The sequence below is a fragment of the Xenopus laevis genome, chromosome 5L (assembly GCF_017654675.1).
Source record: "Xenopus laevis strain J_2021 chromosome 5L, Xenopus_laevis_v10.1, whole genome shotgun sequence".
Lineage (NCBI taxonomy): Eukaryota > Metazoa > Chordata > Amphibia > Anura > Pipidae > Xenopus > Xenopus laevis.
The window spans coordinates 54,362,016-54,633,153 of record NC_054379.1 but is presented as its reverse complement, the minus strand read 5'-3'; the positions used below and the strand labels follow the sequence as shown (position 1 = coordinate 54,633,153).

General features: G+C 37.6%; 5 protein-coding genes across 20 annotated transcripts; 4 read left to right on the top strand and 1 right to left on the bottom strand.

The window, feature by feature from the left end:
* Positions 1-43,253: 43,253 nt before the first annotated feature.
* Positions 43,254-62,727, top strand: unc93a.2.L (unc-93 homolog A gene 2 L homeolog; the record flags this gene model as incomplete). The annotated part of the gene is given in 9 exon segments (NM_001093376.1): positions 43,254-43,293; positions 50,120-50,289; positions 52,066-52,247; positions 53,115-53,344; positions 55,734-55,865; positions 56,321-56,535; positions 58,648-58,783; positions 60,778-60,909; positions 61,504-62,727. Coding segments are annotated over 8 exon segments (1,383 nt in total). The 5' UTR covers positions 43,254-43,293; positions 50,120-50,205.
* A 4,347-nt stretch (positions 62,728-67,074) lies between these two features.
* Positions 67,075-164,397, bottom strand: afdn.L (afadin, adherens junction formation factor L homeolog). 16 transcript variants are annotated; one of them, XM_041562297.1, is made up of 34 exons: positions 163,404-164,397; positions 154,872-155,067; positions 150,572-150,687; positions 142,633-142,796; positions 135,987-136,147; positions 123,716-123,873; positions 122,828-122,936; positions 121,530-121,688; positions 120,425-120,519; positions 118,457-118,719; positions 113,302-113,368; positions 112,217-112,326; positions 111,976-112,037; positions 110,540-110,745; positions 108,015-108,035; positions 105,968-106,113; positions 104,584-104,678; positions 103,018-103,283; positions 101,935-102,078; positions 101,634-101,832; positions 100,459-100,562; positions 99,582-99,662; positions 97,776-97,841; positions 95,781-95,854; positions 93,062-93,180; positions 92,163-92,351; positions 91,582-91,673; positions 91,194-91,382; positions 89,602-90,651; positions 80,371-80,406; positions 73,576-73,710; positions 71,059-71,155; positions 68,578-68,662; positions 67,075-67,901 (listed from the first exon to the last, which is right to left on the bottom strand). In XM_041562297.1, the coding sequence occupies exons 1-34, from the start codon at positions 163,503-163,505 to the stop codon at positions 67,748-67,750; spliced, it is 5,310 nt and encodes a 1,769-aa protein (XP_041418231.1). In that variant the 5' UTR covers positions 163,506-164,397; the 3' UTR covers positions 67,075-67,747.
* Positions 164,398-199,699: 35,302 nt separating this feature from the next.
* Positions 199,700-210,587, top strand: XB22065091.L (provisional ortholog of unc-93 homolog A L homeolog). The gene is made up of 8 exons (XM_018262430.2): positions 199,700-199,836; positions 201,686-201,867; positions 203,842-204,071; positions 204,175-204,306; positions 205,262-205,473; positions 206,148-206,283; positions 207,844-207,975; positions 210,016-210,587. Exons 1-8 carry the CDS (start codon positions 199,717-199,719, stop codon positions 210,270-210,272), a joined length of 1,401 nt encoding a protein of 466 aa, XP_018117919.1. The 5' UTR covers positions 199,700-199,716; the 3' UTR covers positions 210,273-210,587.
* Positions 210,588-217,504: 6,917 nt separating this feature from the next.
* Positions 217,505-219,914, top strand: LOC121393669. The gene is made up of 2 exons (XM_041562776.1): positions 217,505-217,620; positions 218,816-219,914. The coding sequence occupies exons 1-2, from the start codon at positions 217,598-217,600 to the stop codon at positions 219,834-219,836; spliced, it is 1,044 nt and encodes a 347-aa protein (XP_041418710.1). The 5' UTR covers positions 217,505-217,597; the 3' UTR covers positions 219,837-219,914.
* A 1,833-nt stretch (positions 219,915-221,747) lies between these two features.
* Positions 221,748-269,016, top strand: capn9.L (calpain 9 L homeolog). Its single transcript, NM_001092528.1, is given in 20 exon segments — positions 221,748-222,002; positions 234,224-234,293; positions 234,635-234,753; positions 235,702-235,835; positions 236,606-236,774; positions 240,024-240,107; positions 242,634-242,719; positions 243,227-243,304; positions 245,171-245,331; positions 246,410-246,567; positions 249,786-249,994; positions 253,116-253,152; positions 254,525-254,605; positions 255,454-255,511; positions 257,917-257,981; positions 258,963-259,031; positions 260,086-260,164; positions 265,298-265,414; positions 267,465-267,532; positions 268,649-269,016. Coding segments are annotated over 20 exon segments (2,082 nt in total). The 5' UTR covers positions 221,748-221,789; the 3' UTR covers positions 268,676-269,016.
* Positions 269,017-271,138: the final 2,122 nt, after the last annotated feature.

Sequence of the window (271,138 nt, the reverse complement as noted above, 5' to 3'; positions counted from 1 at the left end):
AATTGGTCGTAGAGGTAATTTCAGGTAAAGAAAAATGTATTTTATTGGATTACATAGTTATCGCTAGTTGCGTGCCCAGGCCCATTTCCTACCAAGGACTCCATACCTTCTCAAATTTATTTGACGTGCCTTTTGCTTCATGTGTGAGCTTTATCATGGGTATCGTAGAGTCAACTAATTTTATCCAGGAGTACCTTGTGGGAGGGGTGGGTCCCATCCAGTCCCATCCAGTGCATGACCACACATTTTTTTGCATAAAACAACAGTGCCCTAAACCTCGATCTCGCATAGGTAGTGGGTACGTCGGGGCACATTTACTTAGCTTGAGTGAAAGATTAGAATGAAAAATACTTAGAATTTCGAAGTATTTTTTTGGCTACTTTGACCATTGAATTGGCTACTTCGACCTTAGACTACGACTTCGAATCGAACGATTCAAACTAAAAATCGTTGGACTATTCGACCATTCGATAGTCAAAGTACTGTCTCTTTAAAAAAAAACTTTGACCACCTACTTCGGTTAATTAACCCTCGATATTCGACCAATTGTAAATGTGCCCTTAGGTGTTCCACTACACCCAGGAGACATACCAAGGGAGAGAGTATTTGTGGCAATTCCTAGGTGTTTGATAAAGAGGCCATTATTTGCGACCAGTAAGGCATTGCCATCTTAATGTATAATATGAAACATCAATATTATTATGTATTAAAAGCAGGATTTTAAAAACTGTGCACACAAGTTTAAAATGTACACACAAAATAATTTTTTACGCACATAGCCAAGACGGAATAAGAGGGAACATTGATGACAGGATAAATACTGTGCCATTGTCATTTATAAAGCCTTCATAATATATTACTGTGTCAATTTCATGTATAACAAACTAAGAATATAGTAAGGAAACTAAGGAAAAATACTGTAGCAATTTTATGTATAATACAAGAGGGCCAGTGGGAGCACTCCAGGCTAAAAAAATACGTTTAAATACAATGGAAGTGCAACTGACATCTTAATAATCAATGCACATTCCCTGGTCCCCTGTCTATGATCATAAAATTGGTAAGCCACCAAACCACGTCATGGTAAACCCCATACGGTGGTCCCTAACTGTTTACCTCTGTTCATAGTGTAAAAGGCATGGGACCACTTTAGTTGAAGGGGCGGGTAGGGGGTGCTACAAACCACTTTGAAGCAGAACTTCCACAATATTCCTCCAGGAAGTGGATAAATGGGGGAGGATATTTTGATAGGGGTGTCATTAATAACAGATACGACCAGAAGTTGTATGTACACGAGTTGCAAGCCAGTAACAGTAATAAATATATATGTGCAAGTGAAAAGGAGCTTGGTTGGTAAAATGAAAAAGCTACCGGTAATGGCACTAGAAAAGAAATATGATGTCACTGGCTTTGTTTAAACATGACTGAATGAGTTGTACAACTTTGCAGTAAATATAAAAGGCTATACTTTGTTTTGGAAGAATAGGGAAAAAAAAGGAAGAGTATGTTTTTATAAAGAAGGTAGGTAAACATTCAGCTGTTTCTTGGTATTATGACTGCAGCTAGAAGAGCAACTGCTAGGGTCTGGAAAACAAATTTCAATTCATTTAACTAAATATAAATATAATGTCAGATAGTGATGGGTGAATTTGGGGCGTTTTGCTTTGCCGCGAAATTCTCAAAATGATGAAAAATTCACGAAACGGCACCGGCGTCCCGTTTTTTAACGCCAGCGTCCGTTTTTTTGGATGCCGCCGTCCATTTTTGGTGAAATTGCGCTGGCGTCCAAAAGAACAGACACCGGCATACAATTTTTTTTTACACCGGCAAATTTTCACGGCGGTTTCGCGAATTCGCGCCTGAAGAATAAATTCTCCCATCACTAGTTACATCTATGGCCATCTTAACCCTAATTTCTTGTCATGTACACAATTGTCAATTGTCTCAGTTTGGGAACACTTTTAAAAATCTGTTTGTTAAGAGAGGTTGGTAGGTTTGAAAAGGTACTAGATTAAGGGGCTGATTAATCAATGTTTAAATTTGAATTTTTACCATGATTAGAGCTTTTAGGAGCTTAAATTCACAAATTTGAATTAGACTCGAAATTCTAATTTGAGATTTATTTTGAGTAATCAAGATTTATTAAGCACAACTTGGAAAATAGAATTTGGCATCTGAAAACTGCTGAGTTTATGTGGAGGTCAATCCCAGCCTTGTGATCAATTAGAGGAGGGGGTATATGGTGTTTAGATGGCTCTACATATACAATAAAGTAGCTTCAATTTACTCTATTTGTCTCAAATATGAGTGTTTTCAGAGGATATACTGGTAGTTGGAATTTTTTCTAGGTACAGCTGGCTAGCATTGGGATTGACCTGTAATATCCACACTTACACTTTTGTTTTTCTTCTCTGTTTATGTGTATTAATGCTGTTTACCATTTATATAGTTCCCAGTTCAACAGAACTACTGGACTAGTTTATTCTGCACTATACACAGCTCTTGTGTGGGTCATGCTCTACTTATATATTAGTTTATTTAGGGTTAATAACATTGGCATACATGTCATTATGTATGTAATCACCACAATAATTATCATTAGGCTGTATAACCTGAGTTGCAATGTTAAATGGCTTTTTATTGCACTTCTGGTTCATTACCATCATTTTATACTGTATTAAAAACATGTTTAAATAGGATCTTAGGGAGCAATATTGCATGCTTCCATCCAACCCACACTGTATGTAAAAGAGAACCTGCTGGACATCCACAATTGGCTCTATGCAACAGAGAGTTAACTATTTGAACAGCCATTCCCTTTTCAGAAGTTTCAGTCTATCTCCGGAATAATGGGTTGCAATTAGATCTGTTCTCACGAGTCAAAGTTTTATTCGCACTTCCCAACCTCTGGGGCAGATTTATCAAGGGTCGAAGTGAAAATCTGAAGTAAAAAAATTATAATTTATTTATTTTTGTGTACTTTGACTGTCAAATAGGCAAATTTCGATTCGAATTTGAAAAAAATTTGAATATTCAAAATTTTTCATGTACTGTCTATTTAAAACTTCAACTTCAACCATTCACCATCTAAAACCTGCCAAGTTGCTGTTTTAGCCTATGGGGGACCTCCTAAAACCTATTTGGAGGACTGAAAAATATAAGTTTTTAGGGGCAAATACTTTGATCCGAATTCGATCTAATGCGTTAAAACTTCGATTTGAACAATTCAAAAACAGGGGACCGGGGAGGCAGGAGAGCTGAGGGAGGGACGAGATGACAGAAGGAGGAGGTGGTCTGGGAGTGGTGCACTGTGCCAGTAAGGCAGCTAAAAGCAGACATTGCCTGGAGGAGATGAGAAATCAGGAACAAGGGTTTTCCTATTATGGGGGCAGGTGACTTTCCTTAAAGAACAGCTGCACTGTAAAGAGCTTATAACAGGCGGAATAGGCTAAACACCTCACGAGGCCAAAACTCTGCGTATCGGGAATAATTGTGGCTAATGTTGTGTGAGTCACTAATTCCCAATCACAATCTGAAAAGTCATCAGAATCGTCTGATGATGCCCACTGGAAGAAGGTCAATCAATTTTTAGTTGTGAAACCATCTGGATTTTTTTCTAGTTATCATGGAGCCCATAACAAAGTGGTTGCCGTGAACTCCGAGGCCAGAATCTGCATGGAGGAGTGAGTAAAAACATAGGGGCATTTCCTTGGGGGTGGGGGGTGGTAGGCTGGGGGGTGGTAGGCTGGGGGGAGGGGGGTCTACACAGGGTTTTCTTTATTTCAGGTTGAATTCTCCTTTAACCAAAAAAACTGCCATAGAATCTAGTCGACATTCCTAAATATTAATTTTCAGGATCCCAATGACATATTTTACCCCCTCCCACGTGACATTCGTTGTCACCGCCCAAAAACAAGAGAGTTTATGCGTTCATTGTAGCAGGGCAAACAAGGTGATGTTAGGTCACAAAGACGGGTGCCACTTTCACACACAAACACTTTCAGACTTACATATATGAGTGCAAAAGAAGAGTTATGAATTAAAGTTTCGGTTAGGTACTTAGAACTGGCAAAGAGCACACAGCCAGCAAGTAGCTGTGAGATGGGAATTGCACCAATATACCTTTCATCAACTCAGCAACTTGGAGTGGGGACCACTTTGTTATGGGCTGGGGGGAGAAGGTAGAGGGGTCTACCCAGGTAGGTTTTTTTTTATTGCAGGGGGCCTTAAAAGAACCTTTGGAGGGTCACATCCACTGGCCTCCAGTTGGATAGCCCTGCACTACAGTGTTGGAATAGTTCTTCTAGGGTCTAAATACACTGTAGCTTTCAAAGCAGTTGAGAAGACACTTGCTTCACTGATACCTAAATGTATTCAATTTGCATTGTTCCTGACCCCTGGATTCCACTTTTTACTCTGTCCCCCAGTTCTTCTACTGCAATCTTGACTGGTATAGATCACCCCTGAATTATTTTGCCACTACTGATGTACAATTGCAGTGAGCTCCATGGCCAGTGTCGGACTGGCCCATCGGGATACCAGGAAAAGTCCCGGTGGGCCAAGGTGTCAGTGGGCCCTCATGCTGCTAAATATTTGGCCTATTTCATGGTCATTCCCTATTTTTATGAGAACAAAGTGGCTAAATAGATGGAATAACAGGTTATAGTATTATAGTATGTAAAGAAAAGAGACTAGGATAATAGAGGTTGAGTGAGGAGAGGAAGAATAATAGTACTAAGAGTGGGCCCCTGGTCTAAGATTAATTGGTGGGCCACTGGTGTCCCAGACCAACGGCAAATTGGATTTCCCCTAATATGTTTGATAAAGGTCCCCCCCTGCATTACTAAATTAGTGTGCAATACATTAAAATACAGGTATGGGATCCATTATCCAAAAACCTCTGAATTATGGGAAGGCCATTTCTCATAGACTCCGTTATAATCAAATAATTCAGATTTTTAAAAATTATTTTCTTTGTTTTATGTAATAATAAAAACCCTTCCTTGTACTTGATCTTAACTAAAATATAAATAATCCTAAATGGAGGCAAACAGTCCTATTGAGTTTAATGTTTAAATTATTTTTTAGAAGACTTAAATGACTTTATGATTTTATAAAGTAGTTTTTATTTCTAAATTAAACTGCAAATAATTCACTCTACAATATAACATTTCATTCCTAAACCAGTAAGTGTATTTTTTTTAGTTGTAATATTGAGGCATCTCAGGTCCTTTTTCCTGGTCATGTGCTTTCAGAAAGAGCCAGCATTTTAGGATGGAACTACTTTCTGGCAGGCTGTTGTTTCTCCTACTCAATGTAACTGAATGTGTCACAATTGGACCTGGATTTTACTATTGAGTGCTGTTCTTAGATCTGTCAGGAAGCTGTTATCTTGTGTTAGGGAGTTGCTATCTGGTTACCTTCCCATTGTTCTGTATTTAGGCTGCTGGGGGGGGGGGGGAAGGGAGGGGTTATTTCACTCCAACATGCAGTACAGCATTAAAAAGTAACTGCCGTTTATCAGAACACAAGTCACATGACTTGGGGCAGCTGGGAAAACTGACAATATCTAGCCCCATGTCAGATTTCAAAATTATATATAAATAATCTGTTTGCTCTTTTGATAAATGGATTTCAGTGCAGAATCCTGCTGGAGCAGCACTATTAACTGATGTGTTTTGAAAACAAAAATTCCATACCCTTTAAGGTATGGATATCGGAAAGATCCCTTATCCGGGAAACCCCAGGTCCTAAACATTCTGGATAACCTTTGTATAGTTGTAGTTGCCTGCAATAACTATATTCCAGATGAGTTCTAGCCTGTACACTCATGTCATAAATCTTTCATGCCTTAAAGGGGTTGTTTACTTTCCAGTTCAGTTGTTTTCAGATTGTTCCCCAGAAAAAAAAGACTTTTTTCAATTATTTTCCATTATTTATTTTTTACTGTTCCAAAATCTAAGTTTAAAGTTGAAAGTTCGTGTCTCTGGTGTTTGAGTCTGGCTGCTCAGTAATTCAGGTGCAGACTCTAAACTGTTACAATTTTGCAACATTTAGTTGACATTTTTAGCAGCATCTCTGGAGTATTAGCAACTATTGTATCAGTTCTAGTTTTTGAATTATTTATCTCTCCGTGTATGGCCACCTTTAGGCATGAAACATGTAAGGCTATTTTTTTGTCTAATGCTTTTTCTTTATATACATTTTAATGCATCACTTCTTTGTTGGTCCAGTTTTGTGCCAACCCATATAATTTTTCTATTGGAAATATGACACATTTTTTTAAGTTGACTGTGGGGTTTTTTTATGTAGAGGAACGCTGTTTTTCCTGTGTTATATTCTGCCTATGGCAGACTTTAGACCCCACTAAGAAATGCATGCTTTGAAATTCCTGAGACATTTCTGACGGTTTTCCTATAGCTCTATGGGAAGTTGTGATAGGCAGATAGCAGCATTTGACAACCCATGTACAGCAGTGGTCAAAGAAGCCAGTGTTCTATATGCCTTAAAAGACTAGTAACATAATAAAAAAAAAATTCAAAAATTAATTTCTACATAACGAAAAAAAAAACACCAAGACACATTTAACTTTAAATTTGCATCATTATTAAGAAATAACTTATCGATTCTCCGCTTGCGCTCCTCTTCAGAAACGATGATCCATAGTGCGGTGCTCGATTTCTCCTCCCTGGCTATCTCCTATAGAAGGCAGGGAGGAGAAATCGAGTGCTGCACGCTGGATCATCGCCCTGTTGCCATTTCTGAAGAGGAGCGCAAGAGGAGAATCTGTAAGTTATTTCTTAATAAAGACTGTGCAAATTTAAAGTTAAAATTTTTTTTTACATTTTTTTTATGTTATTGGTCCTTTAAGGTAGCAGTGTGACCTTAGGGAATAAGAATGCTTATTTGGAAAACCTAACTGATGTATCTAGACAACTAAGGTATTGCCTATTGCAACTATCGAGCAGAAAATGTGTATACCATCTTGGATATGAGGAAGGGACCCAATCATCAAAATATAAAGAGTTAATTTTTGCCTGAAAACCGTGTGTGTGTGTGTGACTGTAGAATCTACATCGTTGGCACAATTGTACATTTATGCTGGGGCCATAGTTTCTACAAAAAGGGTTAATGGAAATGCACATGGTTTAGCTTCTTTTTTACTTTCATATTTAGGACAATGGCACACAGGTGATTGCAGGTGCTTTAAGTACTGGGTTTTTATAACACAGCACCAAAGGTTCAAAACCACATCCGTTGTCTAGCACAAGACTCACCTGCAAACAATTAATGGGTGATTTAAAAAGAGCACATTTCCTGAATGTTATATCCTGAGACCTCTTTCAGGTGATTTACTTACATGTCTCCTGTTTCACTCTGCATTGCTGTTATATATCGACCACCAGGACCAACTGCACAATTTCTGGACAACTTTGCTGCCTGGCTTCCTTAATTTCTTTCATCTAAACTCCCATCCATCATATTAGGTGACTTTAATATACCCATTAACTATCCCATTAACGACATTAACAACTCTTCTGTCTCTAAACTTCTTTCACTAACCTCCTCCCTAGGTTTATCTTTGTGCTCAGACTCCCCCTCTCACTCCAATGGTAATGCTCTGGATCTCATATTTACCAGACTCTGTTCAACCACCAATTTTACTAACTCACCATTTCCCCTCTCTGATCAAAATATGCTCACATTTCAACTCTCACTAACTCCCTCCTCACCCCCTGCTATTCCCCAAACATGTAATTACCGTGACTTGCAAGCTGTAGACGTGTCACATCTCTCTTCTTCCTTTGACTCTCTTCACTCTAATATCTCAGCCATCTCTTGTCCTAATGTAACTAACTCTGTCTACTATAGTACTCTCACCACTGCCCTAAATGAGCTTGCTCCTATAAAAACTAAACGTTCTAGACCCAAACCACTTCAACCTTGGCATACTGCCCATACAAAAGCGCCCCAAAGACATTCACGTGCACTTGAGCGTCACTGGCGCAAATCCCGTTCACAATCAGACTTTTGGAGCTACAAATCTGCCCTGCGCTCCTATAACACCAGCCTCTTCCAAGCCAAACAAACATACTTTACTTCACTCATTAACTCCCTTTCTAAAAAAACAGCACAACTTTTCTCCACCTTTAACACTCTCCTTTCCCCTTCTCCACCCCCTCCATGCACATCTGTCTCTGCTCAAGATATTGCTGAGCACTTCAAAAACAAAATTGACACTGATCAGAAGGGACATTACACTACTCAACCCCCCTAGACTTCCACCACCCTCCCTCCACACTCCCCAGTCTCTCCTGTGCTCCTTAACTCACCTATTTAATCTTTCGCTCTCAACTGGACTGTTTCCTTCTCAACTAAAACATGCTCTTGTCACCCCAATTCTGAAAAACCCCTCTCTTGATCCCTCCAGTCTTGACAACCTCCAACCTATCTCTCTGCTACCTTTCATCTCTAAACTACTTGAGCACCTAGTCTACAACCGACTAACCTCATTCCTCTCTGACAATAACCTGCTGGACCCCCTACAATCTGGTTTTAAGCCACAACACTCCACGGAAACAGCCCTGACTCGACTAACTAATGACCTTTTAACCGCTAAAGCCAACAATCATTTCTCACTACTAATACTGCTTGATCTCTCAGCTGCATTTGACACTGTAGATCACCCTCTCCTCCTCCAGTCCCTCCATTCACTTGGCCTTCGTGACACAGCCCTGTCCTGGTTCTCTTCTTACATCACCAATCGTTCCTTCAGTGTTTCCTACAATGGAGTCTCAGTTGCACCTGATGTAGGGAGTACCTTTTACAAGTATAGGATATATTAACCAAAATGCTTGGGGCCTGGAGTTTTCTGAATAAAGAGTCTTTCTGAGTTTACATCACTATACACTAAGGGGCAGATTTATCAAAATGCAAGATTAGATTCACCACAGAATAATTTGTTTCTATTCATTCCTATGGGATTTTTAGAATTGTATTTATCAATGAGTGAAAGTTAGAGTTCACCATTTGATAAATACAATAAATATTATGCTAGAAATCCCATAGGAATGAATAGAAATTAGGTGAACTCTATATAACATTTTGATAAATCTGCCCCTAAGCCTGCTAAAAATAATTATAACTTTTTAGGATTGTTTTGCTATAAGTATTGATTTATGCTGCTTAGTTACAATCAAGTACAAGGTACTGTACTATTATTACATGGAAAAGGGAAATCATTTTAAGAATTAGATTTATTGGCTTAAAATTGAGCAAAACACCATTCACGGCATGATGCTGCCACCCCTATGCTATCAAGGTTGGGATGATGTTCTTTGATGTAAAAGCCTCACCTTTCTTTCTCCATATATTGAGCTTCTCGTGAACATCTGCAAATTTCAGACAGTCCAGGCTAGGACTTACTTGCATGATAAGCCTTTCAAGCCATGGTATGGTCTGAATGAAGGATGTTGATACCAGTTCCTTTGTTGTTCTGGGGTTCAGTTGAACCTTTCAAAGTAAAGTTAATTTATCACTGGGAGTTAATTTTAGCCTCCTTCTTCAACAATGCAGTGTCTGTGTTGTCCGAAGATTTTTATATTGCTGTATTATTGTCATACAAATTGTTGCTAAGGAGAAATCGGACTTGTGAAGGCTCACAGTTTTGTTTCTGGGGTTTTGACTGAGTTGCATTTTCCAGTGGTATAAGGAGCAAGCAGGAAAAAGCAAGTCCTTAAATAAGCCACAGGTGCACTCCGATTTAACTAATAATAAAGACAATTGGGCAGTCAGAAATGTATCAACTTGGTGTATGTAAACTTTTGTCCCTTGGGAAATCAAGTATGCTAAATAAGAGCTGAAATTATTTTTATTTTTTAAATTACCTCATGTAGAAATAAAGTAGATACCACATTTGAATTGACATACACTACGTGGCACATTTACTAAAGAGCAAATTGTGTTTTTCTGACAAATTTTTACTAAAAAGACAATTTTCAATGACATTACCTATTTACTAAAAGACAAGCAACACACTTTGCTAGTGAATTACCTTGTCGCTGGAGAACTTTCGATATGTTTTGCCAGGCTAATTTTTGCTCGGGCAAACAACAGTAGATCCACTAATTTATCAAATTGTGAAAATTTCAATTTGTTACCCTTTTCACCAAAATCTATTTTACCAGGTTCTGACTGGTGAATTAATACAATGAAGCTACATCCTCAGCATTATTATGTCAGTGACATCATATCCTGTATTCCAAAAAAGTCATAAGCAAAAGTCAAAATGCTGTCGTTTTTTTTTATATTTAAAGGGGGATTATGTTTACAAGTTGTAACTGTTAAAAATATCTTATTTACACTTTTTTTTAACATTTGAAGATCATGCCACATGTGTTTTAGGGTGGGCTCATGGCCTAGGACAATAGATGATCTCTGTCTTCCAGCAATTTCACCAACATCACTGATAAATATACAGTTAGGTCCATAAATATTTTGACAGAGACAACTTTTTTTTCTAATTTTGGTTCGGTACATTACCACAATGAATTTTTAAATTAAACAACTCCGATGCAATTTAACTGCAGACTTTCAGCTTTAATTCAATGGGTTGAACAAAAATATTGCATAAAAATGTGAGGAACTAAAGCCTTTTTTTAACACATTGTGTTTTTTCAGAATTATGACAAATCTTTTACAACCCATTGTGTCAAGATGCTTCAGGAGTCAATAAACATGGCAGTATGTTTTTGGGAGTTACATAAAGTTGGGTTGAAAGCAGACCAAAGTCCATCAAGTTCAACCCCTCCTACTGAAACCCAGCGTCCAAATGTACACACAGTCACACTGACCCCTCCACATACTCACATAAACCAATATCAATACTAATTATATATTTTAGTATCACAATCGCAATTATGCTTGTCCAAAAAAGCATCCAAGCCCCTCTTTGAGTTGGAGGGCACCAGAGAACTTGGTGAATATTAATGCAGACAATAATAAAGCACACAAACTTCTTGCAGATAAAGCCATGGATAGAATCTCTAGCCTCACATCACTGTGTGCAATTTCCTATTTATAAGGAAAACTCTAATAAAGTGTGTGTGTGTGTGTATGTGAAAACTCAATACAATATAGAGAATATTTGACAGCTATTATCTGCTCCCTACCTTTAGGACTTGATGATTGTTTGCAGCAGTATGTTGCTAATGTAGAGCGAGAGAAGATAAATGGTGAACAACTACTAAAATGTACTCATCAGGATTTTCAGGAACTTGGAATTACGCAAATTCAACATCAGGAGCTTGTTCTTGAGGCAGTTGATCTTCTTTGTGCCTTGGTAACATTTTGTTTTACCTATATAACAAAATATATATTTTTGTGTTAAATATTTCTTACTTGGTTGATTTGGTGGACATTTTTGCAGAATTCTATATTGATGTAGAGGGTCCTCAAATTTTGGATCAATTTGTATTATTAATTTGTTAAGAGAGCCGTGAATGAGGTTTCGCAGAACAGTCCCCAAATGGAAAACAGATATATCCCCCACCCCTTATGCTACTTATACGGTGTCATCAGATAATCCATTCCTCCAGATTAAAAGGAAAGCTGCCAAAGCAGTGGGCACATAAAGTAATGCAATGAAACAATTAAAGGGATACTGTCATGGGAAAACATGTTTTTTTCAAAACGCATCACTGCTACTTCAGCAGAATTCTGCACTGAAATCCATTTCTCAAAAGAGCAAACTGATTTTTTTATATTCAATTTTGAAATCTGACATGGGGCTAGACATTTTGTCAATGTGACTTGTGCCTGCACTTTATGAGAGAAATGCTTTCTGGCAGGCTGCTGTTTTTCCTTCTCAATGTAATTGAAGGAGTCTCAGTGGGACATGGGTTTTTACTATTGGGTGTTGTTCTTAGATCTACCAGGGAGCTGTTATCATGTGTTAGGGAGCTGTTATCTGGTTACATTTCCTTTGTTCTTTTGTTTGGCTGCTGGGGGGAAAAGGGAGGGGGTGATATCACTCCAACTTGCAGTACAGCAGTAAAGAGTGATTGAAGTTTATCAGAACACAAGTCACATGACTTGGGGCAGCTGGGAAATTGGCAATATGTCTAGCCCCATGTCAGATTTCAAAATTTAATATAAAAAAATCTGTTTGCTCTTTTGAGAAATGGATTTGAGTGCAGAATTCTGCTGGAGCAGCACTATTAACTGATTCATTTTGAAAAAAAAAGTTTTCCCATGACAGCATTCCTTTAAGGTAGAATTAACTTTTTTGCAATTACATAACTCAATCTGGGGGACCCTCATGAAATTTATCCTTTGTCATGTGTTTACGTTTGATAGGGTAGCCCATACTGGTGGACTTGGCCAACTTCCCCTTGTTGGATCATTTTAAAGGGGATCATTCATATGCTGATTGTGTGTAAATTATGCCACTGTATACTCCTTTTATGCATGTTTATTAAATATGGGAGCCTTTTTTGACAGCTGGTAGTATCTATACATTTCTTAGTGATGGCCATCACCCTTCATCAGCAACAATTTACTGAACCCTGTAAGGGTGGTGGCACATGTGAAGATTCGGGGGGAGATTAGTCGTTCAGTGACAAATCTCCCCTACTTCGGGCGACTAATCTCACGAAATGCCTTCCCGTCAGCAAGAATATGAATTGCCTGTGGGATGGCATACATTTCCGAAGTTGCCCAAAGTTGCCTCACGAGGAAACTTCAGGCAGCTTTGGAAACCTGAAGTGATTCGTATGCCACCCCGCCAGTGAGTTGTATTCTTACCAGCGGGAAGGCATTTTGGGGAGATTAGTCGCCTGAAGAACAGAAGATTTGTGTACCACCACCCTAAATACTGAGTGTCAGCAGTAATCCCCTAATCTATCTCCCTTTATGATAACTGACACACACAGCAAGAACTGTGTTATGTTTTGGTAGCCGAGGATGAGTAGAGTATAACAGTGCTTTATTAGCAGGTTCATGCAGCCAACACAACACTAAGCAACTCTAACTAGTGATGGGCGAATTTATTCGCCAGGCGCGAATTCGCGGCGAATTTGTGCGATTCGCCGCCAGCGAATAAATTCGCGAAACTCCCGCGAAAATTCGCGGAAAAAATTCCGGCATCGGAAAAACGGGCGCCGGCGTCAAAACGGGCGCCGGCGTCAAAAACGAGACGCCGGCGCCGTTTCGCGAATTTTTCGCCGTTTCGCGAATTTCGTTAATTTTTCGGCGAAGCGAAACGGCGCAAATTCGTCCATCACTAACTCTAACACCACAAGCTGTATAGAAAGAATGCACAGTATAAGTCTTGAGAATAGTGACATCTATAGGCCATTTGTATAAACAGCACAAACTGCTTGTTTCGCAATTAGACGACCCACACAATCATGTGGGATGGGGAGACCTATTAAAAGTGGTCCACATCTATGTGCTGATATGGTCCTCATCTGACATCACTTTATAAACTAGGCTATTTTTAGCCTGTGCCTGGTGGGCTTTAAAGTGTTGTCAAGGCATCTAATGAAGTGACCCTACATTGTGAAAAAGTAAATTCATACAGCCAGGTTGGCTTTGGAACTGTTAGTTGCCTCCTGCCACCTTACACAGTGCTCTGTATGTATACAAGTATGGGGCCTGTTATCCAGAATGCCTGGGATCTGGGGTCTTCCAGATAAGGGATCTTCCGTAATTTGGCTTTTTATACTTTAGGTCTGCTACAATTTCATTTAAACATTAACTAAACCTAACAGGATTGTTTTGCTTCCAATAGGCATTAATTATGTTTTAGTTAGGATTGAGTTCAAAGTACTGTTTTATTATTACAGAGAATTATATAATTATTTGTTTACAATAAAGCCTATGGAAGATGGTTCAGATTTCTGGATAATGAGTTTCCTTGCAAAAGTATTCACCCCCTTGGATTTTTGCTTATTTTGTTACATTTCAACCTGTAATTTAAATGTTTCTTAATGTTATTTTATATGATGAATCTGCGCAAAATAGTTGGTGAAGTAAAATGAGAAAAATAAAAAATTGGCATGTGTATATGTATTCACCCCCTTTGCCATGAAGCCAATAAAAAATCCTGGTGCAACCAATTGCCTTCAAAAGTCACATAGTTTGTGAAATGAAGTTCACCTGTGTGCAATCTAAGCGTCACATGATCTGTCAGTATAAACACACCTTTTTTTGAAAGGCCCCAGAGGCTGCAGCATGGTACCACAACAAACCTGCCAAGAGAGGGCCGCCCACCAAAACCCACAGACCGGCCAAGTAGGGCATTAATCAGAAGCAGCACAGAGACCAAAGGTAACTCTGAAGGAGTTGCAGAGTTCCACATCAGAGACTGGAGTATATGTACATAGGACCACAATAAGCCATACACTCCATAGAGCTGGGCTTTATGGAAGAGTGCCCAGAAAAAAAACATTACTTAAAGTTAAAAATAAGAAGGCACATTTTGAGTTTGCCAAAAGGCATGTGGGTGACTCCCCAAATGTATGGAGCAAGGTGCTCTGGTCAGATGAGACTAAAATTTTACTTTTCGGCCACCAAGGAAAATGCTATGGAGCAAATTCACTATGCGCCGAGGCGCCTAACGCTTGCGTCAATTCGCTAGTGTTACTTCACACCCTTACGCCTGGCGAATTTGCGCAACGGACGTAACTACGCAAATTCACTAACACGCGCATTGTACTGAACCTTTTACGCTAGACTTCCTTCGCCACCTCAGACCAGGCGAAGCGCAATAGAGTAGATAGGGATTGCTTCAAAAAAAGTTAAAATTTTTTGTAAGTCCCAAAAAACGCTGGCGTTTTTTTCTATATTATGTGTGATAGGCTGAAAAAGATCGAAAAAATTTTTGGGGCTCCCCTCCTTCCCCTCTACATTTCCTAACTCATGGCAACTTAACTATACAGTGGGCACATGTGTAGGGCAAAAAAAAAATTTTATTTGATGTTTTGAAGGTTTCCCAGGAATTTGTAGTGATTGTACGTATTCCTCCATTGAAATTTGAATTTGGCGCCGTATGCAAATTAACCATCGCTAGCGTAACTTCACTTAGCGAATCAACGCTAGCGCAACTTCGCAACCTTACGTTACCCCTGAGCGCAACTTCGGATTTTAGTGAATTTGCAGAGCGCTGGCGAAACTACGCCTGGTGAAGTGTGGCGAAGTGCGGCGAAGTGTGGCGAAGTTACGCCTGGCGCAACTACAAATCTTAGTGAATTTGCCCCTATGTCTGGCGCAAACCCAACACATCCCATCAACCCAACAATACCATCACCACAGTGAAACATGGTGGTTGCAGCATCATGCTGTGGGGATGTTTTTTCAGCAGCAGGGACTGAGAAACTGGTCCAAGTCGAGGGAAAGATGGATGGTGCTAAATACAGGGATATTGAGAGAAACCTGTGTCAGTCTGCCTGTGATTTGAGACTAGGACGGAGGTTCACCTTCCAGCAGGACAATGACCAAAGCATACTGCTAAAGCAACACTCGAGTGGTTCAAAGGGAAACATTTAAATGTGTTAGAATGGCCTAGTCAAAGTCCAGACCTCAATCCAATTGAGAATCTGTGGTCAGACTTAAAGGTTGCTGTTTACAAGCAAAAACCATCCAACATGAAGGAGCTGGAGCAGTTTTGCCTTGAGGAATGGGCAAAAATCCCAGTGGCAAGATGTGGCAAACTCATAGAGACTTATCCAAAGCGACTTGCAGCTGTAATTGTCGCAAAAGGTGGCTCTACAAAATACTGACTTTAGGGGGGTGAACACGCTGAAGATTTCTGTTATTTTGTCCTATTTGTTGTTTGCTTCACTATAAAAAAAAAAACAGGCTTTATGGAAGAGAGGCCAGAAAAAACCATTACTTAAAGTTAAAAATAAGAAGGCACATTTTGAGCTTGCCAAAAGGCAAGTGGGTGACTCCCCAAATGTATGGAGGAAGGTGCTCTGGTCAGATGAGACTAAAATTTAACTTTTCGTCCACCAAGGAAAATGCTATGTCTGGCGCAAACCCAACACATCCCATCAACCCAACATTACCATTACCACAGTGAAACATGGTGGTGGCAGCATCATGCTGTGGGGATGTTTTTCAGCAGCAGGGACTGAGAAACTGGTCCAAGTCGAGGGAAAGATGGATGGTGCTAAATGCAGGGATATTGAGAGAAACCTGTGTCAGTCTGCCTGTGATTTGAGATTAGGACAGAGGTTCACCTTCCAGCAGGACAATGACCGAAGCATACTGCTAAAGCAACACTCGAGTGGTTCAAAGGGAAACATTTAAATGTGTTGGAATGGCCTAGTCAAAGTCCAGACCTCAATCCAATTGAGAATCTGTGGTCAGACTTGAAGGTTGCTGTTCACAAGCAAAAACCATCCAACATGAAGGAGCTGGAGCAGTTTTGCCTTGAGGAATGGGCAAAAATCCCAGTGGCAAGATGTGGCAAACTCATAGAGACTTATCCAAAGCGACTTGCAGCTGTAATTGTCGCAAAAGGTGGCTCTACAAAATACTGACTTTAAGGGGATGAACAGGATCAGTGGCGGGCCAAGCCTGCCGGGCACCCTAGGCAACCCGGCCCACTTCTCAAGTACACGCATGCACGCGCATACGTGGAGGCGCGCGCACGCACACAAAGTATATTATTGATGCTGCCGGCGAGACAGAGGACATGTTCGTGTGCTTATGCGGCGGAAGAGCGCAGCCGCAGGCACACACTAAGGAGACAGGAGGCGCTGCCAGAGAAGAAAAACACATGGGTCGGAGGCTGAGCTAGGGGAAACCGTCAGAAGAGGTACCTGCCTTGCACCCCTCCACTATTGCGCCCTAGGCAGCTGCCTCTTCTGCCTACCCCTAGTTCCGGCCCTGATATATATATATATATATATATATGTAGAAAAACGCTTGCACTCAGATCCAGTCTTGAAGATACTGTGGGTGCTGGGTCAAAGCTTCAGCATACAATCATTGGATAAGGACCCGCACTCCAATATTTCGTGAAAAAAGATTTTTTTATTTTAACTTGTGCATCCAACGTTTCGGCCCATGCCTGGGCCTTTATCAAGGATAAAATACAAGTGTTAACAGGTGCATATTTATACACATGGCCCAACCCAAAAGGGGCGCTTAATCATGACGTCATACATGTGAGACAAAACTCATTCGAATAATTGGTTTAGTGAACATAATAAATCAATATGTGACACGTAGTTAGCATTCTCACCACAAGATGCCACCACCGAGTGGAATAAGTGAAAATTCATAAAACAATCCATATTGCTGAGATTCCTTCCATGTATACCCTGCAAAAACATACAAAGTATAAATTGTAATGTTGACTGTAGCGATAGATACACAATAAAGGCATTTTATCTTAAGTACTGTGTAAATTTTTTACTGACCACATAAACGATACATTTAAAACTTTGTTGCCTTTCTATCTATTTAAGTATCTTATGCTCGCTCATCGTGAAAACAAGGATGTTAGAAATTTCAATTTAAAAAGCAGCTCAACACCAGTTGGCCATTTAACCCTTTTGGTGCCACACAGTCCAACTCATAGGTCCAATAGGCTTCCCTTTGGAGTAAAGCCTTATCAAAATCTCCACCCCTTGCTCTTACTGGAACATGCTCTATCGGCATGCAACAGAACGCTGCAGGGCTATGCTTAGCCTCTGCCCAGTGTCTCGCCACTAGTTGTTGTGCTATATCCTGTTTCTTGCCCTTATTTTTATCGTCCCTATCTGGATCTAGTGCAGCCCTTATACTGGCTCGATGCATCCCAATCCTTTCTTTTAGTTGACGTATCGTCTTCCCACAATACAGGAGACCACACGGGCATTTTATGATATAGATTACCATTGTAGTGGTACACATCATACGATGCTTGATTGCGTATTTTTTACCAGTATGGGGGTGGGTAAAACTTGAACCCAAAATCAGACTGCTGCACATTATGCAGCCGGTGCATTTAAACACACCCGGTCGTGGTGTTAAAAAATTTTGTCGCTGGAGCTCAGTGTATTTTGATACCGGATCTGCAGAGCTCAAATTCTCTTTTAGACTCCGACCTCTTTTGTAACTAAATTTAGGTCTTATGGGAAGCTTTTTGGTAAGCCCCCCATCACTTTGTACCAGAGGCCAATGTTTCAATACACACTTGCGTCTATGATTAGCTGCTACATCATAACGACTGACATAGTATATATCATCTGTGTGTTTCTTATTAGACATCTCATCCGTTCGCTCAAACAGCGTTTCTTCCCTATCGAGTTCTAGGGCCCATTGCATTGTATCATAAACCAATTTGTCTGGGTATCCTCTCGCTAGGAATTTCTTTGACATCGCCATAAGATCTTCTTTTCTTTTTTGCCAATCACTATCAATACGTACCACTCTCAGCATCAATTGCCTCACAGCCTCTATACCTGCTTCATGTGGAATGCAGGTATAGAGACTCTGAACATCCATAGTAACCAAGATCATGTCAGACACTGGTAAATCTACTCTCCGCAGAAGTTTAAGAAAATCATTGGTATCTCTGAGATAACTCCCAATTTCTTGTACACATGGCTGTAGCAGTGTGTCTACAAATTCAGCAATGCCCTCATTCAGGGACCCATTTGACGCTACTTTAGGGGGGGCTGGCAACGATACTGACTGTGCCCACGATAAATTTAAGTTAAAGAGCAGCTATGACCCCATTAGTGTTAACCCCTCTATTAAGACCTTCAATCGGATGCTTGACACGGATATGACCACCTGGTATAAGAAAAAAAGTAAATGGCGTGGCAATTTGTCAGCAGTGGAGAGAGAAGCCATACGGTCCCTTAAGAGCAATGATTCAATAATTATTAAGAAAGCTGATAAGGGAGGGGCAGTTGTCATCCTTGATTACAGCTACTATAGACAAGAGATACTCACACAATTGGAGGATGAGACCAATTATGGCAAATTGACTTTCGATCCCACGGACAAATTCCATGATGAGCTGAAGGACATATTGGGCACGGCATTGACCAATGGGTGGGTGACGAAGGAAATGTTTAATTATTTTTTGCCAAAACATCCTGTCAGACCGGTGATGTACACTCTGCCAAAAATACACAAATGTTTGTCTAAGCCACCAGGGAGACCTATAATCTCGTCAAATGGGTCCCTGAATGAGGGCATTGCTGAATTTGTAGACACACTGCTACAGCCATGTGTACAAGAAATTGGGAGTTATCTCAGAGATACCAATGATTTTCTTAAACTTCTGCGGAGAGTAGATTTACCAGTGTCTGACATGATCTTGGTTACTATGGATGTTCAGAGTCTCTATACCTGCATTCCACATGAAGCAGGTATAGAGGCTGTGAGGCAATTGATTACTGACAATTTGTTGTATACAGGCCCACCAATTGAATTCACGCTGTCCCTACTGAGATTCATTTTGTTTAAAAATTACTTCAAATTTGAAAAACAATTTTATTTACAATGTACCGGGACAGCGATGGGCTCAAAAGTGGCTCCAATGTATGCAAATGCCTACATGTTTGTATATGAACAAGAAATGATATTGGGTGACCCGGTATTCAGACAGTTTGGCGCCTTTTACCGGCGCTACATCAATGATGTCTTTTTTCTATGGTTAGGTACGGCTGAGAACTTGGAAAATTTTGTCGCAAGACTTAATAATGAGAATAGTCCAGTCAGGTTTACCCTTAAGTACCATAGAGATAATATCGAATTTCTCGATGTCAAAGTATACAAGGAGGAAGGCAGGTTGAATTCTTGTATCTTTGTGAAGCCCACTGATAGAAACACCATTTTACACTACCATAGTAATCACCCGAGGCACCTTTTGGACTCCTTACCCAAGTCCCAGATGCTGAGAGTGGTACGTATTGATAGTGATTGGCAAAAAAGAAAAGAAGATCTTATGGCGATGTCAAAGAAATTCCTAGCGAAAGGATACCCAGACAAATTGGTTTATGATACAATGCAATGGGCCCTAGAACTCGATAGGGAAGAAACGCTGTTTGAGCGAACGGATGAGATGTCTAATAAGAAACACACAGATGATATATACTATGTCAGTCGATATGATGTAGCAGATAATCATAGACGCAAGTGTGTATTGAAACATTGGCCTCTGGTACAAAGTGATGGGGGGCTTACCAAAAAGCTCCCCATAAGACCTAAATTTAGTTACAAAAGAGGTCGGAGTCTAAAAGAGAATTTGAGCTCTGCAGATCCGGTATCAAAATACACTGAGCTCCAGCGACAAAATTTTTTAACACCACGACCGGGTGTGTTTAAATGCACCGGCTGCATAATGTGCAGCAGTCTGATTTTGGGTTCAAGTTTTACCTACCCCCATACTGGTAAAAAATACGCAATCAAGCATCGTATGACGTGTACCACTACAATGGTAATCTATATCATAAAATGCCCGTGTGGTCTCCTGTATTGTGGGAAGACGATACGTCAACTAAAAGAAAGGATTGGGATGCATCGAGCCAGTATAAGGGCTGCATTAGATCCAGATAGGGACGATAAAAATAAGGGCAAGAAACAGGATATAGCACAACAACTAGTGGCGAGACACTGGGCAGAGGCTAAGCATAGCCCTGCAGCGTTCTGTTGCATGCCGATAGAGCATGTTCCAGTAAGAGCAAGGGGTGGAGATTTTGATAAGGCTTTACTCCAAAGGGAAGCCTATTGGACCTATGAGTTGGACTGTGTGGCACCAAAAGGGTTAAATGGCCAACTGGTGTTGAGCTGCTTTTTAAATTGAAATTTCTAACATCCTTGTTTTCACGATGAGCGAGCATAAGATACTTAAATAGATAGAAAGGCAACAAAGTTTTAAATGTATCGTTTATGTGGTCAGTAAAAAATTGACACAGTACTTAAGATAAAATGCCTTTATTGTGTATCTATCGCTACAGTCAACATTACAATTTATACTTTGTATGTTTTTGCAAGGTATACATGGAAGGAATCTCAGCAATATGGATTGTTTTATGAATTTTCACTTATTCCACTCGGTGGTGGCATCTTGTGGTGAGAATGCTAACTACGTGTCACATATTGATTTATTATGTTCACTAAACCAATTATTCTAATGAGTTTTGTCTCACATGTATGACGTCATGATTAAGCGCCCCTTTTGGGTTGGGCCATGTGTATAAATATGCACCTGTTAACACTTGTATTTTATCCTTGATAAAGGCCCAGGCATGGGCCGAAACGTTGGATGCACAAGTTAAAATAAAAAAATCTTTTTTCACGAAATATTGGAGTGCGGGTCCTTATCCAATGATTATATATATATATATACACACACACACACTAGGATAACGCAATGCTGTACAATTTTATAATATAGAAAAGTACACACAGGGAGGAGAAATAAATGCAATAAATATATATATACAAATATACAGAGATTTATTACCATGTGGTAAAAAATTTACATGACTCCAACGTTATGAAGATGTTTTATTAATCTCAAAAGTACCTAACATAAATAAAAACTGTCACTTCAACTGATGAAACTTTTTCCAATTTTGAGCTATGGCTACTACAGTATGACTTGCTGCCATTAACAAAAGTATTGAAGTAACACTGCCATCTTGTGGTATTAATTTCAAAGCTCTGTGGTTAGCTGTACATACATAGTTAAATCATACTTAGCTCATGTGTGTCCTGTTTTTTACAGATAATTAAACCAATATCCTCAAATTATTATTAATTTCTTTGTATTCTAAGTATAACTGATGTCAAGTTTTTTTTTATTTTTTATAACATGTATATTTAAAGGATTTTGTCATGGGGTAACTTAGTTTTTTTTTCAAATGCATCAGTTAATAGTGCTCTTCAAACAGAATCATGTACTAAATTCTGTGAATAACCCATGATGCAAGCCTTGAAGGATTCAGCTGCCTGAACTAATAGCTAGTGATGAACGAATCTGACCTGTTTAGCTTTGCGGAAAATTTGCCGTAATGCATTGAAGTCAACAATTTTTTTTCTGTCAAGCCACAATTTTTTTTCACCCATTGAATCTGTGGGTGTCATTTTTGCAGGGAAACTTGGTTCAGTGAGAGGCAGAGGGTACTGACACCACATATTCTTTTCTTTTCTTTTGAAATTCTTTTTATTGAGATTTTCAATAAAATACAAGTATATGACAATATGATAAACATACAGTGTTTCAATAAGGAGCAAAAGAAATATTCATGAGCATTACAGTAAACATTTGACATGAAAGACAACAAAATAAATAAACAAACAAAGAAAAAGGGGAAATACAAATAACATAAAATAATGAAATATCAGAATAATAATAATAAAGTAAAATAAAATTAATTTAGATAATTTAGAAAAATAGACCTGGTATTCTCTCCTACAAATTAAAGTCTGACAATGCAAAAAAAAAATATATGAAGAAACATTTTTGTGAATGAAGGCATTAAATATCTCTTTTAGCATTTTATGAGCATAGATCTTGTCCCATAAGACTAAGGATAAATGACCTCTTATCAGCCTCTAAAGATGAGATATAAAGAGACCATCTATTCCTTATTCTATTTCTCTGGAGAAGATCATCCATTCTAAATCTAATTACCTCTTGAATACATAAGTTAAATAGATAAGACAGCACATCCTTCAAAGAAGGGGGGTTCTCTTTTATCCAGTACAAGAATATAGATTTCCGAGTAGCTGCCATAACTAACCAACAAAAAGATAATATTTCATCTGAGACATTAATAGAAGAGCCATTGCAAGATACCTGAAAAAAGTCCTTCACATCTACTAGAGCATATTGAGGATTTAAAGAGACATCTAAATTAGTCAATTTTTTAATAAAACCTTTTATTTTTTCCCATAGGTTTCTAATAATCGGACAATCCCAGATATAATGAAAGAAGTCAACATTCTTCTCTGTACATTTTGGACAAAAAGAAATCTTCTGAGAGCTATCACAGTTTTGGAACAATAATCCATAACCTAAATGAATGAGCCGGAAATGTTGGTCTCTCCAAGACTCAGAACATATATTCTTTTCTAAAATTTTGGAAAGAATGCAGAAGTTCCCTGGAAGAAACATCAGTTCCCAAAAATGAAGACCATTTTTTGCTCGAGTTCTCTAGTGGATCTAAATCCTTGGAGACTGACTTTAAAAGATGTAATGAGATCCATGAAATATTATTTAGTTTAATATCTTCAACCAACTGTAATAAACCTTTATAAAACTGATGATGACTTAATTGTGTTTTTGTTCTATTATCGATTAATTGAAAGCCTTGTCTAATCTGCAAATAGCTGAGCCTTTCCTTCTCAGAAAGACTATACTTTTCCTTAAACATTTTCCAAGGGAGTGGGTCTCCCAAAATTGGATCTAAAATGTGAGTAATTTGAGAAATACCAAATTTTCTCCATTTGTAAGAAAATTGATTTCTTTGCTTTATGGGAAACCCCTTCAGAAAGAAAGGAGATAAAAAAGGTGAGACATTGAAGTTTAGATTATTCAGTTTACATAGAATTTTCCAAGTACTGGTTGTATCCCTAAAAATTGGATTTCTCTTAATATCTATATGTTGCTCAGACCAGTTTTTATGTAAAGAAGATATAATATGTTCTTTTGAGTCCAAAAATAATTCCAGATTCAGATTAGTAAATTTCTCAGTACCCGACAGCCATTCCACAATATATCTAGTATTAGCAGCAATATTAAACTTTCTGAAGTCTGGGACATTAAGTCCTCCTAAACCTTTAGGCTTTCTAAGTTTAGATAAAGAAATTTTAGGTTTTTTGTTATGCCAAATAAAATTTCTGAGGATTCGGTCTACCTTCTGCACATCAAGATGTTTTAGCAATAGCGGAAGGTTCAGAATAGGAAACGCAATTTTTGGAAAAATTAGCATTTTGAATAATGCTATCCTTCCCATTAGGTTCAATGGACTATCCATCCATTTTTTGCAATGGGTTTGCATTATGTGACTTAATGGAGAAAAATTTAAAGGGTATAATTTAGAGAGATCAGAAGGGATCAAAATTCCCAAGTATTTCATTTTACCAGAAGGAGATTTAATTTGAAGATCAGCTAGCAATTGCCTCGGAATGTTAGAACAAATGTTCAGAATATCTGTTTTACTGGAATTAATGAAATATCCTGAAAAAGTCTTATAATAGTCAAAAAAATTAAAAATATTTTTAAGTGATAACGTTGGATTACTAATAATCAAGAGAAGGTCATCAGCATATGCTAATGATTTGAAATGTTTACCATCGATCATCAGACCTTAGAATATATTTGAAGAATCCAGAAATCTAATTAAAGGCTCCATAGAGATATTAAACAAAAGTGGGGACAAAGGACACCCTTGACGAGTTCCTCTGAAGAGATCAAAAGTCTCTGATAATTCCCCAACTGCTGCGATTCTTGCTTTGGGATTAGAATAAATAGAGCTAAGTAATAACATAAACTGACCTTTAAGACCAAATCTGTCACAGCATTCTGAGAGATATTTCCAAGAGACATTGTCAAAGGCTTTCTCAGCATCTAAGCTCAATATTGAACATGGAATCATAGCTTTCTTGGCTTTGTAAATAATATTTATTAAAGTACGTATATTCTTAACCCCTGTTCTATTTTTTACAAAACCATTTTGTTGAGGAGAGATAATACTAGGTAGCAATAAAGAAAGCCTATCAGCTATTATTTTTGTTAAAATTTTAATGTCGAGATTTATTAAAGAAATAGGTCTAAAGGAAGCCGGTTGAGAAAGATCTTTGCCTTCCTTTGGAATTAATTTGATATGAGAAACCATACTAGAATTTAAGACTTTCCCATGACAATAAATTTCATTATATAGATTGGTCAAAAAAGGGGCTAGTTCCAATTTTAGTGTTTTATAAAAAGGAGAAATTAATCCATCCGGCCCACCAGCTTTGAAATCCTTTAAAGAATTTATGGTAGACAATACTTCCTGAATATTAATTGGTTGATTAAGCACATCTAGTTGCTCTTCAGATAGTTTTGGGAAATTAACCTTCGAAAGAAAATTCAGACTTTCAGTTTCATCTAGCTGTGAAGGAGAATAAATAGATTCAAAATAACATTTAAAGATATTTACTATGTCTTTTGGGAGGTTAGTCATCTTACCCAAATGATTTCTAATCATCATTGGTTTATGAGACCATTTACTATGTTTAAACATATTGGCGAGAAATCTATTTGATTTATTATGTAAATTACCAAACCCAGCTTTACAATAGGCGAAAGAAGATTGGTCCCTCAAATTAACCCAATGTTTAAGTTTATCTAATGCTTCTTTATATTTTTCACTATGTTGTTTAGTAGGATGCATAACGAAATTCAAATATGCCTTTTTTTGAGCTTTAGAATGCAAAATAAATTCTTTATTAATTTTTCTCATATAATGTATTCTATATGAAGTAATTTCCCCACGGATTACCGCTTTCCACGCATCCCATAACAATGGCAAGTTGGGTTCATCCTCCTGAGTTGACATATTTTCTTTAAGAAACAATTTCCATCTCTCTCTCAGCTTTTTATTAAATTCCGGCTTATCTTTGAGGAAAATTGGGTAAGACCAAGGAATGTAAGATTTTGGTGAAGGACCTAGATCTACCTCTATTAAGACCGGGGCGTGATCTGATAAGTTGATACTACCAATATTTGCTGATCTAGTTTTATTAAGTACATCTATTGATGAAAATAAGAAATCAATACGAGTTCCTATTCCATGAGGATGAGAGAAGAAGGTAAAATCTCTATCTGTCGGATTCAACATTCTCCAAAGGTCCACCATCTTAGTTTGACTTTCAAAATTCGATAACAATTTTGATTTTTTAATAGACTGTTTTTGGACTGGGACACTTTTATCTAAAGGCCATAAATAGGATTCATTAAAATCTCCGCCAATAACAAATTTATTTTGTGGATAAGACCCTATCTTCTGGATTATCTGAGAGTAGAACTGTTCTTTACCTGAATTAGGAGCATATAAGGAACTCATGAACCAAACCTTATTTTGTAAAAGCACCTCAGCTATCACGAATCTTCCATCATTGTCCCTTTCTGAGTTCATTAATTGGATATTCAAAGACTTATGAAATAAGATCGCTACTCCTCCTTTTTTTTTCACTGCAGGGGAATAGACTACATTTCCAACCCATCCCTTTTTTAATTTTTCAGATTCTACGTCAGAAAGATGAGTTTCCTGTAGCATAACTACTTCTGATTTCAATTTTTTTAACTCAGCTAACACTCTTTTTCTCTTTATAAATGAATTAAGCCCATTCACATTCCAAGTAACAATATTAAGCATTAAAACCTTTCATAAGATATAAAACATTGTTACAAGAATACCAAAAGTTTCTAAAAATACCAGGTCTAGTAAAATAAGAGGAGAATGTAATGTAAGCCAGGTCACTTAAGTGAATGAAAAAATAAAATAGAATCATCATAAAAAAAAATTGGACAAAACTCCAATAAAATACATAAAAAGACATCAGGGATGTGAACCATCTATTGATGAAATGAACATCTTTAAGTATATCAACCCAAAAAAACCAAAAGCTTCTTAACTTTAGTGCTTTGGTATCAAAAAATCTCAACCAACCAAAAAAGAAAAAAAAACAAAGCACCAGAAGAATAAACATTAGGTTCAGTGACTTCACTTTTTTCCTAAAGAGAGAGAAAGCTTAAACTCTCTTACAAAGATAAGTGGCAGGGAAAATTCCACATCATCTACCACTTACAAACTCAAAACCTTCAAATTTTAATTTTAATTGAAATATCAAGTTAAATTAGGTCATCATATTATCCAAATTAGATTGTTCCTGTGTAATAGGGGATCTGGATCTAGATCTTGGATTTGCTGTTGTATTCTTATCTTGAATCTTCTGTGTGGGACGAGAAAAAACTTTTGTTTCTTGCCTCCTTTCCTTAGCCGAAGCAGGAAAACCAAATCTTGCATCTTTAGGGTGATCCTTAATAAAGGATGAGGATTGTTTCTCAAGCCGGAATATGAAGTTTGAAGCATCCTTCGGGTTTTCAAAAATGTGGGTTTCAGTTGCCAGAAAAATCTTCAATTTAGCTGGGTACGTGAGTGCAAATTTAATGTTCATCTTAAATAAAGATTGGCAAATTGTAGTGAATTCCTTCCTTTTTTGAGAGAGCAAAATTGAGTAGTCTTGGAATATGAGGATTCGGAAGCCATCAATATCCAATGTATGGTTTTTCTTATAAGCTTGAAGAAATAGAGCTTTTTCAGAATAGTCTAAGAACTTAGCAATAACTGCTCTTGGTTTGAGGGGAGCTTGTTCTCTCAAAGGTCCAATGCGATGGACTCTTTCTAGCTTAATGTTTGTCAAGTTTTGTGAAATCCCTAGTTTTTTAGGAATCGTTGAAGTAATCATAGTGATAATGTCACTCATCTTATAAGATTCCGGAATTCCTATAAATCTTAAGTTATTTCTTCTTGTCCTATTTTCGAGATCATCAATTTTAGATTGCATATCCTTTGTTTTCTTTTCCAGATCATCCAATCTCGTAGAAGTGAAAATTGTGTCATCTTGAATATCAGAAACCAGAGATTGTAATTCCTGCATCTGGCGATTCTGTGAGGTAAGGTTTTCAGACAAACTTTTAATAGTGCCTTGTAGAAGTTCAAGTGCTTTTTCAATAGCTGATTGAATAGCCTTTTCAATCGTTGGGTTAAGTAGTTTTGCAACTTCGGCTGCTAGAAGAGAATTTTCAGTAGATTTTTGTTGTGAGCTTTTAATAGAGCCATTGTCATTTTCAGAATTTTTGGAATTCTTCAATTTACTTCTTTCGTAGGTTTTCCCATTACTTTTAGTAGAGAAAACTGAGAGGGCAGGAGAAGTATCCATATTTCAGCAGTAGATTTACGTAAAAAAAAAAAAAAAAAAAAAAATAATATATATATATATGTAATATATATATAACGAAATCCACTATAGTTGCAAGCAGTATCTCGAGAAAACACTTAATCTACTTGAATGTAGACTGGTGTGTGTTTCAGACTTGGGGTGGAATAAAATGTCCCAAATATATATTTTCTTCACAGTTTGCAATACTCTTTGCAGTCTGGTATGAAGATGCAGTAAATAGGTTCAGATAATTCACTTGTTTTTACCTCAGCTTCTGTTTATTTGCAATACAAGAGTCTTTATGCACAAATATTACTATTTGTGAAGAGAGTATAACATGAGGCCATAGTTTAACCACCTTTTTTTCTCACACAGATGCGTCTCTCATTAGTCAAAGTTAGGTATGACTGAAGATCTTATCATCTCCTTAGTAAAACAATGAGACTCACTTTGTCTTTCCCTTCACACCGGTTAACTTTTCCTCCAGCTCAATACTTTTTGTGTAGAAGCATTAAGGCATAATATAAGGGTGCATCCTGAGGTAAAGAAAGAACCCCTTGTCGGCCATCTTGCTTCATAAACAAATGCGTCACACAGTAATAACTTTTGTTATACTTGGGGTTATTACTGCTCCTTTACAAAAACTTAGTCACTGACTTTTTCCTCAATAAATAGTTCCCTTTACCTCAGTTTGGTTTTCTGTATTTTGAAAACTGTTAGGCTTGGTAAAAGGAGTTATCGTGAGGTGATACTTCTGTCAGCCATTTTGTCCCAAAAGTATATGACTCCCAAATCTTTTAGTTTTGCCAGGAACTATTTAAATCTTTAATATATAAGTTATAGTTACTGAAATCCTCGAAATAATTCTCTTTCCTTTCCGGTTCACAGGTTAACAAGTCTCCGTTTCAGAGCCAAGGCCATGGGCACCCGCCAGCACCGAGTCAAAACTCTCCTCTGCTCTCCCCAGCCGCAACCGGATCACTTCGGAAGACTCGCAAAAGAGAACAGGAACTCAGAGGATCTTCAAGGTAAGTAAATGAAGTATCTTGCCGAATTTAAATAGCTGTTGTAAGTGGAAATGCGCGGAGCTTCACTCCTGCCCTCCCGCTCTCTCAGGCGCCATAACCGGAAGTCGACACCACATATTCATTAAATATAATAAAAGGTAGTTGGAACTGTAGCACCAAATACATTACATACAGTGAGTGGCAATGGTTCCTGACACCACATACCCTTTCAAAAGGCAAGTTACCTGAAGAATGGAGAAGGTTTTAGCATTGTACATAGCACTGAATATAGATCAAAATTATCTAAAAAATCATGGGAAACCGAACCTGCTAATTTCTGACTTGCCAGCAGCATGTTCACTTGTGATGAAAGGAGACTGCGCAACAAAACACTGCACTAGGGGGACCTACATATGCAGAGATGGTCTGGCAGTAAACTCATCCACCAAACTGCCCAAATATTTTGGTGCACATAAGTAATTCTGCAGGAACGAATGGTAATTAGTTCACCTGTTTTGTATATGGTTGCATAGAAGTCAATCTTTAAGCAGCTGAACTGATCACTTATAAACCTTGGGGTTATCACTTCAATTCTATAACACTAAATCGACATCAGTGTTCTTCCAAGACTTTTGGTCATGCACTCTGCTAAAGTAATCTGGTTGTGGCTGTAAGTACTGTGTTTTACGGATTCACATCCCCAGGACATGTGTTAAAGAGCACCTGTTTGACAGATACTCTTGGAAGCCGAGAATGATGTCACTTAGTTGTCACTCTGGTTCGAGGGAAAAATTTTTGTTATTCTATGACTATGAAGATTTTCATTAATCCAGGTCATGGTATATCTAATATACAGTAAGTAATTCTAAAATAACTGGACTTGCTGAGTCCAGTTCATGGTATATCTAATATAAGTAATTCTAAAACAACTGGACTTGCTGAATACTCCGATTCAGACCTCCGAGGCATTTTATCCTCAGCCAACCAATGGGCTTCATGTGAGAAATCATAACTTACAATTTATCTAACTAACATGTGGTTTAATGGATAAGTAGGCTATTACATCGATACCGGAACAGGTAATTACCATCAATATTTATACTGTTTGAGTATTAAGTTGGAGAAGAACTAATGCGGTTTTTTTTTTTTAGGTTGGCTGGCAATTAAAGAATCTTGTAGCCAGACTGAGGGATAATTCAGGTAAAGTCATGCTACTTCTGAAAAAGAGACCCACCAGCAGCCTGAGTTTTTCTCCAGTGCCTTTAAAAAACCTGAGATGGAGGGCTCAGCTTGTACAGGTAAAATCATTTTGTTAAACCAACATACCTCCCAACTGAAAGTCCCTCTTTTGACAGCTCAACCTGCACTCCCTCATTTGTACTGGAAAGTCCCTATGTTCTCTGCACTGAACAGCCAGAAAAAGAAACAAAATTTCTAACTTAATTGGCTTTTAGCAGAGAGCCCAGAACAGCAAACATGTGCAAATAAGATATTTTGTAAACATTTTCATAAAAAAAAAAACAGTTTAGATAAGGAGAAATATTTTCAAACTTTCATAACCTGCCAAATTTTGTAAAATGAACATGGTAATTAGGGGGTGTGGCCACAGAAAGGGGCATGGTCAAACATTTTGCTGCGCTACATGCTAAAAACATTTTTGTCCCTCTTTTTACTTCCAAAATGTTGAAGGTATGAACCAATATTTAGTATATTTATTTTTGTTTTTGCAATATAGTATTTAAGATTTAATTATGTATTAAAATTCAACACTTACCCTATTCAGGGTTCAGAATTCCCTCCATGATGGGACCCCATGCTCCAGAGAAATAATGCTTCCTAGAGGTTTGGTTAAGGACATATTTTAAAAATGTAATGTAACAAAAACATTTTTTTAAAGCATTGTATAAGGTAATGCTCTTCTTTTGCTACCAGTCCTGCCCTTTAACACTAGCCCTATATACATTATTGCGCCTATAAGCCTAATTTAAAGATGCTGTATTTACAAGGAACATTGCTTTGGGCTCATTTAGCAGACTTTTCCAGCAGAGAGAGGCCCCTCCAGAACCCCACCAGCTTTTCCCCTAGCACAGCAGTTTTCATAGGCACCATATCATGCAGCTAAATATTCTTTAACAAGTGAGTGAAGAAGCTGAGCGTGTGTAGATAAAGCCAAGTCTGTATCAACTTCAGCTGTTCTTTCTCAGCGTCTGTAGCAGAGCATTAAGCAGTGTGAGATTGTACTTTTGAAGCCCACTGCATTACTCTGCTTATCAAACTATAAGCTGAACAGGACATTATTTGCGGGGAAAAGCTGGGGCAGTTTGGGAGTGGGGTTTTCCAGGGACAATTATTTTATTTGTAAGGTTACTGTTCTCCTTTAAAATATTCTGTGTCTGTTGATGCTGGTGTGTGCTTTACGTATATTGTTTTCTTGGATTATTGCTCTAGTTCAGTGATGCCCAACCAGTGGCTCGTGAGCAACATGTTGCTCTCCAAATCCTAGGATGTTGTTCGCAGTGGCCTTAAACCAGCTGCATATTTTTTAACTCTAGGGCCAGGAGCAAGTTTAGTTGCATAAAAACCAGATGTTCTGCCAAACAGAGCCTCCTGTAGGCTGCCAGTCCATACAGGAGCTACTAAATAGTCAATTACGGCCCTTATTTGGTGCTGTATGGGTACATACAGACCTGTGCACCTCTGAACTTTAGATAAAATCTGCCCTACAATCCTCATCACTTTATTTAGTGTTACATATGTATGAAAACATATGGTAGATGTATTTATTTGTAATATAATCTTCACCACTGGTGGAGAGAAGTGAATAGCATCTTCATTTTTTTTCTACTACTGGTTGTTGGAGTGTCACAACCTGAAGGTTATTTTCCCATTTTATGCTTACATGGCGAATGTCTTTTCCATGTACTTGTACTTTTCATTTATAGCAAACAAATGAAGTCTTCTGGGTATGCATTGTCCTGCGATACAGAATAGTATCAATCACCTTTCATTTGAATGGATCCTTTATATTTGCTGTACTGCTGCTTGAAATGCCTGTGGATGATTTGGCTATGAGAGTGAAAGAAACAAGAAAACTTGGTTGAATCAACGTAAAGAGAAGCTTATATAATACGAAATTTGAAGCTCTAATGTAACAGAAAAAACAACACAATGCTTTTGTAAAAAGAAAAGTGTTAAACAGTTATATAAAAAAAAGTTTAGTTCTGTAATAACAGTATGAAGGGCAATGTCAGCACCTGCAATATAGTTGAAGGGAAACTAGCTTTTCTAGGCAGCAATTGCATAACAATCAGGCGATTTAAATAGTCAGTGGGGGCATCGTTGGTGGGTTTGACACTACAGATTAGGGCTATTTAAAAACATGGCATTTAAAACACCTGGAATTGCCCCATGGGACATTGCCCTAATAATCTATACAGGATTTAAACTTTGAAAGTGTCTGCTATTTAATCATGCATTTTGTTAAATATATATTTTAGGTAAAAAAATTATTTGACTTCTTTTTTTTCTTTACAGTTCTGAGGTTGGCAGCAGTGGGAGTAACAAAACTGTACATCCTATTCCTGGTTTAGAAGGTGCTGAGTCCTCAAATTCTTTTTTGGATCATGAAAGCCACAGGAGATGGTTTAATATTGCCAACTCTGATCAGCTATTCTCTTGTCAATTGGAAGTGAAGGTGCAGCCTGCAAAACTCAGAGACAAAACGCCTTCATATGGTGCGTACTAAACTTGAACACTTGAAATTTACTCAGGTGTGATTCCACACCCTGGCTGCTTTAAGGGTGGACTTTCCAATGCCCCACCTGCTATTCTGAACCTAGTGTTGAGAGGGGCAGCATCACTAGTGCAGAGTGGAGTTGTTGATCTATGCTAGAAGGGTCAAAATTCTCATTTAAAAATCTGAATTTCAGCTGCTAAAAGTTCCAGGAGTGGCTTTTTGCCGCCCCTGGTAATTTGCGGGCACTGCTGCCTGAGGCAAGTTTCTCCCCTTGCCTAATGGCAACAACGCCCCTGAATTTGCGTTCCATGTCACAAAGTGCATAAAATATGCCCCATTATTAAAATGAAATGTATTTGAAGATGGCTTGAAGATGGTTTAGTTAGCATTAAATTAACTAAATACAAGAATGTGGTAATGTAGGTATAAAGGTACAGATGGGCTGTATAACAGGTATTTCAGTTATCCGGAAACCTGTTTTCCATTAAGCTTCGAGTTACAGGAAGCGGATATCCCATAGACTCCTTTTTAATCAATAATTAAAAATTTTAAAAATGAATTCCTCTGTAATAATAAAACAGTACCTTGTACATGATCCAAACTAAGATATAATAAATCCTTACTGGAAGTAAAACAATCCCATTGGATTTAGTTTTAAGGTATGGAAAAGATCCCTTATCCAGAAAACCCCAGGTTCTGAACACTCTAGATAACAGGTCCCATACCTATATCATGAACCCCAATATCCACAGATATTCAATTCCCACATAGTCTTATTTAAACAAATCTTAATTTTTTTTAACTTTTTCTCAGTAATGGACCTGTAACAGATAAATTCATGCTGACACCCTAAACTGGAGGGATGTCAGAGATTATATAATAGCTCTAATTTTCCAAGAATTTTGCAATCTACAAAACATGAAGGAAATGATAGGTTATCAATTTCTTTTGGGGAAACAAATACTTTGTCCAGGCTCCTGTTTCTTTCATAATTTATGAGATTAGTTTACCACAACCTGTTTAGTAAATGTGCATTCCTCTTTGATGGTTCTGCCTAATTCAATATTTGTAGTTCTGATGCTTCATGTTTTGCTTTTTTTTTTATTCAAAGATAAAGATGGGATTCCTTTTACATTCTTGACTTCCTGTATATAGGTAAACCATGTCCCTTGTCAGTGCCTGCTGAACTCACAGGAATGCACAGACTCACAGAAAAGAAAGGCAAGATAACTGATTGTTTGAAACATACTGATTATGCCAAGAGGTGGACCGTTGTTTATAGAGAATTTTTCAGTGGCCTAACTAGCAAGATTGTGCACCTAGGGCCCCCCATAGAATTGAGTGCCAGCGTGCACCTAAAAGATTTGCTCTGCCGCCCCATGATCATGCTCCTCACACAATTGCACTCCCCAGGGAGAAACAGGGAGAGTAAAATAACTATCTAATATATAAAAGTTGTTCAGCTTAAGATAACTACAATGATTTTTCATGCACGTCTGTCATTTTTAGACAACTTCTGGATTTTCTGTGTTTGTTGTTTCATGTTTTTCACCACAAGGAGTGATTCTACACAGAACAAGTTATTGCTTTCTGTCGTTGAGGCTTTCTGTTGTTTACTTTCAGTACCGGCACTGTAGGGTGTCATTTTACAACAAGCTAGTATTGACTGACATAAATGTCACTGTTCAAAACTGGAAGAATCGTTTGTGAAGACATAGCTCCATTAAAATGAAATAATAAACATTTTTAAAAATGATTTCCATTTTCTCTGTAATTATAAACCAGTACCTTGTACTTGGCCTAAACTAAGATGTAATTAATCCTTATTGTAAGCAAAACCAGCCTATTGGGTTTTATTTAATGTTTACATGATTTTCTAGTAGACTTAAGGTATGAAGATCCAAATCACAGAAAGATCCCTTATCCTGAAAACACCAGGTCCCAAGCATTCTGGATAACAGGTCTCACATACCTGTACCAGTTCTTATCTGTTATAATTCTGTAACAATTCTGTTATAGAATATGAGCATTGCTGCTTGTGCACTTTTCTGTGGTATTCTGCAGACGTCCACCAGATAGATGTTGCAGTACACATAAATGTTCTAGACTAGAACATAAGATCCAGTATATTGACCCCATGTTTGAAATGTTAGTTAGCCTGAGGAAAATCTTTTTAAAAACGTCATTGTCCTTGGCAAAATGAACTGTTTATGTACTATAATAGCCCATGAATTGACACATTTTTTTTTTCTTTCTTTCAAAAGCGAAGGGGCTCTTTCCAGTTATTTTAGTAATGAACAAATAGCACCTATGTACGAGCCTTTTAAACGTGGACTTACACAATAGTGCCACAATGCCTTACCAGGAATATGTTGAAAAAAAGCACAATGCTTCTTTGTCTTCAAGGAATTTTTCCACAGAGCCATCATTTCTGGTTAGCTGGTTTACAAAACTAAAACTGTTGCCTTGCTAAATGTATTCAGACTGATATACCACTCAGAGCCTAATACCCTAAATTACAGTATTAAGTGAAAAACTGGTCCATGTGGATGCATGTTGCATTCTATTTATTTATTGTGGCACCTATTGGTCAAGAGATTGCCTATGACTAAGTGCTAGGTAAGCTAGGTAGGCGCCATAGGGGGAATGTTTGACTTTTTATAACATGGAATAAACGTAATTTTTTTATCTACAAGCATGCTTTGGGACTATTTTTCAAAAGTTATGGTCTTACCTCTGCTTGACCACTAGAGGTTCCCAGCATGCTACAATAATTTTCACTACGCCTTTGATCCAAGGTAACTTTATGTTTTACCTATTGGTCAAAACTTGCACAAACTACAAATTGAGGAAGCCATGTCTGAAATAAGCCATGCCTGTACAATTCAAAGACTTCATTTATTTTTTCTAAACTATAGTCAGTGGGACTGAATGTGCATCAAATATTGAATAATCTGTCCCCTAACATCTGCATACATTTTTCTCTGACAAATAAAACCACAAGATTACAGAAAATAAATGATGGAATGCTCTGAACAGATGAATCAAGCAAAGGTCACGAAAATAATTCAAACAAACAGAAAAAGAGATTAAAAATGCTTTCATTTGTAAAAATTAAGTTCCTTGTATAAAAACAGTGTATTAGGGAATGTCTTGATGTTTTATTTTTCCCATTGTAATTCTCATGGACATAGTAATATGTGACTGTATACTGCATCTGCTTAATGTAGCTTCCCAGACAATTACGGTGATGAGCTTTCTTCTCACGGTGTGTCATTTGCTAATATTTGCTTTTAGTGCAGTATACTAAATATAGCTGATGTGGCTGATGGTTGCTGTGGGTTGTTGCACTGTTGGCTGCATGAGCCAACGCTCCTTGTGCACTTAGCCTTAAAGGGAAAGTAAAGTCTAAAATAGAATAAGGCTAGAAATGCTGATTTTGTAAACATAAACATGAACTTACTGTACCACACGCCTAATCAAACCAATGATTTATGCTTGACCACAGGGGGCAGGCATCTTGTAACTTTGTTAAACATCTTTGCAAGACCAAGACTGTGCACATGATCAGTGTGGTCTGGGCTGCTTAGAGATCGTCATAAATTATTAAAACAGTACTAGTCAAATTATATCTGCCAGAAGCCGAAACTGGGTCCTGTGTTGTAATGTAATCTAATGTTGATTTTATAGTTTTTGTATTGTTTAATACAAACTTTCTCCAATTCTGCAGAACCAGTGGCTGCAGCAAAATAATCATCCAAATAGAATCCCAGTTCATCTGTTTGAATCTGGCTCCATGATCTTTGTCCCTGCAGTTGGAGTTGGAAACAGTGAAGGGGATGTAAAGCCAAAATAAAATCCAATACAATTCCTACACTGTCGCCGACTGCACTACAAACAAAGCTGCTTGAGTTCTGCATAGGTGGGAAGTAAGGCTGGGGCTCCCCCTGCTTTTCATAAGTATGATTATTTCCCTGCCCATCAGTTAGGGACCGTCTGAACATTCCTATCCACAGCAGTAAATGAAGGGAGAATTTCACTGCATACAGTCAGGTTTCTTATAAAAACAGTACATATTGGAGATAGGTTTCTTTGTCATTAAAGAAAGCAAAAATTGGATTTTAGTTTTTTGCCTTTACATACCCTTTAAAGGAACAGTAACAACAAAAAATTAACGTGTTTCAAAATAATGAACATGTAATGTACTGTTGCGCTGGTATTGGTACAACTGGTGTGTTTGCTTCAGAAACATTATTATAGTTTATATAAACAAGCTGCTGTGTAACCATGGGGGCTGCCATTCAAAGCTGAAAAAGCAGAAAATATGCAGGATACTCAGGAGATAACAGATAAACTCTGTAGTATACAATGGGATTCTTCAGAACTTATCTGTTATCTTCTGTGTATCCTGTGCTTGAGTGGCTGCCCCCATGGCTGCACAGCAGCTTGTTTATATTAACTATAGTGTGTTTGTTAAGCACAAACACCAGTTTTACCAGTGCAGGGTAACAGTACATTATATTGTCATTCCTTTAAAATACTTTGATTTTTTGGTGTTACCGTTCCTTTAAGCTAGTAATTGGGCTCTGTGTGTTGAAGTAGTTTAATGGGCAGCACAGAAACATATTCAGGTGCTGTTTACAGACAATTACACAAGTTAATGTACTTTCTCTTTCATCTCCTCCAGACCAAGTCAGCGTCTTATTGGCCCTTTTGTGGAGCCCTCCAACTAGTCTGGCGTACCAATACCTGGATGAATGTAGGCCAGATGACAGTCAGGCAGGTTCAAAAATCCCCTCGGATGAGGACAGTACCTGCGCATTGATTCAGTCATCATAAGTCCCAGTGTATAATCGGGTCCCTGCTTGTGGGTGAACAGATCAGGTCCAGATCTGCTGGTTTGATGACTTAAAAATACTTAAGTACTTAAAAAAAAAATAGGATTCATTTATTAAAATTGAGTCTTTGGGAAATGTCCATCCTGTAATTCTGGATAGTGTGTTTCTGGATAAGGAATTTCATTCCTGTACTCAAATACTAATAGTAAAACATTAACCCCTTATGTTTGCAAATATAAATAATGAGACAGTAGAAAATAAAAAACTTTATTCTTTTTTGTTTTTAAACAAACACACACTTAAGACTAAGGGGCAGTTTTACCAACATACCAATTTGCTTTTATATGTCGATTCAAGGGGTTTTTTTACAGTAAAAACAATTAATTTTGAATTTGAGTTCCCAAAACTTGAATTTTCATGATTTATTAAGCATAAAAAAACTTTAAAACTCAAATTACAAAAATGCAGAACACAAAATCTGACGACGTCAATGGGAGTTGTTCAAATTTCAAGCTATTTTTTCAATGTAAACTTTTGAAGCTATAAAAATAGATTAGAGCAAGTTTAGTAATTATTTACACACATATTAACAGGGCAGTTTGTATTTTTTATGTTTACAAAATGGATTTATTTAGACATATCCACAGCACATTTAATTCACTTATATCTACTGTCTTGTTTAAAGAAATGATAGGAACAAAGTGTTTGGAAAAATCACCTGCGAACTGTCCCCAGAAAGTTGTTATCTGTTGTTAATGGAATAACTGATATGTATTTATGCTAGATTTTTGAGTTTGACTATTTATTTCAATCATGTTTTATTTATGTACCATTTAAGAAAAGGATACAACATTTGCATTATGTTGTTGGATATATATCTTCTGTAGTGCAGAAAATGAAATCCTTGAAGTTAGCTTGCAATCGCTACTTGCCAGCACTAAATGCCAGTTTGCTTCAAATTGTTTTTGCTGGTTTGCCTTGCATTGGCAGCTTTTACAGTATCTCTCTTAACAGAATATCAACAGATTTAAGTATTCGTTCCTGCCAATGCTATGCCAGATGATGTAGAAGGTCATTCTAAAAATTTTGGGAGTTTATGGCTGCCAACAACATTTTACTGGTGAGTTTAGACATATTCAACAAAAATACAGAAATTAAGAAGGTGGCAAAATGAAAAGCCAAACGGAGTTCAGAGTTAAATAGATACTATGTGCCTTGTACCATGTGAATCATGGCTGACTTTATGTGTCATTCCTGTTTTTTAACCAGGAAAAGATATAAAGCCATACCCTACAATGGAAAAACAATTGTTTAGCAATATTTCAGCATAAATGTATCCAAAATTCTGTAAAAATAATTTTAGCACAGATTTCAGTTGGCTGATAAGATTTGAGAAAGCAATCCATGGAATATTTTATAAATCTCCTGGTGTAAGTGAGGAGAATGTAGCCAAGCTTCTGTTACAAATGGAGAAAGTGTCATAAAGTGGAGGAAGTGTCACAGATAGATCAGGTTGTCAGTATTGGTGATTTTTAGTTTTCCAGCCTGAGTTTTACTGGAGAATTAGGGTAATTAAATCAGATAAAAAGCAAAAAAATATGTGACCAATCTGAATGATTATATTATATAGTTAAGAAACTGAAAAGATGGTCTCTTGGATCTTATTAAAAGTAATACCGTATCCTCAGTTTTTTTTGTTTTGAGGAATCGTAATCATATTATGGTCTTTCACATTATGTCCCAGAAACCGTGTATAATGAAAGGTACAGATGGGCAGACTAAAGTAGAATAAGAACTAGGAATGCACCAAACCCATCATTCTTGCATTTCACGGAATACCTAATACTCAAAAAACGTGTCTGATTTTGGAACCCTATTTGCGTATTTAAATTTAAAATTAAATATACATCTAAATTTGACCAATACATTGTCACATTCTGTTTTCCAGAGCATTAAAGATGCATCACTTTGTTATGACTTAATCCTGCAGAAAGAGCATATCTCAGACCAAAATTGTAATTTGGTGCATCAAAGAAGAACATGACTACATCACATTGACTAGGACAAATATTGTAGTGAATAAATGCAGTGGAGCCAAATTGTACTGGGCAAGTTGGGCTGTAACCTATAGCAATCAAATCCATGAATATCTTTTTTTTTTTCTTCTTTCGTCCAGCTGCAAATAGAACAGTGAAACTTTTCAGCTGTCATCAGTTACTGCCCGGATGTAAATTTGCCCAGTGCTGATAAATGAACCCCACGTCTGTGTTTTACCTTTGGAAACAAAGAAAATCTTAAATTATGCTTAAGAAATGTCCGATAAATAGGTTGATGAAAATAAAAAGGCAGAGTAGGTAAGTAGAAATTTTAGCATTGAGGGTGCAGTGGATGTTATTTACTAGGTTTTGCTTAAGATGTGGATACTGCGAAGGAGAGATTTATACCATACATGCACAGATTTTGGCCAATTTTGTCAAAATGATTTCAGTTTGCTCATGTGTATGGCCATCTTTAGGAGAACTGTCCCTGTAGCATACTGTTTGAACTTGGATAGAGAACTGGCTGAGGGTTAGTGTATAGAATGTTGGTAAACTTGTTTTAATGAAAAAATGAATAAATGCTAATGGTGCATCTTAGGGTATCCTTGTACCACTGCTTTTTAACCTATCTATCTTTTTTAACTCTGTTAAAATAGCTCCCACCCGACATCAGCAACAATTCATGTCCATATATTTACTGTGTAACTTATTGTATTTCATATTCTGAACAGCAGAGTATATCTCTAAGAGAATAAGATCTAAATGCTCAGAATGATTTTGAGGAGAAAATGTTGACTTCATACCATGTGTGCCTTTGAATTTGGGGAACCAGCAACAATTGCGTTCATTGCAGGGTGTTCACAATAAGCTAGTTAGAGAAGTAGTATGGAGAATTTCTGCTTTGGCACAAACTATTCACTACTGATCAGAGAAATGTATATTCCATAAATATATTCTATGTCATTGCTCTCTCTTTCAATAAATAAAGATTTCTTATTGATTATATTGCTTGTTTCATTCATCCATTTTAGTTTGGTGAGGGAAAACAGTACCGGAAGATTGTCTGTGCATGCTTTTGGTATAGTAAATAGTAAATTCACATTCTAAAAATGCTTCCTCTGTCGTTTACTACTGTATATAGAACATAGTAGATGAGGTTAAAATAAGGTAATTCCATGAACTTTTTGGCCAAATGAAACCTGCCTAGTTGCTGTAAGGGAACCTTACCCTGGTGGTCCAATATCGCTCCTTCAGTGTGAACGCCCGCTGCGCTGCTCCTTCCCCTTGCTCTGCCGGTTCCTCTATGGCACGTGCGCCGGTGCGATTCCTGGTTTATGCGCCGGCGTGATGACGTCAAGTGCAGGGGCGCGAAATTCAAACAGTATAAAAGGGGAATTCAGTGTTCTGCTAACTGCCCATTGTTAGGTTCAATTTGCCTTGTTCCTGGGTGCTTTATAACTTGTATTCTGATTGAACTACTGTGTTTTGACCCTTGCCTGCCTGTTTGACTCTTCTGACTTCTCCAATCCTGATTCCTTGCCTGTCCATTGACTATTCTACATTCTCCAATCCTGATTCTGGCCTGTCTGACGATTCTCTGCTTGTGCTGGCCCGGCCTGCCAGTTCCTCGTGGTGTTCTTCCTTCCAGTATCCTGGTGAGACGATTGTGCCCCTTTGCTCGTCCACCAAAAACTGCAATGCATATTCAAGAAGGGGCCATGCCAGTGATTTGTAAAGGGGAAGCAGAATCTGTATGTTTATTTTTTTCCCAGGCATCCCCAGCTTGGGCATTCTCAATAGAGTAAAAAGTTAGGCCCTCAGTGACACTGATCACTAACATATTGTAACTCCCACTGAATCCTGGTACTTTAAGGGGCCCATTTACTTAGCTCAAGTGAAGGAATAGAATAGAGGAAAAAAAATATAGAATTTCGAATGTTTTTTTTGGCTACTTCGACCATCGACTACGACTTCGAATCGAACGAACGATCGATCAAACGAATAGCGCTTAATCCTTCGAAGTCGAATGATTTAACTTCGACAGTCAAATATCGAGGGTTAATTAACCCTCGATATTCGACCTTAAAGGGATACTGTCATGGGGAAAAAAAAATTTTTCAAAATGAATCAGTTAATAGTGCTGCTCCAGCAGAATTCTGCACTGAAATCAATTTCTCAAAAGAGCAATTTCAATTTTGAAATCTGACACGGGGCTAGACATATTGTCAATTTCCCAGCTGCCCCAAGTCATGTGACTTGTGCTCTGCTAAACTTCAATCACTCTTTACTGCTGTACTGCAAGTTAGAGTGATATCATCCCCCTCCCTTTTTCCCCCAGCAGCCAAACAAAAGAACAATGGGAAGGTAACCAGATAGCAGCTCCCTAACACAAGATAACAGCTGCCTGGTAGATCTAAGAACAGCACTCAATAGTAAAAACCCATGTCCCACTGAGACACATTCAGTTACATTGAGAAGGAAAAACAGCAGCCTGCCAGAAAGCATTTCTCTCCTAAAGTGCAGGATCCCTTTTAAGTAAATTTGCCCCTAAGTCACTAGTACTCGGCTGTTGGAAAATTGTGTGTATTGTTCCCTTTTGTTCACTTATACTATGACCTTTTTCTAGTCATTTTTCTTGGAACTGAACATTAATAAAGTTGCTCCTTGGGATTTTTATTTGTTTATAAGATTTAGTTTCATGTGCAGTTAAAAAAAAGCATGTCACATTTTTGATTTTTTTTTTTACTCCAAAGTAATTCATGCTGTGGTGAATTAAACGTTTCACTGCACTGGCAAATTTAAATTTAGATATACCCCCTACACCGCTGAGTAATGGACTCCTCTTATAGTGTATCTTCCATAGAGGATCGTTCAGGACTCTTGCACAAATATTTGATTACTACCCCCGCAACAACACACTGATAGACTCCTCTGTTATAACAGAGGCATGGACGCCTTTTTTATGCAGTATGTGGCAGGGAGTCGAAATCACAGGAATAACAACAATTGATACACAAAAGTCTCACACCTTTTTGAATTTGAGTGGCTTTGTTGTCCTCTTAGACATAATAGGTTTATCTTCCAGTGCTGGGAAAAGCTAGACCTCTTTTGATTTGCAAAAGTTTTATCCTCTTGAGAAATTTGGTACATAATAGACTTACCTTTTAAGTCACGAAGACAGCTATGAGATATTTATCCTGGCATAGCTGATCACTGTAATGTGCTCCTGTAGGCTAATGCCAGATAGGGCTGAAAAGCATTTTTTCAATTGCCACCATTGCTACACAAGCATCTTGTTTATATAGTGTTTCTGAAGCAAACAGATCAGTTTCACCAATAGGGTAACAGTACATGATATTTTCATTACTTTAAAACACTTTCATTTTGTGGTGTTACTGTTCCTTTAAGTACCATGCATCTGCTATTACATTGGAATTTAGGAAAAATGCAACGGCGCTATTAAATGGGAGCTGGGGTTTTCCGGATAAGGTGATGTTTTGTAATTTGGAATTCCAAGAAATATTTGTAATGCAAATTCTGTAGGGAGAATTTGGAAATAAACATCCTTTCTTATGACAAGTGGGAAGGGCCACCATAAGGGGCAGTCAGCCAATGAGAAGTGAGAGGTGGTTAGTATGTAATCTAATGTTGGCTTGCTGGCCTGATTCCATTAAGCAGAGGATCTTCAGTAGCTCACGAGTGCTATGCAAAACTTAAACTGGCAAAACGTAAGTGAATATCTGTTTTTATGCTCCATTGAACTTTAGTTCACACTTTTTAATTTTATCCTGTGATTATACAGCCCATGCAATATGAGACCTTTGTTACAGCGATGTCCATTTTATATTGCAATATGAAAGCTTGAAAAACATTCCAACTTAAGGAGTAAGGGAAGCACCAGAAGGAACCTTATGGACAATTAAATGTTCAACTGCTACTGCAGGCTAACACACAGTTCACAGTTCTGCTTATTCTCATCATCATCACCTGATCAAAGCAGGATGAATAGCTGCACTGTATGAAACAATTGCTGGATTGACTCCAGAAGCTAATCATATGAGTGGCCACATCAGATAAAGATATGCTTACTCTGTGACCAGGCCAACCGTCTAGTTATATTAATATATGTCTATTTGAAGTGTAACCAGGAAAGTAGCATTAGGGCAATCCTGTGATTGAAGAGGCCAAACATGTTGAAAGTGTAGTAGGGTTCTAACTGATGAGCAATATATGTTTGTGACAAAGATTATCCTTATGATCTACTCAAGGGGCCCTTAAATAAATGTTACTGTGGTCCCAGCAGCTTCTGGGCCACTACATTTAAGGATAGATAATGCAATCTTTATTATAATAACTGCCACCTTTCTTCAGTGCTGCCCATATCTGAAGAACTTGAATGTTTCATTTAAACTTGGAAATATTGAAGTAATGCTATCATTTCAAAATAGTCCTGTGGATTTATATGCCCAACTATTAGTGGTGGGCAGTATTTTCCAATCTCTTAAATTGCTGTTTTACTGTATGACCTCAGTTATTAATGCTGGTGCAACATGTGGAAATGTGATTTTTGCACTTTACTGCATTAAATATTATCCTGGCCATCTGTGTTGCATGTGGGCTGACCATTTGTACACTGATTTATATCTCAGTCCCAGGATTGGATTGGGCTGGCAGGACACTGTGGAAAAAACCCTAATGGCCCCTGCCAACCCAGGCCAACTCTCTGCTGGAGACTGTGAGTGCCCCCACCCGCGATCGTGGCATACAGAAGGTAAATTTGCATGGGCATGCACAGGAGGAGGGCAGGTTGGCGTCGGTTTTGAGGTCTTAGCTGGAGCTTGCTTCTGGTGTATGGGAGTCTAAAGTTTTACTGTACGTTTTAATAAAGGGGCTACAAATGGTACAGGCATAAATGCAGGTGGATGCACAAAAACCATAGATTTCTTGTGACTAAAACAATAGGTATAGTATGCATGACCTTCTATAACACCTAACACAGCATTTCTATTGTATTCTAATCCTTTTATAGAAAGCTACATTGGCACTTGCGGATTTAGGAAACAAAACATTTTTGTGTAGTGAATTTTATGTCTGAAACATGCTTGGAACAAGTTAATGCCGATCAAGCAATACAAGTATTCCACAATTTGGCTGCTGGAGGTGATATTTGTTACAGAAGAGAAACTTTACAAAATGAAGCAGATTTAGAATGTTTAAATTGTCCTGGAAAAAAAAAATATATTTTTTTGTTTTTCCTTGGCAAATTAAGGGGCATATTTATGCATATTAAGGGTCATATTTATCAAGGGTCGAATTTAGAGTTTATGGGAGTTTATAAAAACTTGCATAAAGTCCCATAAACTCAAATTTTGAAAAAAAAAATACAAATTCATTTAAAAAAAAAAAAAATTTGGGTGAATAGGATCGACCCGCAAACTCGAATCAAATTCGAGTTGAATTTGATTGAATTCTTTCTAATTTTTTTAGGGTTGCACCGAATCCAGGATTCGGTTCGGGATTTGGCCAGGATTCGGTATTTTTCAGCAGGATTCGGATTCGGCCGATTCCTTCTGCCTGGCCGAACCGAATCCTAATTTGCGGACAGGGAGGGAAATCGCGTGACTTTTTGTAATAAAACAAGGAAGTACAATTTTTTTTCCCCTTCCCATCCCTAATTTGCATATGCAAATTAGGATTTGGTTCGGTATTCATACAAAGGATTCAGTGGTTCGCCGAATCCAAAATAGTGGATTCGGTGCATCCCTAATTTTTTTTTAAAAATAAAAGGTTTTTTTTTTAGCTGTAATATTAGTGTGGAGGCAGCCATCTCAGTGCATTGTGCCTGATACTGAGCTTTGAGAAGGAGCCAGCACTTCAGGATGGGATTGTTTCTCCCCTTCCCATTGTAATATACCACTACCCTAGGTTCGTTTGCAGTGCTAAAAGTGCTCCCCAGTGGTAGACACGAGAATAGCACCCAAGCAGGAAAAAGCAGAGGGTTTCCTGCTTTGGTGCTATTCTCATGTCTACCACTAGGTGGGGCTTTTAGCAATGCAAACAAATCCTTCAGCAGAGGTGTCAGGTAGCTGCTATCTGGTTAGCTACCACCTTATTCCCTCTCTCTCTGTTGCAGTTCCTAAAGGCTCTGTCTAATGCCCTCTCTTGTTCTCACTCTATACTACTTCTCTATGCAGACGATATCCAGATCTACCTATCTACTCCTGTCATTTCCATGTTACAGATTGCCTTTCTGCTATTTGCTTCTGGGTGTCACAACGCCACCTAAAACTGAATCTCTCTAAAACAGAGTTCCACTGAAAGCAAATATGACAATGACCAATATTTGTATAACAGGAAACATTGAGAACTAATCCCCAGCTTAAAATGTACAGGGTGATAGCTATTTATTTATATTGCACATGTTGCTCACCAATCCCTTGGATGTTGCTCTCAGTGGTCTCAAACCAGGTGCTTATTTTTGAATTCCTGTCAAATATTAACTGCATAAACACCAGGTGTACTTTCAAACAGAGGCTCCAGTAGGCTACCAGTCCACATAGGGGCTACCAAATAGCCAATCACAGCACTTATTTTGTACCACCCAGGGACATTGTTCATGCTTGCGTTGGGCCGAACTATTTTTACATCTAAAAGTTGCTCACTGGTAAAAAAATGTTGGAGACTCCCGCCCTGACCCAACAAGTGCCATTTCAAGCTATACCTTGTTTGGCAAGCAAAAAGATACATTAATTGAGTAATTCACCTGAGCAAAACCTGTCATTTTCATTAAGATATAGAATATCACTAATTGTGCTTTTTTTGTATTTTCAATTTTTTTCTAAATGTAAGTTAATTAAAAAAATTAATTGGTGTCATCACTTTTCCATTTTACACAAACGCTAAGCTAGATTGCTGATCTTCTGCAAATTCACTTTGCTGGAAATTCACTTCACTGAATGATCAAAATGGCGCAATGGCAGGTGCTTATGGCATGCTGAAAGTAAAGCTTTCAGTCCATTTTGTTTTGTGATACTTGCTGCCATGGGCAATAAGCTACACCAATCCTACAAAGAAGAACTGGTAGCAGTGGCTGGAGGTTTCAGGTATTTGCAGTGGTTTTGCTTGCAAACACTTTGGTGATCAAAGTGCTACAATTATTATCTTGGCACTGATTCAAATGGCTTATTTTATAACATAGCAATTAGATAAATTAATCAATACAACATTGATTCAACATAGATACTGGCAAGGGCAAATATATTCAGATGAATAAACAAGGAATGAAAAAAAAAGCCATGGCACCAATTCGTATAGAAATTCAAAAAGCAAAAATGTTCCCATTCTTTATAAAGACCTAGTGACAGCAGACATGATTTTGGCCTTCGGTCTTGTGCACATTTGTCTTTATTTTCTGATTTTTCATTTAATTAAATTTGTCCCAACAGTCATAAAAGTTGTGCAACATCTTTGTAACAAGGCCACTTTCAGACATGGTCATATATCTGAATATATAGTTTGCCATAAGAAAAACAGGGTTCTGGCTCCAACGTAATCTGTAAACCGTTCATATAGCTGTAATATATAGTTGGCCATATCCAAGATTTGTGTTGCAGATAAGATGTTGAGGTATGAAAGCACTGGGAAGGGGTTCATTAGTAAATACAGTAACTCACCATACAGTGGAAGAGGTCCATGTTGCCACTCTCAGCCTTCATCTTAGGGAGTGGAACAAACCATATAGTTTCCATAATTTTATTGAAGTTTTACAATAAAACATGCAAGGTTACACATTTTCAGACATCCAGGAGTTAGAACAAATGTCCCAAAGAGCAACCTTGCCCTCAAAAAGTGAGTCTATAAAATCAAAATAAAGTAAACATGTCTTTTTAAACAAGAAACCATATAGATGTAGAACAGGCACTGCAAGAACAGTCTTCCAAACCAGGCATGTAAACTCAAATGTTTGCTTATTTATCAAAAAATCTGAATGTAAAAATCTCAATCGAATGCAATCGGCAAAAAAACTTGAATACCTTGAATATATCAAATTTATAGGCTTAAAAAACTCACCTCAAATTTATCGTAAAACACCCGAAAATCGTGAAAAGGCACAAAAAAACTCTAATTTTTTTAAGTGAAACTAGTGTTAGCCTTACGCATTTTGTGCTAATAAACACTTAAATGAAGAATGCTTGAACAAATTGTCCATCCAGAAAAGATTCCTCCTTTTGATCAGCTGGAGAAGATCTACAACAGATGCTGTGTAAAACAGCTGCTAGAACACTAAGGCTACAGACACACATGTGGATACTTGCCGTGTTTTCGGCGAGGTTCGCGCCACTAGCTAACCACAGTGTAAATGCACTAGCATAGCATGCCATTGCTAAAAGTTGAAACCACAAGCATATTTATGCAGCATTCAGCTTTTTTTTAAAGACCGTTGCGCGGACTGCGCGGAAAACGTGCCAAGGATCCGCATGTGTGTGTCCGTAGCCTAAAAGGAGTAGTCATAATATAAGAGGGTCAGTAGGGGTGACCAAGTTATTAGCATTTATAATTGCTCTGAATTCTCTGTGAATACTAATGGCACTTGGATATTCAAGATAATAGGTGCATATGAAGGAAGCAATGATAAGATGAGATAATTAGATACATTTTTATTGTGCACCGAACATCGACAAAGGGCTACTGCTGAATCTTCAGATAGATGTAGAATTCTATTGTTTCAACCTGCATAGCTGACGATTCAGCTCTAGCGTAGTGAAAATGAACAATCTCAGGAAAGATAATTGTAATTGTAACATGTATGGCCACCTTAACCTGTAACCCACACTCTGAAGAACAAACACCAATCTAGTTTATTTTTTCAGAAGAGTGTGGTACCAACATTTTAGATGCCCTTCAAAATGATCTTGTATGCTGGCCATAGAGATAAAATTGCCATGCTGCACTGCACAGAAGGGTGCCACCTGGCCGGTATTTTACCAGCCTAGTCGGTAAAAATGATGGTTGATCCCAATGTTTTTAATAGGGAAAAAAGATAAATATATATAGGAAGGCCAGTATTTTTTCCAGGCCTACCCCTGGGATGAGGGGCAACGACCCAGGGTCCCATATTAAAAAATTAGAATCACTAGGAAATGAGGGGCTGCAAAACCAATTGCCTGTTGTCCTTTAAGGGGGGGGGTGAGATCATACTGTATAAATATATAATGGAGGCTATACAATAAGCTCTGTGGAAGGTTACTGACCAGAAAAAATCTTCCCAGATGATACAAGGGCATCTCATTGAAATAAAGAGAAAGAAGGTGTTATTTTCAGGTACAGAGTGTCTTTTTCATGGCAACTACGTTGTAGAAATTTCTTTCTTTCTTTTAGGTTGTACTGGTAGGTAAAATAAATAGATTCATGAAAATATTAGGTGCCTTTTATAAAAGAAGGAAATACAAGGTTACTGTTATTAATGCAACATTAATCAATAAAGTGGGCAGGATGCCCTGTTGGAGTCACCTAGAAGATAAATCGTCTTGAAAGCATGGGTCACTTGTGGAGATTCTTTCTCTGCTTGCTTCTTTTAGAAGAAAGAGAAAAAACAGTTTCCATTCTTCAGAGCAAAACCATCCATTTGGAAATATCTATTAATGATTATTATGAGAAATGCTATAATAAAGGCAATTGGAATGTGGATAAGACTAAAAAGACATTGGGACACTTGGCAGTCCTTCAGGCTAACCTGTATTTCTCATTAAAATGTGAATTATTTTTGTTTATTTATCTAAGTGGTGGAGCGTTATTTGTTACTTATCTTTAGTGATGAGAGAATATGTCCTGTAGCTTTTCAGAAAAATAAGTGAACTGCATTGCAAGTAAATGGGCGTTTTTCTCCCCCACTTTTTTCATGCAAAATACAGTCTATGGGTAGTTTTTTTTCCGCAGCACCTTTTCCTCCACAGAATACATTCTACTGCAATAAAACACGGAGGGCCATATTTTCAATGGTACATAAATGTATTAAACATTGACAATGTAAAATTCTGCATATTTGTAGCCAAGTGTAAAACTCTAGATAGAGGCGTCAATGTTTTTTAAATCACTTTTCATGCAAAAATGTCTTTGTCTGAATTTGTCTTATTCATTTAAATGGATTTTGCCAGTACTCAGTTGGTTTAGGTATAAATTAAGGTGCTAGTGTGGTATTTAAAAATACAGTAGTTTAATAAATAGTGCTTAGTAATGGATGATACCAACAATTATGATGCATTGCATTAATTTGCATGCAAGGGCAATAACGACGTTTTATAAATATGTCATTTATATATATATAACTTTCTGCGCTTTTTTTAGGTAAAGTATATCAATTTTACACAGCTTTATAAATATGCCCCTTAGCTAGACCAATTGCTCATTATCTAATTAAGTAATTTGCCATATGCCCTTTTGAACTTTTTGATGTGTAACTAGTAAATGATTAACAGTACAGAACTTTTAAAGTTCAATTCCAGCACTACGGAAGCCTCACATATTGACATTGACATTGGTTGTTTTGAATTGCAGAGATTCACTTACAATACTGAGTTTGAAGACAGGCGAAATAGAACTATTCCTATAAGAAGGACACTGAGTATAACGAAAGAACTGAAATGAAAGAAATTAAAAATATCCTTATTGTTTCTTTTGGGTTTTTGCTATTGTTTACAGCTTTTGGGGGACTTCAGAGTTTGCAAGTAAGTAATATAAAAAATTTATCTTTTATACATTAGAAATATATATATGTTTGTGTGTGTGTATGTATATATATATATAAATATATATATATATATAAATATATATATATATATATATATATATATATATATATATATATATATATATATATATATATATATATATATATATAGATATGTAATGTAAAAAAAGTTAAGACAATGGAGTTCTAAACAATACAAAATAATGTGGAGCTGGTATATTAAAAGAAAGGTACATTTTACAGAGCAGTAATGTTCAATACAGCTTGGTAAAATATCACATGTAATATTTATTTAATAATAGTCACAATTGTAATTCTTAATAGCATGCAATATTTATCAGTAATGATTCAGACGTATGTTAGAACTCAGTGTTGCTGCTGAGCTTAGTGTCAGACTGGAGATCTGGTGCTAGATGCAGAGGGCTATACAGGGCACTGTTGATTTGATCAGCCCTCTTACTGTAGATCCAAGCCTGACAACATATGGTTATCCTTAAGGAGTATTGAAAGCAATCATCTCATTGGCTGCTCTGGAGTGCTAGACTGAGTTAAACGGGTTGTTCACCTTTAGATTAACTTTTAGTTTGATGTAGAGAGTGATATCCTAAGACATTTTGCAGTTGTTTTTCATTTTTTATTCTTTGTGGTTTTTGAGTTATTTAACTTTTTAATCACCAGCTCTCCAGTTTGCAGTTTCAATAATCTAGTAGGTAGGGTCTCAATATGGAATATGAATAGGAGAGGCCCTGAATAGAAAGATGAGTAATAAAAAGTAGCAATAACAATAATTTTGTAGCTTTACAGAGCATTTATTTTTTAGATGACCCCCGTTTGAGGGCTGGAAAGAGAAAAAGCCAAATAATGCAAAAACCAATTGAAAAAAAAAGAGAGAGATAATTCCACCTAGATGAATAAAGGATAAGTGAGCATGTAATTTTATTCATGGGTTAATTTCGGACACCTGTTTGTTAAGTTTATCACAAGAGAAATCATGTAATGCACTGATATTTGCAGGGCCAGATTTACATAGCAGATGCCCCTAGGCCTGCTGTCATTCATCGTCCCCCAGTCCCCTCCACTTCCTTTGTGCACATGAGCAAATTTTCAGCATTGGGTCCAGAGTACTGGGGATTGGTGCACAGGAAATTTTAAAAACTATTGTATCTCCTGCAAAACCCCAGTGTTTCTGAACCAATGCGGGTGTGTTTGGGCAGGATGCTGGTCCCCCTAAAATTCTACCGCCCTTGGCCTTTCCACAAATTCGGCCTGGATATTTGTATGTGCATATACAGTATCTTTATCTGACAGTGCTGTAAATGGGAAGTCTGGTGTAATAAACAGGGCCAACTTTACTCTAGAAACCAGGATGTGGTTTCACTGGAAAATAATTCGATTACCTGAATAAAAAGATAAGGAACAATCATTTGTCAGGGTCAGTGACGCTCGTCAGCCAGATTGCATTTTTAATAGGACCTTGTGTACCATATAAAAATGTATCGTAAAGGTGGACTACCCCTTTAACCAGGGTGATGTTAGTAATGTCAATATTTCAGGGGGGCTGCCAGGATTTACAAATGGGATTTTTGTTCAGGCCTGTCAGTGCTTTAAATTTTCTGTGGCAGTGAGTGATTTATATATAAAATGTATTACTACATAATTTTTGGATTTTACTGAATATGCAGATAGTTGGGTTTTATAAAAATGTGATATAAAATTGCTTACGTAGCTGATCATATTACTTTTATTGTTACAGAGCAGTCTCAATTCAGATGAAGGCTTAGGAGTTGCTTCCCTAAGTGTAATTTATGCTGCACTTATTGTATCTTCTGTGTTCGTTCCACCTATTGTTATTAAGAAGATAGGCTGCAAATGGACCATTGTTGCTTCTATGTGTTGCTATATTACTTATTCCCTTGGAAACTTCTATGCCAGCTGGTAAGATCCACATTTATTGTATGTAATTAATTTAGTAAGAAATACAGAAAAGTGTAAAAAGAGACACATGCAGAATTACTATCCAACTGTAAACAATAGGGGTGGTTGTTGGGTGCAAGATAATGCCTTATATCACAAAGGGAGACAAATATTGACTGTTTATTTGCCCAGAAACAGCTTTTTATTGTTACCCACAAAGCAAGTAACATACTAGGATATAAAGGGGAACTAAATCCCCCAACTATTTAACTTTTGGCTTCAATGAATAGTCCCCCCATCCCCTACTGAAGTGCATTATTATCCATGTTGGTGGCCATCATTTTTGGCATGTCAGCTAAATTTGCAGCTTGCATGATAGTATATTTTTGTGTCCTGATATTTTCGCGTCCTTCTCCTTTTGAACCCTGATTTTACCCCTAAGAAAAAGCCGACCACATTTAGGTTCACTGTTTGACTCAGAAGAGGCATCTGAGATGTCTTGAGAACTCGTTGCCACCGTGTGGTGCCTCTATATTGCAGGTCTACTTAACTCAACTTGTCCTGTCAGCCAATCATATACTGTAATCATGTATAATCATCCTATACCTTTGCCAGTTTCTTTTGTTTAAATATCACTAATTCCTCTTTATGTTTAACAGTGATTTCCAACTTTTGTAAAAAATCTCTTGTTTTATAAGGCTTTCATGTGCCTAAATTAAAGGTTAATTGGTTAATGTCTTCTGAAATCAGTTCATTACCCATTTACAACACCACCAAAATCATGGAGAAAAAGAGACAAACTTCACAAGGAAACGTTGTGTGACTTCGAAAAACGAAGCTTTGCATATTTATATATACACATACAATGACATTTTTGTTTTGTTTTAGGTATACCCTTATTCCAACATCTTTAATTTTAGGATTTGGAGGGGCACCATTGTGGGCTGCAAAATGCACATATTTGACAGAAAGTGGAAATCGCTATGCAGAGAAAAAAGGAAAGCTTGCAAAAGATATTGTTAATCAATACTTTGGCCTTTTCTTTCTGATATTCCAATCATCTGGTGTGTGGGGAAACCTTATTTCATCCTTGATTTTTGGCCAGAATTATCCTGCAGGTAAGAATACCAAACAATTTTTATAGGTTAAAATTTAATTTCACAACTGGTCATGTTTATTTTTCCTGGATGCCTGTATGAGCTCTTCCCATATGTAACAGGAGTATATGCATTTTAGAAGTATGTCACTAGAAGGCAACAACCTCTAAGGTTGGGCATGTTTAATCCCCTGGAAGATTATGTGAGAGGGACAGGTGCAAAGAACTGGTGCCTATAAAATTGGGCTAAGAAATGGTACAGGCCTTCTTGGCCTGAAATAACATCTTGGATGGCCATACCACAAATCAAGGCCCTTCTCCTGGCAAGGCTTGGTAGGTGCAGGTTGGCATGTCTCACAAGCTAGTGGCTGGTTTGGCCAAATAGCTCATCTCAGCGGTTATAAGCAGTTAGGTTAGTTAGCAAGGGCAGCTTTCCCAGTACCCCCCCCCCCCACACCAAGGAAATGGCTGGGGTGCCTAGGCTAGAACAGATACCCTTTAAAAACAAATTCAGGCAGTGATTGCGTCGTACAAAACCGCTTCCATACGTCAGAAAGAGAGAAGAAAAAAAAAATTCCCATTTCATGTCAACTAGGGATGCACCAAATCCAGGATTCGGTTCGGGATTTGGACAGGATTCGGCCTTTTTCAGCAGGATTCGGTATTCTGACGAATCTTTCACGAAGGATTCGGGGGTTCAGCCGAATCCAAAATAGTGGATTTGATGCATCCCTAACGTCAACCTTGCATATATTAACCTGAAACCATTAATACTGAGAAGGCTGAAGTACAAGTTTCATGACTGTGAAGAAAGTTCTACAAGCTAAATGTTGTTGGTTCACTGCAACTCTGCAAAAGCCACAGCTACAATGCAGAGATGGCTGAGACTCATATTCATATTGTGTCAGATAAAACTGCTATGTGGCTGCTGCCACTTAGTCTAGAGATGTCAGCAGCAATCCATTAGGATCAGTAATAACATAAAGTGAAAAAAAATATCTGTTTATCAAGCACCAACAAATATACTATTTGTTGTCAAAACATGTCCTAGTTTATATGAGAGGATTTGATTTTATAGCCCTGTGGAGAGCCATTAATGACATTTGACCCTTTTTAAGAACTAATCCTATTGTATTATACAGACCTTATTAGATGTATAAACATGAGCCTTTCCCCCTATTTAGTTAAAAGGAGATGTAAAGTCAAAAAAATTAAATTCCATTATCAGGTCCACTGCAAAAAAAGAAACTTCCCTTCACTATACTTTAACGCGATATTCTGCACATCAGTGTCCCCTTCCCTACACACACACAAATTACAGCTTGCACATGTCTTTAGACAGCCGGTGGCTCCTCCAAGTTTTGAAAGGCTGGGGGGGTTGTTTCTTACCGAGGTTAGCCTTAGTGAGAAACAAACGCATAAATGATTGTATTGAAGTACTGCAGCAATCAGCCATCTAAAGATTTGTGAAGGCTGTAGCTGGTGCAAGAGAACAGAAGTGCAAGGAGTACTTTTTGATACAATAACTTTAAAGAAAGGGATTTTTTCACACAACTTCTGCAGGGGGATTTGTATGACCACTACTGACATATTGGTACTAGTTTATTTGTTTGTACCTCCATGTAATTTATGACATCCCCACCTACCTGTCCACATCTAACCTATCTCTCAGTATTTGTCACTGCTCCTTATGCCCCCAAATAAAAGGGTTTTAAAGTAATAAAAATATAATGCGGTGTTGCCCTGCACTGGTAAAACTGGTGTGTTTGCTTCAGAAACACTACTATTGTTTATATAAATAAGCTGCTGTGTAGCAGTGGGGGCAGCCACTCAAAGTAGAAAAGGCTCAGGTTACTCAGCAGATAGCAGATAAGCTCTGTAGAACATAATGGTGTTATGTTATCCACTATTTAACCTGTTCCATATAGCCTTTCTTCAATTTCCACCATTGAAGAAACTCTGCTTGCGCTCCTCTTCAGAAAGCCATCATGCGGCACTCCTCCCTGCCTTCTTTATAGGAGATAGCCAGGGAGGAGAAATTGAGTGGTCACATGATGGATCCCCGCCATGTCGCCTTTTCTGAAGAGGAGTGCTTAATAAAGACTTTGCAATTCAAAAGCTTAATTTGTCTTCTTGTTTTTTTTCGATGTATTCTAATGAATTTTTTTTTACATTTTTTTTATGTTACTGGTAATTTAATATACAGATGGGAAAGACAACAGTGCCATTAATTTCAGTGTGAAAACATTTGCCTTTGGTGTGACGCATTGTATCTTCACATAACTCAATTTATATTTGAAGAGTTGAATTATTCTTTGAAAAAAAGATTTGTTTCCCTAGTTTATAGTTACGTTGATCGTGCAGTACATATGTTTTGTGTGTGGGTTTAATATATTGACTTTTTTTTATAGGCTCAAATGACAGTTTTACTGACTATTCACAATGTGGTGCAAATGACTGTCCAGGTACCAATTTTGGCAATGGAACTGGGACAACAAAGCCAACCAAAAGCTTGATATATACTCTTTTAGGAGTTTATACAGGTAGGTTCCTTCCATTGAACTTGACATACTTAAAGGGTTTGTTCACCTTTGAGTTACTTTTCAATATGATGTAGAGCAGGTGTCCCCAACTTTTTTCACCCTGAGCAACATTCAGATGTAAAAAGAGTTGGGGAGCAACACAAGCATGAAAAAATGTTCCTGGGTGGTGCCAAATAAGGGCTGTGATTGGCTATTGGTGAACAAATCAGTCCCCACCTGTGCCCACATGGGGGGCAGGACCTACTGCCTCTATAGCAGCTGTTGTCCCTCATAAACAAACCCTATCATTTTCTGCAGTTCTGCATGATTTCATTTTATGCAGTATTTAAGGCAGGGCATAAATATTTTTTTTATATAAAGCTTATATAGTTTATATAAAGATTTATTTAGATACTAAAGTTAAAGACTGAAAATGTTAAACTGATTTCAAACACACAATCATTTATATTTTGTAGGCAGTGGAGTACTAGCTGTTATACTTATCGCTGTTTTCTTGGATACCATCAATTTGAGAACAGATCAGCTGAAACCTGGAACTAAGGAAGAATCCTTTTCCAAAAAGATCTTGGCAACTGTCAGACATCTTAAAGATAAACGTCAATGTCTTCTTATCCCCTTAACAATGTACAGTGGATTTGAACAAGGATTTCTTTCTGGTGACTATACAAAAGTAATAATACAATAATATATATTTTAATCTATGATTTCTACATGTTGGAAAATTGATACCATGTGTGTCCATACTACAATATACTCTATACCCCCCAAACAATGCAGGTCTCTATAAAAATATATTGCATAAAACAGCTTGCATGTAAAAACCCTGCTTTAGCTATATAAACCATTTTCATAAGAATATACTTTTTTAGTAGTAATCCTAAATGGAAAATTGGCATTTTAATTACTATGGGCCGGCCCCTGGTATCTTACAATGCATGGTGCACCCAAACGAACCACGGCACACAAACATGTGGAAAGAAAGAAAAAAGGCCCATAGGTCACGTGTCATATTGGCATACAGATGCCTGTCTATGAAAAGCCAGTTATTCTGTCTTTGTAGGAAAACATTGTAGGGATGGTTATTAAGGAAACACTGTTCTCATCAGGAGCACACAGTCCTAACAGAGTCCATATGTCTTAATACAGTAGAATTCAATTTCTTTTCAAGTCAGGCAGTAAAATAGAAGGCAGTCATACTCTCTGTAGGAATGCCTTTATGATCACCTTTATCTTGATGTGTGGGGGAGGATATGCAGCATTGACACAAAATCTGTCAACCTTTCTATTTACTGAACAACAATAAATAAATGAATTGATAATAAATGACAACAGGATGGAAAATGGCTGCACAGTTTATTAACAAAAAATTGTTCCATTTTGGTATTACCGTAAATAACCGAGCCTGCCTTAATCATTAAACTCAAGCTGCCAATAACTTTGCTAAATTGGCTCGGCCTTATCTCCAAGCCAAAAGCCTATGAAATTAATTCTTGATATTCTTCATGCTGCTACAATATATATAGTTTTTATATGAAATAACCTTAATTCTAGTAATAAAGGACGATTCTTCTGCCCTACTTTTGTGTTATGCGGTTACTCCAGGCACGTGGCGCTATTTATAACCTTGCACCACTCACCTCTTCAAGTATACATTAGCCAATCAGCATTGCCCTAAAGTTTCATTTGGGGCATCTAAATAATTACAAAAACATATAGCTATGGAGCCATATGATTTAAATCTGTTTGTTTGATAGGAAAGGCCAACAATTACTGTGCCCAGTTCAAACACAAGAAATTCCTTTGTAGGTCCTGCTCATGTACACAAACCATAAAAAATCAGTTCATAGTACAAGTATGGGACCTGTTATCCAGAATGCGCGGGACCTGGGGTTTTCCGGATAATGGATCTTTCTGTAATTGGGAATCTTCATACCTTAAGTCTACTATAAAATCATGTAAACGTTAAAACAGGCTGGTTTTACTTCCAATAAGGATTAATTATATTTTAGTTTGGATCAAGTACAAAGCACTGTTTTATTATTACATAGAAAAAGGAATCATCTTTAAAAATTTGGATTATTTGATAAAATGGAGTCAACCTTTATGTAATTTGGAGCTTTCTAGATAACGGGTTTCCAGATTATGATTCCCATACCTGTATTACTTTTAACATATATTTATAAAGTGCAAACATATTCCACAGGATTGTTCAGTAGAAGTAGATGAATAGGTCTGTGAGCTACAGTGACTAGCAAAACAATCAATACTATGCAAATGAGTAAGGAAGTAAGGAAGGAGCATACTCATCCAAAATACTAATCTTCCCTCTAGTTGAATACCTATTACATGGTAACCCCTTTCTTTAATGCAAAATAGAAAAACATATATATTTTTTTTTTTACTTTCATTATGTTTTACAATCAATTTTCTATGGGTATGATTCTGTTTACCATGTTCATTTTACCTGCTCCAATTTTACTACAAGACAAATTTAGTAGTGCTCTTTTACTAACAAAGGTACAAAATTACACAAATGCAGTTGGCAAGAGCAGCCAATCAGCAATTAACTTTCAGCATTTTAGTACAAGTAACAAAATATAAGCAAGGTATGATTGGTTGCTGTGGATAGCTGCCCTAGAGCAATTTAACTCTTATTGTTTGTTTTTCATTAGTCTCAGCATTTTTAATTAAAATTTTAGATTAGAAAATGTTTGTAACTTTTGATTAAGAATTGGAGAGAATAATGTATATTTTTGTTTTTATGTGTATTTTTTTTATTTAGTCATATGTTACCTGCAGCCTTGGGATCCATTTTGTTGGCTATGTAATGATTTGCTTTGCAGCAACCAACGCAGTTTGTTCGTTGTTGTTCGGACAACTTTCCAAATATACAGGAAGGATATGTCTTTTTATTCTGGGTAAGATACAACTAAAACCATTTTATTGGGAAACATTCAAAGTGCACTAATACTTAAAATAAAGGGCTATTGCAATAAAATGGCACCAACATTCATATCATTCCTTTTTGTATAACCTTTTGCATTTTTTATTATTTATTACTCAAAATATAATTCTATATGCAAAACCCTTGTACCTCCCTATTGAGGTTTTTTTTTTAAATATTGAAATATTTTTATTACATTTACAAAATTAACAAAACTCTAAGAGGCAGATTTATAAACATTCCAACTAAACTTTTTACCATGATTTGTGAGTTTTGTTTGTCAAATTAGAGTTTCAGAAACTTGAATATTCACAATTTATTATGTGCAAACAACTGTAATATAACAATTCAGCATCTAAAAGCTGGTGACTTTATTTAGAAGTCAATTTAAGTAGTGATGAGCGAATCTGCGAAAAATTCGTGAAACACATTAAAGTCAATGGGAGTCAATTTTTTTTTTACACACAAAATTCTTTTTCGTGGCTGACAATTTTTCTTACACCAAATGCATTAAAGTTAATGGGGTTTTTTTTCTCATGGCGACTTTTTTTTGTCTCTGCAAGATTCTTGTCTCTGCAACTTTTTTGTTGAAATGATTTTTTCTGCAGCAAATTTTTGCGGCAGTTTTTCAATAAACAAAATTTGAGATTTTTACATTTTCGAGTTCTTTTTAAATGAAAAGAAAGACAGAGTAGAGAGGTACGGTAGAAGGGGTACCAAACAAGAGGATCTTTCCTTTGACCCTTGGGCCAACGATTGTATCATAAAAAAGGTGAATGCAGGCCATCGAGAGAGGACTGCATCAAAGGGCTGATGTGGTCCTTGTCCCAGTGGGAAAAACAAACCTGCCTGATTGATATCTGGCCGATTTTATGCACACCTTAAGTTCAGAATATGCTGTTAGCATGAAAAAGATAAAGAAATCAAGTGTTGTGGAATGATGGAAATCCTACTTATCTGGTCGAAAACACCTTAAAATGCACCCATTAAGGGGCTTATTTATTAAGATTCAAGTTGTGTTTTTCATGAAAATTCAAGTTTGAGAGTTGATTGTCAAAACTCACATTTTTGGTTTAAAAATAAACTAGAATTTTTTGGAGTTTTATTATACCGACCCTAAAACTAGCTTGAATCCGAAAATACGCCATGTAAAACCTGTCGAGGTCATGTAGGAGTCAATGGCAGAGGTTCGTTGAACCATTTGAAGTTGTTCATAGCCTTCATGCTGTTCAAGTTTTTTTCTGAGGGTTTTGGCCAAAAACTTGATCAATTCGAGCGATTTGAGTTTTTTTTTTTTATAAAAAACTCTAACATTCAACATTTGATAATCAACCCCCTAAATAACGATCAATGCATATTATTTGCATTTTGAAATACCAACGATTATTAGACTATAAGATGTTTTGCATACTGAGCTTTTTGCTATTTAGACTAAAACTTTGCAAACTACTTGCTTCAAGTAAGTCCATTCTATCTTCAGCAGACTCAAAATCCATTGACCAATGACTGAATGAACATAAAGTCATAAATCATATTCATATAATATGCATTAGTTGTTAAACTGTAGAGCACTTTGAGCCTCAATGTAATAAACTCATATTCATATTTATTTACTTTGGTGGGATATTATATGAGTAAATCAAAATAGTAAAGGAAGGAGAACTCCAGCAGACTCTCTGCAAAACTTTTATTCCAGGTTGTGGTTACACGACATGTTTTTCGGGTCGATACCCTTTATAAAGTTGATAAAAGGTTATTGACCCGAAATTGACAGAATTAAATGACAAATAAGTACCTAGGTGAATAGTTTAGGTGGAATATCTAATTAATATCTATAATTTAAAAAGTTTGTATAAACAATCTGCAGCTCTATGATTTCTTTTAGATGTATAGATTTTTAAAATTTTATTAATATAAAGCTATAATATATATAATGATATATAATATATAATTTACTTTTATATTTAGCTGCTGTATCTAATGCTGCATGCGTAATCGCACTACTTCTATGGGAGCCATATCCAAATGATTTTGCAGTGTTCTTCATATTCCCAGCCATCTGGGGCATGGCAGATGCCATTTGGCAGACACAAACAAATGGTAAGTTTAACTAATATGCAGTTTGAGCATTTGAAATTTTTCTTACATTGAAAATGCAGTTTGTATATTGTAAAAAAAAGCAGAACATTTTGGAGCACCATTCATCAAGAGCATGGGATCAAGCATATAGGTTCATGGGCATAAGGGGCATATTTTGCCTATAGAGTCCCCTACAGTACAGCAAAGGGGAACTCCCCAGCTCTCCGTTTGCTTATTTAGGATTTTAGAGGCACATTTATGTTACAGTATGTTGAACCCCTTTTATTTGTTTCCTACTACTGTGACTTCTTATTTTTATGTTGCACTTTTCTTTTCACTTTCAAATTTTGATAAACGAACCAGTGTTCAGTCCGCAGATTCTGTTAATTTTGAAAACTAAATAAAAACATTATTAAAAAAATAGAATTTGCTTTGTTTTCGTCCTTTGATATAGATGCCCATAAAGGTGAAAAGGGAACTGTGAGAACTGTTTTCACAAATATTCACTCCCACTAGCTGCACAAACTAATACATTGACATTCATCTGTCAGTTTTCCATAAGCAAGATCACCAATATGTCTGTTACAATGAATTATTTACAATTGTGTCTTTCAGCTCTCTATGGGGTATTATTTGATGAACACAAGGAAGCAGCGTTTGCCAATTATCGCCTGTGGGAGTCTTTGGGATTTGTTATAGCTTATGGTTATAGTACATTTTTATGCGTCTCTGTCAAGTTGTACATTTTACTGGCAGTGCTGTTAATAGCAATTGTGTTTTATGGATTTGTTGAATATCTTGAACATGTTGAGCACAAAAAAGCAGCAAGCACTACTATTTCACAAAATGAGGACGGTAATTCACTGTGCAAGCAGACAGCTATGTAGCTGTTTGCTTTGTATGAATTCAGTGGCATAACATCCAGGCCCTGGACCCTACCATACCCCATGTGAAATTGCAGGCTTCCCTGACACATGCTTAATCAAGGGTCACCGGCTAGTGACCTGCAATTTCTGGTGTGTCAAGGATGATCCGTAATTTTGGGCTGGTAACTTGGGGCTGGTAACATGTTGGCCAGCGGCCTGCTACCAAGGTAGTTTCACCACTCAATTAATTTGTATCCAACATTTTAATTGTAACATTGCTGATTGGTAAAAATATACTTTCCCTAAAGATTGCATAACAAAAAAATTAAAAAAGTGAGTCATAGAACATAGGATTGTATTTAGGTATTATGCTCTAATTTAAAATAAAAGGTTTTTTTTTTTTAACTTAATTTTATGCTTATCTCTTTTGCTGATCTTATGTTTTATTATTTTAGGTAAATGTAGGCTCAACAGCTCCAAAGATCTTTATGATACATAGTGACATTGGCAAGTATAGTTTTGCCTGATTTAACCACCAATGTAGGGGGTAAGCATGAGGCTAATGTAGTTGTTGTTCCCCACAGCAATGTTCATATCATAACAAGGACCTATGAAGACCTTTTATAAGAGGACCACATAGCACTATGTATTATTAAAGCAGCCGAATTAATATCCGCCCAGCCCTCTTCCATGTATCAATCATGGATGCCACTATTTAGGCCCTATACACATTATAGGCCCATTAATCTGCAGACTTGGTCAGGAGTGACAGACAATGTTAAACCCTGTATGGTGAGCTTTAATCCAGCTTGCAACTGAAGTAGTATGCACTATACAGAAGAAATACTGGATGTAGTAGGAGGGGTTATTTAATTTGTGATGTGTGAATTAAATAGGTGTGTACATTCAAATATTTTGTTTTATTTAGTGGTCATTTGGGAAGTATAACGTTTCATACAGCATTGCTATATTACATGTAGAGTGATATACCTGGCTAAAGGAGAAATGTACCCTTGTATGAACGTATAGTAATTGTTGATGTTACAGGCTCTTTAGGTACTATTTCTAATTTAATCTCTATACCATCTTTTTCATGAATAAAATGCATTAAAAAGGGATGGAGGCAAGAAACATCTTCAAATTGTAAAAAGGGACATCTGCCATTGATTTTTATATGATTGCAACAGGTTAGTATTTCGAATTCGGATTTTTAGCAGCCTTGGAGCACAAAAAATCTTTTTCCTCTAAAAATGAGATTTCCCTCTAAAACTCGACCAGAAAAAATTGATGCTTCATATATAGACCCCCTAGAGTCCGCAGGGATGTTAAACACTACATTCATTATACATTTACAGGATCATATCTTGGTGTGCACTGCCAGATAGTATGGTTTACTTCCTAACTGCTGCCTGATAGGATGGTGTTTTTCCCTATGCATTGCTTGTTAGGATGTGCTGTACTAATGTGCTGCTTGATAGGATGACGTTACCCAACTTGTCATTGCCTGCTAGGATGGTGTCATCGCTACCTTTGTCCCTTGTCTGTTCTTTAAAGGGATACTGTCATGGGAAAAAATTTTTTTTTCAAAATGAATCAGTTAATAGTGCTGCTCCGGCAGAATTCTGCACTGAAATTCATTTCTCAAAAGAGCAAACAGATTTTTTTATATTCAATTTTGAAATCTGACATGGGGCTAGACATTTTGTCAATTTCCCAGCTGCCCCTGGTCATGTGACTTTTTTTTTTATATGGGAATGCTGGTTCTTTTGAACATTTAGAGAGATATATATATATATATATATATATATATATATATATATATATATATATATATATATATATATATAGATAGACAGACCTCCCAACAGCCGAAACGTTAGCATATGTCTAATAAAGAAACTATACATTTATAAGACCTGTGAGTGCGGCTTCTACTTGGGAGGATTGTGCACACTATCAATGGCACGCACCCAGGCAAACATTGACTTCTAAACGTGAGTGCTTTGAGCATTGGGATTATCTATTTCTATACTCTGAAAATAGATAATTAAATTCCAGTAAGATTCTGCATTTGTATTGCATTTGCAGTTGGTTCATTTCATTGCAATCATGCTGGACATTAATCCCATAATAAAGGGTCAAAGAGTATAGTGAGATAAAGAAAATATGCTGCTGGATATGTCCTATTAATGATCAGCAGCTGTAAATGTATAATGAATATCCATCAACAGTTACATTTTTAGATTTGGGTCTCAAAAAAGAACCTACATGTGTACAAGGCCCTGCTCTTATCTCTGTATTTTTAGCCCCATAAGGAAGGTTTTCAGATTCAGATCTTATGATTTGCAGCGAGCGCTAGTGGATGTTTAGCTGTGCAGGTTCTAGAAGGTACAAATACTAGACAATATCTTTTTGTTTTTAAGAGTAAAGGTGCAACACAGTAGTAATTTCTAGTGCTTGCTAAGTTTTGTTGTTTTTTTTTGTGCAAAAGGTAAAGTGAAAAACGTTAAAGTGAGTTTAAATCTCTTGGAAGTGTTGTGGCTTGTGCAAAATACATTGAGAGGCCACTTCTTATGTATGGTATCAAGACCGACGTGTATGCTGTTCCTACTAACAGACAAATTCCATAACCATCTGGTGCTATAAGAACAATTACCTCAGTATTCCATCACAGTCTTTCACTTTTGAAAAAGCAGTGAGGTGGTGGAATATCTAGCTTAATATTTTTTATTTGCTATGTACGAACAGTGCTGTCCAATGTGGTGGAGGGCCAATAATGGAAGCCAGTGTTGGTCACACCCTGTTTTACACCACACCCATGTTATCACAAGAACTTGTAAGATCATATCCACATTAATGGTGGTAGCACACCATAAAACCAAATGGTTGGTGCTCACTGCAGGGATATCACTCATTATTAATTTATGAAAAATGTAAGTCATATTAAAAACATACCCTTAGATCCATATGCCTCCTCTTTCCCTGGGGATAATGTAGGGCAGGCAGAGTATGGCACACAGGGAGCATAGGGCAGGCAGAGTATGGCGCACACAGGGAGCATAGGGCAGGCAGAGTATGGCACACACAGGGAGCATACGGCAGGCAAAATATGGCACACACAGGGAGTAGCGACCCGCCCTCCCTCCCTCCGCGCCCTACTCCCCTTTATAGACCTGCGCCGCCGATGACATCACAAAAGGGCAGGGGCAAGCAGGTGCCCGGCTATAAAGTTGGAAGTCGAAGGTGACACTGGGGAGATCAGGAGGAAGAGCTCGACCCGGACCCGCAAAGTGGGGTGTCGGGTCAGCCGGCCTGCATATCACTAACAGGAAGCATAGGGCAGGCAGAGTATGGCACCTACAGGGAGCATAGGAAAGGCAGAATACAGCAAAATCACTCTAAGATAAACAGTTAATACTAGGGCATCAATAGAGGTGTTGCAGGCGTGAACAACTGCAGTCACAGCAGGCAGACTTTCATTTCACACAAGAGCGGGGGGGGGTTCACGGGCCACCAGTTGGACAGTACTGTACTAGACATTGTTCTCTGCCATATTGGCAGGTGCTGAACTTTAGGGTACACTACTGTCATTGTGCATCTATTCGTCTGCATTAGTCAAAATGTTCTTGGTTAGATTTGCAGCCTATGGCACCCTTTAACAACCAACTTCCATAGAGGTGTTAGTGGTAACACGACCGTGCGTGGGTGCTCAGATTGTACGATTGCAGAGATTTGCATGACTGGCCCTATTCATAAATAACCCTTTATCTTAATAATAAAGGGCAAAAACTTACTTTTAGAAGTGTATTCCCATCTGCACATCTGCAATACTAAAAGAGGGTTATGTAATAAAGGTGTAAAGTTTGCTATAGGACTAATCACCTACAGTAGAGATCATTTACTAACTTCACCTGTTTAACATGTTGGTTGCTATGGGTCACTGCACCTCAGCAACCTATGTCCATTTTATTACATACAGTGGTAAGTCTCTATTCAAAATAAAAGTTAGCCCCTTGGCTTTTAGCAGGGTACCTCAACACAATCCTTATAATGCATATGATAATACAGAGGCATCGGATAGTAGACTTTGGAAAACAAAACGGTTATCATTTAAAACTTTTTATTGTAGTTAGAAAAATAACATTATGGTGCTTTCAAAGTTGAATTATCCTACAAGCACATACATTTAATAATTATACTTTGTTATTCTAGCCCCATACACCTGTATAACACATCTATACAATAATGAGAACTGCCCAACCTGTCACCCTGACCTGCTCAAAGACTTTGAATGGTCCGATACACAACTGAAAAGGTACCTTTGTATAATAGGGGCATGTCTGGGAAAAGGCAACAGAGTCAGGAATAAAGGCAGCCCTCATCCATGCTGTGCAGGTTTCCCAGGATAAAATAACATACAGAAAATACAGCTGTAAAGGCTCCTTTACAAACATTAAGTGCATTGTGCAGAGTACAAAATTGGTACACCTTTAACTTTTAGCCTTTAACAAACATAATATAACTTTTAGTATGTTATAGAATGGCTTATGGTTTTTGAATTATTTGCCTTCTGACTCTTTCCAGCTTTCAAATGGGGGCAACTATAAAACAAATGCTTTATAAGGCTATGAATATGTTGTTATTGCTACTTTTCATTATTCATCTTTCTATTCAAGCCCTTGCCTATTTATAGCCCAGTCTCTCATTCAAATTAATGCATGGTTGCTAGGGTAATTTGGATCACATTGCAAACTGTGGAGTTGCTGAATAAACAGCTAAATAACTTAAAAAAACAATTAAAATTATAAACAGTTAAAACCAATTGCAAATTGTCTCAGAATATCACGTTCCACATCATATTAAAGTTTAATTTAAAGTTGAACACACACAATACAGTGTTTTACCCTAGCAGATTACAGAGGCCTGCAAAGTAACATGTATTGTAACTTTCGCTTCGATTTAGGTCAGTGCACATCAGTTATGGTGAAAGTGTTGTAAGTCAGTTTGTTTGGAAATGGCCCCACTGGCATGATAAAACACAAAATATAATTGATGGCATTAGTATTGGATTTACTGCCACAGGTCAGTTATGTGTGTGGGCACAACATGTTAAGGGAACCCATGAAGTAACACATCCTCAATGGAGTGGTCAATTGTGTCTGTGGACCATGTTATCTGAACAATGCAAGCAACTCATGGGATCAGGCTAAACCGGCACCTTGGCTTTGGCAAAATCCCATATTTTGTATTGGATATGGCTGTATATACCATCCTGTCCTAAATAGAAAAGTCCAGAAACAAAATCGCTTTCAAGAAAGAGTTTAAATTTGCAGAAAAGATACTTTATTTATAAAATTTCTATTTTTCTATTACAAAACCATAATACTTAATATGTGGAGAACCAATTTATATATTATAGCATTGTGCAACAGAGACCTTAAAGCTTCTCCCACTCTTCTTCAGTAAGGTATCAAGTTTGGTAAAGAGGTACTCAAAAATGTCATTTTACAGATATGGAACGCACACTCGAACCCAAGCACGCACGCACGCACACGCTCACACACACAGTTAAAAGGTAGTGCACATTATAATGTGCAATCAAATAAGATGCATTTTATAAGAAGGATAATGCAGCCTAGCCAGTTTTAACTTCAGTAGACACAAAAACACAGGGGAACAATATTTGTGTTGATTGCTTTGAACACCAGTTAAAAAAAAAAATATCAGTAATTATTTTGTGTTCCCCATACTTGAATTGGTTTCAAGAGATTGATATAATTAAAAAAATGTACATTAGTGTTTCATTTGTAAAAAAACAAAAAAACTATGTTTAGTGTAAAGATAATTGCTTTAGCAATGGTGTTTCTATATTTGTAGATTACCTCAATCTTAAATATATATATATATATATTTAATGTTTTCCACCAAAGTGCCTTGATTAGAAATTGTTTCAAAGGTACTTTAAATGGTGCCTTATCAGTAGATGTCCAAGATCATTTTGTATTTAACTCATTTTCCAGTTCCATTAATTTTCTGGAAGCCTTTACTTTGTTAGACACATCCTGGCCATGAGAGAAGAGACGCTGGCGCTCCTTAAAGGTCAGGCTCTCTGGGGCTCCACCAGGGCCATAAGCTTCTCCATCTTGGCTGCAAGATAACAAAAGTAAAAATGGAAATGTAACACAAAGTAGGTTATTTGAGACAAGTGTAGGCCATCATAAGGTTTGGCTATATAGGGCAAGTGCTATAGTAGAGACAGTAGAACAGTTGACATGAGAGGTATCCTAATGCAATAGTATAGTAGAACTTGAAGAGGGCCTCCATAAAGTAGAATTATTACTAACCACATTATTACTCAGCACATTTGAAAAACCTAGAGTTTTGGTTACGTGAAATTAACTACTGGTTGATCGAAAAACATTTTGCTACTTGAATTAGGATACACCCAAAACGAAACGTTGAAATATACCACTTTTTTGTTCACTCAAAGTCCTTGGTGTGCGGTCTTTTTTGACTATATTGTATGTATACCATTAATCTGCACCCGGGCATTTGATATGTGAGGATTGTGAGTGCACCAGGTTGGTTGGATGTATCTATAGATATCTATATATCTATATATCTATATATATCTATATATATCTATATATATCTATATATATCTATATATATATATATATATATATATATATATATATATATATCTATATTTAGGACTTCACTTCATGAAATAAAACACTGTTAATTATTTTTAACATGTGTGTGGAATTTTAAACAGACTGCCCCCCATCCCCAAAAGAAAGATCTACAGTGCATGCCTTACCTTTTTAGTCGCATATCCCTTGGACCTTTATAAACTTCATTACTAGGAACTGCTGCACCAGATGATCCAGAATAAGAATTTGGTCCTGACAATACAAACAATAAATGATTGGTTTCAATTATGATTTATATTTTATTACCTTACTGGAAATATTTCATTTTAAAAGGTGAAATATTTAAGATAATGGTGGTTTAGTAAGAATAAAATGGCAAGCCGGGTCAGTAATACCATGACAGAAGCCGAGGATAAAAAGTATAAGCAAAATAATTATACATTCTCCTCTCAATATTCATTGTACATAAACAAAGTGGCCTTTAACGGCAACAGTGCACTTGGTGTAACCAGTTGTTCAGAGTCATCCTTAAGCTGGCCATAGGCATAGAGATCCGCTCGTTTGGAGATGTCGCCAAACGAGCGGATCTCTCCCCAATATGCCCACATTGAAGAGGGCAATATCGGGATGATCCATCAGAGCGGAGGCTAAACGGGTGGTCGGAACGTGGGACCGCATCAACTAAAAGATGCGCCCGCGATCGGACGGGATTTTCTAACCTGCCCCATCAGCATCTGGCCTACTTTCGGCCAGATATCGATCGGGAAAGCCTGTTGGGGGGCTCTACACACGGGCCGATAAGCTGCCGACTTGGTCTGTCAGCAGCTTTTATCAGCCCGTGTATGGGGGCCTTTAGAGCATCAGCAGCGAAATTGTGAGTGCTCTCTTTCCTTTGACAACAGGTGACACCCTTATGTAGTATAAAGAATATCATTCAAATAACAATACTCTAGGTACTCTAGGTTTCTATTTATCTTATAAGGAGACATCTATCAAAAGGCATGTGCCCCCCTCCCTTGTGTGGCCCTCCATTGAAGTCTGGCTGCTTTGATTTGTCAAGGACTTGATGCTGATGTATCGCCAGAGAACGGTCATGTTTTGTCCCGAGTAAAAAAGTTGACAGACTTCTCAGTTGCCCCGCTGTATTACTGAATAAAGACTACATCAGGTGAATGACACTGTAAAATGTTGGTACAGTTGCCTTTTCTTGAAACAAATAATGGGCTTTTTACCCTATTAATAACATTTGCATTATGCATTGTTATAACTGGCTAGGTGGCAAGCTTAAATACTGGAGGGTTATAAACACTAACACATAAAATATTGTACACCAGCTAATAAACTCTGCTTTTTGAGGAGGAGTCCTGCCTTTTCCGCCACTACAAAGTCCCACCACTATCCTTTTCACTGCCACCCATTCCAAAGATTTTCCACATCCTTATTACAAACCTCTCGACTCCTTTTCAATTTGCCATTAAAAGGAGCATTCCTCCAGGCTTTATATACTTACTATTGCTACTATTTTTTCTGTTTTTTTCCCACACATCTCAGCACTAACGTTTAAAATCGATGATTCTTCACAGTACAATCACATGAAATAAAACAATAAGCCTTGTGGCCCAGAAATTGGGCGAGAAGCAGTTATAAAATTCATTATGCAACAAAATTAATTGTGAAGCATTGAAGACATTTCTTATAAATGTCTTCTTTCTCTATCCCCTACCAAGCATGGAAACAAGACCTTGCTAAATATACAATGGAGATAGTGTATACATTAAGCATGCTGTTATCTAAGAATTTCATTGTACTGTGTACGCTGCACTCTGTACATATGACAATAACACTTTTTTGGATTGACTTGATCTTATCGGTCATAATTATTCTGGCACATATGGTCATTTCAGTCACATAAATAGTTGAAAAAACATGCAAAAAACATATAGTCTAAATGAATATGTGAAGAAGCAAAGCATGAAAGCCAAAACCAACAGTACTTCATTTGTTGAATTAGGAAATATATCGAAGTGTATTACTAGAATTAAAAAGAAAAATGAAATATAGAAAAAAAGTGCCATCATAAAAAGGAAGATTTCATCCAAATTAATGATTAAGGTAGATTTTCATTGGGATTACAAGAATAATGAAAGGAATAGAACTGCAAAAAGTGGGGACAAAAGATTAAATTCTATAGACTGTTTATTCGTGGACGGACGCCCAACTACACACAGAATGAACTGTACCTTTGGAGCTGCTGTAATGGAGGAAACTTGGTTTATTTGCTATAGGTGGACCCGTTTTGGAAACAGTACTGTTGGCATTGGCTGAAGGGGGCTGAAATGACCCGGAAAGAAAGATGCCATCGGACACAGGACGAGGCAGCCGTGCAGCAGGCAGCTGTGGTTTATGAGCTGCTGGAGGGAGGTCACCATAAGATTTTCTCATGCTGGAGTACTTATCCTGACCTGATAGATTTGTGTCTTCCTCATCATCAGTGTATGTAACAAACTTGGCAGTGTAAACTGTGTCTGGGGAGAGGGCTTGTGTTTTGAGGTAAGAGGTGTTACGTTGAGGAGGGGGAGGCGGAGGATTAGGTAGGAGGGTTGGGGAAGAAAGCTCATATTCCCGTGGGAGTGGAGGTCTGTACAGACCAGGCTCTTCGGGCTCTAGCAATCGCCGGTCTGCTTCTTCATGAATTCTGCGCCTTTCAGCTTCCAAGCGAGTGTAGTACTCTTCTTCCTGTCTCCTCTGCCAAAAAAAATAAAAAGTTATCCTCTACAAACATAAAAGTCACTGTGAATATACACCGAGTTTTCAAAATAGCAGTTGTGATTTTTTACTATTTCAGTTTGGACAGTTTGAAGGGGGTCAATCCTCTGCTGTAGAGCAAAACAAAGGCAAGAAGTCACAAACAATTATTACTGATCTTTTCCCTGATCTTTTTACTGATGCTCACAAATATATTGCATTAGGAACAGAAGTTAAAGCGAATGCTTACCAACACTTTTTACAGGAAATCTTTACATTCAGATAAATACATAACCAACAGATAATTTATATAATAATTTAATTATAAATAATTTAATAAATAATTAGGCACCGGACTGAAGTATCTCCCCATCCCAGTGAACTACACAAATGTGGCGACACTTCCACGTGATGTCACTTTCACCCGTGCAATGATGAGCTGGTTAACCCTCACCTCCAAGAGCTCTGCCACTAGATAGACGATGGATGCTGGGGAGATTTTTTTCTTAAAAAGATTACATTTTTAAAAATATCGGAACCCAAAGTCCTAGAACTATCAGGATTGAGGGATTTCCGAACGCTGTCACTACTGACAGCTGGTATCAATGTGCCAAAGAAGTGTTGCAGGTGTACAATGCACTTCACATATATATAACATTCAACAGATCACATTCAGCCCTCCCCTCACCCCCATATGACCAGCTTATTAGCATTTCAGCTTATATAAAAAAGCAGATATTTCCACCTTGATGTATTGAAATACAAGTTCCCTTCTTCATTTTAATTTTTAGCAGAATTCCTTAATCTCTTAAATATTCACAAAAAAATCTAATTGCTCTGCCATCAAAATGCTAAATTATTTTTTAACAAAATGGAGATCAAGAGTTTGTTAAAATAGAGCAATAGCCCTATTTCAGAGCTTTCAGGACAATGGGTTTTCAGATAATAGATCCCATATCTGAAATATACACTTCTAAGCACAGCTAGTGGTAATATAAGTTATAGGCTGGCTTAACATTGCCAGATGCCAATGTGCACATAGTATGCAGGCAGTTGTATGCAGATTTCATTAGCAAATTATTTTATTCTATCCAAAAATATAACAGATCAAATGGTTAAAACTACTGTACTGTGATTTATGGGTTTTATTCCCAGTGTCGAATCTCCTTAACTACTTCATATCGATTTTGAGGCCTACTGACAAAGACCTTGCTGTGCCTGAATTATTTTATTTACATGGCTATGTATATTACAGGTAAAATGTATTATCTACAAACCAGATAACCAAAAGCTCAGAATTAAGGAAGGCTTTTTCTTCTAGTATCCTTTTTTTTTTACATTTTCTTTAAATTATTTCCTTCTTTCTCTGTAATAGTAAAACAGTACCCCTTGTATTTTGCCATAACTAAGTTGTTTATTGGTAGCAAAACAATCCTACTGGGTATATTTAATGCTAAATATTTTTTATATTATTATTATTTATATTTTTATAGTTTTTATTTCAAAAATAACACTGTTTACACTGCAAATAATTCACTCTACAATATGAAATTTAATTCCTGAACCAGCAAGTGTATTTGTTTAAATTGTAATATAGGTGTGTAGGCAGCTGTCTCTGGTCATTTTGCCTAGTCATGTGCTTTCAGAAAGAGCCAGCACTTTAGGATGGAACTACCTTTTGGCAGGCTATTGTTTCTCTTAACCTACTCAATGTAACTGAATGTGTTGCAGTGGGACTTGGATATTACTATTGAGTGCTATTCTTAGATCTACCAGGTAGCTGTTATCTTGTGTCAGGGAGCGGTTATCTGGTTACGTTCTCATTGTTCTGCTGATGGGGTGCGGGGAAGGGAGGGGGGTGATATCACTCCAATTTGCAGTGCAGCCGTAAAGAGTGACTGAGCACTAGTCACATGACTGGGGCAGCTGGGAAACTGACAATATGTCTAGCCATATGTCAGATTTCAAAATTAAATATGAAAAAATCGGTTTGCTCTTTTGAGAAACAGATTTCAGTGCAGAATTCTGCTGGAGCAGCACTAATAACCTATTAATTTTAAAAGAAACATTTTAAGGTATACTAATCCAAATTACGAGAAAAAAAACATTGTCCTTAGCATTCCAGATAATAAAACTTAGTCCTGTGTCAGAGAAAAAAATGGCAAACTTTAGAATTTTTTGTAACAACTAACGGATATAAAGGTAAAGAATTAGTGTGTGGGTACTGTAACTTTGTTGAGCTCTGCATAATCATCACATTTTCATTCATGCATGAATGGAGCTAAAATGCCAAAAAATAAAGTATTAAAAGCGGACTTTCCTGTTGCCTTAATTCATTACTCTGTTTTGCAGCTATACTTGACATTTTTTTGCACTTCCAAACTCTTAATGATTTGATTACAAAAATATTTGACTCCAACCTTTTCTTCAGCCTCTCTCCTTGCCCGTTCCTCCTCTTGATGACGATGTTCTTCTTCCTGCCTAAGGCGATCTTCTGCCTCCCGTTTGCGCACCTCTTCCAAATGCTGTTGTCGTCTCCGCTCTTCATCCTGTAACTAATAGATATCTGCCTTTAGACAATTATGGAAACATTTGTCTATGCTATAGCTACTTCAAATGCTTTCAAACATTTTAGACACAAATATATTTATATTTTCCTATACATATAATCTCTTAAAAGTACAGGTGCCTTTTGAGAGCAGTTCATGCCAGTGCCTGCTCTAGATTTGTTTTGTTGATTTTCCCAGATTGCTGCATTTAACATTTTAATGATACACTTTATGTGCTCTAGACTGTTATCTAGTTTCCTTCCCACCTTGAAGCCTATTGTTACTTGTAGTTGGACAGAAGCATCATTTACATCTCATTTCATCTGTTGTGCATCTATAACGGGAGGTGTAAAAATCATTATACATTGTGTGATGCTTTCCAAGCAAGACTTTATGTTACTTTAACTACATAATTTACTCATTACATTTGTGGGTTAAGCAAACCAAATTGGCAAGACAAAAGTAACAAATATAAAGTAATAACAAAGATCTATAGTATTTATTTCTTAAAGTTAACAGTACTAAATGAGAAATATATTCATAACAGCTTTGGGTCTACAGCAATAAAGCTGTTAAAAACAATGATTACCTTTTCTTACCTTACGTTTCTATTGTACAGTGCTGTAGAATATGGCACTGTATAAATACATGTTAATAATATAATAATAATAATAATAAAACTGGCCATGTTTCCTGGGAGCCATCGAAGGTGACAAGGACATGGAAGAAATTGAAATTGAAATGCAAGGCAAAGCGAGCAGTTGCAGGCACTTTGGAACTGTTTATTTGGCCACTGATATTGTCCTTGCAGTTGCCCTTAGAGAATCATACTAGAACTCTCATGGAAACAGCGCATTTCCCCCTGTCTGGTGGCTTAGTGTGAATGTGTGCATCCAAGGACCTTGGATTGCAAGTTTTTCTGCAACTTTAAAATTCACAATGGTGTTATAAAGTAATGCTTCCCAATGATCAAAATAAGGCGTGTTCAGCTTGTGCTTTTTTTTTTTTTTAAGTTATTCAATTTACTAGTTTGCTACATAAATTAAATATATAAATATTATTATTGAAACATATTTATATAAAGCACCAATAAATTCTGCAGCTCTGTACAATAAATACATGTATACAATGAACATAAACATTACATCCAAAAAACAATAACAGATACAAGAGGTAAACAGGGCCATGTCACAAAGAGCTTATATAATTTATAGAAGCGGAAGGCCACAGACGTTTATTGGCATCACTTAATATCCTAATTACTTTCTTGGAAGTTGAAACTGTGCTGTATTATTTTTACATCACTTTAAAACAGTGATATTAACCTATTGATCAAAAACTGGCACTTATGCTGTTTAGATATTGGAGCAAATGACCTGCTACAATCGGCAAAAGTAATTATAATAAGGTAAATATTTCATCCTAAATCATTTTGCAGTCTTAAAAGGATAGTTCACCTGTAAATTAACATTTCCTTTGTAATAGAATGTCCTATTTTTAGCAACTTATGTATTGGTCACTGACCCCTTCAGCTCTGAGGCTACAATTTTATTGGTATTTAAACTTTTTATTACTTACTGTATCTCTATATGCAGGAGATCTCCTTTTCATTTTCCAGTCTCTTATTTAATCCAGTGCCTGGTTGTTAGGTTAAAACTGATCTCTACCAAACAGTAAGCTGCTGAAATTCCAAACTACAGAGCAGCTGAAGAAGTGAAATATTTCAAGAAATAAAAAAATTTAAGACCAATTGCAAATTGTCTCAGAATGTCACTCTGCATTCTGCTAAAAGTTAATTCAAAGGAGAACAACCCCTTTAAGTTGGGTCCCTTTAGAAAACATTTAAGAAAGCTTTAGAGGTTCCTATTTAATATCTTCACAAACACACGTCACTGACATTCCTCTAGGGATTGTATCTGAGCAAATCATTTCCACAAGGAATCCTACATATGTCTATATTCACAAACCTGAGAGCACATGAGAGTCAGAAACTGCAAAAGAACTTGATATAGCCACTTAAAACATTGTCTCTTATGCCAATGCTCATTTTATGATTTAATGATCCCAAAAGACAGATCAAAGTAATTTTACAAGACAATTTGTATTTTAGGACATCAGTGACTTTTGAATCAATAGGGGTTTTTAACAGTATGAAGGACCTAACAACTAATGCCGCCAAGTGGTTAAAAAACAAAACAAACGTGTTGTGTTGATTTTTTTGCTATTACAGAATAAATCCATAACTTTAATAAAAGGATAATAGATACGTAGGATTTAATTATTATTAATGGTTTCTTGTGCATTTAAACACGTTTAAAGCGGATTTATTGAATTTTACTCTACCTGGTTGTACCCATGAGTCATCTGACTTGTATTTCAAGGGGCAATTCGGCACTGAATCTGAATGCCACCCCCTTGTTACTAAATCTTCATACAAAATATATTCAGATACAGAAACACATGCTGAATTCATAAACTGTCTTGAGTTAAAAGGGCTGCTTTATGAAATAAAGAACAGGGTAAGCCTGAAGAATTCAATCTTTTTCAAATTTGTCAAAATATACTGTTTTTGAAGAATTTTATCATATTGACACATTTATTTAACGCAATACCTATGTTAATTCATTAGAATGTGTTTGGCTTTTGAAAGACTCTGTTCAGTGAAGAGACAATGCATTTCACATGCAGGGAAAAAGGATTTGGACAATTATATTTTACCCTGGAAGGATTTGTAAAATGTGAAATGCTAAGTTAAGTTTTATGCAGAGGTAACTATCATTAAAATGGCATTAACACCCAACTCATTGCTTCAAATAAACTGTTGCTATTGCTGTAACCAGCTAAGGGACCAGGTCCAGACTGCCAGTACCTCCAGGGTCCTTCTGTGTACATGTAGGCACTTGCCCATAATTTATCACAACAAGTAGAAGGACAGCATTGTCTCTTACTATAAGTTGCAAAGAGACATGTATTGATGCAACTACAGGTGGCCATAGATGTTAAGATTTTTAAAAGAGTTATCATAGGACCTGAAACGATCATTTAAATGCACAATTTGCCCATCAACAAAAGACTATTTCAAGCTATATCGTCTTGTTGCAGCTAGGAAACTGTGGGTAGCTGCCTGCTTAGTCTTGCAAACAACTGGGACAATGGATAAATTTCACTGTTAACGAAGAAATTTTTTTAACCTGACCAACTGATTTCCTGACTGATGTTGGACAAAAAATCGTTCAGTGTCCACTGACTTGACAATATTTTTATGGATTTGTTGAATTGCACATAAAATGATCAATAAATCATAACATCTATGGCCACTTTACCTTCCTAAATACCATCAATATGCAGTAGATTTTGCATCAAAACGAATGTTTTGCACTGTTAACTTAACGGCGACTTTCCCTATACTGCATTAATATAATTTTTGTTTTTGATTATATAGAAAGAGGCTTAATGAAAATTTGTAACTATCATAGAACCATTAACAAGCCCTTACACTGTGTTTGTGTGCCTTGTGTTTTTATTTACTTTTATTCATGAGCTCTGTTGACTTACTTCACTTTGGTTTCAGCCAGGCCACTACCGAAGAGGCAGGGCTTTATGAAAGAATTTGGGATCTGTAGTCTGTTCTGCAACTGGACACACCTTAGGTGCGGGGATAGCTGTGAGAGCAATAATATTGTTGACAAAGAAATACCTGTATATCCCTGATACCTATTACATACCCGTTTTTCACAGGACAGTCCCGATTTTGACAGCTCCACCCGCAGTCCAGGGTTTGTTACTGAAATGTCCTGACTTTCTCTTTGATCTCCTGCACTGAACAGCCAGAAAAACATACAAAGTTTCTAACTTAATTGGCTTTTGGCAAAGAGCCCAGAATAGATACTTCTGTAACAATTTAAGATAAGCAGGTTTCTTGGGGAAACTGTGTTTTGCAGCTTAAAGGGCAATTCCCCTTCATTAGCAAAATTGTAATAACACATTAAAAACCACAGAAATGTGTTCAAACTTTTATAACCTGCCAAATTTTGTAAAATGAACATGGTAATTAGAGGGTGTGGTCACAAAAATGGGCATAGCCAAAAAAATCTCGGTGCTCTGCCCAGTAAATCTTTTTGCCCCTCTTTCTATTTCCAAAATGTTGGGAGGTATGCTATTAGGATTGATCCTTTAATGTTTGGTTTCAGAAGATGAGTTGAGAATTCCCTTTTGTGTGCTGGATACTATGGCTGTGGTTGTCCGACAACTTAAGCCCCCTTAAAATCTGAGACTTTGTCCAGGGATCCCTTTATATCATAATAAGGTAACATAACTAAACAGTAAATCAGCCACATGAATAAGAATATCTAGGAAAACAAAGTATTAACCCAAAATATGATCCTGGCCTTTATGGTGGGCTTCCAATTGTATCTAAGAGAGCAAACAAGCATTCATCAAAAATTACACTAACTGACCTTCAGGCCGAGCCCCCCATGGTACGGCACCAGCCCCCCAGGAAAGAAGCACCACTGTGTGGTACATACAACCTATGGTATATTTGCAACTAAAACCAGAGAGTAGTATGACACAAAACACTGAGCGCTACCAATACATTGGTCAACAAACAGTTTGTATCTGATAATTCTGGTAAACTACAAGAGCACCTAAATAAGCATGCTGAATATCCTTCTCATACTCTTCTAACAGCATCGAATACTCCAGTAATCGCGAGGAACAGCATTTATACACCGCAAACAAAGAAAAGACAGAGATGAAGCAAATGGCACAGACATGTGGCAGTGCCATAAAAGTTTCTGGGGTTCTCTATGCCACACTGGGGGGCAGATTCACTAACTTCGAGTGAAGGATTCGAATGAAAAAAATTCGAATTTCGAAGTATTTTTTGGGTACTTCGACCATCGAATTGGTTAAATTCGTTCGAATTCGAACGAAATCGAACGAATCGAAGTAAAAATTGTTCGACTATTCGACCATTCGATAGTCGAAGTACTTTCCCTTTAAAAAAAACTTCGACCCCCTACTTCGGCAGATAAAACCTACCGAAGTCAATGTTAGCCTATGGGGAAGGTCCCCATAGGTTTGCTAACCTTTTTTTGATCGAAGGATTTTCCTTCGATCGTTGGATTAAAATCGTTCGAATCGTTCGATTCGAAGGATTTAATCGTTCGATCGAACGAAAAATCCTTCGATCGATCGATCGCAGAATTAGCGCTAAATCCTTCGACTTCGATATTCGAAGTCGAAGGATTTCAATTCGAGGGTCGAATTTCGAAGTATTTTTTACTTCGAAATTCGACCCTTAATGAATCTGCCCCTGAGTGTTGTCTGGCAAAACGCGTCACAGAGAGATCACAGAAAGGGTTAAAGAAAGGTTTTTTTTAAACTGCTCCCGCCCCAACTCTACTACTACAAGAACAATGGCACATGGGGTGATTCTGGCCGTACTTCCTGCTATATCAACTAAAAGTACTGGTGCAATGCCAAAAAAATAACAATCATGAGGTGGATGGCGCTGGCCCACCCTAGAAAAGGTGAATGGGTAGATTATGTGAACCGGATATTTCCATTAACAAAGCTAACATACGAGGCCCGGATAAATTTGCCAATATATGGAACTCCTGGCTAGATGTACATTTGCTTACGTTACCTTGATATAGCTATAACAAGTATAATGTCATTACTGTAGATGAAACATGAATATTAATGTGTTACCTGGATATCACTGTATCCCCTTAGCCCCCCCTTTATCTTCTCTACCCCCTCCCTGTTAACAGAAAACAATAAAAATGTTTACTATAAAAAAATTAAATAAAATAAAAAGTACCGATGCAAGCATTTGTCAGGTAACTGTTGATTGTAAGCCTGACAGATTCTGTTTATCTTAAAAGAGGCTACACTATCTTGTACTTGGCATTAAATTAACTTTTACTATGATGCAGGCAATGATATGCTGACATAGTTTTTGATTTTATTATTTTGTAACTTATATTCAATTCATACAAACATTCTTGCAACAAGTTGTAGAGATACCGACAACTGGGCCTTCACAATCAGGCCAAATATGGGTTAATGGATAGGAAACTTTATAGTGAAAATTATAAGGGAAAGGTCATGAATCTACGCAATGCCCCTATCAAAAGTATAGAACTTGATCCACTAATATTTTATTACCACATTGCCAAGTCAAACTTATGGCAAAGCATTATGTAAGAAGCTTATTCTTGACAATCACATCTCAAATATACACGTAAAAATCAAATATACATTAAAAAAATCTACATAACTCTGGTTATTATGCTAATTATGTATCCATTTATACTACGGATACCTAAAAAAAGAGTGGAATGACAAAGCATTGTTGGTTTTTTACAGTCTTAACAAACAAAACATAAGCCATTGAAACTAAACAGAAGCAGGTAAGTGCGTAACAGGAAACGGACACAAGTCTGCATGGAAAGAACAGAAAAAAGAAGGAAAGGATGATATACATTTAGCTATTACTGATACTACTTTCAGGCAAAGCATGCTTCAAGAAATGTGAAATTTGTTCCCAGGAATGACACACCATAGCAACAATGCAAATACAACACATTTACTACAGAGAAACTACAGAGAGGAAGGAGGAATAAAAGACTGTTAGAAAGAAAGAAATACAGAACATACCAAATCTAGAATAGAGATTGTTGGCATAGCAGTCTGCTGCAGTTAGCAAAGAGGAAAGGAAGGGAGGAGGAAAAAAAGATGCTAAGTCAAAAGTACTTTTTTCATTCCAACCGTCATGCCATAAGCACCTAAAAAATAAAAAGCTGAACGCACATAGAAAGTACACTTGAGAATTGCTTGTATCAAAAGATAAACAAAGAGTTATTAAAAGGTATCATGCTTATTCCAGCAGGCAGGTGGTTTATAGTATATGTTGCTTAAACTGTAATGACCAAAATTATTTTGGAAGCATGATAAAAAACAAAAAAATAGCACATCATTATCTTATACTAATAAGATAATACTGCATTACTAGATTTTTTTTAGCAAATGAGACCGCCCATGTTGTTTACAATCTATTATTTAATTTTAAAATCAACTGCATGTTGAAAATTGCATGACGATATATTTATAACTGAAAATTTATAAAGGGGAGCTGTTTTGAAAAACCATTGATTCACTGTACATTTTATGTGGTTTTTCAAACACCTATCCAGCATACATCCATTAGGTTTTTGTATACGATCTACTACATGTAGATTTAAATGGAAATTGAAAATCTAAATGTTCTTATAAATTGATTTCATTAGCTTCCACAGAGTTGTTCAAACACATACTGGAAGCATACCTCCCAACATTTTGGAAGTAAAAAGAGGGACAAAATTTTTTTCCGCACGTAGCGCAGAGAAATTTTTTGGACCATGCCCCTTTCTGTGGCCACACCCCCTAATTACCATGTTCATTTTACAAAACTTGGCAGGTTATGAAAGTTTGAAAATAATTCTCCTTATCCAAACAGATTTTTGTGTCTCAAAATTGTTACAAATTATCTTATTTGCACCTGTTAGCTGTTCTGTGCTCTCTGATAAATTAAGTTAGAAACTTTGTTTCTTTTTCTGGCTGTTCAGTGCAGAGAAAAGAGGAACTTTCCAGTACAAATGATGGACTGCAGGTTGAGCTCTCAAAAGAGGGACTGTCCCTCCGAAAAAGGGACAGTTGGGAGGTATGGTGGAAGATTAATTGGCTCCTGATAACGGACCCCTGCATGTGAATGTGATAGGGACATTAGACTGTATGATTTACTGGGACAGATATAATCTCAGTTCTGTGTGGAATATGTTATACAGTATATAACATATTTAGATAATGATAGTATTCTAATGATTATCGCTAGAACTCAATATGCTACTGCTTTAGGCAAACGATTCCTCACCACTTCCCACCATCCACTTGGGAGTGTCTTAAAACGTTTCACCCTCCCTGCAAAAAGAGGGCACTTACAAGAATTGTTCAGTATAAAAATTTTAAATTGGGTAAATAGATTAGGTAAATAGAAAAGGCTGTGCAAAACAAAAAATTTTCTAATATAGTTAGTTAGCCAAAAATGCTGGAATAATTGGATATCAACCATAATAGCCACAACACTACTTCCTGCTTTGCAGCTCCCTTGGTTTCCACTGATTTGTTACCAGGCAGTGACCAATCAGTGACTTTTGGGGGGGGGGCACATGGGTCATATCTGTTGCTGCATGCTGAGGATCAATTGCAAACTCACTGAACAGTTATGTGCCATGTGCCTCCCCAAGTCGCTGACTAACTCAGAGTTATAGAGCTGAAAGGCAGGAAGTTGTGTTCTGTTGACATCCAGTCACTCCAGCCTTTATAGATTACATTTTTGGCTAACTAACTTTATTAGAAACATTTTTTGTTTTTCACAGGCCATCTATTTACCTAGTTTATATGTTTACACTGAACTGTTCCTTTAAAACAGAAAGGGAAGAAAACATGGGGAAAAAATGTATCAAATGCAATCATAAGAAAAGAATAGATGTACTGTATGCTTAATTGTGTCTAAAATAACATATAAATGAGGGATAACAATAGTAATAATAATCATACCACCATCTACAGTAAAAAGTCTTTGGGAAGATGAAGTTCTCCTTGAATGCACCAAGTTGCAGAATACCAAGTCATGAAATAATATAAATCTTATGCATTAAACTGCAAAACTACAAATTTTTGTAGGCAATCAAATTAGGCCCACAATATACTACACATTTTCTGCATTATCACAATTGCAGCCCCATTTCATAGGTCATAGTAATATATTTAATTTGCAAGTTATAGAAGTATCAGTGTGAAAGAGTCCTAAAATCCTTTAATCAATCTGTGAAGCAATGCAAGAATTAGGGTCGTTTTTCTTTGCTACATACCAGTCATTCCACAAAACTTAAATAAAAGCTGCAAAGAAACATTAATAAGGAAAAATGTATGCTTTTTTGAGTTAAAGGGATACCAACACTACTGAAAGGAGAACGAACCCCTAAAAATTAATATGACTAAAAATGCCATATTGTATATACTGAACTTATTGCACCAGCCTAAAGTTTCAGCATCTCAATAGCAGCAATGATCCAGGACTTCAAACTTGTCACAGGGGGTCACCATCTTGGAAAGTGTCTATGAAACTCGCATCCCCAGTGGGCTCTAAACAGCTGTTGAGAAGTTAAGCTTAGGGGTTGACACAATTATTAAAGGGATCATGTTTTTCAAAACGCACGTTAATAGTGCTACTCCAGCAGAATTCTGCACTGAAATCCATTTCTCAAAAGAAATCTGACATGAGGCTAGACATTTTGTCAATTTCCCAGCTGCCCCTGGTCATGTGACTTGTGCCTGCACTTTAGGAGAGAAATGCTTTCTGGCAGGCTGCTGTTTTTCCTTCTCAATGTAACTGAATGTGTCTCAGTGGGACATGGGTTTTTACTATTGAGTGTTGTTCTTAGATCTACGAGGCAGCTGTTATCTTGTGTTAGGGAGCTGCTATCTGGTTACCTTCCCATTGTTCTTTTGTTTGGCTGCTGGGGGGAAAAAGGAAGGGGGTGATATCACTCTAACTTGCAGTACAGCAGTAGAGTGATTGAAGTTTATCAGAGCACAAGTCACATGACTTGGGGCAGCTGGGAAATTGTCAGATTTCAAAATTGAATATAAAAAAAATATGTTTGCTCTTTTGAGAAATGGATTTCAGTGCAGAATTCTGCTGGAGCAGCACTATTAACTGATTAATTTTGAAAAAATTTTTTTCCCCATGACAGTATCCCTTTAAGCAGTAATTGAGGTTGGACTGGAATACACGTTGATGCTACAGGGCTTATTATTAAATTTGCTATTTGCTAATTTGTGCTGATTTATGTGCTGCCATGTAGTAATTATCTGTATTAATTACTGATCAGGCTTACATTGTGACATTTATATTCTATGTGTAATGTATATTTTGAGTCAGTCCCTAAGCTCAGTAAGTGAGAGCAGCACAGAGAATATGCATTGAATCAGCAGATAAGAAGATGGGGAGTTACAGGGGCATATCTGGAGGAACAGACTTTCCCTGCTAAAGGGATGCGGTTGCCTTGGGCTGCTACAGAAGCCCAAAACATAATCTTTTAAAAATCCCTGGTATGTAATCTCTTTTCTAGGGGATGACACTTTTGTTTCGGAACATGGACTATTTTTGTGGCCTGACTCACTAGGAAGTAATAGTAGATAGACAGGAGCCGTAATAACCACGGGTAGTTTTAAGATAAAAAAACATCTTTATTTCCAAGCATCTTTAAAAACACAAACAGGCATCCTCCTGGAGCTCTTTAACTAAACCATGACGTGTCTAGTGTCATGTAAAGATCCAATATATATATTGGATCTTTACATTGAAAACACGCCTCCCACAGGGGTTTAACAGTGATCGGGAGGTTTCATGTTTTCTTTAAATTAAATTGAATTAAATTAAATATACATGGATAGAAATACTCCCTAAATTGGATTCCGATTATTGTACAAATTTGAGTAACATTCCCATAATTATATAGTAAAGTTACAGCCTGATAATAAACCTAAAGTGTAATATGCAAATTTTAAAGGGTATATTGTTTTAATTGTATACACTATATAAGGCAGAGAGCTAGGACTAGACTCCACCTCTGATGAAGTGCCAAAGAGAGGCACGAAACGCATCAGGTGACTAGACACGTCATGGTTTAGTTAAAGAGCTCCAGGAGGATGCCTGTTTGTGTTTTTAAAGATGCTTAGAAATAAAGATGTTTTTTTATCTTAAAACTACCCGTGGTTATTACGGCTCCTGTCTATCTACTATTACTTTGGACGTTGTCATTGTGCCTGAAGCGGAGTCCGGCTGACGGAGGGCCACCACGAGGGTAGACACGGACCAGTCACATGTAAGTAACTTGTATGCGTATATTTGAATCACTAGGAAGAGCTTAAAGTAGTTGGATTACTGCCCACGTCTGTAGGGTAGGGTAGTAATAAACTGAAGAGTCAGCGGCTGCAAAGTTCTGTCTCCCGCCAAAAGAGGGTATTTGGGGCAGGGAAGATATTGGGTCTTTGGATGATATGACAGAGATTTAAAATCAGTGGCAGTATCAAGAAAATTTTATGAGGCTCTAGGGTCTTCTGCAGCACTCCGGTTATTTATTTCTCTGTATCATTAAAACTAGGGATGCACCGAATCCAGGATTCGGTTCGGGATTCGGCCTATTTCAGCAGGATTCGGATTCAGCCGAACCCTTCTGCCCAGCCGAACCGAATTCGCATATGCAAATTAGTCGGGTGGAAAATAATTTCCCTTCCCACCCCTTCCGACTTGGTTTGGTATTCGGCCGAATCTTTCGCGAAGGATTCGGGGGTTCGGCTGAATCCAAAATAGTGCATTCGGTGCATTCCTAATTGAAACGGACCTAACTCCACACAACAAATATTTTTATTTAGATATAAACTAAATTTTATTTTTTGGAGTGGAGTGTGATTTAAGTGACCCTAACTACAGTGGACATTTCCCACTATTAGGAATTTTATTAAATGTTTAAGTATTTATTTTGTTTGTTTCTTGGTGGCTTCTATAAAGTAGGGTTCTTTTTCAGCTACAGGGACCCTGGTTTTGATCAGGCAACTGCAGAACGGAGAAGTTAAGTGCACCAGGAAAATAAATTTGTTTTATATAAACCTTCTTTGTTCATTACTCTGGTATAATCTTACGAATATTTACATTACACTTTCTAATGCAATTGGTTATGGGGAGAGCTCTAAGAAGCTTTAAAGGAATGCATAGAAGTATCAACTTTTGGACCACCTGTCCAAAACCTCATTCAAAATCTTTAAATGTGAACTTGTTCCTGTCTGTAACACAGCCTGTGTCTGTAACAGCCTCTACGAATTTGGGAAATATTTCCACTAGATTTTGGATTTTTATAAGTAGGTTTTGCTTGCATTCAACCAAAACAGCATTGATGGGGTTAGATGCTGATTTTGGGAATCAAGCCTTGCTCACACTTGGCATTCCAGTTCATCCCACATACCTCTGCCATTTCAGCAACCCCATTCTGTACAGAAACTGAATTGTGCAGGGGGCATTATTGGTCTACAAGAGAAGAAGTAAACCTTAAACTATTTCCACAAATTATGAAGCATGGAATTGTCCAGAATGTCATTGTATGCAAGCAGGGACTCTAGCCCAAACCATGGAACCAGAAAATGATTTCTCATCCCCCAAACTTTACCATCAGTATTTTGCATTCAGACAGGCATATCTCCTGGCATATGGCAAACCCAGAGACTTTTCTGTGAGTGCTATTTATCATTCCAGACAGAGGATACATTTTTCCTGCTCCGAAGAACACATTCCAACCAAGGATATGCTATTTTAGATGAAGTGTCTTCTGGCTACAAATGTGTCCATTTACTTTTAACCATATAAGCAGGATAATACAAAAAAATATCCAACTATACTATTGCTTTGTCCACAGCCAGGACGGGAACAGTCACCAGAATTGCCTTTTCTGAAGAACGTATTTCCTCTGGTGTCAGCCTGGAATTTGGATATTTAAATGGAGGTTTGTGTCTTAAAAATAAAAGTTTAGTGCTACCTAATTTATATTCCAACAGTTTATCTTTTTGTCTAAACTCACTTTTTTTAAACTAATCCGAATCCTAATATGCATATGAAAATTAGGGGCGGGGAGGGACATCACGTGACTTTGTCACAAAAACAAGGTAAAACAAGTAAAAATGTTTCCCCCTTCCCGCCCCAAATTTGCATATTCGGATTTGGTTTGTATTTGGCCAAATCTTCCGCGAAGGATTCGGGGGTTCAGCCTAATTCAAAATAGTGGATTCGGTGCATCCCTAATATTTATTTTATCAACTTGCTACATTGTAACAGAACCTATGAACCCCCCTCAAGCTGTCAAATTAACTTACCCCCACCAAAATATACAAAGTATACATTGTTCCCTAAATTTGCAGAGTATGTGTTATTGTCACATGGAATAAGTATTATTCAACCATAAAACAAGAAAAAGGAATATGAATATGTTCTTACTGTAAATATAAAGAATTATCACTTAAACACCATCCAGTCTGACGAAATACCACCATTACTTATGGGGAAAAGGTATATAAAATGGAATAGCTTTACGGACTTTGTTAAATAAGGATTTATCAGTAGGCACATTTGGGGATACAATCATGAAAAATGAAGTACGTTTTTGCACCAGAAACAGTATTTCATGTTTAGGAAAATTGAATACATATTAAATATATATTTTTATTATTATTATTAATAAATAATAATATTTCTTGAATGGGGAAATGTAAGTGGTTACATCACCTTTCATTCACAAAGAAGCAGTTCTCCCTTAAGGTGGCCATACATTGATGAACAGATAGGGTAGCTAGCAGTCTGGCCTGTTAGCAGAATAGATGGATACTATACTGCTAGCAACAGTAGAAAGTAGATGGCCACATTCAGATCAGGACTGACTGGACCATAATGAAATCCATTGTTTAATGTAAAATTTTGAGCACGGAACAAAATTAATTATCAGAATGATATAGATGAGAGGGGTTAGGAAGGTGAAGGTTTAATGCATATGGTTGTTTCTGGTTGTGTGGTCCTCTAAACGAAAACCAGAGATCATAACACCTTTCTTTGCCAACAGAAGCCTCTGTTATATTCAGGATTATTGCTTGGGAAAGCCGGCTGCCACATAACAAGGTAGCCACATACAGTGTTTGCTACTCAAGAGAATGGGAAGTGGCTGTCTGGAAAGATTGCATAAATGCCTTTAAACTGTTATTCTGTAAAATTTTAGATAGTATCTATGAAGCAGGGCCTCCTTTTTTTTTTTTTTTAAGCTTTTTACCTTGTACTAGTCAATAATTATTAATATTAAAATATTAAAAATGCTCATTGGCAGGTGCTATTTTTATACCAAGCGGTGAACACAAAGATTGCAATGTACCCTAAATAAAGAAATGGCCCTGTGCCATCCAACTCAGTAGAAGGGTGATGCACGGCCAGTGTGGCATAGCTCACTTGCTAATCCACACATATGTGTTGCAACCTAGCATGTTTAAATACTATATATTGGTACAAAGACTTTTTTTAGCAATTATGTATGTATGTATAACTTTATTTGTTAAGCTATGCAAGGACCAGCAGTGCAAGACTATAGAACATTTAAACAGGTCTAGATTTAAAAAGCTAACACATAGAGGTAATGAACCTTCTGCTATAGTCTTGTTCCTCTACCTGCATGACCACCCCTTTGCCAGTCATCCTGCATAATGGCATTCCTGCTCCTGCTGTCTACTCACTGGACACTCACCGTACCCCCCAAAGAAAGACACACTTAACTTTTTTTTATGTTTTACTAACTTGTAGATTCACATCATACACCCCTTACACATATGTGTACACAGTGTAATTACATACACACACACAACTCCAAAAAGAGTCCAAAACAAAGATGGCTCACTTAAAGGGGACCCGTCACCCAAAAAAAATATTCAAAATCCTATTTTATCACATTAGTCAAGCAAAATTAACTTTTATTACACTATATAAATTATTTGAATCGTGTTTCCTTCAGTCTGGGAATTCAAAATGATAGCAAGCAGGCAGCAGCCATTTTGTGGACACTGTTATTAAGACAAGCCTTGTATCATCTCAAAATCTTGTCTGTGCATCAGAATGGGAGATCCGCTGTCCATTTCCATGCACTGGCTACACAATTAAATGTTAAATAGAACGGGGGAATGCGGGGAGAACAGTGACATCTAGGAAGTGCTGAATGGAAAGTGAAAGTAATTGTCTGCCCCGCCTCTATGCCCATGGCATAGAGGAGGGGCAGACAATATTTGATTGACAGCTGGGATTTTTAAATGAGCTTACAACGGCCATGAATGCTTTAATAAAAAATAGAAATTGGATTTCATGTTTAATTTGAAAAGGACTTTTATTATACAGATTTTTGTGTCTGGGTGACAGGTCCACTTTAAACCCAGCTGTTTCAGTTTTTAACCATACTCATTCTGAATATATAACAGACTTATTTGCAGTTGCTTGGTGTCCCTGTGGCTTGTTTTATGTTGGAAAGGCAACAATCACAAAGATGTGCCATATGGTCCAGCTTGAATATGGGCAAAGTAGATTTACCCATAGAGAAACATCTTCTTTTTGCTAAATATTTTTAATTACAGTTCAAGAATATGATCACTGACCATGTTGCAGTTGCTTACAAGGGGTGCTGACCGTAATACACAATTGTTAAAACTTGAGGCATCCTAGATGCAATGCCTGGACACTGTGGCACAACATACACTATATGAACAGTTACCCCTTTTCAGTGTTCCATGATGTTGCATCCAGGCATAGTGGCATTGCCTGAACCTGTTCACCATAGATATATATATATTAGAAAAATTACGCCCTACAATTTCAAAATATAATAGGGAAGGAACTGAAAAGTTCTGTAACCATACAAATATAAATCTGTAGGCCAGGTCACAGAATGCAGATAACTTAAATATTTACAATATATGGTACATTTGTTTTTGTAGTTATTTATAGAGTGCATATGCCACATCCAGCAGAGTACCACTGATAAAAGGGAAGCTATGTCCATGTACCTCATGCTTGTCCCATGAAAAAATACAGATTCTATGCATTTAACCTCTGCAAAATATTAAGAACTATTTCAAAGCACTTTTCCTTGGCTGGAAATCAACCTAATCATTGTTTCAAACCAATACAACATATTAGTTTGAAGCAAAGTAATTGAAAAGATACATCATAGTTTAACAATTCTAACTATATAATAACATTTGTATAAATATTACCCTTGCTTTTCTTTCAGCTTCCAAACGCTGCATGATAAGCATGGTATCCACATCATCATCATCTTCATCGTCGTCGTCATCATCGTCCTTCTGCTGCGACTCTTGTAGTCTCTTCTGAAACTGCCATTCAAGCATTAATTTGCGAAGCCTGTCATTTTCTTCAGAAGTTCGGTTGGGTTTGCTTTGCAGTTCATTGATCTCTTTGCTTAGCATATCCACAATATGCATCTGTTGCTGTTTTTCTAGCTTCTCCTTGGCATCTCTCTTCCAGGGATCTGGTGAAAGGCTATCACTGGAAGATAGCTCTTCTTTACTGACAGTGATATACTGGAGGTCTCTTCTTTCTATGGTCCGTGGCTGCTGTTGAGGTTGAAGCTCTCTGATAACAGTATCTTGTTGCCGAGGAAGAGTGGCCGGTTTCTCTGTTCTGGTTTGTACAACATTTGGAGGAGGAATCAATGGAGGAGACTGTGGAATTACTGGTTGAGGAGGTAAAGTTGGTGGCTGAGGACGAACGTGTCCTAGCTTTCTTTCCTGCTCTCGCCTCTTCCGCTCTCTTTCTTCTTCCAAACGGGCCTTCTCTTTCTCATACCACCTCTGATGTTCTTCCCTCTTCTTTCTTTCTAACGCAGCTGCCTGTGAATTTGCTGAAAGCCCTAGTTGGTTTTCAGATGGTGGGGGTGGTAGAGGTAAGTCTATAGGCACTGCCTCGAATTCTGCTCCATAATGAACTGGTGGAGGTGGTGGAGGAGGAAGGTCTGTTCTAACAGGTTGGGGCAAAAGAACAGTAGCTGTCTGAGAAGAAATTGGTGTTTTCCAGCGACCAGGTCCTGTTTTGGTCAAGGAACCCATAGAATGTGTCTTAGAGTTATTAAGGTCTTGACAAGATGTACTTGATTCCATAGAAGAGCCTCGATTGAACCAAGTTTCTTTAGCATCCAGATTTTGTTCCAAATGTTCCATATCTTTCTGCACCTGGGGTTCAATGTGTCCTCTTTCGGATTGGAATGCCAAATTATCCCTCAGTTCTTCTTCAGAATAAGCAATTTGCTGTTAAAAAAAATAATAATAAAATCTAGATGCTCCACACAATAAAATATAGCTATAATATTAAGGAAAAAATTACATGCGCAATAACAATGTAACCATACTCATGCCATTGACGTGGGGCTCATATTTCCGCCTTGTTAAAACCTTTAGTTAATAGGTTAAAATAGGTTAAATGGTCAACAAGTTAGGTAAAGTGGGTAGCATAGGAGCTAAAATTACAGCAAGACTGCTCCTATGAAAATGCCAGCGTAGCTGGTGACAATGTTGTGACAATGTTTGCACCTTGATGCACAAGGAGAAACTTGCAGGGCACTCAGGCACAACAGGTACCTTAACCAAATTGCAAATACATGGCTGGTACCAGTAGGATCTAAAAGCCAATAAAAAGAAGAAATGAAGGCAGAAAATGAGGGAGCTGAATTCTTATCTACCCCATATGCCTGCACCAGGGCGATGCATTGGCCCCCTGGGTGCAGTCTTAGAAGAAGGCTGATGTGAGATGTTACCAATAATTCTACAGTTCTTTGTTCTATCATACATACTTGAGCTGAATTATTTCTAGCATGGTTGTTGCCCATCTGAACTTGGAATTTATCTTCGTAGCCTTGCCATTGGTTCTGAGCAGGTCCTATTCGATCTTGAGATTTGGGAGTTGGAAAAGTAAAATACTCCCTTGCATATGTTTGTGTTGGGATAGGATAAGCTTCTGGTCTTGCTGGCACAGTCTCTTCCTTCAAATTGATTTTAAAAAAAGGCAAATAAATAAAATATGGTAGCTTGAGAATAAATGTCTGCCAATGTACAATTTATTAACCACTGCCCTGCTGTTTTAGAAAGTGGAAAACAACTTTTCAGTTATGAGGATGTTTTAACCTTTGAGAATTTTCTTACTTTATTATAGGAACAATGCTTTTTAAAACCGTAGCTAACCTCAGTGCATAGATTTCCCGTGGATACAGAAGTGATTTTCACTGTAGAGCTGCTTGAATAAGTAGTTTTTCCACCTGGACTCTGAGGTTGATCTAGCAGATATGAGGAAATAAGAATTTGTTTTAAGACAACAGCTGAAAGCTACAATGAAACATAAACATGTGATTTGAGCATACTACTATAGTTATGCATATGTGGGATGCGTTATCCAGAAACTTCTGAACATTCACAAAAATGTGAACATTCACATTGTTATATATGCTTTCCTTTTTCTCTGTAATACTAAAACAGTACTGTAAACTAAGATATAATTAATCCTTATTGGAAGCAGAACCAGCCTATTGGGTTTAATATTTAACCTTAGACTTAAGGTATGAAGATCCAAATTATGGAAAGATCTACGTTATCCAGAAAGCCTTCAGTGCAGAGCATTCTGGATAATAGGTCCCCTACCTGTTAGTCAGTATTACCAAAGGAGATTAGGTCAGTCATTTTGGTCTATTCATATATACACCTGCTTGGGCTGATTTTATAAGGAGCCAATTAACCCGTATGTATATTTTATTATTCTCAAAACTCACTGGCCACATTAGGACTAGAACGATGATCAGCACGGTTTTTCAATAGTTTATCATCCCCTGGTAACTTCTTTGGCTCTGTGTATTCTGGCCATTGCGCCTGGGGGCTATCAGGAGACCCATTCTGGGAAGTGTTATTGTAAAGCTCAAAACCTTCACTCTTTGGTCTTGGTTTTCCTGAGCCACGTCGATCTGTTTAGGGAAAAAAAGATACAAATTGTTGATGCAAAAAATGAATATTGCATTTTGGCACTCAGAGAGTACTGCAAAATAAAAAGGACATGGACCTGTGGATGAAAATATGTATAACTTTGTAGAAACAATACAGAAAATGCAGACTGAGAAGGCAGGGAAATTTTTTTTTAGCTCCTGTACAGCCCTGGGGCGGCTTTTGCGATGCTGCCCCTTCAGCCAATGAAATGGTAGTATCCTATAGCACACATTAGAAAAAATATAATTTTTATGAAAGGTTTTATTTATATGAAACAGTGTTTTAAAAATTGATAGATAATTTAATATACTTTTATAGAAATCAACAATGTTCAAGGGTACAATTTTCCTTTAACACAATGCTTGTTGTTTTGGCAAAGCTTTCATAGGAAAGATATTAATTTCTCTGCTTAAAGTAGTGATTAAGATTGTACCAAACTGGAACATTTGTAAAAGCAGAAAATGCTTTGTAAATGTACCTGGTTATTAAAACAATTTAATAGTTCATGAATGTGATATAATTTTTCTGGCATGTTTGATTTTTTTTTAATAAATATAAAGCATGCATGTCTCAAATACATGTGATTGCCTCTTTGAACTTACTTTTATAGGTCTTTACAATTCAACATTTAAAGCATAAATTCAATTTCATAGTTTCTGCGTTTCAAAGATCATAAACTAAATCAGCTTACCTCTTTGCATAAGAGGAGATGGTTGGTTTAGTAGTGTGGCAAGTCCATGGTATATTGCTCCTTGCTTTGCTACCTCAAGGGTTACTACAGACCCAGTTCTAGTCATGAGCTCCGCAGCTCTGTTGAAGAGATGAGTTTTAGCCATTAAATATATTTCTGCAATCATTTTTTCTTCTAAAAAAAAAAAAAAACACTACATACATCATACAAGCACAAAACAGCAGTACACTTGGGGGGTTATATATCAAAGGTCGAATTTTTTGGGAAAAACACAACTTGAGCTTTAATAAATAGCCCCATTATTGTAACAATGATATTTACATAATTTCAATTTATAAACATTTATAGGTACAATCTGGTTCTCACTTGTGAGAAAAAAAAACTTTCTTTATGGCAAAAGAAAAAAAAACAAAAGGAAAGGAAAACAAAAATAAAGAACATTTACATGAAAAATATAGACAATTTTAGCTCTTTTTCCTTTGCCGATATTATTATTTTATTGATATAAACATCAAGTGAATTCACTATATAAGCATATTGTTAAGGGATCACAATCAAAATTTTGTCCTAGTGCATGGCATTATGAGCAGCAATCAGCATGGCTTTAAGGATAGGTTATATCAGACAAATTTGATTGCTTTTTATGTTGAAGTAAGTAAGATGCTGGACAGTGGAGGAGCAGTGGACGTGATCTATTTGGATTTTGCCAAAATGTTTTAATACTTTGCCCCACAAATGACTGCTTTCTAAACTAAGGTCTGTTGGGCTTAATAAAGTCGTTTGCACATGGATAGGATTGGGTACATAGGTGGTTGTTAATGGTGCAGTACATTCTCTACTTGGAGTAAGGTTCTTAGTGGGGTCCCCCAGGGCTCAGTATTGGGTCCACTTTTATTTATCTTGTTCATTAATGACTTAGGGGAGGGTGTTGTAAGTAATGTATCAGTGTTTGCAGATGACACTAAATTATCCAGCCCAATTAATTCCATCCAGGATGTGTATCCTTGCAACACGATCTTGACAAACTGACAATCTGAGCAGCTAAATGGCAAATGAGATTCAATGTTGATAAATGTAAAGTCATGCACCTGGGATGTGGCAAATCAATTTCACCTGCATGAAGAGCTCTTTTGACCACATGTCTGTTCACAGCAAAATCTTCCACATACAAGCGCCCCCCTCAAATCAACTCCAGGGCTTTTATCTGATTCATTAATAATGATATAATGAAGGAGTTACCCACACCTGCCCATGAAATAACCTTTGAGTCAATTGTCCAATTACTTTTGAGCCTTTGAAATGAAGTGATTGTGTTAAAAAAATTCTTTAATTCCTTACATCTTTTTGTCAACCCACTGAATTAAAGCTGAAAGTCTGCAGTAGGGATGCAAATCCAGGATTTGGTTCGGGATTCTGCCTTTTTCACCAGGATTCGGCCGAATCCTTCTGCCCGGCCAAACCGAATCCGAATTTGCATATGCAAATTAAGGGCGGGGAGGGAAATTGAGTGACTTTTTGGACAAGGAAGTAAAATATGTTCTCCCCTTCCCACTCCTAATTTGCATATGCAAATTAGGATTCAGATTTGGTTCGGTATTCAGCCGAATCTTTCAAAAATAGTGGATTCGGTGCATCCCTAGTCTGCAGTTCAACTACATGGGAGTTGTTTCATTTAAAATTCATTGTGGTAATGTACAAAAACAAAATTAGAAAACAACTTCTCTGTCCAAAGATTTATGGACCTAACTGTATATTTAAATGGTTGCACAACAACAAATATATTCCAGTAAAGGCAGATAAATTCATAATGCTACGCCTTAATTTTTAAGTAATGCAAAACCAGTTCACTACAAATGTCTGTGATACTCGATATGTAAAAATAGGGTTGTTGTTTTTTTCTTACCACACCCACGATTCCCAAAATTTCAATATTAAAGGATTACTTGTCAAACCACTTACGTCAATTATCTCATGTGGACTGTGTAACGCTGGCAAGGCTATTATATTTCTTAAACACATGATTGTAATCAAGGCTAGCACAGTGTATAATCAAGACATAATGCTTCCTCTCTGCAAGTAACCTAGACATGATAAAATTGCTATTAAGGAGAGGAGCAGAATGAATATTTTGCCAGAATACTATACATAACACTATACAGCAGGCCTTAATGTGGACCTCAATCCCTGCTACTTTCTGGAAACGAGATAGTAGGTGGGTTAGTCTTGTTGTTGCTTGACCTCAAAATCTAAACTCCTTCAAAAACTTAAATTTGTACATATGTGAACAAAAACTCCACACCAGTGCTTTAAAATTAAATGACATTAACTTCCACTGTGTCTTGATCAGATGTGCTATAAAGGCTCGGTGATGTAAAGCGAGTACACCACACAATCAGAACGGTGTGCCAGGGGACAAAAGGCACTCCAGAGCCCTGGTGTTTATGTTCTATTGAAATAGTACAAGTAGAAATATTTCCAGAGACAACACCTGTTACATTTGTGCACTTGTAATGCAGAACTACCTAAAAGGGGATTTCTGCAGCATTGTTTGCAAAGAAGCACAGCAATGCACTTGGCGACACAATAGGAATCTCAAATGACTTTTGTCACACCAGTAGTCTTGGCAAATCCAGGCTTTTCTCAAATATCATGTGTTAGGGAGTTTAACAAAGATTTTATTAAAAAATATATAATTTAGCAATGTGTTACACTACTGTACCTTTCTTGGGACAAACCCACTAAACTTTGCCCATCCACACTTATAAGTTGGTCTCCTGCTGCTAAACGGCCATCCTAAAATTGAAAAATAAGATAAAGGGATGATTTTAATCACAACTCTTCTAAACAAATGTTGTATGTGCTTCGTTACCTTAATTAAGGCAAATAATGTTTAATTAAATTTCAGAAGAAATTAATTTTCGTAAACATTAAATCACACCTTGAGCTGCATGCTTTGTCAAATAACCATTATACCATTAGAAATAAGTGAATGTTATGGAGCTTAAAGGGTACTTATAGTGCTTCTCCTGTGACCGCATAGCTGGGAGCCATGTTCAGTGACATGCATGCTTAAAATAAGAGGGTCTCCTGGCTTGCTCATTATGTGCATTATATCATGTGCATTTGCATAACGAGCGAAAGCTGTGACGCTATGGTTAGCCCGCACGTCTGGCAGGGAATACAATTTTTTGATGATAGGTGCCCTTTAAAGGTAGGTGTAGTGGAAATCATAATGAAGGGGTACAATCTTTACATAAAGACTAGAGATACAACTAAAAACATTGGGAAAGGCGATAGAAGTAACTTTTTTTTTTTACAGCTCAAGTATCACGTATTGATAAATCACATTGCTGTTCTCTTTAGACAAGAATGAGTTAAAGGGATCCTGTCATCGGAAAACATGTTTTTTTCCAAAACGCATCAGTTAATAGTGCTACTCCAGCAGAATTCTGCACTGAAAACCATTTCTCAAAAGAGCAAACAGATTTTTTTATATTTAATTTTGAAATCTGACATGGGGCTAGACATTTTGTCAATTTCCCAGCTGCCCCCAGTCATGTGACTTGTGCCTGCACACTTTAGGAGAGAAATGCTTTCTGGCAGGCTGCTGCTTTTCCTTCTCAATGTAACTGAACGTGTCTCAGTGGGACATGGGTTTTTATTATTGAGCTGTTCTTAGATCTACCAGGCAGCTGTTATCTTGTGTTAGGGAGTTGCTATCTGGTTACCTTCCCATTGTTCTTTTGTTTGGCTGCTGGGGGGAAAAAGGGAGGGGGTGATATCACTAACTTGCAGTACAGCAGTAAAGAGTGATTGAAGTTTATCAGAGCACAAGTCACATGACTTGGGTCAGCTGGGAAATTGACAATATGTCTAGCCCCATGTCATATTTCAAAATTGAATATAAAAAAATCTGTTTGCTCTTTTGAGAAATGGATTTCAGTGCAGAATTCTGCTGGAGCAGTACTATTAACTGATTCATTTTTCCCATGACAGTATCCCTTTAAATTTTTTAGTAAGGGTGGGTTCCCTTTATGAACAAGGGAAGTAAACCCACCTTTTCAACATTAGCAGCATACAGCCATGTGGCATATATAAACTTTAAAGGGGCTGTATATGTTTCTAACATTAGTTCAATAAGGAGGCAAGTGCTGAACATACATTTCCTAATCAAAACAATAGGCAAAACACTAAACAGGACAAAATCTGAAAATGAAAGTAAACTAGTTTCCTGCTGAGCAAGGGAAAACAAATCAGCCATTCACTGCGAAGAAGGAACCCCCTCCCTTCCCTCAGCTACAGCCTGTTATCCTTTTAGATAAGGAGCAACTTATTATACAGAGGCTTCCCAGTGGACTGACAATTTGTTCTGACCTACTAAGCAGACTGGAATTACACTGTGACTTTACATTCACTTCCAGATTGTGCCCTGTTTATTTCAACAAATAATAAAAAAACCTTATGTGTATATATTTCATCCAAAGTAATTGCAATAAAGATGGACTTTTAATTTAAGGGACTAAATTGTGGGTCCCCCTCCTTTTGTGCATAATTCATTTTATTGCAATGACTGTTGAAACGTGCTCTGAAAGTGGCTATCAATGTAATGCACACGGAAACTTAACTATGCCTGGTGGATGCTCCCATTTTTCTATATTTTAGCATTTCAAAAATTATAGAATCAAGACATCTGGAAAAGCAAAATATTACTAACCACTTCTGCAGCACCTCCTTTCACCACAGATTTAATGTAAATACCAAGTTTTTCTTGTCCTGCACCCTGAAATGTTTTAAGAATACATATTATATTACAGCTTGCATTTATAAAATAAGACAATTTCTGCATTCTGTCTTGTTACATTATTTACTAGTTCCTACAGCAGTTGCCTCTAAAACACAAAGAGCAAATCATATGTGAACTGTAGACTTTAAGAATAAAGGCAAATTTTATTAGCAACATAGATTCATGCTAATTTAATTGAAATTAATAAAAACAAATTGGTCACAAAGGATTGTTTAAAAAAAAAAAAAACTGCATTGCTGTTTACCAAATATTAAGTCTATAACAGTAGAAAAAATGTGTACTTATTAAATTTAATTAATTGATAGCAGAATAATAGTGGTATTGCTTCCTTTAACTGCCCCATAAATGTTCAGTAATAGTACATTTGTGTCCTGATTCAACTGACAGGGTAGAATGAAATATCACATATATATGAAACTTGCCCTTTCAGAGGTCAAATCATTAAAGAATTCTTTATTGGTAATAACTTCTGAACAGCACATCTCTGATACATAGTAGACTTGTTTTTTTGTTTTTTTATAGAAGTCTATATTATATGTCTGTGAAAACAGCAATGTCTGATTCTATTGGCTTTTAGTTTTTGTGGATGCTAGGGCATGAAACAGTAGATGTCCTGAAACATTACTATTCAGGGAGAACCACAAAGGAATAATTCAATTATTCACTTGTCACTGCAAGGTTATGTGTGCCTCAATTATAAACAAATAATATTTTTAACAATTAAAGAAGCTCTGGAACCAAACAAAACGTATAGTTTAAAGTCAGTTGGAATCCTCTATAGATCATGACTAGGCCTTGTTGGAGTCCTCTATAGATCATAGATATGTATTATGGGGTATATTATTTAGTATTGAATGTGTAGCATGAGTATAACATGCTGCTGTAAAATCCAGTGTAAATCAAAATACACACCTTTTTATATAGCACATTTACTAAGGAATTTTCTCCTCACACCTATTGACTTTAATAGATGACACCAGCTCTGAGGTAGTGTAAAATAATGGCGTACATTTCCAGAGAAACTGGAAATACACACCAAGCCTTTTTTGCCACAATTGTTTTCTTGCGTGGGGGGGGGGGAGACTAGGATTCAGGCAAATCCTTTGCAGTAGATCTGGCATCAGGCTGAATCTGAATAGAAAGCAGATTCGGTGCTTCCCTAATAAATATCACCACTTTTAATACAGCAATGTATTTTGCTTGCTACTGAAATAATGAATTATATAAAATCAGTAGTATGGATTAATACACCGCTTTATGAACTCCATTTATTTTACACTGGTTTTTACACTTATTTTGTGTAGAATACTTTACACACCATACTAAATATACCCTACAGGTACAAGCTGCCAACAGATTGGAAACAAAGGAAAGTGCAGGCCATGCATTTCTAGGCTGACCTAAAACCAGATATAGGTAGCAAATCAGACCACATGGTGAGTTAAAATCAGATCAGTAGAGCCCAGGCCAATGATCAGATCACAAGAAGAGCCATTGCAGATTTGACGATTCAAAAAGAGTTTTTCCAATAGGCGAGACGTCCAAAGCACACTTTGTCAAAAAAGCTTTCGCATTATATTGTGAATACTACTAAAACAATTTAAAGTGTAGTCTTAAACGGGAATTTTTAATGTGTTAAGTTTAGTTATTCAGATTACTGTAACAAAATACACTCAATACATTTAAAAAATGAAAACCCAAGAGAAAAGATCTTACCTTTGCAGCAACAATACTCAAACCCATTCCATTTTGCTTTTTAAGTGTCACAGTGATTATTTCAGGTTCTTTCCTTAATGGCTAAAAAAAAAATGTTGGTAATTCAGACAAAAACTTCTAAGATAAAAAAATATAAATTAGGGTTGCTTGGGACCTGTGCTTTTCTAGATAATGGATGAATGGAGACAGTTAATTGGCCATGATAAAAAAAACATTGTGTGACAGGCACCTTAGATTTTACGCTCCACATGGATTATTGTAAATTACATTTAATATATGTGCTATGAAATATGCTGATGCTATATAAAGTAGAATAATAATAAGTTTGCTTAGATAATAATCCTTTGCAAATATATGTAAGTGTAAAAAAAAAAATTCGACAACCAGTGATTTTTTTTCAGGGCTTCGCATTCATGCAACCATAATGTTGCATGAATGTGAGAGAGACCTTAGACAAAGGGGACTATTTATCATGCTGTGTAAAAAGTGCAGTGAAAACATTACTGGTGATGTTGCTCATAGCAATCAGATCTTTGCTTTTATTTTCTAACTGTTAAAATCTATATGCCGATTGGTTGCTCTGGGCTACATCACCGGTAATGCGTCACTCCACTTTTTAAACAGCATGATCAAAATGACCCATAATGTCTACTGGGGCAGGAAATATCTCTCTGTATAGCAAGGAATATGGCAGAGCCATAATAATTGTATTTATCCTAATAAAATACCTTAGACATTATCACCCATGTACTTGGAGAGCAGGGCTTTCAAAACATAAATGATTTTAATGATTTTTTTTTTCTTTTTAAAAGCTGCTCTGTAAATAAACTTTCCCACGGCTAGAACATTATGCAAAAACAAACAACGCTTTGCTTACCAGGTCTGTATTGCCTGTCAACAAATTATTTTCATAGTCCGCTCCTTCAAAGTAAATTGTCCATATGCCCGGTGAACGTGGGTGAGGGACAAGTCTGCAGAAACCTTCACGGGGGAAAAAAACAGAAAAAAAACTAATATTCACTAAAGACTTTTTTTCAGTTAAAGGGATACTGTCATGGGAAAACGTGTTTTTTTCAAAACGCATCAGTTAATACTGCTGCTCCAGCAGAATTCAGCACTGAAACTGATTTTTTTAATATTTATTTTGAAATCTGACATGGAGCGAGACATATTGTCAGTTTCCCAGCTTCCCCCAATCACGTGACTTATGCTCTGATAAACTTCAGTCACTCTACTGCTGTACTGCAAGTTGAAGTGATATCACCCCCCTCCCTTTCCCACCAGCAGCCTAACAGAACAATGGGAAGGTAGCCAGATAACAGCTCCCTGGTAGATCTAAGAACAGCACTCAATAGTAAAAATGCAGGTGGGAAACATTCAATTACATTGGGTAGGAGAAACAACAGCCTGCCAGAAAGTATTTCCATCCTAAAGTGCTGGCTCTTTCTAAAAGCACATGACCAGGCAAAATGACCTGAGATGGCTGCCTACACACCAATATTATAAATTAAAAAAATACACTTGCTGGTTCAGGAATGAAATTTTTATATTTTAGAGTGAATTATTTGCAGTGTAAACAGTGTAATTTAGAAATAAAAACACCATACAAATTGTGACAGAATCCCTTTAAGGCTAAATGCCCATGAGACATTTTGGCTGTTCACATCCCTAAAAGACATAGTTGTAATGTGTTAAGGACTCAAAATATCAACTCAAATATGTAAAGCAGAAGTGTGAATTTCACACTTGTGGTATAACTATGCAGAGCATGTCTGAAGAAATGGTGGTTTGAGAAGCTATAAGCGTAAGAAAGAAAAATTTGTGAACCATAGGCTCATTAATGAACATGCAGTTTTCTGAAACAAATTATTATTTTCTTCTACAATGCAGCGTTGCTTACTAGAATTTCAACATCACTGCCGTGGAGTTGCTTCTGGCACAATATATGTGTGATGCACAAACACGCATACTAATTACCTTGTAGGTTTCTGTGAGTAGGGAGCAAGCTTGAATAAATTATGTCTTACGCTTTTCTATTTTTATCATACTCACCTCTCTGGCAGAGTGGTTCAAGAAACTCCTGAAGGCCATTAGGAATGTTCCTAACAACATCACACGAGTAACCATCTTCAGGCAAAAGGAAAGGTAGTTGAAGATCAGGATCCTCCTCCAGCTGAACTTCTCTACCATCACTTCGAGCCAATTCATCAGCAGTGTTTTCTGCTACAGACACCACACTGTCTATCAACTCCTGCCAATACACAAGTATTGGAGAACAGCATAATAGGAAAGTATGACTTATTTTTTTTTTTTTTACACACACAAAAAAATATTTATGCCACAAGTAACTTACCGTTGGGATGTATGGTTCGTCAGGAGCACAGTGGTAATTCTGCAGGAGAGCTTGCAGTTGTAAGGAGTTCAGCTTAAAACATGTATTATTTATATTTGGAATATCTTGATGTGAGTACTTATCCATTGTGAGAAGAGTAGTAGCCTAAAAATGCATACAAAAGCCACTTAGCATTATGGCCAGATAAAAAAGGAATACTGATCAGTTCTTGAGATTTTACAATATTCTGATGCTTTTTCAGAAGAATGCCTTGAGGAATACAGTTGTACAAAACCATAAATGTGAGCATAAAGCGAGGATCTAACTGTAGCGTATACTTAGGTTACTGAAAAGAGTGCTTCTTTAAACTTTGCCCTAGAGACCCACAATAGAAAGGTGTCATAATGTTTGTTTCATTATAAAGATTCAGATTTGGGATTGGGAATTTAACGGGACACGGGACATTAACATTTTTCTGAAGAACTGTACTTAGCACTGGCTAATACTTTACCAAAGTTTCCCTGAATGTGGGGCTGTCTCTCTCAGGGGACTAAAACAAATGAATGGAGGTTCAACATAAAGACCACATAGGGTTATATAATAGGTGAAAGCTAACTTATATACTTATATTCTAGATACTGTTGATTGACTATAGTGAAGGGAACAACAAGGGTAAATACCTAGCTTGTTACTGCTGCATTTATTCCTGTGTAGGAACATTTCTCAGTAGGTTTTGACTAGTGGTGCACTCAAAGATATACCAGTAGGTAACTACGGAGTGACAACTCCATAGGCTAATGGAATATGGGGCAGAAATAACACCCTGCCGCCTCCCATTCAGCTAAATGGACTACAACTTAAAGTGCCAGCAGTGGAAATGTTATTTAGCCTGCAAATGTGCAATATAGCGTGTTCAGACTAAAAAAAGTGAGAATGCTTGCACTTTCAGGTGTGTCCAATTCAACTGAATTAGAAGCATCAATGTGTCATTTCTTTCACTTCTGTATGGTGACTGAAAATCCCCCACTAAAATCCAACCTATGCTGGATGTCTTAAACACCCAAACTATTTCTTTCGATACTTACACTATATGTATGTTTTTACCTGAACTATTCTGCTAAGGTGACAATCTGCAGCTAATTCGAGGCCTTGTTTTTCAGCCCAGGCCTCTATGTGTGCAAGCTGCTGACGTATTATTGCCCCCCAATAGTGAGAGCATAAACCAGAGTCTGGATCTGTTACAAGCCTGTTGAATAGCCACATGTTGATGAAATGGAATAGCTGCGAGAAGAGCTGAATAGTTAATGCTGCATTGACCCGGCAACGCCTTAGAAGTGACATGGCACCTGTCAGAGTATGCAAGACGTCTTCTAAAAGAGACAAAAAAAAAAAAGTTGTGTGTGTATTACACAGGCATTATTATTGTTATAAGCAGTAAGAAGATAAATATATCAGTACCCAGTTCTCAAATGGAGTGTAAAACAAGCACCCAAGTTACACATATTAATATACGAATGCATGGATGCCTTTTTAGTATTTTTCACAATGTCTATATGTTCCTATGTCCCTATTTGTCACATTTATCAGCCAGAATCAACTGGAAAAAAAAATCCAGTTACCTAGCAGGTTCACAAGCTTAAAAATGGCTGTAAATAAATGGAGGGGGTATACCATATTAATAAGGAATCACCTGACATTTACATGTTAAATAAACAGATTTTGTATATAATAAGGTGATGTGATGACCACATATTAAAAAAACTCCCAGCTTCCATAACACAGTGATGTTCAACAATAAGGCCAGGATCAGACAAAGGTTGATCGCCGCCTGCATTTCTCCACAAGCGGAGAATCCACTGCCCTTTGCTCATGTTCTGCCTGCACCCATTCAAATGAGTAGTTTGGCCCTAGCCTAACAGTCCCACAACCTACTCATTATCAAGTTATCTTTCTCAGGGGCATATAAACAAAACCTTTAGTTTTTCCCAGGTTGTAAATCAAATGACATTCTGTGCCAGATAAGTGGCTGGAGCATTCATTACTGATTTCTGACTTGGCTGAAGGCCACTATTCTCCCTTTTCTTCAGCTGCATGTAAAATATTTTGCAAGCAGCCATTCCAGTGAATCATGTGTGTTGTATCACCCGCAGGAGCGGAAATCTTCCATATGCGAAAAAGTGGCCCATTTGTCAGGACCCTTAAAAGAGAATGAAAGCTCCAATTGATGAGGGGTGTCAAATATTAGGGCACCCCCCAAGAATTATAATGACTTACCGGATACCCTGGGACAGTGCCCGTTAGCAGAGAACTGCACTGGCCTGGGACACTAGTGAGCGAGTGATCCTCTTCCTCCCTTCTACTATCTTCAGGATCCAGGTTTTTTTTTTGTTTAACTCTGGCTTTTAGCTCTACTGCGCATGCGTGCGAGAAGAAACGACGAGGGATTACTCCCATTGGGTAAATCATTATAATCTTTGGGGAGTGCCCAAACATTTGGCACCTCCATTGATTGGAGGTTTCTTTCTCCATTAAAGAAGGTTGGGAAACTATAATTATAAACAATGCCTAATGTGTACCACCTAAACTAAAAGACCACATCAAGTCTGAACAAACAATTCACAAGCTGAGGAACAGAAATGATAATAAAGGCCATCCAATAATTGTCCTGACCTATTTTAGGCCTTTGGGAATCATTTTCTTCTGGATCATCTATAAAAGCAGGCATGGAGCTGGTCAGTTCAGACTGAAGACAGTGCACCAGGTATCTGTTAAAGAAATGCATAATTTAAGCATCTAGGCATATATATGACAAAGGTGACTGCAATTCTAAATGAAGCAGTTAAGCTACACACACGCAGACCACTTTAAATGTTGTTAAATCACAATATATAAATGGGAGTACGCTAGTATCTATAGTTACAGTATGTAACAGCTGGATTTTAAAGAAAATGGTAAAAGGCAGAGTATTCTAGTAGTAACATTAGTTAATATTGACCAATATCAATACAGTAAATAATATCGGTACTACCGTCTAAATTGGTTCAATCATTTGGAGACACTGGTGAAATCAAGCTATTTATGTAACTGCCATGTTAAAACTAGTGTGAGCTTCCAAGTTCCTGGAGCCATGAAAAATGCAAGTCTACAACAAGGCTCCTAGGTTACCAGGAATCCTCAGCTCGAGAAGAGCAAATAATTTATAAGTTACTGCTTTACTATTCAGCCCTGTTGCTGAAGCCTTCTGCAAGTTTGGAAACTTTCATTCACACCTAGAAAGGATCAATTTCTGCCAATGTATGGAGCACAAAGTCTTACAATATACAATTACCACAAACTTGTACATACAAGGGTCAAAGCACTTTAACATGGTGCAATTTTTTTTTCCATTGTGTGATCTTTATATTTCTTTATATTTCTTTTAAACTAGACAGCATGTGAGCTACAAAGAAAATGTTCTCAGACCCACGGTAAAAGATTTTGGGTCTATAGGCTAGTTTTTCAATTCATCATAATGATCATATGAATTTATTTAAATAGTACCAGACACAGTGCACAGTAATTTATAACAGGCAGGGGTCTTGTAAGAACAAACAAGTTCAGAAAATAAAATATAGAACCAGAAAACCCTGCTCATAAAAACTCTATTCCAAACTGTCAGGGGCATGCGAAGCAGGAACTTGCATTTGATATTTACTAACATGCGCAAATACCTCTTGTGAAAGGGACAAAAATCTTTTTATGCCAGATGTTACAAATTTAGCTTTGCAATTCAGTTCAGAACCAGTTTTTAAGTTCAGAACCAGTACAATTAACTTTTCTATTATAAAAGACAACAATGTTGTCGACAAAACAACACTGTGACCCAATTTTGGGTCTCCACCCAAAATGCTTCTGTCAAAAGTTGTACCAGACAAAAAGCCTGATGGGGCCCACTTGTCCTTGATGAGCGAACTAATTCTCCTTTGCCCGTTTATTAAAGCAGCACTGTTTGGAACAGATAAAATGAGAATACCAACAAATAAAAAAAAATTTAAGATTAGTCTATTAGTCTTACTTGAATGCCATCTGAACTAAATGTGCAAGAACATCTTGTGCATCCAATGTGATACGATTGAGATCTCGGTCTTGCTTTATGAAATTGAGAAGCTCTGAAGCATTTGCCATCCAGAAAGCAAGAGCACCAGCAATGTTCTTTTGCTTCTATGGGTATAATTAGAACAGCAATTAAGTCATCAACACAGCCATTTCTTTGATCATTACAGTATAACTGTTGTTAAAAAATAAATGTATAAATAGATAGATCATTACCAATTGCACACACCTGCAGTGTTAGCCAAGAGATCACGAAAAGGAACCGTTCTAGTCAGAATCATAACTAAAATGAGAGTAAAACTTTCCTAACAGGAACTAGAAATTATAGCCAGCACTCCCCACTAAGTCATTTGGGGGAAATTTTAGCTGTATGAGGTGTCTGTTTCTGTTAAAGAGGATTTGTAATGTGTTGATTGTATGTAAATATTTTTACCACTTTTTTTCAAATAAAACAAACCCTGCAAGTGCCAGCAGTACAGTAACAACTGTCCGCCGACAAGGGAGCGCACCCTGAGGAATACACGCTAGACTATAAGCTTTCGTTTCACTACGATCTGGACTACATCGAAGACGATATACACGCATTTGTACTTCAAATATGTGAGTAGTTCCATAGAAAGTCTGTAAAGGTTTTTCTTTTGGGCGTACTACTCTATATATTGTCTCCCCACACAGGTCCCTGGAAATATTTTATCTGCAATTACTAGCGCACTCTACCCCATAATATTTAAATCTGAACACAGTGGACAGGTGGATCCACAAAAATCAGCGGTGCAGCTTTAGCATATTTTAGTGTTCGCGCAAACCTCAACCCCACACAGTATAGCATGTCCCAAACTGATGCACTCACATCCAAAGTACTGCCTTGGTGTGTGTGTGTGTGTGTGTGTGTGTGTGTGTGTGTGTGTGTGTGTGTGTGTGTGTGTGTGTGTGTGTGTGTGTGTGTGTGTGTGTGTGTGTGTGTGTGTGTGTGTGTGTGTGTGTGTGTGTGTGTGTGTGTGTGTGTGTGTGTGTGTGTGTGTGTGTGTGTGTGTGTGTGTGTGTGTGTGTGTGTGTGTGTGTGTGTGTGTGTGTGTGTGTGTGTGTGTGTGTGTGTGTGTGTATATATTTTTTTTTTTTTATTATTATAGCATTTTTAGTAGCTTAAGGTACAAAATGTTTCAATGTCCTTAATATATTGATAATGGGTTGAGTGCAGAGGATCTCTTGTATTTGTCTATGTGAATTTTGTGGTTCCAACCTCACTGCACCCCCGCTTAATGTTTTTAAAAATTAGCTGTGAGCACAACTTTCCCTTGTTTGATCCCTGGACCTCTCCTATTGACTTATACAGTAATTCGGCAGGTTTTAGTCGAATTAGAGGTAGATAAATCTCTAAATTTGAATTAAAACTCAAATCAAGTTTGGATAATTCAAAATTCGAATTTGAGTTTTGACCAATAAAAAATAAATAAATTTGAGAATTTGAATTAAAATTTTCACTTCAACCCATAAATCTATCTGTCCCTTAATCTATAGTAACAAATAAGCATAACACTTTAGATAAAATTTAAAACTGTAATAAATCCAACTGATGATAAATTTATATGGTCCTGATATACATGCTCCAGCAGGAGGAAAATATGCATTTCCAATCAAACACAGTAAGATATAGCATCTGGTAATGATCTATCTGAATTCTCATCCAAAAGAATGGCAAACCAAGTTATATGAGATGCAAAGAATTATAACCATACATAAAACATGAGCCATAAAAAGCAAAAAGTAAAACATTGTTTAATATTGATATTGAAGTGCATCAAGCAAGGGATTTATGGGATGTCAAAATGTTACAAGGTTAATACGTTTTTTTTTTTTTTTTTGGATTAAGCATCTTCAGTCATCGAATGAATGTTATGAACTGTTCAGCCCAGCCATTTGAAGAAGTATTATATAAATCTTATAAAAAAGAAGCATAAGTCTGAGCTAAGCCAAAATAGCAGGGATTGCCTCCCAACTTCATGTCCTACCTGGTTACCTTTGTCTATTTCCTAAAGGAAAAGAGGAATCAAGGAGAACAGAGAAAGAAACTTGTAAACAAATCTAGCAGGTAAGATTTTAAGGCACATCACACTGGAAAAATAACACCTCTTAAATACAAATATCTACATGGAAAGTTAGATGGAAGTGCCATTGCCATTAGGGATCTATTTTCCGTGTAATTCCACCTCAAACAACATAGCAAAATATGGGTAATTAGATAATTATATACACTGAATATTATCGGTCTAAAGTAATCATCTGATTGGCCACTAACATTTATTGCCTTGACCAAGTTATTATAGTGCCATGTAATAGGAATCAGAATTTATTACTAATCCGCTTTGTATTGTTCATTTTATATTGAAACAAACTTTCACTTCAGCGTGAGGGATCTCCGATTGGTTCCAGACATCACGTGTCTCTGAATCCGGGTTCCTAACCTAGGAACTCTCATCTACATCACACATAACGGATTTGCTCGAACACAGTTTCAAATTAAAAATTATGTTACTTTATTAGTTCCATTAAAATTTGTTAGCTTAGGTACAGTGCATGACTATCACCACTGACGCGTTTCATGCCCTATGGCACTTCCTCAGAGTGTTACAGATTTTCAAAGAGACACAACTTTATAGCAAATCTGGTAGCAAACAATTTACACAATGTGTTTCTTAAAGATGTATTAAACGTATATAGACCAAATTTGCATCTATCTTTACATATATATTCATATAACCATTAAGATTTTTAAAAACATCATAGGTTATTAAAAGAACTCTTTTTGTTTCCATGTATGTTATTTTCACTCTTTAGGGGATAGTTCAAAAACACTTAGTGGGTGTTTGCTTAAAGAATGCCTTATTTCGCTTATTATGATTTCAATGAACTATTCTATTCAATATAATATCTGATCTCCCAATCTTTATTTAAACCAACTGGTTTTTCAGTCTCCAAAGCAAACATCCACCATGTTTCTCTTTTATTAATTAGTTTCTCCAAATCCCCCTTTCTTTTATCTAGTCTGACATGTTCTATGCCTTGGAAGGATATACATCTATCATTACCGTTGTGTTTGATTAAGATATGTTCTGCTATAGCAGATGAAACATCCTTTCTCCCTACACATGCTATATGTTCCAAAATCCTATCCTTCATTCTCCGCATGGTTCTACCTACATACTGACATCCACATATACACGTTGCCAAATATATCACATTATTAGTTTTACAGTTTATATAGGATTTACACTCATATTCTTTGCCAGTAGCTGAACTCCTGAAGCTCTTCGATACCTTTATATAATTACAAGCCTTACAAATCCTTGCTCCACTGGCATGTGATCAGTGCGGATCCTTTACTAAATATTGAAAAGCCATGGTTTACGTATAGGAAAAGTAAAACAATTGCAAGCCATATATCTCCTAGTATGCTCCCTGAAAGACGAGAACATAGAAAACCAAATTGGCTCACTAATACAGGTACTAACAAATGTGGAGCAAGGATTTGTAAGGCTTGTAATTATATAAAGGTATCGAAGGTATTTGAAACTGTGTTCGAGCAAATCCGTTATGTGTGATGTTCATTTTATATTGTATATACACTGTATATTGTTAGTTGGCCCCTATGCTCAAGTAACTGACATCAGTCCAGAACATGTACTGTGAATGAGCAAAAAGAAAAACTGGGGAGATACAAAGGGCACATTTTTTCGCTGCTCATGGGTTGTAAAATGATTTAACATTTGTAGAATCTTTGTTGAGCTTTAGTTCTTTTTTCAGTTTCTGCTGCTTAAATTTTCAACAAAACACATAATTAGCCTAAAATAGATTATGTTATGTAGAAGCCTGGCCAACTTCCACTTAGTAGATTGCACTAAAATTCAACCCACACCTGGCCCTAACCTGATCTGACAACACCCTCGCTCTACCCTAGCCAAGCACAAGACCCTCTTTATTTACCCACACCCGCCCCTGTGATGTCACAGAAGGGAGTATATAAAAAGTCACGCACAGAGGAGGAAGTGGAGAAAAACAAGGCCTGAGGACATTGTGGAGAACTCGCCCCAAACCCGTGGGCCATCCTGCACATCACTACTAAGTAGGTGTACACAAGGCTAATTTTTTAAATCTTCTCATGTCACACAAATATACTGGGGCTCTGCAACTGTGGGATAGAAGGGTTGCTATAATGCATGCCAGAATGCATAGGGAACTGAAAAAAGCACCATCATAGAGGAGCACAAAATGCAAATAATCCATCAAAATAACTGTAGCACTTAACTTTGCATCAAGCAAACTCTCTCTATATATATATTTATATGGAAACACAATGCGCTATTTATGCCCCCCCCCCTGGTTAGTAATATGGTTCATATTAAATAGTGGAGGGGTTTACAAATATATCTTATTTACATTATGCTTGGTCTCAAGACAGACCTATACCACCAAAACTGCTTTCACAATATCAGAAAATTTATTGAGACACATAACAGTGTTATGGGTGAAAGCTTACCTGGATTACACTTTCCATCATTCCCACCATCTTGTTCACAACAGCAATAACCTTGTGTGTACGCTCAGCAGCATTTGAATCTGGTCTGTACTTGTTGGATAATACATACCGACAGGTCATGTACAGCACATATGTTGGTGAAAGCTTGAAATGCACAGTTGAACTGTTTGTATAGTTAATAATGGCAGACAAAAAGGCATCTTCAGCTGAGAAGGTTAAAAAACACAACAGTAAAAAAAGTGAAGTTTACATTTTTATGAGAATATGGCAATACATTATAAAATGACTGCTTATTAGCATGATGGCCGGTATGATAATGCATTCTTACTCATGTGAACCTTAAAAACAATAAATTAAAATCAATAAATATTGGAAATCAGTAAATATTTTCCACAACCAGGTGTGTGCGAATACAGCCCGCACTCCGGGTTGGGGGTAACAGTTTTTTTTTTCTTAAATTGCCCCCCACCCAGTGCTAGGACAGCCCCGCACCAGGAGGTAGCTCCCGGTTCGAGCAACCACATTGCGGCACAAACATGCACATAATAAGTGAGTGCCGCAACTTGCTGATTATGTGAATGCCCGTGATTTCAGAAGCTCATAATGTGCATGTTCTCTGCACAACTACTGTTAGCTCCCGGTGAGAGTTGTCCTATTGCTAGCAGGTGCAATTTAATAAAAAAATCTACGGTTACACCCAGCCAGAGTGTGGTTTTGATTAGCTGGCAGCTTTGATTTCACCCATTTTCAACCAACAGGTGTCCTTTAAGTAAAATATTCTTAGAAACAAGTGATATGACATTCATCACCCCAACGTGTTCTGTTTTTTTTGGGTTTTTTTGAAGGGCATTCAGAATCATGTAAACCCTATAGCAATGATGTTACAATGCATAATATTGTTTCAAGTTAACTTCATGTGTATTATGCATGCATTATGGGTATCAAGGCAATGGAATGGATTAAAAAAAAATGGTGGAGATCACCATGACTGAAGTCCTTTTAATAATTGTCTACTTGGCAAAAATTGTCTACTTCACTTTTAATAATTGTGCCAATATAAGCAATTTTCCAGTATTGATTCCTTTCTTTTACTCTCACACTTTCTCCTGTTATTATTGTATTATTTCCGGTCAGGTGATCTCCGAGGGAGCACAAAGACTATCACAAAATGATGGCTCATAGCAAAATATGTAAAAGGAAAATATTTATATTTGTATATACCAAAATGGTAAGATTCTTTAATAGGTTAATTAATATGAGATAGATTATCTGTAGGCTAAATATTCATTCTGAAGGGATTCAAATCTTTTACAATTTTAAATAATTAAACAGGGTATACTGGCCTAAAAAAACATTTGGTAAGAATTACCGAGAGCCCCAGTATTTTTCTTCTTATTACTTACTATTTAAAAAAAAATTCTAAATAAAGGACTTACAATTTTCCCTAAATTCAATACTTGCAGGCAACACATTTTCTGGTCCTTGTGAATCTTGAGATCTAAAGTATAAAAAGTTGCCATTAGAAAAATAAAAAGTTAAAAAAGGAATTTCACTGATATGTATCTTTTTTCCTACTGCATGTTCAGCAGCAGCTGCAAATATTTTCTTCCAAGGAACAGTCTAATGTTACAAACAAAACTTCTAGTATTGCAAACAATACTCAATTCATTTTTTTACCTGCCATTTTGCACACGTTGATCTTGTTGCTTGTCCATTCTTATTATTGGTTTTACCATTCCTCTCTCAGTCATACTTGGTGTTCTCTCATTGTCCAGTTTACTGACCATCTAGAAAATGTAAAGAAAAGTTCTGAAATCAATATTATTGTTACAGGAAGGCAGTCTCTGTTCTACTGTGATGAAGAGCCAGAAACTGGCATGAGATAATACTTGCAGACATATGGTATGCCAAGAACATTTGTTTGTGGGTATAGAAAACAATATATTTGTTCATGTTTTTAGGTCTACACCAGTGCTATCAGTCTAGCATCCACTCAAGCTATTAGCTGGTCTTTATTTAAACAAAGGTAACAGAAAAAAATGTGAAATACAAATGCAACAGTTTAAATGTGTATATATTTATATTTATATATATATATAAAAAAAAAAATATAATATATATATATATATATATATATATATATATATATATATATATATATATATATATATATATATATATATATATATATATATATATATATATATATATATATATATATATATATATATATATACACATACACATACATACATACATACATACAAAAATAGGCAAGCACAGGTCTTATGTGGAAAAAGATATTGGTGTTTATTCAGCAAAAAACCGCTAACGTTTCGGCTAGCACTCTAGCCTTTCTCAAAGTGCATAACACAACTAGCAATCAAACATTTAAACACAAAATGACGGGAAGGGGAAGGTCATGATGTCATAGTGCATCTGTGTGGGTGTGAATAACGTTACATCAAAAGAAAAAAAACTTTTTGGGCAAAAAAGACAAGGCAGAGAAACAAATAAACAATAAAGAGTGTTCAAAACATGAATGATGTGAAAGTACCTAATGTGCCGGCTTACAACACACACATCTTTATTTATTATAATACACAAGTTTCAGTGAGTCATGTGACAGAGATGACTAAGCTCCAATTATAACCAATGACATCACTAAGCACCATTTATGAGGATATAATGAACAGAACATTCATGGCTCTTGTGTATTATAAAAGTAATAAAAAAATAAATAAAAAAAAAAATATATATACCTTATTTGCTGGCAACGTGACATCGCCAAGAACATCACCTTCAAGGCCAAAAGTAGTTTCTTGCAACCTAAAACAGGTAATGTAAAAATGTTTAGAAAGATCTACTCCAACATGTTACTCTTACGTGTAAGTAAAATAATTTTTACCAATAGCTAATCCACTAATGGCCCCCCAGATGCTGTGTCTGCTTACCATAGGTAAGATTTAAAAGGTATCACTGTAGAGATAAACTACACCCTGCATTGTTTAAACCTCAAATTCAGACTCTAATCCCCTGTATCACACCTGTGACCCCCCCCCCTGTATTGTTCACACTTGTGACACCTCTATTGTTCACATACTAAAGGCCTGTACTGTTCACACCTGAGACCCAGACTGAAACTGCCACATTGTTCACACCTTATACAAAATGCTAATAGGGCACCAGCACTGTGTCACTGTATGTAGTACTTATTAGACTGATAGCTTTACTTGTCTCCTGCTCTGTTCTGCCTTCCCTCCCTGCAGGGCTGGAACTAGGGGCAGGCAGAGTAGGCTCCCACCTAGGGCGCAATCATGGGCTGGGCACACTTTTAAGGGGAATTTAATTTCTTTCTTTTTTAAACCCTGATTTGCTTGGCCTTTAATAGTTTTTCAACTTTATAAACCCCCTGTTCCAGACAGAATCACTCCCCAGCTCCCATTTGGCAGCTGCTGGCACAGGTACATATTTGTGGGCAATATCTTGGCTGCTACTTGCACAGGTAAACAGATGATATGATGGATATTTGGCTGCTGCTGGCACAAGTACATATATGGAGGCATTAGTGTGTATTTTTTGGCTGATGCTGGCACAGGTACAGATTGGGGGCAATATAAGGGATTGGCTGCTGCCGGCTCAGGAACATGGGGCAATATGGTGGTTGCTGGCACAGGTACACAGATGTTTGAGGGCAATATGATGGATTTTTGGCTACTGCTGGAACAGATGCAAATTGGGGCAATATGATGGATTCTTTTGGTTGCCGCTGGCATAGGTACAGATTGGGGGTAAAAATATGATGGATGTTTTGGCTTATGCTGGCACAGGTACAGATTGGGGCCTGGGGGCAATCTGAGGGATTGACTGCCATTGGTATAGGTACAAATGGAGGCAATATGATAGGTGCTGGCACAGGTACAGGGGGCTATATGACTGGTAAGGTGGGAAATGGTAATGCAGGACTGGGTGGGGGGGCACTGATTGAAGCCTTTGCCTAGGGTGCAAAAATACCTTGGCCTGGCCCTGCCTCCCTGTGTGTGTCATTCTCTGCTTGCCGAGTGCTGCTTGCCCTACCCTACCTGTGGGATGTAACTTCAATTTTTCACATATGAGTGATGAAGGATTTCCCAGCAGTGAGCACCAACCATTTGGTTTTTTGGTATGCTACCCCCGTTAATGTGGATATGATCTTAAACGTTATTGTGGTAATATGGGTGTGGTTTACAGTGGGTGTGGTTTAACAGGGGGAGTGGCCAACACTGACTTCCATTATCGGCCCTCCACCACATAGGCCAGTGAAATTTTGGCCCTCGGTACCACAGAACTTGGACAGCACTGCTCTATGAGATCACTGGAGAAAAATACATAAACAAATGAACAGCATAAGCCTTTTATTGAATTTAAAAAAAAATAATTAACATACACCATCCTTTCAAATAAATACGTGGCTCAGTTTAGTTAATCAGTAAATCAATTTGGCCTATACCACCGGCTGCCAAATCTAACTCAGGGCATAAATTCATAGAATCCGGAAGTTTCTCCTCTGGAATTAGTTCTATTTCAATGAGGCATTCTAATTTTAGCTTTTCAGTACAATTACAAAAAAGCTGAAAACTACTGCATGACAAAGAAAAGCAATCACCTAAGGCTAAGGGCACAAGTGACATTTGCTCCACTGACAGAAAAAAAAAAAACTTGCCATCATGTGTGTTGCCTACCATTGCCATGAATGGCAAAAGATTTGTTTAAATAGTTTTCTTCAAATGTAGGCAGTGGTGATATCTGTGATTTCAGCAGCATAACTACACTAGTTGAGCCGTTTGCATTAGTCATTCACAGCAAACAATCACCATTGTTGCTGTTTGAAAACAAATCTGATTAGCTGTCATGGGCTATAGGATGTGGGGAATTTCTTGACCTTTTATTACCCTGTAAGTGGACCATTAGATTAAGCACCAACACAAATGTGGAGTAGGGTGGGTAGAAGAGAATCTAAGGTCATAACCATGCAGCCCAATGAGTTCATCAAATATTTCCACTTATTTAACACAGGTTTAAATGGGATGGGTGTTTAATTCTCAAGTTCTTTTTTACAATGTTTTAGCTAATGTAATAATTATCTTACTCATTACACCTTATGAACTCAACTACACCCAATAGTGTGTCCTGTCATCGCTCTATATAACAGGACTAAGTCCTCGTCTGAACTCAGAATTACCTCGAAAGCTTACAGTAGATTTACATGGGAAAAGTTTTTGATGGTATTTTATTCTGCTCTGTACTTTCTGAATTTGTCCCAAAATATGGTCTCATACATCCATTCTAATAACATGTTAAAAAGATTTTCATTTGCTACGTTGTCTCAACTCTAGTGTTATTCATAATGTGTGGTATTAATCACTTAGCTTTGAAAATCAAATTTTTTCCTGTAAACAAAAACTAAACTCTATCCCACCATCCTCCACTCCAAGCTTTCACAACACAATATTTATTCTGTTGAATAGTTTCCCTGTGTGCTAACCTGCCAAAAATCTGCAGAGCAGAGCAATGGAATTCAAAAGGTGCCATCTTTCCCTGCTTTCTGATCCTTTGTTTCGTCACAGATCAGCATGCACAGTTGAACCTATATACTGAATTAGTTTCGACTGTGCATGTTCCTGCACGATCCATATCTGAAAAATGACAAATGAGTATCCGAAGACAGGGTAAAATGGCACCTTTGAACTCCCCTGAACAACTCTACAGATTTATGGCTCGTCAGCACACAGGTGGACTTTTCAAAATAATAGATGTTGCAGGGAGGGTGCAGGGGAGGGGGGCAGAGGAGGGTGGGTTTAGTTCTCCTTTAAAACAAATTATTTGTACAATAGGTACCAAGGGCATTTATTTTTTATATTCATAAGAAAGCATTCTTATAACATACTAGTTAATTTTACTTTTTTGCCCCACAACTTTTTCAACTTGGAGGCCACCAAGTGAGGCCACTTAATGTTCTGTCTCTAGCTTTCTGGCAGTCAGGAGCATGCTACTGTTCTGCAACAAATGCCACAGAGTGGGGGATAGGACACCAAGATTGTAGTGCTGCTCCAGCATAATTCTGAAATCCATTTCTCAAAAGAACAATGGGAAGGTAACCAGATAATATCTCCCTAACACAAGATAACAGCTGCCTGGTAGATCTAAGAACAACACCCAATAGTAAAAATCCATGTCCCACTGAGACACATTCAGTTACATTGAAAAGGAAAAACAGCAGCCTGCCAGAAAGCATTTCTCTCCTAAAGTGCAGGCACAAGTCACATGACCAGGGGCAGCTGGGAAATTGACAAAATGTTTAGCCCCATGTCAGATTTCAAAATTGAATATAAAAAAATCTGTTTGCTCTTTTGAGAAATATATTTAAGAGCAGAATTCTGCTGGAGTAGCACTATTAACTGATGCGTTTAAAAAAAAACATGTTTTCCGATGACAGGATCCCTTTAAAGGAGTTGTTCACTTTCCAAATCCTTCTTCAGTTTAGTTGTTTCAGAAAGTTCACCAGAAATAGAGACTTTTTTCAGTCCCTTTCTATTTATTACAGCTTTGCTTATATTGAAGTGTGGTTTCATTTTTCACCATCTTATGTCTTTCTAAAGCAGCTCTGGGAGAGGGGTCACCAACCCTGTATACTGTTAATTTATATGTAAATTGCTACATTTATTATCTAATTCATACGTAAGTTGATATATTTCTTATCTTTGGCCCTGCTGAGCAGAAATCCTGTGTTTCATTACAGCTGTTATAATTGATACAATAGATGCCAACATCCCACAGATGCTGCTGAGAAATGTATCAACTAATGTCGCTAATTGTAACTTTTCATATTCTGCATTTGGGATTACTGAGCTGCCACACTGAAATGCCAGACAAACGTATTATATTAAATATATACACGACGCGCTGTGACAAGTCGCATGCGACAGAAATAAGGTAAGAGATAGAAATGTTGGATAAAGTCGCAGCATTGATCCAAAACAACACGACTGTCGGATGCAGACGCTGCTTCATCTGACATTTCTATCTCTTACCTTATTTATGTCGCAAGCGACTTGTAGCGGCACATCGGATCGCGATGCAAACGTCCGTGTAGTCCTACCCTAATTCTGGGAAAACGTTCGAAATAAAACATGGAAAGCAAAAAAAAGTTTTTATTTCTGGTAGAGAATCTGAAAACAACAGAACTGAAAAAAAAAGTATTTGGAAGTTGAACAACCTCTTCAAAGCATTTATATATAACATCAATTGACTTGTGACCCCTTGGAATTTCCTTATTTTTAAAAAGCAAAATATTTGTTTATTATATTGTTTAATGTGCTGGTAGGTTTTCCTTTGTGTTAATGCTCAACTAAACACAAGAAACCGAGCACGTGTTTGTTTACACAGCAGATAAAACTTCGCTGAACACAGGAAATGAAGCAGCAAACATAAAACAATAAAAACTCAGCTTCAAAAAAACATCTTGCATACACAGGATAGAAATAATTTGTCAATTCTTATTGTTGACATATATACTAATGTTCCATTTTTGGTACTGGTCCTTTAAGTATTATGTTCCCTCTCAGCTATGTATGCAAAAAAATTCTTTTGTGTGCACATTTTAAATTTGTGTGCACATTTTTAAAAACTGTGCACAGGTCAGAATAAATGCAAAATGTGGTGTTTTTACACAAAATTCACAAAATTCTTTGCACTTAACACAATTTGTTGTCTGTGTTGGCCTCAAAATTTGCGTGCGCATACGCGAGCACACAAGAGGGAACATTGAACATGAGACTATTCTTGTCCATAAAGCAAATTTCACCTTAGAATAGTCTCAATGTATTATTATTTTATTAAATATGAGCTAAACAAAGCAAGGTACAAATTTCCACTCACCCTTGTTTGGTCCTTTGGTTTTTACCAATTTGCCCAGTATCAGAAACCCTTTTACCCAGCAAGTGATCAAGGTTAGGGTCAACAAATTTGAACACATGTGAAGAACCAAATTGAACCTTCACTCCACTGTGCAGCATAGTAGTCTCTGAGATATGATGACCATCCACATAGGTATCAGCATCAATGCTTCTTGGAGTAACTGTGACTACTCCATCCATATTATTTAGGTCACAGTGGTGAAGTTGTATTCCTGGGCCAAACAACTGCAAAATAAAGGTTTTAATTTGTATGGTTCGATGGAAGAGTGACAGCTGACAGGGCTTTTGTTTGGGCACATAAGACTACACTTCCCACTATATCAGAAACAGAACGCCAGCACTCAATTATTACTTAGAATTATTATTACTATTACTTAGAAATCACAATATTAACAATAAGGCTTTAGATTTTCTTAGGTATTATTACTTTTTCATACAACTTAAAGCATGTCAAATGCACATTTAGGGTTAAAATAACAGTGTAACTTGTCCTCCTGTTGTCACTTATGGGAGTGAAAATACAAATATGGCTCACCCCCCAATCCCCTGACTATACAGAGCACTGTAGAAAAAAAAAAACACCCTGACTAAGTACTCAGGCAAGGGGTGGAAGGGTTAGGAACAGGGAGTGCAGAGGGTGAGGTTTGGGCTGAGCATAAATCATACACTTTGCTCTAAATTCCTTGACAGTTCTGCCTCTTGCAGCTGTGGCTTAGACCTAAAGAAAGTATACCTTTAAAGCTGGACACCTAGAAAACAGAGGCTGCAAGGCAATTCATATGATAGATTTAATATTCTCTACATGTGGCGGTGCACTTTAAATGCATTGTGGAAAAAAAGGTACATTCATAAAATATGGAATTTGCCAAAAAGAATGCTAAAGTATTCAACATACAAATTGTGTTGCAGTCCCATTTTAATTCTTTATACTCTGGAGGCACTTCCCTTCATTAAACATTCTAGGTACATCTGCTCATTGTAAGAAAGCAGTGGAGCTAAATACAGCTACTGGGATAATGTTACTGCCTCTCAACTAACACACAGCATTATTTAAAGACTGAACATTTCATGTAATATTTTCTGCACTATAACAAAAACACCATGCACATCTTGAAACCTTCTGTTGTCTATATACGCTACCTGTGCAATATGCATGTGCTAGGGACCTCATATTGTAAGGATGGGACAGGCAGAAAAACCAATCACAAAGCATACATTAATAAACTTCTGCAAGTTAGAGCATTCCATTATAAATACAGAAACTGCTATTATATATGTCATGCTGTCTCATCATTTGATCCTGCCTGCAGCATGGCTCCTAGAACAACAGTTTCCCGTCAATAAAAAAGGCTTAACAAAAAAATCCACAGAGAAGTGAACAGAACTACAGATTATGTATAGCAGGACAAACCCTGCACTGTACGATGTTTAAAATGACAATACTTCCTTCAAATCAGTCCCTTTAAGGTATAACTATAACCGAACACACTGTTTGAGAGTAAGATGTTGATCTTAAAGATCCCGTTTTGAGACCCGTCACAAAAAACAATTATTCAAAATCCTATTAGTCAAGTAAAATGAACTTTAATTACACTATATAAATTATTTGAATCTTGTTTCCTTCAGAACTGTGGAATGTGTGGAGAGCAGTGACATCTAGGAAGTTCTGAAAGGAAAGTGAAAGTAATTTCTTGCCCCGCCTTCATGCCTAGGCATAGAGGAGGGGCAGACAATATTTGATTGACAGCTGAGATTTTTAAACGAGCTTAAAACAGCTATGAATGCTTTAATAAAAAATAAAAATTGGATTTCCTGTTAAATTTGAAAAGGACTTTTATTATACAGATTTTTGTGTCCGAGTGACAGGTCCACTTTAAAAAAAAAGTCAAGTGTTGCTGATACAAAAAGAGAGATTAAACAGCTATCTTACTTGTATGGAATTATCCTGAAATTTTTCAGTTCCAACTTCTGTGACACTTGGTTGTAAACGATAGAGCTTGGGCTTATCTCTAGAGTCCGATCCATCTTAAATTCAGAGAAAATAATGCTCTTAAGTGTTTTACAAGACAAAGTACAATGAAATATATATATTTCATTATATAACAAAAAGCTGTAGATGCTTCCTCTATGGAAAACCAGTGTGGTAGTAGATATGGTAATCAAAGGGATACATGTCCTACTGAAGTGTCCTGGAAGACTGGAGTTGCCTTATGTGACACTTCCTACAATAGGAATTTTTAGGACATACTTTAGTTCCTACAAGTACTCATGGCACCTTCTATATCACAACAAGTTTAGTGATTTATAATTTAAAAATAAATGTTTTTTGATATGCACAATTTAGCATTGGAAGAAAAAAAAAAATTAGGAAAATTGAGATGTGTTCAATACACTACTTCCATGGGGCAGATTTTGACCTTAAATTTTTTTAATGTCAAAACTCTCATATTCGACTAGGGAGTTATCCAAACTTGATTCGAGTATTTTTGTTAAAAAATTTGAATTCGACTTTTGAGATTTATCATACTCTGGCCCTTTAAGAATTCGAATTTGACTATTCGCCACCTAAAACCTGCCAAATTACTGTTTAAATCTATGGGAGAGGTCCAGGGATCAATTTGGAGATGTCTGCAACCTTCCCGACATTCAAGTTTTTTTCAGAAAAGAAAACCTGAATTCGAATCGATTCGAGTTTTCGGGTTGTTTAAATTCGTCCAAGTTTTATTAACTGGATTTCGTTAATACATTTCGACTAGTCTAATTTCGAATTTATGCGAGTTTAATAAACTCACATGAATTCAAAATTCGACCCTTGATAAATGTGCCTCCCCGTGTGAATTGTGCTAGAACCTAGAACAGCTAATTACCATTTGTTTCAAATTGTACTAGAAATGTCCTTCAGGCTGCAACCCCCTGGACTTTTTTTCTGGCATATTATAGTGCCTCTCAAACAGATATTTGTGAATTCAAAAGAGAGCTGCATTGCATGGAACTTTCTTATTCCCAAAAAGATGAGGTCTGCTGCAGTTTCATACCTGCACTTAATTCTACCAAGTAAGGCAGTTTATCAGTAGAAAGTGATAAAGAATAGTGGTCGGTTCGGTCCTTGCTTTTTCCTGATTTGCTTTCATGCTTCCGGTTTTGCTTTAGAAGACTATCTGTTGGCCGTCTTTTCAACTGGAACACAAGTTCACCTACGGAAAAAGAAAAAACTAACCAACATCCTAAAAAAACATAACAAAAATATATAACAGGTTTCCTGCATGCACTCTTCTGCTAATGCATACTGCTGCAGCAACTTCCAATATGGCTCAACTAAAGATCTTTCTTTAGGGTAGGGGCACACTGGGCGATTCGGGGAGATTTAGTTGCCTGACGACTAATCGCCTCGTCTTTGCGGCGAGCAATCTGCCCGAACACCTTCCCTCTGTCTTGCACCGTCTATAATGTAAAGTCACCTGCGGCATGGCACACGAGGCAATTCGTATTCCGAAGTCGCCTGAAATACTGGTTTATCTTATGTCCCCAGCACTGCCAAGCTGTACCACTAACAGTTTGCAGCTTCTACTTGCAGTTAAGCTTCTAATTCTTGCACTAAATTCTGGCTGAAAAACTCATGGCAATTATGAAAACGATTTGAGAGGTAAAAAACATTATTTTATTTATTTCTCGTATGTATATAAAGTATATGGATGTGTGTGCATTAAGTTGAGGGTGCACCCAATTTATTGAATACACCATTTATTATTCTACCAAGAGTGCTTGCTGCTGGTCTATTAAAGGAATTGTTCTGTGTAAAAATTAAAGCTGGGTAAATAGGTAGGCTGTGCAAAATAAAGAAATACTTCTACTATAGTTAGTTAGGCAAAATGTAATGTATAATGGCTAGAGTGAATGGGTGTGCAACATAATAGCCAGAACACTACTTTTCAGCTCTCTTGGATTACACTGACTGGTTACCCTGGTTACCAGGCAGTAACCAATCAGAGACTTGAGGGGGGGCCACATGGGTCATATCTGTTGCTTTTGAATCTGAGCTGAATGTTGAGGATCAATTGCAAACTCACTGAACAGAAATGTACCATGTGGCCCCCCTTGAAGTGGCTGACTAACTCAGAGTTATAGAGCTAAAAAAGCAGGAAGTAGTGGTCTGGCTATTATGTTAGACATCCAGTCACTCCAGCCTTTACAAATTACATATTTAGATAACTAACTATATTAGAAATTTTTTTATTTTGCACAGCCTATCTATTTACACAGTTTTTATTTTCACACTGAACTGTTCCTTTAAGCACAAGCTTGACATACAGTGCCATTGGTTTCTTATATGTACCTTTCTCACTTGGCCAATCTCGAAATATGTGAAGAGGACATTCTTCATCATCTAGAATAAATTCTTTCATGCCTTTGTCTGAATGCTGAGCTCCAGGTGGCAATACGACCTACAAAAACAGGGAATGAATAATATTTGAGAAATGTGGTTATTTTCTAGTATGATATAAAGTTAACAAACACACACAATAAAACTGTACTTGATCCAAAAGAATATTTAATCAAACCTTATTGGAAGCAAAACCACTCTGCTGTGTTTATTTAATGGTTTATGATTTTCTAGTTGACTTAAGGTACACACACCCCACACCTCTGTTCATTTGCCTTTCTTGCCATCATATGACCCCAGGGATGAGCTTTGTCCACCCACATACAGGACATAGATATAAGATTCGTCACCACATAACTTGTAACAACACATGTAATTTATTTAATTACATGTCCATGCGGATTATCATATGTGGGTAAAACAGATTTAACTTTAAGGCTTCTAGGCAAAAGGAGCCCCCCTATAAGATATATTGGACCATTCATCGGACACCCAACTCCTGAATAAAGACAGAATAAGGAGAAACAGATGCTGAGAGAGGAACACTGAAGATAAACTTTATTTCAGAAACAGCGCAGAATTTTAAATTGATTATATTTAGAAAGTTCAGTATGCTGAAGCTAATATTAAATTTTCGCTATAGTTCCTCTAAGATATGTCCTAGATATTTATATCAATAAAGTGACATTACTATCTCAGCTGCAGTAATTTTAGTATAGCTGAGAAAGTGTTTAACAATATAGCATAGAATGATAATGCTCCTGGAATTTCTTAAAATCTCAACAAACATAATTATTATATAAAAACATTATTACTTGTAACTGTCAGTTTAACACCTACCTTAGCTATGCAGTATTCCTTAGGGTTTTCTTTTTCCATTCCATATTTTTCCAAAGCTTCTATAACAGCAAAATCTGCTGTATCATTAGTGGATAACAAAATTGTTTTGTATGGTATATTTGGTTTTAAACTGTCAGCATAAATCCTCAATGTCCCACCTAGAAAAAAAGTGACAAAAAAATGACAGGCTTTAAAACACTGCATTTTAATTTCCCTTTGTATGCATCAAAATATGAAAGAGGTGTAAGCCTAATTATTTTCCTCTTGCTTTGTTTTACTTAGATTCTATGAATGGATAACTGTATCATCTTGCAGTTTTATATTTGTATAAATGACCACTGTTCTGGTTAAAACCTTCCAGATCAAACAATTACAGGCACATCACACCCCAGACTGTCATGTGGAACTTGTTTATTTTTTTAGACCTTTTAGATGAATATTCTTTGGTGGATACATGGAGGGAGTGCCATGCCTTTAAGAAGGATTTAACTTCTCCCTCCCCCACACAACTGGCATTTAAGAATCAATATGATTTTAGTAAAAAAAAATTCAAACACAGATTCTCCAGTTGAGTTTCACATATTGTACATGGCCAGATCACGCAATGATAATATTATGAATGGCTGGTCAATCAATAAGTCAATAAACCCGTATTGCACCAATGGCGGCTAGATGAATAAGTCTTGTTGAATTCACAGATAAGGAAAATGGGAAAAACAATACTTTGTCACCAATAACACCCTGGAAATCAATAGCCCTTTTCTGTGGTCTGCTCATAAAGCATGTATGTGTCATGCAGATTGTCTCGGTACAAGAAACCAGAAATCTAAACGGTCAGTTACAACATTTACAAAATGAATATAAATCTGATAATGATTAATACTTCCCTTAGGTGACATATAGAGAAACAGAGAACTCAAACTCAAAGCTCAAATTAAGTTACTATTGACAGGAAAAAAGGGAATGCAGTGGGCTAAGCAAATATATTTCCAGAAGGCAAACAAAAGAAAACACTATAGGGCAGAATTATCAAAATATGAGATCAGAGCTCACCGCATTTGCCCACTTTCTATTCGTTTGTTGGGATTTTTTGAAACATGTTTATCAGTGAGTGAAAGTTAGAGTTCACCATTCAATGAATAGAAGTAATGAATAGAAAGTGGGGTGAATCTTCCTGTGGTGAGCTCTAATTTCATATTTTGATAAATCTGCCCCATATGCTGACTTGCGGTCTCTCAAATTAAATTCTATTATTTCCATTTTCTCAAATTAGGACTAAAGATAGCACCTTGACTGCAAATCCTGCAAATAGATCAGGAATGTACCTTATGCTATCAATCAGGTTTTATTCAAAGATAAAAAGTTACTGAAACTAAACGATTGTTCAGTATCATCGAAGGCTACAAAAAGCTATCTCAGAGGTTTAAAGTGTAATTTTCAACTTTAAAAAATTTAATCAGGAAATTGAAGGCCACAGGCACAGTTGCTGTAAAACCAAGGTCTGGCAGGCCAAGAAAAATACAGGAGCGGCATATGCGGAGGATTGTGAGAATGGTTACAGACAACCCAAAGATCATCTCCAAAGACCTGTAACAACATCTTGCTGCAGATGGTGTATCTGTACATCGTTCTACAATTCAGCACAATTTGCACAAAGAACATCTGTATGGCAGGGTGATGAGAAAGAAACCCACTATGCCAAAAACAGAGGATCTTGCTATATGCAGAAGCTCATATACAGTAGACAAGTCACAATCATTTTGGAACAAAGTGCTTTGGACTGATGAGACAAAAATTGAGTTATTTGATCATAACAAAAAAGGGCTTTGCATGGCAGAAGAAGAACACCGCATTCCAAGAAAAACACCTGCTACCTACTGTCGAATTTGGTGGAGGTTCCATCATACTGTTTCCATAAGGCATGTTACATATTAAAAGGAAGTTGCTACTTTGAAAGCTCACCCAATGATAAAAAAAACTCCAAAGAATTAAGAGGGGTTTCCAAACTTTTTAATATGACTATGTCTTTCCTCATTAGCTCTGTATGATTCTCTAAGAGCACAGATACCTTACATTGGAGCTTTTAGTCCTTTGATCTTTATATAAACACACAGTAGTGGTACCCTGTCCATTGATCTACTTGCTGCTGCTAGAAGATCACATAATAGGTGTAAAAGTAATGATAATAAATATGTTTTATATGCAGACTATATACCATTAACCATAATAAACCCTATGAATTCTCACCAATATCTGTTTGAGGTTTTGACTGACTGACAAATTTTCAAAAATAGGCCCCGCTGTGGGTTACAATTGAACAGGACACCCTGAAGAACAGTAATGTATTATGGTTTAAACACACTCCTCCCTAATAGGAGCTAACTGTTATTATACTACATTCCCTTAAGATATGGCACATGACTAGTTTTCCATATGAGCTAACCTCCCCGCATAAAACATAGGAATGCTTTATAGTTAACCTACATTTTCCCCCAGGGATATCTAGAGGGACCTTCAAATGGTGGGAACAACATAAACTGCATAAAATATATTGCTGAATGTTTAGCTGTCTCTGCAACAGTTACAATATCGCCACAACATTCCACAACAGAAGATTTTTTTATTTTGGTAAATACAACAAAATATCACAAAGCAAGACAAGACTTTTCCCTGACCAACAATAACTGAACTTACACAACAATTATAATACAATAAAGTCTATATACCTTGGTTGACTTACAGGATTGTTTTACTTTAACACCATATCAACTATCTTTGTCCATTTAAAGTTCTTTTCTACTTTCCCTGAGGTTGCAGCATCATGGTTATTGCTTCCCTTTACTAGAGATCCACTTTTTCCCCTCCTCCCCCTTCCCATCATGGGACAGCTTGCCGTTCCCAGTATATTATTTTATATTTTATGTTAATTTTATTTTGTTCAGAATATCTAAACAATCAATGCCAACATAATATTTCTCTGAGATGGGAAATGTCCAGCATGCAGTGTCTCTGGACACTGTTACTTTTAGTTTAAATTAATATAATTTTATTATATATATATTTTTTTTAAACATTCTAGATTTTTTTCCATTCCCCTCCACTTGTGCCATATTCTCAATGTTAAAAGATACCAGCAAGTTATGTGGACCAATAGGAAAATGAGATGGCCAACTAAACAAGCCAGAAACAGAATATAGGCATTTAAGTATTAACATACCACATTAGGTACCACATGGAGGAAATTGAAAAAAGGCTATATGGCACAGGTTAAATAGTGGATAACAGATAACACCATTATGTTCTACAGAGCTTATCTGCTATCTACTGTGTAACCTGAGCCTTTTCTCCTTGGAATGGCTGCCCTAATTGCTACACAGCAGCTTATTTATATAACCAATAGTAGTGTTGCTAAAGTATGTTTGTGAAGATTCTCATTCATCCAGGTCATGGTATTTCTGTAGAAATAAATCAAATCAACTGGACTTGCTATGTTTCTTCTTGAAGACTTTTCACCAGTTATTCACCTGGTTTACTCAATTTCTGAAATGTCTTCAAGAAAAAACATAGCAAGTCCAGTTGATTTGACTTATTTCTACAGATAGTGTTTCTAAAAGCAAACATAGCAGTTTTATCAGTGCAGAGCAACACTGCATTATATTTTTATTACTTTTAAACATTAATTTTTTTGATGTTACTGTTTCTTTAAGGTTGCTTGTGCCAGTGCATATAGCTATAAACCATATCATTATGCATCAACTCGTTTACCAAGACTATTCAGTATGACATTATTCCTATACCGTGGCATAATGGGGATGAATAAACAGTTGCTTAGCCAAATATTACTGTATTAGAATTTCCAGAAAACACCAACATACTCTTAAAAATACACCTAACCTAAAATATTAAACCCAACCAAAGGTGCAGGCTAATATTGCTCATACTCCAGTTGGGGGTATTAGAATTTCCAGAAAACGCCAACATACTCTTAAAAAGACACCTAACCTAAAATACTAAACCCAACCAAAGGTGCAGGCTAATATAGCTCATACTCCAGTTGAGGGTATCAGTATTTTTTTTTTTTTTTTTCAAGCTCCCAGTGCGAGCAGCTATGTTTTCTGTGCAATTATCAGTTCAGGCAAAATGCACTCAGAAAACCTATAATGCACTACAATCTACCCTTCTGATGTTCGATTACAGTGTAAAATTAGCAGGCTAAATTTAAAGTGTAGTTATCTCAATTTAAACAGTGAGATGGCAGATAATGCTCAGTACCACATTTTAAATAGTTGGGATGTGCAAATTTAAGTTTTATGGAATACTATAATATGAAAAAATGCTTTGCAACATTTTTAAAATACTGTCATGATTGTCAGGGACAACAAAATCAACATTTAGAATTTTTGCACAGGGATTCTTATATATCTCTATATTTCTGTCAGTTTCATTGCTAGTGCTTCATTTCATAACATGGCTGGGGAATCAGCAGACCCAGAAGTGAGAGAAGCCACAATAACACTTGTCTATTCCTTTTACTCCTTATTTACCAGATTGCTAAAGTAGTGATAGGATGTTGTACTTTGTTCCTCCTTTATCTACCCTCTTCTCTATACTTTCTACCATTTCAGTGTACTGTTCATTTTCCCTTTTGTACAGTAACACCAAAAACGAAAGAGGTGTGTGGGGGCGTGGCTATGTAGGGTGAGCGGGAAGACGTGTTCGGCTAGAGCTCCGCGTGGAAACCATCCTGACTGACTACCCTGACACATCCTAGAGCTGCATCTCACCCTCCAGACCCTGGAAGCTATTACCAGGACAGTCATATGAGTGCCCGCAGCCGCAACCGCCACTCAAGGTCCCTCCATACTGCCCCTAAGCAACACCACCGGGGCGACGCCATCTTGTCGAGACGCGCGGCCTGCACCAGCACAGACACACACGCAGGTATGTCTGATCCATCCGGCACAGACCCGGACCGGCCAGCCGATATCTCGCCTGAATCCAGCATGCTGCTGGGGGCCATTAAAGAATCCCAGACAGCGATATCGGCCAAGATGGATGATCTGCGTGTTGAGATCCAAACGGAGATTGCTCTGTTCTGGGCCGACATGGCCAAAATTCGTAGCCGGGTGACAGAGACTGAACACCGCATCAGTGAGGCAGAAGACACCCTGCGCCAGCAACAGCCGGCCATTGCGGAGCTGTAGCACCAAGTTAAGCTGCAGCATCAAGTTAAGCTGCTATCGCAGAGAGCAGATTGAAAAAGATCGAAAATTTTTTGGGGCTCCCCTTCCAGAAAATAGAACGCGTCGCAACAACGTGCGCATCATAGGCCTGCCAGAAGGCCTAAGCCCGGCTGACTTCACTGAACAACTGCTTAAAGAGCTCCTGGCACCGATTGCCCTGTCTACGGCCTACCCGGTGGAACGGGCCCATAGGATCCCCACGAGGCAAGTTCCAGGGGCTACGCCCAGGCCTTTCATCCTACACCTATTGAACTACCGCAACAGAGACGCCATCCTGCTGGCAGCGCGGAAGAAAGGGGAAGTAAAGTACCTCAACGCCACTCTACAATTTTACCCTGACTTCTCTGCAGAAGTCCAACGGCAACGCCGCACGTTCCAGGATGTCAAGAAAAGGGGGGTGGCTATTCAACCATATATTCACCACACACATGGCGGACCTAAAGATCAGTAGCTGGAACGTTAGAGGGTTAGGTGACAAACTGAAACGTACCCTTGTTTTTGACTTTATTAAGAGGTATAAACCTGATATACTCCTTTTGCAGGAGACTAAAACGGGCATGGGTAGGCAGAACCTTTCAGTCCACATACTCGACTTACTCAAGGGGGGTGGCTATCCTAGTCCACAAAAAACGAAACTTCCAGGTAATGCAAGTCAAGCAGGACCCCAACGGACGCTATGTCATAGTGCAGATTAATGGGCTCCTCCTTACGTTAGCCTCCATCTATCTTCCCCCTGCAGCCGACAACCAACTACTGACACAAATCACTACTTCCTTAGCGTCCCAAAAAAACGCTGGCGTGTTTTCTACATGATGGCTGATAGATTGAAAAAGATCGAAAATTTTTTGGGGCTCCCCTTCCAGAAAATAGAACGCGTCGCAACAACGTGCGCATCATAGGCCTGCCAGAAGGCCTAAGCCCGGCTGACTTCACTGAACAACTGCTTAAAGAGCTCCTGGCACCGATTGCCCTGTCTACGGCCTACCCGGTGGAACGGGCCCATAGGATCCCCACGAGGCAAGTTCCAGGGGCTACGCCCAGGCCTTTCATCCTACACCTATTGAACTACCGCAACAGAGACGCCATCCTGCTGGCAGCGCGGAAGAAAGGGGAAGTAAAGTACCTCAACGCCACTCTACAATTTTACCCTGACTTCTCTGCAGAAGTCCAACGGCAACGCCGCACGTTCCAGGATGTCAAGAAGAGGCTCCGTGGCAAAGGCATCAAATACAGTATGATGTACCCTAGCAGGCTCCGGGTCGTTGATGGCCAGCAGGTCCGGTTTTTCACAGACCCTGAGGAGGTGGGGCTGTGGCTCGACAAGCGCTAAGACCGTCACCATGGCGTGGCACGGTAAATTCCCTAGATGCAGACATCGGCCTAGGCGGCCACCACAAGGCAATCCAAGCGCCAATGAAACCTATTTCCAGAAGGGTAAAGTTAAATATTTGGCTCTAGCCGTTCACTGTTATTAAGTTACGAACTAACTTTCCAGATAATTACGGGGTGCCTCCCGCTTAGGCAGTCAGTTTAGGGTATCGGGACTCTTCGTGTTCCAGAAGGGTCAGGGTGGGGGGATTCTTGGAAGAAGCCAAGAAGATTGGGACTCACAGGACACGGGATAATCTCGACTGTTTTGATACGTGTCCCTGTAATATTTTATGTCCTTTGAAATGTCTATTACTACATGTTTCTCTTTCTACTCTTTTTCCCTTCTCTTTCAACTCTTTCCTTTCTATGCACTCTTGAGGGGAGGGCCGAACTCCAGGCAGGGGAATGGGACTGAGCGGCTCCAACCATATATTCACCACACACATGGCGGACCTAAAGATCAGTAGCTGGAACGTTAGAGGGTTAGGTGACAAACTGAAACGTACCCTTGTTTTTGACTTTATTAAGAGGTATAAACCTGATATACTCCTTTTGCAGGAGACTAAAACGGGCATGGGTAGGCAGAACCTTTCAGTCCACATACTCGACTTACTCAAGGGGGGTGGCTATCCTAGTCCACAAAAAACGAAACTTCCAGGTAATGCAAGTCAAGCAGGACCCCAACGGACGCTATGTCATAGTGCAGATTAATGGGCTCCTCCTTACGTTAGCCTCCATCTATCTTCCCCCTGCAGCCGACAACCAACTACTGACACAAATCACTACTTCCTTAGCGTCCCAAAAAAACGCTGGCGTGTTTTCTACATGATGGCTGATAGATTGAAAAAGATCGAAAATTTTTTGGGGCTCCCCTTCCTCCCCCCTACATTTCCAGACTCATGGCAACTTACCTAGACAGTGGGCACATGTGTAGGGCAAAATAAAATTTTTATTTGCTGATTTGAAGGTTTTCTAGGCATTTGTAGTGCAGATACGTGTTCCTCCATTGAAATTTGAATTTCGCGCCGTATGCAAATTAGCCTTCGCTAGCGTAACTTTGCTTTATATAGCGAATCAACGCTAGCGCAACTTCGCAACCTTACGCTACCCCTGTGCACAACTTCGGATTTTAGTGAATTTGCGGAGCCCTGGCGAAACTACACCTGGCGAAGTGCGGCGAAGTTGCGCCTGGCGCAACTTCGCATCTTAGTGAATTTGCCCCTTAGATTGCACCCAGATCCGCCCGATAGGATATGGAGGCTTCCCCTCACTGGGTGGGACACACAACTGTGGAAGCCATAGTACACCCCGCAGTCTTTCAATACTGGCAAATAAACCCTGACACAGCAGATCTTTTCACTGTATGGGATGCCTTTAAGGCCACAACACGGGAAGCCTATATTTCAGGGATTAGCAAGGCCAAAAAATCTCTGTTCAAAAGACAGACTCACTAGAAGCAGAGACCGCAGAAAAAGAGCAGGCCTACTTAGGGGATCCCACTGAAGAGACGAGGAATAAGCGGCTCCAGGAAGCCCCTCTCCTTTCATTAGCCTCCATAGAACGTGCACAGGTTTACATACTTAGACAGCAATACACGGTTTTTGAGACTGGGGACAAGGCGGGGAAACTCCTAGCAATGCTAGCCAGGGAAGACAGACCCACGGCCACGATTCCCCTTATCAGAGATGCCACTGACACCTTGATTACGCACCCCCGCCGTGTCTTAGATGCTTTCAAACAGTTTTACCAAGACTTATATTCATCCAAATCAGTGCAAACTGATGAGGACATTCTCACATATTTGGGAGCCGCTCAGCTGCCATACCTCTCTGACAACAGCCAGAGACTCTTGGAAGCGCCCATAACAATTGAGGAGGTGGAAGAGGCAGTGAAAGCTTCCCCCACAGGCAAGGCCCCCGGCCCAGACGGGCTTCCAGCCTAGTTCTACAAACACCACTTACAACTGTTGGGACCCCACCTAACTGACCTACTGAACGAAATAGCCAGCAGGGGTACCACACCTCTGTCAATGTCGCAGGCCTTCATATCCTTAATACCCAAAAAAGGGAAAGACGCACTTCAGTGCTCCGCTTATCGCCCGATTTCCCTTATAAACTATGACGCTAAATTGCTAGCCAAGATTCTGGCAAACAGGCTCAAGCCGTATATGAAGGATCTAGTACACTCTGATCAGACTCACCTCCAATTGCAACATAATAACGTGGGTACTCGAGCAATAGCGGCTCTGGATGCGGAGAAGGCCTTCGACTCGGTCGAATGGCCCTTCCTTTGGCAGACCTTAAAACGCTTTGGCTGCGGTCCACGGTACCTCTGCTGGCTCCAGGCACTGTATAATTCTCCCACGGCACAAATTAGAGCGAACAATATGCTATCCCCCACCTTTGCACTGAACAGGGGCACCAGGCAAGGCTGCCAGCTTTCACCCTTCCTGTTCTGCCTAGCAATGGAACCATTGGCCGAGATAATAAGAACTAAGCCAGACATTGGCGGCTTGATTAGGGGTAACCTAGTAGAAAAACTTGCCCTTTACGCAGACGACCTCCTTCTCTTTCTAGACAGTCCCAACCACTCCTTGACCAACCTACTCAGTGTTATTAATGAGAACGGTAAATTCTCGGGCTTGAAAGTGAACTGGGGAAAATCCACCCTATTCGCGATAGATGTTGAGGCAAAAAATCACCTTGTAAGAAATACTTACCGAGTGGATCCATCGATGCGCCTCCGTCCAGCGTTCCTGACGTCACGGGCGTCGGGTCACGTGTGCGCGCAGAATCGTGCACGTCAGCGCGCATCCAGGCGCAGGCTCGTTGCGGCGCAGAGCGTGTTCACGCTGGCTCCTCGTCGCAGGCGTTCTGACACTGCAGAATTGGCGCCAAGTTTAAAGGTATTTAAACTGACTTTTGTATTTTAACTGTGCCTGGTTATCGTGGTTTGTCCTGAGACCTAGCTTACAGATTTAAACTACTTCTGATTGACTCCTGTGTATGACCTTGATGTGTTTTGACTTCTGAGACTTGCTGCCTGCCCAGACTTCTGCTTATCTTTCGTTCCTGCTGAATTGCTGCCTGCCATTTGACTTCGAATCCGGTTTGACTATTCTCTTCTCTGAAATCCCTGGTACCTCGCTTCAGCCTAGCCTCACTGGCTTCTCTCCACTCATGGCTTTCTCCTGTCTCATCCCCGGGTGGGTTCTGTGTTGTGTGAGCCGCTTGTGGGTCCTTATCATCTAGAAGAGGTCCATCGCTTCATAAACTATCCGGTAAGCCTGACACACCTACCCCCTGACTCCCCACTCCAATGGGTGGACAAATTCACATATCTTGGGATTCAGGTTACACAAGATGTTACCCAGTATAGGAAACTCAATATTGACCCTATTCTCACTGACATGAAAACTAAATTCTCACTTTGGGCTTCGCTTCCTCTCTCGCTGTATGGCAGACTCAACCTGGTCAAAATTAAATTTCTCCCTAAATTCTTATGTTTTCAGAAATACACCGGTCTGCCTGCCTAAATATTTTTTTCCCCATGTGAAATCACAGTTCTGCTCTTTCATATGGGGCAACAAAAACCCGAGGATAAGTTTGACTACTTTGCAACGCTCAACCCAGGCAGGTGGCCTGGCGTTGCCCAACCTATACCACTATTACTTGCCGGCAATTCTGGTGACAAGTAGATTGTGGTTTGAGCCGGACTGCTCGAATTCGGCAGTGACACTGGAAGCTGCCGTCTTGGGGTCGAGGGAGGCCCTGCGGCTCTTGGTATACAGGGGAAGGGAGGCACACCCAATGGTAACCAGGTCCATGAACACCACTATCACAGCCTGGAAGGTAACACAATCTATTTTCACCCCCAAGGGATTGACTGTGTACTCCCCTCATGCTCCACTGTGGTGCAATATGAATCTCCCTCTTATGCTAGACATCCCCGACTATCATATCTGGGCCACAGCCGGCTTAAGATTTGTGAAGGATTTGTTCCCCCAGGGCCAATTACTCAATCGAGACCAAATACAAACCTCTTTTCCAGGTAGCCAAGCGGCATATTTCCGGAGCTGCTTACTCCAGCGAAAAAGCAATTTGTCGGTCCTCAGACACTGATCCAAGATTCCGAATTGGAAACCAAACTACAACTACAGGATGTACCAAAAACTCTCTCCACTATTTACCAAACCATTCAATCATGGCAAGACAGACAGGAGCTCCGCACTTATGACAAATGGCTTCTAGACATAGTGGATTTAGACCCCGATAAGTGGTCAGAAATTCTCAGGTTAACCACTCAACCCATGATTGCCAGCAGAGAAAAGCTAATTCAGGTGAAATTCCTACACCGCTCCTACTTAACTCCTGAGCGCCTCCACCACATCACTCCCACCAGAGACGCCAATTGTACTCGAGGGCGCGGCCACCCGGGTACTTGGATACATATATGGTCTTGCCCCAAACTAGTGACCTACTGGACACAAATAATTGCCTTCATATCTGAAATAATGGTCCTCGAGATACCCCAGCACTGGCGCTGTTGGGTTTGACAAAGGGATTTGTTGATAATGGTTCAGACAGAACATTGCTACAATTGCTAATGTACTATGCACGTAAACAGATAATTTTGAAATGGAACAGGCCTGATCCTCCAACAATTGCAACCTGGAAAGAATTAATTAGTTAACAAGGCACTGCCATGCTACAAGGCTGCCTACTTTGCTAGAGGCTGTATGGACAAGTTCATAGACATCTGGATGATCTGGGTGCTCAACCCTGAAACTAACAGCCCACATGTTTTTTAAGGTCTAGAATGTATGCATTGTGTTATAGTGTATGATCACTCTGTACGTTCAACCCCCCCCCCGCTCTCCTCCGCCTTACTTTCCTTTTCTTTCTACCTTTCCTTTCCTCTTTTTTTTTCTTGTGATATGTATCTCTTTATGTGGATACACTGTTGTTAAACTCAATAAAAAGAAGTTAAAAAAAAAACAAAAACGAAAGGTGTTATAAAGTAATTAATATACGGTTACCCTGCACTGTTAAAAGTTGTGTGATTGTTTCAGAAAGACTACTATAGTTTATATAAATAAGCTGCTGTGTAACCACGTGGACAGTCTTTCAAGCTGGATAAAAAGGGAAAAGACTATATAGCAGATAACAGATAAGCCCTGTATAATACAATTGTGTTTTATCTGTTATCTGCTATTTAACCTATGCCTTTTCTCCTTTTCCAGCTTGAATGGATGCCCCCGTGGCAACACAGAGGCTTATTTATACAAACTATGGTAGTCTTTCTGAAGCAATCACAACTTTTACCAGTGCAGGTTAACGCTACATTATATTTTAATTACTTTGATACACTTTCCATTTTTGGTGTAACTTTTCCTTTAAATTGCTTTTTATATTCAAATGTTAGGGTGGATATTCTTACAACTATCCCAAATAGTGTCCTCTCCAATGCTATGAAAAATAAAAAGGGGTTTCTGTCATAATTTATATGGTGTACTTTTTAATTCTAAATTACACTGTACACATTACAAAAAATTCACTCTATCATATAAAAATGTTATTCCTGAACCAACGAATGTGTTTAATTAGCTCCAACTTGCAGTGCAGCTGCAGATCAATTACAAATTGTCTTTTAATTACCAGAGTCTGGTCGGCCATCTGAGCTACGAAATTCTTGCATTCTTTTTTCCAATTTTTGCTGTCGTCTTCTTTTCATAACCACCTCTGGGTTAGATATTGTGCGAGTAAAGCTGGTCTCTGGCATATCTTTGTATACCTCCATAGCTAACTGTAAGTTCTCTCTAATGAAAGAGATTGAGAAAGGAGAATACATTTCAATACAATTTCACTAGAGACAGAAAAAAACAGTTATCTACCCTAAAGGAATTTAAGAGGGAGAGAAAAAAGGTAACCTTGTTAGTGACTATGTATTGCCTTCTATAAAGACCCACTTAGGGAATTGTTTTCCAATTTATCATGGGCGGATATCTCCTATATTCTAATTTCTTCGCCACTTAGCCATTCAATCAGTATACCATCACCTCAAAAACAACATCAGGATTCTTAATAATCCACATAAAAGAATGGGTTGGTAGTAATTAATTTTAAATATAATTAATTAACTTCCTGTGGTTTATAACGTTAACTACACAAATTGTGTCAATTAATCGTTATAAAGTGACTAGTAAAGTGGCTAGTGCCGATTATTGAAAAAATATTTCAAAATTATAAACTTCTTAAATGGAGTCCGCCCACTTGAGCATGAATTGAAAGGAGCAAAACAGAATATAGATAGTTGGTGGAGTTGCGCCAAAATTGTAGCTGCAATTTTTTTCTCCCTAGGAGCGCCACAAAGTGGGAGAAGGCAGAATCTGAAGGGCTGCGGTCTCGTTATTTAAACTTACCTATATTAAGCTATTTAACCCTAAGAAACCGCAAACCCTCCAGCTCTTGGAGAGAAAATAGATTTAAGATACAGGTGAAAGTAAAGTAGCCGTTAAAAGCTTTTTGCAATCTCGGATTACCGAAGTGATTTAAAAAGTTTAAAAGCCTTTTAAGGGTCTTGTGTCGTCAGATGCGCGTTTCGCCACAGCTTTCTCAAAAGGCAACCTACACTAAAGGAGACATTTTATATAATATTCATCTTCAGTTATACTATTCACCCCCTTCCAAGAGTTCCTCCCTCTGTCTCTCTCTGTTCCCAGCCTGCATATTTTTGCTTACACTGCTGCAAGATCTATAAGCTAAAACAATATATTTTAAATTCTCAACATAAAGCAATATATATTAAGTTGTAAAACAGTTGTAAAACTGTAAAAATATACTATAAATACTTTTTTTTTATTGAATAATAAAAGATATACAAGCAGTGCACATAAGTATGTACTGTTACCCAATTACAGATAGAAGCTGCAGGTTTGTTTTCTCTGCAACTCCCTGCACTAGATCATATACTTTTTCTGCACATTGATGGTAGGAAAGCTTTTCGAAGGGTTAATAAAGGATAAGATACTGGACTTCATAGCAAATCATAATACTATGAGTTTGTGCCAGCATGGTTTTATGCGTAATAGATCTTGCCAGACTAACTTAATTTCTTTTTATGAGAAGGTAAGTAGAGACCTCGATTCTGGGATGGCAGTGGATGTGATTTACTTAGACTTTGCCAAAGCATTTAATACAGTGTCACACAAAAGGTTACTGGTTAAATTAACTGGTTAAATTAAGGAATGTTGGCCTGGAACACAGTATTTGTACCTGGATATAGAACTGGCTTAAAGAAAGACTACAAAGAGTGGTGGTAAACATTTTCTAATTGGACCAGTGTTGTTAGTGGAGTACCACAGGGCTCTGTACTAGGTCCCTTGCTTTTCAACTTGTTTATTAATGACCTGGAGGTGGGCATTGAAAGTACCGTTTCTATTTTTGCAGATGATAATAAATCGTGCAGAACTATAGGTTCCATGCAGGATGTTGTCACTTTGCAGAGTGATTTGTCTAAGTTGGAGAACTGGGCAGCAAACTGGAAAATGAGGTTCAATGTTGATAAATGCAAGGTTATGCACTTTGGCAAAAATAATATAAATGCAAGTTATACACTAAATGGCAGTGTGTTGGGAGTTTCCTTAAATGAGAAGGATCTAGGCGGTTTTTGTAGATAACAAGTTGTCTAATTCTGGGCAGTGTCATTCTGTGGCTACTAAAGCAGATAAAGTTCTGTCTTGCATAAAAAAGGGCATTAACTCAAGGGATGAAAACATAATTATGCCTCTTTATAGGTCCCTGGTGAGGCCTCATCTGGAGTATGCAGTGCAGTTTTGGACTCCAGTCCTTAAGAGGGATATAAATGAGATGGAGACAGTGCAGAGATGTGCAACTAAATTGGTTATAGGGATGGAAGAAATTATGAGGGGAGACTGTCAACGTTGGGGTTGTTTTCTCTGGAAAAAAAGGCGCTTGCGAGGGAACATGATTACACTTTTCAAGTACATTAGAGGACATTATAGACAAATGTCAGGGGACCTTTTTACCCATAAAGTGGATCACCGTACCAGAGGCCACCCCTAGCTAGACTAGAAGAAAAGAACTTTCATTTGAAGCAACGTAGGGGGTTCTTCACAGTCAGGACAGTGAGGTTGTGGAATGCACTGCCAGGTGATGTTGTGATGGCTGGTTCAGTTACTGCCTTTAAGAATGGCTTGGATGATTTTTTGGACAGACATAATATCAAAGGCTATTGTGATACTAAGCTCTATAGTTAGTATGGGTATATAGAATTTATGTGAAAGTAGGGAGGGGTATGTGTATGGATGCTGGGTTTTCATTTGGAGGGGTTGAACTTGATGGACTTTGTCTTTTTTCATCCATCAACAATTTAACTATGTAACTATGTATGAGGTTCAGGGAGTTGCAGAGAAAACAAAGTTGCAACTGTTGCTCTGAAACAGCACATGTCTAGGTATAGTGTGTTGCAGGGAAAACAATTCTGCAGTTGAAAACAGTATATGATCAGGTAAGGCGGTGAAGGGCAAACAAAGTTGCACCTTCTGGGATCTTATGTTTTATAGAACTGTAGAACTTGTTTTTTTTTGTCATAGCAGGAATGATCAGAGCAGGCAGGGGAAAGAATGCAGGGTGGGAACACTGTGAGCAGGAAAGGACTGAGAATGATATCACAAACAGCACCGCCCACCTCTGCATGGTCCTCCCTCAGTGGATGTGGCTCTGTTACTGAAGCAGAAGGTGCCGGTGGCACCTTTGGTATAAACTGAAGTCTCTTAAATTGGAAACTTGCAAAAGGTTTGGGTCAAGCTCAGTTTGCAAGCGGATATCTGACATAAAAAGGTATTGAAATACAAACACTTCCTTCTATTTTACATAATTTTATATGGTTTTGTGCATTGTGAAAGTTTATGCTATATGCCCATTTATGCATACCTCCCAACATTTTGGAAATAAAAGAGGGACAAAAAAAGTTGCCATGCAAGCGTGGCAATTTTTGCAACGCCCATTTTTGTGGCCACACCCCCTAATTACCGTTTTCATTTTACAAAATTTGGCAGGTTATGAAAGTTTGAACACATTTCTGTGCTTTTTTTTCAGTTTTGCGTATGAAGGTGAATTGCCCTGATCACAGTTTCCCCAAAAGACCTGTTATCTTATATTGTTACAATTACTTATTTGCTTATCTGAAATTGTTACAAAAGTTTCCAAGTGCACTTGGTGGCTGTTCTGGGCTCTCTGCCAACAGCCAATTAAGTTAGAAACTCAGTTTCTTTTTCTGGCTCCTCAGTACAGAGAAAAATGGGACTTTCCAGTACAAATGAGGGACTGCAGGTTGAGCTGTCAAAATAGGGACTGTCCCTCTTAAAACAGGACAATTGGGAGGTATGATTTATGTTAAGCAAATATTATAACATATATAGAACATCTGAGGAGAAAAAAACTAAGGGGAGTACCAATATTAATCAACAACATCCGACAACCCCAAAATACACCCAAAAAGGTGCAAAGCAATTGCATCTAACAGGGTTGGAAAGAATTTCTTATTAATGTTTTTCACAAAGTATCAAATGTTTGGGTCAGAGCTCACTTCACTGGTCTCCTAACTTTAGATAATGTGAAGTCTGGAGACTACATGAGAAACAGGATTTGACTTTCCTTGCCTTTCTGTAGGGGGGGGGTGCGTGTGTGTGTGCATGTGTGCGTGGTATTTGACACAACTGTGTGCCACACCCCACACTTCATCAGGTATAAATAGTCAATGATAACCATCCAATTAAGGAATGACATCACCAGTGACTCGTGCAATTATAAATCACAATAAAAATACATACATAAAAATTCTAGCCATCAAGGTGATTAGGATACATATGTAGTGTTGCTCCAAAATTTCAGTATTGTATTATCATATTAAACCAGTGCATTTTTTTTTAAAGTGCACATTGCAATAAATATAAATCATTAAAAACATGTTCTCAACCGTAAAGCAAATCTATTACATTAATACCCTGGCTGTCTAGCTCAATATTTGGGGGCACAACAATTTTCTAAAAACAAGGATCTCAAAAACTTCCACCCTAGGACATGTCTAATACTAATAATTCATATTACCAAAGCATCTTCAAAAATTGGTATTGTCCTTCCTGTACTAGAAACCATAAGGCATTGTGTAAATTCACTCTAGCACAAAATACTATACATTCAAGTTTTTTGTTTTTCCTTTTTTTGTTTGTCTACAGCTGTCCATAGACTAAGATTTTATTCCTAGTATGATGAATGTTCGGATATCGATTATTTGTTTCAACACAATGATCTAAACCTAACCATTGAATTCTAGGATTATAGTAGATAAAATAACAAATCAGACAATGTTATGTCCTGGGAATTGTAGTCAGTCATGGATATCATTAGATAAGGCAATACATGCAGAGATATCATTAGCCATCAGAAATTTTCTAACTTGTCAGATCGACTAAACAATTCATCGCCACGGTACGAAAATTGTTGGAACGCCCACAGACAGCCAAAAAAAGTTTCATATAGGTATATCTGTGCGTATACCTATATATAGGTAATATTCATATAGGTAAATCTTGAAATCTTAATAGCTAAATTTCTTTCATCCACATAACCTCCATAATCTACAAAGGTATCACTGGTTCAGCTTTCAGTTTTCTTAGATTTGCAGTAGAACTGTCTTTCTTTTAGCCTTCCTATTGTGTTATAATCACCTAACTTGAAAGAGAAGCAGCTCAGGTATGCATGGTATGATATAATTGGAGGCATGATCAGTTAAAGTTTAAAAAATGTAACTTCCCATAGAAGAGAACATCCTTCTTTCTTTTTTTTTTTTTTACAAAGCCTCCACAAATATCTATGACTCTCTTTAAAACCAGCCTCCTGTTTATCAAAAGTATTCAATGTATGGAGGCTAGGGGTACTGGAGGCTACATCCTCTAAATGGTACAAAAATACATATACAAGTAATACAGATATGGAATCCATTCTCCGGAAACCCGTTATCCAGAAAACTCGGAATAACAGAAATGCTGTCTCCCATAGAATCCATTTTATCCAAAAAATCCAAATTTTTGAAAATAAATTCCTTTTACTCAGTAATAAAAAAAAAAAAAGTACCTTCTACTTGTTCCAAACTAAGATATAATTAATCTTTATTGGAAGCAAAAGAAGTCTATTGGGTTTATTTAATGTTAATATGATTTTCTAGTAGACTTCAGGTATGAATATCCAAATTACAAAAAGACGGAAAACCCCAGGTCCCGAGCATTCTGCATAACAGGTCCCATACCTGTATATGTATACTGAAGAGCTGCTTCTAAAAGAACCCCTAAACGTTCTATGAAGTCTTTTGCAAAGTAGTTTGAAAAACTGGCAAATTTTGTTGGCAACTGCACCTTTTGCTTTTTTTACACATTTTGTGCATACTTTTTGTTCTATACATATACATGTTATAAGAAAGACATGCAAAACTGAAGTTAACAAGAAATAATTGCTATTACAAAGTTCCAATAAGAACTACAGGTATTCCAACAAAAATCAGTTTTGTGCTACATCGTAATGCTGTTCACACACAGAAATTTAAGACTGTTCAAGTTCCGTTCAAGTGACCGTATGAACTTTATGAAGTGTGTAGGAACAATAACACTAATGCATTTTACCACAGTCCACAGGTTAAAAACATAGCTACCCAATGATTTAAGGTGGCAATACATGGATAGATTCAACTCAGACCGATTCAACAGCATATCTGGCTGGGTATGGGGCACTCAGAGATTTTGATATGGCCGGTTTAAAAACTACACATTGTAGGACCACATTGGGTTGTTGCAGTCCTGGCCCTAATGGCATGCATTCCTGTTGTTGTGATCTGATTAACTGGCCCGAGGTCAATTTCGCCAAACTATTGGTTCTATTAATGTATGGCCAGCTTTACATTGCACTATGATGAAAGTATTCAGTTTGCTTATTGGATCATGGAATATTGTAATCTGTATTTGTGCCAAATTGCATTAATAAGCAATCAAATATTTCATATTTATCATGCAGCTTGCACTATACGTGGCCAGATTATGACAGAAAGATATGTCTGGAAAACCATAATATTAGGGCATCAATGACAAATAGGAATGTTCTTTTAAAAGAGTCATGAAGTTCTGGGTGCCACTGCTACCCCTACGTGGCCTTTTTGAGACAAATAACAGCATGTAAAATTTAAGAAAAAAAAAGGCTTTACTCATTTATAAATACAAGAAAATGTTTTTACCCATCATCTCTCAGCTGTGGCCCCTCTTCTTTATCCGCTGACTGCTTCAAAACATCTCTCTCACGTCTTTTCTTCTCCTTTTTTTCCTTTTTAGACAAGGTCCTCTTAAAATTCTGGATTACACCTTCTTTTTCCTGTTTCTCTGGCCCATTGCTTTGAGTCTTCTGAAGAGAGGAGTAAACCAAAGAAACACCACTGCTTCAAAAGTTTTAAAATAAGCATGTGAAAAAGTATACAGAGAAAAACATTTAATAAAGAATGTAACAGCTCCAAACATGTAAAGTATTACCTTTGGGCTAATTTTTATGGATCGTGCTGGTTCTATTTTTATGTGAGGCAAGAATGTCAAGAAGTGATTTCTCAACATTAAACACCTGGGTTTATTTAAAAGACCCACTGGGCGTGAAACCATTATTTATAAGAACTTTTATTTTGATAAGTACCTAAGGGATATACTTATTTTATATTCAGAAAGCACAGAGCAAATGAATAGGTTGGGCAGGGTCAGGGTGGAATCAGGAGTGTGGGTGGGTGTAACCTGGGTGTGGTGGATTGGACTGTGGCCTAAAAGGCCTGATTTCCCAAACAGGAATTTTGGGAGGCATCTGAAATAGCATCACATGCATGTCATACTTTCTTACTGCTCAAAGCACTTTAAGCACAGAGGATAAAAAATACTGGTAAAGCAGTGCATCATTGCAAATACAATTGTTAGAGAACATGAAACAAGGATTATGTGAAATGTGGACTGTACAAAACATACAGGAAAATTTAACAGCCTTTAGCCAAGTTGTAGATAGAAAAATGTTAATAAGATAGCATGTGCCACCTTTTTGAATCACTTGTTACGCAAGATAAAAGAGGACTAGTAATGTAAGAGGGATTATTATTTTCTGAAACTAAGGGCTGGGCCCCAAAAATGGGATCCCATGCTGTTATGGGTAGATCACCATGATCCCCCTAAATAAATGAGAAATTTCCCAGTAAAACATGAATTACTTATACAAATAAGGTAAAAATTGCCTTTGAATCAATGTTGTGGGTTACCAATTTGATTCTCACCTTATTTGGTTGCTATGATTTCATAGCATTCTGATAAGTTTTCTTAACTACAGATGACCGGACTCCAGCCTTATTTATAAAGGGGTGGTTCACCTTTAAGTTAACTTTTACTTTAAGTGACTATTTTCATCTTTCAAATGGGGGTCACTGATCCTATCTATAAACAAATGCTCTGTAAGGCTACAACTGTATTGTTATTGCTAACCTTTCTATTCAGACCCTCTCTTTTTCTTATTCCAATCCCTTATTCAAATCAATGCATGGTTGCTATGGTAATTTGGGCACTAGCAACCAGATTGCTGAAATTGCAAGGAGCACTGGAGCGCGCTGAATAAAAAGCTAAATAACTCAAAAACCATATGGCAAAGTGATTTTTTTTTTTTTTTACCCCAATTAGAAGTGGCAGGTTTTTGTCAGAAGATGCTCATTTTGGCTCAGAGGATGCTTGGTAATTATTGCCTTTGCTAAAACATTCGCATCTGTGACTAGACACAAGCAATGTTATCAATTATGCAAAAATTTGCATCCTATTGTTAAAGGACAACAAAAGCTAAAAAGATACGAGGGTGCAAAGTTGTTGGACAACTCCGATCCAGAACTGCACAGGCCTGGGAAAGTTTATGCTGAGCATCTAGAAGACTAGCCTATGGACCTTGAACTACAGTACACTGCACCATCTGAGCTGATGTTTCTGTGTATTTGTGTGTAACCTAATACTACAAGAGCAGTTTTAGCTACAAGTGCATCTGTAGTAGTAACAACTCATTTTGTGTTAAGTGCCGATATTAGGGATGCACCGAATCCAGGATTCGGTTCGGGATTCGGCCTTTTTCAGCAGGGTTCGGATTCGGCCGAATCCTTCTGCCCAGCTGAACCGAATCCTAATTTGCATATGCAAATTAGGGGCGGGAGGGAAATTGCATGACTTTTTGTCAGAAAACAAAATGTTTTCCCCTTCCCACCCCTAATTTGCATATGCAAATTAGGGTTCGGATTCGGTTCGGTATTCGGCCGAATCTTTCACGAAGGATTCCGGGGTTCGGCCGAATCCAAAAAAGTGGATTCGGTGCATCTCTAGCCGATATTCAAAACAAAATTTTAAAATAACAAAGTAATTGGTCAAACATTTATTATATCTCAGGAAAATATGTGTGTAAACAGAAAAAAAAAAACTGGACACCAACACCGGACATTAGTAAAGCAAACATTCTGGTACATCAATATCTATCCAGTAAAGAATGCCTTACAGTGTTTTCTAAAGGCTCGTTATGCACCCACGCAGCATTACAGGAAGCTAATCACAAGGGTATATACACATTCCAATCTGGTAGCAGTGTGCATTAATGTTAAAGGAATTGTTCAGTGTAAAAATAAAAACTGGGTAAATAGATAGGCTGTGCAAAATAAAAAAATGTTTCTAATGTAGTTACGGTAGTTAGCCAAAAATGTAATGTATAAAGGCTGGAGTGATTTGATGTATAACATGTCAATCAGAGCACTACTTCCTGCTTTTCAGCTCTCTTGGTTTACACTGACTGGTTACCCTGGCTACCAGACAGTAACCAATCAGAGACTTGAGGGGGGGCCACATGGGTCATATCTGTTGCTTTTGAATCTGAGCTGAATGATGAGGGTCAATTACAAACTCACTGAACAGAAATGTACCATGTGGCCCCCCTTCAAGTCGTTGACTAACTCAGAGTTATAGAGCTGAAAAGCAGGAAGTTGGATTCTGGCTGTTTTATTAGACATCTGTTCACTCCAGCCTTTATATATTACATTTTTGGCTAACTAAATATATTAGAAACATTTTTTATTTTTCACAGCCTATCCATTTACCCAGTTCTTATTTTCACAGTGAACTATTCCTTTAAAGGGCCACTGCAAACTTCATTTTCCTGCTGAAATGCATTTAATACAGAGAAATACCTATACTGGGACAATTCTTAAGTATCTCTTGGCATAGGCAGAGCTGTGGAGTCGGAGTGATGGAGTTGGGAGCAATTTTGGGCATCTGGAGTCAGTCGCCAAAATGTACCAACACCGACTCTTAATATATACTCCTAATACATACTCCTAATACAACCACTGATAATAATGAAATCAGATTTAAAGAGGTTGTTCATCTTTAAATGAACTTTTAGGGAGTTATTTATCAAAATCCAAATTTATCTCAATATTTTTTGGAAAAAAGTCAGACAAAATCCACACAGGTTTTATGGGCTTATTTATTAATACACTTTACCGAAAATGTTGATCAAGGGAAAGAATTCCGAAAAAATAATGAAAAATCAGATCTTTAATCTGATTTTCACGTTTTTTTTCGGATCTTTCACCCGAAAATTTAGAATTATTCCCGAAAACTCAGAAAACTTTGGGGTAATGCCAAAAACAACCGAGACAATTTGCAATTGGTTTTCATTTTTTTTATCATCTGTGGTTTCTGAGTTATTCAGTATCTCTCCAGTTTGAAATTTTAGTCATCTGGTTGCTAGGGTCCAAATTACCCTAGCAACCATGCATTGATTTGAATGAGAGACAGAGTTATTAACAGGAGAGAGCCTGAATAGAAAGATGTGTAATAAAAAGAAGCCAAAACAATACATTTGTAGCCTTACAGAGCATGGGGCCAGTGATAGGAACGAGTCTGAAGAAAAGGCACATAATTCAAAAACTATAAAAAAAAAAAATGAAGACCAACTGAAAAGCTGCTTAGAATAGGCCGTTCTACAACACACAAAAAGTTAACGCAAACTCTAACAACCCCTTTAAGAGCTTCTATGAAGGAGGATATGGCACTTACTTTCATAATTTTGTATTGTATTTAACAGCTATATGCCCAGTTCAATTCATATAGAAGTTGTTTTAGGTTTCCAATTGTTTTTGGATTATGTAGTTTAACTTTGATTTTGGTTTAGAATTAGGCAGTGATAAAATGCCTTGCATGTTGTGTACTTAATTTCTTTCAATCAACATGGAAAATACATTAGTAATTAACATATAATATACTGTTAGTATGCACTGGTAATTGCTGTGTGTTTGCTTTCTCCTTTTTTCTAGTTTAAATGTCTGCCCCCATTGCTACACAGCTTATTTATATAAAATATAGTAGTCTTTCTGAAGCAAATACAACTGTTTTACCAGGACAGTGTAAGAATACATTTTATTTTAATTACTTTGATACACTTTCAGTTTTTGGAGTTACTGTTCCTTTAAAAACAGAGGAGTCTGAGTCAGAGATAGCATAAACTGAGGAGTCGGAGTTGAAGGATTTTTGTACAGACTCGACAGCCCTAGGTATAGGCCCAGTTTTATAAAATGGCAACAGACCCTGAAGTGCGGTTTAATAAATGGGTATAGATATGAAACATACAGATTGTTTTTAAAGAATCAGTAACTCCAAAAACTGAAAATGTATCAAAGTAATTCAAATATAATATACTGTTGCTCTGCACTGGTAACACTAGCGTGCTTGCTTCAGACTACTGTAGTTTATATATACAATCTAGTTACAATGAGATAACTGCAAGATCAGCTAGTAAGTCCTTCACATGAAAAAAAATTACTTTTACACCTTTTAATAAATCCATTAGACAAAGAGAAAATACAATAAATTAAAATTGGCGTCCATTGACACTGTTTCAACACTCGCTGAACCTATGGCCTTTCTGCAAACTAAACATTCACTTGTGTAACGCTGGAATGTGTATACACCACCTGCTGTTTGGTTCACCCAATGAATGCAGTGGTCGGCTCACTGAAATTTAACACCATCTTCTAGTGCCTAGCAAGTAACCATTCAAGCATAACAAACTAAACACATCTAAACAAATAGAAACTGCCAGCCATTTATGCTTTCTCATGTATAGAAACCTTCAAATGCCTTACTTTACTATGCTTGACGCTTCCTGAATATGTACACGTAAAAAACAATTATGCAATGTAGTCATACCTAATCTACTGTTCCAATTCACTTTTGAATACAAGTTAAAATATATTCAAAAATAGGCAGAATAGTATAAAGAGGATTGCCCTCAAAAACATTTGTTTGCATAATGAAAGAAATTCCATGTCTCCTTTACATTTGTAGATTTATGAAACATTAAAACGTTGTAAGGTTATTTGTAAATGTAATTACTACTGCATTCCTAGTTCTGACTCCTGAAAAGAATGTAGCAGTAGCCAGCTGATTAACAGACCTAGAAAAGAACTGAATTCTGGTACACTGTTTTAAGTGTCAGAACCAGTAAACAAAGCCAGCTATTCAGATACTTTCAATTTTCAACACACTGAACATTTTGAATTAATGCATATTGGAAAATTGCTTAGAACTATTTTTTTGGGCTGACATGCCCTTTAATATGCACTTGTATATGTACACTAATGTGGCACAAGCTGCTGTGATATTCATTTATAATACACAAAAGCCATGAATATCTTGTAAATTATATCCTTATAAACGGTGAGTTCTGATGTCATTAGTTATAAACGGTGAGTTCTGATGTCATTTCTGTCACATGACTCACTGAAACTTGTGTATTATAATAAATAAAAGTACCCCCAGTTGCAAAATATGAGGATATTAGAAGTTACCTCGGAGTTCCATGACCTCTATAAAAACACTCGGTCTTCGGCCTCGTGTTTTTATATGGTCATGAAACTCCTCGGTAACTTATAATATCCTTATATTTTACAAGAGGGGGTACTTTATTCACTATATAAACACCAGGCAAATTTGAAGTAATAGTAATGCAGTAACTTATGGCAACCAATCAAATTTGTGCTTTCATTGTTTAACCTGTGATTTGCTCAAAAAATCTAATCACCTATTGGTTACTATGAGCGATGCCCTGGTGCAAATTTGGCCATTGTTTTCTTTCCAGCGGCGGAGTAAACACAGACCCTTCAACCCCATATATGTGCACATTGTCTGGACTAGAATCAGTCTGTCACGGCGCATAGGAATTGGATTTCATTATGCTTTATTTATATAGCGCCAACATATACTGCAGCACCTTACATCATTCAGTCCATGGCCCAGTGGAGATGTAAGGTCCCTAGAGCTGGTAGGCACCCTGAGTACCAAAAGGAAACCGACATAAGCTGGAACCAAACTAAGGACCCCAGCGCTGCAGGGCAGTAGTGCTAACAATTGTGCCACCATGCTGCCGAACTAATGCTATTAATAATAAAAATGGTGTGACTTTTTGTATGTAACACACAAGATGTGGAGTTAGTTACCTAATATCCTGTAAAATGCATCTGTACCAATTTAAAAGGGAAAAAAAAGTGTATACCAAAAAAAAAAAACTATGCAGGGTGCCAATATTCTAAATTCATTCAATTCTTACAATATTAATATAAAATAGTACATCCCTACTCAATTATAGCAATGCAAAGCACCCTTACTTTTGGGAGTCGGCTAAATCTATTCGGCCGAATCATTCATGAAAGATTCAGCATTCAGAAGAATCCCAAAATAGCGGATTCTGTGCATCCATATTCTCTACAAAATTCTTATCATTAAAACAAAGTTATTCTTACTCAGTTTTAATGAATACAATACAATTAAAGTCACACAATAACAATAATGATAATACGAGTTATGAGGTGATGTAGATGAGATGACAAACTCAACAAATCTCTCTTACACAACCTTTATACTATACAGTACTCAGAATTAGGATGATGGCACACGGTAAGATTTATCATCACCCATGGTTAAATCTGCACTACAGCAGGTGACAAATCTCTCGCCCCCCCCCCCCCAAAAAAAAAGAAAAAAAAAAAGAAAGATGTTTAAAAATGCAAAATTAGGGTTCAGATGCATTTCAGTATTCCTCCGAGTCTTTTGCACTGGGCAATACACTTTTGCCATAGAAGAGAATATAAATGTGGAAGAGCAGATTCTATGTTGTTGGTGTACCTCCTTGTATAGAATCCACATTCTTCAATACATTTTTTTAGTGTGCCTGCCTACATGAGTGATAACCAGTAAAAATATTAATTCCCTAGCCCCAGTCACAGCACAGCACCTACATATAAAATACAAAATATATGTGAAACAGTGTTTATGCTAAGAGAGAGATTACTTCTACTGTTTGTGGTGGTCTCTATACGCAGTAATCAGGTTGCACAGACTTTACATGTTTCCAAGTTGCCACATAGTTTGTTTTCATCAACTGAGAGGCAAACTAATAAGCATGAACATTTTATATATGGTTTTAACACTTTGTGTTGTGCCCATTTGTATGACAAACAGGAATTTAGGTTGCCATGACCTAAACAAATTCCACAATGCTTAAACTCTAACTCTGAAACATGAAATCAGTGGTGCTGGCACTGTAATTTTAGAGTCAGCACTGTAGATTTTACTACAGCATGCAAAGGCATAATTAATGGATGGTATGGAAAACCTAGCCTGATAAAAGGCAAAGGCTCCATCAGCTGACAAGTTTGCATTTTAGATGTATAACTGAGTAGGGGGATGCAACGAATCCAGGATTCGCAATGCCTGGCCGAACCAAATCCGAACAACTATGTGTGCATTTTGTAACACAAACACAGAATTCAAACGTTTCTTAAACACGCACTGCGCATGTGGTTCTTATTCCACCCTAATTTACATATGTAAATTAGGGATCCGATTCGGTTCGGGATTTGGCCAAATCCCAGATTCTGATTCGGCCAAATCCCGAACCGAATCGGATCCCTAATTTGGATCCCTGAATCCTAAAATTGTGGATTTGGTGCATCCCTACAATGGAGAGACCATTGATTTTTATGAAACCTCTAAAACCCTCTCTACAACACTCAGAGGTTTACCAAAAAAGTGAAAAAGCTAGTCAGTAGAATATATATATAGAAATATACTTACTTTTAGAGGAAAGATGTCATTTTCATTTTTTAGAACAAATCTTCCTTCCCGATCATCTTTATTCCAATTCAGCTGAACCACCAGAGGCTTCTCTTCAAAATCTAGTTTTCTTTCTTCTTTAAAGAAGCAACCAACAGATTAGGGAAGGGGAAAAAGAAAAATGATATTACAACATAATAGCCATTACACGAGAAGGTAAAAATTTTTTTATTTTTTTCTGTGATATGCAAATTGTCAGGGTTGACCATTTGTTTTCACAATAATTTCCCCTCTCAATAAATTGGCTTTGCTCATTTATTACCATGTTCCATCAGTATGTGATTGGACATGGCTTGGTACAGAGGCTGGCAGTAGGTTAGGCTCTGTATTAAACAACAGCTTGCTCTTGCTAATTTTATTAAACTGCCATTGCTACTCACAAGACTGCAGATGCAGGTTTAGCATAATCATTTACCCTGCTTGACATTTAGTTAATTTCTAGTGTGAGCGAAAGTCTCCATCTATCATCAGTTTAAATGTTGCAGGAGTATATTTTTAAAGTTTTATAGCATGACAGACATCCCCACAGTCGCTTGCACAATTAGTTCTAAAGCAAAGACCGTTATTTGAATGGACCATACTCTGCTGCCAGTGTGACCTAGGTCATTCCAACTGCTCATGTGTAAAATCAGATGCAAAAGCTTGCAGGGACAAGCAAAGTATTCTAACTTTGGACCACTCACACCAAAAGTTGCAGTATACTACAACTTTGACGGATTTGTGAAAGTGGAAATTATTTGAGTAATTTAAAACACAAGTGTGATGTCGAAGTCAGACTTTGTGAGACAATCTGCAATGAAAAAAAGGTACTGGCAACAAAAGTCTCTTACAGCCCCTACTTAAGTTCCATCCCCCTGCTTTAGCCACATTAAAGACCTGGCATTCATCCCTTCCCATTGACTACAGTAAAATTTCTAAACTTAGCCCATTGCCTGCAGGAATAAACTGCATTAGTGTGATTTTCATAGATTGCAGGCTACATGCGGAATCCTGCATTCAAGTTCAACTTTAGCAATACAGATTGTCTATAATGTAAATCACAGAGGCACTTTGATCTGTAAAATGGCATATTTGTTTAAGTCAGATGTGAAAGTCAAATGTCTCATCTGGCACAACCAGTTAGACCAGAATATCAGCATGAGGTCACTCAGTCGGCACTGAAACAGGACTTTAATACAATTCGCTGCATATGAATGTCATTGTACAGAATAAGGTGCAAACTGAAACCATAACTTGAAATGTAGTCATATGTGACATTATTAGGCAAGGAAGGCACTTTTGCTACTTTGAGCCATACCACTCCAACTACCTGAGACAGTATCCACAGATCAACCCGTGATCCTATTTCATTTGCCAATACCCCTCCTTGGCATGTAACTTGTTCATCAAAACACGCACGAGTAAAAGGAGAGGAAGCTAATGATCGTTTGTCTTCAGATATGGTTGTTTGGGCTACTTGCCCAAACAAACACAATATTGCAATTTGACCTCAACAGGAAGTAAGACCAGTTTTTTAAGATTTTGTGGTCCTTTAATTTAAATAAATGTTAGTCAGTCCCTGCTTCTGTGGATTTTAAAGGTTTCTGGTGTAAGTGGTTAATGTGGCAACCTACATCAAATCCACATGTTTGCTAGAGGTCGAAATTCAAGTTTTTAACCCTTTGTATGCCAAGAATGTGGGATCCACAGCTTGGCTAAATAAGCTGTAAGAGCCAAACACATAACCTACATTCTTGGCAACACCTCCTTTAAGAGTGAATCGACAGGAGGGATCTGTTCATTTATGTAAAAATCCAGTATATATACACACTTGACCACTTCATCAGAACACCTGGATTACCAAAATATACAACTAATCTACTGGCATGAAAGCTTATTTGAAGAGAGGAGGAGAATTTCCCACTAACATTTAGGATTATGTTAAATTACTGTTACTGCTTTTTAAAGCACATCAGTGGAATACAGTTGTGGATTTAAAAATGTCTGTCTTTGGTTTTTTCTTTAATTATAATTGGCAAAATGCATATTCAACACAAGTCCTATTTAATGTACACATTTCACAGAAAGTGTTTTCAGGTGTATACTGTCCCTTTCTGAAAACAAACAAAACCCCAGAACAAATATAAGGCTTATGTTCCATAAGCAGAGCAGGGCACACACATGCAGAGTATGGCACACACAGGGAGCATGGGCAAGAAGAGTATGGCGCACACACAGGGTGCATGGGAAGGCAGAGTATGGCACACAGGGTGCATAGAACAGGCAGAGTATGGCACACACAGGGAGCATAGAGCAGGTAGAGTATGGCACACACAAGGATCATAAGGAAGGCAGAGTATGGCAAACCCAAGGAGAATAGGGCAGGCATAGTATGGCACATCCAGGGAGCATAGGGAAGGCAGAGTATGACATACACAGGGAGCATAGGGCAGGCAGAGTATGGCACACACAGGCAGAGTAGGACAGGCAAGATATGGCACACACAGGAAGCATAGAGCAGGCAGAGTATGGTGCACACAGGGAGCATGGGACAGGCAGAGTATGGCACACACACCGACACACACAGTGAGCACAGGGCAGGTAGAGTATGGCACACACAAGGAGCATAGGGAAGGCAGAATAGAGCAGGAGACAGGGAAACCTATCAGGACCACTCTAAGATGTACAGTACTACATATAGTGACACAGTGCTGGTGCCCCTCCAGCAGTTTGTATGGGTGTGAACAATGCAAGGTGGATTACATGTGTGAACAATACAAGGGATTACAGTCTGAATTTGAGGTTGAAACAATGCAGGGGCCAGTTAATCTCTGTAGTGATACCTTTTAAATTTAAACATGGTAAACAGACACAGCAGGAAGACATTCATGTGGGGGGGCCACACAAGGGGGGGGGATGTGGGCCGCATGGGATTTTTGGCCTCCAATAATTAATTATAATTTAGCTCTGATCAAGTACAAGGTATTTTTTTTTTTACAGAGCAAAAGGATATATGTTTTAAAATTACTAAAGTTACTAAAATTATTTGGTTAAAATGGATCCTAAGGGGAGACAACCTTTACGTAATTTGGAGCTTTCTGGATATTGTGTTTACGGATCCCCGGCCAGTATGACAAAACTACAAACCCCAAAATGAAAACAGTGAACATGTTTTGTTTTTAACAAGAAAAATATAAGAACAACACAGAATGCAATAAAAACATTAGAAAAAAATAAAAATGATAAACAGTGAAATACGTGTTCAAAATTCTGTTATTTTTGCGGTGCAGTGCTTATTACGAGGCATCAACAGTAGTGAGAAAACAAAAAAGCTATAAAATCACCAAAACTAATTACACACTGTGCTTCACACTTGTACTGGTTACACTGAGCAATAACACACTTTTAAGGGAAAAACATTAAATATCGAAGAAAGACGTGTATACACTAACTCAAATCGTGCTGCGAGTGAGCAAAAGACCCCATCCCAACAAAACTGTGTGCAAGTAAGAGTGTCTGTCTGAAACCTAGCTAGCTGAAAGCAGACACACAGGAGAGTCACTAAAGAGCTGCTGTATCTTACAGAGGGAATAATTTTACCTAAAGTTATATGTTGCAGCATTGGGAGGAATCTGGAAGTGATGTTGTTTCAAAATTGAAACTTTGTCCTGGGATCCTAGTCTGATCACACCCCAGGGACCACTTGTTCCGCTATGTGCCAGGGAATTTAGCAGAAATGCAAAAGGAGGAAACGGAAAACAGGAGCATATGCAAAGGGGGTTAACCCCTTAAGTGTTTATTAACGTCAAAATGATGCACAACGTTTCGGGGGCTGGCCCCTTCGTCACCTTACGAAGGGGCCAGCCCCCGAAACGTTGTGCATCATTTTGACGTTAATAAACACGTAAGGGGTTAACACCCTTTGCATATGCTCCTGTGTGCCGGTTCCTCCTTTTGCTTTTTTCCATTGGATTCCGGGGAGTGCTGTCTCCCCAGAGGGCTATGCACCAGGCAATTTACCAGAGGAGGGCTAGTGACTGCGTTCACGCTGTTACCATGAATTTAGCAGAAATACCTTGTTGACAGTGGGACAGGCAGACATCTGCACAAAAGTGCTCAAGCATTGGCTCACAACTCTTAATTTGCAGTATGCACTTGCTGACAAGCTGCACTGCCATGCCATACCTAGACAATCAGGGAGTGCGGTTAGAACAGGGCCACTTGATAACAGCTGACATCACACATCAAATTCACAGTAAAAAAAGTGTAAACGTTTACATACCTCCACTGACATGTACTTCATACAAAGAGTATCTAGGAGAAGACAACATTCTCATATCTGGACGAAATTTCTCTGCCAAAGTTTCAATGACATCCTGTGTTGTGGCAGTGCTGGAAACTCTAATACATTTTGTTGCAAAATTTCCAGCAGCTTTATCTTGAAAGTAAAAGCGCATGACTCCATGAAACTCCAGATCCTAATAAAATAAGAGGGAAAAAAGATATATTTCAGCTCTGTTGATCATTCTGTACAGCATTACATTTACCAGTGATTTTCCACAACTGCAAAAGCAAGCATAACTATTAAAGAGATACTGACATTTCTGATTAGATCCTAATATGGAACTATGTAGACCTGTGGGCAAGAACCACATCAGTGTGCCAACAGAATTTCCAAACTTGCCCCACAGATATCTGGCCAATTATATGCCACATTGAATGGGTTAGGCTCTCACAATGCCCCTATATATCGTTCCCAGTCAACTACCAAGTCTGGAGGGGCAGAGTTGGCAGACTATATCAGCCCATGCATGACCACCTTTAAAGAATGGAGAAAGCCAGGCAAAGGCATTTTTACCAGCACTGTTCTTTGTCAGAGAGTTGCAGCCGTAAACATTGGCCACACTGCCCCTGCAGCCCGTAACTTCAATAATCCAATAGGCAGGTACAAAAGTAAACAGTAACCATCTTATCAGTGCTTCATCACTTGTGCTGGGTTGGAGTATACCAAGATATCTGAGAACTCAACTGAGAAGACAGGCAGGAGGAGCTTCAAACAAAAAGAAACCGTTGTGCTTAAAGGAACAGTAAAACCAAAAAAATTAAGGCGTATTAAAGTAATGGTAATATCCTGTAATGTTGCCCTGAACTGTTAAAATTGATCTGTTTGCTTCAGAAACACTACTATAGTTCATATAAACAAGCTTCCGTATAGCAATGGCGGAAATTGAAAAAAGGCAATATGGCACAAGTTAAATAGTGGATAACAGATAACACCATTATTTTCTACAGAGCTTATCTGCTATCTGCTATGTAATTCTATGTACACTTCATAATTCTTATCATCGTCATTTCCTACAGTGCCATTAATTGCAAATGTTAATATTGAAGTGTAAAGTGTCATTTTGCACCTTCTAAAGCAGCTCTGTGAAGGGGGGGTCGCCGATCCCCCAAACTGTTCTAAATTGATATATTTAAAGGGCACCTATTACAGCCAAAATCAAACACATATTTACAATCTGACCAGTACAAACTAAACACATTTAATCAAACTACATATACAGTTTTTAAAAAAAATCCCTTACTTTGTCAAATGGGTTTTTTCACTGAGGGAGTTCATACTGTGACAGTAACATGAAAATAATTTCACGAGTGTGCTCAGATTGTAGAACTGCCCTGAGTATTCTACTCAGAATGCCTAGCTTTTGTAAACTCCTCCACTAGGTAGGAGGAGGCAGTGAAATCCAAGATGCCTGCCTCAGCTAGAACTGCAATGGAGATAGGGGAGATTTTGCAGAAGGTATAGTGAGCTGATGATTTACATTATACAAACAATTCTAAATGTTTTAAAAATTGGATTTATTGAACTTTCACATAGTGTTTCTACTTAGTAAATTATTTTAGTTATGGTTGGTGCCCTTTAATAGATACATTCCTTATCTTTGCCCCTACTGAGCAGTATCCCTGGATTTCATTACAGGCAGCTGTTAGAATAGATACAATAGTTGCTAATACTCCAGCGATGCTGCTGAGAAATGCATCAACTAAATGTTGCAAAATTGTAACAGTTTAGAGTATGCACCTGAATTACTGAGCAGCCAGACTGAAACACCAGAGACAAGGACATCAAACTTTAAACTTATATTTTAGAAAAACAGTAAAAAATAAATAATGAAAAGTAATTGAAAAAAAAGTCTTTATTTCTGGGAAACAATCTGAAAAGAACTGAAAAAAGTGTTTGGAAGGTGAAAACCCCCTTTAATGATTTAGTTATCTGTAAATGTAACAGCTATAAGAAGCTCGATCTATCTGACCTTTGCGATTTCTTTTAATACCAATTTCTGACTACACGTAAAACAGAAACAAAGCTGCAGTAGTCAGCTCCCCTTCAGCGAAGACTGTTTGTTCAAATTTTAATCACAGAACAATATTCACTTTTAAGGGCAGGACTCCAAGGATGATTCCGGCGCGATCCGACGCTCTGCGTAAAAACGCGTCGGATCGCGCTGGAATCGTTCGCCGAGTCCTGTCCTAAATCAAATTTAGTATGAGCAATGAGTTTTCATTTTTAGTATTTGTGGTGTTTGAGTTATTTAGCTTTTTATTCAGCAGCTTTCTAGTTTGCAATTTCAGCAATCTGTTTTTTTAGATGGGTCAGTGACCCCATCTGAAAGCTGGAAAGAGCCAGAAGAAAAAGGCAAATCATTAAAAAAAATAATAAAAAAAATATGAAGACCGATTGAAAAGTTGCTTAGAATTGTCCATTAAAAACACTAAACTACACACTAAAACTAAAAGTTAAAGGAGAAGGAAAGGTTATATTTACTTGCCAAAAGTTAGGCACCCCCAAGTGAAAACTGCACCAGCCCAGGATTCTTCTAGCGAGCACCACGGAGCGATCGTCTTCCTTTTCTTCTTCTTTCTACACGCAGGTGCACATGAAGTCACCTATTTAATTCTACTGCCCATGCATCTGTCCTGGGAATTTGAAGAAAGACAAGAAGGAAGCCGATCGCTCCGTGGTGCTCGCTGTAAGAACCCCCGGACCGTTGCAGTTTTTGGCCCAATTAAACTTTTGGCACCCCCAATTAAATAGGCCTTTCCTTCTCCTTTAAAGAGAAGATAAGCTACCATTCAGCAGACCATGCTACCTAGGGAAAGAGGGGCACGGAGCCCCCATAGTTACACCATACCCTCGTACCTGTGAGCTTGCAAGAGAGCATGGCTTTTTGCTAGTTTTTTTTGGGGGGGGGGCAGCCAAGTCATGTTACACTGCTGTTCTTAGGGCCTATAGCACGCTAGTGCACTGGCTCTCTCCTGCATTTTTGTGCTCTAGGCTGCCTGTCACAGCCAGGTCTGCCATAGGCAGGCATAGGTGTTTTCTCGCTCTCTCTCTCTATACACACACACATGGGGGGGCACTTTGGCACCCTGTGCTCCATCAGCCTTAAAAAAAAAATTAAAGAAAATATCTGTGATTACTACCAATGCATTGTTGTTTTTCGAACTGGTATTACACATATTCCGTAACAGGTTTCTGGATAACAGATGCCAAACCTCTATGATATTATAATGTAAAGCATAAAAGGTTACAATCATTTTGATCCATGCAGCTTTACCTGAAATTCTCACAAGAAACAGTTTTTACTGAATAAGTAAGCAATTTATGAGTCCCTTTATTTTCTATTAATTTAAAGAATAAATGTAATAAGTCTAGATACAGTTTTGTATTTCATTGTGGGCATTTTCTTTAAATGCTCTCTAATAGGGAACCTGTGCTTATGCTATTTAAGAACAATTTGCACATGGTCTTCATTTAATCAATTAATTTCTTGCTTTGTTTTATCGTTTTTTTCCCCCCAGTTTGATGCTGGACAAAGTACTACAGTTACACGGTGGCCTGAATTTTACAAAATAAGATGAAAAAAACAGAGCCTGAATATAAAGACAATTACTAAAAAGCAAAATCATCTTTAGAAACAGACATTTCTTTGTTGCCATGGTCACCATCTCTAGCAACCCAATACCATTCTCATTTATACTTAAAGTGATACTGACACTAAAAAATGAATTTTAGCATATGAATGTACATTAAATGTTACCTATAGGTCATGTTGATCATTTTTTACTGAGAGGTTTGTTTTTGTATATAATTGTTAGTTGAAGTTCCTAAGCCTGACTCTCTGACACTCTGACTTTGCCAACCTGACTGTCCCATCTCAGCCTGTCAGTTAGAGATTCTAATACTAACGAACTCCTGCTGCACAAATATGGCAGCCCCCTCATACAGGAACATGGGGGATCAGACAGGTAATGTAAAAGCATCATGCAAATACTTTATGGCAAAGTTAGAAGTAGCTTGCAAAGCCAATATTATAATAGATGTAAAAAAAGTTTAATTTCAGGTGTCAGTATCTCTTTAACTAATTCAAATGAAATGCAGTGTGCCATAGGTCAGATATTTCCCTTTTGACAGAAAGGAAAGCAGCTGCTTGTGGGAAAGGCCAATTTGCTTACAATGATTGTCCCTGAAAGGTCTGCAGAGATCAAAATAGCAAATTAGGCATAGGTTTTGACCTTTGCATAACTTTGCTACAGCACGGTGTGTAAGAAAATAGGACATCAACCCAGGGGTGGGGCGAGTATGGAAAGTTAAAGGGAAGGGCAAGCAGGTGTTACAAAAAAGAAAACTATATGTGTGCAGCTTTTAAGAAACAATGTTCAGGGTGATGGGTGGGTCCTGAAGATAACTAAACTTGAAATTTGCTTGGAGACATAGCACATAATCAAAACTTTTAACAATGTTTGCCTAAAATTATTTCAGTGTGAACAAAATTGTTGCATGCAACAATGTCACATCAGAGCTTGTGTGGATGCAGCCTCTTCTTCTTTTGCATCCAGAACCCTTGTGTCAGCTCCAGAGTGAACACACTCGGTGGATTTCAGCGAGAAAACGCAAGAAAATACTGTTCACGGTGAGGGGCTGAAATAGACCTGTGGAATTCAGCATGCTGATTCTGCCAGTCTGGCCCTAGCCTAAGAATCAACGGTCTATGTGCGGGCTCCTGCAAAACGGTCACAATGTTTTGGTAAGGTTCTTGAAAGTTACCAAAACTGGTCGCTGATCAAATTATGCAGTATTACTTTTTTTTTTAAAAAAAAACAAAAAACAAACTGAAACCCTGGGTGCCTCTGGAATTGAATGGGCTTTGTGTAAAATTAATACAGGCAGCAACTCTGTTGTATATAAAGCCCCTGGAAGACTGAAGTATCTCTGTAATATATAACTAACGCTGCATTATAAACAATATGTATATACTATATAAAACAGCACTATATTTGTGCACATACAGGTATAACTGATAATCTACCTCTTAATTTCATATAAAGATATTAGTAGTCAATAAGGAATTCTGTGACTATACAAATCTCGCACAACTCCAAGTTTACGTTCAATATCTAAAACAAGCAGTGTTAAAGTGGTTATCACTGCTGCCTTGCAAGGTGGGGGGGGGGAATTCTTGGGTTCAGTCCAAACTTCTCAGTTTGTATGTCATCCCCTGGATTTTCTTCCATACTCCAAAAATGTACAGGCGAGCTAAATTGCTCCTGATAAAACACTAATTCATATATGAAATATAAGGCTCTAAGTTTGCCCAGGAGCAGTAACCCATGGCAACCAATATGATGCTTGCATTTAAACAGGTGACTAGCAAGTTCTACCTGCTGATTGGTTGCTATGGGTTACTGCCTCAGGCAAACTTGGTGCCTTTTATTACATAACCTCAAATGTGTGTAAAGGCTGAGCTACACAAGGGCCAAATAGCCAGATCTGTCTTTCCAAACGTCTTGCAACTGAATGAGATTTTAGTGAATGCTGCAAAATCTGTTGATCCTTCACACTGTACATCCAAAAGTAAATGTATTCAAATAATGAAAGAAAAATAAAGAAAAAAACGTCTTTTCTAGTATATCTTGTCAGATAAAAACAGACTTCACAGAGTCATGTTGCATTGAATGGACAAACTTTCATGTATCTTACAGATCAGATTTTAACATCAATTACATTATTATCCTGTATTTACATAGCAGCAACATATGCCTCATCGTTTTACAGAGTTATACATCACATCAATCTCTGCCCCAGTGGAGCTTACAATCAATGTCCCTATCACATTCACACACTATGGTCAATTTTATCAGGGAGCACTTAACCTGTACGTATGTATTTGTGGAGGCAGGGCTGTTTTTATATATAGGCACCGTGGGCCAGCCGCTGGACACTTGTTAATAAATCCAGTGGCAGAGCTGTGGCAAAAGTTACACCTTTTCCATTGGTGATCGGTGCATGTGCAGCCCACAAACTGTAATGCACCGGTCCCCTAAGAGAGGATGATCCCAATAGCTATGGCAGCACCAGGGGCGATCCTGGCCCCTCCGCTGCCTGAGGCAGCAGCAGTTGCTGCTGCCCCCCTCCCTCGGAAATTCGCTTTTAAAGTACCTGGTGCAGCATTTTTGCTGCCCCTGGTACCTGGTGGGGCACTGCCGCCTGGGGCGACAGCCTCAACTCGCCTCATTGGCGAAGCACCTCTGGGCAGCACCAGATGAAAATACAGTCCTGAGTGTGAGAGAAAACCTATGCAGACATGGGGAGAACATACAAACTAGGTCAGTAGCTAAAAATCAAACCTAGAATCCCAGCACTGCAAGGCAGCAGTGCTAACTATGCACCACCATGCAACTAAATACAAGTTTTAGGATGTGACCAGTCAACACAAAACACATCAAACAAAATCTCCTATATTGTTGACTGTAATCAGGAGCCTTTACTATTGTTGGAATCAGAGATCACATTCTACAAATCAGATGAAGATGCCCATGTATTAAAAATAATGATAATAAAAATCTGTAAATTACCTGAACATTTTTTCACCTGACAACATGACCGTTGGAAGAGAATGCTTCATTCTAAGTTAAAATTTGACAGACTTCTGTTTTTCACATTAAAATACTGTCTCATGGATGTAGACATATGATCAGATCCTGTAGGTGAGAAAGTCTGACCCACAAACTCTTCTGTGTAGTTTTAGCCCTTGGTTTGTAAGTGCCATTGGGACATGGACTGATATGAGAACAATCTTTGTAAAGTAATGCATAACAGGCTACTGCTATATAAATATATGAGAAAAATAAAATATTTTCTTGCAGGAGACATGTTAACCATTAAAAACTAATAGCAACTTTTATGTATACTGTGAGCACTTCTGTAATCAGTAAGTTGGTTCCTCTCTGTGCAGATGTGATGGCGTGTGTGGTGCAGTCTGCACCCATCTTGATACTACTATGAAAGACTGATCTTCTTTGAGAACTTGTACCTGCCTTTTCAGACTAGAAACAAGTGTATTCTGGCATCAGCACCTGCTATTTAAAAAGTTCAAGAACAGAGGCCTGCGTGTTTCTAAATTTTATATCTGCTCTCTGTCATGGTGTATATTTTTGTTACTGTATTTATTGCAATGTATATTTTATTTGTACTATTTATTACTGCACAGGGACCACATACAAAACTAGCACTGTATAAAGATACACATACATATATGTCTTGGGAAAGTCCTTGCTTTGCCCATATGTACAAATGCACTCTCTGTATAAACAGCAGGTGTGTATGTACAGATATATTATGTATATAGTGTGTATAAATATATGTGTGTGCGTGTCTGTCTGTATACACACACGGGCAGATTTATCGAGGGTTGAATTTCAAGGTAATGATAGTTTTTTCAAACTCCCATCAACTCGAAATTTGAATAAAAAAAGACCAATTGAAATGTATTAAAAAAAAAAAAATCGAAGTTTATAACTTTGGGTGAATAGGCTGTATTCGAATAGTTTGAATCTAAGTTTTACAGCATTCAATCGAATTCGAAGGATTTGCCCCAAAAAAAACAACTTACATTTTTCAAAGTCCACCAAATGACCCCCATAGGCTAAAACAACAATTCGCCAGGTTTTAGATGGCGAATGGTCGAAGATTTAAAGAGACAGTACATGATAAGTTTCTATATACGAATAGTCTATTTTTTTCACATTTTGGACTTTTCAATAGTTGAAGTACACTAAACATAGCTCGAAAATGTAATTTTAAGAATTGATTTTTCAATTCGACCCCTGATAAATCTGCCCCACAGTGTAGAACTCACAAACAAGATAAATATATGTTCATATCTGTAGCTCCCAAACACCTGAAAGGCTGTAGTTGTAGTCTGTGTAACTTGTATTGTACAGTTGCCAAACTATCCAAAAATTCACAGGGCCAATCCCTTTTATGTGTGTCTCAGGAAATGAAGCAGGTTTTTCAAAGCAAAGCAACTCCACAGGCGTCTTTCATTGTTCTTGTGACAGGAATTCAGCTTCCTGCCAATGACTTTGCCATAGTTAGTTAAAATCGGTGAAACGAGGCAACTGGAACGCCTGTGCCCTTAGAGCAAGTTATTTTAATGGAACATAGTGCATTCTGGCAGCACAGATATAAACCTAGTCACCAGTAAACTGCCTATGGAGATTATTACCACAAACAAACAAGTGCGGGGAAAGCTTACAGAACGTCGTGCAGGCACTGGAATGACTGACACACAGCATGTACCAAATCAGAGAGCGCCACCCCATACAAACACCGTGGACATTCCCAGCACCACAGCAATTCGTGCCGCTTGGGAATAGAAATGGGAAATGCACTGAATCTCCGGTGGCCCTATTGTAGATGCGCATGGCTGGGCTTTGTCCCCACACAGTCTCCCTGGGGAGGGACACTCACCTCGGTGGGCTGGCTGATCTCGAACAGGTCGAGCCGGTTGGCGTTCCAGTGGTTAATGATGTCGGCCAGTTTGCGGCGCTCCTCTTCCCGACTCCCCGACATGTTGTTCGGCCCGCACACCCGCTCCGCGTTATTGACAGTGCCAAAGTCCAAAGGTGAAGCAGATTTACAAAGAAAAATAAGCCCCGATGGCAACGAAACGATTCCCAAATATTATCCCATAACAACGGCCCCTGTTACGATCTCCCGGGTGAATGTGATGGGCTGAGCTTCCAGTGATCTTCTTTTTCCCGTCGGTTCTTTTAAAAAGCCTAAAACATTCATCGGACACAATTGTGCAATGTCTTTTTTTCAGGATCTACGAAGTCTACCAAATGTCGCAGTAAATGGGGTGCGACGGGCCTTCGCAATGCAAAGTATGTAAGAGGAATTCCAGTTCGATCAGGTTCAGCGTTCCAAGTTACTGTCTGCCCAGCTTCCTTATCTCCTTCCCTTCCCTCCCACTGGCCACAAGCTCCTGCCGCCGCCGCTTCACTCCTCCTATTTGCACAAAGCTTTGCGCGCTCCTGCAATGGGCTGCGCGCTCCCGTGCTCAGTGTAACTATGGCTCGCCGTGGGATTGCGTGCTGTCTGTCATCTCATGCCCGCAACTACACCAAGCATCGTGATGCCCAGAATCCCTTACTATCACGTGTTTACTCGCTTGGGCAACCTTCAGCATCCTCCGCCGGGCTGCTGCTGCTGCAAGACCTGCTGGAAGTTGTAGTTCGCTTCGCCGGTATCTGGATGACTGCTTTCTACCCCATATGGTTTTCTTGAGATTCCAAACAGTGCGTTCCACCAAAAGCTATACATTATAGACACATTTAGCAGGGATTTTAAACTGTTACAAAACAGTAATTTGAAGCAAAATGAGGGAGAAACTAATGTTTTAACAGTCCAGTAAAGGCAGCCCCACTTTCCAATATACAGAAACAGCAAGTACATGAGCAGGTGCATCCACACAGGTTTCCCGGAGCTGCGGAACAACTGGAAAGGTTCCGGGAGAGTAGCATTAACAGCTCCGCTAAGGGAAAGTCTGGGCAGCGCACTTATCCTGCATGGAGACAAGCCAGGCATCTAAAGGGGCATTCCAGGCTCCAGCACCTTCACCACATAGAAGCATTACAGGTGCCTTAGCAATAAGAATTCCAGTTTTCTAACCAACTAATAACAAGTATTGCAGGTTTAATATTAAGCATTTTGGTGCTTAAGCTACTAAATAGGATTCCAGGCTCACGTTTTATCACTAACCAATATAGCTGTCTCACCAACAAGCATTCTGGCTCTGGTTGCCACCTGGCTGGTATTTTAACGGCCTGGCTGGTAAAAATGATGGTTGATCCCAATGTTATCAATAGGAAAAAAAGATTACTATATAGGAACGCTGGTATTTTTTGTCCAGAAAAGGTGGCAACCCTAATTCTGGCCAATGTATACCTAAGATGATTTCCAGGCTCACCAATAAGCATTCCAACCATTGCGCTCATATTCCCAAGGTACATTAATAAGTATTTCAATACAAGTCCTATAAGTGTTACAATTAGGGATGGGCGAATTTGACACGTTTTGTTTTGCCCAAAAAATAGCCGGCAACGAAATGTCGCCAACGCCCATTACAGTCTATGGGCGTCAAAAAAATGTGATGCGAGGCAAAATGTTTTGGACATGCGTTTTTTGGGGGTTTTTTATGCACGACACCATACAAGTCTATGGGCATCATTTCCGTGGCGAAACAAGGTGAAAAAACTCACCCATCCCTATTTACAAACAGTACTTTATGGTATTGCCTGATGTGTTTCACACCTTCCAGGTCCACAAGATCTGGTCTCTGCTCATGAAGTGAGGGTTAAAGCTTCTCATGTTTGGTTTTAAAGGGATACTGACCCCAGACATTAAACCTTTTTTTATATCTATAATAATATTTTCTTTGTATGCTATCATTTTTCCATAAAGTTATTTGTCCGATGCGTTTACACTAACTATCTGATCTGACATGTTCCTCTGTGAAGGGGCTGTGCAGCAGTAGTTTGTTAGCCACCCTAAAGGTGGCCATACACGATAAGATGGTCGCCAAAACGAGTGGCACTTTCCCCAATATGCCCACCAACAGTAAGGCCAAATGTTCAGATTATACAAAGGAAATGAGCTCCGATAGATCGTAGGACCTAATGAAATATCCGATGTGGTTCTCGATCGCAGGAAAAATCAAACCTGCCAGATCCGTATGAGACCGATTTTTGGCCAGATATTGAACAGGGAGACTCATCGGATGCCTCCACGCATGGGCAGATAAGCTAACGAATCGGTCTAAAGGACAGATATCGGCAGCTTTCATCTGCACATGTATGGCCACCCTAACTGACAAGTTGAGAAGGGACAGTCAGGTTGGCAACAGGCCCGGACTGGCAATCTCTCAGTTTGGGCAAATTCCTGAGGGGCTGCTGTATATTTTCTATAAGTGGGCCGCTCCTGATCTAATCGCCGTATTAGAAAGTTCCTTTCAAAGAATCCAGCGGGCTCTAGGACCGCTCCTCCATCCTCTCTGCCACTGTGGCTCCGCCCCTCCTACGCCTCTGTTATCTTGCTGCCATGCTGGGGGTAGGCCATCAGGGGGGCAAAGGGGGGGCAGCCGTCCCAGGCCCAGCAGGATTTAGGTTTAAAAGGGGGCCCAGCTGTGCTGCTATTTTAGGATTAGCCGGCCCCCCTTAAAATCAAGCACATCGCTGAAGCTGAAGACCTCTCTCTCTCTGCACTCTCTGTGAGTCTTTGTCACTCTCTCTAATCTCTATGCACTCTCTGTCACTCTGTCCCTCTCTCTGTCACTCTGTCCCTGTTACTCTATCTTCCCCTCTCTCTGTCTCTCTCTGCACTCTCCGTCACTCTGTCCCTCTCTCTGTGTCTCTCTGCACACTCTGCCACTCTGTCCCTCTCTCTTTCTTTCTCTGCACTCTCTGTTTCTCTCTGCACTCTGTCCCTCTCTCTGTTTCCTCTCTGCACTCTCAGTCACTCTGTCCCTCTCTCTTCCCCTCTCTCTGTCTCTCTCTGCACTCTCTATCACTCTGTCCCTCTCTCTGTTTCTCTCTGCATTCTCAGTCACTCTGTCCCTCTCTCTGTCTCTCTCTGCACTCTCAGTCACTCTGTCCCTCTCTCTGTCACTCTGTCCCTCTCTCTGTTTTCTCTGCACTCTCTGTTACTCTGTCCCTCTCTATGTCTCTCTCTGCACACTCTGTCACTCTATCTCTGTCTCTCTCTGCACTCTCTGTCTCTCTCTCTGTGTCTCTCTCAGTCTCTCTCTCTGCACTCTCTGTGAATGCCTCTCTGTGAGTTTCTGCCCCTCTCTCTGTCTGTCTCTGCCCCTCTCTCTGAATTACACTTAAAGGGGTGGTTCAGCTTTAAATTAACTTTTGGAATGTTATAGAATAGACAGTTCTTATCAACTTTTGAATTGGTCTTCATTATTTATTTTTTATAGTTTTTTAGTTATTTGCCTTTTTCTTTGGATTCTTCTTAGATTTCAAATGGGGGTCACTGACCCCATCTAAAAACAAATGTTCTGTAAAGCTATAACTTTATTGTTATTGCTACTTTTTATTACTCATGTTTATATTCAGTCCTCTCCTATTCATATTCCAGTCTCTTATTCAAATTAGTGTATGGTTACTAGGGGAATTTGGACCCTAGGAACCAGACGGCTGAAATAACAAACTGGAGAGCTGCTGAATAAAAAGCTAAATAACTCAAAAAACACAAATAATAAAAAATGAAAAACAATTGCAAATGGTCTCAGAATGTCCCTCTCTACATCATACTAAAATTGTGAGAAAGGCAGCAATTTATGCGCATACATTTTTTCAGTTTTACCCCAATATATGAGTGGATGTGTACAAGTCAGACCATTGTGTCTTTACATGTGGGCTGCTTTGATTCTTTTTTGCCCGGGCTGCTTTTTACCCCCAGTCCGGCCCTGGTTGGCATTACAGACAGGTTTAGGAACTTCAAGTAACAATTACTATAATCGAAAAACAATCAACATGAGCTATAGGTAAAGTTTAATGCACATTAATTTTTTGAAGAGTAGTTTTTTAGTGTCAGTATCACTTTAAAGGGGAAGGAAACCTAGTCGGCGCAAACCCCCCACCCCACTCCCGTTTGTTGTGGGGGGTTTGCGCCGACTAGGTTTCCTTCCCCTTTAAGGCAGTGCTGTGCGCATAGCATGATTCATGTGAATAACTTATGTTTTTTTACTTCATGTTTTGCTTTGGGAGGGTCACTTCAGCTCCTTTGAGCCTTCTCGCCCTAAACGTGATGGTTTGTTTGCAACACTTGAACAATTAACAAGTAGTCTAATATCACAAGTTCAGGCTGTTCAGCTTTCCAGGTGCATTACCAAGTATTCCTGCTTGCACCATGCCCTAAACATTCCAGGCTCACCTAGCGAACAAGTACCAGTTATTGTACTGATTATTATGATTGCTGAAAAAAACATTCCAGAAACGATAGTTATTTGGGAGTCATTCCTGGAATAATACAAAGCATCTGTGCAGTGGAGGTCCAGAGAATGGAACCAGTGGTCAGTCACCAGATCACATGGTTCCTGTGGTTTCAGAATTCATAGTTACACAGTTGGGTTAAAAATAGACAAAAGTCCCACACTTTTCTCTATTGGCCGCAAAAGGGCATTAAATACCTGGACAATCTACAACTAAATAATAATTTTGTATCCTACCCGGAGCTTAAAGCCAAATGTGCCTCTGGCTGCTTACCCCTATTCAGATACTTCCAAATCTGGCATGTGTTCTAGGCACAATTTGGTACACTTTCCCCAACCTTGACCACACTGGCAATGGAAGACTCCCTTGCGATAGAACACCCTACAAAACTGGTGTCCAAACTATACCATAGCCTTTTAGCAGGTACCTCTCCCCCATTTCAATTAGCGCAAAATAAATGGCAGTCACAAATACTGGTGCTTACCCAGGAGGAATGGGATGAAGCCACGGAAACAATGTATTATAATACCAGTGAAAGATAGGCTGATCCAATATAACGTTTTTCATCAACTCTATACAACCCCAGTAAAACTTATGGCTATGGGTAAGAGAGATAATGATATAAGTGCAGAACTCCAGCAGGTAATTTCATACACATAATTTGGCCTGCCCAGTGTTCAGTGCATACGGGGCTCAGATAATGGCAGCCCTAGCAACCAACTTGATTTCCCACAGGTGCTATCCCCTATGGTGTGTCTATTGTGGGAAGTGGACCAACTGGTACCTACTGCCCACGCAAGATTGAGGTTTAGGGCATTACTGTATTATGCAAAGAAAAACATAATTATTCACTGGATGGGACCCCCCAACACACACACAAGAAGCTCATGGATTAATTTAGTTTATGCAGTAATACCACTGATTAAACTTACACACGAAGCCAGAGGCACGGCTCGTAAATTTTAATTATGGAGCCTGTGGTGGAAATCGGCCCTGGTACTCAACCAAGGTGTTGAGTACCAGGGCTTGACAAAGGGCCATTGTTTGGCTTGAAACGTTGTAACTGTCCTGATCATTAAAGGAACAGTAACACCAAAAAATGTAAGTGTTTTAAAGTAATGAAAATATTATGTAGTGTTGCCCTGCACTGGTAAAACTGATCTGTTTGCTTCAGAAACACTACTATAGTTCATATAAACAAGCTGCTGTGGAGCAATGGCGGAAATTGAAAAACTGCTATATGGCACAGGTTAACTAATAGATAACAGATAACACCATTAGACAGACAGAGCTTATCTGCTATCTGCTGTGTAACTTGAGTCTTTTCTCCTTTGAATGGCTGCCCCCATTGCTACACAGCAGCTTATTTATATAAACAATAGGAGAGTTTCAGAAGCAAACCCATCAGTTTTACCAGTGCAGGGCAACACTGCATTATATTTTAATTACTTTAAAACACTTTTATTTTTTGACGTTACTGTTCCTTTAAGCCTAAGAAAAGCAAAATAAAGGCTTTTTAAACAGATATTCCTGTTGGTGCTGTCTGCTACAGTGTTTGTGGATTTTCAGAGTCGGTTGGAGTGGACACCGAATGACGTGCACCTAACTACTAAATGGGAGATTTGAGTTCCTGATGAGTGCTGGCTGAATTGTATTTTACTCAACCAAGGTGTAACATGATGCGGAAATAAGAGTGTCTTTTTGCAAATTAACACTGGGAGTGTTGGACCTGTCTATAAGTAAGGAAAAATAAGTTAGATGCAATGTAAATGAAACCAGTGACAAATATATGGAACATAAATGTTTATTGTTATGTCAATGTTTATTGTTTAGAAAACAAATAAAATATTACCTTTTAAAAAAAAAATAGACAAAAGTCCATTACATTCCTGCCCTACAATGACCACCAGTTCATGTATATATACATACAGGCCTATCAATACATTCATGTATATAAAAATATATATACAAATATTGAACTAACTGGAGATCTTATACTAACTATACTCTTGGATATTATGCTTGTCCAAGTAGTTATTCAAACCACTATTAAAGGTATTAATAGAATTTCACCACAACCTCATGAAAAATAACTATTATTGCTGCTTTAAATGAAATACCTGTTCCAAGTCTAAAGGGGTATCCTCTAGTTCTTGATTTTTTTCTATGTAAAAAACAATCCCCACTTTCTGTATATATTATGATCTAATGTACATGTCAGGAGTAATCATGTCCCTATGCAATCACTTTTTGTTCAGGGCAAACAACCCCAAACTTGACAGTTTTTTCTCAAAGTTTCATTTTTCCATTTCTCTTACCAATCTAGTTAAATGTCTCTGCATTCTTTCTAGCTCATTAATATCTTTCTTAAAGGGCATGTAAAGTCTAAAATAGAATAAGGCTAGACATGCTGTATTTTGTATACTAAATATAAACATGCACTTACTGCACCACAAGCCTAATCAAACAAATAATGTATGCTTTCAAAGTTAGCTACAGGGGGTCACCATCTTGTAACTTTGTTAAACATCTTTGCAAGTCTAAGACTGTTCACATGCTCAGTGTGGTCTGGGCTGCTTAGGGATTGTCATAAACAAAGCTGCTTGAGTTCTGCATGGCTGAGAAGTAAGGCGGGGGCTCCCCCTGCTGTTTATAAGTATGATTGTTTCCCTGCTCAGCAGTTAGGGACCATCTGACAATGCCTATCCACAGCAGTAAATGAAGGGAGAAATTCACTGCATACAAGGTTTCTTATAAAAACGGTACACATTTTTTAATTAAAGTATATTGTTGATAGGTTTCTTTTTCATTAAAGAAAGTAAAAATGGGATTTTATTGTTTTGCCTTTATATGCCCTTTAAGGACTGGAGCCCAAAACTACACTGCATACTCAAGGTGAGACCGTATCAAGATCTTAAAGTAGGCAGAATTGCTTTCATTCCAAAAGCAAATGGGCTTTTAATACAAGACAGCACTTTATTTGCTTTAGTAACAACTTGTGCTGCCTAGTGTCAGTTTGTGTTCTTAACCCACAGAGAACAATAATGCCTATTTTTAGCCTGTTAGACATTTTGTAGTAAGCTGCAAACCGACTGATTTTTTTTTGTTTTGAATAGCTAATTAGCTAAGTTGAATGTGTTATTTTAGTTACATATAAATATGTGTAGTCTGCAGTATTTATCTAAATTAAAATGGAACCGGTCCCTCCACATTAAAGTGTTTGCACCCCTGCACAGGATCACTACCATTCTCCCTAACCACATCAGTGACACTGAATAAAAACTTTTAACAGGCCCATTTTACATGGTCTACACATGCTGAGCTTCACAGCAGGATAGGTGGTCACCATGTTTGGCCATGTCAAATCCAATTTTAGGTTCCTTGTGAAAAAGGGGGAAATAAGGTTAAAAAAAACCCTAAAAATAAATGCAATCAAAGAAAGGCATTATTTCAGTATCTGAAAACAGCAGAACTTAAAATAAATGTTTGATAGTGAAGTAACCCTTTAATAGACATAACATTAGTATGCTAAAGGGATACTTTTAAAGTTTTTATATATGTGCTACAAGCTGCATGAAAACCAGCCCTACATCGTTTTGGATTTTGGAATATTCAACCTGTATCTATGAGTAAACCTACGGGGATCTCTGGCAACAATTTCGATATGTAAAGGTTAAAAGTTTCAGCCACAATGTTTATTGATTTATTTGTCGAAAAAAAGCAGCTTGAGCTACTATGATGTAGGTTGTGAAGAACTTAAAAGGGGGAAAAGGGGAGTGCACAAGTGGAGTGGCATTTCTGTATCAATAAAAAGAGACAGGCACAGGCTCTAAACTGGAAAGCCTACATTAATTAAACAGAATATAACAAAATGTTATCTATAATAGTCTGATGTGTTTTGTACTACCAGGAGCACTTATGCTCAACAAAACCATTACCAATATACTGCACTGATGAGGGTTAGTTCACACGAGGAGATACGCAGAGATTTTGTCGACTGGCGACTAATCGCCTCCTCTTCTGAGCGACAATCTCCCCAAACTGCCTCAATGTGTTTTCCCATAGGCTATAATGAAAAGTCACCTGCGCTAAAGCACACGCAGCAATGCGTTTTCCATAGTCGCCCAAAGTTGCCCCCTGTAAAATGTGGAAAAACTTAAAATTAGGGGATTTAAAATCAAGGTTTCACTGTAACTTTAAAAACACTAAGATTTTTCATAAATGTGTAACATTGCTTAAAATTATGTTTTTGTTTGTTTATTAGGCAGATTTTTATTTTGGGGTTGACTTGCCCTTTAATCAAGTGAAGTAACCATGAACCATGTATAGTGGTAACAAACCAGAAATCCCTCCCCATCTATTAATTAAAAACATGCACACAACAAGTGGCTCCTTGTACCGTTAAAATAGTTCATATGGAATCCCATCCAATATAAAATTGCATGGATACATAAACTATTAACTGTGCAACTAGATGCAATGCCTGTGCAATCCCTTCAAGTGCTCTTATACCAGCACAATTTAACTAGACAAAACATTTAACCAAAGGTGTTTTAAAGTTACATGCATCCAACAAATGCTATTTTGTGTAACATACGTACTGTACATTATCAGAAAATGCACGTACTGTAAGCTGTAATTATTAAACTTCCTCATCCTATAAGATTTACATTAAGTTAAACTAACAAACATTTTTTATAAACAGCTTTACAAGTAGTAAGCCTAGAGGCTCCACACATTTTTTTGAACAACAGCCAGGATTCTTATGCGGATAAGTAAAATATAATTGCAATTGCCTAGCTACTACTTTTTAAAAAGGTTTGGTGAACATGTCCTAATTGTCATTCCCGAAAAGCACAATAGGAGATGCGGTAGCCAATCACACAAGGCCATGAATCTTTTCCTAATGCACATGAGCCAATAAATTCTTTATCACCGTACTAAATTTGGCATATAGAAATAACAGGGATGCTTCAGACATCATACCATTTATGAATATTATTCTTTTATTTATATAACATTATTACTTATTTCACAGAGCTTGTTCATCAATAAGTGAATTGTTCCTTGCCCCTGTGAATCTTATAAATTAAAGTCCCTGCTATTCACGCTAGGATCAGTTTCATCAAGGAAGAAACATAGCTGTATACCTTTTGGAATATAGAAAGAAACTGAGATACTGAGAGGATACACACACAGACATTCACACAGTCCAATTTTGTCAGCACCAAACACTGAACCAGGCTCGGACTGACAATCTGTGGGTTCTCGTAAATGCCACAGGGGCTATTGTAAGATGCCATAGACAGTCACAATTAATTGGGCTCTTGTGGTGCTGTTTTGGTGTTTGTGTGCTTAAAATGCCAAGGCCTATTTTGAATCCCAGTCCAGACCTGCTCAGGATCATTCTGCTGCAAGGCAGAAGAGCATACCACTGAGCCCACATGCCTCTATTTGCAGCTGAGGTACCATTATGCATACTACCCTTTGAAGTGTGCACCTCCAGCTTCAGACTTATGGCAAATGAGGACCCACTATTTCTCAACAAATTCCATAGCTTTATCAGATACATTTCTGTGGCATACTACCAAGTGACCATGAAAGCCTTCCACTTGTGGAGGCTTAAAGATATAAACATCTAAACCTTGTTCCAGTGCAGAAAGCAGAAGATGTCATCTACGCTAACTCACATGCCTTTAATGGTGGGAAGTCTACAGAGTATAATCATTATAACATTTTGAAAAATGTCTTTAATAAAAATAAGAATCTGTGTTTGCAAGGAGAGTTTACTCAGCAAAGGCCAAGTTCAAGGCAATGGTACCCTCTCATATCCTAAACGAGTGCACCCACACAACCACTGGTCAGGATTTATATTTATGTATGTATATTTTTATTGGTATATCTCTCCTTGAGGTAAAGCGCTGTAGAGCAGAACAATAATTTACTAAAAGAAACAGGGGCCATTACAATAATACAAATAAGTATAAAAATACAATCACATAAATAAAAAGTATAGTTAAAATACATATAGGTGATTATTGTCAAGGAGACAAAAGGATGGAGGTCCCTGCCCCATAGAGCTTACAGTCTAAATGGGAGGGTAATATACAAGTGCCAGTTCAGGCATTATGCAAGTGCTCCAAGAGGTAGTCTTTGGGTTACATTTGTCAAAGAGTGTTAGAGATCACCACAGTCCATTAGTGTGACATTCCGCCACTCTCCATAAATTTCTGTGGGATTTTTAAAAGAGTATTTATCAATGAGTGAAAGTAAAAGTTCACCCTTTGATAAATATGCCTTTAAAAATTTCATAGAAATAAATAGAGAGAAATTCACACTAGTGGACTGTGGTGATGTCTTACTTCACTCTTTGATAAATATACCCCTTTGAGTTTATATTTGAAGGCATTGAGGGAGGATTCTCTCTGGAGAAATTCAGTAATGGCATTTCAAATATAAGGAGCAGCAAGACAGAAGGGTTTGATTCGGAAAACAGCAGTAGTGGTGGGGGGTGCAACCAAGTGAGAGGAGCGGAGGATTTGCCAGAAGTATAAAAAGAGACAAGAGATGAGATGTAGTTAGGTGCAGGGCTTTGAAGGTTATGAGTTGGAGTTTGTAAGTTATTCTCTGTTTTATGGGAAGCCATGATAAGGTTTTCAGTAGGGGAGGGGCTTTTACCCTCTTGGATGAGAGGAGGAGAATTCTGGCAGCAGTGTTTAATACAGACTATAGAGGGTAGAGATGAGAGTTAGGGAGGCCAGTTAGTAGAAGGTTACATTAATCTAGTCAGGATAGGATGAGAGCATGCATGAGCATCTGGGCCCCTCATGTACGAGCGCCTGCTGTCAAGGGTTAGGTAGGGGGCACTGTGGAGGTAGAGGAGGACGGTGAGTCCTTTAGGCAGGGACTGGCTGTGCCCAGGGAACACATAAAGGAACCGCAGGAACAGGGTGACAAGGGCATAGTCTGTCATAGTGGAACAGGTGCAGACCAGAACAGGACAGAGAGGACAAAGATCAGGACTGGACTAGACAGGATGAAGAGTGCGATTAGATAGGACAGGGCAGTGCGGGCGTAGATCAGGAGCATACTGAAATAATAGTACAGGACAGTGCGGGCGTAGATCGGACTAGGAATAGAGTAGCAGGAGGACTGGAAAGCAGAAGAGGACCTGGAAAGCAGTAGAGGACTTGGAAAGCAGGAGAGGATCTGGAAAGCAGGAGAGGGAACTGGAGCAGAAACGGGAGGAAAAGGCAGAGCAAGATACCAAGCGAGACTAGGGAAGACATAAGACAGGATTCAAGGCAGAACAGGACAGGAGGCAGGAACAGGCAAGGCATGTTCAGGTCAAAGCAAGGAAAACAAGACAGGGTTAAAGCAAGGCAAGGTACAAGGCTGGGTACAAAGAAATGTACAAGGATACAAAGCAGGTACAGCAGAAAGGCTAAAGCAGGAAAACAGTGCTAGGGGCAAGCCACAGTGCTCTGGTAGGCAAGGAAGAAGCAAGGGAAAAGGGCTAGAGCTGGAAACAACCTAGCTAGGGGCACTGCTAAAGGTCTAGGAAGGCCAATGCTCTGGCAAGGAGTGTGAGGAAGGCTGGCTTTAAATAGGGCTGAATGATTGGCTGACTCCAAACCACCAATCAGGCTGTTGCTTGGCTAGGGCTGCAAAGGCTAGATAACAGATAGTGAGCAACCCTGCAGGCTTCTCACCTGGCCCAGTGGTTAAAGGAGACATTTTGTGTAAAAAATAAGAACGTACTCGTTTAGATATAGGAGAATTGTGCTTAAAAAAGTAGTGTTTCAGGCTGATTTATTGAATATTTTTGCAAAAACCCTAATGATCCCTCCCTTCCACTTCCTGCTCCCTGAATTCCCAGGCTGTGCAGGGGAGCCGGCGGCTCTCAGCTCACTGTACTGTAGGACAGGAACCAATCAGCAGCTAGCAGGACCTGATAGGGAACTACTGACGCCTATCTGTGCTTGTGTGACTGCAGAGCTGTGATTGACGGTCCTACTACTGTGCTTCTGGCAGGGACCGTTAAAACACACCCACTACTCATTTAAAACACAGACAGGGACCAGAGGTCTATAGGGAGCTCCAATTAATTTTTAGCACCATGTAAAAGCAACACCATATGCCTTTAAGGCATCAAGCCAGAAACCCAAAGATCCCTGGCTCGAATTCCAGCAGAGCCTGACACCTGCATGTGCACAAACAAGCACAAAGAGCAAGACTCTGCAGATTGGACTGGGGTAGGTAGTACTCTGCCTACCCCTAGTTCCGGCCCTGGGGCCATGTATAGAGCCATGCGGATTTAAATTGTCTTATATAGAAAAATGGATCTACGCTTTACGAGTTTCATGGCATTGAAACACGTAAAGCGTAGATGCCACGAAACGCGTAAAGCGTAGATACATTTTTCAATATGCATACATACTGGAATTATTTTAAGATGGACTATAAACGGTGATATTTTATTTCACAGCTATTCCTGATGCTCCGTGTCTTTTACATTTTACGTAGTCGACTCTCTGTGGGGGAAAGGAGACGCATGCAGCACGGAAGGAAGCTTCTCGTAGGAGGTATGATGCTCCATTTTATTCGGATCAGTTTGTGTCAACCAATAAGATGTTTACTTTTAAACAGGTGATCAGTAAATGCTATCGGTTGATATGGATTACTGCTCCTAGTCAAACTCAGTGCCTTTCATTACCTAACCCACATTGTATGTATATTTTTATTTATATAGCGTTACTTATGCATGCAGTGCTATACAGTTGAACACTAAATTAATAGAACTAACAGGCGCCTATACAATAATAAAGTAGTATTACATTGAAAAAGAAATGGTAAAAGTTAAAGTGGAAGTTCCACTGTCCTGTTGCATTTGTAATATAAATGACTAAGTAGGGCTCAACTAATTATATGACCCTAAAAGGCCAAATTCTCAGACTGATCCTTATTGCCAATTTGCTTTTTTAGTTCTTGAATTTAAATAACTACCTCCTTAAAATGTGTTGTACAAGGTCTATTGGGGTAGTGCTCCACTACTTTCAGACATTAGCTTAAAAGATGTTCAACATCTTTTCCTGCATGTTCCTTGAGTAAAATAGCCATCTATCTCTGTTATCATTCTTACCTATAATATAGCATCATATAACATTGTTGTCTGCCAGGAGCCATTCTTTTTTTAAATTCTCTTTGTGTCATTTTAAAACATCATGTTGTATAGCTTTATTCATGCAATGCATTCACATACTTTCTTTTTGACAATATATTCCCTGTATTTACTGAGACAAAAAAACAACCTTTCTTGGATAAGTTCCTCACATGAATTGCAAGGTGTTGCTGTAAACCACATTACTGTCTTTAATATGCTCTGTTAAAACTTTTCAATGGATCTCCATTTGCTTTTGTAAAGTAACTGAATGCCTACCCCCCCCCCCGCCCCATCTACATTTCCTTAATCTTAAAAACAGGAACCATTCCGTTTTCCACAATAATTATTGCTTCTTTTCTATCCTCTTGCAACAGGATGTAGCAGATCCTCTTTATCCTAGTACTCCTATCCTAGAACTGTCCTCTCACATAACTGCACTGATAAGCTGTTTGTTTTATTTCCTCTTTTTTATTACTGACTTAATTTGCTTAATATTTCCTTATTAAATTATGAATACAAATCTTTTGCTGTATATACATTGTTTCTTTTTTATGATACAAGTCTTCTTAGGTAGCCACACATTCAGATTTTACACACAATACTGTCAGACAAGGGTCTCTGACCACTGGAGCATGTGTTGCCCTCACTATTCATTGATTTAGCAATTCGATACACAATCATCAACACTGATCAGGCAAAACAAAAAAACTGGGCCAACATGTGACCTAATTCACTGCATGTATGGGAGTGTTTTTTCATCTCAAAAAATAGACTTAGAGTACCTTCTCAACTACACACTAATCTGAACAACTGGCACAACCAAGGGTGCTTCGCCAATGAGGCAAGTTGCGGCTGTCGCCTCAGGCGGCAGCGCCCCACTAGGTACCAGGGGCAGCAAAAATCCTGCTCCTGGTACTTTAAGAGCGAATTTCGGGGGGGGGGCAGCACAGGCGGCGGAGGGGCCAGGATCGCCTCTGGGCACAACCATATGTATATAACACAATATATATATATATATATATATATATATATATATATATATATATATATATATATATATATATATATATAGATAGAGAGAGAGAGAGAGAACAACCTTTCCTTGTTTGTTATAGTTACAGTAGCAGTGACCAGCTCCATGTTCTAGCCCCCACCCTTCCCAACTATAGTCAGGTGATCCCACTGGTGTCTAATAAAAGGGCAACCAAGTTTGGGAGTTTTACTTTGAAAGCAGCAAGTAAGTTGCAGGTAAAACTTAGTCCCTTTGTAAAATGTAAGATGAAGCAATATAATTCTTAATGAATCAGATGAAAATTGAGCATAGGACTGGCCAGATATGGGATTACTTTGACGTAGTTGGCCAGCTTAAATATATTGCAATATATGGACAAACAATCCCTGTTTTGTTTAAAGGGTAAGGCAATATTAGTAGCAGTATGCACAAAACGTCTCTGTCTTAAAGGGGATGTAAAGGCAAAAATATAAAATCCCATTTTTACTTTCTTTAATGAAAAAGAAATCTATCTCCAATATACTTTAATTAAAAAATTTCTACTGTTTTTATAATAAATCTTACTGTAAGCAGTGAAAATCTCCCTTCTTTTACTGCTGTGGATAGGACGGTCCCCAACTGCTGTGCAGGTAAACGATCATACTTTCAAATGGCAGGGGGAGACCCCCCACCTTACTTCCCAGAACTCTAGCAGCATTGTTGAATTCCCTGTAGAGATTTGTATCCAGAGACTGAGTGCAGTCTTTATATTCTGATTATTAATCAGTCTTGCTGTATTGGCTTCTATGGCAAATATTATTTGACTTGTGCTGTTTTGATAATTTATGACGATCCCTAAGCTTAACCGCCCAACTGAAGCCCAGACCACACTGAGCATGTGCGAGTCTTGATATTGCAGAAATGTCTAACAAAGTTACAAGATGACAGCCCCCTGCACCAACTTTGAAAGCATAAATAATTTGTCTTATTAGGCTGCTGGTTCAGTAAGTTCATGTTTATATTCAGTATACAAAAGGCAGCATTTCTAACATTATTCTATTTTAGACTTTAGTTGCCCTTTAAATATATTGATAATGGGTTGAGTGCAGAGGACCTCTTGTATTTGTCTATATACACACATATATATATATATATATATATATATATATATATAAAGTCCAAACGTACTCGCACTCTTATTCCATTATTCGATGTTGGGTGCTTGTCAAAGAAGTGTTATGTAGAATTCAAACATGGACCAGCACTCCAATAATCTTCAAACAAATGTGTTTATTGAGTCATCACTCGTGTAACACGAGTGATGGGACAGCATTGGACAATGCTGTGTTACAAATAAAAACACTTTAATTCACCTTTACTATACATACCACCTGATGAATTGAAAAGGTGAAGATATCTATAGTGAATAAAGTACCCCCTTTTGTAAAATATAAGGATATTATAAGTTACCGAGGAGTTCCATGACCATATAAAAACACGAGGCCGAAGGCCGAGTGTTTTTATACAGGTCATGGAACTCCGAGGTAACTTCTAATATCCTCATATTTTGCAACTGGGGGTACTTTATTTATTATAATACACAAGTTTCAGTGAGTCATGTGACAGAAATTACATCAGAACTCACCGTTTATAACTGATGACATCAGAACTCACCGTTTATAAGGATATAATTTACAAGATATTCATGGCTTTTGTGTATTGTATATATAAATACCACCCTTGTACACAAAGCTAGCACACAATGGATCAACAACTTCTAGTGTGTAAAGTTGAACATGCACTGACTGAACAATACAGATTTTGTCATCGGATACAAGTATTTAAAGGGGTGGTTCACTTTTAGGTTAACTTTTAGTATGTTATAGAATGGGCAATTCTAAGCAACTTTCCAATTGGCCTTCATTGTTTATTTTTTATAGCTTTTAAATTATTTGCCTTTCTCTTTCCAGCTTTCAAATGACCCAATCTATAAACAAATGCTCTGTAAGGCTACATATTTTTTGGTATTGCTACTTTTTATTACTCATCTTTTTTATACGGGCCCTCTACTGTTCAAATTCCAGTCTCTTGTTCAAATCAGTGCAAGGTTTCTAGGGTAATTGTGACTCTAGAATCCAGATTGCTGAAATTACAAACTGGAGAGCTGCTGAACAAAATAACTCAAAAACCGCAAATAAAAAATGAATAATTTGATAACATATGGCACCTAAACTATTCTGTGGGCACATGTGTAGGGCATTATAACAACTTTATATAATTTTATTAAGGTTCCTGGCCTTGTGTAGTGTAATGTATTTGCTGCAGCATATACGGCCATTGTACTTTAACTGCACGCCGTATGCTAATTAGCCAACGCTAGCGTAACTTCGAACTGCTGAGCATAATTTCGCTGGCGTCATTTCGCCAGCGTTTGGTACCCTGTGCGCAACTTCGGATCTTTGTGAATTAGCGTTGTCCAGGCGAATTTACACCTGGCAAAGTGTTGCGATGTGCGTGAAGCCAGCGCTGGTGAATTTTCGCTGGTTAGTGAATTTGCCCGTATGTATTTGTTTACACATGAAAATGGAAGAATAAGAAAACAAAGAAATGCTTAGGGTTATAGCACCCCTTTAGGTCTATGGCACATCCAGCATCTTGATTGCAGCCACTGTGTATTTTTATGTCTGTTTTGTGTAGAGCAGCTACATGTGGTGACAAACAAAACACTTTACAGTTATATAGAATTATATGACAAGAAGGAGGTAGAATGCAAAGAGAAAAAGTGGCTATATCTTGGTAAAAATTAATAAACAGCTATGCTATAATACTAATGTAATAAGCTAAATGTTTGACACAGTTTTCTGGTAAAAAAATAATTACTATTTTGGATTATATTTCTTTAAATTGTGGTGGGTGTCTGAAGGCCACACCAATTAATCTTTTGCTTTGGGGCTGGCAGTGCATTAAAGGGGCAGTATATTACATTGTTCAACAATAAGTTCAATGAACAAGCCTTGTGCTAGATATATTTTTTCCTATTGTTTTTTTTATCAATGATTGTTTTTATATCTTAAACTCAGCAGGGCAAACAGGGAAATCAAAGCTACTCGTGTTTGGTACTTAAGGTATATAGATTACGAGTATACAACCCCTCCCTTCACACTTTGCTGTGGCTGTTTGTTAGCAAGAGTCCATTAGACAGAGGGGTTATATGTGCATTGGTAATCTAATTATCTACCTAGAAAAGGATCAAACATGGAGTATCTTTAATTTCCCTGTTTGCTCGAAACAAGGTTTTTCAAGATTAAATAAATAGACAAAACTGTGGTGGTATGCATGGGGAACCATTTTTTCGATTTCTTAATGTCTAGTACTAGATACTTGATATCATCACCCAGATTAACCAAAACCTTCATAGACATCATATCTATCTCTTCAGCATAAATAAATGCCAAAAAAAAATTATAAGATTAGGCACAGTCTCAATACTGACCACTAGAGGCCAACATTGCTTAGAGACTGTTATAGGTTATAAAAAGCTTCAGTAATACATTTTAAATAAGCCTTAATGTAACTAGCAATTCAGTCCAAGGTTTACAACAATGGCAGTGTGCAAAATGCAAAATATGGACACAATAGAGTGCAGCACTCTATTCAAGAAGGGAGGGTGGAACACATAGGTGCCCCCCTCAGGTCCCCAAAATTGCATGTCACAGCGTAAGGACAGGACTGGCATGCTGCTGCTGGCTCCCTGCTGCTGCACCTCATTCCAGATTCTTCTAACTAGCACAAGGTGAAGACTGCAGCCGCAGTCATTGTAAATAAGCATTATATTTACATAAAGAAATCTAATGTACATTCACGACTTCCATAACGAACATTCAGACCTTATACACAATAGTTTGTAGGATCTATATTTGGATAACAGATAAAAAATGTATTATTTTGTTTAGCATATACAAACAGCAAGGACTTTATAAATCATTATAAATTGCCTGTTAACTACTCACTAACGCCTTTTTTGACACAAGCTTATTCAGTTGGGATTATGTAGTAAAGGTAAATTATAACAGTATGTGGACTGGCCTGACTCACAGACTAAAGAAACCATGATACTCTGACAAGCTATTTCCCAAGACTCCGTATTCTGGCAGTGTAATACAATTTCCTCCCTCACTTTGTGCCATTGTAAAGTGATGAATTCTTTATTTCTGGAAGATCAGATAATGTTTATGTATCTATTTTACATAAGCCAAGCTAAATGAGCTCATATCAAAAAAGGGGGGGGGATAATTTCCTTTTAAGGGTTACTCAATACAAGAAATGCCCAACATCTTAAAATATAAGATATATATATTGATTGTCCAAATACTCCCACTGGAATCTGTGATAATTTTTTTTGACACATGTGCCAGCAGCACCCCAGTGTGTGATTCTTAGAAGGGTGGGCAACCATTCTTCACCACAGCCCACCAGTGACTAGTTACGCCACTAAAAATGTCCTTCCCATTAAACAAAACAGGGATTTTTGTCCATAAATTGCTATATATTCAAGCTGGCCAACTATGTCAAAGTCTTTTTTGGTCTGGCCAGTCCTACACCCGTTTCGTCTGATTCATTAAGAATATACTTATTGCACAAAATGCCTTAATATGTCAAAATGTATATAGATAATGGTGCAGAGGATGACTTGTCTTTGTCTTTATGAAGTTTGCACCACCCACTTAAGCTGGCAACTCACAGGCTGGAATACAGGACCTATAACAAAAGTATCCAAAAAGGTGATGCAATTTGAATTGTGAATTTGCAACAATCACACAGATATTATTAATGTGGTGTGTGTGTGTGTTCTAATATGCAGTTCAGCCCATGTACCGAAGCAGTCATTTTGCTTTTCCGTTTTGCTGGTCCCATATCACTGTAACCACGACAAAGGGCGATCAGTCGCTCATACAGTTTGGATAGAAGTTGACACAGTTATATGAAAAACCTCTGCAGCTTTTATTGTTTCCCCAATCCCAGAGATTGCCTATGACTAAGTTCTAGGTAAGCATGAAACGCATTAGGCACTATGAGGGGATTGTTTGACTTTTATAATATGTAATAAACTTATATTTTTTAACTTACAAGCATGCCTTGGAATAAATTCTTAAGAAACATTTTTTAATACCTTAACTGGGAACTGTATGTCCCCATTACAGACCAAGATTAGAAGGTTCTACTCTTTCAGAACTCTTTACAAGTCAATCCAAATGAAAGCAAATATAACCTCAGTCATTCATTACTACCCACTATATAAAAATTCATAGCTGATGATTATAGACTCCTTATTAGATATGCAACCCATGGTGATGTAATAAATCACTCATAACATCATCTCTTGGTAGAGAATTCTATAAACTGACTTCCATTTAAATAAATCCTTCTTTTGTTCAAAGTGAAAACTTTCTGGTTGGTGGGCATCACTGAACCTGGGCACCTCGCAATTTAATAATTTTCTGCTGGCACATTCAGTTACTCCTGTTATCAATCTGTAACTCAAACCACAATGTAGTTGTTTGCTGCAAGAAAAAATATTAAGATAGAGCTCACAAATCAAACATTCCGTGGCAGATTTATTGGGTCTAGTATTTAGTGGGTCAAAGGGGGGGCAGCATCACTAGTGCATTGAGCGCAATATCGCTCTCTGCACTAACGGATCTGAATTTCCAGGTTAAAATCCGGGAATTCATCTCTTAAAGTTACAAGAGGTTCTCACCTTGCCTCATGTTAGGAGCAGCCATGGACACATGTGCCATTCATATAATTATGGGTGAAACGCAAGGCATCAATGTTGATCCTGTTTTGAGATCAAATGGTTGCAGCATATAAAGTGGACCTAGTACTGAATGCCTAGTCATTGGCAGAAGTAATAGCCTTTAAAAATGTTGCAACTTAGTTTCAGGTCCCACAACAGTTTTTATACTGGGCACAAGAAAGACTAGGTGCAAGGTATTTCTGTATGACATTTTGTTTAACTAGAAATGCACTGACTAATAGTAAATTATTTGAAGCCCCAAATAATTCATAAACTCTATTTATAGAACATTTATTAAACATTTACTGCATTTTGAAGGATTTTTGTTGTAGTTACATTACCTTTTAAGCGTTATAGTATATATGTTAAAGCAGCAGTCTTGCACAATTAGGTTACTACTTACTACATCATCAAAGCACAAATGCTTGGTAATATATGATAAAACCATGATAAAACCATTGACTCAACAATCTGTTTTCTATTAATAATTTAATTCTAAATAGAATTTCCTAATAGTCCTTTAAAATGTTGATGCAGGAGAATCCTAGGGCTCTTGCATTTTGTGTAAATCAGAAGTTGTGGGTGCAAGAGTCTCAGCAGGAGAAAGTTTCCCATGTCCACCCTGTCTGTCCATAACTCTGAGTAGATGATAGCAAGTCAGTTGCCTACCAAGTTTTCTTCCTCCTCAGCCCACAATATTTCAAAGCAGTAGCATAATTATATATTACTAGCCACCACAGCAAATTATTTTTTAAGGCCCACAAAAGTTCTAGAGGTTGACCAGTTTTATCAATAGTCATTGAAATCTGATGGCGACCTAGCTGCATGCACTAGACCTAGAGCTCCGAACCCCTGTAATCCTGCTAGCCCATTTACAAGCACCATTATTACAGATTTCGAGTGCCTACAAATGCTTATCACCTGCCGAGTCATGTGTACACACGGGTATGGGTAAGAACAAGCATATAACTAAGTCGGAGGCGGCCGTGCGGCTTGAACAATTCACGCTCGTCACAGCAAGCTTCCCTTACCACCCGAACCTCCACTTACATCTGCACCCTCTCCAAAAGACCCCTCTCCCGCAGACCTAATGGCAGCCATTACACAGTGCCAAACCACGCTAGCAGCTACTTTCACATCTAAACTGGAGGAACTGAAAGTAGATCTCTCACTTATTAAACAAGACATGCAGAACATGAGAGAGCACACCAGGCGGTTTAGAGGATCGGGTGGAGGGACTGGAGGCAGGCCCGGATTTGTGGAAAGGCCACCTAGGCCCGGGCGATGAGCAGCAATCCCCATTGTTCCGGTCCCGAAGATGAAAATTTGCCCGAAAAAAGGGGAGGGGGCGAGGCAACGAATGGCGGTAGGCCTAGGGGCACCCACTATGTAAATCCGGCCCTGACTGGAGGACAGCACAGAGCGGGTCCCAGAGGACCAATACCAGTTGAAGGAGCTCCTGCAAACAGCCACCAACTGAATTGATGATTTGGAAAATAGACAGAGACACTCAAATGTCATGATAATAGGCCTTCCTGAACACGTTGAGGGGCCTAACTGGGTACTGGATAAACTGGCACATGAGCAATTTTCAGCACAGTTTGTTGTGGAACACGCATACAGGGTCCCCACAAGGCCCCTACCTCCAGGCACACCTCCCAGGGCCTTCCTCATCAAGCTCCTAAACTATCGGCACCCTGCTTTAACAGGGTCTCTGTCTGTTATTTTCCCAATGGGCATCCAACACCCTAAACCCATGCCTTTGGGGTCAAGTAACAAAGGCCTGATTTCACCGGCCTCCTTATGGGGAACTAAAGACAACTCAGACCCTCTGTCTACAATCACACATTCATTAAGATGGTGTTGGTAATCTTTGCTTTCTTTCTTTTTCTAAACTTTGTCTCAAGAACCACCCTAAATATAAGCTACCACTTACATACTTAAAACATCCAAAAGCTAATGGGCTGGAGCCCTGGGGCAGCCCCAAATTGCCTACTCTGGAAAAAATTGTAATGTTTTCAAATGTCTGATTGCAAATTTAAGGTTCTAACATGGAATGTTAGAGGGTTGAACAATAAGGTTAAGAGATCTGTGATACTAGATACGTTAAAAAAGTCTGGCGCCTACCTTATGCTCCTCCAGGAAACACACCTAGTAGGGCAGCACACTCGCGCCCTCAAACGCCACTGGGTATCCGCAGTTTACACCTCAGAGCATTCTACCCACTCTAGAGGGGTGGCCGTCCTCGTCAAGGAAATGCCTTAACTTTCATTTGGAAGGCCTTACCACTGAGAGGTTTGGCAGATACCTGATTCTCCAAGCTCAAATCATGGGAATATCCTACCTCATAGTTGATATCTACCTCCCGCCCCCAGCAGACACACAATTGTTAAACGAGATTGTACTACAATATGGGCAGGCGATTATGGACCTTATGGACCTATGCTGCCACTCCGACCAAACCCTCATCTTAACTTGCAGAGTATCTAGATTCCATTGAATCCCCCCAACTATTCAATGACCAATGGGCCTAACTAGATGTTGATATTTCCCAGACGCATAGTAACCTACTTACCCCAAAATGATGTACCTGGTTCAATAACATGACCCAAGACACGTTACTTCCAGACTCCTGTTACCAGGCATACATTACGTTAATTCCCAACCTGGCATAGCACCTGACAAATGTGATTCATACAGGCCCATCTCACTACTAAACTGTGACCTTAAAATATTTGCTAAAATTCTCTCCAGCTGGATTAAGAGTGTCATAGAAGAGCTAGTGCACCCAGACCAGACCGGTTTTATGCCCAATAAGTCAACTAATATCAATCTTTGACGCCTGTATACCAATCTGTCACTTAAACATGACAACAGGGGGCAGAGAGTTGTGGTGTCACTTGACACGTCCAAAGCATTTTATACGGTTAATTGGACATACCTATGGGAGGCACTAGCCCGCTATAACTTAGGCCCACGGTTTAGCGCTTGGATTTGTGCATTATATGCGCACAGGTGAAAGTCCTGGTAAATGGAGTGCTTCCTGGTGCTGTACACTTGGAACGAGTGACACGTCAGGGTTGCCCCCTCTCGCCATCACTATTCGCTTTAGCCATAGAGCCATTAGCAATGCAAATTAGGGCAAACCAGCAGGTAGAGGGACTAACACTGGGAGCAGCCACTGAAAAATTGTCACTTTATGCAGACGACATGCTAATTTACCTGGCGAACCCTAAAGGTGACCATAGACACACAGATCCGATCGTATGAATCGAGGATTCGTACGATTTTCGGATCGTGTGTGGCGTGTACCGACATCTTTCGTCCGGCGGAGATCTGTCGTTTGGTCGGTCGGTCAGGTTTGATTTTGACCCGACCAATCCCCCCGGAGCCCATGGCACATCTGATCGTTCAGCCATACGGCCGAACAATCAGATTACCCCCGATATAGCCATGCCTGTTAATGGCATATCGGGGAAAGATCCGCTCGTTTGGCAACACCGCCAAACGAGCGGATCTTTGCATCTATGGCTACCTTAACCAAGCACAAACGGTGTCCACCTTTGGCGAGTTCTCAGGACTCAAGGTCAACGAAAATAAATCAGTCATATTTCCTATAGACCCATTCCCAGGGAATTGCCCCATGAGAGTGGGAAAACAAGTGGTAGATACTTTTAAATACTTTTGGATTGAGATACATAAGAATCTACAGCAATATACTACCCTTAATCTAGATCCTTTAGTAAGATCCTTTAATGCAAAACTAGATACTTGGCAGAACCTCCCACTCTCACTGCCTGGTAGGGTGAGCATATTTAAAATGATCTGTCTACCAAAATTCCTGTATGCGTTCCAAAAAAAAAACCCATAACCCCGCGGGCAGGTTGGTTCAAACGGTTAGACAGACTGCTCATAAACTTTCTGTGGGCGGGGGGACACCCACGCATAGTATTCAAAACACTATGTGCTCCAATAACAGGTGGGGGCTTAGCCCTACCTGATCTCAAACTGTACTGTACTTTTTGGCCAGCCAACTGGTCTTCGCACATCGGTGGATAAACCGAAAATGGATGACCAAGCTGTAATCTTGGAAGCAGCGGCAGTGGGTTCTTTTGAAGGCCTGGCCAGATCAATGTATAGAGGTCCGTCCCAATATCATATTACTAGAGATGCACTGAATCCACTATTTTGGAATCGGCTGAATCCCCGAATCAATCTTGGAAGATTCGGCCAAATCCCGAACCAAATCCTAATTTGCATATGCTAATTAGGGATGGGGAAGGAAAAAAGTGGGAAAAAATTGGTTTACTTCCTTGTTTTGTAACAAAAAGTCATGTGAAATCCCGCCCACCCTCCCCACAATTTGCATATGTAAATTAGGATTCGGATTCGGTTCAGCCAGGCACACGGATTCGGCTGAATCCGAATCCTGCTAAAAAAAGCCAAATCTTGCCCGAATCCCGAACCGAATCCTGGATTCGGTGCATCCCTACATATTACCACCTACCATATTCTAACAGTAACTAGTGCCTTCCGAAAAGCACAGCAACTGGCATTGGGTACCCCCCTACTTTGGTCCGTTTGGACCCCCTTATGGGGTAGTAGTAACCTACCCCAATTTCAACCTATTCCAGATGTTAGCTGCTGGGCCGACCATGTATCAAGGTTCTGGGGGATATTGTGGAGGGAGGAGAACTCAAACAATTTCCAACCCTAAGACAGGAATACAATCTCCCCTCTAACATGATATTTCGCTATCTTTAACTAAATCATGCATTTTTATCACAATTCCAACAGAAATCAGAATCATAAATCCAACAGTTTTGGGGTGCAGTGACACAGTATTTGGCGTCAGATCTGGACCTACCTGGCATCTGTTCCCCCCTTACCTGCCTTCTGGGAATAGTGACAGACTGTACAATGGGTAAATACAAGAGACTATACTATTTACAACTACTGTGCTATGCTAAGAAAGTGATCCTACTGCAATGTAAGTCAAACAATAAAATGGTGTCAGTGTTACTAAATGAAATGATGTATAATGCATTAGAAACGTCTCCTAAGGACCCTTGAGACTTCTCTTTCTTCTTTCCTACTAACTTCTTCCTAACCTCACTTGTGTTAAAAATCTACAAAACAAATAAAAGCTTTTAAAAAAAAAATAGTCATTGAAATTGTATACGAATTAGGGCCTCGTGGGGCCCCTATACCTCCTGGGTACCTGCAGCCGCAGAGAAATAATTACATATAAGACTAAAATTGTCAGCTGGGTTGGTAACATCTTTATGGATGCTGGCTGAGAAATACAGTAAAACACAGAAATACATTCACTTCTTTATATTTCAATTAGATAAATACAAAGAGAAGATTTTTAAAATAATAATAATAATGTATGTGTCTTCTGTCAAGTTACATGGCAAGTTGGCAAACCTATCCCCGTTGCTGAAACATCAAATTTCATTTGGCAACACCTAAAAAATGATTTAAATATGCAATGCCCAGTTTAAGATTGCAGCAAGTTTCATATTTTCACATTGAATTCACAAAGCATAATATTGTCTGTTTGTATTTTTACTAGAGGCATTTAAAACCTGAATCAGCCTAAAGCTGAACTTCAAAGGAAATTTGCACTATTTCCCTGAAATTTGTTTTAATGATGATGATTTATTACCCACATGGGTTTTTATAGCCCTGTGTTGTTGAACAAGTTTGGTATAAGTCCCTCATTTATGTAAAACAATTACCACTACGCTGAAACAGGGTGTGCTTTTAGTGCAATGTTATACACACCCTTGCAATCTCTCATTTATCTTCTGTGTTCTGTAGGTGCATAATCTTAGACTATAACTAATCATTAATTTCTATTTAAATCTGTTAAATCTTTTCATTTGCTTTAATGATAAAACCTAAAAATGTTAGCACCTGTTTAAAGAAAACTCACCACCCAGGCTATTCCAGGGCTTGTCCCCTAGTATCATAAATCCTGGCTGCATACAAGATCCACGTGACAATCAGTTGTGATAATGTACATGATGTGTGACTGCTTTAAAAACCAGTGCAAGCTGTAACATTGTGTTAAGTGTGGCTCCAGGGAGAAATTGGAAATCACAGACTTGTTAAAGGAGAGGTTTTTTCCTCGTGTCTTTGTCATCCTCTTTCAGTAGGGAATTAATGAGTTTTCTGCACTGGCGCCACAGTGTAAAGTTATGCTCTTGAACTTGACTGGCAAGTTAGGAACTGCTTAAGGCATTAAAGGTTAAACTGTAGGCAATGCAAAAATAAGTCACTCCCAGCTCACCATTTTTGGGGAGGCTCACCATATTTGGGGAGGCTGCAGAGTCCTCAAGCTTTCCCCAAAACTTCCAGCATATTTCCCCGAAAACATGGACAGAAGCCCACACTCTAAAAAAGTTAAAATAATAGTCTTTATTGGTGTACTTAAAAATAGGCAGAAGGATAAAAAACCTAAAGTTTTAATATCCTTCCCAAAGTACCTGAGAAAATACCTTTAAGATAGACATCTTTGACAGTTGCATTCAAGGGTAGTTCTTTACAATATACAGTATGAAACAATATGCATTCCCAGTAGAGCAGGAGGGAAGGCATTAATATACAAACAATAAAAAAATATGTTAAAAGGCGTTATCTAGCTACCTACTAGGTGCTGCAATATTTAGGGGCAGATTTATCAAAAAGTCTAGGTGAATTTTCGAAATTCCAAAAATTCTAATTTTAAGCTATTTTTTATGTACTTCGACTAGGGAATAGTCCAAATTCGATTTGAATTTGAAAAAAATTAGAATATCAAAATTTATCATGTACTGTCTCTTTAAAAATTCAACTTTGACCATTCGCCATCTAAAACTCACCACATAGTTGTTTTAGCCTATGGGGGACCTCCTAGAACCTATGTGGAGTCAATTGGTGGACTTTTTGGAAAAACTTTGAATCGATTTCGATCGAATGCGCTATTAATTAGATTTGTATGATTCAAACCTATTCGATTGAAAACTGACCTATTCGGCTGAAAAAAACCTTTGACTTAATTTCGGTTGGTCTTTTTGAATTTGAATTTTGAAGTTTCAACCCTTGATAAAAATGCCCCTAAGAGTACTTGGTGAGCAACAGAGAGGTCATAATTTGCTTACAACTAAGAAAATACAGTCGGCTTTTAGGCAGCATTTCATATTGATAGAACTGTTACAGGAGTTGATCGCCTTCAAATGAACTGTTCATATGATGTTGACATGTAGTGATATTCTGAGACAATTTGCAATTGGTCTCCATTTTTACATTTTTTTGTTATTTAGCTTTTTGGTCAGCAGATCTCCAGATTGCAAATTCAGCAGGCAATGATGAATAGTGGAGGGCCTGAAAAGAAAGATGAGTAATATGAAAATAGTCTTAAACAGTTTTAAAGCTATAATACTTTAAAGGTGTGTTAAAAAGCAGCAGAAGTGCATCAAGCTGGCAAAACAGATTAGACAACCTTCAATCAGTATAGTTAAAAAGATTGCGCTTGATTCTGCTGACCCAGTAAGAAAATTAAACAAAAAATAAAAATACTTTTGTAACAAGCATCAGGGTATACTGAAAAGGCAAATGTGATGTTATTTCCTACCACCCCACAGTATACTGTATACAATGGAGAAACCAGAGTCTAACATTGCTAGACTAAGGGGCAGATTTACTAAGGGTCGAATATCGAGGGTTAATTAACCCTCGATATTCGACCAGGAACTAAAATCGTTCGACTTCGAATATCGAAGTCGAACGATTTAGCGCAAATCCTGCGATCGAACGAACGATTCGAAGGATTTTAATCCAACGATCGAAGGAATATCCTTCGATCAAAAAAACGCAGGCAAGCCTATGGGGACCTTCCCCATAGGCTAACATTGAGTTCGGTAGCTTTTAGCTGCCGAACTAGGGGGTCGAAGTTTTTCTTAAAGAGACAGTACTTCGATTATCGAATGGTCGAATAGTCGAATGATTTTTAGTTCGAATCGTTCGATTCGAAGTCGAAGTAGTAGTCGAAGGTCGAAGTAGCCCATTCGATGGTCGAAGTAGCCAAAAAAACACTTCGAAATTCGAAGTTTTTTTAATTCGAATCCTTCACTCGAGCTTTGTAAATGTGCCCCTAACAGTCCTAAGAGTGTCAGAAATGTAATTGTACAGAAAATTGAGCACAAACAAATGGACTCATGACATTGTCCTAAATTTGTTTTAAAACAAAATGTGAACAAGGCACCTATCACCTAAAATTGTTTCCACCACTGGAGGTGCTTGCTAACAGAGCCAGCGCTCTAGATAGGAGAAACATTAGTATTAGAGCCTAAAGGTGGCCATAGACTTAAAGTGATACTGACACTAAAAAAATGTTTTTTAAAATATAAATGTACATTAAAAGATACCTATAGGTCATCGTTTTTTGCTGAGAGGTTTGTTTTTGTAAGGAATTGTTAGTTGAAGTTTATAAACATGACTATTTTGCCAACTTGACTGTCCCATCTCAGCCTGTCAGTTAAAGTTTCTAATGCTAACGGACTCTTGCTGCACAAATATAGCAGCCCGCTCATACAGGAACATGAGGCATCAGACAAGTAATGTAAAAGCATTTTGCAAATACTTTATGGCAATGTTATAAGTAGCTTTTAAAGGCAATATTATGATAGATGTAAAAAAGAGTTTAATTTCTGGTGTCAGTATCTCTTTAACAATTATGATCTTTCCTGGAAAAGATATTTCCTGGAAAGATCGTTTGTTTCAATACACACGTGTAGAGCTGAATTGTTAAATATACAGGTAGAAACAATAGAATTCTACCTGTGTCTGATGATTCAGCACTAAAAATGGCTGATATTCGGGTGCCTTCAAAAGCACCTGATCAAAATTTTCCGGCCAGCCCGATCAACGAGCCAATCGATATCCAATTTTTCATCCGATATCGTACTGCTCATCTCCCACCATACACACACCAAAAAATGTGTTTTGTATGATGTTATCGATTCATCTATGGACACCTTAAGTCACACATGTGCATAACAATGCATGTGCCCCAACATGGCTGCCTGCACCTGGAGCAAAAAAAAATTAAATAAAAATTATGATTTGTTGCTACAGATATGTGAATACATTTAAAGCTGTAATATTCTCTAATGAAACAGCACCCTCTGGTGACTGTATTGTCATGTTTCAATATGACAGATACTTGTCAAGAATTGACAAGTATCTGTCAGACATGGGAGTTCCCTTATTTTGCATAAGAGAAGCCCTACAAAAATGATGGTTATATAAATCCTTTTTTAGAAGGAGTTGTTGTTTTTTTAATTTCCTACATCTATAACTCAGTTTCCACATACCATAAACTTTAATTGCAGTACATGTAATTAGTATAATGTACAGACCTAGCCTAATCAGAATAAACACTTGGATTTTTTATTAAAATTCTCAAAATAGGATATAAAAAGGCATAAGTAAATCCTTCCTGAGAAAGATGTCAAACAGTGCATTTGCAATGGCATTATCTGAACGCAAGCACAAATTATGTTACGCAGAGCAATTATGAAAATTAAATCCAAAAAGATCCATGGTAAAGAAAACAGTGACTAAAAGGAAGAAAGGAGTGACTTTTGTGCACTTTTTTTGATTTTCGGGTGGACACTTGCACTTGCAGTTGCGCTATAAAAGCCTGTAACTTGCCACCACATTATCCAAGAAAAGAGATTTTGGAAGAGCTGGTTAGCATTGCAAAGTTGAAATAAGAAGGCTACAGTGCTGTGGATTACACATTGCTCCATATTACATCTCAAATCTAACACAGTGAGTCTGATTTATTATGATTTATTATTATATATCTCTATCTATCTATCTATCTATCTATATCTATCTATACACGCACATATATAAATATATATACTATAGATTCTAAATTGCACCAGTGCAGTTACCAAGAGCAACCAATTAAGGGGTATATTTATCAAAAAGTGAAGTTACAGATAACCACAGTCCGCTAGAGTGAAATACCACCTCTGTCCATTAATTTCTATGGGATTTTTAAATCCCTTTATTATATATCCCATATAAATGAATAAAGAGAGGTGGTATTTCACTCTAGCAGACTGTGGTGATCCCTAACTTCACTTTTTGATAAATATACCCCTAAATCTTTGCATTCATGTTGCAATTTGCAGAAATACTGAAAATTTAGTCACAGCATCTTATATGCAAATGATACATTTTTTAAATATCAAATTATATATATATATATATTTTTTTTTTTGGCAAAGCAGCAGAGAGCAATTCAAAGTTCAGTGGCTATAAGAATTAACAAGCTCTTTTAGACATGGCCCTTATATCTACTGGGCAGATTATTCAAAATGTGAGATTAGTGCTCATTACAAAAAAAAATATTCATTTTCTTTTCATTCCTATGGGATTTTAGAAGCATATTTATCAACTCTTACTTTAAAGGAATTCTGTCATGATTTTTATGGTGTAGTTTTTATTTCTAAATTACACTGTTTACATTGCAAATAATTCACTCTACCATGTAAAATGTCATTCCTAACCCAACAAGTGTGTATTTTGTTGTTGTTGTAATATTAGTGTGTAGGCAGCCATCTCAGGTCATTTTGCCTGATCCTGAGTTTTCAGAAAGAACCAGTGCTTCACTATGGAACTGCTTTCTGACAGGCTATTGTTTCTCCTACTCAATGTAACTGAAGGAAACACAGTGGGACATGCATTTTTACTACTGAGTGTTGTTCTTATATTTCACATTGTTCTGCTGATGGGCTTCTGGGGAGGGGAGGGGTGATATCAAATCAACTTGCAGTGCAGCAGTTAAGAGTGACCAAAGTTTATCAGCACAAGTCACATGACTGGGGGAACCTGGGAAAGTGAAAAAATGTCTAGGCCCATGTCAGATTTATAAATTAAGTTTAAAAAATCAGTTAGCTCGTTTGAAAAAAGGATTTCAGTGCAGAAGTTTGCTAGAGCAGCACTATTAAAGCAGTTTTTCACTTTCAACACTTTTTCAATTTTGTTGTTTTTAGATTGTTCACCATAAATAATGCCATTTTTCTATTACTTTCCATTATTTATTTTTTACTGTTTTTCCAAAATCTAAGTTTAAAGTTGAATGTTCGTGTCTCTCATGTTTGACAGCTCAGTAATTCAGCTGCAGATTCCAAGCTGTTATAATTTTTATCTCTGGAGTATTAGCAATAATTGTATCAAGTCTAACAGCTGCCTGTAATGAAACCCAGAGATTATGTTACGCAGAGCAATTATGAAAATTAAATCCAAAAAGATCCATGGTAAAGAAAACAGTGACTAAAAGGAAGAAAGGAGTGACTTTTGTGCACTTTTTTTGATTTTCGGGTGGACACTTGCACTTGCAGTTGCGCTATAAAAGCCTGTAACTTGCCACCACATTATCCAAGAAAAGAGATTTTGGAAGAGCTGGTTAGCATTGCAAAGTTGAAATAAGAAGGCTACAGTGCTGTGGATTACACATTGCTCCATATTACATCTCAAATCTAACACAGTGAGTCTGATTTATTATGATTTATTATTATATATCTCTATCTATCTATCTATCTATCTATCTATATCTATCTATACACGCACATATATAAATATATATACTATAGATTCTAAATTGCACCAGTGCAGTTACCAAGAGCAACCAATTAAGGGGTATATTTATCAAAAAGTGAAGTTACAGATAACCACAGTCCGCTAGAGTGAAATACCACCTCTGTCCATTAATTTCTATGGGATTTTTAAATCCCTTTATTATATATCCCATATAAATGAATAAAGAGAGGTGGTATTTCACTCTAGCAGACTGTGGTGATCCCTAACTTCACTTTTTGATAAATATACCCCTAAATCTTTGCATTCATGTTGCAATTTGCAGAAATACTGAAAATTTAGTCACAGCATCTTATATGCAAATGATACATTTTTTAAATATCAAATTATATATATATATATATTTTTTTTTTTTGGCAAAGCAGCAGAGAGCAATTCAAAGTTCAGTGGCTATAAGAATTAACAAGCTCTTTTAGACATGGCCCTTATATCTACTGGGCAGATTATTCAAAATGTGAGATTAGTGCTCATTACAAAAAAAAATATTCATTTTCTTTTCATTCCTATGGGATTTTAGAAGCATATTTATCAACTCTTACTTTAAAGGAATTCTGTCATGATTTTTATGGTGTAGTTTTTATTTCTAAATTACACTGTTTACATTGCAAATAATTCACTCTACCATGTAAATGTCATTCCTAACCCAACAAGTGTGTATTTTGTTGTTGTTGTAATATTAGTGTGTAGGCAGCCATCTCAGGTCATTTTGCCTGATCCTGAGTTTTCAGAAAGAACCAGTGCTTCACTATGGAACTGCTTTCTGACAGGCTATTGTTTCTCCTACTCAATGTAACTGAAGGAAACACAGTGGGACATGCATTTTTACTACTGAGTGTTGTTCTTATATTTCACATTGTTCTGCTGATGGGCTTCTGGGGAGGGGAGGGGTGATATCAAATCAACTTGCAGTGCAGCAGTTAAGAGTGACCAAAGTTTATCAGCACAAGTCACATGACTGGGGGAACCTGGGAAAGTGAAAAAATGTCTAGGCCCATGTCAGATTTATAAATTAAGTTTAAAAAATCAGTTAGCTCGTTTGAAAAAAGGATTTCAGTGCAGAAGTTTGCTAGAGCAGCACTATTAAAGCAGTTTTTCACTTTCAACACTTTTTCAATTTTGTTGTTTTTAGATTGTTCACCATAAATAATGCCATTTTTCTATTACTTTCCATTATTTATTTTTTACTGTTTTTCCAAAATCTAAGTTTAAAGTTGAATGTTCGTGTCTCTCATGTTTGACAGCTCAGTAATTCAGCTGCAGATTCCAAGCTGTTATAATTTTTATCTCTGGAGTATTAGCAATAATTGTATCAAGTCTAACAGCTGCCTGTAATGAAACCCAGAGATTCTGCTCAGCAGGGACAAAAATAAGAAATGTATCAACTAAATGTATCCATTTAGAACAGTTTACAGGGTCGGCGACCCCCCTTCCCAGGGCTGCTTCTGAAGGTGTAAAATGACACTTTACACTTCAATATTAGAAAAAATGGTAGAAAAAAAAATAGAAAATAGAAAGTCATTGGAAAAAGTCGTTATTTCTGGTGATCTATCTGAAAACAACTAGTTGTTTGAAGGTGAACAACCCCTTTAACTGATGTGTTTTGAAAAAAAGTGAATTCATTTTCCTGTGGTGAGCTCTAATCTAGCATTTTTATAAATTTACCCCTTAAAGGTTAAAGATATGTTAATACACTAAGCACTAAAATAATCTTTTTATGTCATTTAAAGTGGTTGTTCAAGGGTAGTTAACTTTAAGTATCATGTAGAGATTGATACTCTGAGAAAATTTGCAACTGGTTTCCTTTCTTTATTTTTTTGGGGGTTTAAGTTATTTAGCATTTTATTCAGCAGCTCTCCAGTTTGCAATTTCAGCAATCTGTTTGCTAGGGCCCAAATTACCTTAGCAACCATACTTTGATTTGAATAAGAGACTGGAATATGAATAGGAGAGGGCCTGGACAGAAAGATGAATAATAAAATAATAACAATACATTTGTAGCCATACAAAACAAATAAAGCCCTACAGGGCCCTAGCCTACAGACAAAACCAGCTGGTCTCTTTACACCCAGTGACTAAGAATGTGTTTGACTTAATAGAATCAAGGTGGAACCCTAATTAAACATAGCATAGATGAAGTAGTAAAAGTATATTTTTGGTGGAGCTTGTCTGTCCTTTTAGTCATATGTCCATAAGAAAAGCATTTATTATACTTTAAAAGCAGACAAATAATTTTGAGTAATATTTTTAAAGGCTTTGCCTTCTTCTCAAGTTATGGAGAATAGGTTTCTGTAGATTAAGTATATTTTTAAGACAGATTTTAATGAAGTGTTGCGGTTCCCAAAGGAAACAGAACAGATTAGTCAGAGCTGATGCACAGCACTGAATAATGTTTGTAATGTCCCATTGGATTAATCTGAAATGTGAGTTAGGGTCTGAATTATCATGGCAATAAAGATATCATCTGTTGAGTATACACTCATTGACGAGGCCATGCTGGAAGCCTGTTATGTGGGAACATGTCTACTTTTGAAAATCATCAAATACAGAAGAACGTCGAGAAAATATTTAGACATAGAGTGACAACATCCTGGCCTAAAGGAAGAGAGATAAATTTAGTTGAAGATATTCCACAATTTCAAATATTTATTGACCACTGTTTGTCAGGCTTGCTGCCAAATGACTGACTTAAAGATTAAATAGTGTCAATATATGGAAAGCAAACAGTATAGAAAGAAATATATATATAGATATTCAGCAGCAAGGTGAAAGGGTTTTATGTGGATTTTAGAAAGAAGTAGAAAGACCTAGAAAACATTCAGAATATAATAAAATATATATATTTTATATAAATATATAGAAGAATAAAGAAGACTATAGCCTGTTTTCGAAATGAAAATATTTTGTGGTTCTTTCTTTTGAAAATGAAAGCTTTTTTCTCCTGTAGAAGAGAAAAGGGGAATGGAGACTAGAGGAATGAAGCATCCATAGTCAGTATAAGAAGGGTTTCTTTATGACAAACAGGTAATGTGATTCCTTCCAGAGTGGTTTATTTGTGTGAATGCCTGCTGAATTGTAAAAAAAGATATGGGATTTATCTATGTACAGTATATCACTGATGGTAATTGACTAGTGGATCTACTAATTTTTCATCTGGGGTAATGAAGAAATGTATTTACCTCCTGTGATGTTAAAGTGCCACCTATGGGAAGATGGTTATTATTTGTCAACTTGAAAGTCCATTGAAAAAAATGAACCTGGTGTGGCATACATGTATTTTCCCCCAAACATCCTACTTGTATACACTATATGGAAGGCCAGGCACGGATTTGTGGAGAGGCCATCAAGCCCCGGGCCTAGGGCGGCAGGATTTTAGGGGGCGGCATGCTGCCCAACCACACCAACATTGGTTCACAAACACTTGGCATGCGCAGGAGATACAATAGTTTTTTTAATTTCCCTAGCGCCAATCCCCATTGCTGCGGTCCCGATGATGAAAATTTGAGTGAATAAAAGGGAGGAGACGGGGGCGACGAAAGACAGCGGGCCTAGGGGCACCCGCTATGTAAATCTGACCCTGTGGAAGGCAAAGTGCAAATGATGAAAAATGGCCTTCCTTTGGTCCTGAATTGATGCAGGTCTCTGTGGTTTCTGAGGTCACAGACCTACGACTGACCAGATGAATACACAGCACTGCCTGTGTTCAGCGCCAATGTATTCATATGAGGTAGGAGGGGAGACGCATGTAGGCGTCTCCCTACCCATCCATTACCTGTCCAGTAACATTTGTGCCATTCAGATGTGCATGTTAGGAAGTGGCAACTGGGCTCTTTCCTATGCAGACCTATGTCCCATGACAGTGAAGTCTGCAACTTACAATGGTTTTTTTAATCGGGCACAAGGTGCACAGTGCAGCAAGAAGTGCTGCCCGATTGAGTACTAAGGGGCATGCTTTTGCAACCTTCTTGCACTTCTTTCCCATTTTAAAAAAGATCGGTTTTGTCAGATAGAAGCCCTCCATAAATATATATATTGTAACTCAGACTTTACTATACACATTTCCTTGGCACCTTAGCAGGAATTTTCAGTATAATCCTTGATTTTTTTCCCTCCCTCTTGTAGCCTCTGCTCAGCTTCAGGATAACTGGGAAAAAAACTGCGTGCAAAGCAAAATGTTAAAAATTAGTACAATCAAGTGCTCAATGTGCAACGAGAATCTCAAAAATATCCTTGTTTTATCATTTGGAATTCTATTCTTGTATACAGCTTACATGGGACTTCAGACTTTGCAGGTAAGGCTTGTGCTTCCAACACCTCCATAGATATCATGATAAGACCAGTTGAGTAACTATAGAGGAAACAGACCCATAGTGGTAGGGGGTTGGAAGGCAAAAAGATTTTTTTGCTGGTAAGCCTGGTGCCACGCACATACACCACTGGATAAAACTCTGGACATTTTAAGCTGAGAATACTTCCTTTTTAATATAGATGTTGAATTCTTCACCCACCAAAACTGCACATTATGGTGCAGATTTATTAAGGGTCGAACTGAAAATTCAAATTCAAATTTTAGATTTTTTTTTTTATAATCAAAATTGTCTAATTTGACTAAGGATTTATCCAAACTCGATTTGAGTTTTTAAAAAAATTAAAGTAGATTTTCAAGATTTATCATACTCTGGGCCTTTAAGAATTCGAATTTGACTATTCACCACCTAAAACCTGCCAAATTACTGTATAAGTCAATGGGACAGGTGCAGTCGAATTCGAAGTCGAATTCAAATTAGATTTGAATTCAAATTAGATTCGAGTTTTCGGATCGGTAAAATTAGTCTGAGTTTACAATATTCCATTTTTTTAATACATTTCCCCCAATCGATTTTCGAGTAAAATAAAAACTTTATAAATGTGTCTCCAAATATACATTTTAGGATCAGTATTCTTAAATGTTATTATTTTCAAACAGTACACCATAGATAACAACTGTTCAATTACTTCTACTGCTTCCTTATAAATGAATTTCATTAACCTGTGTTTAAGTTTCCCAGTGGCAGCTCTGTAAGCCAGGTAATGACTTTTTGTTAAGATTTGATTAATTTTTTGATACAAAGCTCTGGGAACATGCTCAGTAGCGACGGGGCTACAGTAGACGGTGCGGCTGAGACATGTATCAAATAATTTATCAAATGTTAACATTTTAAAGATTAGGTAAGCTGAGTCACTGCAGTGATGCATGAGAGGGAGAAAATTACATGAATTTTTTTTTTTAAAACTTAAATGTTAGAAACACAAAAAATAGAAAATATTAAGTCATTATTTGTAGTGCATTTTTTGAAAACAAGATGTTTTGTGAGGTTAAACCACCCCAACCTTTAAGCTGCTTGCAGCTTTACCACTATATAAAATATAATGAAATATACCTTTGTCACACATCTGCTAGATTAAAGGGGATCTGATGACCTTGTGATGCCCCTTATTGTAAATCCTGTATACGGTTATTAGATATCATTGAGTAGTTCCATTTAAAAGTATGAAACTTCAAGTTAATTTATGGTGCATTCTAGTGTAGGTAGTAAGCTATCCATGCCAAAAAAAGGTGTGTCAGAAGCACATACATTCAAGAGTATGTGCATATTATCAGAGTATTTCACAGAAGCCTTCATATGAAGGATATGGATATGAGGGAACACATAGAAGAGCATTCTTTTTGAAGGAAATCCACTGGAATTGATACTTTTACAGTTACAATTACAGTTATGGGACCTGTTATCCAGACCTTGGGTTTTCCAGGATAAGGGATCTTACCGCAATTTGGATCTCCATAATTTAAGTATCCTAAAGAAATTAAGTAAATCCAATGGGATTGTTTTGCCACTAATAAGGATTAATTATATCTTAGTTGAGATCAAGTACAAGTAACTGTTTTATTATTATAGAGAAAAGGGCAATGATTTAATTTTTTTTTAATTATTTGCTTAAAATGGAGTCTATGGTAGATGGCCTTCCCCTAATTCGGAGCTTTGTGGATTACGGCGTTCTTGATATCTGTTAAAATATGCATTGTACATTTAAAGTTTATGTCCCCAATAGTTTCATATGCTGTAATTTTCACATTTTTTTCTCCACCCTCTTTGTGCACAGAGCAGTCTCAATAAAATTGAAGGACTCGGTGTTGCATCACTGAGTGTCATGTATGTTGCCCTCAGTATTTCATCATTGCTGCTACCTCCTCTTCTTATAAAGAGAATTGGGTGCAAGTGGACCATTGTAGTGTCTATGTTCTGTTTCATTTCCTATAGCTTGTGCAACTTCTACCCAAGCTGGTAAGACTGTATTCATTTTCATATATTTTCATTCACATATAATGCTGTTTTTTTAAAAACGTATAGGGGGCTTTAAGTGATTTTAGCTTTTTGCCAGATATACTGGTAGTTAAAGGTAATTTTATTGTTTTTACAACATAAAACAACAAACCAAAACAGAATTAATAGACAGTTTTCAGTTATGATTGGCTACAATGAGTGCAGGTATGGGAGGTTTCATCGTTACCATGACATTCTGGTATAGTCTAGACAGTAATTTAGCAGGGGTGGTAGAGTGCATTCTCTATACTAATCGTAGCCATTGCTGGGGTAAGGGTGTGGAACTGCGCCTGGAAGGCGTGTCTAAGCTGGAAGTACCTACAGAGTTGGATTTGCTGACAGGAAGTCTCTCTTGTAATGTGGTAAACTGCTCATTTGGTACTAAGTCAGACAGCCTTTTTAGGTCCTGTCATACCCAGTACACAAAGTCAGGCAGGTCATGTAGATGAGGAAGTAACGAGTTGCCCCACAAGGGAAGTTTGGGTGACAAGTGTGGTACTGGGTGGCCAAGAAGTTTTAGCACTATTGTCCATGCTTTGTGTGGGGTGGCAACGGTGCTTGGCAGGGTTGCCATGTCAGAAGGGTGCCTGTAGGGGTTGGTACCAAGGCCCTCTATAAAATATAGGATGGAGGACCATATTAGGATTGTAGGGGTTGGGAGAAAAGCACCATTGCAGGTAGTAAATATGGGAGGCTAGGTAATAGAGGGAAGTGTGGGAAGGCCAGCCCCCTTTTGGTAATGGGGGTCGTCAATCTTTCCCAGGAGATGCGTGGGGTCTTCTTGGCCCAGATGAATGGGAGTACAAGTTTATTAAGTTTCTTGAAAAAGGAGCATGGAATGGTGAATGGAGTGTTATGGAATATGTAAAGGAGTTTAGGTAAGAATATCATCTTTATGATGTTCACGCGCCCCCATAGCGTCAGCGGGAGATTTGCCCAGTGCTTAAGGGTATCGGAAAGGGAGTCAATGATTGGGTTTAGATTGTGTTGTATGAAGGAGTGTGGGTCTGTGTGTATATGAACACCCAGGTATTTGAATGAGTCTGCCTATTTGAGGGCAGTGGTGCAGGGAGGTTAGAGTCAATATTATAGAGTTGTGATTTTTCCAAGTTAATTCTCAATCCAGAATACTTCCTAAAGTTCTGTACTGTGGTCAGGAGAGCAGAGAGAGAGAGAGTCTCCCAGGTCTCCTAGGTATATGTCTGCAAAGAGGGATACCTTTTCCGTAATGTTAGCATATTGGAGCCCTTGTATAGTTGGACAGTCTCGTATGAGAATAGCTAGGGGTTCGATTGCTAGGGCGAAGAGGACAGGGGAGAGGGGATATCCCTGCCTAGTTCCCCTAGCTGGAAGTGTTCAGAGGTAACATTGTTCACTCTGACTTCGGCTGTTGCAGACTTATAGAGCAGTTTACCCCATTGTATAAATCTATTACCAAGACCAAATTTGAGAAGTACTTGCCATAGGTCTCACCGAATCAAGAGACATACTTTTTAAACTTGGTTAACTAATGATATTACCTGTCTATAACTGTATTGTAAATAAAACACTGCATAAACAATAGCACTGTATAAATAAGGATACAATAACATGCTGTATGTGTATAACTGTTGCCTTGTGTAGGAGGCCCCAGAATTATTCTATTAACTCTGGCTCAGCATATTATTGAGTAAACTCCATTACATTTTTGCACTATTAAGCACTATTAAACAACCAATGATGAGTTCAGTGGTTAGTTACAGACTTAAGTGCACTGTGATTCTATGCAGCCACATGAAATAAAGAGAGGGGTAGTGCTGGGTGCTATTCAAGCATATGAATAGTATGTAGAATCATAAGAATGTTTGGTTCTGATCAGTTGATTAATTTCATGTTCATATATCCTATATCAAATGATTGAAATATCAAAAATGAAAGAATAAATTTTTTTTCTAGGCCTACGCTGATCATTTCTTCTATACTTGTGGGATTAGGAGGAGGACCACTTTGGGCTGGCAAAAGTACTTATATTACAATCATTGGAAACAAATATGCAGAGACATCTGGGCAAATAGCTAAAGATGTAGTGAACCAATACTTTGGCATTTTCTTTATGATTTGCCAAACCTGTCGTGTTTGGGGGAACTTAATTTCGTCTTTGATATTTAACCTATCACACAATTCAGGTATTGTAAGCATTTTGTATGTTAAATGATTAAAAGCTTAATTGTAATGGCCAAATTTAACTATCATCCATATTCTTGATTTTTTTTTAATTTTCATTATTAGGAGGCCTTGATGCTCTCAATCAGACAGTTTGTGGTGCAGGCGACTGTCCACTACAGCAATCACAATCTGGGAATATCACTAGTAGTCAGCCATCAAAAACCATTCTGTACACTCTTCTGGGCTCCTATACTGGTTTGTATTTATAAGCTATTATGGCATTATCCACTTCACTGGCACCTACACCAGGACAGAGTCAATTATTTGCCCATACATAGCTCACCTTTATGCTCGTGCATCTACAACATTCTTAAGGAAGGAACAAGCCCAAGGAGCAATTTACTGCAAAGTGTATTTATTCACAGGACATGTTTCAGGTGTCGAACACTGAGGGTTTGACACCCGAAACATGTTGTGTGAATAACTTGCTGTACAGGTTAATAATAAAACAAACAGTATTTTAATGATGAAAAAGTTACAAGTCTGTCAGCAAAAAGTATTCCAATTAACATTTAGTCTGGGGTTATTAACCATATAAGAACTCACTAGACAAACAGATTTGAGTTATATATAGTAATGATAATAATACTGCAATAATAATATATTATTACACTGCAGACTGTCTTTTTGACTTTCATAAGGTTTCTCTAGTACGCATACTCCAAGATGATAATCACTAGCTACTTTATCTCACTTCCATTGTTTAGAACACTGTATGATTAAAATACTTTTTATGGTAGATATAAATTTATTTCAGATACATTTCTAAATATAGCAGGAGATTCTTTGGTAGACTGGTATATAAAGGGCTGATTACACTAAAGTATAAAATTGCCTCCTACTTGAAAATGTAAAATTTTGTCACCTTACATTTCTGAAATATTTTTCTGTCTATAAACTTATACTTTTATACTTTTACTTTTTTAAAAATACTCTTTTTTTGTACGGGAGGCTGCTATGCTTGGTTCTGTGGGACTGCAAAGGCTACACCTTGGAAATACGTGTCTCAAACATTATTTATGTAACCTCTGATGGTAATTAAGGAGACTTTTCTGATCATAGATGGTTCATGTAGCCCTTGTTTTGAGTAATTGTTGCCAATTCTTCATAATCAGTAAACAATCTGTTTCTGTCCTTTTTCTGTTTTAAGGTTGTGGAATTCTGGCTGTGCTTTTGATAATTTTTTTTCTGGACAAGCCACACACAGAAAAACAGAATAGAGAAAATCAAAGTGAAACATCAATTTGTTCATACCTGTTAGCAAGCTTTAAGCAACTTCGAGATAAACGTCAGTGTCTCTTAATTCCATTGACAATGTTCAGTGGTTTTGAACAAGGGTTTATTGCCAGTGACTTTACAAAGGTAGGATAATTTTACAAGTTTTTTCTAAAACATTCATGAAAGGGATTCTGTTCATGGGAAAACATGTTTTTTCAAAAACGTATCAATTAATAGTGCTGCTCAAGCAGACTTATGTAATCAATTTTTCAAAAGAGCTTTTTCTATATTTAATTTTGAATTCTGACATGGGGCTAGACATGTTGCTAGATTCCCTCAGTCATGTGACTTGTGATCTGGTAAACTGCAGTCACTCTTTACTGCTGCACAACAGATCAGTGAAAAGGTAACAAAATAGCTCACTGACACAAAACAGTTCCCTGGTGGATATGAGAATAGCAATCAGTAGTAAAAATCCAAGACCCACTGCTATATCTTCAGTTACATTACATTAAATTGAAGAAACAATAGTTTATCTGAAAGCAGTTCCATCATGAAGTGCAAGCTCTTTCTGAAAGCGCAGGATCAGGCAAAATTACCTGAGATGATTGCTACACACCAATATTAAAAATGAAAAAAAAATACACTTGTCAGTTCAGGAATACAATTTTTTTATGGTAGAGTGAATAATTTGCTATATAAAAATTTGCCATATAAACAGTGTAATTTAGAAATAAAAACTACACCATAAAAATCATGACAGAGTCCCTTTAAATACATGTTGCCTGAAAATATTAATTTAATTTTTATTTTTACAGTCTTATGTGACCTGCATTTTGGGACTGAAATATGTAGGATTTGTAATCATCTGTTTTGGAGTTACTAATTCTATTTGTGCTGCAATATTTGGAAAACTCACCCAGTACACTGGTAGAATTCCTTTGTTTCTCCTTGGTAAGTCTTATCCTTATAAATATTGTGCCAGGAACTATAGAAGACATGCAACATTATATGAATTAAAGTGTCACTCCACCCAAAGACTGAAAAAACATACATTTCAATAATGAAATAAATTGTATTTGTAAGGAAACTTTCCAAAACTTTCATGAGTTATTTTTATGTTATTTCTTTTGAAAGTAGTATATGGCCAATTCTATCCTTTGCACTGCCCTGCTCTCCTCTAGCCAAAAATTCCTACAAGGCTTTGTATACTTATTTACTTTGCTGTTTATTATAGAACATGCAAGGCATTGGGAGCTGGAGGAGAGCTGGCTTCCGCCACATTGTTATGATATGCAGTGCAGAGCACACAAAGGGATTGACATATAATACTGTCAATAGGAATTGCAATTATAAATCATTTTGAAAAACCCTAGAAAGTTTTAATATTAATTATATTGGAAAGTTGCTTCGATTTACATTTTCTAAATTGGATATTTTGCATTATTTGGATGGAGCTTCCATTAAAACTGATTTGTATTAGCAGTTTTACCAAATTTGATCTGCTAATAACTGTCCTGTGTGAAATGCAGACACCATGAAAGATTATTTCAGATGCAGGGGGCATCAATGGTAAGTTTTGCTGCATCCTAAGGGTAGAACTCCACTGGTGATTTTAAGTGCGATAGCTTCCATTCCGAAGCGATGAGATGAATCGCAGGCATTACGTCAGATGCGCCCAATCTAAGGTAAGTAATAGGAATGTTGGACATTGTCGCTGTGTGCATCCGACATGACACGACTGTTGGATGCAACGTGCATGTTGTGTCTTCATCCGACAGTTGTGGCGGATGCACGCATTGACAACGTCCGACATTCCTACTACTTACCTTAGATTCGAAGCATCCGACATGAAGCCTGCGATTCATTTGAGTGCCTCGGAATGGAAGCTATCGCACTTAAAATCACCCATAGAGTTCTACCCTTACTGGACACTTGCTGCATCAACATTCTAAACCATTTGAGAAAAATTTGCACCTCGGAAGTAACCCATGGCAACCAATTGGATGTTGGTTTTAATTTTTCTAATTGCAGCTAACTTAAAAATGAATAACTTATTGGTAGCTATGGGTTACTGCACAGGTGAACATTCACATTCAATTGCTTCCTTTTTTTCTAACATTTAGGTTTTAAAAATGATTTAGTTTCCTTGCCCCATTATATTTCCCAGTAGTAACTCACTTAGCCTTATAACTGACTTTCTAAACTACTAGGGCTGAACTCCATGGCACTATAAGCACCGATTAGTCGCATGCCGATGACACGCATGCAACGTACATGTATCCAACTGTTGGATGACGATGCATCGTGCGGCGTTCACATCCGACAGTCGGATACATGCAAACTGTATGAAGGTGAACTGTTCTTTTACTGCAGGTTTTTAAATACAACAGCGAAATGTCCTTTTGCAGCATATTTATGAATTGTTTTAAAAACTTATGTCAAGCCAAACAGAATAATTTAAGGTACCTGTATATAGAAATATACTAAGAGTTTACCCATTTCTTTTGACAGGAGCAGCTATAAATGTGGGTTGTATCATTGGATTCTTGACATGGAGACCTCACATTGGTAACTTTGCTGTATTTTTCATAATGTCTGGACTCTGGGGAATTGCAGATGCAGTTTGGCAGACATTACTAAGCTGTAAGTTGGCATTAAAGAAATGCATGTGCAAAATGTCCACTTTCTTGAGTCAAGAATATAAATATATATATATATATATATATATAGATATATATATATATATATATATATATATATATATATATATATATATCCAGGCTGAATGTCTTCAACAATTATTGTAATCCTAAACTTACAATGGACTGCTACTTTGAAAATATACCAAGCTGCTAGTCATTCCAAAATGACTTCATTCAACTGCACATTTTAAACATTTACTCCCCATCCTCCTACTGAATACCTTAGCATTTTCTCTTGTCTCATGTTCACACACGGTACTGCTAGTTAGACCTGCTTTTTGTTGCTTTTCCTGTAACGTTAGTTTAATAAGAAGATCAGTGAGCTCTAGGCAGCCTGCTCCCAGACAAAGGTCTGGCCAATCTCTTTTCAAAAGTCTTAGGTTCCAGGGATGTCTGAATTACTGCAGGGGTCAAGATAATATTTAAGACTAAATATTATTCAGAGTTACTCTAGAAGTAGAACACAGTTGACACATATGACAAGGAGTGAAAGTAGGGTTATTACTTCACCAGCCGACTCCCCAACTGTTCAAGATAGAGGTTATTGCCCAGAAGTTTAATTGAGAGTATACCCTGCGATGGCTGTGTTTTGCATTGACAGGTCAAACAAGTGTTACTGGAAGGCAGATATATCTAAAATGATAAAATGAGGAATCCTACAGGTTTCCTGCAGGATTCCAAGCCATTTAATCCGCTGGCATTTTTAAAAGATCAATCAAACTGGCCTATCAATTTGACTAGTTAGGATTTAACAAATAGGATGCATTATAAAGATCATTTTTACACTCAAAGTTTGCATTGGGGAGGGGGTTGGGGGGTCGGTGAGGGGGTCGGAGGGGTCGGCAATCAATTTGGTGCACCGGCGTACAATTTGGGAGCGCCGGCATCCATTATGTGTTAATTGTTTGGCAGCCCACTCCAGGACTGTTCACGGCCCGGCGGTTGGGGACCCCTGGCAGGCAGAGATGCCTCCTGGTAGTAGTTACCATATATTTGTGCTCATTTGGAAGGACCGTGTAACATTTAATACTAACTTATATTGATATTTATATGAATCACATGGTCTTGTTTTTAATTGTGAATTAGGTATTAATTAAGTATAGGTATGGGATCCATTATCTAGATACCTGTTATCAAGAAAGTTCCAAATTACGGAAAGGCCATCTCTCATAGCCTCCATTTTATCCAAATAATCCAAATTTTTAAAAATAATTTCCTTTTTCTCTATATTAATAAAACAGTACCTTGTACTTGTTCCAAACTAAGATATAATTAATCCTTATTGCAAGCAAAACCAGCCTATTGGGTTTATTTAATGTATACATGATTTTCTAGTAGACTTAAGGTATAATGATCCAAATTATGATAAAATCTCTTATGTGGAAAACCTCAGGTCCCGAGCATTCTGGATAACAGGTCACATACCTGTAGTTGAATTTAAAGAGTTTTTCTGTTAATTATTTATATTTGTTAGTCCTTTTGATGAAAATACATAAACTGACTGAAAAAGCAGCATATTTAACAGCAAGGTCCTTGTAATTTTAAGCAGGTTTTCTACTGTGTTTTATTCATAGTAGAGATATTCACAAAACAAGGCACTTTCTAGTTTTATACAGCATATGCATCAAACAAATTACAGTTAATTTTTCTGATACCAGAGCAGCCTGATCTGCTGGCAGATTGAATATTTATGAAGCCTGCTCAGTGTATTGTGCCTCAGCTTGTTACCCTTTTCCTTCTTCTTGGCCTGGGAGCTCATTATAATGCCTTCCCTTTTTCAACCTAAAGACTCATCAATCCCAACACCTATAGTTGCTGTTGAACACATCCCTTGTTATTCACGCCATTTGCTGTGCCTCATAATACATTGTGCAAGAGATATAGGGATTAAGGTCCCAGTCACTGTGCCACAATATTTAATATAATACAACAAGGGTGTCTTTCTATTAAATGCATTCATTGTTTTGCTTCTATCTTGCAGCTCTCTATGGTGTTTTGTTTGAAAAAAACAAAGAGGCCGCCTTTGCCAACTTCTCTCTCTGGGAATCTCTTGGATTTGCTATAGCCTTTGGATACAGCTCATTTCTGTGTGTTTATGTAAAACTTTACATATTAATGTGCGTGGTGGTGATCGGAATTTTACTTTATGGAATAGTAGAATATATTGAGCATACGCAACTCAGAAATTCACCTGTCACTGAAGATGGACCAAAAGAAAATGAAGCAATCCCAGCCTAAACAAAGGCACTCCCAAAATTTCTGTGAAATGTCATTGTGTTATTTTCAGATCAAACTATTTATTTTGTATATTATGTTAAATCTGATAACACAGCAGTTATATGTGTCTAAAACATTGCTAAGGCTATATTTATAAATTACAGTACATTATTTATGTAATTTATTAAAAACTGTATGTTAGGCCTGTGCAAACATGGAATGCAGTCTAAATGCCAGAAATCCACCAATTTCTGTTGAAGTACATGGGAAGCACCACGGGCCACCCTGCACAGATGAATGCTATGGAAGTTCCCACTGATGCCAAAGGGAACCAAATGCAGGAGGTGTTTTGTTGCAAGAAAAAGGGATCAAAACTTATCGTATATGATTTCCATTATCATTTGGTCTTTAAGCCTTTCCTTTTTTAATGAATTACCATACATTTTAAAATTAAAGTTTAAATACTTATTTGTGATTGTTTCTTTATTGCTTATTCATGATCAATCACTCCCTACTTACCTTATTTGTACATTCTTTTAATTCAAACATTTTATGTTTTGGGTCAGTATCATATCTTTATCATGCTGCCCACCCCCCTGCACAAAATATTATTGTAGGGTGAACTACCATGCAGTAGCCCCCATTATCTTGGCACCCTTGTACCTTGAGTCTGCATCCTTTATTAGTAATACAAGGATGGAGTGCTGCTACCAGTGTTACCTGTTTGGTATCAGGTGCCTCCAGGTGCCCAAAATAGTATCCACGAACAACACCAATGGCACATCTGATGCTGTTAAACCAGTTGTGAGCTTTAGCAGCCACCTACTAGTTGTGTTCTAAGTTGAGGTGGGCTGTGAGGTTTTGCCTTCTTGTTTCCTAGCACTCAGCACAAGTTGTGGATGTCTGTATGTTTCTTACTTTCCCAGGTGTGGGATCTACAGAATTGGGTGTGTTCCTGGGAGTCTTCATAATCGATTTTGTGCGAGTAGTCCTTCCTACTGCACTCTTATACATATTGGAGAAGTGGTTGTAGTTCTAGGAAGGAACGGGAGGTAATAATCAAATGATTATGCTACAAAAATAGCATAGACTTTGAAAGGAACATTGAAGGGGTCATTTACAGCCCCAAATGCAGTTGCAGTCACACTATGGGGCAAGTTTACTAACCTCCAAAAATTCGCCAGCGACGGCTTTGCTCACAGCGCAACACTTCGCCAGGCATAGATTCGCCAGGACACCACTAATTCACTAAAATCCGAAGTTGTGTCCAGGGCATCGAACGCTGGCTAAGTTGCGCTAGCGATACTGCGCCAAGCAAAGTGAAGTTGTGCTAGCGTTGGCTAATTTGCATACAGCAGGAAGTTAAAGTTCAATGGATGTATATGTTGCAGCAAATACATTACACAAGTCCGGGAAACCTTAATAAAAAAAAATAGAGTTGTTATATTGCCCTACACATGAGCCCAGTGTATAGTTTATGTGCTAAATGTTAGGAAATGTAGGGGGGAAGCCGGATACCCCCAAAAAAAATTACTATCTTTTGCAGCCTATCACCCTGAAAAAGGAATAGACGCAAGTGTTTTTTGGGACTTAGAAAAATTTCAGCTATTTTTTGAGTAACTCCTATCTACTCTGTTGCACTTTGCCTGGTCTGAGGTGGCAAAGGCAAGTCTGGCGCAAGAGGTAACGTTCAGTAAAATCCGCATCTTAGTGAATTTGCGTAGTTACGTCCATTCGCCAGAGAGCGAATTCGCTTGGCGTTAGGTAACGGAGTCTATCTCCATCGCTAGCGAAGTTACGCCAGCGTCCGTTAGTAAATGACATCATGCTGGCGAATTTTCACTTCGCCCTTTAGTAAATTTGCCCCTAAGTTGGACATAGTCAATGCACAAAAATTGAAAATTGCTCAATTGCGCAGGTGCTTTGCAGATATGCAGAAATCATAGGGGAAATGCTGCATTTTGGGTAAAAAACATGGTGATTGTACTTAGGTATGGGATCTGTTATCCAGAAACCCATTATCCAGAAAGCTCCAAATTACAGAATGGCTGTCTCCTATAAACTCCATTATAATGAAATAATCCAAATTTTTTAAAATGATTTCCTTTTTCTCTTTAATAATAAATCAGTACCTGGTACATGATTCAAACAAAGATAACATTGATCCTTGTTGGAAGCAAAACCAACCTATTGGGATATTTAATGTTTATATGGTTTTCTAGTAGACTTAATGTATGAAGATCCAAATAACGGAAAGATCCCAGGTCCTGAGCATTCTGGATAACAGGTCCCATATCTGTTTGTTGTTGTCAGGCAGGTTATTCCAGTAGCATGAGTCACAGTAGGATAAAGTGGACTGAGCAGGATTCTACTTATAGCATAGAATTAAAAGTTATTTGCAAAATGAAAAGTGAAGGTTATGCTGTAGATGCATTTTCAGCAGGGATTAGCATGTCACTTATTTAATTTGCAACTTCGCCATGAAGTACTTATAAAGAAAGGGTCAGCCAATTCTGAAAACAATAAGGGGCCGATTCACTAAATTCGAGTGAAGGATTCGAAGTAAAAAAACTTCGAATTTCGAAGTATTTTTTGGGCTACTTCGACCTTCGACTACGACTACGACTTCGAATCGAAGGATTCGAACTTAAAATCGTTCGACTATTCGACCATTCGATAGTCGAAGTACTGTCTCTTTAAAAAAAACTTCGACCCCCTAGTTCGGCAGCTGAAAGCTACCGAAGTCAATGTTAGCCTATGGGGAAGGTCCCCATAGGCTTTCCTAAGTTTTTTTGATCAAAGGATATTCCTTCGATCGTTGGATTAAAATCCTTCGAATCGTTCGATTAGAAGGATTTAATCGTTCGATCGAAGGAATAATCCTTCGATCCTTCGATCGTGCGATATTCAAAGTCGAAGGATTTCAATTCCTAGTCGAATATTGAGGGGTAATTAACCCTCGATATTCGACCCTTAATGAATCAGCCCCTTAGTAGTTATAGGCCACTTATTTACTTTGATATGTAAGCAGATAGTAAATGATATAACATTTACTACACTGCAAAAGTTTGATTTGATATGTATACTGTGCTGCCCCTTAAAGTTGCTAAACAAAATTTTGCATTGAAAACATTTACATAAGCTCACAAATATTACAGGCTTCCAGCTGTTGGAAGAGGGGAAAGTTAAAGGGTAGTTAAGGCTTATATTAAACGCAATTTCTCCAAGAGCAGAAAAACATAAGCAGAGAAAAGTCAGAGGTTTCCAAATGTGTAGTAAAGGAGATCTGCCTGTCACTGAGCACAGGGGTGGATTTCAGCCAAAAGATGCCCAAGCCTTAATATTCTGATCAAAATCCCTCCTGTATACGCAGAGACAGGTGGGTCCCTTTCATGCCTATAGGCATAATCTGCATTTTTTAAACTGATGGAGAAAACAATTAGGGGCAGATTTATCAACATTCTTATTTTATTGGTTTTATTGGTTTTTGAAACCACGAATAAACCATGTAATTTAGTAAAAGTTCCAAAAAGTTCCAAATATGATTGACAAAAAGAATGATGTGCTAAAAAAATATCAAAACCTCTAAAAATGTGTGTTTTTCTGACAAACTAAAAAATCTGAATGGGGCTGCATGGTAAAGGGGCCCCATGAGATCCTCATTATTAAAGGGATACTGTCATGGGAAAAAAAATTTTTTTCAAAATGAATCAGTTAATAGTGCTGCTCCAGCAGAATTCTGCACTGAAATCCATTTCTCAAAAGAGCAAATAGATTTTTTTATATTCAATTTTTAAATCTGACATGGGGCTAGACATATTGTCAATTTCCCAGCTGCCCCCAGTCATGTGACTTGGGCTCTGATAAACTTCATTCACTCTTTACTGCTGTACTGCAAGTAGGAGTGAAATCACCCCCTCCTTCCCCCCCCCCAGCAGCCAAACAAAAGAACAATGGGAAGGTAACCAGATAGCAGCTCCCTAACACAAGATAACAGCTGCCTGGTAGATCTAAGAACAACACTCAATAGTAAAGACCCATATCCCACTGAGACACATTCAGTTACATTGAGAAGGAAAAAGAGCAGCCTGCCAGAAAGCATTTCTCTCCTAAAGTACAGGCACAAGTCACATGACCAGGGTGTGATACAAATGTGACATGGCAGGCCATGTATGAATGTGAATGTGATCAAGTGCATTCAATATGGCTCCTTAGTTGTAAAATGGATGTACTGATATTAGCAGGAGACCAGGGAACAACTGGAGTTGAGTTATTCAGTCATTAGCAGGAGAACAGGGAATAGACTCATAAACATATAAGTATGTTTATTAAGGAGAAAGCTCATATCTTATTCACATAGTTATAATCAAAATACACAGCAATTATACACAGCAATTATTTTCATTCACATGGTTATTTCCATTTTCATGGTCATTCTCATGGCCATGTCCTGGGCATGTAGCCATTATTATTATTTTATATGTCTATGTGTAATGATCTATTACTTTGTTATTGTACCAATATAAAAAGGAGCTCAGCTGGGGGGGCTTCGGGACTTCATCTACAAGCAGACGTGTTGTGTAGAATAATTGGTCTTGTAAGGACCATTGGCCAATTGATGTGCTCTGGGAGTCGCTGTATTTGATTTGGGCCCGGGGTCCCCCAGCTGATGTTCCTCTCACAAGTCTGCCAAGGGAAGCTCGGCTAGACGTTGCGTTGTCTTCAATCGGTATTGTATTACTTTTCTTACAATATATTATTCTTCTCTAATGATGATCAATGTGTGTGTGTTTTATTTCCACCCCTATATTTGATAAGTCTGCTGGGGGAACTTGTAGCAAGACATTTTGGTACCAGGAGTGGGGTTCGAGAATAAGATAAAATGTTTGAGAGAAAGAATAATAGCATTGTGGGGAAAGCTGTAAATATTGTAGATATCCCTGGTTGGGATGATACTTCATGTAAAATTATTGCCACTGAGTGGTCTAAAGGTGCAGGATTGTGTGAGGATTGGGTGCATCAATTGAAAGATGTTAGTCCAATTAACGTAGTTACATGTTTAGAGAAAGTACCCTTTGAAAAAGGACAGGACTTGTCTGCTTTAGGAAGACGGGGGTGGATTTTGTTGTCTGCGTATCGCAAGCAGCATAGTTATTGTTCAGAGTTAAAAGCACGTATTTCTCAGCTTGAAAAAGAAATACTTGACTTACAGAGTCGGGTTACAGTGTTGCAGTGCCAAAATAGATTATTAATGGATAAAGCTGACACGTATCAGCAAGTTGCCGAAACGGCCGCTGTGCGATGTGCAAAGTATAAATATCGAAAGCGTAAAGGAAAAATTAATATGAAGAAAGTATCCAAACTAATTGCTAAGGCAGGAGTTGATTGGGATCCAGATGAGTGGGATGGCAATATTTGGGATACTAGTGATGAATCAGAGGATGATAGGGAAACCCTGTGTGAAAACCGACAACAGTACTCAAATGAGTTTCATGCTGTAGCCAAACCAATTGAGCGGAGAAAAGCAGTAAATGGGCCAGGTGGGGTTGTAAATACTACCACCTTAGAAGATTTTACACAGCAAGAAGTAACAAATTTACATAATAGGTTTAAACAAAGATCATCAGAGCCCCTCATATCCTGGCTAGTGCGGTTATATGAGGGAGGGGCTGCTGGAGTTAATTTGGATAATGGAGACTCACGTAAGTTCTGTTTATTGTCTAATGAGGCAACTGTGCAGGATGAGTTTCGTAATTTTCAGGGTGCAAATATGTCCTCGATGTTAGCATTGGCTGCTAGTGGTACATCCAGGAGTTATCAGATGGAGTCAGACTGGCCGGCTAATGATAAATCTTGGTATACTTTGAGGGATTGTGTACAGCGAATAAAAGAGGAAGGTATGAAAACTGCAGTATTTGTTGGGCAAGCAGATCAAGTACTGGATACTCCCTTAACTGTACAAATTAGAAACAAAATGATTAAGCTTGCTCCGCCAGCATATAAAAATGTTATTATGACGCTGCTCGTTAATGAGACAGGGCAGCCGTTACATCATGTTATTGAGTCCATTCGAGAGCTTGGAGATCTAGGAGATTGGGGTCCCAAGGATAAGTACAAGGACAGGGATAATAAAAAGGATAACAGTCAGAAGGGAAATTTTGGTGATATAGTCCCCAGAAGGGACATGTTTAATGCCCTAATGAGAGATGGAGTCCCAATAGACGAGATAGATGGAATAGATACTTTGGAAATGTGGAGATTGTACAAAAAACGGGGCTTGCATAAAAATCAAAATAAAAGTGTGGGAAAACAAGATAAAGAGGATGTTACAACCTCTACTGGATTAAAAGCACAAGAGTTGAGTGAAGAGTCAAAAGGGATATATCCCTGGGCTGATCTGTCTCAGGCTCAGCGATTTAAATCAGATTAGGGATCAGGTCAAGCTCCAGTAATAGGGCGTATACAGCATGTAGATGACCGCCCGTACGTTAATTTAAATATATATTGGAAAAATGGAAATATACAAAAAGTACAAGCCCTAGTTGATACGGGAGCGGAGGCCACTATAATTGCTGGGAATCCAAAATATTATAAAGGGCAACAAGTCACTATTACTGGATTGGGGGGAAAACAGACCCTTGGTGTACAGGCTATGGTTGAATTAAAAATTGGGCAACTTCCTAAAAAGAAATATTCTGTGTTGATTGTACCTATTAAAGAACACATAATAGGTATAGATATATTAAAAGGAATGCAATTAGATTTGCCTGATGGCCGATATCAGTTTGGTGTTCGTAATTGTAAATATGTAAATACTGTTATAGTTGGACGGTTAAAAATGCCTCCCGTGGAATTACCTCCAGCTGTTAAGACTGTGAGAATGAAACAATACTGAATTCTGGGAGGGCATAAAGAGATAACTGATACAATACCAGAGTTAGTCAAAGCAGTCAGTATGCAGAATTATATGCTGTTTTTCAAACTTTAAAGCAAGAAAATTTAGGAGAGTGTTATCTATACACAGACTCGTGGTCGGTAGCTAATGGGTTAACTACCTTGTTGCCTACTTGGCAAAAACATCAATGGAAAGTTCACGCAAAAGAAATCTGGGGTAAGGATTTATGGCAGGAGATATGGGATATTGTATTTAAAACAAATGTTACTGTATTTCATTTTGATGCACATTGTCCTATTGATTCATTAGAACGTTTATTCAACTCTATTACAGATGAAAAAGCAAAAGTTGCTGAAGCAGAGACCCAGCCCATTGATGATAAAGACCTTAAAGGTTTGGCTTCCTGGGCACATCAGAAAAGTGGACACTTAGGAGAAAAAGCCACGTATAGATGGGCGCAATCACGGGGAATAGGTATCCCATATGATATCATTAGAACAGTGATTTCAGAATGTCCCATATGCCAACATACACAGCATAGACCAATACCACATACCATGAAAGGACAGATTGCAAGGGGTAAATTACCTGGTCAAATATGGCAAATAGATTACATTGGTCCATTGCCAAATAGTAGAGGATGTGAGTATGTATGTACGGCTGTAGATACATTTTCGGGTTATTTAATAGGTTTTCCTTGCAAAAGAGCTATCCAGATAAATACAATCAAGACTCTGGAATTGATAATACAATATTATGGTTTGCCTTTACAAATACAAAGTGATAACAGATCACATTTTAAAGGAAAAATGATACAAGAGTATTGTTATAATAACAACATTGATTGGATATATCACATACCATATTATCCACAAGCTGCTGGGTTAATAGAAAGAATGAATGGTTTGTTAAAAGAGCAATTAAGGAAACAAGGTCATGGCACTTACAAAAATTGGAGAGATAATTTACAGGGTTCCTTGCAAATATTAAATAACAGACCAATTACCGAGAACGAAACTCCTTTAATGCGTATGTTAACCCCATATTTGCAAGTAAAACCATTACAGGTTCATGCTACTGTCAGTTATTGGCAAATTAAAGAAGGAGCATTGGCCCCTTACAGAGCAACGCCAGATGCTTCAGGTTTAGATTTGCATGCTTATGCAGCAAATACAGTTGCTCCACAACAAGTTCAAATTATTGAAACAGGAATAGGAATTCAAATTCCTCAGAAACATTTTGGATTACTTTGTGCCAGATCAGGATTAGCTATTAAAGGTATTCAAGTATTAGGAGGAGTTATTGATTCAGATTATCAAGGAGAAATCAAAGTAATTTTACTGAATTCAAGTGATACTGATTTAAATATACAAGCAAAAGACCGTATTGCTCAAATAATCATTATGCCAGTCTATCATGGGCCAATAAATAAATGAAATCCTCCAACTGTATTAACAATAAGAGGTGATAAAGGTTTTGGAGCTACGGGAATTCAAAGTGGTGCAAAAATTTGGATACAGCACCCAAATAAACAACCAGAACCTGCTGAAGTAATTGCAGCAGGAAAAGATAATGTTGTATTAGTAATCAGACCAGGTCAAGAGAAATGGGATTATGTCCCAATAGAAAAATGTTATTTACGAGAATAATAAACTGTATCTCTTTATAGATCAACATTAAAGGAAAAAGATGTCTTACCTATGAGGACTGAAAAACTCTTTCCCAAAATGGTGGTTGGATTCCCAGGACGATCAACTATCTTGTGGCCCTACGCAATCTTTGCTCCAGGAAATGGAGGTTGGGTTTGTCAAATTCTTATTTTGGCAGGACTTGAGTTCCTGATTGTCATGCTGACTACTACCTGTGTGTATCAACCGCAGGATTTGCCATGGTGTGAACAATCATCAGATCAAATCAATGTGAGCAGAGAGAGATCTAAAAGGGCACTGTCTTTGCAAGGGGACAATTTGTGGGAGTATATGGCTAAAGATGTATTGAACACTAGCTACATGTGCTTAAAGGATGTCCTAAGTGCTGGTGAACTAATTGAGACTTGTTTTATTGCCATCCCTACACCCACGACAGTTTTGACAGCAACATTTCAAAGAAAATATAATGACTCAAATGTTGAGGACTCAGATACTGAAACTTATATACCTGTTTATGCATATGTTGCAGATCAGAATGCTACAAGAAAAATGAAAAAAAGTTTTCTTTCTTTGATCACTCACCATATAACTGCAGCAGATGTGTGTTATAATATGACTTGTGATAGTGTAAAGATTCCTGCTTGTATTATGGTCAAGAGTATAAATGCTACCAGTAAAGCTATTGCTAGTCTCTTAGCAGATTTTGGAGATATTAGAAATGCAGTAGTACAAAATAGGGCTGCCATTGATTATTTGCTTTTTAAGCATAACCATGGTTGTCAATATTTTAAGGGTATGTGTTGTTTTAACCTTTCTGACCATTCTCATGCCATTAACCAACAATTAGGTATTCTACATAGTTTAGTCACTAACATCACTGAACATAAGGATGAAGGTTGGTGGGACTGGCTTACTAGTTGGATCCCTGATGTGGGAGGTTGGGTTCAAACAGTTATAGAAGTAGTTTTGGTTGTGATATTTTGTCTGATCATAATTCAATGCTTACCCTCACTAATATCTATGTGTATCCCAAAGCAATGAAGAAGTATAACTTTTTAGAAATATACTAATAGATATACTATATAACCCAATTATTTAGTGGTATAGTTACAGTTACCATAATCTTCGATAGTAGGAAATATAAATTGGTAGTACATCCAATATTGATATCATTGATTTTCATATGTTGTGAAGTCTCTCGCTTGTATTGCAAACAACCGAGGGTCGTGTGAGATTCTATTGAATGCAATTGATCAAGGGTCGAATGTGATACAAATGTGACATGGCAGGCCATGTATGAATGTGAATGTGATCAAGTGCATTCAATATGGCTCCTTAGTTGTAAAATGGATGTACTGATATTAGCAGGAGACCAGGGAACAACTGGAGTTGAGTTATTCAGTCATTAGCAGGAGAACAGGGAATAGACTCATAAACATATAAGTATGTTTATTAAGGAGAAAGCTCATATCTTATTCACATAGTTATAATCAAAATACACAGCAATTATACACAGCAATTATTTTCATTCACATGGTTATTTCCATTTTCATGGTCATTCTCATGGCCTTGTCCTGGGCATGTAGCCATTATTATTATTTTATATGTCTATGTGTAATGATCTATTACTTTGTTATTGTACCAATATAAAAAGGAGCTCAGCTGGGGGGGCTTCGGGACTTCATCTACAAGCAGACGTGTTGTGTAGAATAATTGGTCTTGTAAGGACCTTTGGCCGATTGATGTGCTCTGGGAGTCGCTGTATTTGATTTGGGCCCGGGGTCCCCCAGCTGATGTTCCTCTCAGAAGTCTGCCAAGGGAAGCTCGGCTAGACGTTGCGTTGTCTTCAATCGGTATTGTATTACTTTTCTTACAATATATTATTCTTCTCTAATGATGATCAATGTGTGTGTGTTTTATTTCCACCCCTATATTTGATAAGTCTGCTGGGGGAACTTGTAGCAAGACACAGGGGCAGCTGGGAAATTGACAAAATGTCTAGCCCCATGTCAGATTTCAAAATTGAATATAAAAAAAATCTGTTTGCTCTTTTGAGAAATAGATTTCAGTGCAGAAGTCTGCTGGAGTAGCACTATTAACTGGTGCAGTAGAAAAAAAAAAATGTTTTCCGATGACAGGATCCCTTTAAGCAATCACAACATATACTGGTAAAACAGGGCATTCTGGATATGTTGGGGGGCCCTAAAATTAATTTGCTCTGGGGCTTAGTAAGAACTAGTTATGCCACTGATTACAAACAAGCCATGACCCAAGGGTGCCTTGGAGGGTATTATTTGGAATTTAAAAGCCATTTCAATAAACAATGTATAGCAGCAAAGTACTGAATTTATTTGGGAAAACTTTCTTAATATATACATTTTTAATCACACAAATACAAACTTCTTAATCACCAAGTTTGTCATACCGTGGGTGTGCAGAGAACCATGAAAGACATTTATCCTGTTTAGCAGTAAAATATTTTTTATCTATTGGCTTATACTAATTAAACCCTGGGATCTTGAATGGCATCCACAGCGTATGAGAGGAGCTTATTCCTATAAACTGTATAAGAGTAAATTAAACAATACACTGAAGGCTGAAAGTGCATTATACAGAAAGATTTTCAAAGCCTTTTAATTTTACTCTCACATCTCTATCTCTTAATTCCAGAAGATAAGACATACAGATTAAACTGATTTGCCAATAACTGTTAGTTTACTGGGCGTTTCTACTTATTTTATTTACCTTTGACAAAGATAGGTCCCTGTCAACTGTAGGTGGAAGGAAAGGGGCAGTAGTACATTCTCTAAATGTTTGCTTTATTGTAGTAGAAGTGAACAGTACAAGTTCTTCAGCATTTTCTTGTCTTTTTAGCTTGGAGCAAAATATCTCCTTGTGGGCATGAGCTTTGAACCAGTTAGTTTTTTCTTTTAAAGCTTGGCTCTTGGAGTACAGCACACAGATATCCAGGCTACTTCAGAGAATAGATCCAATATGCCTTACATCTATAAAGATCCAAGTCTTAAAGAAAGCATTGCCCAGCAAACATGTCGAAGTGTTCACTCATCTGGGAAAACATATGAGCAGCTCAAAAGCGAATGTCTCAGTAAAGGGGTTTTGTTTGAAGATGTTGATTTCCCTGCAAATGATTCATCCCTCTTCTACAGTGAGAAACCCAGTGTTCCTTTTGTTTGGAAAAGACCTAAGGTGAGATCTAAAAAAAATAATAATAATATATATATATATGGGTATGGGACCTGTTATCCAGAATGCTCAGGACCTGGGGTTTTCTGGATAACGGATCTTTCTGTAATTCAGATCTTCATACCTTAAGTCTACTAGAAAATCATGTAAACATTAAATAAACCCAATAGGCTGGTTTTGCTTCAAATAAGCATTAATCTTAGTTTGGATCAAGTACAAGTTACTGTTTTAATATTACAGAGAAAAAGGAAATCATTTTTAAAAATTTGGATTATCTGATTATAATGGAGTCTATGGGAGATGTTCATTCTGTAATTTGGAACTTTCTGGATAACGGGTTTCCAGATAACGAATACCATACCTGTATATATTCTTCTTAGCTTAGCTTAGGAAATTGTAAATGCAAAAATAAAATGTTGCCTTGCTATTGCCTTCACTGATGGTCTTGATAACTTGTACCCATGAAACAACGTAGAGTAGCCAAATCGTCCAACCAAGAATGACAGATTTGTTTGTCACAGAACATGGCAGGCAGTATGGGAACTGAAGTCTTGGCCAAAGGGGAGCTGGCTATGTCTCAATGATACATGTAGTCAGAACCAGCAGTGCAGAAATACCACACAAACATACATTTAGGGGCACATTTACAAAGCTCGAGTGAAGGATTCGAATTAAAAAAACTTCGAATTTCGAAGTGTTTTTTTGGCTACTTCGACCATCGAATGGGCTACTTCAACCTTCGACTACTACTTCGACTTCGAATCGAACGATTCGAACTAAAAATCGTTCGACTATTCGACCATTCGATAATCGAAGTACTGTCTCTTTAAGAAAAACTTCGACCCCCTACTTCGGCAGCTAAAAGCTACCGAAGTCAATGTTAGCCTATGGGGAAGGTCCCCATAGGCTTGCCTGCGTTTTTTTGATCGAAGGATATTCCTTCGATCGTTGTATTAAAATCCTTCGAATCGTTCGATTCGAAGGATTTAATCGTTCGATCGAACGAATAATCCTTCGATCGTACGATCGTAGGATTAGCGCTAAATCGTTCGACTTCGATATTCGAAGTCGAACGATTTTAGTTCCTAGTCGAATATCGAGGGTTAATTAACCCTCGATATTCGACCCTTAGTAAATCTGCCCCTTAGTTTAGTGGCTGAAATAGATTTTCTTTCATTAGGGAGAACTGTTTTTTTGTTTACAACTATACCGTGACAGCACAAAAATTCCTTCCTTAATGACCAAATTAAATTTTTTGACTGCTTTCTGCAACAGCTCTGTTTGTTTTCTTGGGTGGCCATATGATCATTAAGTACCTGACGTCTCCTCTAGTATACAGTGTGGCCGTGTGATTGGCACATTTTTCTATTCTCCTTAGTACTGCCATGACTGCAGCAGTATTTATTGCCCTTTTTTGCCTGTTTAGCTGCCACTATGTCTATTTGAAAAGTACAGTATGATAATACAGTAATAATATTTACAAAATGACCATTTTATAGGAATACCTTGGGCATATTACCTAACTGCCTGGGATTATAGAATACAGAAACTGGTGCTTTCCTGTGAATAAAAAAAAACTAACATTGCATTATGGGAACTATATAATTTTTTAATATAGAAGAATGTAAATGAACCAACAATAGCTTACTGCAGGTTCTAGCTGTCACTACTACCATAATGTGAATTCAACTCACAGATGTTTATGGTGGGCTACTGAGGTTAGAACAGCTGCATGTTTAAACACTGGTGAGTTTCAGGATGGTTTAACTGTGAATCTCATTGTACTCCTCAGTAACCATCTTACAGTAGAGGGAATATGTTCAATTATACATGTATTTTAGGCTTACTTGCCACAGGTCACTTCCCAATGACATTAATAGGATGTGTCACTTATTTACTGCAGCAAATCATGCACTGGAAAGCTTATACACTATAATGGCTTTTGCAGGGCGTCCTCCTGGGCTTGCCATTGACGTCAGCGAAAAGACCCATAGCAGGCATAGCAAGAAATTGGCAATTTAATCAAGTTAAATTAAGGATGTAGACAGGCGAAACTAACACTGCATGCACTACATAACACTGAATCAGTAGTAAAGTCATGGAACACAAGGGAAAAAAGCAAGAGGGGGAACATATATTTATCTTGCAATATTTCTATTAGACCAAGGAAAATAAAAATTATAGTATAGTGACAATTTAAACTGACTCAACCCCCTTCCCCCACCAAGACTGTGACCCTTTATGTCACTGTCATTCAGAGCAAAAATTTTCCTTATAGGTTTACCCCTGGGGGGGGAAGTATTTATTCACTATTCCTGCATACTTGTATGGCAAATGGCAGATGCTATTGCCTGTTGAGGTATTTGGGCTCTGATTATTATTCTTGTTATGGTCTGGGGAGGTAATCCCCAGGCCACATTGACTACCATTGGTTGTCCACCCTGCTAATGTTTTTGGAAGTAATAACTTGCTTATTTGGCTCTGTATGATCATTTGTATCTACAACCTCTTTTTAAGTATAAATGTACAGATGTTCGTTTTCAATACTTTTGTGTATTCTTCCTCCAACACTGTTGAGCAATCAATCTTCAAAATTCAAGAAGAGTTCAAGAAGTATCTGGTTTTTTTCAAGTACTGCTGCCTATAAAATATTTCCAGTAAAAATAAGCATTAAATATCAACAACAGGCCCAATAAATAGTGACTGTGGAATTTTACCGCAGCCCCTCTATTTGCAAGAATCCACAGATTGCCAGTCCAGACCGTACAGATATAGGATCCGTTATCCGTAAACCTGCTATACAGAAAGCTCAGAATTACTGAAAGGCTGTGTCCCATGGACTCCATTTTATCCAAATAATACACATTTTTAAAAATGATTTCCTTTTTCTCTGTAATAATAAAACAGTAACTTGTACACAGTATATGAGCCAAACTAAGCTATAATTAAACCTTATTGGAAGCCAAACCTGCCTTTTGGGTTTCTTTAATGTTCACATGATTTTCTAGTAGACTTAAGGTGTGAAGATCCATATTACGGAAAGATCTGTTATTGGGAAAACCCCAGGTCCCACGCATTCTGGGTAATAGGTCACATACCTGTACCGCAATTCTTCTGCTGGTGACCATTATATCTTTGATCACCTTGCAGTTTTTATGGACTCCTGGTTCATGTAATAATTATGTGGTGTTCCCTAAGGCTACTAAAGCAAAAAGGTGTGGTATTATTTAGAAACCTTTAACTTATATACTGTAACTGGTATATCAACTAAGCACTTGAAAACCTTTATCAGAATAAATAGCATGAAGGAACCAGGATTCACTGTGATATATTTATTAATGTGTTTAAATAAAGATACTGTAGTACCAAAGTTATCTCTATTTCATAATGCCCAGTGTAGACTCCAGATATTATCCAAGGGGAAATACATGCAAATATTTACAGTAAATATTTTTGTTTATGAACTGTGTTTGCTATAGTGTAATTACTATGACATAGATCATATGCACAACCAGACATGGATCCTGTAGTCTGGTATGTAGACAGTAAAACACACAGTTAACTGACAGACATGCAAACACGCTTTATTACAGAGAGCTAAGGGAGACAAACTATGATAGAGGGAAGAATAGCTGAGGTTCTACCAAACTATCTGAGAAACCAAAACATTACTGAGAAACAAAGTTAGAATTAGAGAGCAGCCACCATTCTGTTCCCAGCTACCATAGCATAGGTTGCAATCTTCACTGGAGGCTTGGACTAAATTGCTTCATGAATGTGTTTTTGCAATATCCATTAAGGATAATTAATTCTAATCTACATGAGGACTATGCCCACCCCTGCTCAGCCCTGCAGCCCATTTCCTTGGCTATAAATTCCATGCCATTTCCCACTCTTCCAGTTCTGATAAACACTTGTGAGCTCAAACACTTACAGACCAAAATACTAAACTTTATGTGGAAGAACTAGCCCCCAAGGTTAAATAAAAAAACGTTTTACATTACTAGAAACAAAGGCTGGGTCTTCCTAATCTCCTTTATTATTACTATGCAGCCCAAACTTTTCTTACTTTACACTTGGACCTCTTTGGATAGACTTTGGAAAGGTGTAAACCACCATGCACTGCAGAAGCTATGGTCTGGACACCACTAAAGCAGAAAAGTACCCGAACATTAGCCCATGTCTAGGGGGCCAATTTACTGACAATTGAATTTCGATTTTTTTTTTCTTCCATGAATCTCTAAAAATGTGTTGTTTTCTTATTTTTTTTAAAAAGCTCTAAAAATGTTATATTTACTAAGTATAAAAACCACTAATACAAAACTTTGCCAGGTAAAAGTTGTTGAGGTCCTATAGAAGTCAGTGGGAACTGTGTTGATCCTTGTGAACCGTTTTACATCAATTTGATCTTTTAAAGGTTTTAAGTTTTTTTCCGCTAGGAATTGTCTTAAAAACTCAAATTTTTAGAGGTTTTCAAGGTATTTGTATTTTTTAGCATATTGTTAAGTGTAATTTTCCATGCAGATATTTTAATAAATGTCATGACACTCGTAGTTTTAGGGGAGCATTTACTCACAACTGAATTTCGTTGCTTTTTTACAAATCTCCAAAAATTGTTTTCTTTTTTATAAAAATAGTTCTAAAAATGCAAGTTTATGAAAATGTATGATTTTTTGTTTTTTTATGAAAACCTCTAATACAAAACTTCGCCAGGTAAAAGTTGTAAGGGTCCTATAGAAGTCAATGGGAGCTGCATTGATCTTTTTGGACTGCTCTAAATCAATTTGCACTTTAAGGGGTTTTCTTATTTTTTTCTCTAGGAATTGTCTGAAAAACTAAGGGGGTTATTTATCAAAGTCTGAATTTATCTCAATATTTTCTGCTACAAACTTCAATCAAATCCGCTATGGTTTTTTACGCTTATTTATTATTACATGTTCCCGAAAATTTGCTTTGCGCGTAAAAATCAGATTTTCAATTTTTTTTCGGATATTTTCATCTGATTTTCACGAATTTCAATTTTTTTTTGGAATTTTCACCCGAAAACTTCCGGGTATTGCACAAAACCCAGCGCACATCAAAAAATCATTGGGACTTCTCCCATATATGCAACCTCAACAGCTCTGAGATGCCGGATTTTCAGATTTCAGACTTTTCCATCCTCAGGGTTTAATAAATTCCCAAAAATTCGTGATTTTTAAAAAGTCTGATTTTATAACAAAAAAATTAAGAATTTTTCATGATTTTTGCATTCGAAGTTTAGTACATAACCCACTAAATGTTTTAGAAGTTTTTGAAGTATTCGTATTTATAAGAGCAATATTCAGCATAATTTTCCATTCTTTCTTTTTTTATTCAGATTTTTTAATAAATCTTATGACTTTTGTAGTTTAAGTGGGTTATTTACTAAACTCCGGATGCAAAAATCATGAAAAATTTGTGATTTTTTTTTAATAAAATCGGACTTTTGAAAAATCACGAATTTTTTAATTTATTAAACCCCATGGATGGAAAAGTCCGAATCCGGCATCTCATACCTGTTGAGGTTGCATATAATTCAATGGGAGAAGTCCCAATGATTTTTTGATGTGTGCTGGGTTTCGTGCAATACCCCAAAGTTTTCGGGTGAAAATTCTGAAAAAAATCGTGAAAATTGGATGAAAGCAAATTTTCGGGAAAATGCAATAATAAATAAGCATAAAAAACCGAGCAGATTTGATCGGAGTTTGTAGCAGAAAATATTGAGATAAATTTGGGCTTTAATAAATAACCCCCTAAGAGTTTGTGGGTTTAGTCATGGTTTCAAAAACCACTAAAACCATGAAAATTAGACTGTTGTCACACTGACAATATTGGATAATGTTAAAGTCTAGTCAGGTCTCATGTCTCCCTGGACCCCAGCAGCACATATATAACAAAAACGCTTTTTTACCATGGAATATAACCCAGCACTATTTTTTTTTTTAAAACGTTTATTTATTACCAGCACAAAGTTGTACAGAAAAGTAACATGCATTCAAGGCAACCATTGCCACACTGTGCTGGACATTTTAACTTTAAACCCCCGGGGGAAAAAACAAACAGCAAGAGAGGGGAGAAACAAGAAAAGGAGGAAGAGATAGAGAGAGAAGGGAGAGATCAAGGAGAGGCAGTGGGAGATCAAGGAGTGAAGGGAGGGGTATCCCCGACCCAAAAAGTATGAGACCAACCCCACACAGAAATACTAAAAAAAAACAAGTCAGTATCGACCATATAGTCTCAGAGCATAATTAGCTACGAAGGAAAGAATCAGCCTCCCAGTCAACGAAGGCAGAGATTCTACACAAGCCACTTTAAGTTAAATCCGGATCATTAAGCCAGTCCAAAACAGGTTGAGGGGGGGACTGTGCCCTGTTAGTATAGGATTCATATTGCAGTATCCAGAGAGTCCAGATTTTAGAGAACTTCGTGGGGCATCCACGAGCTGCATAGATTTGTTCCAAGGTCGGTAGAGTTTGCTCAACCAACATTTTCCAGAGGGTGGTTGTGGGTGGGAGAGCGTCCTTCCATTTCATGGCAATTGCCTTTTTAGCAAAAAAGAGCAGGAAGGTGAGCAGTGTTTTCTCCGTTCGTGAAGTGACAGTGTCATCGAGATAGTTAAGTAATAAGACTGAGGGGTGTAGTTCTACCGGTAATGCCATTAACTGAGAGATGCACGCAGCTACCTCAGTCCAGAAATTACGTATAACGGGACAGCTCCAGGCTAAATGGAAGAAGTCAGCATGAGCACCCTTACACTTGTTACACACATCAGGAAAGGAGGGGTTGATTCTGTGCAAAATGTGGGGCGTATAGTATGCTCTATGGAGAAACTTAAATTGTATAAGTCTATCCCTAGACCTGATGAGGGGCTGAATGGATTCGGCAAGGATAATTTCCCAGTGGTCGACCGTGAGGTCAGGAATATTTGCAAGCCATCTCTTAAAAAGGTCACCATTGGGAATCAAAGTACACGTTCCAACCTGGCGGTATAGAGTTGAGAGGGGTTTGGCTAGTCTTTCTTTCCTAAGCAATTTTTCAAGAGGGGGTACCTCGACAGTAGGAGGGCCAGAGCGGAATTGTTGATTAACTGCATGTCGGAGTTGCAGGTAACGGAAAAGTAGCTTATTAGGTACATTAAAGTTATCCTTAACTTGTTGGAAAGAGAGCAGACTATTACTCTGATAAATATCCCCAAGATATTTTACATTATAAGCGGCCCACAATTGTGGTTCCGGCACCGTGGTCAAACTATACAGGTCCGGGTTATACCAAAGTGGGACATGCGGCGACAGTACCTTTCCCAGTTTCCCCGACCGTGCGGATCCCATCCGCCAAGCTTTAAGTGTGTTTACCATCATTGGGGTGATAGTGGTCATGGAAGGTGGTAACCCAGCACTATTTAAATTTTTAGAGCACTAACTTGTTGACCAAGGTAACTCACTTTGACCCAAGTATATTTACATGATCATCGTCAGCTTCCTTCTTTGGAGGCCTTTACAGCTGCAAATTTTTCACTACATAGCAAATCTAAAGGGTAATTGGACAACAGCAAATCTCTATTACTAGAAGCCTCTTACAAAGTTATGTTGAGATGGCCTTTAACACTGGAAAGAATTGCCAAAAGAATTGTTTTTGGAGCTGTGCACAGATGGGCTCCTTGTATAATTTTAGGTGGACTTGCCCTACAGTGACATCATTCTGGATTAGAGTGAAAACCACTATATTCTCAATATTTCTTATCAACATTAGACAAGATCAAGGAACAAGCTTTACTTATCTGTAAATGCAAAGGGTTCACTAAACTTCAGCATAAATTATTATAATTATTGTAATTTTTCACCTTCTAAAGCAGCTCTGGGAGGGGAGGGGGGTCGTTGACGCTGTAAACTGTTCTAAATGGATACATTTAGTAAGGTACATTTCTTATCTTTGTCCCTGCTGAGCAGAATCTCTGGGTTTCATTACAGGCAGCCAAATTGATACAATAGTTGCTAATACTCCAGAGATGCAGCTGAGAAATGTATCAACTAAATGTTGCAAAATTGTAACAGTTTAGAGCGCGCCTGAATTACTGAACTGCCAGACTCAAACACAAGAGACACAAACATTCAACTTTAAACTTGGATTTTGGAAAAACAGTAACAAATAAATGAAAAGTAATTGAAAAAAGTCTTTATTTCTGGGGAACAATCTAAAAACAAATGAATTGAAAAAACTGTTTGGAAGGTGAACAACTCCTTTAAAGGTGTTTTTCACCATCGAATTAACTTTTAGTATAACGCAGAGTGTGATATTCTGAGACAATTTGTGATTGGCGATCAGCAGCTCTCTGGTTTGCAATTTCAGCAATTTGATTGCTAAGGTACAAATTACCCTAGCATCCATGCATTGATTTGAATAACAAGCCAGAATATGAATAGGAGAGGGCTGAATAGAAAGTTGAGTAATAAAAAGTAACAATAACTATAAATGTGTAGCCTTACAGAGCATTTGTTTTTAGATGGGGTCAGTGACCTCCATTTGAAAGCTGGAGAGAATCAGAATAAGAAAGTAAATAATTCAAAAACTATAAAAAAAATTGAAAAGTTGCTTAGAATTGGCCAATCTATAGCATACTAAAAGTTAACTTAAAGGTGAACCACCCCTTTAAAGATTAGGCAACCATGACTCTACTGTAGGCAAACCGATTCACTAACTGGCTTGTTACTGTCGTTATAATTTTGTTGTGGTGGTTTCTTGAATATGCCACTATACCATTTCATTAACTTTACAATTGATTTGATGATATAAATCAGTAACAACAATCAAGTACATACCCCTTTGGTCTGTAAATACCCACAGTTTTATTGCAACGGTTACTTTTTTTAGCTACAGTGTTATATTTATGTTATATTTTTCTTTCTTCTTTGTTTGTTTCTTTATGACTAGGATAATCCTGATTTTTATTACTGTTTGATATCAGGTGGCCCAGCTAGTCCTTTAAAAAATCAGAATAAAAATTATTGTTAAAAAAAGAAAGAAACTCCATGCAATTTTTACACGTTAGTTGTGGCATCCCACTACTATATTATATTCTCAGATTATTGTGATCTTTAGTTAGAGGCTCCTCCATTCTAAAATGTGCAAAAATGACATCTTTGCTGGGAAACAGATTATTGTAGTTCGGTACAGCAGTCATCTGAAGAGGCACAGATTAAAGATCTTAGTGGCTGCATCCAATGTCACAGTAGTAAATACTTGTGATTGGGCTTGGGGTTACTGTACTTGCAATTTCAGAGATGATGGGCATATGTTTCCAGTTCTCTCTGGAATCAACTTTGATAGCTGAGGGTTGTGTCTGGTTACTAACCAGGTGAGAACTCAACATATCTGCTGCTGGCTGTGGCTGTTTACATTCCCTGCCTGCTGTCTGCTTCTGCTCCAGGCCTTTTCTCCATACATACTCCACGCATACTTATTCTGATGTATACAACAATATGCCAGTGAGTGATGCTAGAGACCCTAGTATGAATTTTGGCAGCTGTTTGTGAACCTAGTAAGTATGTCAGTTTGATTCTGACCTGGGCACTGCCTGCAAGGAGTTTGCAAGTTCTCTCCTTGCTTGTGTGGGTTTCCTCCATGTTCAAAAACATACAGGCAGGTAACTTATCAAATCCTCCATTACAGGCTCCTCCAAATTAAATTCAAACACAAAATACAATGCTTTTTGCACCCTATAAAGGTTTCTCTCAAGTTTCTGCCTGACTTTAGAACTTACTATAAACCTTGGAGAAAAACATGCAGACAATTTCTAAGACCACTCTGTTTAAAGGGGCAGAACAGCAATGGGGTCCAATCTGAAAATAGTTTGTAGGTTCACCCTGTCCTTGAGTGGGGTTCCAATGAATACTGTAGTTTCCACCCACACACCAAAAACATACAGACAGTTTAATTGGTACCTGATTAAACTGACCCTAGTCAGGCTCGAATTTTGGGCTTGAACACCCATAGGCCTATGGGTTCTAGCACATTCCCCCTGCATTTATGAGCATGCGAATGCGCCGAAGCACTGGGGATTATGCATAAAGATGTACGCGTCTCAGTGCTCTTTAGGTTGCAGCTGGGCGGCATACTGCCCCTAAAAACTTCTGGGTCAAGGCCACAAAGGCCGTGGACCTAGTGCAGCAGGAGCCATGTCAACCGGCCGTAACCTAAGGAGCACCGGGGAATTGAGCTCCTGCGCATGTTCAGGGAGTGTGGTGCGCTTGTGAGGCCAAGGGGCACTAGAACCCAGCAGCATAGGGGCACTGAAGCCCGAAATCCCATCCTGTTAACTGATGTACTGCTTCTATGGTGCATTTCAAAGTCTTTAATTCCTCAGCAACAGACTGCACACAATTTGTAACTGAGCATTAAAAACCAGGTTACACTTACACTTTACACAGGAGCTTTAGTGACACAAGCAGGGAAGCTTTTAAAGGAATAGTTCAGTGTGAAAATAAAAACTGGGTAAATAGATAGGCTGTGCAAAATAAAAAATGTTTCTAATATAGTTAGTTAGCCAAAAATGTAATGTATAAAGGCTGGAGTGACTGGATGTCTAATAAAACAGCCAGAATCCAACTTCCTGCTTTTCAGCTCTATAACTCTGAGTTAGTCAGCGACTTGAAGGGGGGCCACATGGTACATTTCTGTTCAGTGAGTTTGTAATTGATCCTTAGCATTCAGTTCACATTCAAAAGCAACAGATATGACCCATGTGGCCCCCCCTCAAGTCTCTGATTGGTTACTGCCTGGTAGCCAGGGTAACCAGTCAGTGTAAACCAAGAGAGCTGAAAAGGAGGAAGTAGTGTCCTGACTGACTTGTTACACATCCAGTCACTCCAGCCTTTATACATTACATTTTTGGCTAACTAACTATATTAGAAACATGTTTTATTTTGCACAGACTATCTATTTACCCGGTTTTATTTTCACACTGAACAATTCCTTTAAGCCCCAGTTATTTAAGATTTATCTTTGTAAATCACTGTGTAAAGGTGTCGGCACTATACAACAGGATAATAAAAAGTGACTTAATCTATTAGAGTCCTGGAACACTAAGGGGCGTATTTATTAAAACCTCGATTTTTTTCTGGTCCAGTTTTTAAAAGGGGAAAAGCTCCCCTTCTCCAGATGTCCCTTTTACAATTTGAAGACGTTTCTTGGCATTGTGATCTGCTCTGGTCTTCATAAAATAATCCGAAAAAGTCGAGGTTTTTGGGGGACAACTCATATTGTACAATTTGCACGATTTTGTTGAGACTTTTCCTGCACTGACTTTTCCGGTCTGATTTTTTGATAACTTAGGTAAATTCATGGATGGGATCTAGGTCGATTTTGTTTTAATAAAAAATTTGAAAAATTTGAGTCTTAGTAAATACCCCCCTAAATATGTCCATGACGGATTCCTAGATTGATATAAGAAAGCCTATAAATCAGTTTAAGTCATATGGGAGAAAATTGTAAAATATAAATTAAAAAAATAATTCCTTTCTTTCATTATTCGTTGGTTATGGCCAGTTGCTTTTTAGAGTTATAGTATAGCACACAGGGACATTTGCCGTTGGGAAAGATTGAAACACAGGCAACAAATCTCCTGAAAATGCTTTCCCACCATGTAAATTGCCAGTGGGAGGAAACTATGGGCAATTTTGGGGAGATTTGTCAACCATGGTAGCGGATTTTTACCACAGGTGATAAATCTCCCCCGTTGATCAATATTCATTTCAAATATTGGAGTCCTTTATTCAGAGTACAATGGCCAAAACCAAATGTGGTAGACAGGCATGGGCAAGCCAAAAACTCAATACAATGAATAAAAAGCCTTTATATAAACACTGACAAAACTATAACCCATAAAAACTCAGTGTAATCATTGTATGTATAAAGGCATCACTAGGCTGGGTAAATATTTGGTTTTATTACACACAGTAAGCATAGGCATATATATATAATAGAGTGGCGGATAGCAAAATAAATATTATGTTATACTCACCTTATGTTGGTTGGTACATAAAACTGCTTTATTGCACATGAGCCATTTGTTTTCATTGGAGCCCCACTCTTTTTGTTGGCAGGGCCTTATTCATTCCTTATTATATTATATTGAAATACGTATACCACCAATAATGTTTATCACTTTTTTCTTATTTTGTAAATTTCTTATTCACACTTTTTCACAGGAAATGGTTGCAGATCCTGAGTTCATTCTAGGCGGTGCATCCAGAACTGATGTTTGTCAAGGTGACCTTGGTAAGACAGACATTCTTACTGGATTTTCAACTTTTCAATCTTTTATCCGGAAATCCGTTATCCAGAAATATCCAAATTATGGGAAAGCCAACTAGAGTCCATTTTAAGCAAATAATTACATTTTTAATTACACTTTTCTCTGTCATAAAAAGACAGTACCTTGTACTTGATCTGGATAACAGGTTTCATACCTGCATCATAATTCTTAGCCTCTATTGTGAGTTTTAGTGATATGCGAACTATATATATATATATATATATATATATATATATATATATATATATATATATATATATATATATATGTATCAAGTGATGTTATATTATTGTCTTTTTTGCAGGTGACTGTTGGCTTTTAGCAGCTATTGCTTCCCTTACACTGAATGATAAGATATTACACAGAGTGGTGCCACCAGATCAGCCCTTTAGCACTGGGTATGCTGGTATATTTCATTTCCAGGTATGATAAATTTTGCTTTTTATGATACAAGCTTGTACTAACCACTGTCACATTTCCCCATTCAGCTATGGGACCATGCTCTGGACCAGGGGTTTTCCAGATAATTAACAGATATTTCTGTAATTTGGATCTTCATACCTTAAGTCTACTAGAAAATCATATAAACATTAAATGAACCCAATAGGCTGATTTTGCTTCAAATAAGGATTAATTATATCTTAGTTTGGGTCAAGTACAATGTACTGTTTTATTATTACAGAGAAAAGGGAAATAATTTTTACAAATCTGGATTATTTGGATAAAATTGAATTTATAGGAAATGGCCTTTCTGTAATCCAGAGCTTTCTGGATAACAGGTTTCTGGATAACGGATCCCAAACCTGTACTCCAAGACAGGCCTATAGCACACTGAAATGGGTTGAAAGTTTAAAACACTAATTTAATAAGCAACAGTCCTAGTACTCATGTTATAAAAGTTTGTTACCGGCAGCAACCAATCAGCATTTACTGCTTACCTTCAAATATCTTATTAGTTGCTATGGGTTACTGCACCTGACAAAGTCTTTACTACATATGGTGACTGGAGAGCCTTCTCCACTTCCCAACATTCTCTGTATTGTTGGCTTTCTTGGGTTAAATCCTCCTAAATCCTAAAATCCTCTTGTACATTTTTGTTGACCTGATTGGGAGTAATTTGAATAGAAATACATTACCCCACTCTACTTGACTGTCTAGGCATAATTTAGCATTATTTATACTGTGGCTTGTTCTGATTAATTTACACAGATGCCCTATTACTGTTCAGATGGCCTTCTTATAAAATGTATTGCATTACCGTTCGCTTGGGGTAATATGCTCAAAGCAACATACTCCTTGCTCTTTTCCAAACAAATGGAATTAGAGGGCACTTTCCATTTATAATAAAAGCATTTTAACTTTTGTCAACAGTTTTGGCAACATAATGAATGGCTTGATATTGTTATTGATGACCGACTACCAACCTTTAGGAATAGATTGGTCTTTGTCCATTCAGCTGATCTCAATGAATTTTGGAGTGCACTGTTGGAAAAAGCATACGCCAAGTAAGTTGTTTCTAATATATCTACTTGATTGCTGTCCTAAATAGGGTGGCTAGATGAACCTGTGTTGTTGGTCATATTGTAGTTAGGAGCCAACTCTGTTATGAATTATGAAGATTCTCAGCTATAAGTGAATTAGGGGAGTGTAGCCTTGATTTAGCTATGTGAATCTAAGGGCAATACTACATGGGACAATTACAAGTTTTGTCTCTGCAGAGATGCAGAGATCAGTAGCCCTATGGATGGGGAACAAAATGCTCAAAATCTCCCCCTTTCACTTGTATGGCTATTGCCTGACAAACATACTAGAGTGAACCTGGAAAACCATATGGGGGGGGGAAGCCCAGCTGCTGTCACACCCCCTGCCCCCCAGTACTTAACTCTTGGTCACAAACACACATTGCAGCTCATATACATTTGAACATATACATCTCAAATTTTGCTTTCCACAACATTTTTCAGCAAGTCCGTGATGGTGAAAAATCATTAGAAACACATAGGTCAAATTGTTGCAAGTTTGCATTAATGCTCCATAGTATAAGAGTAGAGATTATATGAACCTCTTTGCATACATATAGCAATGAGTTACCTACTCAAGATTTGTTTCACCAGATTATTAACTTCACCACTAACAGAAAATGTGAGTTTTATCCATGTATATGCAACAACAGTTTCACTTTTGTTTTGTGAATGAAATGTTTAAAATAACTGTCAGGATTTTAGTTCTTGTTTAGAAAAGAAATTGTGTTAACAAAATGTGTTTTTTTTTCCAGACTGAATGGTAGCTATGAAGCTTTAAAAGGTGGCAGTACTTTAGAGGCTATGGAAGATTTCACTGGAGGTGTTACAGAAACTTATGAAATTAGAAGTGCCCCTGCCAATCTGTTTGAAATAATGGACAAAGCTCTTAAAAAGGGATCAATGTTGGGCTGTTCCATTGATGTAAGAATTTTTGTATTCTAATTAGGATAATCCTATATAATAAAGTTGAAGTGTCTCTGCGTCCAGTCCCTGTGTCCGTGGGATTGCGCTACTGTGCATGTGCCCCATGGACCGTCTCTGGCGGCTCTAGCGCCCGTTAATTTAACGGGCTTAATGTCTAGTATTCTATAATATACCAAACCCACCATACTGTTGCATTTCACTAACTGTTTTGAAAATCAAATTTAAAAGAATTAATTTAAAGCATTTCACATTTACATGCACTCACGGGAGACTCATAGGAGTCCATTTTGTTTGATTATCTAAACTTATGAAATAATTCAGTATTGAAAGACATGTCATTTAACATAATAGGAAACCATCCTTTAATAACAATACTTTTTATAAAACATCTATCATATGAAATCATGTTATGAATGTTTCTGCCTGAATGCTTAAAGGAATTGTTCTGTGTAAAAATAAAAACTGGGTCAATAGATAGGTTGTGCAAAATAAAAAATGTTTCTAATATAGTTAGTTAGCCAAAAATGTGATGTATAAAGGCTGGAGTGATTTGATGTATAACATGTCAGTCAGAATACAACTTCCTGCTTTTCAGCTCTCTTGGTTTACACTGACTGGTTACCCTGGCTACCAGGCAGTAACCAATCAGAGACTTGAGGGGGGGCCACATGGGTCATATCTGTTGCTTTTGAATCTGAGCTGAATGCTGAGGATCAAACTCACTGAACAGAAATGTACCATGTGGTCCCCCTTCAAGTCGCTGACTAACTCAGAGTTATAGAGCTGAAAAGCAGGAAGTTGGAGTCTGGCTGTTTTATTAGACATCTGTTCACTCCAGCCTTTATACATTACAGTTTTGGCTAACTAACTATATTAGAAACATTTTTTATTTTGCACAGCCTATCTATTTACACAGTTTTTATTTTCACACTGAACTATTCCTTTAAATTGATATTTGGTATTGAAATGATTTTACTGCACAATCCAATAGAACATTTATTCAAACCTCTATCTCACAAGACAAGTAACTGTCTTTTAACTAGTCCAGAAACTGTTTCCTTTCCCCAGAGTGCCTGTAGCTGTTCAATATCACACAATTAAAACTTCATTCGGTTATGCAAACATTCTGCAGCCATTAGTACTTCACGTTATAATAATAATTCAGTTCTAGATTTGACCAACTCTCCACATTGTTTTTACAGCATTCAGGCCTTGAACAGAGCAGTGACCCATAGCAAACAATAAAATTTTACAGCCAATAACTGCTACATGCTTATTGGTTTGATATAGGTGATTAGACCTATAAAACGCTTTGCATCATTTATTACAACCTTGTTCCATTTTTATATTCTTGATTAATATTGTATTGCCCTATACTGTAAGTATTATTATTATTATTATTATTATTAACATGTATTTATATAGCGCCAACATATTGCATAGCACTGTAGAGTAAATGTGATAATACAACTAAATCATATGAATTATATACATAGAACATATGGAGTTACATACATCACAATCAATACATGTACAAAAAGGTGAGGAAGGTCCTATGCATAGGCATACAGTCTAAAGGGAAGGGAGTAATACACAAGGTGTGGGATTGGGTGAGATCGAATTAAGTGGGTGAGAAATGTGGTATTGTATGTTGAGTAGCAGGTCAGTAGAGGAACGTAGTAAGCGATTTGGTGAGTATATAGAGATGAGTTCAGAGATGTAGGGTGGGGCAGAGTTATGAAGTGCTTTGAAAGTTAGTGTCATTAATTTGAATTTGATTCTGAAAGGTAACGGAAGCCAGTGCAGGGATTGACAGAATGGCGAGGCAGAGGAGGAGCGGTTGCTGAGTTATATGAGCCTCACAGCAGTGTTCATTATGGACTAGAGAGGTGACAGTCTCTGGAGGGGGAGGCCAATTAAAAGAGAGTTACAGTAGTCTAGACGCAATATGATGAGAGAGTGAATAAGAATTTTGGCAGCATCTTGGGTGATAAATGATCGTATTTTGGATATGTTCTCTAGGTGGAAGTGACATGATTTAATAAGTGACTGGATATGAGGAGTGAATGACAGGGCAGAATCTAGGATAACCCCAAGGCACCGGGCCTGGGAAGAGGGGGTGATAGAGGAATTGTTAACTATGATGGATACTTCTGGGATGTTACTGGTGTTAGTTGGAGGAAAGAGAACCATTTCAGTTTTAGAGAGGTTTAATTTAAGGTAGCGTTGTGACATCCAGGTAGAGATAGTGGACAGGCAGGAGGAGACGCGAGTTAGGACTTCAGGGTTGAGATCAGGAGATGAGAGATAGATCTGAGTATCATCAGCATAGAGGTGGTAGTGGAAACCATACGAGTATAGCTCTCACGTTTTTGTAATGTCCACTAAATCATACTTAGCTTCTGTCACTGTTAATTCTAGTTTGTCATACATGTGGGATTTATTAACATGTATTTTATATTTTGCTTGTGTGTTTTTAATACATGTTTTATAACAGTTAGAGCATTTTAAAAACAATGGCAGTGCCAAGAAAAGTGCTTCATGATGTTTCTAATAACTTCTCTAAAAGCCAACCAGGTAATCTACTGCTTTCTGCAGCCTAAGATTCCCTATTCAGTGAGATGATTATTTTGACTAAGTGGAAACCACAGCAGACTTGCATAGCCCTGTGACAAATTAGTACTAGGTGTTAGGGGCGTAACTACAGAGGAAGCAGACCCTCTGGCTGCAGTGGGGCCCAGGAGGTATAGGGGCTCCACGAGGCCCTAATTCAAATACAATTTTAATAAAGATTGGTAAAACAGGTCAACATGTAAACATTTTGGGGGCCTGAAATATAATTCACTGCGTGGGTCCAGTGATATCTAGTTATGCCCCTGCTAGGTGTGCATTACAAGGAGATGGTTACTGATCTACTACCGGGGGGTCTTGACGAAATACCTTATCTAGCAAGACAGCAAACCTAGATCTAACACATGGCTGACAATCAGCGGCATGAAAGGACCTGGGGTTTTCAACTCATCCCCTGGTTAAATACTTTGTGTATGGTAAATTTGTTATTAAACTGTTTGCTTTAGTCTGAGACAGCATGTTGGAAAACTTGATATCAACGCCTGCAAAATCATGCTGGTCATTGTTTTTTTAAATATATCTTTACATATTCATTTTGGGTGTTCAATATATGTTACAATTCTGCTCATTAATATATAGCCGCAAAATGTTTTAAACATGTTGTTGTTTTTTTAGATCTCAAGTTCATCTGAAACAGAAGCTAAAACACCTCAGGGACTTGTGAAAGGCCACGCCTATTCAATAACTGCAACCGATGTGGTGTGTATCAATTTTATATATATATATAAAATGTTTTATAGCCCTATTTATAGCACAATAAAAGTACCTGTACTTTTTAGATATTTCTACATACACATTTCTATGACACAAAGCAAATCACTAGTGAAACTTTAAAGAAGTTGTTCACTGCTACCTGGTTGCCAGGGCAGAGAAGCCTTAGCACCTACAGAGGTGTTTGGATTCCAAGTCTTAAGGCTATACAATAAAATATGCAAATGATTCAAAAAAATAAAAACCAATGGCGCATTGTATTCTATCATATGAAAGCGGGGATTTATTAAACAAAAATTTTACCGCATGGATTTGAAATTGTATTTTCCATGCTAAAATGATTCATTCCAGTGTGGAAAATAATGGTCCTATCCCTACTCCCAGATTGCTATATGCACTGCGATAGAAGACCTGATGCTAGTTCTCCTCAGATCCATAATAATTCTACCATTTAAAGTTAATTTGAGTTGAACTACCCTTCAGCAAAATAAATATTCAGTCAGTGCCAGCTAACCAGATCATGTCTTCTGAATAGGTTTCCATCAAGGGTGTTATTTTGCTGTTTAGTTACAGATGCACACTCTGATCACTGTAGCTGTGTTTGTTAATCAAAAACAGCTAGTGGCATAAAGTTTTTTTATTTAACTAATGAATTAACTAATGAGAAATACACAGTTGTGTTGTATAGTTATTGTATAGTTATTTAAACGTGTTTAAGGGACATTGGATCTGGGCTCTAAATATACCATTGCTCCACCCCTCAAGGGTTATATATTTAAATCTGAACTTTTCTGATTTTTTAAATAAAAAAGTCTGCCCAAACTAGAATACACAATTTGCAAATTTTTCGGATTGTTGTACAAAAAAACCCAAATTTTTTTCGTCTTGACGCCCAAAAACCACGAAAAATTTGTGTTTTCATAGAAATACCCGTGTCAAACCCCTAAAACTCAGAACATTTAGTGAAGGTTAAAACATTTTTAAATGGTTATGGGGACATCTGCCATTGACTTTTACGTGAATTCAGCAAGTTTAGATGGCGTATTTTCAAATTCGGACTTGAAACAGATTCGTGGCATAATAAATCATGAAAATTTTTTTTACTAGAGCTTGGGTGCTTCTTGTAGTTTAATCATTGCCAACAACATTCCAAATGTGTCAAGGGACCTTCTAAATGGGATATTTTATACGGGTATGGGACCTGTTTTCCAGAATGCTTGGAACCTGGGTTTTCTAGATAAGGAGCCTTTCTGTAATTTGAATCTCCATGCCTTAGGTTTGCAAAAAATCATTTAAACATTAATTATGCCCAATAGGATTGTTTTGCTTCCAGTAAGGATTAATTATAATTTAGTTAGGATTAGGAACAAGCTACTGTTTATTATAACAGCGAAAAGTGTAAAAATAAAAACTGGATAAATAGATAGGCTGTGCAAAATAAAAAATGTTTCTAATATAATTAGTTAGCCAAAAATGTAAAGTATAAAGGCTGGAGTGACTGGATATCTGACATAATAGACAGAACACTACTTCCTGCTTTGCAGCTCTCTAATTCTGAGTTAGTCAGCGACTTAAAAGGGGGCCACATGGGACAGAAATGTTCAGTGAGTTTGCAATTAATCATCAGCATTCAGCTCAGATTCAAAAGCAACAGTTATGACCCATGTGACCCCCCTCAAGTCACTGATTGGTTACTGCTTGGTCACCAGGTTAACCAGTCAGTGGAGCTGAAAAGCAGGAAGTTCTGTTGTGTGAGACATCCAGTTACTCCAATCTTTATATATTAAATTTTTGGCTAACTAACTATATTAGAGACATGTTTTATTTTGCACAGGCTATCTATTTACACAGTTGTAATTTTTATACTGAACAATTCCTTAAAATTTTAATTATTTGAATAAAATAGAGTCTATAGGAGATGACCTTCCTGTAATTCTGAGTTTTCTGAGCGAAGTCCAGATAACAGCTCTCATACCTGTGATTAAAAATAGAGTAACAATTGTTATGCAGTTTCTCAAATGATATGTAAAAGTATACAACTAACCATTAAATCACATTTGATTATTTGTTTTTTGATACCACACTATCATTATTAAACTAAAACAGGGTGTAACATTGTAAGTTAGGTTGAAAAAAGACACACATCCATCAATTCCAACATTTTAAGTCTATATATAACCTGCCTAACTGCACTAATGTTTGACTTTATTTACCTGTTTATTAAATACATCTTAAAACTAAAAGAGAATTCATATATTTTTTATGTAGACAAATTGTAATAGTATACAACTTGCTACTTCTTTTACAATGTAAATATGATGACTGAGTAGTATTTAACTACATGCAATACCTAATTGGTTTTCCACTAAATGATATATGCAGAATCCACCACAACTTTGGGATGGCTAAACCTCACTAACCCTCATCATTCTCCATCTATGTAGTATTTGATGGAAAAGACCACTAGAAAACTTATCGACAGCTCTAAGGTTTAAAAGTGTTTTCTGTTCATAGGTCAATTTCCAAGGCCAAAAGGTAAAGCTCATTAGAATTAGGAATCCATGGGGGCAAGTTGAGTGGAATGGTGCTTGGAGTGACAAGTAAGTATACATTTATATACTACATGCATGTTTATGTATTTAAAAGATAGAAGTAATACAGACAATGGATTTCCCCAACTGATACAAAGTATTTAAAGAGTGAAATAACCTGTTTTGTGAGACAGTGTGTTTGTTTTCCATGCAAAGTTGCTTGTTTTTGCCAGTTGATATATAGTACTAATGTCTGACATGTAACAATATTAAATGCAAATTTATTAAAAGGGATCATGCAACTTTACTTTGAATTTTGAAAAGGTGCCCTTTTTAGGGCAAGAGAGTTAAAACAAACATTTTCTAATTAAAACAATAGGCAAAAAGTATTTTCAGCACAAGCCCTATTCATTGAACTAATGTTAAAAAAGAAGGTATACTATCCCTTTAGCCATGTACTTGAGTGATTAAATGTATCACCAGCTAAGATTATAAATGTTTGATGATAAATAGTTTGTCATAATGTTTTCTAGCTCAGATTTTTAAAAAATAAATATGTTTTCATTTATCATTTAGCTCTTCAGAGTGGAATATTATTGGTGCTGCTGAAAAAAACCGACTATCTCAGGCATCTCTTGATGATGGAGAATTCTGGTAAAGTCATTACGTTTTTTTCTCTATTTTTGAATATGGTGGAAACCAGCAAACACTATAACAGGCAGCCGAGAGGGCCATATATGGTGTATTATGGTAATACCTTTCATGTTACCTGATTTGACCTCATTATAAAAGTTAATTTGAGGCGGAAGAATCCCTTAAAAAACAGTCTAGGACTTGAATAATGTTGTGTGTAAAGGCTTGTTTTGAAGCTTCTTCCTGTAACTGTTACTCCCGCTTCTTTTATAACAAACTGCTATTACTTGTGGGTATTATTTTAGTAATTTGACATGTCTTTTCCACTGAATGTGTAAGTGCCTTGTAGGCATGGGCTGAAAGTGTAGATTGACATGATTTGTAGTGTGGAATGTTGGCCTCTGGCAGCAAAACATTCTTTTATTTTAGGAGTTACACAGTGTTACTGGTTTCATTTGTATTTTGTTCATTTGCAATATAGCACATTGCACCAAACACAGCTTCAGTTACTTTGGAGCAATTCCAAATCAACTTATTTTACTGTGGGTAAAGTAAATAAATTAGGCCTGTTGATACAAATAATTTAATCTGAGTTTGAAACCAATAACTTTATCTAATAAATTAATAACTTTTCTCTGAATGCTATTGCTGGCACGGTAGTAAATCATAATTATAATTTTTGAATACAGGTATGGGACTTGTTATACAGAATCAGGGACCTGGAGTATTCCGGATAAGGGGTCTTTCCATAACTTGAACCCCACACCTTAACTCTACTAAAAAATAATTTAAACATTAAATAACCCCAATAGAATTGTTTTGCCTCCAATAAGGATTCATTATATCTTAGTTTGGATCAAGTACAAGGTATAAATATTTGAATTATTTCCTTAAAGTGGAGTCTATGGGGGATGGCCTTCCTATAATTCAGAGCTTTCTGGATAACAGGTTTTTGGATAACGGATTCTGTACCTGTTCCTGGAACACTTAAACTTTAAACAGATGCTGAAAAGCTAACTGCATTACTGTTCAATGGATGCTTTGTTATATAATTCACTGCTAGGGTACTAAGTCCAGCCTATTACATTGAGCCTGGCAAGGTTGTGAGCAGTAACATCTATGGGGCTTACTTGTAATCTTACATCTCAACTTTGGTTCATTGTAGTTTAAAGGTGACCATAGATGCCATTATAATATCATATCAAACGATGTTCATTGCATGCATGGCGAGAGATGAGCCGACCAAATATCAGCAGAAGACTTGGATATCGGACGGCTTGTCGATCGGGCTGGCTGGAAAATTTTGATTGGGCGCCTTTGAAGGCACCCAAACATTGGCCACTGAACTCTATTGTTTCTACCTGTATATCTGACGATTCAGCTCTAACACATCTGTATTGAAAATGTACGACCAATGGTCACAGGAAAGATTGTAATTGTTACATCTCTATGGCCACCTTTAGCCTTATAAAAAGATAGCTCAGATAGGAAGTAGTTGCTGATTATATGACTAACTATTGGCAGTGGGAGGAAAATAGCTGTCACTGCAATGGAGTGATCAGGTTGGCTAAAAATGATTGAACTAGCCAGCCAACCACTCACTCATACTTTAGTTTCTAATGAAAATTATTTTTACCTGATTCTTATAAGGGCAAAGAACAGGTATGTTTGGTAGTTTTAATTCTGGTCACAGGACAACACTGTTACTACTTTGCACCATATACATTTTAAAAACAAAAACAAGGATATTGCTTGAAGGAAAAATACTAGCCGCAGTAAATTAGTTGCAGTCGGTGCCTGTATACTGTATGCTGATACAAGAATTTCAGTTATTTCCTTGCTGGAAAGATATGTGGTGTTGATGTGTGATATTTACATTTTGACCAGGATGGACTTTGAGGACTTCAAAAGACACTTTGACAAACTTGAGATCTGTAATCTGACTCCTGATGCTTTGGAGGAAGACACCAAACATAAGTGGGAAGTGACGGTACATGAGGGAAGCTGGATCAGAGGCTCCACTGCTGGAGGTTGCAGGAATTTTTTAGGTAAAATGTTTTTCTATGTATATATATTGTTAATAAGAATAGTGTACAGCAGTATGCGCAAAAGTGTTTTTTGTAAATAAAATCAGTTGATAAATTTTTCAGTGAATTTCCAATGTATGCTAGATTTTAAGTGTTTTTGGTAGATATTTTCTGGGTCTGTATATAAAAATGCCTCTGACAATTTACATAACTATTTTTGTGCTGAAATGCTTAATTACAAAGTGGCACATTTTGTATATGACATATTTATAATGATTCCTCAGAGTAGAGGCAATTTTAGAGTATGGAAGACAGGACATTTGTTCTGCCCCCACACCACCCCCAGTATCAAGGGGCCTGTTTGGTTAAAAAACAGACATATACAATTATATAGGCCATATGGGGCCAGATCTAAGTCAGTGAAAATTCAGCCCCTTATTCAGTTACAAATTTACCCATAGTATTCAATTCAATTTACTATCTACTGTACTGTATATACTTTGTATGTATAATAGAAATGCCTGTATGTATTTCAGGAATGTCACAGCTGGAGTGCCACAAGCCAAATATTGAAATATTTCCACTCAGATGAGGCCACGATCCTTCCAGCTTTGTGACAGGCCCCTCTTCTACTGTATAATTCCTGTCTAGTCAAAAAACATAAATTTATACTAAATTGTGCATATTATAGATACCTACTATGAAGGATAATACTAGGTAATTGAATTGAACAAAATACCAAATTCTGTTATATATTTGGCTCTAGGGAACTTTTAGCTGTGAAGTTAAGTTAGTGCAACTGCAGGGATTACAGCCAAATGTCAGAAAAATTACATGTGCAGTCAAAAAGAGCAAGTAACTAACATAACAAGTCAAGACAGGTCTTAAAATTGCCACATAAAAGGCTACCCCTTCCCTTCACCGGCCATCTGGGCCCACCACACAGGTAAAGGTGAAGTGGTCTGGTAGTAAAATTGCCTCATTATTTTAAAAAAAATGCAATTTCCATTTGTGGCCATTACACAGATCGTGACCTTGCTCAGTGACTAGTGTGTGTGTGAATCGGTCACTACATATTTCCGTTTATTTTGCTTTTTAGAAACATTTTGGTCAAATCCACAAATCAAGCTGAGTCTGAAGGAGCAAGATGAAGGTCAAAAGGATTGCACATTTATTGCAGCCTTAATGCAAAAGAATAGAAGAAAGCTGAGAAAAACTGGAGCCGACTTGCTAACGATAGGATATACTATTTATCAGGTGTGTTATAGCTGTGGAAGTCATTCTACATTTTATACTTACATTATAGAGATACCATTTAGAGAGCTTTATGTTTGTATGCTGACTTTACTAGTAAGTTTTAATTGTAAAAATGAAGCTGATATCGTCATTATATAATTAATTATTTAATTCTACACCAATTAAATACCTCAAAGCAGGCCCATATTTGTAGCATGGCCGCAAAGACCCAGGCCTAAGGGGCAGCATGGGCAATTGGTTTGATTCTGGAGCACTAGCCACTAAGCGCTAGTGCTCTGGCAAGAAGTAGTGATGTGCCGGCCTCCGGGCGCCCTCAGGGCAAAACTGGCCCTGCCTCAGTGGTGTAACTATAGAGGAAGTAGACTGCACAGTTGATAAATTATAAAGTTGTATTGTATTCAGCTGATCCTAAGTGGATGTTGAAATAAAGATAACATGTTTCACATATGGTGGCAGATATTGGTTCACAATTAATAATATGATATACTTAGTGTTTAACAATTCGATCCCTAAACATCCCAGCACATTTTTAATATGTAAAAAACTCTTTTAATTGACTCAATTCCAATTGTTTACTGCTATTATAATTACATAAAAAATGTTGATCGACATAACTAAACACAAAGCGGCAGATTTACATAGGGTCGAATATCGAGGGTTAATTAACCCTCGATATTTGACTGTCGAAGTTAAATCCTTTGACTTCGAATATTGAAGTCGAAGGATTTACCGCAATTAGTTATCAAACAATCGAACGAAAAATCCTTCGAATCGAACGATTCGAAATATTTTAATCCATCGATTGAACGATTTGTCTATGACTAAAAAAAGCTTAGAAAGCCTATGGGGGTCGAAGTTTTTTTTTAAACAGACAGTACTTCGACTATCGAATGGTCGAATAGTCGAACGATTTTTAGTTCGAAACGTTCGATTCGAAGTCGAAGTCGTGGTCGAAGGTCGAAGTAGCCAATTCGATGGTTGAAGTAGCCAAAAAAAACATTACAAATTCAAAGTTTTTTTTATTCTATTCCTTCACTCGAGCTAAGTAAATGTGCCCCCAAGTGTGGGATAATATCCTGAGGAAAATATCCAGTATCCATGATAATTTGTTTACATGTAGACTAGTGGGCTCATGTATAGATATTGCAAGGATCATTATGTACCTCTCCTGACTATTTGAAACATTGCCCTTGTCAACTGATAATCAATTGTCAATGTCAGGAACTCCCTGTTTTCAAACAAGGGACCTGTTGCATTCCTGCCACTGCTCCTCCTGCTTGAGCCACAGGAGGCAGCATGGCAGCAATCATGCCCCTTGTCCAGCTGCGGCAATATCATTATTTAAAACCTCTTCCCCAGCTCCCCAATGCTAGATCACTGGCCAACCTGCCTTATCTTAGCCTAGCTTTACGTTGTGTTTCTGATCTTGATTTGCTTTGGTTCCTGTGATCTTGTTTCTGACCCTGTCCCTGATCCTGTTCCTGCAATCTTGTTCCTGATACCCTGCTCCTGCCTAGTAAGTCCCTCTCCTGTCCCTTTTCCCTTTGGTTCTGACTCCTTGGGTTGACTGTGGCCTATACCTTGACTCTGCAAGTTGTCCCTGTTCCCTCTGGTTCTGAGTCCCCGTTTTGACGTTGCCCTCTTTCTTGAGTCCAAAGTCTTCTGCCTGTCCCAATCTTTGGCCTGTTCCTGGTTACTTTTGGCTGCAGCCCGCCCATGACCCTGGGCCTATTTTAAGAACTTGTTTTCTGCCTTCCATCATTTGCACTCATCTGCAGAGGTCTGTACTAGTTTTTTCTTTATTAAAACTGTTGTTACACAGCACATTGGCTCCTGTCCATTTTAACTCCAGCACTATTCCTAACAATCAATCACCAATATCCAGGTTTCTGACCTTTATTTTATTTAATTAATCCCTTTACATTTTGTATATAATTAAATGGTTGTCTGAACGTTCTACCGCACTTTTAGGAACAAATATTAGAATTTGTATAATCTAATGTTTAATTTTAGGATGGTGATGTGACACCTCTATGGATGCTCGAAATCACATTTTATTCATTAATTATAGCAGCTGTCTATATGTAGAATTTGTGAAAATCCAATAAATATCATTAATTTTAAAAAGGAATATATATATATATATATATATATATATATATATATATATATATATATATATATATATATATTTATCCCAAGTAGGCATCCAAAGCCTCTGTCCTCCTATCACATCCACTAAAACAATGCAGACTCTAAAACAATTAATACAAATATTGCAACATTGATCTATCCCTGTTTGGTTAATGAAGGGCTGGTTATAAACCCCCCCCCCACCCCATATATGTATCCCTTGCTTATTCCAAAGCTGAACTAAACACATACTTTTTCTTGACATCTGCTATATAAAAAAAAGAGTTAAAGGAGAAGGAAAGGCTAAAATGAAGTAAGCTTTACCAGAAAGGTCTATATAAATATACCAGTAAACCCTCAAGGTAATGCTGCTCTGAGTCTTCTGTCAAAAGAAACACAGCATTTCTTTCCTTTTATTGTGTACACATGGACTTCTGTATCAGACTTCCTGTTTTCAGCATAACCTCCAGGGCAAGGCTTGAGCATGCTCAGTTTGCTCATCTCCCCCTCCCTCCTCCCATCCCTGCTGTAATCTGAGCTCAGAGCTGTAAGTGAGCAGGGGGAGACACATGCAGGAAGTGATGTTACACCAAGCTTATATGGCAGCTTCTATCCTAAACAAACAGAGACAATGGGGCTCATTTATCAACAGTGGGCAAATTTGCCCATGGGCAGTTACCTATAGCAACCAATTGGTGGTTAGCTTTTTAGAGCCAGCTGCAAGTAGAATAAAGAATGCAGCAATTTGATTGGTTGCCATGGGTTACTGCCCATGGGCAAATTTGCCCAGTGTTGATAAATGACCCCCAGTGTCTACAGCTGTTTACTCAGGTACGGTAAAGCATTCTGCAGAATAAATATAGTGTTCTACCTTGCACTATTGTGGCTAATCTGTTGGCAATAAACTGTCTTGGAGATTTCCTTCTCATTTAATACACAAATTTAAAAACAAAATACCCTAATTGTGACTTATTGTTACAGGGTAATGTAAAACAACATTATCTTACCATATCTCCATCTAACACAAAACATATCTGGGGGCTGATCTAGGCTGAAATAACATGACAGATTTTTTTTTTCTCAAGTGTCCTGGATCTGAGTCAATCTTGGAAAAAGATTTCTTCAAATTTAATGCATCTAAGGCAAGAAGCAAAACATATGTAAACCTGAGAGAAGTGTGCCAGAGGTTTAAGCTTCCACCAGGGGATTACATGTTCATTCCAACAACGTATGAACCTCATCAGGAAGCTGACTTTTGCCTCAGAATATTTTCGGAGAAGAAAGCGGACATAAAGTAAGGCTATTTGTTGAATACTCCAAAGATATATTCAGGTACCTAAAATTTAAGAGAATTGGCTAACTTTAAATGATTTTTTAAGGATGATGCTGAGGATCCAATCTGATGTGAATTTAGATTCAGGTAAAAAAAATGTCACACTTTACATCAGTACTGAGTCCTTGTAGGTGCCCAACCGCCCAGTTTGGTGTCTAGGTGTTTATGTCTGTTATGTCATGATTTGATTAGATCAGCTGAAATGGACTTTTGAAAAGAGGGTTAACAACCCAAAAACTCGAATTAACTGGAGGGTTTTCAGGCAACTTCAAATGCTTCAAGGGACCACTGCCATTGAGTCCTACATGACCTTGACAGGTTTTAGATGGTGTATTTGGGATTCAAGCTATTTCAGTATATTACAAATCTAAAAAAAATGTAAGTTTTTTTAAAAAAAAAATTGAAAAATTCAATTTTGATTTGATTTTTTTAAACCTGAAAAATGGATTTTTGACCTAAAATAACCTTGAAAAGGTTTTTTGAAAAGGTGTTGGGCTTCTGTATCAGCTCAAGGTAACCATAGCCCTTTAACTGTGAACTGCACATGATCTGTGCTGCTGTCAGTACTGAGCTTAAGGGGTGACCTGCAATATACTGAATTTAAATATCACAATATAAGGCTGATTAGTAAAACATTCAGATTATTAGTACATGACAGCTCTGAAACCAGTGCAATTAGCATGAGAATTGATTATCCACTCTGTAGCATCATCTTATATGACAGACCAGCCTCGTCTTCTGCTTTGTAATTTGCGACGACCCCTGAGCTCTGCTTCTCAGCAGCCTTTCAGAGCACACTGAGCATGTGCCTATCACACACACTTGTGAAAAAATCCAAGATGGGGAGCTTCTTTGAAAACCATGAAGGCCTGGACCATTACTGTTATTGAGATGCTATTAGGCAGATGTAGTAAGTTCAGTGTATAAAATAAAGCATTTCTAGCCATATTAATGTTTAGGGTTTAGTTCTCCTTCAAAATGTAAGTATATACAACGTTTTACTGTATTTGTTGCTTATTATCCAATAGCAGGTCAACTAATTGTTTAATCTCCATACAGTTTTCTGCTAACAACATTATGTTAGGTTCTAATCTATTAATTACTTACCACTAAATAACTTATTGTAGCACAGGTATGGGATCCGTTATCCGGAAAACCTTTATCAGGAAAGTACAGAATTACGGAAAGGCCATCTCCCATAGACTCCATTATAATCCAAATTTTTAAAAATTATTTTCTTTTTCTCTGTAATAATAAAAAAGTACTTTGTACCTGGTCCAAACTAATATATAAATAATCCTTACTTGAAGATAACCATCTTATTGGGTTTATTTAAAGGAACAGTAACACCAAAAAATTGTTTTAAAGTAATGAAAATTTCATGTACTTTACTTTTGTTACGTGATTTTCTAGTAGCCTTAAGGTGTGAAGATCCAAATTACTTAAAGACCAGTTATCAGGAAAATCCCAAATCCCTGAGCATTCTGCATAATAGGTCCCATACCTGTACACACATGCTGTGTATTGCTGAGATATTCTGTTATCTGTACTTCTTGCAGAATAGTGTTTGTTTTTTTATATTTTATTGTCTTCAAGACACTAGCAGATCAAGGAGAAATAAGTAAGAGAAGGGTAGAGAAAGAAAAAATAGTTACTTAAAAAATAGTTACTTAAAAAGATGAAATTAATGGCACAGAGATTGCACAAACATAACATAACTGCTTAGACTACTACAGTTCAACACTAGTACAGCTTGGAGCTGGATGGTTGAACATCATTCGCAAATTCAGGGAAGTCGTAAAAGGGAGTGGTGAAGTTTACTTCTTTGACATGAGCAGAACATTTTATGATTTACAGGCTAAAAGTAACTGCACAGTCTTGTATGAAACACTTTAGTTGTGTTTTTTCCCTGTGTCTGTAATAAACACTCATTTTTAACATGCTTGTGCTGCTTCAAATGGGTGTTGTTCAGAGAAGTGTACCCACGTGTCTGGTTCTTTACAAATGTAAAGGAAGTTGTTCAATGGGAAACAGACATACAACAAAACAAAAGCCCGGTAAAAAGTTACTATTACTGTGTTAAACCTGAACATATACCAGAGATTTACAGATGGTCGGGCAGGGTGCAAAGTGATTAACATGTGCACAGGCGGAATTGTATAAGGTTGGAAGTTTTTATTCCTGCATTTTATACAGAGCAATGCAAGACCCTTGATAATATGCTAATATGACACTGAGTGGATGGGGGAATGTAATATGTTTTGTTAGCGCAATACACATTTGCAAAGACCATTGCAAATGTTAGCGTCCAAGATTTTTGCTGTTTGCGTCCTTCTTGACTGATTTCAGACCTCAACAACTTCCTTGTAAAGTTTGCGAACAAACGACTTTTGCGAACATACGTAGTGTATTTAATAAAATGTTGCAATTGCAAAGCATTTTTTGCTCCAAAATATTTCCCGAAACGCCGGAGCCAGTGTTAATGCTTATTTTTGTTTAGCGATAATGTCCCAGCGAATGATTGTGAGCGGCACTAAACATTCACAAAAATGTGGTTTTAAAAATCGCTTGTGATTTTAATTACGTTTCCCCTTTAGACTGTTCCTTAGCATTCTGCAATCATATACATACCTGTTACAGAGTAAGTTTTATCTTGACTTTTTCTGTTTAATTGCCCAGTTAAAGGGATACTGTCATGGGAAAACATGTTTTTTTCAAAATGCATCAGTTAATAGTGCTGCTCCAGCAGAATTCTGCACTGAAATCCATTTTTCAAAAGAGCAAACAGATTTTGTTACTATTCAATTTTGAAATCTGACATGGGGCTAGACATATTGTCAATTTCCCAGCTGCCCCCAGTCATGTTTGCTCTTTTGAGAAATGGATTTCAGTGCAGAATTCTGCTGGAGCAGCAATATTATCTGATGTGTTTTGGAAAAAACATGTTTTTCCATGACAGTGTCCCTTTAAGTACTGCAAAGGAATCGCACAACCCTTTAATTGCTAGACTATTAAAAAAAATGTTAGACGTAGATCAAATTTTCATAACTTACTAATGGTTTATACTGTTTGATATTTTTAGAGAGATGGATGGAGAAATAAATGTTGATCTTCCAGATGTAAGTAACAAAATTAAACTTTAATATGTACATTGTTAACAAGTTATAATAACATAAAGTTACCCTATTAACAAACAGTCCTATAGTTCTGTCCACTAAAGGGTACATTGCCATTATAGTGAATTCATTAGTAACCTCTCTGCAAAAAAGGGTAGCAGAAAATGGTAACTGATTCAGTATCCTTTTAATATGCTGGAAATATTAAGAGATGAATTTATAATGTTTTTCCTTCTTCAATATAACAGTTTGTAGAAAGACATGAATTTCATATAACCCCTAAGACATTATAATACAGTACAATAAGATAATTGTTACCTAGAAATTGTTTATTTGAAGGTGCTAGCATGACAGCAGATAAAAAAAAATTTGTTTATGGTATTCTTGGTCCTTTAAAAAAAATTGGAAGTTTGACTAATGGCAATGGCACACAAGGAGTTTTCTCTGTCGGTGGCAGGAAAAAGGCAGATACAAGCTAAAAAGACTTGTATATGGACAAATTTTCTGCAGGCATAGAAAATGCATGATGTGCTATTAACCTTACAGTTACCCATAGGCAGCTTTTTGTCACCACTGATCAAAGCTAATTGGGCAAACTTTTATGACAATAACCTGTCTAATTCTTACAAGAGAGCTCAACACAATAGGTACAGCAGCTCTCTTTTATGACTTCTGTGCTGACATCCAGGCTGTTATAAGTCTGTGCTGCTTTAATAAATGGGAATAGGCATTTTCCCAGGGCCCATCACCATTTTATCTGAAATAACATTTTACCCTATAGCACTAGCTGCTTAATTTTAGCATAAACCAAATACCATATTACCCTATATAAGATAAAAAAAAAGTAATCAAATACCCCTTCCTTACTGTCACTGGGGCCAGGTGCAAAGTACAAAAAACAGGAACAAGTGTTTTTTTTTGCTATTTGCCCCCTGCCCTGCAATCAGTGTCCTTAATACTATACTAACAGTCTTTTCTGAACAGTAGTAAATGCACACACAAAGCACAGAATGGACAGATTCAAAGAATATGATCTGTTTTAACTTTACTTCTTTATTAAGGATTTTCTCTTCTTTCTACCACAATTATATATTTACATGATAGTTAGAGGGTCATTAATGATAACAAAAACACTAAAGGATTCTGCAAGTAACTTTGGAACAGGTTATGGATGTTCTAGTAGATGTTCCTAATATAAAGAAGTCTGTGTTTATTTAGTCAGGTTACGGCAGTAATGTAACAAGTTAGTTGAATTAGTGTCTGTTGTGTCCCACCCATGGGATTGTTGCTCTTGGCCTACCATTGACTTAAATCTGTTCTATCAGTATATAGTCTATTAAGAAAAAACTTTTAATATGAAAAATGCTTGTTCCAGCCAACTGCGCCGACTCCTCCTCCAAAAGAAACTGAAGAAGAAAGACAATTTCGCACTTTGTTTGAGCAAATTTCTGGTCAAGTAAGTACAAAACAACGTAGCTAAAATGCCAGGGGCGTAACTATAGAGGAAGCAGACCCTGCGCCTGCAGGGGGGCCCAGGAGGTATAGGGGCCCCACGAGGCCCTAATTTATATACAGTTTCAATAAATATTGGTAAAACAAGTCAACTGCTAAAAATTTTGGGTGCCTGAAAAATAATTTGCTGTGGGGCCCAGTAATATCTAGTTACGCCACTGTAAAATGCCAAAACAAATAAAGCAGGTACCAATTTTTTATGCAGAAATTGACAACGTCATCAGCCAATAAAATGTAGGGTTTTCAAACAAAACCTTTTGGTACCACTATATTTAAAACTTTAAAATCTGGAGCTACTTCCTCTGTACTGGCCTCTCCTACAGCAGAAATGGTACATACAATACGCCAGGTGTTGTGTTGACTACTTGCTGCCCTGCTATTACAGTATGCACTCAAACTTTACTCCCTATACTATTTAATTTAGCCAGGCAGTCTCTTTTGCTGATCTACTTATAATTTTATTAGGATACAGAGAGGGATACAAGGACTTAAAAGTTACTGAAATGTATTTAGAACACAATGGTGAGACCCCCATTTACTAGGCACATTTGTATGAAATCTTGTTTGGGCAGGGCCCACTTTAACTATTGTATCAGTTGTGCCATTGTATCAGTTTACCTGTTGTATAAGTTATTGGTTGTTTTTGTATGTAAATCTGTATGTTGACTGCATACGCCAATTTATTCTACAGTGGTTCAAAAATATAAAGAGAACCCTACTTTTTAGTGAAACAAATATCATGTCTAAATCAAAATGCTTTGTAATCTAATAATCTTCTTGATTTACCTGTAGGATTTGGAGGTATCAGCTGAGGAATTGCAATATGTTCTGAATTCTGTTCTTCGGAGGAGTAAGTGGAATGTGACTGGGGGTTTCTTTTCCATCAAAAGTGCAAAAGCCTAATCTAGTATATATTTTTTTTAAAGCACAACACACTGAACTATGTTAAACTACAATAGATTCTGTACCTAATCAACATATTCTGCAGCATTGTACATGCATTAGGTTTCATTTACCTCTTGTATCCGTTATTTTTTTTTTTAGTTTGTAACCTGTAAATTCAATGTATACACCTTTTTATTATACAGTGCTGCAAAATATGTTGGCACATTACAAACTGGTCCAAACAATAATAATGATAATACAACCCTGGACACAATTGTTAGGGTTGGCAGTGGCAGTATAAGAGGGAGAATTAAAGAACATTAGTCATATTGTTAACTTTTACTTACCTTTGTATTCCAAAAATGTCACATATTGAGCAGGCAGCCTAGTGACAATGACAATAGAAGCTCCCCTTCTGTCTACAACGACTAGCACAGTTACTCTGACATTCTCCCATGTCAAATCACAACACAATAGGCCACTTTTACTTTTATTGTCATTTTCTGCTCAGATTTTAGTCTCCATCAAGGGTTTTTTTACACAATTTTTTACTTGTGGCTTATCTGCTGTACAGTGGTAGGCCCTGGTCTGGGTGGGCCATCCCCCCTTAATGGAGCACAGAGCAGTCTGGGTGGGCCATCCCCCACTTTTTGGAGCAAAGAGCATTAAATATTTACCACATTTTCCAGGTTCTACCTGTATTTATCCCCAGCAGTATTCTAAATATGTTTTTGAATTTAGAAAAATTGTGAAATTCTCAAGAATGCTTTAACCTCTGTGGATTTTACATTCTGTTTCTTCAAAAAGATATTTGATACAAGGTTCATGGAGAAGCCAGGTCATCTATGATAGAAAGGTAGAAAAGGGTTAATATGAGATTCTTTAACTAGTAACTGTACAGAGAAAGGACAGATGCCAGATTTACTGCCACAGACAGAAGCAGGAGAATCCAGGAAGGCTATAAATTATATAAGACTGGCTGGGTGAGCGCCGCAGAAGAATTGCACAATGTAAACAGAATTCAATGCTCTTGTTGTCCTATTTACACTTACGGGGTTATTTACTAATACTTGAATTTATCTCATATTTTTAGTAAACCAAGCTTGACCAAACTCCCATGCACAATTTTATCTTATTTATCAATAAAATAACTCGAAAAAGTCGGAGTAGGGAAAAAACGACATAAAATCAAGTGAAAACTGGCATTTGTAGAAATTTTTCAGACTTCACTCCCAAAACGCTGGATTTTTCTGGTTTATCGCCTGAAAAACCCTGAATTTTAGATTATCGCACTAAACACAGCGCAGACCATGATATCTTCAAATTGGGATGGGGACATCTGCCATTGACTTAAACATGACCTCGACAGGTTTGGGATGCTGGGTTTTCGGATTAGGGCTTTTTGCAGCATCGGGGTATAATAAATCTTAAAAATTCTAGTTTTTATTCCAGGAAAAATTTGAGTTTTTGCCACAAAAAGACTTACACTTAGAGGCACATTTATCAATATTCAAATTTCGAATTCATGTGAGTATTTTTTAGCTCACATGAATAAGATTTTACTCGAAATTCAAGTATTCAATTATTTATTATAAAAATTAAATGTCAGGAAGGCTGCAAACATCTCCATATTGCTCACTGGACCTCTCCCATTGACTTATACAGCAATGTGGCAGGTTTTAGGTGGCAAATAGTCGAATTCTTAAAGGGCCAGAGTTTGATAAATCTCGAAAATCTAATTTTTAAAGAAACTCAAATTGTGTTTGGATAATTCCCTAGTCTAATTTGACAGTTTTGACCAAATTAGAATTTTCAATTTGACCCTTAATAAATCTGCCCCTTAGAAATGTCCATCAGACGCAAATAACCAGATAATCTAGGTTCTAGGCATAGAGAGCAGAAGTTTTATGCGGCTTCAGCTTTTCATGTCCCTTTGCATAATTTTTTCACTGACATGGCTGTGCACACATTTTTCACTTACGACACAAAATGCTCTCTCTGCATGCACAAATCTTATTCCACACCAAGGTACATACAAACATCTTAAGGGAGCAGAAACAATTAAAAAAAGGGAGAATCACTTATAATATCGGGAGTGCAAATCAATGGGCCAAAAACCAGGGTAACTTCCAGGAGATCTATGGGTGCTGACAGATCTGAGAGAGGTTTGACCTGTTTAGTGCCCACCGTCTGTGCTATCCTCTTCGGTCTGTGTGTAAACACTGCATTGCTCTAACTACCGGTATATCATTTTGCGAGTCTAGAATGATTTAATACCCTGGCTAGATATCTAATAAATCAAGGATAGATTTATTACAATGCAGCCAGTAGGACTGAATTAACTGCATTTAATTTACATTTTTCTTTCAGCAAAAAATATTAAATTCAAGGAAATGAGCCTTCTGTCATGTAACAACATCATTTCTCTAATGGATGTATCCTTTTAAAAAATATTTTAAAAATGTTAGTTACTAGTACTGTTTCAGGTAATGTTTTTTTATTATAATTATATGTTATGTTAGTTGTTATTTTTAAGAATATTGCTGGACAATATAATTTACTTGTTACAAACTTAAAATTTAAATAAATGTAATTAAATTATATTAGACAAGTACTAAATCAAAATTGAATCTACTGTACATTATTTACTGTAGTTGTACAGGCTTGGCAAAGTCATACAGACCTGTGTACAGAATATTTTCAGCCTCAGTACCCAGACACCCCTTCTAAAATTACAGGACTTCAGTTGAAACAGTCACTGCCAAATTCTAAACTGCCACTCTGTCCAAAGTGAGGTCTGTATGGAATGGGTTTAATAATGAATTATATGTTATATACCCATAGGTACTCACCCAGCGCAGATTAACTGATAATAAACCTATAGGCCCAAAACAGAGCAGTTTTGCAACTTGCAATATTAGGCTTCTGTGTAGCTTCTCTCTGTTGTTATTTGTGGCCTTTTCAACCCCAGTAAGTCTCTGCTCTGTACAGTTTGCATAATAATGTTGGTGCCTGAAGCATATTGAGATAAAGTATTGTGCACACAAAGAACTAGAAACAAATGCTACACTGATTCCTGATACATTGCATTTTTTGCAGCAAAAACTGCAATCACAGTGCAACACTGCAAAACAATGTTGGCTTACAAATGTTCCTCCTGTGCAGTGCGCTTGTGTATGCTTTTGATACCAGTGTACACAAATTGTGCAGTGAACACAATATTTTGTATGCACACACATAGTTCAGCTTTGGTTTCAACCCAATAACCTCTGTGCAAACAGTTTTTCCAAAGTGCGCACAAAGAAAATGTTTTGTATGCATGACCTACAAGAAATAAGAGGCTGTTCAGGGGTCATGTTTGTTTCAAAATAAAGCCACGAGTAAAGAGATGTATGTCAGCCTTAACCTAAGCAAAGACTAGCGGCAATGGAAAACTTGGGTTTGATGAATTCAAGATATTTTGGGACAAATTAAAGACCTGGATTGTAAGTAAAGAAATAAAAAATTATTTCTCATTAGGCATCTATAAATATTCAATATGTGTATGATTAAAATAGTATGAGAGACATAATTATGGTTCTCTGCAGGAAAGACACTATGCAGGGTTTAATCATTTTTAGAGAAACTGTCCTTTTTTATCAAAATTCAAATTTCTGTAAATTTTAGGGGTTTTTTTTCAACCACGAATAAACTCAAAACTCAAACATAAAATCAAAGCATGAATGTTGCTTTATCTATTAAAGAATCCAAATTTATAAAACGCAAATGAATAAAATAGTTGAAAAAATAATATATATATATATACCTTCAATTTAGTTTACGAAAATTATTTAAATGCATGATTTTTAGCTCATAAAGTTTGATTAGCGGAAAAAAATATAAACCAACGTTAATATATCAGCTCCTAAGTAAGGGTGCAGGGGCACATTGCACAATTGCAGTATGTGTGTGAGTGTGTGAACAGACCATCTTCTCCATAGGTTGGGTAATAGGGACCATAACATTGTTGTTTTCCCCTCATACTAAGAAGGCAATGTGAGCTCTGGGAGATGCATGTGTGACTTTGGGGGACCTTATGGAACATTGCAGTTTTTGGTCAGCACCAAAAATCACAACCATGCACCATTACCCTAAATGAGCCTTTTAAATAAAGAGAACTTGATCTCACTGTATCCTGTGGAACAGTGTTTCTGATAATCAAAGTATAGAACCTCTAACATAAAAGGTTCCAAGAAACTGATTCCTCTATACCACAATGTTCCAATACATTTTCAAACAGTAAAGTAAAAATTTTTCGACAAAACTGAACATCTTTACTTAAAGGCATGCTGTCATCTGAATAATATTAAGTAAAGCCATGCACCAGTGCTTCAATGGAAATCTGAGACTATGCACATGTGTTTTTAAACCAAAACTAAAGAAGCTATAGATGATATTTTGTGTCCTGGTAGCTTTCGATTTGAAGACTGATCATTAACACATGCATTCCAATTATATGCAATTATTGTTTTAAATGTATTTCAAATATTTTTGCTTCAGGGTATCTTCATGCAGTATGACTTAGACAGGTCAGGCACTATGTCTTCATATGAACTCCGATTGGCGTTGAAATCTGCAGGTAAAAATATGTGTTATTATTACAGATGTGAGGTTATTCTCTAAAGGACATGTAAAGCCTACATTTTCCTACCATGTATATAAGTTGGGCACATCTCCCCCACCCAAATGGCATTATTTATACTGCATATACCCCTCCGTTTGCTAGCATCATTACATTTTCCTAAAACAAATAGCAGATTTCACCCGGGGGCCATTTTCCCTCTGACACATGCACATCAGTGCATTTATATCTGCAAACAGCACATAGGCAATGTAAATAGGGTTGGCCTGGGGGGGCCGGGGCCCAATGGGGCTGCTGTCCCTGGGCCCCCCCTGCTCCATCGAGCCATGTGTGTGCGCATGAGGATGCACACTATTTTTTGCCGCAACCGCCCCAAAAAGGGGAGGTTGCAGCTTGAAGAATCCCGCAGATGTGGGATCTGGGTCCAGTCCGACCCTGGATGTAAAGTTCATGCAATTAAAGAATGCAGGCTAACACAGGCAGAATTTAAGGCAGGAGAGGGGGCTAGGATTTAAAAATAGGAGTAGACAGCTAGAACACGGTTTCTATGGGAACCGGCAATGCCATCTCTTCTCTTGGCTGCTAGACTGTAGGGGGCGTTTATTAATCTAAGGTGAGAAGAACTGAGCATGCTCGGTAGACAGCAGCCAAAGGAAATTACAGAGGGAGGGGTCTGAGTGGGTTAGAGGAGCAGAAGGAATCCTAAGTGATTAAGGGGATGCTATGGGTGACTTCAATTATCCAGACATTGCCTGGGGTAATGGGGTTGCTAAGACAGAAAAAGCTATTAGGTTTGTATATATGCTGAATGACAACTTTTTATTCCAGCTCGTTCAAGAACCTACTAGGAATAACTCTCTTTTGGACCTTGTAATAACTAACAATACTGAACTCATCTCTAACATTTGTGTGGGTGAGCATTTAGGGAATAGTGATCATAACATGGTCTCCTTTGAGATTCTGTTGCAGAAGCAATTCTATAAGGGAGTAACTAAAACACTAAATTTCAGACGTGCAAACTTTGACAGTATAAGGGCATCTCTGCAACATATTAAGTGGGATATGCTTTTCACAGGGTTAAACACAGAACAAAAATGGGAAGTCTTTAAAATGCTGCTTAATAAATATACTTGTCAGTATATTCCTCTTGTAAGCAAGGAACGCCGTTGCAAAGCAAAACCTTTTTGGTTCAATAGAAGCGTTGGTGTTGAGGTGGGTAAGAAAAGACGTGCTTTTAAGGCTTTCAAGTTAGCTGGTACAGCCGAAACATTTATAAGGTACAAGGAGGCCAATAAATCATGCAAAGAAGCTATAAGGCAAGCTAAAATTGCTATAGAAAAGGATATTGCAGCAAGCAGTAAAAAAAATCCAAAATTATTTAATAGTAAAAAAATGAAGCAGGAAGGGGTGGGACCCTTACTATCAGAGGGGGGTCAGCTGGTTGATGAAAACAAAATAAAAGCGCAGATTCTGAACTCATATTTTTCATCTGTCTACACAAATGAGGAACCAGTAAGTGAAGGTTTCCTTCTTAACAGTCCCAATTCTAGTAATACAACTAATGATGCATGGTTCACACATGAAGAAATTCAAAAGAGACTTGAACATGTTAAGATTAACAAAGGTCCAGGGCCAGATGGTATTCATCCCAGGGTAATTAGCGAGCTTAGCTCTGTGATTGCCAAACCTCTTTACTTAATTTTTCAGGATTCATTGAGATCTGGCATAGTGCCGAGAGACTGGCGAATTGCTAATGTGGTGCCAGTTAGTCTGACGTCAGTGGTAGGAAAGCTTTTCGAAGGGTTAATAAAGGATAAGATACTGGACTTCATAGCAAATCATAATACTATGAGTTTGTGCCAGCATGGTTTTATGCGTAATAGATCTTGCCAGACTAACTTAATTTGTTTTTACGAGAATGTAAGTAGAGACCTCGATTCTGGGATGGCAGTGGATGTGATTTACTTAGACTTTGCTAAAGCATTTGATACAGTGCCACACAAAAGGTTACTGGTTAAATTAAGGAATGTTGGCCTGGAACATAGTATTTGTACCTGGATAGAGAACTGGCTAAAAGATAGACTACAAAGAGTGGTGGTAAATGGAACATTTTCTAATTGGACCAGTGTTGTTAGTGGAGTACCGCAGGGCTCTGTACTAGGTCCCTTGCTTTTCAACTTGTTTATTAATGACCTGGAGGTGGGCATTGAAAGTACTGTTCCTATTTTTGCAGATGATACTAAATTGTGCAGAACTATAGGTTCCATGCAGGATGCTGCCACTTTGCAAAGTGATTTGTCTAAACTGGAAAACTGGGCAGCAAACTGGAAAATGAGGTTCAATGTTGATAAATGCAAGGTTATGCACTTTGGCAAAAATAATATAAATGCAAGTTATACACTAAATGGCAGTGTGTTGGGAGTTTCCTTAAATGAGAAGGATCTAGGGGTCTTTGTAGATAACACATTGTCTAATTCTGGGCAGTGTCATTCTGTGGCTACTAAAGCAAATAAAGTTCTGTCTTGCATAAAAAAGGGCATTAACTCAAGGGATGAAAACATAATTATGCCTCTTTATAGGTCGCTGGTAAGGCCTCATCTGGAGTATGCAGTTCAGTATTGGACTCCAGTCCCTAAGAGGGATATAAATGAGCTGGAGAGAGTGCAGAGACGTGCAACTAAATTGGTTAGAGGTACGGAGGACTTAAATTATGAGGGTAGACTGTCAAGGTTGGGGTTGTTTTCTCTGGAAAAAAGGCGCTTGCGAGGGGACATGATTACACTTTACAAGTACATTAGAGGACATTATAGACAAATGGCAGGGGACCTTTTTACCCATAAAGTGGATCACCGTACCAGAGGCCACCCCTTTAGACTAGAAGAAAAGAACTTTCATTTGAAGCAACGTAGAGGGTTCTTCACAGTCAGGACAGTGAGGTTGTGGAATGCACTGCCGGGTAATGTTGTGATGGCTGATTCAGTTAATGCCTTTAAGAATGGCTTGGATGATTTTTTGGACAGACATAGTATCAAAGGCTATTGTGATACTAAACTCTATAGTTAGTATAGGTATGGGTATATAGAATTTTAATTAAAAGTAGGGAGGGGTGTGTGTATGGATGCTGGGTTTTCATTTGGAGGGGTTGAACTTGATGGACTTTGTCTTTTTTCAACCCAATTTAACTATGTAACTATGTAACTATGTAGCCTTACTATTAACTTTTGAACAACCAGAGTGGCAGTTATTTAGAGATTTTAAAGATTACATTTTTTGTGTGGGGGGTTTACATGTCCTTTATGATTAACTTTCAGTTAAATGGAAAAATCTAATCAATGCGCATTGTATTCAAATATTTATATTTTTTGAGTCTTTGAAACTGGGGAGCATTCCAAATAATTACTTACAGGCTCTCTAGTATTTATCTCACACTCCATTATTCTTTATGTGGTGAAACCCAAGCAGGCACCGGCCAAGGCAGGCGGGCACCCAAGGCAGCCCGGCCAGCACTTCGCCCCCATTTACTGCAGGGCTTCAGTGCACATGCGTGCGTCTGGTAGTGCGTATGCATGTGTGTCCGGTAGTGCGCATGCGAACGTGTCCGGTAGTGGGCATGCGTGCACAGAGCTCGTCCAGTAGTGCGCATGCGGCCCGATTTTTTTCCATTCTAGCAGGGGAAAGAGAGTGCGCACAGAGCTGTGCTGAGAGTGCCTGTTGGAGAGCAAGGGTCCAGGCCAGGGTAGGTGAAAGAAGAGGTACGTGCTTGGCGCCCCCACTTCGTTGCACCCTAGGCACGTGCCTCTTCTGCTTACCCCTTGTTCCGGCCCTGAACCCAAGGCCACACAGGTTCTTCTGAACATGAACGGGGCCGCTTTAATGTGGGCCCAGGATGAAAATCCAACAGGATTTGTTAAGGTTTGAATGGTAAATTCGAATTTTCATTTTTTTTTGTCAAAGCTCACTAATTAAAAACACAAACTCGAATGTAAAATCCGAATGTGAGATTTATCACATCTCGACCCAGGAAACAGTTCTAATTTGAATATCCGCCACCTAAAACCTGTTAAGTTCATTTACAAGTCAATGGCAGAGATCTGTTGAACCATTTCAATATGTTAATTGCCTTCCTGATATTTGAGGTTTTTTTTCAGAGGAAAACTCGATTCGAATTTGATTCGGATTTTTGGGTCGTCGTATTCTTAAATAACCTACCATTCCAGTTATGAGTAAATTCGAATTAATTAGCATTTCATTATTTTTGGCTTTTGAGTTATTTAGCTGTCTATTCAACAGCTCTAGTTTGCAATTTCAGCAATCTGGTTGCTAAGGTTCAAATTACCCTAGCAACCATACAATGATTTGAATAAGAGACCGAATGATGAATAGAATAAAAAAAAAATAATGAAAACCAATTGAAAAGTTTCTTAGAATTAGCCATTCTATAACATATTAAATGTTAACTTAAAGGTGAACTTAAACATCCTACCAAGAGTCAGTACTATCAAGTATTTTATTTTCATAATGAATATTTGCATTTTACTAGTTATTACTTTCCAGGCTCCATGCTCTGTAAAGTTTGTGGTGGAGAGTAGTATATATATATGGGTTGAGTGCAGAGGAATCTGGTATTTGTCTATATATATATATATATATATACAGTGTGTGTGTGTGTGTGTATATATATATATATATATATATATATATATATATATATATATATTATATATATTTCTAGAGATAGCAATGTATTAACTGTAGTTAATTAACAAGCTGCAATAACATTGAAGAATGGATGTTTTCATTCTATAACACCTACAGCTGGAAGAAAAACCATCCCACGGTTCTTCTTAAATTTTGCCAATTGCTAATAAACTATAGAACCTCACAGCTCACATCGATATGAGCATAACAACTGCAGTTAACAAGGAAAAAGCAGAAGCCAAATATGTCTCTTAAGCTTTTCACTTTTACTAAATTTTTTTATTACAATCTCCTATTTGCACAATAGATAAGGTGGGCTATGCAACTTAAGAAATGCAATCTGGAGACAGGAGATGTGTATTTTAAGAAAAGGTTTTCATGGTTTGTTATTAATGAAAATACAACCATTGTGCTTGTTCCCTTCTTTTTAAGGTTTTCATCTTAATAATATTGTGTTGCAACTGATTGTCCTGAGATATGCAGATGATCACTTCCAAATAGAATTTGATGACTTCCTAAACTGTTTGATTCGCCTGGAGAACTCTTACAGTAAGCATGATGCCAGTACATAATCCTTTTAGTATGCTTAGTATGAAATATGTTAGACTGATCATGTCTCTGTTGTGTTAGACAACTCGTCATCCTGCATGCCTGATTAGCAAGGAATTGAGAGGCATGCTGTATGACCAGGCTCTCTGTAGCCTGCCACTACCTGTATTGCCAATTAGTTATTCATGATGTGGATTCAATACATATGGGGTTTTAAAGGGGTGAGGTTGCAACCCACCCCCTCATTTAGGGGGTTATTTATTAAAACTAAGATTTATCTCATATTTTTATTAAACCAAGCTCGACCAAACTCCCATGCATGATTATACCTTATTTATTAAAACAATAACTCTAAAAAGTCAGATTGGGAAAAAACAATCTAGTGAAAACTCGAATTGTCCACAAATTTTCAGATTTGAGGCCTGAATCACTTGATTGTTTTGGGTTATCAACCTAAAACCTGGAATCGGAGGAAACCCAGTGCTGATCACGATATCTTCAAATTGTTAAAGGGACATCTGCCATTGGTTTGAGATGGCGGATGTTCAGACTCTGTTTTTGCAGCTTCGGTGTATAATAAATTTCAATAAATTAGAGGCTTTTTTCCTCTAAAAATTTGAGTTTTTGCCCAAAAACCCTTGACCAGGAAAAAATCAAGGTTTAGTAAATAACCCCCCTTAGAGTTCCCTCTAACTCCTTCTAAAAAAAAAGTTTGGCGTGCTCAGGTCAGAATGAGTAAAAAATGTGTTTTCACACAAAATTCTGTTTTGACAGTAAAGAATTTTTGATACCCAAGAAGGGTAATTGTTTGTCTAGATTGGGGAGGGCATTATATGAAGTGCTTAGAAAAGCACCTTGAGCATTGTTACATACATTTTTGTTAAGTTTACGTATCCTTTAAAAAGGGATGGGTGGTTATACCTCAACCTTGGAAATAGTTTGAATCCAAAATTACAACATCTAAAACCTGTTGAGGTTATGTAGAAGTCAATGGCCGAGGTCCCTTGAACCATTTGAAGATGTTAAAGACCTTCATGATGTTCGAGTTTTTTTTTTAAGGTTTTGCCTGAAAACTTAATCAATTCAAGTTTTCGTGTTGTTAACCCTGAAACCTCTGATTCAAATTTTTTCCATTCGAGAGTTTTTCTTTAAATTAGAAACCATTAGAGTTGTGAGTTACTTCAAGTTCATTTATGTAAAACTCTAAAATTTGACCTTTGATAAATAACCCCCTAGTACTCTTAGGGGCAGATCCATTAAGGCTTGAATGTTCGATTTTATTTTTGTCAAAACTCACAAATTCGAATTTAAAAGCACCAATAGGAATGTAAATTTTATCACACCTCAACCCCGGAAACTGTTCTAATTCGAATACTCGAAAACTTGATCAATTCAATTTTTTTCCTGCTGTTAACTCAATCAATTCAAGTTTTCGGGTTGTTAACCACACTCTCTGTTCCTAGTTTTTTCCATTTGAGATTTTTTTTTTAATTAGAAACCATTTGAGTTGCGAGTTGTGAATTACTTGGAGTCCATTCCAGGAATATACAGTAAAACTAATACTAATACTCTTCGGGGTAAATTTATTAAGGTTCGAAAGGTAAATTTGAATGTTCAAATTCTTTATTTGGTCAAAAATCACAAATTGTGAGCTTTATCGCCTCGACCCTAAAAACAGTTCTAATTCTAATATTCACCACCTAAAACCTGCTTAGTTCATTTACAAGACAATGGCAGAGGTGCATTGAACCATTTGACCGTGAATTGCCTTCCTGACATATGAGTTTTTTCAGAGGAAAACTTGATTTAAATTTGATTCGAATTTGATTTGAATCTTCAAGTCATTCGTATTCGATCGAATATTAGACGTTCAAGTTTTTTCATAAATGATTTCCCATTTTAGTTGTGAGTAAATTCAAATTTGTTAGAGTTAAAAAAATTCACATAACTTCGAAATTCGACCTTTGATAAATCTGGCCCTTAAAGTTACATTTGCCAAGTGCAACATTATTGTGATGTTTTAACATTGTTCTAATCTCTTATTCTCTAGGGGTCTTCAAGCAATTAAACCAAAGCAATACAATAGAAACACAAGCAATCCAAATAAACCAAGCTGAGGTAATACAAATTAAATAAGACTGTGTGATGTATCTATTCATTATTTCCGGCATGCATTTAATCCTTTTGCTGCTCACGTATTCCAGAATCAATGCTTTTCTACCATAGCTTTACCTGCCGGTATTTTAGGGTAGAGCTCCACAAGCATTTTTTGTCGGATCGACGCCTGCTGACAAGACGCCCGCAACAAGCTCGATGGAGTCGCACGCATGAAGATATAATCAGCAGTGCCGGATTTACAAAGTGGGTGCCCCTAGGCCCACTGCCGTTTGTCCCCCTGTCCCCTCCCCTTTATTCGTGCAAATTTTCATAATCTGGACTGGAGCAATGGGGATTGGTGCATGGGAAATTTAAAAAAATGATTGTTTTTGAACCAATGTGGGTGTGGTTGAGCAGCTTGCCGCCCCCCTAAAATCCTGCCACCCTAGGCCCGGGCCTAGGTGGCCTTTCCACAAATCCGGGCCTGATAATCAGACTGAATGAAAAGTCGTAGTTAACAACTACACGGTCCGACTGTCGGATGAAGACGCTGCTTTCTGCATCCACATCAGACAGTCTTGTCGCGTCAGATGTAATGTAGTTGTTACCTCCGACTTTTCATTCAGTCCAATTATATCTTCACGCGTGCGACTCCATCCGAATTGTCGCGGGCGTCGATCCAACAAAAAACGCTTGTGGAGCTCTACCCTTATTCCAGCAAATCAACTTATGCCCTGCAGAATGCACCGTTACTAGACTAAAGGGATGATAATGTCTTCTTATTTTATAAATGTATATCCAAATCTATTTGCTAAGCTCAAACCCCAATATTGTTGACCATACACAGAATCATCAGTCTGCCAAATGAGCGTATCTTCGGACCACTCTTCAGCCTGATTTGATTGGCCCATAGACAGGCACATCTGTTGGTGAATGACATCCATTGTTGTGAAAATAAGTATCTGCTAACTCTGGCTTGATTAATAAATAAAATAATGCTTTTATTATTTTATTTATTCTTTTCTGTTACAGTTGCTGTGTAAAGTCTGAAATGAAACAGTTTGCCTTGAAAAGTAAATTTATCTTAAAAAAAAAAACAAAGTTTGCTAATCTATTATTATTTTTTTCATTTTTCAGTTTATTGCCCTAACAATGAATATTTAAAGAAGCTGTCCATCAAGCAAAATCATGGATACTGACTGTGTATAACTGTTACTCCTTTAGTGTTTCATTTTTCTTTAGAAAAAAACCCCCAGAATTGTTGATTAATGAAATCATCTTTGTTTATAGAGGCACTATATTAAAAGTGTCTTCAAATATTTCTGCACATGTAAAGTAACAGAAAAAAAATCTATCCACCAGGATGTTTGTATGAAATATACTGTATATGGGCTCCAACCTGCCTTGGGTTTTATATGACTTCTTTGCTTTGCATCAGTATTTTCTCTCTCCAACACACAGTGACATATTTTTTTTATAATAAATTGTGTACAGGGAACTTTTAATGATCTGTATAATTGTACATTTATCAATATAACATAAATCTCCTTTATTTGATGATAGTCACTGGGATGAGATTGTTGCTGGGGTTACACTTTTAATCAAATAATACACTTGGAATAACTTTGTGATTGTAAAATATGTAAAAACTAGTAGTCTACTGTAGTATGAAGTAATTGACCAGTCACACCGTCCAGGGCCCATTCTGATTTATTAAATTGGTCCAAAACCCAGAGCACTGTATAAAAAGTAAAGAAAACACAAAGATAACAGAAGACTAAAAAAGAAGGAAATTAGGAAAAGGAAAGGCCATTTCATATAAGGAAAGAAAATAGAAGACAAAAAAGAAGGAGAAGTGAAGGGAAAGGTCATTTGGTATAAAGAATGAAAATATAAGACAAAGAGGGAAAAGTTAGGAAATGGAAAAGCCATTTAATATAAAAAAAGAATAGAAGACAACAAAAGAAGTTCTATTTAGGGAATGGAAAGGACATTTGGTATCAAAAAAAGAAAATAGATGACAAAAAAAAGAAGGAAAAGTTAGGGAAAGGAAAGGCCATTTGTATAAAGAAAGGTAATACAAGACAAAAAAACTTTAGGAAAATGACATTTGGTAAAAAGAAAGAAAATAGAAGACAAAAAAGAAGGAATAGTCAATGAATGGAAAAGCCATTTGGTATAAAGAAAGAAAACAGAAGACAAAAGGGAAAGAAAAGTTAGGGAAAGGAAGGAAAGGCCATTTGGTTAAAAAGAAAACACAAAACAAAAACGAAGGAAAAATTAGGTAAAGAAAAGGCCATTTGGTATAAAGAAAGAAAATACAAGACAAAGAAGGAAAAGTTAGGCAATGGAAAGGCCATTTGGTCGAAAGAAAGATTATACAAGACAAAAAAAGGGAAAAGTTAGGTAATGGAAAGGCCATTTGGTATAAAGAAAGAAAATAGAAGACAAAAAAGAAAAATTAGGGAAAAAGATTTGGTATACACGGGGTCCAGTTTACACAGGCGCTTATGTCCTTAACTGTGTTCTAGACCACTGCAAATTTAGCAAGACAATCACATGCCATGCAAGAAGCAAGTTTCTCTTTAGGAAGAGAGTCATTAATATGTTTTCCAGAAGAATCCATTTTTTATTGTGGTAGTATGGCTTTCTTAGCAGTTGCAGGTAACTGAGTTTAGTATAGGAATGCATGTTTCTATTTCCAGTAAAAGCCAAGTAAGTCATAGGCTAGGGGACAATATAATTGGGAGTGCCATAACACTTGGGGGGTTATTTACTAAAATCCAAATGTTTCTGATTAATTAATTGAAAAAAAAAAAAATCCGACCAAACTAGAACCCAAGACTCATCCTTATTTATCATTAAAAAAAAAAAAAAAACATGGAAAAATCGTATCGGCAAAAACAGACCGTCAGATTGTTGCACGAAATCCGCAACTTCGGATTGCTACATGAAAAAAAATTGGAATTTTTCAGCTTATACGATTGAAAAGTCGAAAGAATATTTTGTATATTCAGGGGAAAAGCCCGAAATGCTCAGATTATGGTACGAAACCAAGTGCAGACAATAATATCTTCAAATTGCAAATAGGACCTCAACAAGTTGAAGATGGAGTATTTTCGGACTTTTTGCAGCCTCGGGTTATAAATCTCTTAAAATTCGAGGTTTTTTTCCCCACTAAAAAATTTAATTTTATAGTAAAGAAAACCTCAACATTTTCTAGTTTTTACCATTAGGACTTTAATCCCCTTAATGTAACTCAGGAGCTCTCACCAAAATCCTTGAATTTATGGACTCTTCCAATAGCAGGACTAGGGCATAGGCCTGACACCCCTTTATGGATCTTGCCCAGGGTATGTGGAGCAATAGATATTTATATACATTTTGGCAGATAAGTTCTTGATTGTACAAAAATAATATATATAAGTTATAGTGAAATCTCAATTTTACATCCCATGATTTTTGTTTCCCCTCATATTACATTAGTTTTTTGGTCCCACCAATATATATTTGCATCATGCACATCCCTCATTTTACATAACTTTTCCTCGTCCCCTAAAAAGCATCAAATGGGATCTTCTACTGTACTTAGAACACTGATCTGAATTGTACTTAGACAGTTCAGAT

Excerpts from the sequence above, each read along its gene's own strand:
- afdn.L (XM_041562288.1), bottom strand. The coding sequence starts at position 163,505 with ATGTCGGGGAGTCGGGAAGAGGAGCGCCGCAAACTGGCCGACATCATT. Across the intron at positions 106,114-108,014 it reads AAATAGACAAAGGTAACCAG|AAGCAAAAGAACATTGCTGG; the intron begins GTAGGACATGAA and ends TTATACCCATAG. Across the intron at positions 92,352-93,061 it reads ATCTCCTCTTATGCAAAGAG|ATCGACGTGGCTCAGGAAAA; the intron begins GTAAGCTGATTT and ends TTCCCTAAACAG.
- XB22065091.L (XM_018262430.2), top strand. The coding sequence starts at position 199,717 with ATGTTAAAAATTAGTACAATCAAGTGCTCAATGTGCAACGAGAATCTC. Across the intron at positions 205,474-206,147 it reads TTGCCAGTGACTTTACAAAG|TCTTATGTGACCTGCATTTT; the intron begins GTAGGATAATTT and ends TTATTTTTACAG. Across the intron at positions 207,976-210,015 it reads TTGGCAGACATTACTAAGCT|CTCTCTATGGTGTTTTGTTT; the intron begins GTAAGTTGGCAT and ends TCTATCTTGCAG.
- LOC121393669 (XM_041562776.1), top strand. The coding sequence starts at position 217,598 with ATGGGCGCAATCACGGGGAATAG. Across the intron at positions 217,621-218,815 it reads GGCGCAATCACGGGGAATAG|ATCAACATTAAAGGAAAAAG; the intron begins GTATCCCATATG and ends ATCTCTTTATAG.